Consider the following 288,358-nt stretch of genomic DNA (forward strand, 5'->3'; position numbering starts at 1 on the left):
GTTACTTCGTACTTTCTGTATACGTAAAAGTACAGTAAGTAAAATTCCACGAGTTTTTCTCCTTACATCCGTAGTTCTTCGCCTGCAAATTCGCAAAACATAAAAACCGGCACGTGACAACTGACGTCAGAAACCGATATCTGAACGTTGCCAAGAGCGATGTTATGACTGGCCATGGTGATGAAGATCAAAGCTGAAGGTCATGCAGATCAATATATCTTCGAGACATGTAAGCATATTGTAAGGGGTAAAATGTAAACAGTACTTTATTCAGTAAGACATGATATTTTATTTGGAGCGACGTACACCTGATGAAAGGTTTATTAATTTTAGGGAGTTTTTGGCAACTGATTAATGTAAATAAGAATATTAAGAGACTGAAATCAATTGTAGACTGCACTCATAACCCTGTCAAAAAACTGGCAACACTATATCAGCTTTAACGACCATTACCTAAAGGTCAATGTAAATACTCAATATATATAATAATTACGTCATCGGGCTAAAGGTACATGATTTCGTAACATAAATCAATAGTTCACAAAAAACAAAATACATATTTTTAATCTCCTACCTCTAAAAATATCTCTGTGTTATAGACAAGAATATCAAATATAAATTATTCAAGTAATAACCTCAGATTTATTGATACGCATTGCTGGCAAGATGAATATTGTATAGATAATCTTTGCAACTACAGCATCCATGTTAATTACTGTTCACTGCTGACTGACGTCAGCATGTCAAGTTCTATTGGTTATGCCAGAGCTCGCCGATCAATGAAATCCTACTTACTAATGCAGGGCTTTCCTTTGCGTAGATGGTGTAGTAAATGAATCAAAACAAACTGACAGTTTGCCTGTGTGTTTTTGTTGATCCCCATCTCGCCGACTTCATTGATAACAACAAATACACGTGATTACGCATTGACGTCATTGGTAGTCTTTCGGAGACTAATAGGCGGGACTACTTTTCTAAAGGTAAGGAATGAATAATTGTAAAGTCATTTACGATTTAAATAAAACATATTTTATCATTTAAGGTAGTATTCGTACATAAATATTAATGTGAACTATATGTATTAATATAAATATTTGTTCTGGCATTTTTATTGATGTTATAACTAAGAACCAGCGACAGTTTTAAGCCGAACACCCCTGCAATAGTGGCATTAGTGAGCCGACCCAATTGCGAGTGTCCAATAAGAATGTTTCAAGACCTTAGCTTACTGATAGTGTGAGATAGACCCTTTGAGCTGTAGCTTGGTGAAAACTGTTTATTGGAAACAACTTTAAAAACAGTTAAAATTTCTGTTGGAAACCAAATATAAAAAGAGAAAAGATTACAGTATCATATAATTAACTTGGATTGTTTTATTACTATCTACACAATGGCGCTCGGTCATGAAAGTTCCGCAACACGGGAAATGAAACTATTTGTATGTCCCGTTACTGGAGGTACAATCGAAATATGTGTTAAACAGGAAGACACATTGTGCTATCTCCGAAACATTCTTGCAAGAAAACTTCACCTACATCCTGAGAAAATAATTCTGCTCCACAAAGATAGGTGAGTTAGTTTCTTTTCACAGTTTTCTTTGTTGTATCGTGTATTCCAAACTTGACAAATATATGTCAAACCATGGGGCAAACGGGAAAGAAAATAGTTTCTATTTTTAGAATGTTAGGATTTACAACTTTTATTGTGTTTGAAGAACCCCCCCCGAATCTTATAATTTTACATGCATGCGGACAATAAGGTATACTTGCTGATTCAGAGATTGTAGGTCGATAATTAGTTACACCTGCTGTACTTCATACCAGCGTTTGTACATGTTTACTTATGTGTAATTTACGACAGGTAGACTAGTCACGATTTGGAGTTACGCCCTTTCAGACATTACCCTCGTTCCAACCCACAGAGCCGAGAGGTATTTTATTGTATTTTTTGTTCGCTACCTGCAAAGTCTTTCTCGTGATCGGTAGATAATTTGATTTCCTCCCACATGTTCATTCTGTACATGTTTAATAGAGAAAACATGTTCAAACAGTTTTTTCCATTGCCACGTTATATTTTTGAACACAGGTGTAAAATGGTGGAGTAGAGACCCGTGACTTGTAACCAGCATTCATTATGAATGTGTGTGTGTAGCTATGACTGAATGTAAAATATTCCAAGACACTAGTCTGACCCTTAAGGTATGTAATGATTGCAACCAGCCCCTCTCCATTATCTCCCATCCAACATGGCTGGAGTCAAGAGTATTTGTAAATACCTTTGTTCAATTGCACATGTTTGCTTCTCAAAAAAATTGGTTTTTATTAATTCTGACTTGCAAATACGAATAGTTTGCATCAAGTTTGTATGAAGCTGGAACAGTGATTTATGAGAATTGGAATTGTAAGACTGCTTACTCCATATTTTGCCACATTTTAGCAGATCAAATGTAAAAACAGTGGACTTGATTCCAAAAAGGGATATCTAAACCTTTCTGGTATTAATGCAGTTTTTAAAACCTTTATATTACAGTTTTATTAGCCTCTATGAGGTACTGATGCAAACCAACAGGCATTCAGATGTGCCTGATGACATGGATGTACTTCATGTGCCAGAAGATATGCCAATGCAACCTGTCTTTTCAGAAATATGTATGATCATTGAATCATACATCAGCAGACCTACTTAATTAGGATTACGTGACATTTATTTCCTTGTATTATAATAAACGATTCGTGTGATATTCACCCACGCCATTATTTTTGTTGTCGTAAAGTGTCTTTTCTTTAAATTAAGTTTATTGAATTCTGCAGTTTAATTGTCATTGTGCATGGTTCATCATTCAGTCAGTATGTCTGGATGGCTAGGTGAGTGTCTTTGAGATAACTTTTGACATTCTAGTCTTAATTCAAATTAAAATTACTTATTGGCAGTAACTGCCTTGGCTGACTACTTCCTCGTAGTAGGCCTTTTTTCTGAGCTGAAAGTACTGTAATAGATTTCCAGGAGTGTGCGTACAGAATGACGAAAAAAATCCCCCATCCAGCAGCTTGGGACAAGGTTTATTTGCTTGTTGTTTTTTTTGTTGTGAAATTTGTACACTTAAATTTTATTTTTGTTGCTGTTGACTGTTTATCCATCTTTCTGTCCATCACTCATTTTTTTCCCAAACCACATAAAGGAAATTCACCAGACTGGGTATATATACTGACCACTCTCTGTGAAGGGGATATATATATATATATATATATATATATATATATATATATATATATATATATATATATACACGCTGGTCACTCACTGGGTTGCAGTGTAGGAGTCATTGTTGGGTCAAGGGATGGGTTTAGTATTGTGTCATGTTGAGACACATAATATCATATTGTTTAAGCTGTCTAGAATTGGAAACAATACATGATGGAAAAAGGATTTTCAGCAGTTATGTAAAAAAAAATTGACACCAAGTTAAAAGATTTAAGGCCCTGCAAGTGACTACCACTGTTGACATTCATGACTTAATATTTTGAATACATAGTACAGTGAATGAGTACTTTTATAAAAAGAATTTGTTGACCGCTGGTTCATGGCTTAAGAAAATATATTTCTAGGCCATGATCCTCTATGTTTTTTAGATTTTTGTGTGACCAGTAACATTGGTTAGATCTAACAACACCCAGAGTGTTTTGTTATAATGTTTGGATTGAAACTGGAAGATATGGAAACAATAGAATTAATACAAGTGAAAGATGTTGTATGCTTTATAACAATCATGATATTGAAAATTATCATTTTCAGATAGAGTATCCACTATATACCAACTTAAGTGTAAACGTAATCAAAAGCTATTTCTGGAATAAACGAACTTAAATGTGAGCTAAATTAAAAAGTATTTTTGGAATATACTAACTTACATGTAAACTTAACTAAAAAGTATTTCTGGAATATAGTGTAAACTTAATTATAAAGTATTTCTGGAATTAGTTTTCATGTATTATTGTATTCAGTTGATAACCTTGTTAAGTTTAAAGTTGTACATGGAGCATTTGAAAAACATACAGTATTTCTAGTTATGTACTCTGTGTCATGTAGATACTTATGAGAACAAACTTCTGAATTGAGGCTTCCTGAACTAAAAAATGCACAACTTTTGATTTTGTGTTGGGATTACTTCCAATGCAGTATGATATATTTAGTTTTCTTAAGGCAGTTGTACTCTCTTTCTGTGTTTTTGGTTTGATAATATTCCAAACATCATCTGATTTATCTTGCATTTTTAGCTTTGCTTTTAGTTTGCTGAAGTGTTGCAAGGGAGGCAACTCAGCTAAAGTTTTCTTCTGCACTGTTAAAAGCTTTATCTAATTAAACACACAAAATAGAAAAATGTGTGAAATATTGATCATCTTGTAATCTAAAGAAATAATATGTTTCTCTACAGAACATGATAATGTTATAAAATGGATCAATAAATAACACTGCGCTGGAGTTATTACTACAGTCTCTTTAGAAAAAAATCATGTTTTCCATGGCTTCAGTTGTTCAGTTTATTATACATTATAATTCTGTTAGATTGCAATGTAAAGTTGCACAAGAATTTGTGGGTTGAATGTAGTTTGTACATTTTTTTTTTTTACTCGTTTGGAAAGGAAATAGTTTATATTCATTGCACAGGTCATTTATCTAATCTGAGGTATTCAGAGTTGATAAAGATCTTTGTACTGAGTAACCTCTCCAACCCTTTATCAGTGACTAAAAGGTCAATTATCAAGCACACCTTGATCAATAAATCAAAGTGTTTTGAGCTTCTTGTAAAACCACACCATCAGACCTTTGTACATGAATCAATGATTTATAAGTAAGGCACATAGGTATTGCACTGAATGATACTGACACAAAGGGAAAAAGTGTGATACTGACATAAAAGGGAAAATGGATTTGGAATAAAGGGACTTAATTGTTGATAGTAGCATGGAGGGAAAAGTCAGTATCTGTTTATGGGGATTGTTATTGTTATAGGTACAGTATGAACACAACTGATAAATCAATATTGTGAAGATCTAAGAAGACAATATGTTTATTTTTACTGAATACATTTGGCCATAAATGGGTTAATTTTGGAGGTTTAAATTATTTTTCTGTAAATCCTCTGAATTTACCAAATTTTATTTCTATTGAATTTTAGTTGCATGAGCAGAGTCCGCAGAGCCTTAGACTATTGGTTTAATCTTGGTCTGTTTAAAAAACACAGTGCCTTGAATGAATATGATCTTTTTTTAGGAAATGTAAAAATAATTCTTTTGCCTGTAATACGGTTGGTTGTTGTTGTTGTTGTAGGGTTTAACGCCATGTAATATGCTTGGAGAAAATTTGTTTGGTGGGTAGGCTTTTTATTGAAAAAAATTGTTTTCATATTTTCTTGATTATTTCTGATTGTTAAACTTAAAAATTCAGACGTTATTGTGAGTGGTCTGCACTAAATACCATATATAAGTGTAACAGACCCAGATTTGCAGTCCATTAATGCATGGGTAGATGTGGGTCTGTGCAGTTTGTTAGGAGTAATCAGAAGAACAAACAACATAGACCCTGATCTGCAGGTGCATTATGCTGGTAGATCAGGATCTTTGTTGTTTACAGTTTGACTTATAAGCGGGTATATACATAACTAAATGACACAAGTTGTAGAAGGACAGATTGTGAAAATATCTGGAAATAAAGTTTTTTATAACATACTGTATGTACATCAGTGGTTTCCAAACTGTGCAGAACTGCCCACTGGGGGGAGGGGGGATTACCGAGGGGGGGGGGGAGGGCTAATGATGATCAATGCTTCTTCTTGAGTGCTGAGGATAACCAAGGGGGGGGGGGCCATAAAAGTTTGGGAACCACTGCTATATGCCATTGCAAAAATTGGAATGGGAGAATGTTACAAATATTAGTTATGTTACAGTGAACATACCTGGGTTTTTTTATACTTTGGCAAAGGTAATTCAAAATTCCACACATTTATGAGTCTCTGCAATTTACTTTAGGTTTTTAATAGCTACAGTTTTCATGGTATTAATGGTAGTGATTTAAAGTTCCCAGACAGCCTGATGAAACAATGTGGGAGCTCACAGGTTTGAACCCCCACCAAGTCATACCAATGACTTTAAAAATGGTACTAACAACTGCCTCGCTAGGTGCTCAGCATTAAGAGGTTAGTGTTATAACTGGTCAGCCTGGTGTCAGGATAATGTGATTGGGTGGGACATGATGCTGCATGTCTGTGTCATGATGCCCCAGTCACTAGACGTCACTACATAACTGTCTCATTGCAGACATCGTTGTGATATGACTGAGAGATTGTTAAAGCTGTGTTAAAACTCTAAATCACACACATACGTCTGATGAAAAAGACTACATGCTGGGTACATTTACCTATAGATATCTGGGTTGTTGATGTTAGTTTGGTGTTTTACAGCACAGCAACACAGTATTGAGTGCCAAGGTAATTGGAGTAAAGAGCTTTGACCACAGACATACCATGCCATGGTAACAGACCCTGGTATGTGTGGTTGTAGGATTTGAACATGCAACCTTTTGTTGCAAATCCAGTGTGCTAGCTACCTTGGCCCAAAGGCAGCTTACTTATGCAGAGTTTTGACATTGATTTTTACATAAAAAGCACACACACCACCAGACCATGGTACTGAAAGGATCTAACCAATTCTGCTTCACTTCATTCAAATTGATCTCTGTTGCTATTTGTTTTGGTTCAACAGCGCCATTTGTTTTGGAAACACCTGTTGAGCAGTAAGATTATTTCCTATATCTGGATGGCAGGTGGATGTGTTTATTGTGATATTACTCCCACATAATCTTCCTATAACCAGATCATCAATCATGCCATTGCTACAATAGAAGCATAAACCTCATTTACTTCTGTGTAATTACCCTGAGCAAGCTACAATCAGAACTGCTTATGTTACCTACATGAATTTTTCCCCATGAGATGCCCCATTTTGTGAGAACAGACATTTTAGTGACTTCTGCTAGTATGCCCAAACAGTCAGATGTAACTATAAGTATGCCCCTAAGGGCAAAACTTGTATTCCTCTGAATTAGTAAAGTATTTTGAAAGAATTAATTACTCACTGATAGGTGTGAACACAGCTTCACTCTATTTACCACATGGATCCCAGGGGCTCCTTACAAAAAAATCAAGGGATGGGGGTTTTAACTATATTGTTACAGGTTAGAACCCCCATCCCTTGATTTTCTTTGTAACGAGCCCCTGTGCATGGATGAAAAAGCAAAGAAGTGAATCATGTACCAAACCAATTATATTTTGACATTTTGGGGCTTCCAATATTTATTGCAGGGACTTCCCCAAAATTATACCCAGGAATTAGCGGACTCGATGCTATAGAACCCTTGAATGTGTGTATGACACACGTATATGGTTTATATAATGACATAAATATCTTCTGTTCTAATATTAGTGTGCCATTCCCAATTGTCATTCAATGGTGAACTTGTTGGTACTAGAAGCAGCAGCATGTAATCTTAGTCATCATCATCAGGTTCATTCAAGTGCTTTAGTATTTAATCTTTCACTATAGGGACAGGTGTTGTTCTGTTTCGTTGTCACAGCAAGTCCCTCTTAAATCCTCAGTAGAGGTAAGAAGCATCATGTGCCACTCCAACCCTACCATGTGCTGATATTGATGGACCACTGACCAGTATATGCTGATATTAATGAACCAATGACCAGTATATGCTGATATTGATGGACCACTGACCGGTATATGTTGATATTGATGGACCACTGACCAGTATATGCTGATATTAATGGACCACTGTCCAGTATATGCTGATATTAATGGACCACTGACCAGTATATGTTGATATTAATGGACCACTGAGATAATTGAGATAGTACATGATTCACTTCTTTGCCATTTCATCCATGTGGTAAATAGAGAAGCTGTGTAAACATTGATAAAGGTGTAAGCATCACTTGATTCACAGGTACACTGACACTGGGGGTGGGGGTGGGGGGCTAAGTGGTCTAAGGCACTCACCTTTGCAGATCACTGACATCTCAGTTCATGTGGTTTGAGTCTCAGCTCAGCCATTGTGGGTATGTGAAAGCTTGCCGGTAGCTTCCTTTTGGCTGGTGGTTCCTTCTGGGGTTTTCCTCTATTCTGCCTCCACCAAAACAAACCTACAGTGTGCCTATGAATATTGTTAAAACAGCAAAACAAACTAAGTGCCACTACATGTTTTTACAAATTAAAATCATCATAACTTGAACATTTTTAACCAAATTTCATAAAATTTTCTATCTGCACAATGGTTTCACACTATTTTACATAGAGAAGTGTCAAGATAAAATACTTTAATTTTATATAGTGTACTTTGCCATTGAATATGGATATCTCTACTACAGACTGGTGATATGATAATTCTATCTGCCTATACAGTCAACAAACATATCTGCTTAAATGTGAAGATGATGAACCATTCCCATCAGTCGTACTTTTCAGTTTTGATATAGATATGTATAAAAGATTCTAAAATCCTTGAATGGCATGTACTATCAATGTAGGTGTTTTTAAATCTTATTTTATAAATTTTATATGAGAGTGATGTATCATACTTCATTTTTTAACTTTTGTATCAGACAAAATTACTAAGCCAGATTTTTAGGTTTATTGTTGTTTTGAAGTTGAAAACATATTGGTTGACAAGCTGGTACATTAGTTGTTATTTCATTTCTTTTTCTCATGTTATAGAAGAGACGTTGTTTAATGAAAACTGTTGGTAGACATTGTTTCGGATGATGATGGGATTAACACTCGTTGTATAAGTATGATTAATGTGTGGAGGTTTATTTCACTGTTTGTATGAGACTTATTTATCTACAATCTTTCCGTTTCAGAGTGTCAGTATAGATATGTTATTACTATTTATACTACCCACATGAAACGTGTCTAAACATTTCTTCAAACTGAGCAGTATATTGTTTCTTTCAAAAAAGAATAGGGTCTTACATGTGGGTGAACTTCACTGAATAGACAAGGAAGTGAAAAACAACATTGATAGCATTACACGTTCTTGAATATTGACCAATCAAAATAAAGACACTGTTCTTCTGTTTGTTTACCCATTATTTAATGTTTGTCACAATATGGGATTTAAAAGTCTACATGTGTTTCACAATTGTCACAAGAGTGCCATTTTCCTTTTCCTCCTGTCATAATCTGTTGGTATATTGAGGTTGGTGTTGTTAAATATTGAAGAGGCATCTGATAAAAGGCAACTCACAACAAGAAGCAGACGGTGAAATTAATTCATTTACAAAAGTGGTCTGGAAAAAAACAAATGAGCAGACCCCCCCTAAAAAAAAATTCCAGTGGACCTTGTGTAGACCTTCTTTATTTTAAATTGCATTAATTATTGTAATTGTTATTTTTTTAGACTATTCTACACTTCTGCGAATTAATAATCTTGAACTCTGGTAAACATGATCAGAATACAACACAAGGTGAATCTAAACTTTACAAACCATGAAAGTTCTATAATCAGCATTGTTACATGTATTAACATATATCCCTTGAATTAATTGAATATACATCTTCAGTGTATTCACAGAAGTTAACACCATTCAAAAGTGCGTCACAAGTTACGATGCTTCTCAAAGTCCAGTTTGTTTAGGTGTTATTTTTGCTAGCTTTACTGTGTGCTACAGGCAAAGGTTTAAGCTTTATGCCTCAGTAACCAGTTTGAATTAATGCTGATACAGTGCAGCAACAGAAGTACATACGTAGGATGTTTTGAGTGGAAGCAGTTGGTGTAAAGTGTCTTGCCCAAGGATACATCACAGTAGCCAATGAGAAGCTGATCTGATGGTAGGATTCAAACCTGTATCTGCATAATCATGTTGGGCATGCATACCACTGTGCCACTGTGGTTCCTGCTTCCTGCTTCCATTCGTTGCCTCATAAGACATGCATGAGAGTGCAGTGGTCCTGTTAAACATCCTTTTGAGCCCACAAGGCATCCAAGGATATAGGTTGGAAGTTTATTACAATACATTGTATTTTGGTGCCGAAACAAAAAATGCTGATGTAATAACATGATATTAATTAATAGCAGTTTAAAAATTGCAAGTAAATTACACTTACAAGTTGATTGCACATCTTGTTTTTTTCTTTCCCGAAGTGATGTAAACTACTCTATACCAGTCAATGATGTAGTGTACACAAGCTTCGAATGAAAATCCAATATTCTCTTTTTTCACCTGTGGCTGCATGCAATCACATCTCCTTACTTTTTATCGTCATATAAAAACTTCCTCTTGTCTCCTGTATATCAGAAGACATAAATTTGTATTAATAGGTTTCTGCATTTGGAAGAGGAAATTTGATTGGCTCACATGGTCAACACAAAAAGTCATATTGGATCAAGCAATTCTGAGACAGTTTTACTCTGGCTTGCAGTGATTTTATTTCTCATGATTATTCAAATTCAAGGGAAGCTAGGAAATCTTTCTACAGTCATTTTTCACATGAGGCTTGTGAAGAAGTGTCAGGTTTCTTTTACAAAAGAATTTTATGAAACGTTAATGTGCAGGTCTATTTCTTTAACAACCTCAATTGTTTTAACAAACTCAATTGTTGTAACAACCTCAATTGTTGTAACAACCTCATTGTGCAGAACTGTGTAGCTAAAACATTTGTTCATTTGTTTGAATTTATTGACAGCATGTATTACACATTGACAGATCTCAAGAAATGTAAATTCCTAGTGAATAATTTCTTGTTTTGTCAGTAATGTTTTGGTAACTGAGCCAGATTGTGCCTTTAGGAGTGACAGATGATACCACCAATAATCTTCATGTGGATTTAGTAAAAGTTTTTTTATCTCATTTTGAGGTTTGAAGGTTAACCACAATCGATTAATGTGCAGTGCTCTTCAGAGAAGAGCAGCTGTTATTACATGTTTATTATACCTGTGGTTTCAAAATAAGGGTTGGGATATTGTAATCTTGCAGTAGAGGTCAAATTCTGTCAGTGATAGTCATACTGGTGTAGATTGCGCCTAAGCAAGTTTAATTTTTACATCTATGGTGGTTGGATTCTTTTTACAGATTAGCTCTGACATTATATGGCCATATCACTCAACACTTGAACCTATGATGGCAAGTTAAAAAAGACTTAGTCTGGAATTGGGAGATACATGTACTCTGAATTTTCAAACAAAAGTTAATGAAGTTAGTCAATTCTTTAATGGATGTAAATGATGCTTGAGCTTTCAATCTATTTTGTAAAATTGTTTTTACTTATTCGAATCAGTTTTTTTACATTTCCCATCTTTTTTGACTTCCATTGAGATAGCAGTCTGACAACATAGCCAGTCACAAGAGGCCTAATTGGCATTACTCCTTTGTTCCTTGTCTTGGCAGGTGTGAGAATTGGCAGGTGTGATCAGTGGCCAGGTACATGTGTCAAAACATGCCATGATCATGTCCTCGGGTCTTCCCAAGGACTTAGTCCCTTGGATCATACTGCAGATTGACAACTATTGACATCTCTTGGGACTTTACACCTTCTTCATACAATTTATGTCTGAACATTTGAGATACTCGCCCCATAACCAGGGCATGAAAAGAGGAAGGATGACCTTATGTACACAGTTATGTATATACATGTTTCACAAATGCACATTTTTATGATCGTTTTTGTGTGAACATATATGTATCACCAGCACTGTACAAATTGGATCACCTGACATCTGGGATTAGTCCAATCTGACAACTGCTTTACTGCGAGAATTTAGTCCCTAATGTCGTACTGCAAGAATTTAGTCCCAGGCAAGTACATTTTTAAATTCAACATTAAAATAGATAATGCTGTTTTAAAAGCAGTAGAATCATGTATTACCTGTAAAGAATGCTTCCATACAAATATCATCCAGAGTGCCAAGGGGAAATTTACATATTTTATACATATCTCACAAAATCTGTGCAGTGGATTGGACCACACTAACATTATGAAGCCTGGTCAGACACCTGTCCAATGGCAGTGTTTATTAAATTGATATTTAAAAAACATAGCTAGATGTATGCTTTGTTTGAGAGCAGATAAAATGTTTTTGACATGACTCATGAAGACCTATATATATATATAAACTGGTAGATCATGGTCTGCGTCACTATCCCCAATCAAACAGAGTAGACCGAGGCCTGTCATCCACTGTATCAGCTGTTATATCAAAATCTGTGTGTTGTTAGTACATGTATCTTCACATATGGGCTGGTGGACGGAGGACTTGATCCATGTTAGTAGTTCTCAGTCTAACAGAGTAAACCCTGACGTGTAATTGTGGCTCTCCACTTGTGGATAAAAATCAGGGCCTGTGTTGCTATTTCTCACATAAACAGTGTAGACCTGCAGTGTTATCACATATGATTTGATGGAAAAAGATTTGGATCAATGTTGCTAGTTCTCAGCAGGGCCGACAAAGAGGGGGACTGGGGATATATCCCAGGGGGCCTGGGCTGAACAACACTTTTTAATTTTATAAAAGAAAAGTTTTGTTGGAACAAGAACTAGGAGAGGCCCGGGTGTTTCTTACCCCAGGGCCTGTGTTTGCTGTCTATGGCCCTAATTCTCAGGTGAAAAGTAGAGACCCTAAAAAGGGGGTGTCCAAACTGTGGCACAGACCTTCAGATTGTGCAGCTCATGGCCATGTAGGCAGTCCTTCTGAAAATGTAGATTTTAATTACTATTATTAATTATTATGCATAATTATTGATAAGGAATTGTTCTGGATCATGCAGCTTGTGTCCTTAAGCTTTTTTTTTTTTTTGGCCACATCCAAGTATGATTGAATACCCTTGCCTTAAAATGTGCCATTATGATTATGCACTGGTGGACCAAGATCGGGATTGACATTACTAGTTATAAGTTGAACATTATAGACCCAGATGTACCCTCACATAAATTTACTGGCAGATCAAGATCTGAGTTTATGTTGTTAGTTATCCGTTAAACAATATTGACTCAGATGTCCCCTCACATATTTGCACTTTTGGATCAATCTCCAGATATGTATTCATGGTTCTCTGGACCCATATGTCGTTTGTCATTCAAGCTTGAAGATGACCATGACATCAAGGCGAATAGTGTCACGCCTTGCATGTGAGTGGGATTTGATTTAAGTGATGGAAGGTTGTGCAGAGTTTTGTCCAGGCCTGTTTCGTTGTAGTGGCAGGTCGAGAAATCTGGAGACAGGTCCAGAAGAAGTCCATGGACGTCAGCTCCTGCTGCACCTGAGCTGATGCAGCATGTTATATAGCACAATGGCAGATTTGGAGGAAGTTCTGTGAGCTCAGTCAAATCCACATTTTGGTCAAGAAAGTATACTTTTCACTGCAGAAAGCTTATAAAAATGAACCACATTCTTAAAATTGTGACCTATTAGAAAAATTCTGGACCAGACACAGTTTATAGTATTTGACTGAACTAAACAGGATAATGTCATCTGAGAGGAATCAATTCATTAAGTCAGAAAAATTATATGCTGCTCTTTTCTACTTCTGCTCCAACCCCCTGAAGTTCCACTTTAGTGTCCAAATTTGAAATGGCTATATGGCAAGTGGAAACTTTTAAAAGCCATTACATGCAGCAAGTACTTAGTGTCAATAAGTATTTTCTTGAAGACAACCTGATACACAATCAGTGTGTAGGCGGAACACCTCAAAAGGTTGGAGTTGTGCCAGCTGGGATCCAGCTACCACCTACATGAAGTTAAATTTGGCTTGAGAAGGTACATGTATGGACCTCCTTTTGGGACAGATCACATGTTAAGAAATACATACAGACACATCATAGGCTTCAAAACCCTATCACCTGTGGAGCTGCCACCTACACTAAGTTGTGTGCAATTATTTGCATGTACCTCATGTTGAGCCAAGGTCCCCATTATAATGGTAAAACAGATCAACTACTGTTTGTACTTGCTTTTAAGATGAATCCAACTGCAAACTGCACAGACCCAGATATCTGCCTCTGCATAATGTACAGGCAGATCTGGATCTTTGCAGATTGTTAGGAGTAATCAGTAGAACACACATTGACCCTAATCTGCAGGCATATTATACTTTGGCAGAGCTAGATTTTTGTTGCTTGCAGTTTGACTTGACCTATAAGCGGGTGTATATGGTAAATGTGTACCCTCATTATAAAGTACCTCTGTAAGACACCAAGTTACATTGGTCCCTCGTTGTAAAGTGCCTCAGTAAAGCCAAGTTACAGTTGTCCCTCATTTTAAAGGACCTCAGTAAAACAATATTTAGATAGGTATAGTCATGCATCCTGTTACATAATGCAATAGTAATGTTTGGTTTTATTTATCTCAGTATTCGATACAGATGGAGAGTATATGGGCAGAATAGACATTCAGACTGTTATAACCATGTGCATGATGTAACAAGCATACACATAACGGCCGAATGATCTGAGGAGCTTGACTTCACAGATCACTGATATCTCACCTGTCTTTCTGTTTTCATGAATCAAGCTTGGCCAAAGGATATGTGAGAAAATTTGCCACTAGCTTCTAGCGGGTTGGTGGCTTCCTCCACCATATATATTGGCTGCCATGTATAGCCTTTCATGTGGTGACAAATGGCATTAAACCCATAACAACAAGAGCAGCAACCATCGACATTAGCTTGAGAATGTATAACCATGTTAATTGAAGCAGTCACTATTCAGCATGTTTTGATGGACAAACAAATGATGTATAGTTAAAACACCCTAATCTTGTTACTTTGGACTTAGCCAAGGAATGTAACTACCCACACAGAGTTAAATTTGGCTCGAGCAGGTACTTTTAATTACACATGTGGACATCATGTTGGATCAAGTTATTATTCTGTATTTCATAATGACAGATAGACATTGTGGTCTGATCATTTCAATTTTATCTGCTCCCACTTAAACCAGTTAAATGACTCCGATGCAGGTAAATGGAACGATAAGTACAGATCTCTTGGGATGAATTGAAGTCCATTATTCAATGCTGATTGACAGACTGGCATATTTTAGTACAGTTTTGCATGCACAGGCTCAATTGCTGACTGGGATATTGCTGTCACCTTCATCAGGTCACATTTGGTTCGACAAGATACTTGCAGTTTCATATCTAAACCTTTTGGGGCAGATTAAAATTCACAAATTAAAGACAGACACATTGTATATATAGGCTGCAGCTTTCCTCCTTGTAGATGGGTTAGCTGGGATTTGCCTTACCTCCTACTTAAAGTTTCCTGCAAAGACATACATTGACCACTTTTATCATGGTAATATTCAGTGTTAAACACAGGCAGACATGGTGTGTTGGCAGAATTAGTTCACATCTCTACCTTGTTGTTGTTCTTGGGCTTAACGCCATTTTTCGGCACAAGATAGGCTATACATGGCGGCCAATATAACTGGTGGAGGAAGAACCCTGGAAAACCCAGGGAAGAACCACCTACCCACGAGAAGCTGCTGGCAAGCTTTCCCACGTACCCATGCTAGCCAAGCCTGAGACTCGAACCAACGCAGACAGAGGTGAGATTGCAGTGATCCAAAACAGTGAGTGCTTCAGACCACTTGGTCACTTCGGGCCCCTCTCTATCTTGTAACCTTGGAGACAGCTATCACCTGCATAGTGTTAAATTTATCTGTCACTGTCTTTCTCACACACACACACACACAAACGCACATGCATGCTTGATTATAACATGATTCCAGATGTAATACAGTATGTTACCTTTGATCTAAATGATTTCTTTTAAATTGAATTTTCAACATCCATTACCAGAAAAATGGTAACTGAAAAAATTGTACCTAATTCACCTGTAAAATATATGTAATATATCTTTATATCTTGTGATCTAGTTTGGGAACTCATTAGTGTACTATCATTAGCATCCAGTAGTGTAGATTGTAAGCAGGGGTATTCTTAAAGTAGACATAGTTAAAAGACTCTTGTTTTTAACTACAAAGTTACTGTGCATACATTAAAAAAGCAAATGTTCAATTTTATTTTCATTTCACCTCAAAATGGATCCCCGTCTTGGTCTCTGAATTTGGGGTTTGGGGATGATAGATGGAAATTCAGAGACCATATGTGCGTATAGACATTGTTACTAACGGTAACATAGTTTGCAACATTGCACACATACACACAAACATACATATCTTTATTTTGGGTGTTGTGGTTGGGAGAGTAATCATCCTCACAATTTATCTATGTATAATGTTAACTCTGAACGGCGTATATCCAGATTTACCACCCCATAATGAGTTGACATCACAGACTATATTGTTTGCATTGATCCAGATTTGCCATCCCATAATGAGTTAACAGATCATAGGCTATGTTGTTTGCATAGAAACAGATTTTTTTAATTACCATAGTTATTTGTACAGCAGAGAAAAAGGAATTAAAATGTAGAAAAATTACACACAGACAAATGTAGTTAATCCAGATGCTTCCTAGAATTTGATTTAAATACACGCCTTTGTTTTATGTTCATTCTTCAAATGAAAAAAATACAGTGACAAAGGTTCACCAAATACTGAAGGCTTACATAAATTGTTGGTTGCTAGAAACATTAGTATACTTCCTGTATTGTTGTATTAACTTTACCAAGAATAACTAAAATATGAAAAAGAGACAATCTGATTTATTAATTTTAAATAGGTTCATTGGTTTACATTTTACAGGGTGTATGTTGACCATGCGTATTATTTTCTCACAATCAAGGGCAATTTGCTTTGCAGGCAGGTCACACATATCACAATCAAGGGCAGTTTGCTTTGCTGGCAGGTCAAATAGATATCACTAACAAGGGCAGTTTGCTTTGCTGGCAGGTCAAATAGATATCACTAACAAGGGCAGTTTGCTTTGCTGGCAGGTCACACATATTACTGTCAGTGAGCAACATCATATGAAAAATCAGTTAGGAAAGAAAACTGCATCATACAGTGAGTACAGTAAGGTATTCTTGATACAGGAAGGGTACATACAGTACTCTCCTATTTTATGTCCTGTGTATATGCTAGAAAATACATGTCTAGACATGAGAAAACATTTTTACTTTGTCCACAAAATATCACAGCTACTATTTTTTTTATGTTGTGTTGTAAACTTCTTTATCTGTCTTAATAAAGACATTCATACAAATCAATAGATAAGTTTGATACTGACCAGGTCAAATATTCTTAATCTTTAATTAAATGCTTTATCTAAAATTTAAATTCCTGAAACAAAACCTACATGTAGTAGATGTTCTGCTTATTGACTTTTATTATGAGTGATGTTAAATAAGGAAGTTTGTATGAGGTGACATTTGATGTAGGTCACTAAGATACATTTCATATATACTGTAGGTTATAGAAGAAGACTGGGATTCAAATTTCAAAGCTAGCACAAGGTACCCTGTCATTGCCAAGACATATCTGCCTGTAACATCACCCTCTTAGTAAGAGGGGTGGTTAATTGGATTTGGCTGGCATTATCTAGAGGATTACCTCCCTCCATATTACAGCCTGGTGGGAGTGGAAGATAGAATTTCAACAGAGAAATAAGCAAGAATATTGGGAAGAAATAATGCAGTACGAGCCCCCTTAGACGAGAAAAATAACAAATGTAATCAAAACAAATTAATAGCGGCAATTCCAATTCAATCAAACTTATGCCGACAGAACTTAATAGCTGTGTCTCATTTGGATTTTATTTCATCATAATAACGAGTGATGAAAAGAACACAATGTCTTTGACTGCATCATCATCCTCCCTTGACCATGTATCAACATCTTTATATTTCCTCGAGCCTTCCTATTCTCTATGCTTCCTGGACTTCCTTCCTATTCCTTAATTTTGACATCACTTCTTTTTTGGACGTCCGTCTTTGGACTGTCCTGAAAGCTGTTCCTTAAAGGAAAAACTTACCCTTAAATCTCTGTATGTACCACTTTCTACACGTACATAAAATTCCCTCATTTATGTTACTCAGAAGCATGATAACTATCCAAGCTGCTTAAATTCTGAACTAATCTGATACAACATCACCCTTGCTTGACAGCAACAGGCCATAATGAAGACATTAGAGGTATATAGAATGTTACGCTATCTCTCTACCTACGCTACCACATGCTCGATTACTATTGCATAAAATTCACAAAATTTTAGCTCACAACAATCCCTAACTTGCAAGATTATTTAAACATTACAAAATCATATAAATATGTGATTATTGTTAACTCATGATAATCAAAATCGTCCTAACAGAACAAGGAATGTATTTAATACCCTATGAAATCCTACATGCCCGGTATATGAAAACTTGGATAGCATGCAATCATCAATACTATCAATGAAATAGTAGCTGTACAATTAAAGAGATAAATTGCATAACAACTCTTGCATCAACAGATTTCCATGAAATTGAATAAATGATACATAATATGGTTCCTAGTCATATCAAACACATTTGCATAAAACAAACAATCAAAAATAGAAGATTACATGGAAAATTAAAATTGCATACCTTAATGCCATTCTCTTTCAGAAATTGTGTCCTAGCACTAAACCCTGTCTTTTCTTACAAGACAGCCACCTGGTCCCCTTTTCTTATTTAACGAGGAAAGCACTGTTTTTAGGCATCCTTGGAACCACGTTCTCTCTCAGGAAATTTAAGGCTAAAGAATTTTGACTAAGGTTGTCACTTTAAATTTACATTACTTTCAAAGCGTACACCTTAATTTACTCTGCCCAATCATAAGCAGCGGTTCCTAAAGTTTTCCCCAGGATAATCATTTCTTCCATCAGATTTCAGACAGCATAGAATCAGTGAAGTACGGGCATATCAATTTCCCTTTGAAAAATGATAATTTGATATGGTTGGTAGCTCAGATGTTTACATTCTCAGGACAGTGTAGCAATGCCCTAGTCAATCTCTCTGAGTCATAAATTCTAGCCGTTCAAGTTTTAACAATGACATGGGGGAGAAAAGAAGAAAGGTCGAAGTGACCCTTCACAACAACTTTTGTGGCTTAAATTTGATAAAATTTTAATGCTCAATTCATTCAACTTTAAGGTTCAATACCATTTGGTATTCGACACTTTACACTTCCAGTCCATATTCAACATGCAAGACATGTCTGCCAAGCCATATTCAACATGCAAGACATGTCTGCCAAGCCATATTCAACATGTGAGACATGTCTGCCAAGCCATATTCAACATGTGAGACATGTCTGCCAAGCCATATTCAACATGTGAGACATGTCTTCTACATGTACTTGCATTTATCCATAATATGTCATGTGGGCCAGTCCAGTTTCTAGTTCTCATGTTCTAGATAACATGCATCCAGCTTTATATTCTCCAATGCCATAATCATAAATCTGTATCATTTAGAAGTCTGGAGGAGATGTTAACATAATCCTTAAACAGAAAAAGTATCCTACAAGATAAACATACAAAGATTTCAAGGGATAAAAGCAGTGTAAATCACTTCTTCACATGTGCAAGAGTGATTTGTGCAGGTTTAACACCATTTTTCAACACATAATAAGCTATACATGGCAGCCAATATATTTGGTAGAGGAAAAAACTTGGAATATCCCAGGAAGAACCACTGACCTCTGGAAAGCTATTGGCAAATTATTTCACATACCTGTGTTGGTTGAGCCAAGACATAAACTCGCACAGAAGTGAGATATGTAAGTGATCAATAAAGACTATTTGGCCACTGGGGAACTCCAAATGTGCAAGTGAAGCCTGTTAGCGTTTTTTGCGTGATGATGCATTATGAGTAAAATGTATGAATTGGGCAACAGGAAAGTAGAAGAAATGTCATGGACTTTAATATTGCGCCTTTGAAAGATGTATTTTTTTAAATACAAGTATCTGGCCCTCAGATAGGTTTTTCTGTATTTGAATCCATTAGTGGCAAAATGTCAGGTGTTAGTTTGTTTTATCAAAACAATTTCTCTACTTCTACTCTTGTCTCAGTATCCTTTGCTACCATATATGTTTGTTTATAAATCAAGTCAAATGGCAAACAACAAAGTTCCTGATCTGTATCATAATGCACATGCCTATTAGGGTCTGTGTTGTTTGTTCTGCTGATTACTAATAAACTGAACAGACTCAGATCTGCTGGTGCATTATGCATTGACATATCTGGATCTGTTTCTTATTTTTGCAGTTGGACTCTTTGTATAAGTGAATATATACAGTATTTTTTGTTTTATTTAGTCATTGAAATGGTTCTGTTCTTTGTTCATTACATGTTACTTAATAGAAGTCTTTGTGCATTAAAATAGGATTTGGAATTACTGAAGGGATGTCATGAATTGGTTGTGGTTTTAGAGACTGAACAAAATGTATTCTGATTTTTGGGGATATTCTATGGAATCACCATTCATGCTGACAGCTTTTGTAATAATAGATAAATATTAGCACATCTTTGTATCTATCATGCCCACGTTGTTTAAGTCCTGCATGCTTGGATGCCTTTCACTGGAAATCTTTCATTTTGTAATTCCTCCAGCTTTGTCAGAGATTAAGGTTATTTATGCTTGTTCTATAAGTAATTGACCTATAAACAGAAGAGTTGATCTTTACAGACAACACTGTATAATGTGTGTAGGTGGATTATAAAATGTGTACTAGTTGGCTATCCCTCTTACTGCCAGATAAAAACACACTTTGATAGTTACTGTAAGTGTCAAATCATATTTAGTAATTTATGAGGATTCTATTTTATGGAGGCTGTCTCACTTTTTTTGGTGAAAGTACAGTTACAGCCCCATCAGATAAGAAAGCAATAAATTTGCATGCTTTACATTTTCTTAGCAACAAAGAACTTAAAACATCTGGCATTCAAAAGATGAGCCTACATAAGTACAGCTGTTTAAAAAGAGTGCCTATATGGGTAACACAAAGGTCACTGGAGGAAACTCTGGGCTCTTTTCAATGCTTACATTGGTAGTGACACATATATAATGGCTGTCTTTTCCACTTAATGTTCTTTGCTTGTTTAACTGGCAGTAGAAGAAAACTTAACTTAAGACTGCTTGTTTGTGTGTGTTGTTTTTTGTTAAACCAGGGTACATAAAATTTAATTGGTTTGGTTTTGCCGGGTTGCATTATATTTGTTAGCACATGATGGGCAGGCTGTACATGCACATGGCAGCTGGTAAAGATGATGGAGGAAGTGCCCAGGGAAAAACGAATTTATGGGAAGCTACTTGCTTTCTTCCCCATAACACCCATTATGTCTAAGCAGAGATTTGAACCCACTAAATACAGGTTAGAGGTGACTGATCATAAAAGTGAGTGCCCTTAACCACTCCAGCACCAGAGGCTAGTTCTACAGCAGATTTAAAAATCAGGTGGTAGCCTTGTGCATGACCACCCCCATGCCCCATGCCGATGCTCAAATTTGCTACACAAAGAAAGCAAATAAAGCACTTGAATATGAGACTGTTTCTTAAATGAACCCATTGCGTGAATTTGTGGTTCATAAATGTCATAAAATTGATACTGAAAAACATGGCTGAAGGTGATGTACTGTGAATACATATGTTATACTATACTTATCTCCTCATTTAATTATTACATACTTCATAAACTTTAGCTTAAGCCATAACAGAAATAAGCAGACCAGTCCTAATTAAAGAAAAGATTTTTTTTAATGTCAGTAAAATTAGAAAGATATTTTTTTTCAAAACTGTTTTGAAGTCATGGGGTCAATATTCATGTACTGGTACCTTCAGGTAAATAAAGAGTTCAGGATTTTTAACCTGTGACATACATTTATATATACAATGTAGGACATGTAAAACAGATGTCTGATTTCATTCAATTCTTAATTTGTTGAAATTCCAGTCAATTAAGAGTTTCAGAATTTAGAAATTTCACAGGATAGTACAGTAGTGAGTGATAAAAAGAAACATCATTTGAAATTTTGCTTAATTAAGCTAAACTGCTAATTATCAATTGAAATTGAATTTGCAATGAACTCGACATAACTAACATTCCACTGTGACCATGTTCTTGGATTATAATGTTATCAAAGTTTACGCCAAAGTTCATGCTAGACTGTGTAAATTGCTTAATCAAAAGAATTAGACATACCCTATATACACACTTAAAAGATGAACTCAACTGAAAACTGCACCAACCCATACCTGCCGGTACACTATTTGCCAGCAGATATGGGTCTGTACAATTTGTTAGGAGTAACCAGTTCAGCAAACAACATAGACTATAATCTGTAGGCGCATGATGCTATGGCAGATGAGGATCTTTTGGTTTTGCAGTTTGACTCAACTTATAAGGGAGTAAATAAGGTATTACTGCCAAGATAAATGCCAAGAAATTGTTGATATAAATGACATTTTACAATGTCTTGATTTAAGGTTTATCAAAGTCGTCCAATGCAGCACCATAATTAGAGGAAGCTGCATAGATTTTTTAGGGTCAGCTATGCAAATACTCTATCTTTGTATGACTTCTGGCTTAATAAATTGAAACAACTGGATCAATTAATTGTCTTTACACAGATTCGCAGTGTTCTTAATGTCCAACATCTTCAGGATGTTGTTTTTTTAATTTTTTTCTTCTTCCACCGATACTCCCACACGTTTAGAATGATATGTATCTCTGCAGAATTGTTTGAACTTTGCTGCAATTTATTATTGCTGTAAACTACAACAATGCTACTGTAATCATGTTTTATGCCTTCTAAGATGCATAGTTGAAACATGAACGGAAAAATGTTCAAAGGTATGTTTCAAAATTAATGTAATTTTTTTTCATGAAAAAAGTGAGATGTGTTACGACCTGGGTAAATTAATGGAGGAATAAGTAAAATTTAGGTTACCATAATGAAATAATTTTTTGTGTGTACATTATATGATATATAAATATTTTCTTTGCTTTCAGAATTCTAAAAAATGGGACAGTTCTAAGCAATGAACTTGGTGACGGCTGCCAACTTACCATGCTTTTAAATATGGAGTCAGGAAATAAGGTCAGTGGATATTTCTTGTAGAAAAAAATTCAGATTGATTTATATACAGTAGCACTAGCCAATAATGTTATTTTAAGTGTAGGAGATTTTACACCACCTACATGATTCTATCATCCTATGTTACTTCTGTATTATAATTATTGCCTCAGGGATTATTTGAGTAAATTCAGTTAAGCTTAGGCTGAATAAGCATATTACCATATCTACAACTATGCCGAGTCCAACTGCAAACAGCATAGTGCCTTATCTGCTATGGCATAATGTGCCTGCAGATCAGGATTTGTGTTGTTTGTTATACTTGTTACTTCTAACAAGCCACATTGACTCAGATCTGCCAGTATATTGCAGATTTTGGTTTGTGTAGTATGCAGTTGGAGCTGGCTTATCAACGAGCATACTGTATATGGTACAAGTAACTAGAAAGAATTTGGTCATTTTGAAATGCAAATGAACAAAAAAATACATTATATCTGTTCAGTTTCGTTGATTTTACTGAGTATTTGTCCTGTTAAGAAAGATGACCATTACATGGATTTGACTGAGCATTTGTCCCGTTAAGAAAGATGACCATTACATGGATTTGACTGAGTATTTGTCCCGTTAAGAAAGATGACCATTACATGGATTTGACTGAGCATTTGTCCCGTTAGATGAGATGACCACGACATCGATAGTGACTTATGTGGTCAAATATAACAAAAATATGGTTCAGTACAATTCTTGCTGCTTCTTAGTTCAGTCTCAGAAACAGACCCAGTTTTGGCAAGTCATCATGTGCACAGATTAATTGATTATTAATTAAACAGTGATCACTGCTGAGTTGGCAAGTCATCATGTGCACAGATTAATTGATTATTAATTAAACAGTGATCACTGCTGAGTTGGCAAGTCATCATGTGCACAGATTAATTGATTATTAATTAAACAGTGATCACTGCTTAGAACCTGGTGATCAATCATACAAATTTGATTGATTCACAATACTTTTTATGGTAAACTGCCTGGTTTATATAATATTTCTATGGCAATGCTCAAAGAAATTTTGTTCTGTCACTGGAGCAGAGCAAGTGGCTTGAAAACATCACCTATCCAGACTTAAAATCCACAAACCTGACAACGCCATATTTGTTTTATTGTTATTTTGACACCCACAATTCTATCTGGAAAATTAAATGGTTAGTCCCCAATACATGTGATAATATTCCTAAGACTGAACCTTCGTTCACATTCTACATTTGAAAAGCTTAAAACTTGAATAGATTCCACCAGTTTCACAGTTTGTGATGCTTGTGGTTGGACTTTTGAATACTTTTGGCATACAGCTCTGCTGTTCCAATCAAAGATTGTTTGCCATCAGCTTTGCCTTATGGTCCATGTACAATCTGTGTGGCAAAGTTTAATTTTGAAATATCCCAGTCGAAAGTTAACAAATCTTAGATGCTAGAGCTTTTCCCTCTTTCCATTTATACCTGGTACATGTGTTACTAGATTGGAACTGTAATTGTACCATTTTCCTTACTAGTGGTACTCTCAGTCATGCAAAAGCTTGGTATTGCTTTTAAGTGCATTAATAATAATAAGTCATGGTCCAAGCTTGACCCAGATATCTGGACAAATTTACTCCTCCATCCAGAATAAGTTTAGTGTGTATTATAAGGTTTCAAATCAGATTATTAAACTATAATGAAATATTAATTAAAGTTTAAATAAAGTGTGGATTTTTAATATAGCTTCAACAGTCTGTGTCATATCACTATGATATCTGCAGTGTGGCAGCTTATAGTGATGTGTAGCACTGGGACATCATGCCGCAGACATGTGGCATCATTTCCCACCTAGTCATATTATCCTGACACCAGGCCAACCAGTCCTAACACTAAGCTTCTAATCCTGAGTGGCAAGCGAGGCAGCTGCTTATACCATTTTTATGTCTTTGGTATGACTCAGCTGGGGTTCAAACCTGTGACCTCCTGCATTTGAGGCAGACGCTCTAACTACTTAGGACACTGGAGCGGTCTATGACAGACTCTAAGGCAACAGTTTCACCTCTATCACTTTCTGATGGACTCTCCAACATAATGTATATTCCTTCCATAATTAATAAATGTTTGTTGACTAGCTATTTGGATAGTTGACAATACTTAAAAATTGTAAGTAATGGTAAATAGACCTACTTTGTGCATTGAATTGCCTATATTCGACACATGGTCATTTTCCATGGTATGCTTGGTCTAGTGTGAATTTCATGTAGCAGTCCTTGAATCCATTAAAATTGGTACCCAAAAATACAATATATACTTGCTGGTATGTCCAGCTGCCAACTGTACAGACCCAGATCGGCCATCACATTATATGCCTGTAGATCAGGGTCTGTGCAGTTTGTTAGTAGTAATAAGTAGAACAAACAACATATACCCTTATTTGCTTATATGCAATGACAGATTAAGGTCCATGTTGTTTGGAGTACAACTCAACTTGTACCTGATTATATACAGTAGTTAATTCACAGAATGTTACAATTTGTGCAGATTACATCTATGTACTTACCAGCATTGAATATGCTGAATATTTTTGGGGGTTGTTTCTCCACTGCTTAAATTGATAACACTTTTTCAATAATGTAATAGTCAAAAATAATTTGAACTCATAAATATTGTGTCACATCTGTAAAATTGTATTCTATTCTTGTGTTTACAGTTTTATTTTTCTAGAAAGTGCAAGTATATGATAGTTATTGACCTGCCCATTAGGCCATCCCTAGTAGGGTTAGTCTAGAGGTCAGCTGGTTACAGCCCAGCAACTGGCAAACTGGGCACTATACTAACAGTTGGTTATCAGTTACATACAAATCATATTTCCTCCCACACAGTCATGGACTTGATTACAACTCATCCATCAGCTGTTACAGATTCTTTTCTCTCATCTGTGTAACAGATGGTTGCACTCTTCTCCCCTGTTTAGACATTCTTCACTATGTTGATTGGAAAAGAAAACTGATTTCATTATTACAATGTTCCATTTTTATAAAATGTTCATGGGCATCATACCATTGATTTGGTTTGCAAATGAAATGGCCTTATATGGAGGTATCTTCCAACAAGACTAACTTGACAGTACATTAAAACACAGAAATAGAGCAAGTTATTATTCAAAACCATATTTTAAATTGGTTTTTGTGGGCAAGGAACTTAAATAAAGTGAAATAAATTTGGTAGCAATGATAGAACAGAATTTGACTGTTTTAATGTTATCCATTACTTTACTCTGTTATATAAATAATAGGTGGAGCGAGTTGGTCAAGTGGTCTAAAATCCTCACCATTACAGAGCATATTTCTCTTCTGTCCAATTTTGGTTTGAGTCTTGGCTAGCCCATAGTGTACATGTGAGAAATATTTCCAATGGGTTGGTGGTTCTTCCAGGGGTCTAGCCGGGTTTTTCATCCAACAACTGTACTGTCGTCATGTGCAGAAAATTGTCATTAAACCCATGAAACCAAAAAGCAAACTGTTGTAAAAGAATCACTGGTATGCTTTGGGACCATATTATGAGGTACCATTGTATTTTGTTTTGGTACCAATTTTTGTAGCATTTATGGTTGCTACAAACCATAATTTTAAAGACCCACCAAACAATTATTCATATGTGATAACAGTAAGACCCTATATCAAATTCACATCTAGCAAATACAGTGGTCTCCCATTTAAAAGGCTACACAACAAAAAGTGGTGCCATATGTCAGAAAACAACATACACACATTTAGTACAGTCAAGTTTCAGTAGCCATAATTACTAATGTATAACATGCACATAATAGTTGACAACATACATGTAGGCTCAAATCTGCTATCACATAATACACTTGGGGTCTGTTGGTCCGAAATCGTTATTATAATAAACAGTGTACACCTAGATCTGCTGAACTGTTATGTGACTCTGATGTTATACACCCGCAAAATCATTCTTGACTATACATATCATTCCTTTACTGATGCCATCACATTTCTCCTGCCTTGCAGACACAACCACCTGATGCTAGAGTTATGCAAGCAATAGAAAGTCTTACTGACTCGCAGGTAAGTGAGCTGCTAATAGATTAAAATACAGAAAACAGCTATCTGAGGGCCAGACATTTTTATTTTAAAAAATGAATCCTTTAAGGGCACACAATTAGAATTCATAACATTTCTTTACTTTCCTATTGCCCAATTCAATTTTTTTAACTTGTAATGCATCATCATGACAAAAATGCTATCCATGTAAGATCCAGAACTTCAGGATGTGTCATATTACTGCCAGGTGACCAAAATTATACATTCTCATAATCACAGATTTATCTATGCCCAATGTTTTATGGTTTCTTCAACACAGTGATTCATACTCTTCAATCAGGAGGGCAGAGTATTCTAGGGCATTCACCTTGATGTATTTTTGGGTGGCCGAGTATTCTAGGGCGTTCACCTTGATGTATTTTTGGGTGGCCGAGTATTCTAGGGCGTTTACCTTGATGTATTTTTGTGTATATTTCATAATGCGTTTAAATGAATGTATGAAATAATTTAACAAGGGCTATGGATAAAGAAAAGAAACAACACAACTGCACTTGTTGCCTTTACTAATCACAGCCATCACACCTCTGCATGGGTTTGAGTCTCGGACTCAGCCAATGTTGGTATGTGAGAAAGCTTGCCAGTAGCTTCCTTTGGTTTGTTGTATCTTACTGGGGTTTTCCCAGGTTCTTCTTCTACCAGTTATACTTGCTGCCATATATAGCCTATCTTGCACTTAGAAATGGCACTAAACCTTAAGCACCAACACACACACACACACACACACACACACACACACACACACACACTGGGTATATTGCTCTCAAATGCTTTTTGATTTTGTCCTTGAAAACTGTCTCACTTACACAGACTTGTTATGAGAGAAGATCTATCTCGAGGGACCACTCTTTGTTATCGAGACAGATTTTGTTGTAAAAACTTTCACAACTGAATCATCTAATGCATAAAATTGTTTTATTTTTGCAAATATTAACGTTGATGTCCATGAAAACGAACCGATGTTCTGAGTCACATGTACTACTTGCCTAAGTTTTAAAAAATAGTAAGAAGTAATTTGGATCTTTCTATTATTTCATTTAAAAAATCTGATTTGAAAGAGAAAACTTATTTTGTACAGCCTTGTTAATTTTTAAGCTTTGTAAATAATTTTGACTTAAAGCCCAGTAAACTAATATCGTTTTGTGGATATTACATCCTGAATTGTCAATAAACTAAATTTCCTTGATGAATTTTCAAGGCAGAATACAAAAGCATGAAACAGATCACTTTGTCATTGAGAAGTATAATGGTGCTACTGGTGTTGGTGTTGTGAGGTTGTACCTTCTTACAAGGTGTCTGCTTTATTTGGCTATCGTTATCTACAGGGTGATCACCCTCAGTATTGTTGCCCGGATCGAGTAAATATTGAAATAAAATGTGAAACTTATACATGTAGATGGAATAAATAGAGATCTCAGCAGATATATAGAACAGAATGACACAAGCCACCATACCTGGAAAAACAAAAAAATGTATAATCAGTTAATAAACAACTGTGATAATACATTACATTAGGAAGATACACTTCTTTTTTAAATAAATCTTTCACCGAATTTCAAACACAAATATATTTATATAAATAGCCAATCTGTTTTAAATGATAGAATTAGTTCATCATATAATCAAGTGAACAATCGAAGTAATTGCCTTGTACAACTCCATAACCTGCTTATTCCAGTCCACTCCAACTTCACCGTGGTGGTTCCTCTAGGTCCTTTCGCTTTTTCCCTTCTCTGACCTCCGTACTTTCTCACCTCTTTTTGGCCCTCAAACTTTGTGTGGGTAGGTAGATAGGTAGATATTTGGATAATTAGGTATGTGGATACATCAGTAAATACTTAAGTGGACATGTCTGTGGAGCTATTTCCCCTTTTAAATAAACAGAGGAGCACACTAAATCTTCTGCCTGTTGTCCTACTGGAAACGGATCATTACTCCCTCTCATTATGTCAGATATCGTTTTGTCAGAATTCAAACAGATACTAAAGGCTATCTGGTCAAGCTAAACATGGCAGACCATAAACAAACCTAGTTTCACAAGATTAATGTACTTCCTAATGGCTATTCCGTCCTATTCCGTTCTTGTTTCAATTACACAAGTGAATGAATAAAATTCATTACATGCCTTAACTATGTTATTTTCAGTGAATACACACATTCAGTCAAGTCTTTAGCATACATGAAATCATGTAAGATCAGTGAATTCAGATGGATTCTCATAACTCATATCGACTAAAGTAATGCATGATATTCTTAGATTTCTATAGCAATCAAGACGACAAATTCAAACAATTCGTCAAACTTATGTAAAAGAAGATCATTGTATGAATTCAGATAGATGAACTCAAACAGTTACACTCAAATTGAGAATAGTGATCTATGGATTTAAACAGATAAATTAATGCAAATATAAGCAAAGAAATTCAAGCAAATCATTACATTGTTATCAACAAACTATATGAAACTGATGCAAATACGTTGTGTTTTCAAGCTTTTATTTGCTTCTACCACCAAAATTGTGTCCATTGACTTTCCAGATATCTGGTCCCTTTGACAAATGTTTTACAAGAGAATTTCTTCCAAATTCAGCCTCTGAGTCCTTTATAATTTCACTCTTGCAGGAAAATTGCAAACTGACTAGATTTTTTTTGATGAGGGCATTTTAATCCCAAGAAATTTTGTGTGGGAAACACTCCCCTTATTTAGCATAACCAATCAGTATTAAATATATTTACTGCCTTTTATAACTAGGTGCCAAAATTGTGGTCAGCCTGACTTATAGAATTCCAACAGCAGATCTGGAAAATTTCAAATCTTACAGCTCCGATATAAAATTGAAGTTAACCTTCCTTTTCTAGTCATCTAATGGTTAAGAAAACTAAGGCTTAATTAAGAATCACTTCCTCTCCTGACACAGACATTAGAAATCATTGCAGTAAAGCGATTTAGCAAGCACTTGTCCCCATAAATCTAATTAATTGTTCTCTGGCCCAAATTAATGCACCCTTCATAGATCAACAGAAATTTGCATCCTCACAAGAAGAAATGACTGTTTTGTGACATAAATTATAGAGTGCACACCTACGTTAGGCCACTCCAATTACTACCAAAAAATCAAATTATTTTCTGCGCTCGAATTTTCTTTCTTGGTACTTTGAATAATAAGGAAATGTTTTTGGTGAGCCACATGCTCAGAATTGTATCTTACTTATTGATTACAAAGCAGATTGTTAATAGTTGTGGTGTCAACAATGCTGATTGAATGCAGTAAAAAGCCATCATTTGTAGTATCGCATACTAGTTTTGTTTATGACATTATTTAACACAAAACTACCCACTGAAAACAACTGGTATGACCATAAATAAATACACTTAAAATGTTTTGGAGACGTCTGCAGCATTAGTCGATGTTTTGAACAGACTATCTGTAAATTCATGGTTCTTCCTGAATTTTCCTATGTTCTTCCTCTACCAACTATACTGGTTATCATTTATAGCCCATTATGTGCTGAAAAATGGCATTACACCCACAATAGTGGTGTCGTCTGGTACTTGGTTATCATTTGTCCTACAGTACTATCTGTGTCATTGTAGTGTGGTGTCCCACATTTTCTAGGTAAAAGCAACATGGTACATAATGAACAAAAGTGGGTTATTAGATGAATAGCACCTTAATGAATTCATTAATTCAAAGTGCAGATAAATATCAGTATGTATGACTAGTTATGGATCTGATGATGAGAGATTCATTACTGAATGTATTAGGGGATGGCTGTAATTAACAATTCACTTGACTGCCAGTGTGCCTGTCTTTGACCTTGTACAGAATAAAACATGTTATCTGTTGAAGACACCCACCTGATTTTTGTATTTTCCATGACATCATTAGTTTATAAATGTCACACTTTTTAGAGAAAATAAATTCACCATCAATAAATGACTCAGACATGGAAATAATGAATTTCAGGACATAACTTGTGTACACTATACTTGCTTAAAAGTCAAGTCAAACTCCAAACAACAAATATCCAGCTCTGCTGTAGCATAATGTGCCTGCAGATCAGGGTCTATTTTCTTTGTTGCATTTATTACTCCTAACAAACTGCTCATGCCCAGATCTGCCAGTGTATGGTGTGATGGTGGATTTGGGTCTGTGCAGTTTGCAGTTGGTCTTTTGTTATAAGTGAGACTAGACAGTAGACAGATTTTAAGCAATTCAACCGCTGTAGTTGAATATCAACTGTAAAAAGTAAACTTCAAATATCAACTGTAAAAAGTAAACTTCGAATATTAATGTAAAAAGTAACGCTGAGCAATGATCTTAAGGAGAATCACAAAGATCAAACTCGATAGTTAGGGCTGGATTTAAATTAATTCAATGGGAGCTGGATATGGTAGAGTTGAATCATGGGTTGCCAATTAAAAAGTATGTAGTTTGGCAGCAGAAGGGATGTAACAGGGACTACTGTGTAAATATGTTGGTAAAATATACACATCTTGGCTTTAATGGGGCAGCTCATAGTCTGTGTCAGTGTCTGCTGCCTTTGCTCAAAATCTTCAGTCTATTAAATAGAGCAGGCACTAAGTGTTACTAGTATGACCAGCCAGAATCCATTGTCAACATTTATTTTCACTGATAACAATTTTGATTGATAGCATAAGGGAAAAGATACAGTAGGTAGGACTGTGTGGGCTGAAGCCAGAGGATAATTGCCTAGAGGGTCTGGAGGAGTGAATAATGATAGACAGTGGTTAACCACAGGAATTTCAGTTCACTGTGTCAGCCGGTTTGAAGAAGAAAAAAAAGAACCTAAAGCAGAAGAGTGCCAGAAGTAAATGTTTAATCTGGTGTTTACTGTTAAGATTGTTTTATTATTTGTCTTGTGTTCATAATAGTGGGTGCCTGATAGTAATCTGTGTATGTCTTTTGGCAGCACATACAACCATTGGGTATTCTTATCATCATATGACCATAATAGTTGGCCTTGTAGACAAAGTGGGTTGCAGTGCAGTATTAAAGATGACTGCACTGTGCAACAAAAAAGGAAATATAGGCCTGGTTAAGAGAGGAAATACAATTAATTCAGTGCTAGTGGCTGTTATAAATTCACACCTTAACCATGTTAATGTTCCATAACCCTGCTTTCAAGGTGATGACATCAAGCTGCAAATTACACGACATGACACATTTTTGAACTTAGAAAATGAGATGATTGTATAGTCTTTCTGGCAACCCTTTGTTAAAAGTTGGGATGAAGCATGGCTACTTTGGAAAACAACATTTGGAACAAAGTTGGAGTGAAAAGGGATATTTTATAAAATAAAATATTATGAAATTTATGTAAATTGGAAAAAATAAAACTTTTCTTGATTTGGTTTCATAAACTGGCCAAAAGTAGGCTCTTCAGTTGTCCAGTTTTCTCAGCTACACATCATGCAGATCTTGTCTGATGCATACACCTCGCTACATGGCCATTTATACAGTGTTTGTTACATTTTGATCAGGTGCCCTAAGTGCTCCAAGGTGCTTACCTTTACAGATCACTGACATCTCACCTTTGTCCATGTGTTGTGATGTGATGTGATTTGGATTTTTAACGTACCTTTAACAGTTTTTCAGTCATATCACTATGATGTCTGCAGTGTGGCAGTTTATAGTGATGTCGAGCACTGGGGCATCATGCCGCAGACATGTAGCATGATGTCCCACCCAGTCACATTATCCTAACACTGGGCAGACCAGTCCTAACACTAACCTCTTAATGCTCAGCGCCAAGCGAGGCAGCTGTTAGTGCCATTTTTGTAAGTCTTTGGTATGACTTGGCCAGGGATCGAACCCACGACCTCCCGCACCTTTGTCCATGTAGGTTCAAATCTCATGCTCAGCTAAGGCGAGTAATTGAGAAAGCTTGCCAGTAGCTTCCCCTGGGCCAGTGGTTCCTCCAGGGTTCTTCCTGTGTTATGTATACTGGCATCAATGTATATGTGCTGGACAATGATGTTAAACCCACAACAGCAACATTTTCATAAAAAACTTCAGCATGTACAACGCAACGACATTTTAAAAAAAAATCAACAAAATTTGAATAGCAAGCTACTTTTGGAAAAAGTACAGAAAAAAGAAGTAGTCAGAAAAAAGAGGAAGAGAAATTAGGAATACATGTAGTAAAAAAAATAAAAGGACTGCAAAAAGGACTATAGTATACTTTCAAGCTTAGTCCAAAGTAGTTGTGCTATGTTCATACACTGATCTGTTACTATAATGCTTATCCTTGCATCCATAAAAGCATCTGACATTATAAGTGAGTTACCTTATATTGAGGTAGATTTCAGTATCATTAGTACATTACTGATTTCATTGCAAATCCATCACTATGCCTGTGTTATGTATAGAGGACTACACTATTCTTAGGTCCTTCATAGGTAAGTATATGCATGTATACATGTATCAGCATGTTATGGCACATGGCACCTTTGCATATTGTGGGTTTTTGTTTGATGTAACATTATAAATGTAAAACCTTGGGCTTATATAGAGCTAGGGTTTGGGTTTTGTGGAATGAGTCATAGTCCAAAGGAACAGATAACAAAAGAAAACCTTAAAATCAATTATATAAACATATTTAGCTCACCTGTATAAGTATAGATAAGCTTCTCAGCATCTGCTTAGATGTATGCATATATACTTATGTGAGGTTGAATGAGTGAATGTCAACCAGTCCCTCATTCTAGGTCCTAGGCAGCAGTTTGGATTTGGTTTCATAACACCCACATACACCACCAGGGGAGGGGAATGAGTGAGGGGGCAAACCTTGTTCATAAATGTTCTTTCTTACTTATTTTTTTTTTTTTGTATTTAGTTTTGGTTTTACACACTGTATAAATGCTGTTATACCTAGAATAGTGAGACTTGTTGAGGGGATGCATCTTGATGAGTACTACACCCTACTCCCAAAAGTAGGTCACACTGACTTATATTTCTTGCTTTACAAAGTTTTATTAGTCTAAGCCATGAAAATGTGAAATTGTAGGTCATAGTGAAATTTGTGATAAGGGTGTCGTGCTAGTAGAGATGCATACAAGCATCTTGTTTGATCATTCCAGCAGGAAGAGACCTTTGAGAAATCATAACATTTAATTAAATGTTTTAATTCTTATCTTTGCAATGTATGTACTTGTTCCAAGGTGAAAATGGTCCTGATCAGACCTCCAATATGGTCACCATGGTAACCATCTTGAAAATGTTATCATTAGTTCTGATGGTCACGGTAGACATGGAATAAAATCACTTCTGATGTCTATCTGGGACCCCTAACCTACAGGAAGCTACTGGTAGGCTTTCTCACATCTCACCCTCCCATTGGTACAGCCAAGACTCAACTGTACTGACAGGTGAGAGCTATGAGTGATCTATGAAGGCAAGCACCATAGACCACTCAGCCACCTGGGCTCTAGGGTTGATTAGATAAGTTACTCATTAGCATAAATGTGGAGATTGAATCAGTGAAAATACTGAGATCCTTTTCATGCATGTGGAAGCAGAGACACTTAAATCCATTGCAGTAAGTAAGATCACAGTTAGGTTTTATGGTGTTCTTAAGCACTTGTATTAAAACATAAAATTTGCTGTGCCAAATTGGATGTGTGGACGTTCGCAGGAATATCAGAGATGGTTTCAATTATAAGCACTTAAAAAAGAATAAACAGATGGAAGAAACTGACATATCTTGAATTCTTATAAATTCATTTTGGGTAGTAGAGCATTGGTCTCTTCAAGGAAAGGGAAAGGTGACCTTGATGGGGTGGGTGGGGGGTGGCTTTTGTACGGACACTACTCTAGTTGCATTTTGGCAACTAGTTAGAACAGATACATTACATTATAAACAAAGCAAAAAGCTAACATCTGTGGTAGATCAATCACCAGGGTACTAATAATAAAATATTTTGTGTTTGGTTTTGTTTCACACAGATGACTTTCTTTTGTCCAGTGTATACTGATACATATTTGGCAGAACTCCAATTATATCCCTCCTTTTCATTGATGGACATTTTATCCACATCACAATCTGAATATGGTCTTGATCACTTTATAGCTTGTAGTCTTCAATATGCAGGCAGACTTATTTATTGTGGTTTCTGTGGTCCTTGGAATAAGATATACAGATCTGTAGTTTCTGTGAGTGGGGGTATTGATTCCCTTAATGACCCCGGCAGTCACCAGATCCTGCTGCTGTAGAAATAAATCAAATAAACCTTCAGCTTTATTGCCATTTGTAAATTTTAGCCAAGAAAATGAAGCTGGAGTTTGCCTGAGAATAAATTATTTCTCATTGTTTTATGCTCAGTAAACTCTAACAAATATGTATAACTGATAAAATTAACAGTTGAAATATTAATATAGTTACAGTTCAGCATGATTTGCTTTATGTTAGTATATTTAATAATAAATCTGTATCACAATCATTTTTCTGTACAATTATTCCAGTATGAAGATTTAGACAGTAGGGTTATCAGAATTCAGATATTTATTCTGATAATATGAATTCATTAGATGGAATTAGTCAATGAAGAGCAAGATCAGTCATTGTAAATATAGACTTTTCTTTGCTAGAATCATATTTTTTGTGGAAATATGAAAAAACATGGAAGAGTGTAATTCAAGGGAGATCATACTTTTTTTTCTAGTTGGATGACTTCTTGACTGGTCGTGCTCCTCTGTTACTGGCTGTGAAGCTTGGTGACCACATGATGTTTATCCAGCTACAGCTGTCTGTTTCATGCCAGGCCCGCCGTACAGTGCCACTGGGAAATGGCTCGGCATATGGAAATCATGTACAGGGGGGAGCTCCTGAAGAGGTAACTTAAAAGTTTCTAGAAAGAAAAAAAAATTAAACAAAATACCTTGATGACATATCCAGTAAAGGCTAAAATAATATTTAAAAAAATATTTGATCTTTTAAATAAATGTTGGAAAAGCGTTTCTAACGTTTTATCATGGAGACTGGAAAGTCTTAATGAAAATGTGATTTTTTTGTTCAGATTTAAATTGGCGTTATCAAACTTATTAAACTTAAAAGTTTTCTTGTCAGTGTCATCATTAAATTAAGAATTTCAAAGCAGTCAGTCTTATATCAGACTATGTTATTGTTTTATAACTAACATATTTCATTTATTATCTAATTAATTTTTCTATTTTTTTCAGCAGTGTATTCATCAGGATTCTCAGGTTGGATCTCAAACAAATGGAGCAGTTATTGACAGTATCAACAACTTGGGCAAAGGTGTATATTCAGGAACATTTTCAGGTACACATATTTGCTTCTCAAGGTATTGTTGGTCCAAAATTGTCACCCATTCATATTCAGTATGGTCATCTGGTTGGCCTTCTTGAAAAATCTTGTCATAACCCGACAGAATGGTTGGTCTTGTCAATGTGCGTTTTTTTCACTAAAATATTTTAATGTGTTCTAGTCATAAGTGAAATGGTGCCAGTCTGGCATCCAGTATAGCCACCATGGTGGCCATCTTGAATATTTTATCCCTCCTCCAGAATGGATGACCATATTGACTTCTTATGATGTAGTTGGTCCTGAATGCAGATCATGCCCGTCAATTACCCAGTATGATCAACTTCGTAAATATCTTGAAAATCAAGTTTTCAATGTTTCCAATGGACAGTTGGTCATATCAGCGTTGGTTTTTCACTGAAAGGCATCTTATGTTCAAATGATCATAAATGAAAATGGTGCCAAAGTGACATCCACTGTGAGTGCCATAGAGAACATCTTGAACGTTTTATCAGTACTTCTCCAGAGCAAATGGTCATATTGACATGAGGTTTTTACTTCTTGTGACATCTAGCTCGTGCAGAATGGTGTTAGTGGTGTAACAGAATGGTGTTAGTGGTAGTATAACAGAATGGTGTTAGTGGTGGTATAACAGAATGGTGTTAGTGGTGGTACAACAGAATGGTGTTAGTGGTGGTATAAAAGAATGGTGTTAGTGGTGGTATAACAGAATGGTGTTAGTGGTGGTATAACAGAAGATAAGCTTCAGGTAAAGTTTTTTTAAAAAAAAACAGTTACAGAAGGTTTGATTATAGTGTAAGTGGCTTCTAAAATTGTTTATAAATCAAACACATTAATATGTGCATATATATATATATATATATATATATATATATATATATATATATATATATATATATATATATATATATATATATATATATATATGGAGAGAGAAAGAGAGAGAATAAAGTTAATCGCTGTAAACCACATTTGAACTGCCATTATTACAATATATACTTTTTTGTTGTTTTCTTATAGTGTACTCTTTTCTCTGCAGGAACATTAGATTCATCCAGTCAGGATTTATTTGGGCGTCCACGGCGAGATGTAGGAATAATAATGCAAATCCTGAATGATCTTCTGGGAGCAGCGCCACATTATCGTCTTCTTCAGCAATGTAAAAATGTTAATAAAACTCAAATAAAGACACAGGTGATGGCGCAGAAGTCAACAGGTGAGCTATTTTAGGCACAGTCTGACAATTAAATATTCTAGGTACAGTATCTGTCAAACTTGAATCACATTTAAATGAAGACTTTATTTTATTGTTCTAAACCATGTTTAAAGAGTGCATCCAAATGAGGACAGTTTAGACCTGGGTCATATGTTGTACATCATGATGGCACATCACATGGTTCATTTTAAGTTCCTTGTTGATCTGACAGCTTATAAACCCAGTTCTAATGGCTTGTAGACTCAGGTCTGATGACAATTATTGTATTGGATTTAATAGTTTATAGACCCAGAACAAATGGCTTATAGATCGTGATCTAATAGTTTATAGACCCAGACCTACTGCTTAAAGACTCTGATCTAATGGCTTATAGACCCAGATCTAACAGCTTAAAGACCTGGATGTAACAGCTTATAGGCTAAGATCTATCAGCTTATAGACCCAGACCTAATGGCTTATAGACTAACTAATCTAACAGCTTATAGATTCAGACCTACTGCTTATAGACACTGATCTAATGACTTATAGACCCAGATCTAACAGCTTAAAGACCTGGATGTAACAGCTTATAGGCTGAGATCTAACAGCTTATAGACCCAGACCTAATGGCTTAAAGACTGATCTAATAGCTTATAGGCCCAGATCTAACAGCTCATAGATCCTGACCTAACAGCTTATTGACCCTGTTTTAATGACTTGTTGAACTTGATCTAACTGTATAGACCCTGTTGTAATGGCGTATACACCCTGATCTTACAGCTTATAGACCCTATTTTGATGACTTGTAGACCCAGATTTAATAGCTTATCAACTCTGATTTAAAAACTTATAGACCCTTTTCTAATAGCCTATCAGCTCAGATTTAACAGCTTATAGACCCTGTTGTAATGGCTCATAGACACTGATCTTACAGCTTTGGATGCAGATCTCCTTTGTACATTATAAGATGACATACTTGAGTCGGCACTATTCACTGATGGGTGTAATGTTATACACAACCACAATTGATATTTGTCACTGATTCTAGGTGTTGGCAGGAGGTGTTTCTTTAATTTATGAGCAAGATTCTATTCCTGTATTCAGTAATGAATTTAATGTTATTTTATTATTGCATTAAAAGTTCTGGAGAGTACATTGCAATGAGAACTGGTATCCTTAACATTGATTTACATCAGTAAAGTAAAAGAAAGCTGGATAAAGATTTGGAGCATTGACTTTGTGTTACGACTTTCTGGTGAAAAATAATTTGGATTTAAAATAAAAATTCTGCATTATATTGGATTTGTCATATGGTGAAGAAATAACAGAATTGGAATTCAGTTATACATACCCCTTTAATTTTAAAATTAATGTAATCGATAAATCAAATATAGGTATTCATATTTCTTTATGACACATCCAGATTGGATATACTGGAGTGCCTTCTTGGATATCCTCACATCAATATTTTTAGATGCCATGTATCAAACATGTATAGATGCAAATTTCATTTTGAATTTTGTTTGAACTGTAAAGCTACAAAATATTTCAGATGTGTAAAGGAGTGGTTATGTAATAAATACAGAATGATGTTCAGGTTTTGTTTCAGGCTGGGAGAAAGAACTTGATTGATATGGGTTATGAATAGGCCTGAACATAATGGATTCAGTGCATTCCTATGCCATATCAAACTCATTTTGTCTGCCTCTTCAGAACAAAACACACATAGTTTTGTATGTGCGAATGTATGTGCATGCATATATATATATATATATATACACACACACACACAACACATATCCTTATTGGCTCTAATAAACTCTTTTGCCCTCCATAGATTTTCCTCCATCAAGTTCTCCACCTGTACCGACAGAAGACAATAGTTCATTGCGGGTGAAAATCCAGCGCCTGCAGATGCAGTTGGAAGAAAGAAAGTTACGCAGGAAAACAAAACGCAACATGCGTTCACCTTACAGTTGGCCCATTAACCGAACACCATATCATCATTTAGGACTTCATCACATGAAGGGAAAGCATTATGCAAATTTTAAATCAAACACATGCCGAGAACAGATTGCCAAGGGAGATAATCATGCTAGTCCAGCTGCTACTGCTACTACTGCAGCTCCAGAAGTTAGCAAATTCCAAACAGCAGCAAAAGGGATCCAGCAAGGTGGCGTCTTTGTATGAATTCTGCATTGAAGGCAGCATTTGGTTTTCCTTTGGTGGCCTTCTCAAGGCTGAAATTTGTTTTTGTCAGCACCTCACATACTAGAGGTGTCTTGTCAAGGTGGCTGGTTGTTTGAGTTGACCTGCTGTGACAGATTAGCAGGTGGAAGATTATCTGTCACGCAACAGTGTTAACGTCTACTGCTGATGGAGTTGAATCAGAATAAAAACAGAATATTTTTAGTAGTATTTGTATTGTAGACTGTGCCATATGTAACTTCATATCTGTTTGCTGCACTTTGTGTGACCATCTTGTGGTTAGAATTTTCATTTTGATGTGCATGGACTTTTGAAAGCTTGGAAGTTAAAATTATCAGACTTGGCAGTGTGCAGCTGATGAGGTATAGGTTTTTTGAGCTGCAGTTTTGAAGCATGCAGAGTCAGTATCACATAGCAGCAAATTGTTACATGGCACAAGATATTACGAAGGTTACCATCTAGATTTACTGTTTTGCAGGAAGGACTTGTGTGTAATATATCAAGTAATTTGTTAACCTTTATATGTATATTTAACTGTTTTTCAACTTTTACTACTTTCATTATCAAAATATAAAGATTTTCCTCAGAGAAAAATTCTCGTGCAATTTTGTATTTTTTTTTTAATGTGATTTATTTTAAATTGAAGATATTAGTTGGTGCAGAATTGTTGGACTTTTATAAAACATACCAAAAGTTAACCATTTGTAGGCAGTTGAAATAGTCATGATGCTGCTGTTCATTTTGCTTAGAATTAGAGTTTTAAAGTCTTTTCTCCACAAAATTGCGTAGAGAAGCAATACAAAGAATGAAATTTTATATTAGAAAAGAGTTGAAGCTTTTAGCATTCTAAGGATGTTCACCATGCAACATGATACTTTACTGCGGATGGACATCATAGTTGGTCCAGGGCATAATATCTGGTCAAGTTTTGTACCAACCTTTTATGGTACATTTGTTAATGTTGTCCTAGGTTTCTGCAGGCAAGACGAATTAAGTTGGTGTAATCACCAGCTGTGGTCAGTTAAAGTAACATCAGCTTTTATAACTGCCATTTTTACCAGGTTTAATGGTATTACCAAATGAAGTTCTAAGACTGCTGCAATGGTTAACATGTTTTGTTATGGTTGAAACCTGTATTCTGAACAAATGATTGGTCTGCATATCTTAAGAGACACCCATGCTCAAAAGAAGCAGGATGGCTGTTTAAGGCACAAGACATTAAGGAAGTATTTTTATTTCAGTTTTAAAATTGAACTCTGAAAAGTAGTTTTACTATCAGAATAACAGACAGATTAAATCCTGGATAAGGGGTGGAGTCATTTTAATAGACTAATTTTATAATTGGTACAAATTTATGTTATTGGGTTAGTATACTTCTTCTCTATGCAAAGTATTTTGACAAGAAATCTCAGACTAATGCTTCAGTAAGTAATGAACACTAATTATAGCATATTTATTGTATCATTTTTTTAAATGTACAGATTGCTGTAATTCCAGCATATTGTACCATTGTTTAGAAGGTACAGCTTACTGTAATTCCAGCAAATTGTACCATTGTTTAGAAGGTACAGCTTATTGTAATTCCAGCAAATTGTACCATTGTTTAGAAGGTACAGTTTACTGTAATTCCAGTAAATTGTACCGTTGTTCAAAAAGTACAACAAATCACATTAATTCTAGCATATTGTAACATTATTCAGTAGTTTTATATAATTCCTACATTTTGAACAGTTGAATCATCGAGTATTATGATTTATAGTAAATATAATTAGAACAAAAAAACACAAAAGAAAAGGAAAACTTACAATTATCTATTGCAATTTTACCATGCCAGGTCTTATATCCAAGAAACTTTAAAGTTGTACACAAAACTCTTAAGCTTTTATTTGGAACAATTTGGGCAAACTGCAACTATAATCAGAATGGACATTTCATGAATGTTTAAAATCTGGTACAACTATAAGCATCCTAAATTTAAATAATTCCCATGTATAACAAGTAATGTATTCAGCTGTGGGGTTCTTAGTTTAATTCAATTATCAGTAATTGGGGTCATGTGTTAGTTTTGTAGGTCTGATTTATCAGTATTGCATAATTGTTTTTTAAAAGAATGAAACAAAAATGTATGAGCATACTAATTGGTTTTATTGTCTTGTTGGGAAAAGAAAAGTACCGTGGTTTAATTTTTTTGTGCAAACAAAAAGAGAGATATTACTTAAACCCAAGTAAGTTGTATATATTTCAGCATCAGTTATCGACAAGTTGGATCCGAAAGAGAATCTATTTTTTTTTTTAAACAAACAGAATTTTTGGCATTTGATACATTTGATATGAAAATGAAAAAATTTGTGCAAACAAAAAAGAATAGTTATTTTAACAATATGTAGACTTGATTTTATTTTGGAGTATAATTTTTGTGGATTTGTACAATCTGCCTCTTTCTCCATCTAATTTGTGTACACAAATTTAATTATCAGTAAAGAATCTTTAGATCCAGAATGATCCAAAAACTAGTCATGAAAAAATGAATCCACAGTATTGCCTAAAGAGAATTATATATATATATATATATATATATATATATATATATATATATATATATATATATATATATATATATATATATATATGGTAGGGGAGATAACCTATGCAAGATTACTTTGGTCATATTGACTCACAAATTAGCAATCTGAATAACAGGACATTTTCAATTAGTTCCATAACCACAAAGTGTCAGTGTGAAGAATGCAGAGTTTTGAATTGGACAGTCACATGTGTTTTAATACATTTCTATTTTAATAAATTATTATACTGTAACCATAATTTTTCATGTACTTTCAGTGCATTACATAATTGTAGTCACTTAATCTACAATTAATGATATTTAGTTAGTTTAGCTCACAAACTTTTAATTACTTGTTCATGTTGTTAAAATTGTGCCTTTTTTCACATAAGTCATTTAAATTTTGAATAAGTAGCACATCATCCCCTTGTAGTATTTCAAAGCTTTCCAAGGTGTCGATCTAGATTTATTACATGTTAGGTCTTTTTTAATTCTTTTCTTTGTGAAATAAGAAAGAATGCTGACTGTGAATTCATTTATTTCTTGGGTATCAATTGTCACAGTTTTGTATTAAACAAAATGACATTTTGGCAGTACTTGCTTTCATGAATTTGAGAAAGAGCCCAGTGTTGTTTTTTTATTACACAAAATAATAGCCACAAAATCCATGGAAATTAAAACCCTTACAATAGTAAATTCACAGTGTTTAATCCTTTTTTCTTGCCAGGTAAGCTTATGATATGGTCATGCATCCATTTTGTGTCATGCAACACATATTAATGAGGTGATCCTGCATCCACTACCTGTCAGGAGGCCATATTTATCATTCAGTTTAGATAAAACTTAGAATATTTGCATTAAGATTTTAGGAGTCTTCTACTGAGCAAGCTCCTTGCATAGTAATGATGTGACATTAAGATTTTAGGAGAGTCTGGTACTGAGCAAGCTCCTTGCATAGTAATGATGTGACATTAAGATTTTAGGAGAGTCTGGTACTGAGCAAGCTCCTTGCATAGTAATGATCTGACATTAAGATTTTAGGAGAGTCTGGTACTGAGCAAGCTCCTTGCATAGTAATGATCTGACATTAAGATTTTAGGAGAGTCTGGTACTGAGCAAGCTTCTTGCATAGTAATGATGTGACATTAAGATTTTAGGAGAGTCTGGTACTGAGCAAGCTTCTTGCATAGTAATGATGTGACATTAAGATTTTAGGAGAGTCTGGTACTGAGCAAGCTTCTTGCATAGTAATGATGTGACATTAAGATTTTAGGAGAGTCTGGTACTGAGCAAGCTCCTTGCATAGTAATGATGTGACTTTTGTTATGACTCTGGAGATCATATTTCTTATCCAGTTTTGATCAGACTTGTAATATGTTTATATCTTTAAGATGTCAGATGAGTTTAATAATGAAAGTTGAAGTATGGGCTTATATGAACAACATCTGGGATGGTTTCAGTAATGAGTATGATTCATGCATATTAATGAAGTAATCTAGAATCCAATTGGCTGAACTTGTTACCACTCAGGAGGCCAGATTTCTGATCCAGTTTTGATAAAACTTAGAATGTATGCTTTTATTATGAAGATCTTGTGCAAGTTTGATGATGACATCCTTACATTCCAATGAGACATCTTGTATCTAATTGAGTGAGCTTGTTACCACTTGAGATTGTATTTCTAATTGAATTTTAATCATACTTGGAATATTTAGTATATGCTTATATCATCAAGATCTCAGACAAGTTTGATGATGAGTGAAATCTACCGATAGTAATGAGGTAATTTTAGATTGGATTAGTTGAGCATGTTGCTGCTCTGGAAACCATATGTCTGATCCAGTTTTGACCAAACTTGAAATGTGGGCATATATATCATCCATATCTGGAACAATTTCATCAATATCTTGGACAATTTCAATGAAGAGCAAGACATTAATGAAGTTATCTTGCACCTAAATAGCTGAGCTTATTAACACACAGGAAGTCACAATTCTCATCCAGTTTTAGTCAGAATTGTATTTGGACTTGTATCATCAACATTGTGGACAGGTTTGAAAGTGAGTGAGGTCCATGCATATTATTGAGGTGATCTTGAATCTGATTGGCTGAACTTGTTCAGCTCTTCATTTAGGCTGAGTTTGATCAACTCTTGAAGTTGTATTTTTATTACAAACGATATCTATGCATTAATGAGGTGATCTTGCATATGATTGGCCGAGCTTTTTATCCCTTGAGATACTGTTTCTGGCCCCATTCTAATCCACCTTGGTAAACTAGTATTGTCAAGATAATGGTAGATTTTTACTACAAGTGAAACCAATGCATATTTGTGATGTTATCTTGTATCTGAAATGGATTTTATACCACTCTAGACACTTGTAGTTTTATAGAATTGTGATCAAACTTGGTAAATAGGCCTATATCATCAAGATCATGCTAAAGCATGATTATGAGTGAAATTTTAGCATCTTCATGAATGGTTGAGCTCATCAACAGTCAAGCATCACTATTTCTGAACGAATCTTTTTGGTATCAGACTTGTTAAATAGTCATATATTATCCAGATGTTGGACAAGTATGATCGTGAGAAACATCTATGCATATTAATGAAGTAATCTTGTATCTGATTGGCTGAGTTCTTTACTCTGAAGACCAAATTCCTTTCGGATTTTGTTCTACATTCAGCTTATATTGTCATTCTTGTAGGTTCTATAAGTGAAATCGGTGCATATTATTAAGATCCTAGGCATTGGATTCGCTGACCTTGATAACCCTCTAGATCTAGACATACTTCTCACTGAAAACTTTGTAAGTGGGTTTATATCATCAAGCTCTTTGATGACTTTCATTATGAGCATATTGATTATGCCTTTATCTTTAAACAGAATCAGGCTTTAGTAAACTATGTTAAAATAATAAAGTTTGGGAGATTATGCTGCATAAACATGCTTAGTGAAAATGGTCAACTGTTCGGTTATGTAAATGAGGTGAGCAAATCAGACATACTTGAGCCTCTTGTTATATCCCAATGACTAGTACCGTTTAATCCAGTACTCTCAATTTGTAAACTTGTACAGTGCTATGTTTTCCATGGTAACATATATTAAAGGCACCTCTGTGCAGTTTGCTTGACATGTGCACCACCTTGAATGCGAATTATACTCCAGAAATAAAAAATGTTTACAGACAGATAAAACAGTAGCTATGTCCTTCCCTATCACCCATTTAAATAGCCCTTTTGTTGCCAGACGGTACATACAGGCTTTAAATCAAACTTGTGCAACCTACAGTTGACCTGTTTTTGTTCGGTTACATTTACATCATATGGGTACATTTAAAATCACTATCTGGTTGGTGCCCTGAAGGAAGCTGCACATTGGCTGTCTCAGATGTTTCTTCTAACCATAGCTGATTGATGCAAATGTTTCAATGAGACTTCTTGGATTGTATTAACTGCTGATATTCCTATTATATTTAATCTGTAGTCTTTTATTAACATGTATGTGTAAGTGAAACATGAAACAAGAATGATGAGTTGTATGCAGTAACATTTCCTTGTTTTTCGTGAATATTCGTAAAGCTGCATCATCAGCAACACAGTGAAACAAACTCTTGCACATCAGGGAAAGTAACCTTTTTTGTTGATCAACAACTGGCTGTGTTTTGAAAAGAAACTTTGGCTCATTCTGACAGTATAAAAAATTATGTTTCGTTAACTTTACGATAAAATATAATTCTGGTTCTTAACAAATGGTAAAGCAGGTTTATGTATATACATTAGAAACAAGGAAATCGTATTGCCGGCAGTCAAAAGTGAAAAAGTGTAGCAAATTTTTGCATGTGGCTCGTGATCAAGTTATCAAGTTTAATAGAGATATGGTTTTGTAGTTCTGCTCAGGAAACTAATATATGATGGATGGATGAACAGGTGGATAAAAACAATATTGAAACAAGGATTAATTAATAATACCAATTAGCACATTAATTAATATGTGTAGTAAATTTTATATCTTAAGTGGTTTTGGAGTCTAAATTTGACCTGGAAAACAGTTGATAATGGATAGATGGACAGAATAATGGACAAAAACAGTACAGATATTGAAAATGAAAAATTATAGATAGCAATAAGCACATATGGATCACCAAACTTGTAAATATTCAGTGTTCTATATAAAACCCATACTTGTGGTAGACATACGTATTGTCATAACAGTATCTCCTCCATAACAAGACCAGGGACCATCCAAAAGAATTTGTCAAAAAGTATGGGGTGGGCTTTTCATAAAGAACAGACTTGTAATCAATTAAATATGGTAAATGTGGAATAAGTTGGTCTTGTTCTGTCACAAAATGACCATGTGTTCACCAAGAATTTTGTGCCAGGTTTTGGTTTTCATAGGTACTTTTTAGTTGGCATACATATTACAGAATTTACCAATACATACTGTCCAATTACCTTTCCTTGTTTTTTTGGCATGTGTGCTGCATTTTCCAACTTCATTTTTATATCTTGTTCATTAATTCATATTTGCTTTTATATGAGAAAAAATATCTTGTTTTGTAAAATTCTGATTGATGAGTTACCAAGATCTCACAGGGCCCTGATTGGCAGAGTGGTCTTAGGTGCTTGCCTTTACAGCTTACTGAGATCTCACCACTGCTGTGTGGGTTTGAGTCTCTGGCTCAACCAAAATGGATATATGAGAAATCTAGCCAGTAGCTTTCTATGGGTTGGTTGTTCTACTTAGGGTTTTCCTGGGTTCTTCCACCACCAAATATACTGTCATGTGCCGAGAAATGGTCTTCAACCCATAACAACAACAACCAAGGTCTTGCTGTATGTCACCAGCTGTTAAGTAAGTTGTTTTTTATTCATAAATCTTGTAGAAGGCTGACAACTTTTAGCTTGGTCTTTGTGTGAATCATTTTGTAATAACACCTAAAATATTCAGTTTTGTTGTCCTTTAGATAGTAGTAGCACCTCACCTGAATACTTAGGTTTCACTGAAAGTATACATGTATACATATTCAAATTTACAGAACTTCACTTTTTTCCTAAAAATTATGAAATTCTTACCATGAACTAAAAACTGATGTTTAATTACATGATAATATTTTCCAAAGTGAGTTACTCTGATTTTATACTGTGCTTATGCTGAGGAATAGGTATATTTAACCTGGTTCTGGCAATGCAGTTTCTTGGCCTTGACTCTTGCTGTGCTGCAAGTGTCAGATGTGTTTTTGTAACTTGAGCGGGGAGCCATATTAGCTCAGTTGATAGAGTGTCAGACTTGTGCTCCAAGCTTTGTGTGTTCAGTGCCTACTCAAACCAGCCCAGGATGACTGCCTTGGTTTCACCCATGGGAATGGCATTTAGCTTTCATTTACCTGGCATGATACTGACAAAAATGTGCTAAAAACTGCTGTTAAAAACAATGAGTGAAGAATGTATCTTCAGCATACAATTTGAAAATGAATGAATGGACTCTTTTGATGTCATGTACTATTAAGAACTGTTAACTTGATCTGCAGGCACATTATACACTAGCAAATAAGGGTTTATGCAGGCATTCAATGGCAGATAAGGTTCTGTGTAGGCATACAGTGGCAGATACGGGTCTATGTAGGCATACAGTGGCATATAAGGGTCTATGTAGGCATACAGTGGCATATAAGGGTTTATGTAGGCATACATTGGCAGATAAGGGTCTATGTAGGCATACAGTGGCAGATAAGGGTCTATGTAGGCATACAGTGGCAGATAAGGGTCTATACTAGCACATTATACACTGGCAAATATGCATCTATGTTGCTCACAGTCTAGACTATACAGCCAGTTATGATAATCACTCCATGCTTGTACATGTCAAACATCAAAGTGTACTCTCAGTAGCCAGCCGAGTCCATTTAGCTGGTAGATATTGTTAAAGCACTGACATATCAACCATACACAAAAGTTAACAATATTTGATCAAATCTTAAATCTTTTTGTAAATTATGGGTGAGATTGATTGAAAATTCAAAAATTATTTGCATTGAAACACAAAATATACAAAGAAAGTTTTGAAATTTGACAACTTTACCCAGCAGATTTGCATTAATGGTTGTTTACTCTAAGGCACTTCATTTTCACCTGATGACATCATTTTCCTTATCTCACAGAATGCTTTAAAATTTATTTAAGTCTTATGAAACTTAGATTGCATGATACAGTAGTTCTTTGCTCCTCATTGTATGACTGCTTATCTTGTAATATTTGTATGATTATTGATTCCAGTGCATGGTACTGTGGTTACCTCAACATACCACTGCTCATCTTGTAATATGTGTATAATCATTGGTCACAGTTCACAGTACAGTAGTTCCTTGCCTCTCAACATACCACTGCTCATCTTGTAATATGTGTATAATCATTGGTCACAGTACACAGTACAGTAGTTCCTTGCCTCTCAACATACCACTGCTCATCTTGTAATATGTGTATAATCATTGGTCACAGTTCACAGTACAGTAGTTCCTTGCCTCTCAACATACCACTGCTCATCTTGTAATATGTGTATAATCATTGGTCACAGTTCACAGTACAGTAGTTCCTTGCCTCTCAACATACCACTGCTCATCTTGTAATATGTGTATAATCATTGGTCACAGTTCACAGTACAGTAGTTCCTTGCCTCTCAACATACCACTGCTTATCTTGTAATATGTGTATAATCATTGGTCACAGTACACAGTACAGTAGCTCCTTGCCCCTCATTGTACCTCTCCTTGTTCTGTAATGTGTATACTCGTTGATCCATGTGTTTTGGTTATATTTCTTGTTTTAATATAGCTAGTCAGTTTATTCACAAGATTTTAGTTTTGGTTGTATTTTTACAACATTCATTAGCATCTGTCAGCACTATTAATGACAATTTGGTTGGAATAATCCACAATATAGGTAACTTCACTTACAGTGTGGGTCTGTTTGTTGTTTCCATCTTGAAGAGCTATAAAGATGGAGCACTATTTACAAATGATGACACAATACCTAGTCAGGAGAACACAATCTATATGAATGAGCAGAATGGTACTTTTTAGCTTGCTGGCTGTAGATACAATTAATAGAGAATTGCAATATCATACTAATTTCATTTGAAAATTATGGTACAATTTAATAGTTTCTGTATTCATAAGGGGATTGTAAAAAGTTCATAACTCAAAATGCACCCAATATAGATGTTAGTATAGATAAATGATGTCGTATCATATATACTTCAGTGCAAGTCAAGCCCAATTGCAACAAATGCACACCCTGATATGCTGCTGCATAATGTGCTGGCAGATCTTAGCATGTTGTTTGTTCTATTGGTACTCTTAACAACTGGAGAGAGCCACATCTGCAGGACATTATGTGATGACAAATTTGGGTGTATCATGTTTGAAGTTTGACTTGACTTAAAAGCAAGTATAGATGGTTTCTTTGATTTATTGACTATACGAAAATAGTGCAGCACACCTGAAATACACCAAAGGTTAATTTTAGTCGGAATATCCCATGAATTGAAGATTAAAAGAGCTAAGTAATTATAATTGTTATAAAGTAATTTTAATTAATTGTTAATGAGATAATTTTTATAAGTTTGGTAGCAGCTGTTTTAATCTCCAGTCAGAAAATGGTCAAATGATTAAGGTCTGCTGGGACTTGTGGAAAGCACCTTTAATGTGGAGCAGACACATAGATGCAGTTTAGAATTTTGTATCATTTTCATCTGAACTCTGTGACATCCGACTATGCTGGCATGTAACTTTTAGTTTTTAGAAAAAAGCCTTTCCTGGTGGGTACTGTGTATGTTTAAATGGAACAGCCCTGACAGAAATATTTTAAGACAAATATTAAGTTGTTTGTTACACTAATCAGCTTTCTAAACCATATATATATATAAATATATATATATATATATATATATATATATATATATATATATATATATATATATCACATTGAGTTGCATAATATGGAATAGTTTATCAGATATTTGTCTTGAGGAACGATGTGTTTACAAAATTATTATTATTATTATTATTATTATTAAATTATAGGTTTTTTTAAATGTCAAATCATAATGCTATTTCCAGAATGTATTGGAAACTCTTGTGTAGTCATCAATAGAATCTGGACTATGTTGTTTAGTGTTTTAAGACGGGTGCAGTACGTAGCATTATCAAATAACATGCAAGGATTGTCTTTGCTTCTCATTATGTTCACCAATTAGATTTTCATGAAAAGAAACATATCTATAGGCAACGTATTTAAAACTATTTTTAGCTTAGTTATTATTTAATTTCTGATTTTGCTAGCTTGAAAATTCAGATTTTCATTTGTTGTCAAACATATCACTGGGGTGACAAATGATAGTGCTTTTAATAGATGATGTCAGAACTTTGAAAGAAAACATGATCACAATAGCAAAAAAAACTGGAGTACATCTAGTTTGATTATAGACACGATTGATTATTTTTCTACTGTGAACTGATAACATGGTATTGTGTAATTTAACAGCTTCACAACATGAACTACTTGACAGAAGTTCTTTTTCTCCAAGGCATTGCTTTTACACGTTTCTTGTAGTTGAAAGAATTCAGAAAATTTTCATATTAAGAGACATGCTTTTGCATAATAATAAAAATATATATCTATAATTATGACAGATAGTACTCTGGGAATTTTTTAAAAAGAAATCTATCGAAACATTACCATTTTGTCACCATTACCGAACACAATGGCAACAAGTTGCACAGTGTTTAAAAACAAATAAAGTACTGTGTTTTATTTTCGTGGATATCAATTTTCTTTTTCTTAATATAAATTTTATATTGTTATCAGTACTTGAATTAATGGATTGAGCAAGGATTCCTATTGTATTGAGGATTCCTATTGCATTGAGGATTCCTATTGTTACTACATAATGAGCATGATCAACTGCATCTTTAATTTTGTGGTTTGCTGTAAACATGATCAAAATCATGAATCCCCCCCTCCAGTGGGATTAATTGGTACCCCAATAGTGAATTAATTGCTACCCCAATAGTGAATTAATATTTTCAGTTTGCTGCTTATACTTGTGCATAACATGCAAAAGCTGAACAGCAAGCACTCAGATCTATTGTCCCATAATGTGGCAGCAAATCAAGGTATCCCATGTTGAGATTGAAAACATTGCTAATGGATCAATTAATGGCACAGCCGTGTTGGCATTGATTACAGTTGGGAAAATGTTATAAATCTGTACATGAAGTCATCATTAAAGTTTAGAAATACAGTGTATTGCATACACTCATGTCCATGTTGGATCCAACTATAAACTGCACAGACCCAGATCTGCTGTCACATAATTGCAAGCAAATCTAGGTTTGTGCATTTTGTTTGGAATAATCAGCATATCAGAAAATGCAGACACTGATCTGCCAACATGTGAGGGTAGATCAGGTTTTGTTTTTGCATCAATGCAAGTATAGGCGGTATCATTTGACACCAGAAAGTTTACTTTCTGTACAGTTATCTTGAAAGCTGCATAGATGCCAACTGCAGAATACATTGGAGGGATAATAGTTGAAGATATTTTGTCAGCTTTTGGAGAAAATACAAAGTACTATTTTGTTAACTATTTTTTAAAAAATTTAAAAAAATCAAGAGAAAGAAATTTTGAATTCTTTGATAAATGAAGAACAGTATATTATGAATGTTAGCACTGCATTTACTTTTTGACAAGAGGAATACAAATTTATACCAGTTTAAAGAGTCTGTCATTGTTTAAAATGAAATCCATGAAGATCACGAATCAACAGATGTGTTGAAGATTCTGAGTGAAATTATAGTTTTATGAAAATGAAATAATATTATGCTTAGTTTGAAACTGGTACAAGAAAACATATCACGAGTCCTTGAAAAGTAAATGCACAGTAAAAATGTTTAGCAATTTACAAGTGTAATGCATTTTTGTCTTCAAATATTGTTTGTTACCATATGTATTTGCTTATAAGTAGAGTCCAACTGCAAACAACATAGACCCTGATCTGCCATCACATAATGTGCAAACAGATCTAAAGTCTGTTGTTCTACTGATTAATCCTTACAAAGTGCATAGACCCAGATCTGCCAGTGCGTTATGCAATGGCAGATTTGGGTCTGTGCAGTTTGCAGGTTGACTCGACGTATAAGTGGGCATATTTGGTGGTTATTTTCATGATACTGAGGACAGCACTTCTGTAATTAATTTATCTCACCATGACATTTTCCAGTGTCTGCAAAAAATGAGCAAATTTTGCTTTTACAAATTAAAAATGATGAACTGATACATTTTTGACAATTTCTTTTTTTTAGACAAGTACTGTACATGTATATACTTGCTTACAAGTCAAGTGCAGCTGCAAACTGCACAGACCCATATCATCCATCACACAATGTACTGGCAGATCTGGGTCTATACAGTTTGTTATAAGTAATTAGTAGAATAAACAGTATAGACCCTGCTCTGCAGGTGCATTATGCCATGTCGTATCAGGATCTTTGTTGTTTGCAGTTTGACTTATCTGCGAGTATATATAGTGTACATGGGTAAACTGCCCGAATTACATGGCTGTACCTATAATTACCATATATTACTACATGTCTGCAGCATGATGTCCCAGTGCTAGATATCACTATAAACTGCCACACTGCAGATATCGTAGTGATATATATGACTGAAAAAGCTAAGTTAAAAAATACACACACACACACACACACACACACACACACATCACTCTATGGTCCTAAACCAATAACAGAAAGAAGCAAAAATAACACGTTTTGTAAAATTTAACAAATAATTTGTCTATGTTGTAAATGAAAATTTAAGAGGAACTTAACAGTATTGTAAATTAAATAAAAAATACTCATAAAATGTTCTATCACAAGTCCAAAAGAACAGTGTTCTGAATGAATTCCAGTTCCTGAATGTGCTGATGTACCAGTAGTCTTGATGTATCACAATGGCATTCTCTAGAATTCCTTTGAATAAATTTACAATAATCCCAGAATTATATTTTAGCCTGAAGTCAATGGATACTTTGTAATTCTAATGAATACTCCAAGCAAATGAGTTTTCTCAAATTATATATAAACACAACATTAAATAAATCAGCAACCTTATTTTATAACAAGAACATAGGAAATAGGAATGAATGAATTGTCCACATCTTTGATCTTATATACACCAAAGGGTGTTGTTTTCGCAATATTTTCCTACTTGATCTATGTTACAATACCTACAATGCAACATTTCACAATACATCCTTACATTGGAACAGAACCCACCTTACTTAATGATCCATTGGGAAATTACCCCACATTTGTAAGCAGGTCCATTATTAAGATTGAATTTAAAACTTGTCAACACCTATTTATAACCCATTGCAATTTACAGTCATGCAACAAAAGTTGAGACACAATATATATATAACATCTAAACAAAATGTTGCTGGCCATCACATAGGCCATCTTGAAGATCTTACTATTGTTATTTTTCCACTGATATTGTGTTTGCACCAGAAGAATTATTATGATATCAGTCCTAAGTGGAAATGATGTGCATCTTTTATCCAATATGACCACCATGGCAGTCATCTTCAAAAACATGCCATTGTCACTCCTCCAAAAGGGAAAGTACTCAACCTGAGGTTTTCACAAGATTACCCATAATGTCATGTTGGTCTAAAAATAAAATGGTGCTGATCTGATGTTCAATATGGCCACCATGGTGGCATTCCTGACAAATTTTGTTAATGCTACTCCTCTTTTTGACGTGGAGTGTTCATCAGAAGACTTCTTACGGTGTCTAGCTTGTCATAAATGAAAATGTTGCAAACTGACTTTCAATATGGCTACCATAGTGTCCATTTTGAAAACATTATCATCTCCACTCAACCAAAATGGATGGCTTTATCAACACAGCATTGTTTTAAAAATAGATTTTTTATAATATCTAGTTGGTCCTAAATGAAAATGGTGCCAACTGTGCATTCAATATGTCCACCATTGCGTATAATTTCAAAATCATTTTACTGCTGAGGAGAGTCTGAGATGGTTGGAACACTCAGTAGTTTATAAGGAAGAAAGGTTATGCTTTTGAATTGCTGGAAATTATTTTCGACCAGTAGAGTGTCACTTCCTTTCATGGTTTTATTTTTGCAGATGTCGTAGTCTGTAGTTTATGTCTCATTGGAGTAAATTATTTTCCTCTCTGAACACTTACCCGATCAGATTAACGTTAGGAATATAAGCCCTACTAACTCCCAAATCCAGCCTTCCCAAAGACAAAAATTTGTCTTCTCTCTCGCTGTGTGTGTATACCAAAGACTTATTTTAAAAAATGGTACTAAGAGCTGCCTCGCTTGGTGCTCAACATTAAGAGGTTAGTGTTAGGACTGGTTGGCCTGATGTCAGGATAATGTGACTGGTTGGGACATCATGCTACATGTCTGCAGCATGATGCCCCAGTGCTATACATTACTTTAAAATGCCACACTGCAGACATCATGGTAATTTGACTGAAATATTGTTAAAGCTACATTAAAAATCCAAACCACACACACAAACACACACACACAAACACAATAACTCTTGCCAAATACCTCCCCATGCCACCAACATGTGTCACTAGTTCTAAGCTGACTGGAACATTGTGTAATGGGATGCTCACATTATGGGAGGGTATTAAGAGCAATGTGATTGGATAAGTATTCTAGGAGAAACTTAATGTACTGAAAAATTTACTTTCTTTTGGATATGTTCCTCAATTACATTAAAGTTAGGACAGGTAATAGACATAGGGAATGTTGAGCGTCTTATCAATACCTTGGTTAATCTCTGAGGGGAAAAGATTGGATTCCCCATATGAAGGTTAACCCACTCTCTGGAAGGTGGGGAAGTTGACTGAGGTCAAACTCAAGGATGGGTCTGAGTTTATCATTGGCTGCCCTAACCAGAAGCAATCTACACTGCAAATGTATCTTTCACCAAGTCTGACAGTACTTCCATCAGGAATGGAGAGGATGAAAGGGGAAGGGGGTTGGCAAAACAAGAACAGAAACCCCCAGAATTTTGATTACTGGTATACACTTGCCTGGCAGAAAGAGATTGATCCAACAGTGTTTAAGAAAAAAAGTGTCAAGCATCTGCCAGATAGTTGTCTGTGGCCATTCTGGGACAAGAGTCAATGATGAGAGAGTGGAGGCATGGTGGTAAAGAAACTTTGTTTCCTATCCCCTTAATAGGACTGCCTCAGAAACTGATTTGCAGATTGTCTCATGTATGGAAATGGGATCACAGTTGGTTTTGGGGTTGTGCAATGAACAGTCCTGTATCCCTCCTCTCTGGCCATCATGGCACTAAGGATGAGTTGGAGATGATGTACATGGCAATGATTGCTGTGCAGAAAGATGGAGGAGCAGTTCTTGGGCTGCCTGCCTCAGCACTTCCTCTGTCTTGCCACCAAGCAGTTGAGGTGATTTGAAGTGAGGTTTGCAGGGTCAGGGTGGGATGTGAATTGCTGGCCTTGTCTGCAAGCTTGACAATCACCAGAGACATCAAGCCCAGCAACGAAGACATGGCTGCTATATTGAGAACAAGCTTCAAAGTGCAGAACACCTTTATCAATATATAGTAACCAGGCGAAGTCAGATTGACAGCAGCATAGTTCTTGTCTACTTTGGGGAGATCTGTGACAATGGCGTTTGGAATGGGTCTCATAACAGCAAGTGTTTCCTGGACTGTGGGGGAAGATGGAAGGAAGGGTTGAATTTTCCTCATCAAAATTGACTGTGGCCTTTACCCTGTCTGCTTGTGTTGAAAGCATATTAATGGTTGTGGACATTCTGAGTTTGGCAACACTCCATAAATTCCTTTCTTGCTGTCTTAAAGCTCTATTCCGTCCACTCCATGGTGGGATCTTAGCATGAACGATCAAGTATATCCACACTCAGTGTATGGGTTGCCCTGGTAGGGATCAAGATCGATATCCAGATAATTCCCAGAGACATAGATGAGGCGTGACTGCCATCTCAAAGACTGTTACTGAACTGTACAAGACGGCAAGTCTTGAGTAAGTAGTCCAGCACCCTGACTGTCTCCTCTATGCTTCTCTCCATATGGAGAGAAGTGAAGTCGAGATAGGGTACCAGGCTATTTAGTAAACAGCTATCCATATATAACTGCAGGATGTATTCGTCAAATCGGTATGGATGACTTGTCAAAGTAAAAAACAGGCAGAACATGTGTCACATTTTATATCCCCACTTTCATGTGACTTTTCCTTCTCTGGATCCTCATCATTATCGACACTGCAATTGTTTTAGGACACACGGTACTAATGATATTAAAAAATTGGAATCAGCCTGGAAATGGGTCAACATAAAATAGAGTCTATATAGGTTAGGCTGACCAGGATTGGTTAATAATGTAAGTTATGTTATAGGAAAAAGAATTGAGAACTTATCCTAGTTGTAAGTGAAAAAAATAGAGACATTGTTTTATTGATCAAATTTTAGTCCTTTAACAGCCTTGAGATTGGAATACTCAATACTAAAATTAGCACCCGACTCTTTGGTGCGGAATTAAAAGCACATGTTTCAAGCACATGCAGGTCCAGAAAATGCCACGATTCATATCCTTTCCTCAACACAGAAACTGACATCCAGGTTTCATCAATACTAATAAATATAGGTTTGATCATAAGCACTCACAAATTTTAAGTTATTTAATTTTTAATATCATGGTGTTTGCATAGGTTTACTGTGGGAACTGAAATAGTACCGTGAGTCCTTTAGAAGACTGATTTTATCCCTTTAATAAAGATCACCTCACTTGACAACTACTTCATATGTGGTCATAACATACTTCATCATTTAAATATAACCACAAGCAGCTCCTTAAATTGATTGGCATCGTTTTGCTTCAAACACTATTTGTGGAGGGGTCTGTTTTGGTGTAAAATCAATTAAAAATTAAAGAATTATTACCATCATTTAATCACTTCATAAAAGAAACCGATGTTAATGTCAGTAACATGTCTTTCATTAATTTAATTGCTTTCACTCCTTGAATAAAAATCAAATGGAGATCCACCTGTATCTGAATGAAGTCAGCAGCAAAAAATTACAGCTGATTAATCATATTGGATTAGCTCGTTTGAAGTGTTTTCATAAGCCGATAATTTGGTCAATTAATATGCAGCCAAACAGTAATCGAATGTGTGCATGCAATACTTATTAGTGACTAGATTATTTACGTAGTTATGATGTTATCATAGGATATAAATGGCAGAGGTAGATTCAAGCATTCAGTACACCTAGAAGTCGTGAATGGCCTGAAAAAAAGTATTTAAAATAGGAAAAAGCACTTCTACCAGACTAATGCCTCGATTTTTTTTGTCTGACAATGAAAATGAATAGTCTTGGACATCAGGCTATGAGATTTTATCAGCCTTGAAGGGATATGCAAATACACTTTGTACAAACAATACATTTTGTTGTATCCATATTTAAAGTAAGCATGTTTTACTGTATTAAGATGATAAAAATGCAAACAGGTAATTAATGTGAATAAGAACAGTTACACTTTGACATAATTCAATTCATATTGATTAATTTTACACAGGTGAATCTTTCTAAAAGTACAGTGGTGGTTGTCATAAAGCTGTGCCTAGTTCAAGCTCTCTCCTCCACCCTCTCTCTTCCATAAACTCAGTTGCATGCATACACGTCACCCACCACTTTTACATTTTCAGAGTGGTGGTTCCAATGATGCTATAAAAAAACCTCTTTTCATACATCCACAAATATACAAAGTATTCAGCTAGGTTACATATGTAACCCATCTCCTGTGGAGAGCAAATTATAGAAGAAATGGACTGAGATTCTGGTTTTTAACCAATCTGTACTGAAAATATAGACTTCTTTAGATACAAAGATTAACACGAAAAGTTATTTCCCTTAGCCTGATCATAAGGTGTCATGCATGTAAGGTGAGATAGTCTAACTACTGTTGATGCTGACTTGCAGATATTTATGGTTTTGTCTTGAATTCTAATTTTATTTAAGAAACTGTTGACAGATCTGGATATAAACCTGTGTCTGAAATGCATTACTTTTATCTGTGGCTGAAGCTAATACCATATATACTCGCTTATACGACGAGTCCAGCTGCTGACTGCACAAACCCACGAAGAGTAGCTACCCACAATAAAGCTTGCGTAATCCAAAGAGAAATGTCGCTGAAAAGTTTAAAGCAAATTCAGTCACCTGTAAAGATACTGCACCTAAAACTTGGATTTTTTGTTCAACTAAGGATATTTATCTGTGAAAAGTGATTTGAACATGGCTAATTTATTATTCTGAACTATTTTGTTGGGGAGTAATCTTGAACATAAGTTTTAGACATATAATTACTAAACATATTAAACGTCAAAATCTGAATTCTTTAGTACAGTTGCATCAACTGAAAAAATTGCAGTTGAGCTTTAATTCAATGGTCACTACCGTTCCTAATTTTCATTATTTTCTCTGAATGTTCTTTTGATGTCTTGGCAAATCCACTTTTCATCACCTGAAGTGGGTAATCCTTACCGCTGAGGTAAATTTTGTTCTTAAATTCTGATAAACCACCAGCATCATCACCATTGCCGTCATAAGTAGCAAAATATGTTGCCATTATATATCCAGTCATAAAGGCATCAAACCCTGCCCGATGTCCACCACTGAAACTGACACTACTTCTCTTTGACTGGCAGTTGCTACTGGAAACAGTACTGTTTGTTCCTTGACAACCATCACTAGAAGGAAAGGAATCATCATCTTCACATTGTGGTGTCATCTTTGACACATTTTCTGCACACTCAAAGCAAGTAGTTTCTGTATCTGATAAAGTTTCATCTGTCTCCATGGTAACATTATCATCAACAGATGTATCATCTTTCTGTCTGTTTCTCCTGCGTTTTCTTTTCCGGCTCTTTTTAGTTTCTTGGAGGTGGTCAAGATCAAGAATGAGATCGAGGTCATGGGATTTTGGGCACTTGTTACCTTTGCTACACCATCCATGACCCTGGAAAAAAGCACAAATATTCATTTTATTACATGTATCTTCAAAATTTGCTTTCATTGCTTATCTTGTCCCTGTAATGTTAACACATACTTCCCTGTAATAATCATTTGGAAAATGTACTAATGCTCATGGCAATAAAACTTCCATAGCAAAGTTACTTCCATAACAAACATTGTTACTTCCATAACAAACACTGTTACTTCCTTAAAAAACAATGTTACTTCCATAACAAACATTGTTACTTCCATAACAAACACTGTTACTTCCATAACAAATGTGTTACTTCCTTAAAAAACAATGTTACTTCCATAACAAACATTGTTACTTCCATAACAAACACTGTTACTTCCATAACAAACTTGTTACTTCCTTAAAAAACAATGTTACTTCCATAACAAACATTGTTACTTCCATAACAAACATTGTTACTTCCATAACAAACACTGTTACTTCCTTAAAAAAACAATGTTACTTCCATAACAAACATTGTTACTTCCATAACAAACACTGTTACTTCCATAACAAACGTGTTACTTCCTTAAAAAACAATGTTACTTCCATAACAAACACCATTACTTCCATAATAAACATTGTTACTTCCATGACAAAAATTGTGCTTCAGGTTCAAAACTCTAATAAATTTAAATATCAAACCTAGTGTCATCATAAACAATAGATGAAAGACAGTCACTCTTCTGGTCTATGCCCAGCGCAAATGAAAAATTATTGACTTTTATCAATATTGAAAAGAGAATGCTTGTAATCGCTAGTTCCTGCCATTAGTACAAGAAAGAGACTGAGACAGAAGGGAGGAAGCATGAGAGTCAAATTGACCTTTGATACATTGCATCAATGAAAACATTCATGAATCTATTCTCTTTCACATAAACAGTATTCTTTTATCCATTCTGAATAATGAAACACAAAAGATGACATAAAAACATGATGTGATACAACTGAGAATTAGTGACCTACTCATATAAGTCAATAAAAAAATAAAAGTCAAATCTGAAGAGAAAAAAAGTTTTCTTTGAAGCATTTAATACACTTAAAACAATTTTTATTTGCTCAATGCCTTAGCATCATCATATATCATGTCTGTACACCCACAAACAGTGATCACAATTACAAGGATAAATAAACAGCACACCAACATATTGCCTTTACTAGGTGCAATCGTTGCTTTGCTTAATAGTTCAGTAGAGGGTCAGAAGGTGATGCAACTGTGATTACTGTCCATCTTCACTCTCATCTGAGACTGAATGATACTATTATTCAAACTTTCCTGAAGATCTTGTTGAATTTTTTCACAGTACTGAAAATGATCTTTCATGCAATGGCCACACTAGCTAGAATGTTAAGAATTTGTTTTCCTGAAGGCAGATGATATTCCCCTTGCTACTCTAATTCACAAGGTAAAACTCCATCAGTCAAGAGTTCTAAGTTCAGTTTTGCTGGGATTTACTAGTTCTGTGTAATGTTCACAGCTGTGTTTTGATATTTTGTCTTAAATGGTCCGTTAAGCATAAAAAAAGAAAAAGAACTCCAACTTTTACCTTTCTGCTCATGCACGAGCCTAATAGCCAATGAAAAACTGCGTTTCTAACACAACTAGGCTTAATGTTATTGAAAAATCACCTGGAAGTTGATGTATTAGGATGTATTCAGAAACAGCTTTTAAAATGTGTTTCCTACTCGAATTTCAGGCAAAAACGACAAAAATCGCCATGGGTTAATGTTTACAGGTGATACAATCACTGGTTCTCTCAATATGACTCCTAATAAAATTACTGGCCTTAGAGAACCAGAATCAAGCAATGACACTGCAACGAAGAAATATGTGGATGATAGCAACATTCATTAATGGTGATCAATGATGGAATGACCACATTTATCTGAATATTCTAATCATGTACAAATGTTTTTAAATTTTCGTAGAAACATAAATAGAGCCATTAATGAATATTTAGGAAGTCCACCAGTCATTGACATTAAACTCGTTGATATACAAAAGTGTTACTGACACTGTAGTATATAAGGTAGCATCTAGATCAACATTATGGTCACCACTCAATAAATCCATTAAACATCGCGCTGAGGTTACTGGGTTATACAGATTATCAGTACTTGGTACTAGGGCATTTATGATATCCACCAGAATACCATGGTGTTATCCAATTAACGAGTTTACTGGATGTGTGTTAGTTATGTTAGATCAAAATGACAAGGGAACATTCGTGGTAGAACTTGAAGAAAAAGGCAACCCCATGTTGTACTATTGGTGTCTTGAATTAATCGCTAAACTACCACCTACTTAAAATATAATGAGCTCCCCAATCGATGTTCAATATTTTAGATACAACCAAGCATGTGAATGGCAAACAAAACTAATAAATATTGTTGATGAGAATACAGTAAAAGTAAAAAAATATTGAAGAGGTTGTCATTGACATAATTATGTATTCAGTGTCCACTGTTATCGCTGGAACAAGCGTATTGCTATCAACAATAACAATGACATCACCAGCAGTTATAACAATTTGTGTTTCAGCGGCAACATCAATTGCTGGTGTTCTTATTATCATCGCAAAAAATATCTTTATGTGAAAATACAAAACTACATAATTATACAATAAAGTTGCATGCAGGGATGCAAGCATACTCTAAATTGTCTTCACTGATATCATCAAGTCTTAGTGATGGAATAATATCAGATACTGAGTTCACAGAAATGATTAAGGTTTACAATGAGGCAATGACTGTGTCAGAATCTATGCCCAATTTAGAAAATCAGGTGTTTAACAATAATGTCGTCATCACAAGATATAACACCATCAAAAACAACGATGATATCAGCAAGCTCAATCAATCCTGAATTCTGCATCAACTTTCCAACTGCAATTCCAGTGAATGAAATAGCACTAGCACAATTACGAGTGTATCATAGTTGGCCAACTATTAGATCAAATTTATTCGGTGGGTTGCAAGCAAATAATTCACTGGTATTTTCATATAAAATAAACCCGATGGAACTCCTGATTGGCAAAAAGTTGGTATTCCTACAGGTAGGTATCAGATCAACAATGAATTCCAGCGCAGAATTAAATCTACTGCTATCACCGTTCACGAACCAACATTATCAGCTGCAATAGAAATAAACTCTCTAGATTATGCTGTAGATATATATCAATCATCGATCCGAAGTGTATCAGGATGGCCAGAAATTCCGCCAAAATTTCAAAAACCAACAGAACCAAAACTAGATGATTTAAAAACAGATGAGAATTTTTTTTAAAGGATCTAGAAAAATGAAAAGGTTACCCATGGAATCCTCCTTTTAGTTAAGATTAAAATTTTCAATATAAAGATGATCCAAATAATAAAGATGATATAATTGTTAATGATTAAATTTTTCAATATAAAGATGATATAATTGCTAATGAAGATGGATATAGATCTCTGGCTAATAGAATTATGGATGAACACATAACTATGTCCACGGCATTAATACAGATATTTAAAAATTATATTCAGGAGTATCCTAATAATGATCTAAAAAAGAAAATCATTGAAACGATACAACATTTAAATGAAATTGTACCAGACCTTGAGGATGACAATCAAATTATTATTGAATATATAATTATTGGTAGTCTGTTAGCACCTAGTGGGAAAAAAAAATATTTTAAGCAACTATTTGCTAATCATTATAAAATAGCTGAAGCAGATCTGCTAAAATTTTTAACAGTGTACCAGAATTTAAAACCGACAAACTAAAAAAAAATCAGACAACGATCTTATCAATGAAACCTTTCCCAAATTACTTGAAGCATGGAAAAAAAATGTCTATACCAGTCATTTTTTTCATATGAAGTTTTATTTTTCATAAATGGACTTTCCAGCAAATGGTCTGTACACCCTCACTACTCCTCCAATTAAGCAGGCACCACAAGATAAACACTCCTATCACATAAACATTAAACCAATATCAATAGTTTCCTAAATGTAGAAATATTAACCTAAATATAGAAATATTATCCTAAATAGAGAAATATTATCCTAAATATAGAAACAGTAACCTAAACATAGGAATATTAACCTAAATATAGAAATATTAACCTGAATATAGAAATATTAACCTAAATATAGAAAAACTAACCAAAATATAGAAATATTAACCTATTTATAGAAATCTAAAGTTTCAGTTCAATGAAGCTCTGATACAGAAGATATCCAGTTTCAAAAACATCAGTGCAAAACTTTAACAACTGTTCTCCAATATGCAACAAACTTTATGCCTGAACATGTGAGACATTCAAATCAGGAACTACAACCATAAACTTTAGACCAAGAGTGATATCATCAGAGAGTTTCAATTGATGCAACAATGGATGTAGAAGATACTTAAATTTCAAAGACTTTTCCATGTAAATCTCTACAGTGCAGGTTGAAAATTGATTTCTGTATTTCAGCATCCTTATGCAAGTAAGACAAAAATATAAAAATATCACCAGGAAAAATCTCTGTATAGAAAATTATCTTGTGTGAATCTTAACTTCAGTGAGAGTGACAAATGTTTTCAGATTGTTCCTTACTTGGTGAGATATCAACGCTATGAATATTCAGTCTTAAGTCAACTGACCTACTAAATAAATTCCTATATTGTTGAAAAACTTGACCCTGCACTTCCATTTTCAAACTCTGTGAATGTGTAACAAAAGTAAAGTAAGATTATTGAATAAAACTTACAGCATAATTCTCACATACCACCTCATTCAGAACCTGGACATGTTCAACACAATTCTTATTCTGTGGTAGAGTTTGTTGGGGTCTTGCTGCACACTGCTTGTATGTGACGTGCTTACTGCCTTCAGGGTAGTTCAGAAACTGCAGTTCAATATTTGCTAAATGACCAGAAGTGTTCTCTCGGAGGCTAAAATAAGAAAGAATTTTTTTTTGCAATACGTACACAATGGACTTAAAGGTATGATTTTTCTTTTAATCCACTGAAATGCATATGCTAATAACCTTGCAACAACTAGAAGACCACAGTTCGAAATCTGCCAGAGTTACCTAAGTATCACAATTACTACATGTGTCATCGTGTAGCACCCTAGTTGAATGGGCTGTGATATCATCATGACTTATCACAGACCATATGTAAGGTATCTGCATGGGTAATTCCCTTGTTTCATGGGCTGTGATGTCATCATGACTTATCACAGACCATATGTAAGATATCTGCATGGGTAATTCCCTTGTTTCATGGGCTGTGATATCATCATGACTTACCAAAGACACATATGTAAGGTATCTGCATGGGGTAATTCCCTTGTTTCATTGGCTGTGATATCATCATGACTTATCACAGACACATATGTAACATATCTGCATGGGGCAGTTCCCTTGTTTCATGGCTGTGATATCATCGTGACTTATCACAGACACATATGTAACATATCTGCATGGGGTAGTTCCCTTGTTTCATGGCTGTGATATCATCATGACTTATCACAGACACATATGTAAGATATCTGCATGGGGTAGTTCCCTTGTTTCATGGCTGTGATATCATCATGACTTAGGCTGACTAATGAGTAAAGTGGGCATCATTGGACAAGATCTTGGATGAGAATATTAAACTATTCTCATACAATCTCAGTTTGGTTATAGTATCATTCTGACCTGGGATCAGTCTGATATTATCTCAAAAGCAGGGCTAAGAGATTGAAATTTTGAATACAAACATCACAATTTTCACCCCTCTTAACTCATCTGTGCATATTCTGACACAATAACAAAGCCCACAACTTTTCTTTCTGGACATGTCATCAACAAGCAATATAAAGACCTACTTTGTAATGACGTAAATATAAACTCTTAGCCGTAACCAGAAAAATGTTAAATGTGTATCGCCATGACTTTCTTTGGTTGCAGTGGTATATCCGATACAATTATCAGGTCTGATGGTTAAACCATGAACATAACTGGGGAAATTTTAAAACAAAATTAACCAAAGAATGTGCGAAGCATGAAATAATGGTCACCGTGATTGACTTTTGTGATGAGTAATAGTCAACAAGATGCATCCCCTTGCCATGTTGCATGAATCTAGGCATAACAGTTTATACCATATAGAGGGTGCAAAAAAAAACCTGTTGGTCACATGCTAAATGCAAAAACTTAACCTAAACTAGTTACATTTTAAATTTATGTCATAACGACCTTCCTTTGTGGTGAGTGCATGGAACTAATAGAAATGCAAACAACTGTAGAGTTTTGACGATTCATGCATATGCAGAGCTTGAAAGAAAAAAAAATTAGTCAAAATCAGTGAAGTGCGAAAGTTTCTTGATTCCAGGTATGAAGTATTTATATTGTATGCAAAAACACTGACAGCTAAACACAAAAACCTAATCAAGAATTAATGTATACATAAGTACAAATTTAGCCACCTCACCAGCGGTGCAGATGCTATGAAACCCACTCCCAATTATTGCTAAGGGGCCTAGGAAGAAAGAATGATGGACATTTAGAGAGGGTGTGTATTTATACATGATTGTATCTGTATGAATGCAAACACTGATCATGGGATAGTCCAACAGCCAACCCAAGTATAATCAACAATTACATATCATAACTCACCTCTGTATCACTCTCTCCTGTAGCCATTGTAAATATTATCACAAAGAAAATAAATTCAGACTAAAATGACCGTAGCCACTTTTATAAATACTTTTTGGCACTCTTTTATCTTCATATTTAAACTTTTAATCATTTTAAAATTTGAAAACTTAACTATTTATTGGCACTATATAGTCAGTATTGTTTTGACATACTGTGTGACCACCTATCTACCCACCCACCTACCAGCTGTGACAGGGCAAAAAAAATAAAAGAAAAAAGCTATCTTTTCCACTAAAGAACATGTAAAATCTTGATAATAAACAGGTTAATGTTCTTTTTGTATTCATTAAAATCACTGTTCCTACAATCTCATTGAAAAGTTATTATTATTGTCCACCCCCAGAAACCTGATTTTACCTGATGAAAGTCACAGGCTTTGAGTAACATTTGAGCAACAACCAGTGGTACATAGTTCATTACCTTGATCAGCCACTACATGTGGTCTAACATGAAAAGCATATAACATGCAGTCCGCTCACCTGTACTTATTCACATGGCAAAAATAGATGAAGGACTTATCTAGATGCATCCATTTGCTAAGTCTCTTGATTCTAAGAATGATAGTATGCATATAACAGGCCACAATCTCATGTCTTCATCAGTTAAATACAAAACTTCAAAGCAAAGACAGGAAAGGATGAAATATAGGTCATGATGACCTTCAACTGTTGAAAAAGTGAGGTAGTGAAAACATTCATATAATCATCAATTTTATGATTCTAGAATGAACTGTTTCTGAGAAAAAAGTATCAAACTCAAAATTTAATCCAAAATCAGTGATGTAGAAAGAGGTGAGATGGCAGTGATCAGAAAAAGTGATCACCTTGGATCATTCAGCCACCTGAGTCACCACTTGTGAAAAAAACTTGAAACACAATTTGAACCAAAGCCAATGAAGTATTAAATATAGGTCACAATGACCTACATCTGTAATGAAAGTGTAACACTCATCAGGATATATCCCCATACCAAATTTTATAAATCTAGGTATAACAGTAAATACACAAGGTGGAAAAGAAACCTGTTGGTCATGTCAATATGACTTTCTGTTCAGGAGGAGTTTTGATAACAAAGTTTTCAAGACGGTGATATCCAAGTTGCACTATTTTCATTTTTAGGACAAACTAGACATCATAAAAAGTCTTTTAGTGAAAACCCCATGTGAATACGCTTTTCACTTTCAGCATGAGTAGTGCACCAATTTCATTTAGGACCAATTAGACCAATGGAATGAATTTGTGTGTGAAGTTTCATGGCAATCCATAAAGCTTAAGAGGAATAGACATTAAAAAAAACTTGTTCTAACAGACTGATGTATGATGGACAAAAGACCACCTATAAACACGTTCTGGTCTATAACCTGTAGAGCTAAAGATAAATGTCATGCTGTCAGCAATGAAAGCAGTTTATTCATTATATGGAATGCTTTACGAGTCAAATTTGACAACCAACAGTAAATGCTTTTCTATAAGGCTGCAAAAAAAAGAAGCAATTTAAATAGACTACATATCTGCAGTTCGTCCCCCTCCTCCCATATACATCACTCACAAACGTTTGATTTATTTATTGTTTTGCATGCTGAGAAGCACAATGGGTTTCCATTATTTTATTTGCAAAACATTTAACTGAATAATATTTAGAAAGAAGAAAGTAAAGCAAGAGGAGAGGAGTTATTTACCATTACCTTTTTTAAATAACAAAACTGAAAACTTAGAACAAAATACAGCGCGGAATTCTGCCTGTTTTTAACCATCTGAACAACTGGGCTTACTTGATTATCATGTCTCTGAAGGGTAATGTGAAAAAACCCAACTTGAAACAACAGTCAATTCAAATGTCAAATGGTGAGCTGCATAACAATAATTCAATCATACAAAATAGTCCATGTACTCTAAAAATAATCCAGAATGGATATTTGCTGTATGGTCCAAATAAAAAGCAAGTTCACAAAGAATGGTTAGTCTGATAAGCTTACAAATTCCACACGTGAATATACATCAAGTTAATGAACACATTAAGATACAGCTGATTTGCTTGTTTAGCTGAAAGGCTGCAAAAGATGGAAAGTTTGTCTTCATTGGTCTAGCACATTAATATGAAAGAAACATCAGCTTTATAAATAAGTCAGTTTTCTGTCTGTGTGGTTTGTTTTACATTTGACCAGTGAACCCTATTCTAAGATTCCCAAGGATGAAACCAAGTTTTTTTTTTATACCCATGTTGCATATGATTATGATACAGACAACATATGTACCAAGTTTAATGAATGTCCACCCAGCATTTAAGGAGAGGATAGCACTGTCGATATAAAAGATCATAATATCCTCAGTGCTAATGCATATCAAAGAAAAAATATTAAACTTGGGTCAAACAATGTCATGAGTACTTTACAAAGCTGAACAGGAAACAAAGACATAACTACACTGCAGATGAAAACCATGGCAAAGGAACACAACCTACCACTTTTTGAAAACATACTCCAGGTATGAGGCTGTCATTCTGTAGGCAAAATCTGTGATGTATTTTGTGTCATAAATACCCTCAAGAAACATTTCTGAGAGATCGGCTGAAAATGTTGACATGGAACTGGGTATGTTTGCATATAGGTTTTGGTACAAAAACATCAGGTCAACCAGACCATTATGTAGGACAATCGGGGTATTTGCCTTGATCAGCTCCACCAACAACTGGCGTACAGACAGGTAGTCCTTGTCATTTCCCTGCAATGATATAGAAAGTATGGACATTTTATCACACTAAAATAAGAAAGCAGGAACATTTTATCACACTAAAATAAGAAAGCAGGAACATTTTATCACACTAAAATAAGTGCAAGTGAGCCAGAGAGGGACCCAATGAAAACCTAATCAAACTTCACAAAACTGTAGCAAAGCTTAAAGATGCATTTTCTGTTAAAACCACTATTGAAATGCACAGATGTCAGTGTTCTTGATATGGTTTCTAGCATCACTGATCTCCCACTATAAATCACTCCAGTATGACACTCTTCCCTTTTCATAATGTGGGTACTATAATGCATCCCATTTAATTGATTAAACTGGATTCTGTTCTGCTGATCCATTTAATTTAAACTGGATTCTGTTCTGCTGATCCATTTAATTTAATTTGTATTCTTACCTGTAAAAAAAACCAATCATAACATGAATTCAAAAACATGAAATACTCTATTTTTATATTGTGTGCAATATTATGACTTGACATTGATGGAATAATATGCAAGTATAAGGTGGCTTTACTTATAATGTATACCAGTTTGTGGTTCCTATGCATAATGATAGAGAAAGGATATACACCATGCCACATACTGTAATCTATCTCTAAAATTACACAAGCTGTCCAAGATGGTTCATTTTTTTAAAGGTAAGACCTACATCTGGTTCCTCCTTTGTACTACAGTAGAACCTGTCTTGTAAAACCACCTTTTCTGCCATTAAATTATGGTCTCTAAAGGAAGGTGGTCTCTCATAACAGGCCACAATGCTATATAATCAGTAAATGTGTGCACAGAGAATATGGTGTCCCAAAATAGATGGTTTCACACAGCAGTGGTCTTTCAAGACAGGTTTTACATAACAGGTTTAAGCATAACCTTACACAGTATATCTGTTACATTCTCTCTCCATCTATTCCAAACATTAATATTGCAAGGAAATTTAGTTTAAGACAAGACTTATTGTTAAATTATTCAGAAATGTAAATGATTATGAAAAAATAAAGCTCATTCAAAGTTTACCAAATGGAAATATTTGCCTGGCCCCAGTTTTACAAAACAGCTCAAATTTTCTTCCTCAGACCGAGAGTTCTGAATATTTTCTAACTGTAAGGTTGTCAAAAATTATTCTTTTCACTGAACATTCAGCAGGCATCAAGGAACAAACGATAAATGTAATATCTTGAATCATCCCAAACAAGCTTTGTAGTATTACTAAAAATACTGTGAAGATTTTCTTGATTTTTGATGTAATGATTTCCAGAAATACAATTATCAAACCAGAGTTATTTTCATGCTTTCAAAACTATCTCTGATAGAAGTCCCAACAGTTCATGAATAATAGATTTTCCATTTAAATTTACATGGAATGTGGAAGAAACAAATCTTATCTAGTAGATTATATTTCTTCAAGAATATTTAACCAATCATAATACCTTCAGAAAACTACTCCTACCTTGCAAATCCAGCCCCCCCACCCCGGGTTAAAAACTTTTAGCTTAAAAGAACTAAAAGTTATCTGCCCATCTAAGTGGTGGTCAGGCAGAGTGATCTTCCTTTGGTACAGGGATTGGTGCCAATTCTCAAGAATATCTCAGTTATTAATGAAATGGATGGCACACTATATGAATGTAACTACAGGGAGGCTGGGAGGGTGTATGCGTATTATGATTTGGTAAGTATTCTTGAAGAAACACATTTTACTAGGAAAAAATTGGTTTCTTCTTTAAATACATTACCCATTCATAATACCTTAGGAGAATAGGTAAGAGGTGGAGGGAGATACATCCCCTAACCCCAGTCTCCTGAGGTACGTGAGGCAGCTTAAAGAAAACTCGACTGGAGAAGACTCCATCTATCAGGGAGTGGCTTCCAAAGGAAAAGAATTTCGCTCCTGCAAATCCAGCAGAAGTCGTGAAGCCATGTCTTATGATGCTGTCAAATGACCTAGAAAGGCGACCTGTTGTGCCATGGCTATAGGTCCTACCAGATCAAGTTGTGCCTTTTGGGATGAAGGATCTCTTATATAACAATTGGAGAATGTCGACTTTGATCTCCATCCCACGGCCTGGATATTCTCACCCATGTGACAATGAAATCTAGCTGTTTTGCTAACTATTCTTATCTCTGTCTGGTTGTCTCAGTCATGGAGTCCACACACTATGAAATGCTTTTTCAAAGAAACCCCTATTATCTTCTGCTGTGCCTGACAAAGTTATAAAATCAAACAACAACAGATATGTAACAAAAAGAAATTCACTCATAAAGCGAATTAAGGTCTCCCTAACTTTGATAACAAACCATACAAAACATTTTGAGAGAAGGACACACATGCAAATGAAGCTGAGTTATTTGGTATTATGCAACAAACTATACATAGCATGGTGAATTTTACCCTCTCTGTAACTTAGTAAATTATTAGATCAGCGTCAATGAATATAGCTAAAAGTAACTAGTTTTAAATATTTCATGTGAAACAAAGAGGTACTTTTAGCTAGATTTCATGATGCTGACCTGAAAATTTACGGAGCTACATATAGGATAAAATTCATGATGATGTGTGGAATTAACTAAAAATAAAACAGAGAACACTGTTCCAGACACACAGGCAATACACATCACAGGATACAAAAATCCAAACTCTTTCCAGAGCTACCACAGAGCTGGCAACAATCAGAAATGTTCTATCTCTGACCTGTGTTCTTCACACGTTGTCAAACACCTTAAAACAGCCCACAACGAAATCAAACATTGTAAACAAATGAAAATTCCTGCACCTACCAATCAGAATGGTTCGTTCATCAGTCCACACACTATTCCACAGACGATTTCCATGTAGCATATTATTGTACCAGTAATAACACTTGCATTATTTACAGGACAGAAAATATAAATTTCCAAGAATATCACGAATTAAAATCTCCTCACATTCATTACATACTTCACTGGACTGAGCTGTGTACTTTATTATACCATTGCCTACCACAGAACTGTTTCCAAATTAGAACTGATGAAAGTTAAAAGTTATATGTATAAAAGATATTGATTATTTATTGTTATTTGCACATGACATGAATTCAATTTGATAATGCAGTAATAATATTAAATGATATTATGTTTGTGGAAGCAAATTTAAGTAGAATCTTCTGTGGATCATTTTCATCTGACGTCAGAACTGTAGAATTGGCAGGTGATGTAGAGAAACAAGGACAGAAGTCCGATGGGATTGAGTGGTAAACTTCAGCTCAATCCTACAATGCAGAGTTTCATTCATTCAAGTAAGAGCTAGTACTGACCAGGGAACTTGAATGCTAGTATTGTCGTCTACTGAGGAAGATAGTGAAGTCTATGTCTCCTGCGTTACCTGCAAACTAGTTGGAGAAGAATGTTGATAACAGTGACACACCATGATGATAGTGACACACCACGATGATAGTGACACACCACGATGATAGTGACACACAACAATGATAATGACACACCACGATGATAGTGACGCACCACGATGATAGTGACACATCACGATGATAGTGACACACCACGATGATAGTGACACACCACGATGGTAGTGACAAAAAACACTTGCAGCACTTATGAGTCCCATTACTTCTAACATGTCACCAAGCAGAGTCTTTTGGATAGCAGAGGCTTGAGGGGGAGTGAAGAGACATTTCTAGAAAACTGAGGCCCTAAAACAGACATTGTATTTTGGAAGTGTTTGAGGTACCATGCAGTAAACAGACTGCATGTTTTCCACAGGAAGTGTCAATTAATGAAGAACTTGACTGCGTGTCGTCCACAGCAAGTGTCAAATCATGAAGAACTTGACTGCATGTTGTCCACAGGAAGTGTCAATTCATGAAGAACTTGACTGCATGTTGTCCACAGGAAGTGTCAATTCATGAAGAACTTGACAGCACTATGCAAGTCACGGGACTGGGCAAATTCTTTTTGGCTGATGTCCTATGACTGAATTGTGGCCGTGGCCCATTACGATCAGAGTTATATTGCCAAGGAAAATGGACATCTTAGCTGGCATGATGGATTCCAGTTCTTGAGGATGGAATGGGGTACATGATGTTTGATCCAAGTATCTGGTCCAGAATTCTGATATGGGAGACTGTAACTGATACTTGTTGCTGCTCTCCATCTTTCTGCCCTTGTGTGCAATCAAATGTATTTGCCTCCCAAGTTATGACTGACTTCTGTCCATAATAAGAAAGTCCAACATGTAGACAAGGGGGAACAACCAGAGAAACTAAGCATGTTGAGTGGTTGTCCAACTGGTCTTGCATATGGTCTAAATTTGCAAGACAAAACAGATGACCCTCTATACATGTAGAGTAGCGAGTGTCCTGTTTTTTTAAGCAAGTGAGCATCCATGCAGAGTTACCCATGAAGATAACTACCTCTAAAGGGTGCATGTGACCTGTACAGGTAGATTTGAGCATAGCTATGAATATTTGGCTGCTAAATAATCAACTCAATCCACAATAACCCATATATAAATTTGCTTATACAGGTGGAGCATCACTTACAGTACTTACATGTATGAAGAGGACAACAAAAAATCTAGTAACAGCTTACCCATATGAAGGTCAATGGATTGCCTATACAGGTAAACATCACTCAAGCGTCATCTACATCATGAGTAGGGCACGTCTGAGTAAACCATGTATAGAAAGCTTATCTGTACTTGTCTGACCAGAACAGAAGCTATACAGTAATATACACAAGTTTCTGTATTACACACAAAAACGTGCACATAAAAAAGGAACAGAAGCACCATTATTAGATACTTACAAAGTAGTGTGTGACAATATTCATTATGAGACAATTTTACCTGTAGGAAAGGCCAAATGACATTATATTCAGGTAAAATCAATAAAGTGTCATGTATATGACTATGAATTAATGCTAGCAGATGACCTAATGAGGGCAATGAAGCATCAATATATTTCAAATCATTTCAAAATACTACCTGTAGGAAGGCTCAAAGATGGCTGTACAGTAAGTTCAGTGCATGTGTCTTTGAACATGGGGTGGGTGCACAGCTATACCAATATGATGTTTTACCTGGAAATTAGTAATAGCAGATGAGCTAATAATGCAATGAGTGTGTGTGTGTGTCTGTGTGTGATTTGGATTTTTAACGTTGCTTTAAATTTCAGTCATATCGCTACAATGTCTGCAATGTGGCAGTTTATAGTGATCCCTAACACTGGGGCATCATGTCGCAGACATGTAACATGATGTCCCACCCAGTCACATTATTCTGACACCAAGCAGCCAGTCCTAACACTAACCTCTTAATACTGAGCACCAAGCGAGGCAGCTGTTAGTACCACTTTTGTAAATCTTTGGTATGACTCGGCCGGGGATCCAACCCACAACCTCCCGCATCCGAGGCAGATGCTCTAGCCACTAGGCCACCAGAGTGGTCTGCAATGAAGTGTCCAGGTATAAGTTACAATATTACTGTATGAAGGTTCAAGGATGACCTGTAAATGTAAAATCATTGAAGCCTGGTGACCAGATGCTAAGAATGCCTTGGTATAGAAAACTCACCAGTATGTACCTGTTCATATGCATATATGAGTTTTCTATAAGCACAAGAGACTTTAACATGCATAAAAGTAATAATTATAGCCAAACTTAATGTACAGTTCTATATCCTACCCGTGAAGTACCTAAATCTGTGATGATGACAAAGTATTAGACAACTGTAAAGGTAAAACAGTGTCATAATAGGAAGAGAAAAAGTTGGAAATATAGATGGAAAATACTTTCTTTATAAAACGAAAAATCTCCAACTTGTAATGGTATATCTTCCAAGTAGATTTGTGATGTGTCTTGTGATGAGAGCATGCTTCATGGAATGATCAAATTAGTAAATGAGATATTCTTGGGATCTGATGCCAATCCCTGTACCTAGGGGAGATCACTCTGCCCAACTACCACCTAGGAGGGCAGATAACTTTTAGTTTTTTAGCTAAAAGTTTTTAAACCTGGGAGGGCAATATTTGCAAGATAGTAGTTCTCCTAAGGTATTCTGACTATTTAAAGAAATGCACTTTGGGAGTAAGGGACAAGGGTGGTGGTGTGTGGATGGGTTACCACTGTGAATGAATTGAAATTATACAGGATAAACCATCCAGCATCAGACCCCATGCTCTACTGGAAAATTAAAGTGCATCCCTCCTCCCCACCCCCAATACAATTCTCACTCTGAGGAGAAATTTTGAGAAATGAAGTGAAAAATAAACATGACTATGAACTACCAGCTCTGCCTTCTGAGTTAAAAAATATTCCTTCATGTGTTGCCAAATGTTGTATTTCCCAAACTGTGAATGTTAATTTTAAAAGAATCACAGTAAGGTTTGTATTTCACTGAAAGGCTCCTTAGCGGTCAAAAAGTAGGTACAAGTCTCTCAGAATTTGTGTTACCGAGTTTTGTTTTAGATGAAAACTCCATACAGTGCTTTCTTTCTGTTATATTATAATACAGACCAAACATAATGACCTGCAAAGGTCCCTAAAAACCATGCTATGTTTAAACAAGATGTAATCATTAGAATACTTCTTTTAAAAAATTATTTGAATGCTGTTGACTGTAAATGTATGAAAACAACTATTTCAAGATCTCCCTAGTTTCATACTGCTATGTCTCTATGACCTTAAACTAAATAACAGAAAAGAGCGAAAAGCAAAAAGTTTTTTGTAAAATTCAACAAATAATTTACTGATGGCAAAATCCATCATTTGTACAAGCATAAAAGCTTGTCATGCCATGATGCTTCACGTTAGATTTTGTCACATTCAGTTGCTTTTTTTTTAATTCAACAGATTTTCTATTTTTTAGTGCCAATGGCCATATTTAATGGTGAACTTGCATTAGCTGTAAAACGTGGAAAGCCCTGCATGCCAAAATGTTTTTCGTCAAATTTGGTCAAGTTCTGATAAGCAGTTTCTGAGAAGATATTTAAAGGTTATTTCTTTCTTTTAAGTAAAGGTGACAACATCTGAAGTCAGATTAGCATCATTTGCACACACAAAATCATGCCATGATGTTTGTTAAATTTGGTCAAATTCTGTTGAGTGGTTTTTTAGAAGACATCATTTACAGATATTTCTAATTTTGTGGCTATATTTAATAGTGAATCAGCATCATTTGCATAAGTTTGAAGGTAATTTTTGCCAAATTGCTTTCTTTCATATTTGGTTCAATACTGTTGGGTGGTTGTTAGGAAGTTGTTTATAGCTTCTTCTAATTTTAGCAATGGCAGCAATATTTGATCAGCATCATTTTCATAAATTCAAAAGGTCTCCATCCCAGAATGCTTTCATTCAAATATCAATTTCTGTTTTGTGGATCTGAAGAAGTCAATCAAAGTTTTCATTTCTAATTTTGATCTGTTCAGTGGTTTTGGAGGAATCATTTATAGTTTTTATTTTTGTTGTCAACCACTGTGGCTTCATTAAATTGTAGATCAGCATCAATCATAAAAAAAGTAAAATCTTTATGCTGAGATGCCAAATGTAATAATTAGTCAAATTCTCTTGAGCGATTTTAAAGAAAAGTTGTGTTTTTCTATTTTAAGTAACAGATGCCATAACTGATTGCTTCTTTTGTAAAAACTTGAAAGATCTTCATGCCAGAGTGCTTTCTTTTAACTTTGGTCAAATTTTATTCAGCAATTTTGGATAAGCCATTTTAAAACTTCCTGTTTTTTGTATATGGTCACATCTTAAGGTAGATTAGCATTATCTGTACAAACTTGAAAGATCTTCTTGCCAGGAGGATTTTCTGAAAATTTTATACAATTCTGTGGAGCTGTTTTTTCTGCAAAGTAGTTCAATGGGTTATTAAATATTTTAAGTATTTGCTCAGAACTGGACATGTGATTATTTTGAGACCTATAACATCATGATTGTAGATGAAGACACACTGCATGAAACACGATTCATACTGAGCCATACCATAAGCTCACTTAGCCTTATGACCTGGTGACCTAAAAAGAACAAGAAATTATCAACAGACTCAGCATGAAGAAAACCTAATTTAGTTTTACTTCATTCACTGTGTCTTCTCTAGTACAACAGAAATTAATGTGACAAAATTTAATTTAAATTTTTTCATTTTATCTCTTACTGCATCAATATATTTTTGTATTTAAAATTCATTTGTACAAACAATTTGTCACATTAAACCAATTTACAACCATTCACTCCACCTTATCATTTCCTCTGTAATAGGGAATACCACACATTAAACCAATTTACAACCATTCACTTCACCTTATCATTTCCTCTGTAATAGGGAATACCACACATTAAACCAATTTACAACCATTCACTTCACCTTATCATTTCCTCTGTAATAGGGAATACCACACATTAAACCAATTTACAACCATTCACTTCACCTTATCATTTCCTCTGTAATAGGGAATACCACACATTAAACCAATTTACAACCATTCACTTACCTTATCATTTCCTCTGTAATAGAGAATACCACACATTAAACCAATTTACAACCATTCACTTCACCTTATCATTTCCTCTGTAATAGGGAATACCACACATTAAACCAATTTACAACCATTCACTTACCTTATCATTTCCTCTGTAATAGAGAATACCACACATTAAACCAATTTACAACCATTCACTTCACCTTATCATTTCTTCTGTAATAGGGAATACCACACATTAAACCAATTTACAACCATTCACTTCACCTTATCATTTCCTCTGTAATAGGGAATACTACACATTAAACCAATTTACAACCATTCACTTCACCTTATCATTTCCTCTGTAATAGGGAATACCACACATTAAACCAATTTACAACCATTCACTTCATCTTATCATTTCCTCTGTAATAGGGAATACCACACATTAAACCAATTTACAACCATTCACTTCACCTTATCATTTCCTCTGTAATAGGGAATACTACACATTAAACCAATTTACAACCATTCACTTCACCTTATCATTTCCTCTGTAATAGGGAATACCACACATTAAAACAATTTACAACCATTCACTTACCTTATCATTTCCTCTGAAATAGGGAATACCACACATTAAACCAATTTACAACCATTCACTTCACCTTATCATTTCCTCTGTAATAGGGAATACCACACATTAAACCAATTTACAACCATTCACTTACCTTATCATTTCCTCTGTAATAGGGAATACCAGAAGAATATTGTTTGTTAAAATCAAAACCATGATCCACCAGGAATCTTAGTGAGGCAGGCTCTACCACATATTCCTCACTACATAACAGCATTATGTTGAAGGTCTGAACCAAGTAGCATTGTCCGTCTGTTTGCTGACCCTTGTCATTTTCTACCAGATCCTTTGTTTCATTTTTGGCTGGTTGGAAGCAAGAAATTCCAAGAGAAAGTATGGCTCGAGTCCGTGCACATTCTGCTATTCCCTTATAACGATCGTCAACTGACCTGGAAAGTCAGAGAAAAAAGATTAGAAATATAAATATAGCTCTAGTTCCTCTGCCGACAAACGTTACACCCAACCTGCCCATGACATTCTAGTTTCATGGATCATGTGGGATCTTTCAAGACCCATGATGAATTTATTAGCACGATTGCCTGTCTTTCTTGTTAGCACCTACATCAATGGTGTGGAATATTCCATATTATAATCGACCAGAACCACTGCTGATTTGAAACGATGTTCAGTTCCTAAAACCCATGTGCCAATAATTGTTTTTCTTAGTGTTTTTTTCCCTTTTACTTTTTTTGATCAAACATATGGCTCCCCTTATTTTGTATGCCTATCATTGTGCATATACAGTGTATATCTGGAACACTCACACATTACAACTCATGTGAAATTATCTTTCAGTTATTGAATCTTCTGAGATGATTAATACACAAAACTGTGTATGTGTTTTGTTCAGAGCAGTCGTAAAGAACAAATCTGATATGGCATGGGGACACAATGAGGTTGTCAGGCCTTGATGTATTCACAAGATATATCAAACGTGTTCTTTTCCCCAACTTGGAACAAAATAAAAAAGTGCTTTTGTACTGGAACAACTGTATCAAACACCAACTTAAGCATGTAAGATTAAATGGGTGCGTCAGACAATGGTTTTTCAACCTTAAGAAAAAAGATATTTACCACAGCCACAGGGCAAGGCATAAACAAGATTTTTCTTGGCTTGATAAATCCTTGTCTCAATCAAAATACAAAAATCAGTAATTGCTTCATCATATGTCACCTATTTGTTGATGTTCCTCTTTTTATTAGTACTAAGAAATACTAATAAAACTCTGTCTTTTTCAAACTTTGTACAGCAGCAGTTTGAAGAAAATCAGACTTTTATGTTTATTCAAAAAGATACAACACATAGTGTGCAAATTTTAATGATCAGAATCAGATTCCTGTTGATAATAATGGATATCATCATTCATACAAATATAAAAGCCTGACATACATACCAGGATGCTTTCTATTAAATTTGGTACAATGCTCATAAGCAGTTTTTAATATTAAATCATTGAAGGGTTTTCATGCCATGATGAATTGTGTCAAATATGATCAATATCAATTCTTGTATTTTGCGCACTGGTGGCAATATTGGATGAAGGATAGATATCCCTGTAACAAATAAAAAAGGCCTTGATACCAGAATGCTTCTGGTAAAATCATGTACAAATTGGGACAAATCGTAAATAACAATTGCATAACAGATGATAGACAAAGAAGCATATGACTAGATCAGCTAAAAACAATAGACAAAGCATATACTAGAATGCATTGTAGCCTTTTTCACAGTGTTCCTCCTTTCCCTAAATTTTTCTCTGGCCTGAAGGACCAGCAACTTTATAAAGCACCTGCTGGTCCTCCAGAAGATTAACAGGTTCTCCAGATTTGCTTTTTACTGGTTTTCCATATTCTGAGCTGGCAACACTGACATGTTGCTTCAATTCTTTGAGTCCTCCAGACCAGAAACTTATTTTCAGAGGGGCAGTAGGCAGCTACTAATATTCAACACAGCTTTTCTGGGAATATTTTTAAAAAAAGAGACCCAAGTGGGTTTGAGATTGCTCACATGGCTGATATCTGCCTAATAAACATAAACAAGCAGTTGGTCAAGAAAGGTGAATCAGTTGATGGCTTTCTGTACAAATTGTTTCCAATGCTCTAGACAGAATATGTTTTTAAAAAAAACTATTTCAAGTCTCCATATTGGAGTTTTCAGATATTTTAATGGCAAATCAGCACTATTTCTACAAAACTGAAAGGTCTTTAAATATGTGGATGCTTTCTGTTAAAGCTGGTCCAATTCTCTTAAGCAGCTTTTTCCATAATATAACCTGAATGTTTAGTAGCTTTGGCAATGGTGGCCGTGTCTGATAATTGATCAGTGCTTTCTGTCAAATTAAAATTTTGTTCAATGGTTTATAAGAATGAGTCATTTCAAGGTTTATCTATTTTTAGTAGATGTGGCCATATTTGATGGTGGATTGACATCATTTTCAAAGCTGTTAATGCCAGGATGCTCTTGATCTAATTTTGTACAGTATTTTGAAGAAAAGTTTTTTCCATTTTAGTAAACACTGCCATGATTGTCCGATAAGCATCATATGTAACAAAAAAATTAAATTTTGTTTTAATGCCAGAATGCTTTTTGTCAAATTTAATTCAATTCTTTTAAGCAGTTCTTGAGAAGTTGTTGAAAGGTTTCTCTTTTCTTTTTTTAGCAATAGTGAACATATTTAGGCATCATTTGTTTCAACCCGAAATCCCTCCACTGAAGAATGCTTTCTTTTATATTTGGTCTAAATATATTTTTTTTTAAATTCTGCAGAAAAAGATAATTCAAAGGTTTCTATTTTTGTAATGACAACTATAACTGATGGTGAATTGGCATCATTTATAAAAAAATTAAAGTCCTTCATATCAGGATGTTTTCTGTCATATCTAGTCAAATTATATCAAGTAGATTTTGAAGGAAAAAAAATCATTTTTGTATAAAAAAAATTGGTTCTAAATAAAGGTGGCCATAATTGATATTGGCTCAGAGTCATTTGTACAAATCTGAAAGACGTTTAAGCCAGAAAGCTTTGTCAAATTAAAATTTTTGATTTTTAAATGTTTTTAAGTAGTGGCCCCCACATTTGATGGTGGTTTGGCATCATTTGTATAAATCTGAAAAAACTTTATACAAGTATGCCTTCTGGCAAATTATGTTAAATGGTTTTTAGGAAGTTGTTTTAAGTTCGTCCTATTTTTTAGTAATGCTGGCCATATCTGATTGTGGATTGGCATCATTTGAACAAATCTGAAAGACCTTTATGCCAAAATGCTTTCTGTAAAATTTGATCAAATTCTATTGGGTTGCAGATTTTTAGAAGTTGTTTATATTTTGATATATAAATATTTTTAGTCATGATGGCCATATCGGATGACAGAATGAAACCAATTTATCAAATATGAAGTGCCTTGATGCCAGATTACTCCCTCTATGATTATATACAAATGATGCAAAGTGGACAAAGGAGCATACTATAATCTCATTTGCCCTTATGGCCAGGTAACTAAAAATCAGTTTCTTCACTAAGTTCATGAAAATGTTGTGATCTAGATTAATTAACAAGGTAACTTACTTTGCTTGCAACAAATTTCGTCTTCCAAGACCACTAAGCTCCTGTGAAATAAAACATTATTCCAGTTATTTACAATTCCACAACATTTCACATAATGAAACAGTTTTGATAGCAATACTCAAAGAAATTTATTTTATTTATCTTAAATAAACTCACAAGCCCTGACTCTAATTTCCACATGCCCAAAATGTCATCTTTTTTATTATTGTCACACAATGTTTGCAATAGCTACAATTCAAAAATAAATTCACTAGGGTTCAAAGGGGTTGAAGGTAATGCATATGTCTTTGGTCTTCATTACTACACTCGACAGAGATTGGATGGTCCTGGTCTTCGAACTATAATGCTGGATTCTCTGAGTCAGAATAGAGCTGACATATATTGATGTGGTGTTTGCAGCATGTGCAAAGAATAGTGTCTCCCCCTTAACTTTGTTTTTGTTTTTTGCTGGCATGCTTCACAAAGTAAAGCTGTCAACTTAGAGTTCTGAAATTTTTTTTGTTGGGATCTGCTGACAGTTAATTGCTTCCTACATCTGCTTCAATAATGAATTACACTTAGCACTATTCTAACAATGGAAATGATCATGCTTTGCATTTTATATGTGAAGCAATATCTGACTTGAAAGAAATATTGCTAATGTTCACAAACGTGTCTAAAATATATTACATTATGGTTTAAACATTCTCATTCAAGGCACTGATTTGTAATAACTGTTGTGTTGTTCTTGTACATACATCTAGCATCTTTCTGATTTAACTATAATCGGTTGTTCCACTTCCTGATCCAACCTATGCAAATTAACACAATGGGCTCACCCACTGCAGCCTCCAAACACATCTGACTAGCTCTTGTCTTACCAATTAAGTGATATGTGAAATGGTGGTTTATACCTGACCTCTTTACCTTTAATTGTCATTATTTAAACTGCCCAAGGGATAGTTTTACATCAGATCCCATCATGGCTTTTTACCATTTATACATGCTACATGTAACGGGCATATACTGAACAAGGTTGATTTTTTTCCAATCTATTTTAAAAGATTACTGAACATTGTATTGTTTCAAAACATGACCATGTCATGGGGTTTGGAAGTACAAAATCATATTTTTAGCATGACATGCTATGCTTCAATTTGATTCGATCAGATATCAATTTCACAAAGGACAATGGTGATCTGATTTAGATTGGCAGGTATGTCAACACTTTGAAAATACATTTACACATTTCATCAGCACGATTCCAGTTTCCTCAAGCAAAATGGAATTTTTTCGACAAGCCTAATGGACACCTCACTTAGAATACAGGATGGGCCTGATCTAAAATTAAAGGGGCCATGGGCATTGGGCTATTGGATTTTTTGAGTACTGGATATCTTACATATTATCAAGTCATAGTAATGGATTAAAAATGAGGAAAGCTAGTACGTGTACATCAAATGCAAGCGTGAATGTGAAAATCATGAAATTACACTTTATAACTTTTCTTATAAAAGAGAAGAAGAGATGAGGAAAGGGAGACAGAAAAGTGACAGAGCATTAAATGCACCTTGTATTGATACAAATGTTCATGCTAAAGACTAATCCTTGTTTTCATCCTTTGAATACAACAGAACCAAGCAAATGGTGGCAGCTGCTTCCAATGAGAAGTTGGTCACTCAAAATAGTGCTTCTATTTATCTGTGCATGAGGATTATAGTAGTAGTTAAATTTAACATTTTAATAAATGTCTTCATACCCAGAAGGTTTAGTAGAAGGAGAAATTTACTAGTCCTGCTGAATCTTCACTAGTCCATCCTAAAATACTTACTAGTGACAATACTTTACTAGCAATTAGACTACTGAAATTACTACTCTAACAGGAAATTTACTTGTCTTGGATTAGTTGACTGTCACCAATTTCAAGCCCTGCACACCATATTATAATTGTATCAAGACTGCAATAATTCATTGATTTTACGAATTCAATCTTGGAGCTAACAGTTAGTTCCCATGCTTTTCTTTAGAGACAGAAAACAATGGTATATTTTCAGGGAAATCAAATTGAATACATAGCATATGAATTGTGAATTATTTCTAACTGCAATGAATTTCATTTCATTAACATGCGCAGATCTTGCACACATTGTAAGTGATTATATATTATGAGGTTTTAAAATAAATGATCAAAAATAGTCACTAAAGTGATGACATGCTCAGCCAATCATATGCAAGATCATCTCACTAACATGCATACATTTTGTTCATAATTGTACCCACTGAAGATCTTCATGATTTAAATATATCTGCCAAGATCACTCAAAATTGAATTAAAAATTAATACTCTTTAAAGTTGTAACAACTTCAGCCATTCAGATGCAAAATAACCTCATTAATGTGTGTGGATCTCACTCATTATTGAAGTCTTGTGAGATTGTTATTGTACATGAACTTTATTTCAAGTCTGATCAAGATCAGATCAGAAATATGGCCTCTACAGTGGTAACAAGCTCTGCCAGTCATGTGCAATATTACCTTATTAATGTGTATCGCACTCATTATCAATTATGTCAAAGATATTAGTCATGTAAGCAAACACATGTATTAAAAGTTAGATCAGATTAGAAAAATGGTGTTCAGATTAGTAACACAGGCAGCCAATCAGATTAGTAACATGGGCAGCCAATCAGATTAGTAACATGGGCAGCCAATCAGATTAGTAACACAGGCAGCCAATCAGATGCAAAATCACTTCATTAACATGTAGGGATCTCACTTACTACTGACTTAATCCAACAACGTGATTATATGAGCATGTATTATATGTTTCTATGATCCATCCAATTAACTCCCACAAAATTCAGAGTAAAATGTTGTACTCAAGAGTCAAGTAAGCTAGAGCCAGGATTTCTTTGAGAAGTCACATCCCCCTCAAATAGTTGATCAAAAGGGCAAATTAATGTTGCCTACTCAAGAGTCAAGTGAGCTAGAGCCAGGATTTCTTTGAGAAGTCATATCCCCCTCAAATAGTTGATCAAAGGGGCAAAATAATGTTGCCACCCCAACACAATTTCTAGGGTTGGAATCTACCTCAACTTCTGAATTTAAAAACTAAATGACATGAAGTTATTAGCTTAAAAATTCTCCATATCAGATTCTGTAGTCTCATTTATTTTCGTGGGTATACATTTTTGTGGTTTAGTGGGAAAAAAAAGACTACATTTTCATGAGACCCTAATTCTGTGCACTTGCCTCTGTCAAAATCTGCATATTTATATATACTGTATTCATGGATACAAGTATCCCAAATAAAGAATACAAAAGAACAAAACTATGCCAGCAATAAACAGTAGTCACTTCAATGGTTAAAACAATACAGTCTACTACCATTAATATGGGGGGGGGGCCCTGACTGGCCGAGTGGTCTAAAGCGCTCTCCGTTATGGATCACTGCCATCTCACCTCTGTCTGTGTGGGTTTGAGTCTAGGATTCGGCCAATGTGGGGATGTGAGAAAGCTTGCCAGTAGCTTCTCGTGGGTCGGTGGTTCTTCACGGGGTTTTCCCGGGTTCTTCCTCCACCATCAATACTGGCCGCCATGCATAGCCTATTGTGTGCTGAAAAAATGGTGTTAAACCCCACAACAAACACAACTATTAATATGACCACAAATTAAACATCTGTTAAGATCAATCCCTAACAAAACATTTTTCGCCAGAGTGCTCAACACCAAATGGAGCCAATGCTACCAAATGCCAAGCCAAGTGATCACTGAAATGTATCTATATGATCCTTTACTTAAACCATTGCCCATAAAGTTGTACCATCAGCACCTTTTGATGACTGTGTTATGTGGATAATGTCATCATTCAATATGCATAACAAACCTCCAACCAAATAACCCTTGCTCAATAAAATCAGCAGGCAAACCTTTAATGTAAAGTGGATGAAAGCAGCTCAAGAAAAAATGTGTGACAAATAACCCTATTTATTTTAATATTTCTGAAAGATAAGATTATTATGTAATTTTGCAATTTCATGATTATTTACATTGTGAACGTTAGTGTGAACCAGAAGACCTGATTGACACGATGTTTATTCAGTGGTTTTGTTCAAAAATCAGTTAATTGTGACCATTAGTACTATTCTGTAATTAGTGCATATACATAGTGTTTAATTAGAGGTTGTCCATTTAGAACAAACATAGAAAGGTATGGTCTGTTTGAATTTTGTGTCTGTGTGTGTATCGGGGGGGGGGGGGGGCAGTAAGAGCAAGTGGTTGTTGTTGTTGTTGTTGTTGTTGTGGGGTTTAGTGCCATTTTTCAGCACACGATGGGCTATACATGGCGGTATTAATGGTGGAGGAAGAACTCAGGAAAACCCAGAAAAGACGTAAAGAACCACTGACCCATGAGAAGCTACTAGCAAGCTTTTTCACGTACACACATTGGCTGAATTCAAGACTCGAACTGACGCAGACAGCGGTGAGATGGCAGTGATCTGTAATGGAGAGTGCTTTAGACCACTCGGCCACCCAAAGCAAGTGGTACATATGTACAATATAATGCAAACAATATTACAGCTACAAAGAGTAAAACTTATGTGCTATAGCCAACAACAAACAACCTTAAGTATTCATACAACTTCCCATTTGTTTCATGATTTTAAAAACAAAAAGCATCAATGACATAAAATCACATACAAATTAGTTATTACATTCATCAATTTATAATTTTTAACCTGATTATCACCAGGGGGTCCCTAACATTGTCAACTGATTGGCGTTTCAAACCAAACAGAAACTCCAGAAGTAAATAAGCAGACAGACTGCTCACTGTTCTTTTCTGGTTTCCAGAACAGTCTGTATTTTTGTTCTCTGGCACAGTCTATAGGTTATGTATCTGCAAAAGTACCAATGGAATCTTCCTTTGACCTGATCTGTTAATCACTTTCAAATGGTGATATTAAGAAGCAAACATACTCAGTATGTGGCATTTATCATGGATCCCAAGCCAGCGTCCAGTGAAACATGAAGGCGCACAAGACGGGTTTAGTAGCATAAGTCATGACGCTGATCATGCTGTTAAAACTATAAAACTATGAAGTGGGTGGGGGTAATAAGCAAAAGCATACAGATGCATTGAGGAGGTGGGGTAGAAAAAAGTACACTATGCAAAAGGAGGGAGGGGGTTAAAAACGGCTGATTTTTTGCATACATATTAAATGGACAGCCCCTTTGCACTAGTGTATAGTTCCAATGCTTTAGTTCATTGCTACTTTGGATTAAACTATCTCAATGAAATGAGATGAGCTTTTAAGAAAATTTAAATTTTAAAAGGAAAGTCAGCCATATGTAATCAGAAGTCAATATGTCTGCATTTATCTATGTTTTACTTAGATTATCAATTCAGATGGATCATGACTGTGACTGAATGATGAATCTCACATTGGAGTGAATTGCAGAGAATAGAGAATAAAGAATAAAGAATAAAATAGAAAATAAAGAATAGAAAATAAATTTTGCCATTACTGTATTGTCGTGTTTTTGACAGCAGTTTTATTTAAATGAAGGATCACTGTAAACAAACATACAATGGATCCTTACTTCTTTCATTTAAATACTTTACATTCTTTCTATCATAACTGATCATATCACACATATCAATTTCAATTGGTGCGTGGGAAAGACTGATAATGGATACTGTATTCATACAATAGAGTGAAACAATATCAACTGTTTTATAATTCTCTTTTGAAAATGGGTTGAAATAAAACATACTGGTAAAAGATAATATTTTTTCACAGTAATAATGTTGAATTATCAAATAGCTGAACTGATCACTTGAAATGTGTCAGTAACAACATGGGGGTGAGGGGGGATTTCTGTATCATGTGTAGTTCCTTGAGTCTTCAATTTTGTGGCTAGTAGGAACCACAGAATCCATGAAAAATGGCACCCCATGGCAGATAGTAAAACCAAAGTAAATATTTTATGCTGCATGAGAAGAAGTCAGCATCCAAATTTATCAATCGAACAAAAGGGAATCATACTTTTCCTGTCAAACAAATGAACTAAATTTGACAATGACTGCTTAAGCATTTTTGTCTTGTAAATATGTTAAATGCTTCAAAGAAAACATTATTTTCTTTTCTATTAAATTTGAATTTCCAGTAATTTTCTAAAGACTTATATGAAAAGACAACTTATCCTCAATTGGACATCGCTTTTTAGTTCACTTATATTGACCCCCCCTCCTAGTGACCTCAAATACATAAAAGTTCCCAAAATACCCCAACACTGTGTGGGAATATGGCAGGTATGCATATCTTCAAGTGATATTAATAACCATCAGACAGGTACTAGGTAATAATAATGATAAAACAGGTAGGTACCAGGTAACAATGACCACCGGTCAGGTACCAGGAAGTAATAACCATGAGACAGGTACTAGGTAATAATAATCACCTAAAATACAAATGGCAAGCTTTTCCTTTGATAAATATATATATGTAAAAATAATGTCTGATTTCATTGAACAGCAACTTTCTATGCAAATGTGTTAGTTGAAATGCAAATGCAAAGATAATGTACAGTAAAGCTGTGTTTTAAAGGACTTGTGGACATGAAATGGTTAAGCTAAGCCTCGGTTTCACATTATCAGCGTATTTTTTTTTTCGTTTTTGTGTAAGCCTTAGTTTACCAAAATAACGTTTATAAAATGAGATTAAAAATCTCTGTTGCAAGCTGTCCAAACAGGCTACAAATAAAAATGCTAAAATATTTCAGATTGAAAAAACGTATGTACCGATTGCTGATTTGAGAACTTCACTATATCAGCTATACTGCAATAACGTTCCCTCTTTCTTACACTGTGCATTAAAAGTGACGCACATTGTAAGTGAGGAAACCTAACACTGATGGATGTTCCTTCAAGACTGTGTCCTAGCAGTAATCAAATCACACAAAACAGGGTATTTAATCATGCAAAATCTCATTATATTTGATTCCTATGAGCAAACACTGAAATAAAATTATACTGATCAAGTAACAATGACAAAACCAAATTGGACCATTTTAATGGACTTTACAGATACACACAGATGATATTGGGACAGCATTAAGTTGCTATTTGTGGGGAATAGATTTATGGATTTTGTGGTTGTTACAGACCGTGAATATAAAGACCCAACAAAAATAATTAAGAGGATGCAATAAGACATATTTTCCCTAATCTACAATGAAGATGTCTACAGTCTCAAAAATTGAAAGCAAAGAAAATGAACAAATTCACGGTACACCTCTCCCTCGATAACTCGTGCACATCGGGGTCCAAAAACATTGACTGCACTATAAGTGAGGCGCAAGTTATTGAGGGACCTATAAAAAAAGTCAAAACCAATAAAGGGATCGACATAAAGGCAAAAGGGGGGTGGGTGGATTGGCAGGTTATAGTGTTGAATACTCAATTTATAATGCATGGATAATTTATTTTACCTTACCAGGTCAAGAGCAATAAATCCTGCTGACCTGATGGCCAGAATCAAAGAGGGCCAACTATCCCTGAAATTGTCAACATGAACATCTACAATTGGAATCCTGTCAAAGTTAGTCATCTCAGGTTGTTTATGGGATCAAAACATCCAAGAATCTGCAAGAAGAAAATGTTACATTTCTTAACATATGAACATGTACAACCAAACCTGTCTGGAGTGGTCACCCACGGACTTGGGTAAGCTGGCCTATACAGGGTTTTCTTTACATACAATTAAATATGTTCTTTTTTTCATGACTGTATATACTGTATTTATAATACATAAAACTGCTGAATTTAAAGAACCTCAAAGGCAGATGGCTGACATCGTGTCCCCGTATCTGCCAGATATTGGGATGGGGGAGGTGGAGGTGGGGGTGGGGGACACACAATTTCAATAGAAAATACTTGAAGCATGAGTAGTGGTTAAAAAAAAGGAGATAATAATAACAATAATGAGGACTTTGTATAGCACCCAATCTTTAGAAGCTCTAAGTGCTTTACAACATTAGACAAACCATATAACACAAAAAACATAATGATATGATTACAACAACAAAAAAACACCATAAAATTAGAAAACATAAAAAACATGCTGAAAATATTTAAGGTAGGAAACATTATTAGGTCTTTAAGATACTTTAATTTGCTTTGGCAGTTGTGCTATCTTTAGTGTTACAATATTGTCTGCAGTGCATTCTTTTTAGTTGATGCAGGTTATTTTAATGTTCAGTAGTCACTGAGAGTTTTATTAGTTGTCTGCCTGTTGTCTTGTTATTCTTTAAATTTTGAATTAATTTGAGACGGCTGTTCCAAGGACAGTCACTCATTTTTGCTAGTCAAAATGAAAAAGACTTGACAACACTCACTTGCCATATACAAATTAACACCAAATGACATGGTTCATAATACCACCCCACCCAGCCACCCCCCATTTCCATGGTAATTATTTTATTGCAAGAGCTTGTTTGGCATAAAGTTGTCCCAGTTTCCTCTTACCCTTGCTACCCCTTTTTTGATATTTGGACATTTATGTTGGGGTGTAGGATAAAAACAACTGCCTGTTAAAAAATTGGACTTTGCTGACACTGCAATGTCGACATAGTGTAGTTGCCTACCAGACAGCCTAGCAAACTATAATGCCCTAACCTTGGGCCATACCTGCATGAAATCAATAGCAAGATGATGTACCTTCTCAGAAATTGCAAGTAAAAAATTCAGTATATCTTTAGTCTATTGACAAGTTAGATGAAACTACAGCATTGATGACATTTGACCTGGAATTCACTTTTTAAATTGCTAGTCACATGACATAAATGGTTGTTAAACTAAACTCAATTGGACCTTTTGTGCCCCCCGGAACAAGCATTATGTTGTAGCTTGAACCTTTTGTGCCCTGGAACAAGCATTATGACGTAGCTTGAACTTGCATTAAAGGAAGTCTTACAAATGCATGATAAAATATGGGCTTCCTAGAAACCCAATATGGGTTAAGATGAAGGTTTTGTTTGGCAAATACTTGTTATGGTGCCAATCATTTTCACAATTATGAAGTATATCAGATTAGTTAAATTGTTAATGGAGATACCTGTGGGTGATTTGGAGCCCAAAAATATATTTAGATACGAGTCTGATTTATATGCTGGATGAACAAAAATAGGCAGCATGCCAGTCAATCACCCTTTTGGCAAATGCAGAAAAGGCAGAATACCAGGCCAAATAAAAATTACAGACAACGTAGTAGTAGAATGTAATTTCCATTTCATTTCTCAAACAATATAGCCTGGCAGGATGATGTGCTACAAAACTATATTCCCTTATTGGGTTCAGATAAACTGGCAAAAAAAGAGGGCGGAAAAAAATTAAACTATAAGTAAAAATATTTATGTAATCAAATATCTCTATCTGGTGGCTAAAGTGATCAAACGGAGCAGCCTTGTGTGGTCTAAAATATTCAGTACAAATACGTGACAACTCACAGGCAGTCTTTTTGAAATTATTTTTATTATCATGTCATGGATGGAAATGGCCTATAAATAGATGTCAAGTACATGCCTGCTTGTAATTTGCTCACTGGAAATACAGCAAGTATATCATATAATATGGTACCAATAACCACTGACAGACCTTCTAAAGATGGAAAGACCATCAAGTTAATATGTGTATTGATAAGGTACATGATAGGCTGTGTATCGTAAATCATATTGATATACAGAACGGGTGCATCGTTTTACCCCTACAACACATTTTGTGACTGTAGAGCAAAGGAGGGTCTATTTTGTTTGCAGTTGGACTGATGTTGTTGCTGTTGTTATAGGGTTTAATGTCATTTTTCAGCAAAAGATGGGCTATACATGGCGGCCAGTATTAATGGTGGAGAAAGAACCCGTGAAAACCTGGATAAAATCACTGACCCCCGAGAAGCTCCCAGCAAGCTTTCTCACATACTTACATTGGCTGAGCCTGAGACTCGAACCCACGCAGACAGTGGTGAGATGGTAGTGATCCATAATGGTGAGCACTTTAGACCAGTCGGCCACTCAGGGCCCCCTGCAGTTGGATGGAACTTTTAAGCAAGTATATATGGCTATGATGTTATTAAAGGTAATAAAGGCTAGTGTTTGTTAATCAAAGAACTTTAATTCAAACTCAGACCACTCTTTTATTATTACTATATCAAAATTGCCAAAAGGCAACTTGACTTTTCAGATGGCAATTCATTTTAATAAAAGCAACACAGTGGGGGAAAAGGTGCTAGGATCAACAACATAAAACCGGGATGGTCGGCTGACTGGAAACACTCATATTTTGGAAGGGGAGCCTAATGGGCAAATTAAAGTATGCAGATCCAGAACAAAAAGTTTTAAACTTTTAATATTGATTATCACTGCCTTCTAACAGTGTTTATTACCTTTGTGAAATAGCTGTTACTAGTGCCAACAGATATGATTTGACTGTCATAAAATTAATGAAAAGGTGTAGGCATAATTTTTAATCTTTTCTGACCGAAAGTTTCAAGATTTGTGGGACATAGCACACAAATTAGAGGAGACGTGCAATCCCATGTCCAATGAGCAACACTTATGTCATTTATTCTCAAGTATAATTACTCCTATGGCATCATCAGTGGCCAAAAATATTACAAACTTTAGATTTACTATGGATAACTAAAATCAATTCTTCAAAATGCTATACAGTTTTATAAAAAAGACATCAACTGAAGAAGCAGAAACATACTTAAAAATTATGTTTGTGTGTACAGAAGTAAATGTGTGATCATTTTTGTCTCAATGAAGCAAGTATTTGGTTTACTAATAATACACTTGTCCAGCTTTCTTCTGTACTACAACACAGCATTAACAATCATCTGCTATAGTACAAGTCATTCGTTCAGTACTTCTTAGTTCAGTAATGGGTTTCATATTTTAAAAAATATTATTACTCATCCTTTCTGAGGTCGTTATTCAGTTTATTTGGATCATCATACATCCATATTCCTTTGGAAGGTCATTATTTACACCTCACAAGAAATGTATACAACAAAAATCAATATTAAAGTGCGTGGACATTTTTAGACCAGGTCAAACTAAAAGTGTGATCCATTACAAACTGACTCAATGTTGGAAACTGATGTCACAATGAAAGCTGCGTATTTAGACTTGGTTTCTTTGGCTCAGTTTAGTACCAACATGAAATGAAAAAGTCCAAGGAATCAACAATTTTGTTCAATACATTTTTTCATTAAAAAAAAGCCATTTAAAGTGTAGAATGTTCAACAATCCTGACTGAATTGACTTTGGTTACTCTATTTTAGTATTAAATAATATAATAAAACAATTAAAATGTGTGAACATGACCACAATGACATAACTTGAGTTAGTCTTACAATGTAAGAGATAGCACATGTTGGCTTTGTTTTAGTGCTGACGCCCAAAATATAAATATCAGCATCAAGGTCTTACATGTAGGACTAGACTTGAGTAACCCTCACGGCTTCATTACTACACGGGTTTTTATTTATGTGTTGTCGTGGTATAAATAAGTACCTGCAAGGCATTAAAACATTTATATCTTCTATGCTTATAATAAAAAGAAACTGATGTGCAATTCTCATCATAGAAGCTAAACGTTTCCTTGTGAAAAATACAGTTTACGTTCTTAATGAAAATAGGTAACATCCGCGAAAATACATAACATTTTACTTGATACAACACTTCTTGATCCGAGGGCCAAAAGAGCGACTTAACAGTAGTGTTGCGAAATAAAAATATACCTAAGTTGATAGTCTTAATAGAATGTTTGTCTTCCTTTACGAAAACAGTCTGCTCATTTTGACTCGTAAATCAACGCATGTCATATTTCCACACGGGACGGACCTTTAAAAGCTCACGAGGCGAGGACAAATAGATAATGTTTAGCCGGGATAGTATTTTCGTCTTTAAACTCGATGTATTTTTAAAACTATGTAATATATGCTGTAGATTTTATATATATGTATATATATCGTATCATCATTTGTGAACTCCATTTGAAAGCCAGAAATATATTTTTTAAAAATTCACCCCATTCATATATATAATTTAATGGTCGGTCCCTTTCACAGCAGCAAAGGTGGGTATAAAGTGCGAAAAGGACTCCTTTTCGCGAAAAGGATATACCGTCTGTGAAAAAGACCGAGGATGATGTTACTAACATTTTCAATCAATATTTCTATTTATTTTATGTAGCAACTCATTTCACGTAGCATTTAATAATCTTTAATAACATAAATTTAGTGTTAAACAGGTTCTTTTCGCGAAAAGGACTTGCCGTCTGCGAAAGGGCCCAGTACGTTTTTAATAATGGTTTCAATCAATATTTCTATTTTATGAATTAAATATTTTATGTATTAACTCAATTTACATAACATTTAATATTTCTTTTCAATATAAAGTGTTAATAATGAGTCCTTTTCGCGAACAGAACTTATCTGCGACAAGGAGCCAGTACGTTTGTACAGTTTTAATTAATATTTCTATTTCACAAATGAAATTAATTTGTTTACTAACTCGTTGTACATAGCATTTATTATTTCTTCTTGATTTTATATCAGATTATATTACTCATGCGACCGCGTTTACAACTTTTAGTAGAAACATAAAAAGAACCACCACTGAGTTCTTTAGAAATCCAACGGTGGCCAGCATTAAACTTGCACAAATATTTTTTTTAAAAACAACATAAAAGCGACTAGAGTACGCACATGATTCCACCTATTAATGTTGTATATACAGTATTCGCTCACGGTCATAGCAAAATAAAACCCTCAAACATACCACTGGGGTTACTTGGGTGTACAGGTTCTCCGTGTTTAGTTCTGCAAAATTTAGGATATTTACCAACTATCCATGGCGCCATTCAACTGATGAATTTTCTGGAACTGTGTCAATTGTATTAAATCATGGCACTGAAGAAACATATATACTGGAACAAACTGATCAAAAATTAACCGCAACCACTTACTGGTGGTGTGTGAAATTTGTAGCATCAGTATCTTCACTGGTCACTTAGTTGATTACTTAGAGTGCTAGCACTCGTATAATGCCACCCCCTCAACACCCAAGTCAATGAATTATGATTCCACTTACAGATTCAATCAAACCCATGAATGGCAGCGATTGCTGAGCGATATCATCAATGCCTATATGGCAAAACAAAAGAAAAATTACTGTCGACGCATTGTGGTTGTTGACATTGTTGCCTACACTGCATCAGACGTAGTTGCTGGAACGATGACGTTAATCGGCACATTATCCTCCACCTACGTGATAGCGCCAGTGTTGGGAATCGGTATGGCTGTTATAACAGGTGTTGCTGGTATCGCTAATATCATAGCTAAGAATTTATCGACATGCACGACTGATAAATTACACAAGTATACAGAGTTGCTATCTAAGGTAACACATGCGTACAGCAGATTATCATCGCTGATATTGTCAGCGCTGAATGACTGTATAACTACTGACTGCGAATTTGTTATGATGACTAAAATTTACTATGATGCAACAGGGCATCTCTCAGTGCCTACACCACTACTAGCCTCTGGAAGACATCAATTAGAATAAAGGGTATAAAATTATCATAAATGGCGATGGAAGATCGTGAAATTTGAGTATTGCAAGAACAAATAGCTGAAAATACTGCACCGTCAACCACTAGAATGATACGCATGGCTTCAATGCAACCAGAATTTGATATTAGTTTTCCTACATCAATTCAAACACTGAACGGTAGGTCTCTTGAAATAGCACTGGCACAATTGTGAGAGTATAATAGTTGCCCCAATATTAGATCAACATAGTTTGGTGGATTACCAGCCAATAATTCACTAGTATTTGTGTATAAAAATAAATCCATCTTGGGGCGAGAATCTAAAACTGCAATAACGTTACATGAGCCAATGTTAAGTGCTGCGTTAGAAATATCCACCCCGATTATACCATTGATATCTATCAATCATTGATTCAAATTGTATTAGTGGGGCCAAAAATAGCACCACCAGGACCAGAATGACTACCACAACCACAGCATGCTCATTATCAAACAAATGCAAGAAAATTAAGACCCAGATTACCCGAAAGGTTTACCGTGGTCAGTCAAAAATCAAAACATACTTATAGCTCGGTCTAGTAACTTCACTGACAGACTAGTGCATGTCTTCCGACAATTTTATTAATTGGCCTTACATGGGATCTCCGTGGTGGTGGCCGGTTGGGGCCTCATTGTGTTTACTATGACGCGAATGTTAGACCATTTCTAGACAGTGGTGCACATGAGTACAATCAGGCAACTGATACTCTATGACAATTGCTTTCCAATTATGTAAATGAATGTCCCAACGATTATCTGGTTCAAAAAATCATTGCGTGGATAGTGCATCTAAATATGGTACTATACAATTTTGAGTATATTTACAGAGCCATCATGCACCAAACTTCGATTGACGCCGAAACTGAAAGGTTGTTTCTCGAGCACTTTAGGATCACTGAGGCAGCACTGCCAACTTTCACAATACCAGGGTTTGATACCGAAGAGTGAAAAAAAACACCTCAACAATATCGTCAATGAATATTGTCTTAATTGACATTGGAATGCAATATCCTCTCCATCAGTGATACTCAAACACAATAACGACCCAAATAGGGCTGGATGACATATATCCCCTAGTGTTGTCATGATCACTTCCACGATTTCTGTCAATTTAGTTGCTAATGAGGTCGAAAGCAGTTACCAAGCAGACCTTTAAAAAATCCAAACAAGCAGCCCAAGGCTATATTCTGTATTCCTTTACCCCAGAGGCACCCCTGGACCACCTGATTAATATAGTTTCTGTCAATCCAGTGTATTTGCAAACGCATAACCCCTCGTTGTCCTGCATACACTTTCGCTTCATAGACCAAAAGAATTATCTTTTGGACATGAGAAATGAAGTGTTATCAATCAGCCTTTATGCGCAAGATAGGGTTGTGTAATTAAGATACTAGTCTCACACAAACAAAAAAGGGGGCAAAAATATATTTCATTGAGAGCCCCCCTCCACCAAGGTACTGGCATGATTACTACTACTACTGTGTGTGTACTCCGCAGAGTAAACATATAAAAATAATAATAATAATTATCTTACCCTCCCCCCAGGAGCTAGCTCCTCGACCAGCCAGTCAGTCAGTATTAACAACTACGACTACTACAAAATATTACAATACACTCAATGGCTTGTATAGCCACCGCTCAGTCAGCAGGTCACATTCCTTAGCAGTCAGTCAGCATATGAAAATTGCAACTCTACTACTACTACTACTAATAGCAACATTACAATCTCAGGGTCACAACTTTCCCATGCTAAGCTAGCTAGCAATTATGTAATTTAGAGTAAATCATCTTTGCTTTAAAGCATAAATTTATTTAACTGTAAATTAAAATTAATTTTTTTTAACTTCGTATTCAGCAGTTAACGCTGACCGGATTTTCTCAAAAACGGCAGCCAGTGGGGCGAACAAGGGGACTTGTATATCCTCCACACGTGCAAGAGATAACCTCATCATGTGCTGAATTAATTTAATAATATTCAAATTTTCATTCCTTGTTTCAAATTCATTCATTATATTTTGGGGTTGGAGTTGTTCATTAAATTGTATAATACTCCCTCGCCAGTGGAAGACGGATTATTGTATAATTGCTCAATCTCAGAAATAATCGTAATTATATTTTCGTGATTCATTATACTAATAATAAATATTTGTTTAAATCACATTTGCCATTGTAAAAAGAGAGAGATAGCACAAGCAGAGTGTTTTTTTTGTGCCAGTTTAGTTTACCAGGGGATTGTTGTTGTTGTGCACAATGAAATATTGAAATATTATTCACTAATTATATTTCTTTGACAATGTTGAGTTGGTTACATGATTTGCAACATAGTGAACTGAAGATGGGTCCATACCAAAATATTTGGCAGCTGCATATGTCAATTGAAATATTCGCTCTTCACCTGTCTGTAGATTTAGACACTACCCGCCATGGATACCTCACCTGACCTCCGCAACCTCACTTACAGTTCTCACTTTGTGTAATAGTCTGAAGATCTTGCAAACATTTATTTCTTGGATTCAAATCAATATGATCCATAACAAGATTCGCCCGATCTATCCATTATAACATTCATAAATGAACCTGTGGAAGAGGTAAGTTTTTCCCCAGCACCGAACCTAAGATAGCCAGCATTAATAATGGAACCACTGTTTTTTTGTTTCAACAATTTCAATCACACCCTTGCACGACGCTTCATAATTGCTGATAACAGGATGTGCTCGAAATGGTTGTATTCCAATTTTATCGTTGTTGTTTCCTTGCTCCCATTGTATAATAAATATCACTTGTCTAAATTATAATCGATCGAAGAAAAAAAACACAAAAACAATAATGTGGCACTGGATCACCTACTTTACTCAGGGTCGTTTGATACTAGTATCAAGGATATCAACATCAACGTGAGTGACCAGCATCAAGGCGGGTCGTAGCTGATAAATCAGCCAGGGATGATGATCTCGAAACTCTAGCGAGAAAGTCGGTAACATCCTTGATGACAGCATCATTGATACTAGTATAAGGATTGGAGTGTTTCTGTTGTCCCAGCGTTCATTTTTTTCTTCTTATCATAATACCATTTTAGCGCTCTGTATTTTCTACCTCCACACTCCACGCACATCATCGCCCCCCCCACCCCCTTGTTATGTTTCAAACACGGCTTTGTCCCTAGACTCTTCTTTTGCAAACTTTACATGTGATACGCACAATAAGTACCGTAACATAATTATATAAAAGAGAAATTTACACGATTATCCGTGACAGGGCCCAGGGCCTTTGGTCATCGGAGCAGGCGATTCTATCTTGAGAGATTGACCATGACACCCCTAAGAGCTGGTCCCAAAGATGTGGACCATAGCAAGCGAGCATGCCACGTGCTAGCAGCTAGAGGTCATTTGAAATTACTTCATCATATCCGCGGGGCCAAGATGGGGAAATTCGTGTGTGGTCAACATTGAGAGTCAGACACGACACCACTCCTGGTGCTAGTCACCAGATTGATGCTACAATAAATGACCAACTAACAGCAAAAATCGTGGATTATTTACATGATGGACAAGGATATTTTTAGAATAAAATGTATTTTGCCATTGACGACAATGGCAATGTAACTTGGATTATCCATGATAAACGTGACCTTGTTCGTGAATCACAAAACCGCGGGGGTGCGAGCACCAGAGATGGGGATGGTTGGGTGGCTGTGTTAGATAGAAATTCTAGACCAGGAATGTTAACTGGAATTAGCAAACCCAATTACTAAAAGGCATATCCAACGACTGCAGTGGTTTATGCTATTTATCCGTTAAATGAGCCTGATGTCAATGCGGCTGCACCAATGCAAGGGACGCTAGTGACCCCGGTTGGTGGCATTTTAATCTGTGTCACCCAGAGAATCACAGAACACTTTAAAAATGCATTACGAGGGAAGGAACTGACAACATTTCATGATTAAAAAAATCAATGGGAGGCTAGAGTGCAATCAAGTGGGGCCACAATTAGCGATATTGCTGAGTTTAAAAAAAGACCTTAAGATATCCAAAATGGTTAAAACAATAACCAGCGATGGTTTTCTACAGTGCTAAGTACTTGAAAAATGGAGCTCCGATCACAATAATTGACCATTACGCTCATGCTTGGAGATCAAGTATAACAATATTTCCACGAGATAAACGAGTTAGATATGCTCCTGGTTCTTTCAGCACTGGTTATGACACTGGGGGGATATATTTGAATAAAGTTGTGAGATCAGTAAAACTGATCCAGTGTCTGTGTGGTTGTTTCAGAGTGATGATGAGCAATGACAATTTGATCAGTTTGTACGACCATGCAGGGATCTTTATCGTGCTGAATCTCTTCATACAACAATGACTGAAGTTGCACGAAAATAAACTGCCGACAACGAAAAGATCGAACGATTACGGAGTAATTGTTTTCCTGTTCCGTCTATGGTTGCTCATTTTGCTCAGAAGAAAAATTCATGGAGACCATTTTATCAAACCGAATCAGGCGATAAATCCAAACGATTACTGTGTGAAAAATGAACGTGGCTGGGTTCCAATAGTATTATTATGAAATATGCTTAATTTGGCGATATTGTTATCGCTGACAGTGAGTGAGGCAATAATTTTGTATCGGCCACAAAAACAGGTTTGGATGCCAGAACCCATTGACAACTGCGAGACGTCGCTTGCAAAGGATTTGGGCAGAAAAATCATTCGTAAATTTACACAAGGAGCCTCACTGCATCATCGATGAAGCTGTACATGATTAATTATCGATGAGGCTGAACTTGATTTTATAATCAAAAACGCAACGTGCAAATGCACGCTTGTGTACACAGAGAGTGTATTCTTGAGCAATGAAACTATGCTGGGTACTATTGTGTGTTACTATGATGGGAATTCTTGGCAAAATACTTATTTAAGATCTTCGATGTTAGCATGTTTCCATAAATCTTATATCAGTAATAAACACATTTCCTGATACAGCGGTCAGAGTCGCCACAGATTCATTTTGTATCGATAAAACAAATATTGGATTGTTAGATGAATGTGATACAAGGGCTGGAGATGCTCCATGGGGTAGAATGAAATGATCCTTGATTATTCAGAATCTGCAGATTACAAGCTACTACCTGAATATTACAGGATCTCACAGCTGTCACAACAGTCATCAGCGCCACCTGTAGATGATTCTGTTGCTAGGCATAAAACTATTTATCTTCATGGGCCAGGTGGTTCCGGGAAAACGACACGCGCAATAAATCTGTTTCTGAACAATGATATGGTTGTGATGATGCCTACTCACCGGCTCGCCAGAGAGATGAAACAACGAGGGGTTAAGTCACATACCTATCACAGTTTCTTTCAATGGAAGGGAGACACCTGGACCCAAGAATGGATGGGTAAGAAATATATTCCACCATGTTGGCCAATTCTGTGCGTCAGGTAATACTGTGCAACAATAAGTCATTTCTGTAAACATTGGATCACATGTATTTTGGGTCAAAAATCCACTTTGTATCAAGAAAGAATGATGTACTTTAATTAAGAAAAGTGATATTCATAAAGTGTACAGAAATATACCAGATTTCGACTCGAAAGGCATAGGAAAATATGATTTCTAAATGTCAACATGAAGACCCACTCCATGACCTTCTTGAACCTGTAACCCAGAAAATCCTATTTATTATGTATCTTTTAGAATCATACAAATAAATACATTATATAAAAGATGGAAATTTATACCGTAAAAAATTCTGCATCTTAATCAAAGTTTCCAATTTTGCAAGAAGTTGTCTCACATGTACAATATAGTCTGCTACCCAATGTGTCAACTTGCAGCTAGAACAGTATTCTCAAATAATTCCCCGGCGTATAGTCTCTTTCTAAATGCTTGAGTAATTCTTCCCCATAAACAAGACGTTGTAAACACGTTACATCATATTCATTGTTGTTTCTCTTCCACATAATTTATTTTGTATAAAATGTTGAACTTTACTACAAAAAATTAAAGATCGCTTTAGTTTGCTTAATATCTCTTGCCATTTATTGGCATTGTTAGGTTGAATTTTGTAAAACTAGCTATCATCTGACCTAATTACTCGACTGAAATGCTGACAGAAACAGTCAAAAGTAATGTATTTCATTTATGTAGCCCGATGGATAAACATTACATCTTTTCAAAGTTGTGCGCAGAATAGGCCTACATATTGCAAGTCACGAAAACATGTGGGGTGGTATCCCATGTGTCCAAAATTAATAATATTTTGAACAGAATATTCTGGTGACAATTGCCTCTTTTCAAATGGTAAGCTTTGCAGTATTTTATTTTCATTAATCATTCAAATTCGGTATGCGTTTTGTTTGGAGACAGAAACCTTAGATGCGCAGAAATGCCCAACGGCATTGTTCCTAAGACTATTATATGGGATGAGATATGCACTGTATTGGTGGACATGTTAAAATATTTCTTCAATGTCTGTTGACGAAAAATACAGCCTTGGTTATGTGCAGTGATCATGGCCACCCCCACCCCATTTTTGACGGCGAATCCCCACATCGCTGGTTAAAAGAATATATTGATTATTATAAAGAAATGCTCGAGGACTGCAGGGCAATTGATGAGTTGTTGAAAGAATTTAAAACGTTAATACAACTGCAGCTGGATAGGGTTCAGTGCTCGATATTGCATAAAGTAATTCCAGAAACAACAAATGAGGATTTTTGGAAGTTATGGCATCCTAGTGACCTGATAGTTGCATCAAGGAAATGTGTTCGTGATTCACTTCAGCAGTGATTATTTCTGCTTCATCAAGAAAAATATCCAGGTCTACATGTCCCATTGTGTTATCACCCAGCTGATACACGTAAACAAAGTATTGGTGTATCGATTCCTGGAACAAATGAGAAAAAAAAATTGTACTGAATGATATTGTTGTCGTCGATGTGGGTGTGGTTGAGAAAACTCTCACTGCTGAAGCATCGTATTGGACCCTAGGATATGCTATAACTGTTCATTCATCCCAGGGATTAACTATTTCTGATACTACGATTTGGATTATCGATGACCATACTGAATGGTAAAATTTAGTTTATTTATCCGTACCAAGAGTGACGAAACTGTCTTAACTACAGAGGGTTATCCCTGAATTTATTCAGGATAACTGCACCATTGTGGCCAAGGGTCAAACTCAGGACATGAGTTTGATCTTCATGTGTCGGTGATCATGATGCTACAACAACAAAAATAATCACTGTGCTAGCATTTACACTCTTTCTGTAAACTGCAGGTCTACCCGCGGATCTTTCCACGCTGGAAATTTTATGTGCATTTACACTCTTTCTGTAAACTGCAGGTCTACCTGTGGATCTTTCCATGTTGGAAATTTTATGTGCATTTATACTCTTTCTGTAAACTGCAGGTCTGCCGGTGGATTTTTCCTTGCTGGAAATTTTATGTGTATTTACACTCTTTCTGTAAACTGCAGGTCTACCCGTGGATCTTTCCACGCTGGAAATTTTATGTGCATTTACACTCTTTCTGTAAACTGCAGGTCTACCTGTGGATCTTTCCATGTTGGAAATTTTATGTGCATTTATACTCTTTCTGTAAACTGCAGGTCTACCTGTGGATCTTACCACGCTGGAAATTTTATGTGCAGTTACACTCTTTTATGTGAGGTTGCTCTTTATTTACTACCTCCTTCAAAGTCTCCAGGCTCATATAAATATCTGATAGTCACGTTACCTAGTAAAGGTCATGTTGTTGTTCTGGTATGTGTTTTTTTGTGATTGCACTGATAGCTTTCATAGAAATTCAAATTGCAATTTTATTATTTAATGCGGCTATTACACTTGGTAGTCTTGTAACCCATTCAAGAGATCATGTGTTGTTGGAAATTTCTTGAGTGTATTGATATCAAAATAATTGCTCAGCAAGTCTTCAATTACATCATTCAACGATTGCCTGATCATGATGTAACACAGTGTGATTTTGATGTTGTTTCATCATCGATGTTATTGCACCAAGAAATTCTTTGCCATGATCTAACTGTAATAACTGGTCATTGCAAGGGCCCTCATCGATAAATTTGTTCAAACACAGATGCTAATTCGCTGGCTGTTTTAGCGGATAATGGTTCTGCTTCTTTGTATCTACCTGCAACATCAACAACAATTAATGCATAATTGTTGTTGTTGTTGTTGTTGTTGTGGGGTTTAACGCCATTTTTCAGCACGATAGGCTATACATGGCGGCCAGTATTAATGGTGGAGGAAGAACCCGGAAAACCCCGGAAAGAACCACCGACCCACGAGAAGCTACTGGCAAGCTTTCTCACATGCCCACATTGGCTGAATCTTTGACTCGAACCGCCGCAGACAGAGGTGAGATGGCAGTGATCCGTAACGAAGAGCGCTTTAGACCACTCGGCCACTCGGGGCCCCGCATAATTGTATGTGTGTGATTAACGTCTGCCAGTTTTCATGCGGTAAAAACAAAATATCGGCCTGATGAACTTCATTGGGGGGTACTGACATCAAAATGACAATATTAAATTTGTTTAAGGGGTGGTAGATAAATATGTACCATACTGACTGTTGTCCTAACCAATCTGCAGCTGCAGCATGTGCAACCCTTTCAGCGTCAGCAAGTTTACTAAAACAGCCCTACCCCTCCAGTACTTAGCATTTACATGGCAGTACTGCAGCTGTCTTCTTGGCATGGAAAATTTGTGTGATAAAAAAACAGCCTTTATTTGCATGATCTAGCATGTACATGTATCAACCTGTTCTAATCTGCTGCATTATATCTACCAACTTTGTGTACATACATGCACAGTAGATATAGCTCTCCCTCGTTATAACACACTTGATTGTAATATTGTTCCAGATAATTCCCATTACCCAAATTATACCAAGGCATAACAATATGGGTTGTCTAACCAAGTAGTTTGATTCATTTGACTTGTCTCACCAATCTTCAAGTAGTTTGATTCATTTGACTTATCATACCAATCTCCAAGTAGTTTGATTCATTTGACATATCACATCAATCTTCAGGTAGTTTGATTCATTTGACATATCACATCAATCTTCAGGTAGTTTGATTCATTTGACTTATCAGACCAATCTTCAAGTAGTTTGATTCATTTGACTTATCATACCAATCTTCAGGTAGTTTGATTCATTTGACTTATCATACCGATCTTCAAGTAGTTTGATTCATTTGACTTATCACATCAATCTTCAAGTAGTTTGATTCATTTGACTTATCATACCAATCTTCAGGTAGTTTGATTCATATGACTTGTCTTACCAATCTTCAGGTAGTTTGATTCATATGACTTGTCTAATCAATCTTCAAGTAGTTTGATTCATTTGACTTGTCTTACCAATCTTCAGGTAGTTTGATTCACTTATGCAACTAATATGAGAAATAAAGTTTAACTGGAAGCACAAGTTCTTTAGCTGTTAAATATTGGGTTGTGTCTTAATTTGCAACATTTTCCTTTATGTGTAAAGCACTTGTAATACTTTCCAATTACCTTGAGATATTGCCTTGTAAAAAGTGTATTGGGCTGGGAACACACACCCTAAGCAATACAATTATCACTATCGTAATTTGAAATTTAGGTTGCACCTTCATTTCTTGCAGGCACAAGGATTCCAGCCTTAAGCTAATTTATTGACATGTTCCAATTCATGGCTGCATTGATGGAGCTAACGGACATATCGTTTACCTGAAGTGTTTAGCTGATAATTTGGCTCAAACTGCAATTGGCTATTTTCAAGAGGATGTAAATGGTTTTAGTATGCCATCATGAGTTTGAGCTGATAAGGAAGTTAAAACTATTTACGTATTTACTTTTGTCATTAACATGAAATATGTCTGTACATGTTTCTTAACATCACTGAGCATCCACATTCAGTGAAATAAAGTGACTATGGGCAGCGACAAAGTATAGTAAAGCTATTGAAGTCACTCAACAAATTTATGGAAGACTCCGGATTCTTTGCAGCTAGGATGAAGTAGATCTTTACTTCTGCTATTTTGTTTTCCGACTCTGAAATCAGTGCTCTTTAGATGACTTCCATCGTTAATGGCACAATCACAGACCAAGTTAAAAAGGGCCATCAATCTTCTCTTACCCATTAAAACCAAGGCGTCCTACACTCAGCCAGCTTATGTGATGATGTTACTGGAATACAGAGATTTGAAGCATACCTTAATGGCCTACTGGAGAGATTGATACTGTCATTCTCTGAGTGATGATGCCAATCTTGTAATAAATCATATATGCACATAAAAAGTTAAGTTACATAACTATTGACTTATCATGAAAACATTCTAAAAATAATCTTTTCTTGTTCCTAAAATTAAAGTTCTATTAGTTCCGAGATGTTGTGATCAAATAATTTTTTTGCATTTTTCATAATTTACATCATAATCCATGCTAAAAAAGTGCTTTGCCAAGCGCTTTGTTGATTTACATACAGATAACAAGGATACCCCAACAAAAGTAATGCAGTCAGGGACAATTTTCAACATTACAAACAAAGCAGGAGCCATAACTCCTAAAAAAATTTGCTGTAAAGTGTTAACAATTGAGTTTTACCTAGTTCTAATTAATAATTCCCAATCATGGCACTATGGCACAATTAATAGTTCCCAATCATGGTACCATTAATAAATGTTTAAGTGTAATCAAATTCATGACAGGGTACTAATTCAAATGGGATCTATCAGGACATGACTGGAATGAAAGACATCACAAGGAAGCTATGCTGGATGGTCACTGCCACTGTTACGGATAGTAAATGTGATGGGAAGTGATTAATAAACCACAAAATGCCTGAATGAAATAACATTTCCCAGATTTAATTTCGCAATGACAAAGTAAAACATATAACATTATTTTCATCTAATAGCAAATAAAAGAAATCTTTATTGTGATAACATTTTCCAAATATAAACATATATCCTGCCATTGCTTTATTTATTATTATGTAGTGCATAAATTCTCTGATTAAGTCTATACAGTCTTGTTAGGAATTAATACAAATTAAACTTCACCAATGTTTAATAAATATAAATTCTTACCCATAAGTTAGTTTTGATTGATAAAGTACTTCAAAAACTACTGGGATGATATACATCTGGGATAGAAGAGCATGATGGGATAAACACTGATCGACATGTCAGTCTGTCTTCTGCTCTATGACCAGTAGAGTTAAACACATGAGAATAACATGCTTTTTCATTTTAAGCAATGTTTAATACATCTTTAGAATATATAGCATCTGCCCAATTTTTGTACACAACACACCTTTATTCCAAGAAGCACACACACACTGAAATTCAGTGATAACTGCTGGAAGTTTAGTTCTAACATGATTTTCAAGCAATGTTTTATGCAAACCTGAAAAATTTAGTTTAAAAACAAAAACAGTTCACTATACACTTTCATGTCCCATTGTACCAAACACTACAAGTCTGGATAATCAAAGATAATAAACCTTGGAAAGTAGGTTACCACAGCCCAATTTGAGAGTTTGACACTTCTTCATCCTCATCCTACAAGATTTATGTGTAAAGTTATAGCCCAAATAGGGTGAACAGATGAATGCACAGATGCATGGCCAGTGTATACATATTGTCTTTGTCTTTTAGTGTATCAAGTAACAACAATAATGACATTAAAGCTAATATTAATAAAATAACTGTAGTACACATTCATATCTGATCCCTTTCTTCTTGGGCCTGAATTTTACATAGCTAAGAAAAAAACTTTAACACTTAGGTAAATCTAGTGTGTGAACAGCTGTATGGACATGTATATTGATGTTACTATGATCATTATGTTGAACTTCTGTCAAGGCATACTCAATGCTTGTCAAGCTTCTGCCATGGCAGACTCATTGCTGTGTCAAGCTTCTGTCAAGGCAGACTCATTGTTGTGTCATGCTTCTGGCAAGGCAGACTCACTGATGTGTCAAGCTTCTGTCAAGGCAGACTCAATGCTATGTAAACTTATGCCAAGACAGACTTGTTGTTTTGTCAAGCTTCTGCCAAGGCAGACTTGCTGCATTGTCCAGCCATTGCCAAGGCAGACTCATCACTATGCTGAGCTTCTGAGTTTAAATCTCTAACAAGGCAGATTCAACAATAAAACTGTAATGAATTAAGCCTACAAGCACTACTAAACAAGAGAAAATGAGACTCAACATTATGAAATACCTGAGACAAAAAAAATGCCCCCAAATGTATAAATGACATAAAATGACAAAATGATTTAAAGCTGAAAACAAGTGCATTTCCAGTGTGATCACAGCTAGTACAAATGCCTGCATTCTTTTGGATTGAGGTTTAAAATTTTGTTAAAAAGCACATGAAAGACTGGAAAAATGAAACAGGTTGAAATTGACCAGGCAGATTGTGAGCATTTTTATGGTATTTTTGTAACATATCCACAAGCCCCGAATAACACTAAAACACGAATCATATTGGCTAAGACAAAGCTATGGCCTCTAAGTTAAGCACATGATCAGAATATAGTTGTAAAATGTGAGACCAACCTCAATGTAAAAGGTTGAACAAGCACGTCGCAGAGCAAATGTCTCAGCTTTTAAATGATTTGTTCTATGATTGAACAAAATCTGTCAAGGAGTTTAGACAAAAAAAACATAAGTTTTTGCTAACAAAATTCTTCATGCATATTTCATCATTCTTGATAGGTGCAGCTGCAAGTTATGATACACAAAATTCCAGGCACGATTTGATACTTGCTGTAGGCAACATGAAATACTAGGTGGAATCAGACAAAGCATCATGGGCAGACATAGATGTGATGTCATCAACAATAATGGAAATTGCCAAACTGATCTGTGAGTATGCAATGACCTAGTTGTGGGAAGTACCCTATTCCCTCATAACGACATCTACAAGTACACTTGGACATACCCTAATGATGGAGACATATCTCTGATTGATGGCAGCCTTATCAACAGGAACTGAGGAAGTTCACTGATAGATGTATTTGCCTTCAGAGGAAGTGATGTCAACAGCAGACACTACATGCTTGTCTCAAGATTATGATGAAGGAAAATGAGAAGACCTGACTGAGACAACTAGACTGAGATAAGAAAAGTAAGGTTAGTAAAACAGCTAGATTTCTTTGTTGCATGGGTGAACAATGGAGACAAAAGGCTGCCATCTACATGTTCTGTATTTCAGAGGTGAAAGCACAGTTTCTCACAGAACTTGAGAACAGATTCAGCACACTAGCCAACCTGATGGAAACATGTTCTGCTAATCCAAAGACACAATCCAAATGGAATTCAGTCTCAGAGTTATACGATGAAATAAGCAAAATGATACTGGGTTTCAAGGAAGGAAAAATCAATAAGTGGTTATTATGTGAGACCTGCAAGATAGTCCATGTCAGAAGAGATCTGAAAAGACTACTGAACACCAAATCTGTAAGAATTCAGGAACAGCTCCAGACAGTCAACAAACTGAAAGATGGAGGAATAAAGAGAAGTGCCACAAGAGTCAAAAGAGTCTACATTGACAGCAGGGCAGTGGAAGTTGAGCAAGCAGCAGAATGAGGAGAGATGACTACCATCTATAAAATTAGCAGAGATCTGTGCTGAACAAAGGAATAGCAATCAAAGACTGGAATTGCAAACTAAGACACAACTGCCTGAGAGATGGATACAACTTTTTAAGAACATCCAGTGAACTGACAGGAACCAGAAACACCAGCAGATCAGTCACTGACAGTCTCACAAAATACAAGTCCCCATCAGAGACTGAAATAGAAAATACCCTAAAGTCCATGAACAATGGATAAACTCTAGGATCAGACAACATCTATGCAGAGTTTTTGAAGGCCATACCAACAGCAGTGAAAACCCTTTCATTTTTTCTACCTGTATATGGACTGAAGAAACAATTTCTAAAGACCAGGCCAAGTGACTCATCATCAAAGTTCCAAAGATTTTGAAAATTGTGACAGTTGGCATGGTATGATTGTCCTCTCTGTGTCCAGTTAAGTCTTCTGCACAATCCTACTCCTGTGAATCAATCAGGCTACCTGTATTCCTCCTACAACTGAGAGGGGCTGGATTCAGACAGGAAGAGGGTGCACATATAGATATGTATTTTGCATTACATCACAGAGCAGAACATTCATTAGATGGAATGCTCCACTGTACATCAGCTTCACTGAATTCTACAAGGCCTTTCATAGCATATACTGCAACAGCTTATGGAATGTTTTGGAATCATACTGCATTCCGGAGAAAATAATATATATATATATATATATATATATATATATATATATATTTCAACTTATAAGATGAGTCCAACTGCAAACTGCACAGACCCTTATCTGCTGTCACATAATGCACCTGCAAACAGCACAGACCCTAATTAGCTGTCACATAATGCACCAGAAAATTGCACAGACCCTGATCTGCAATTGTATATGATACTGTAGATCAGGATCTTTGCTTTGTAGTTTGACTTGACTTATACCAGGAATGTACAGTCAGCAAGCCAAGAAACACAAGCAAGGACATCCAGTCACTGACAAACAAAGCTCAACATGTCTACTGTAGACCATGACCCATCTGGAAATCTCAGCAGCATGACCTCAAAACCAAAGTAAATTTCTAAAATGCCTGTGTAAAATCCATCCTCCTCCATTGATTAGAAACTTTGGAGTATCACAACAGATATGAACAAGCTTTCTGCTTTCCACAATGGTTGTCTTGACAGATTATGCTGGATCTTCTTGCTGAAAAAGACCACAAACAAAGATCTTTACAAGCAAACCAACTTGTTGGACATGCCTTTTAAAATGGCTAGGACATGTCCTCTGATGTCTCCCAACAGCATTCCCAGAACAGTACAGAGATGGATGTCCCAGATTCAAAGAAAACAAGGAAGGCTGAGGATGACCTGGCAACACACAATGATGACAGACCTACAGGAGTATGGCCTGGAACAGGGTGAGGCAGAGATGGCAGTAAAGTATGGGCAAAGTGGAGGAGGTACATTGTGCATTATGTTACAGCATAAATCAAGAGGATTAAGTCATTTCAGTGATAATGACCCCAAGATCAAAGGGTTAAGAAAGTATGTTGCACAATGATTTACATTAGCTAATAATGATTCATGCCAAGTAAAATGATACCATTTCATGGGGTTTAGGAAATGTCAGTAAAGGAAAAAATCAATCACAACCATAACTGCTGATTTTGCTGTCATCAGCCATGGAAACTGATTCATGTGTCTCACTTTCCCACTATTATGGGCTAAACAAAAAACAAACTGACCCTCATGATGGACCAATGGTCCATAGCCCTATAAAGTATTACATAAATATGATAAACAATGGGTCATTTTAGGCCATGAAAAAAAATCTGATGACCTCTTTGAATATTGCTATTGGAGCAAACAAATGACACATTCTTGACACATGCTTGTCTTACAAATAGTACAAAGACCATCCCAGGATAATCGAGAATAAGATTTTTATTTTCAGAACCAGAATGCCTGGTCTGTATGTCAAGCCCACAATCACAGCACTGTTGTAAATAATGTGACCTTGATCCCAAGGTCAAAAGGGGGGAGTGTACATGTTGCAGAATTAACTGTCTTAGCTTCATAATGATTCATCTAATGTATGAACAAAATCCGATAATGGCTTTAGGAAATATAAAAAAATTAAAGATTTGTAACTCAAACATTAATGCAAATTTTCTGTGACTAGGATCTTGACCCCAAGACCAAAGGGTGGGAGTGAATGTTGTAGAGTGAATTATCCTAGTTTCTTAGTGATTCATTCCATGTATGAACAAGATCCATCAAGAGGTATAGGAAATATAACCAAATGATTAAACTTTAAGAAAGACATTAAGGTTAATTTTGCATGACTATGACCTTGACACTAAGGTCATATACAGCAAGCAGTTTTATCACGAGAAGAATTGCTTTTCACTTCATAATGATTAATGCAAAAATAAAAGTAAAATCAATATAGGCTGTAAAAATATTAGCAAATGAAAAATACTATTACCAAAACCTTAATGCAAATTCTTTTATGACTGTGACCTTGACTTTGAGGTAAAAAGGACAAGCTAGCATTTCCTATAATGAATTATCTTAGCTTCATAATGATTCATGCCAAATGTGATGAGAATCTATCAACAGGTCTAGGAGATGTATGCAAATGAGAAACATGAACCAAAACTCTAACATATTTCGATGCCAATGAAGCTACCAATGTTAAAGTGAATTCCATGTCTGACTTCTCACTAAAAATGGGCTTGGCAATAAAGCAGCTCAATCATAGCTAAGAGATGTTCAAGTAAAATATACTTGAGACACTTAATGTGGAGTAATCATCTTGAGATACCATTTACAATTGTATAGCTTTCATATGAACTCTTGAGTAATCAGAGTACCCTGGCATATATATCAAAAAAGGAATCTTCTCTAGGTACCATGTTTGTTTAAATGGAACAGCCCTAATTGCATCTTAGACAAGATAAATGAGATATACTTTTTACTTAAGACTATAACTGATTCTCCAAAAAAGCATTTAAGAGATGAAGATTTAAGCCCATTAACCAGTCGTTACCATTGAATAACAGAATCCCAGAGTAATTTCCTTGAAGAAACTGCTTAAATACCAAACTAAATACTCGCATCAATACTGATGATACTATTTTCACGAATGGTTTAAAGTAAATTACAATATTACTTTTAATGTTGCATATGAAACAGTAGCACATCCATCTCCATTCAATACATCAAAATTATATAAAAAAGTGGGCATGGCATCGCATGCTATCTACCTAATAGCCAAATGCAAGAGAAACTGGCCTTGAAATCTGGATCAGTGTGATGCTTTTTATGTAAATTTCTTCCAATTCCAGTAGTAATTGCATATGTTACAAGAACAACTGTTTCCAAGTTTTTCTTTATTTTACCATCTTATGGCATGTCAGCACCATTTGTCTTATTTTGAAAGGAATTTATGCCAAGATGTTCTAATATGTGTTAATATGCAATCGAAGACAGCAAAATATGAACAATGTGTTAATATGGTATCTCAAGACAGCAAAGTATGAACAAGGTGTTAATATGGTATCTAAAGACAGCAAAGTATGAAAATCTGCGTCAATATGCAATCTTGAAGACTGCAAAGAACAAACCGTGTGCATTAATATGGTATCTCAAGACAGCAAAGTATGAACAATATGTGTCAATATGCAATCAAAAGACAGCAAAGAATGAACAGTGTGTTAATACGCAATATAAAGACGTCAAAGTATGAACAATATGTATGTGTTAATAAGGTATTTAAAGAATGCAAAGTATGAACAATATGTGTTAATATGTATCTAACACAGCAAAGTATGAACAATATGTGTTAATATGTATCTAACACAGCAATGTATGAATATGTTTTAATATGCAATCTAAAGACAGCAGAGTATGAACAATATGTGTTAATACGTATCTAACACAGCAGTGTATGAATAATATGTGTTAATATGTATCTAACACAGCAATGTATGAATATGTTTTAATATGCAATCTAAAGACAGCAGAGTATGAACAATATGTGTTAATATGTATCTAACACAGCAGTGTATGAATAATATGTGTTAATATGCAATCGAAAACCAGTAAGGTATGAATAGACTAAGTCACTACAAGGGTAAACAGCCAAAAAATCTCAAATGCAGTATTAGATAAGTTTTAATTGCAAATGTAACTGAACAAAAACAAAGCAAAACTAAAAAGGAAAATGACTAGTCCTTTTACCTCTTTACTGCTTAGCAGACTGCACATAAACTAGTCCACAGGTGTGATTGTCTGTGCATCAGAACTTATGGCACTTAAAAATACTGTAAGAAAACATATATACTAATACTTCAATATCTGTAATGTTGCTCAAGTAACAAATTATCTTTATTACACCACCCCTAATCAAACAACAATTTGATATGGACACCAGTGACACCACATGGTATTTCTGATGTGTTATCAAATTCAAGTTCTCTGTGAAACATGGTGCAAAATTAATGTCCAGGGTCACATGATGTTCATTGCTTTGAATAAACTATCAATTGCCAGTCTGTTGATACAGGTACCATTCCACACCTGAATTACTCTATGATGGATTTAGCTGTTCCTCTCTTATCAGGGATGCCAGTCTCTCAAAGGCCTGTAAATGAAAGTGTCATTTTCAAAACAATTCACTGTACAGCTACAAAATACTTATCGTTATTTACTTATAGGGTATTATATATAGCATTGCTTTTAAGTCTTTTTACCAACAACACAGACCTTGACCTGCAAATATTGTGCCAGCAGATCAAGGTTCATGATGTTTGTTCTACTGATTACTCCTAACAAACTGCATAGACCAAGATCTACCAGAGCGTTATGTGATAGCAGTTCTGGGTCTGTGCACTTTGCAACTGGACTGAACTTAGATGCAAGTATAAATATTGTAACGGCCGAGCTAGGTCCTGATAATACTATCTTGGAGTATCGCACCAGGGATGAGTATGCTTCTTATCAGCTGACTAAAGGAGGGGGAGAATGGAGTAAACTCGAACTCTTGATTTCTTTTCAGCCATAACACAAGATGATTCAATTATTATGAAACAGCGAATAAAGTCAGTTCATGACCATGACAGTCTTGTTGTTTTTCTCCTAAGCCAAAATACTATCATTGTTTGGGGGTACAGTATGGTATATGATAATTTCAGGCAAGGTCAGGGTACACATTAGCACTATACTATTAGTTCGTTATATTATTTCTTCTGATGAGTGATATATTAGAGTTACCATATGTGGATTTAGTTGTAATAAAGGTCACTATAGAAGAGAAACTATGACTTGATTGTAATTGTGAAATGTAAAAATCTGCAAGGAAAACACTTGCTTGACTTTACACTTCAACTTTAGCGTAATACTTATTTGAAGTGAATTGGTATAAATGGAAGTAAATTGGCTGTCAAGTTGGTGAGGAAAAAAACTCACAATGACTTAGACAACTAATACATTATAAAATATACACATAACTTATGTTTTAAAGATTGCTAGAATAATCAAGTATTGTTGAATTGAACTTAGAATGTCAAGTCAGTGAGGAAAACACTCACAATGACTTAGACAACTAGTAAATTATAAAATAGACAAATAACTTATGTTTTATAGATTGCTAGAATAATCAAGTATTGTTGAATTGAATTTAGAATGTCAAGTCAGTGAGGAAAACACTCACAATGACTTAGACATTTTATTTCCCTAAGAACTTTGTTGGACCTATAATTTAGGAAAAAGGAATTATATATCTGTAATGTAGCGAAACTCTTCTGTATGTCTTTAGCTTCATAAAACTAATTAAATAAAGAAAATAAATAAAGAAATTAATAAAAGCATGGGTCTGTGAGGACAACACTCACTTGACCATATAAATGAATTTCAAATAACAAATGATTAAACAATATCTATTTTGCTTGTAAAATAAATTAGAAATGACTAGAATGTGTATAATTTGGAAGAGAGAAAGGAATTAAAAATAATAAAAAAATAACTTAAATAAAAATTGATTTGTACTTAAATAAACTTTATAAAAATATTTACTGTCCAAAATATTGCCTAAAGTTACTTAATTCTCTAATAAACTAAACAAAACAAAATAAAAAAAATAAAACTCACAATAACTGTGACGTACCTAGTTTGATGGCTGCTAGCTGACTGAACCCCCTCAAGCAGCCCACAAAGCCTTATATACTCCTGACAAAACCCACAATACTCACAAAACCCACAATACTCACAAAACCCACAAAACCCATAATACCCACAAAATTCACAATCCTTGTTGGAATATTCAAACCAGCATGCGCTGGTATTGCATGTGTATATTTAGTTAATTTTCACAGTGAGTATTTATGGAAATTACCAGCTGGATATTTTACACATTGCTACATTGCGACTGAATTGCCATAAGTAAAAATAGAAAAAGAAGAAAAAATCAGTTTTGTATTTCGCGGCACATACCGTGTTAGTCTGTCACTCATAGCAATGGTTCGGAAACCATGTTATGCACTCTTACAATATTACCGAGGTAGACCGCATGAAAGTGTAGTCAACAGTTATATGTACCAAAGAAATAAAGAAGAAGAAAAACAAACTTAAATGTGATGACGTATACAAATGAAACATCAGGGACTATAAACACATTGAGTATGTAGTGTACAGTCTTAGGCGGTTAACTAGAAATAGGCATTAATCAAATTATCAAGGATGATACTCCCTATTTTCGCTATCACAAAAACACGTAGACTATACCAGCTAACTATTAATCGACAAGTAAACAAAACACAGGATCCTAGAAAATAGTAATGTCAACTCATTTGAGCAGTTCACTGCTAATGCACTGATTTATAATTTTAAAAAAAAATCCAGACTGAATTGGACGGCTTGTATCAATAGTGTTTACCAGATATACACGTGCATACATCACTCCCTAAATGCAGGTTATTACAAACTATAGTCTGATAATACAAACCCGTTTGTTTGTACCCCCCTACCAATTTAAATAACGGAAACATTTAATGTGATAAAAAGTGCAAGGAACTTAGTCAATTCATTCACTGATTTATAGTTTCTAACCTGACTCTGAGTAGAGTGGCCCTAACACCGGTCATCTTATGCACGTTTCATGCTTAACAGAAGTTTTCAATGTAATAGACAGACATACTCGGATCCATTTCCAGTTTCTGGACAAGTCCATTTTTGGCAAAGGGGTGCATCACAACTACAGATGTACATACATAAGTCATCTGCTTCCAATATTTACAATGTCGAATCAAGCAAAGGAAAATGACAACTACACTTTTCATGTGGATTTAACAAGCGGTTTAATTTCTATGTTCATGTATGCAGAGCGATATAATTCTAAACTCTCAACGTTATGTAACTTACACAATTATTCAGCATTGCTGAACAGGATGAACTACGTTATTATGTTGTCTGATGGAAATAAGCTAGCCAATAGTGTACGCAATATGGTACCGTGTTAGTATGGAAAGTCCGTTAAGCATGAAATGATGCAGGGGATGCCAGTATTAATGCCATTCTGGTCACAGTCAGGTTAGAAATTATAAATCAATGATTCAACTGACTTAGTTCTGTGCACTTTTTATCACATTAAATGTTCTCATTTTTTAAATCGGTAGGGGGGTAGGTACAAACGGGTTTGTATTATCAGACTATATATGTTTTAATGAATTTTAAGCATAGTACAAACCATAAATTCACATATCAATTAAAAACTGAACCATTTCTGGAAATATCCACTATCTACATTCTAAATGCAATAAAAACTTATATCCACGAAACAGTTTTACAGTATTTTGCATCAACTGGACATATGAATACAGGATCTATTCGAGAACTGAAAATTTTGCTTGCATGTTAACCCTCCATCTGAAACCAAGAAGGAATGGCTTCTAATATTGAATTAAATGTATTGCTTCCCAAAATGATGTGTGATTTTTGCAAGTTTAGTTGATTTTTAGGACAAACGTTTTAGAAACCAGCATGAATCAAGCAAACATGTTTCCTACAATAGACCTTGATGAGTGGTGTGTCTTATGATAGACTCTGATAAGTGAAGTGGCCTATGATAGACCATGATAAGTAATGTGTCCTATGATAAACCTTGATAAATGATGTCCTACAATGACCCGGAGAAGTGATGTGTCCTATGACAGACTCTGATAAGTGATGTTTCCTATGACAGATTCTGATAAATGGTGTCCTACAATAGATCCTGATAGTGATCTGTCCTATGATAGACCCTGATAAATGACGTGCCCTATAATAGATCCTGATAAGTGATGTATCCTATGATAAACCATGACAAGTGATGTGTCCTATGATAGACCCTGATAAATGAAGTGTCCTATGACAGACCCTGATAAGTGATGTGTCCTATGATAGACCCTACTAAGTGATGTGTCTTATGATAGACACTGATAAGTTATGTGTCCTACGATAGACCCTGATAAGTGATGTCCTACGATAGACCCTGATAAGTGAAGTGTCCTATGATAGACCCTGATAAGTGATGTCCTACGATAGACCCTGATAAGTGAAGTGTCCTATGATAGACCCTGATAAGTGATGTGACCTACAATAGACCCTGATAAGTGACGTGTCCTACAACAGACCCTGATAAGTGATGTGTCCTATGACAGACCCTGATAAGTGATGTGTCCTACAATAGACCCTGATAAGTGATGTATCCTACGATAGACCCTGATAAGTGATGTGTCCTACAATAGACCCTGATAAGTGATGTGTCCTACAATAGACCCTGATAAGTGATGTGTCCTACAATAGACCCTGATAAGTGATGTGTCCCACAATAGACCCTGATAAGTGATGTATCCTACGATAGACCCTGATAAGTGATGTGTCCTACATTAGACCCTGATAAGTGATGTGTCCTACAATAGACACTGAGAAGTGCTGTGTCCTATAATAGATCATGATAAGTGTTGTGTCTTATGATTGATGAGTGGTTTCTAGCCCCCAGATCATGACCAAATCAAGCTTGTGAGGACATTATAGAGGGTCATCTGGATTTTTTTAGGGTGGCAAAACTCATCAAAATATGGAGTCAGGCTCATGAGGCTCAGAAAAAATATTTTGTAGGGTCAGAGCCGAAAAGGTTTAGGAACCTCTTTGATCGACCCTGATAAGTGGTGTGTTCTGTGATAGAGACGATAAGCAATGTGTCCTAAAAATAGACTCTGATATGTGATGTGTCCTACAACTGACCCCGAGAGGTGATATATGTCCAAGTGTAATTAATCAACTGGATCAAAAGATGATAAAGCATAGACAATGCATTAAAAGGTGTCTCAGCCTCCTTATTTAGTAAGACCTTCCTCTGCAACACTGCAGGTCAGTCATTTGAATACCAAGCAGGCCAATCACTGCAGGTCAGTCATTTGAATACCAAGCAGGCCACTCACTGCAGGTCAGTCATTTGAATACCAAGCAGGCCACTCACTGCAGGTCAGTCATTTGAATACCAAGCAGGCCAATCACTGCAGGTCAGTCATTTGAATACCAAGCAGGCCACTCACTGCAGGTCAGTCATTTGAATACCAAACAGGCCACTCACTGCAGGTCAGTCATTTGAATACCAAGCAGGCCATTCACTGCAGGTCAGTCATTTGAATACCAAGCAGGCCACTCACTGCAGGTCAGTCATTTGAATACCAAGCAGGCCAATCACTGCAGGTCAGTCATTTGAATACCAAGCAGGCCAATCACTGCAGGTCAGTCATTTGAATACCAATCAGGCCCATCATAGCAGGCCAATCCTTTGAATACTACGAAGAGTAAGGCATATATGAAAATGAGGCCAAGTGTTTTTCTTTTTGAGCAAAAATGATACATGTACATTAGCATAGGAATTATTAAGCACATGTCTCAGGCAGAAATTAATTTGCTTTGATTTTGTCACTGCTGGTGGTGAATAAGGAGCTCATGACAGGTATAAAAAACTGCACATACAGGTCCTCTGTCTCTAAATTGAAGTTTTATAAAAATTGCATAAGGGACAGAGGGTGTGTAACTGTTCATTTAAAAAGATTTATATGCATCAGTAATTTAAGCTGACAACCTACTTGAAAAGGCAGAAGTCAGAATGCAAATATAATTTACCATGTAACCAAACTGTCATTAGGAAATGATGTAAAAAAAGGTCAAGGAATTGTTATGTATATGTATATTTTTTTGTAAATCCTGGTACATGATTTTTTTCTAATTTTAGTAATTTTTATTCTTGGCTGTAAGCTGTACAGATAATCTTTAGTTAGATTTTGCCTATGTGACCAGGGTCTGTTAAGAGAGTAAAATTACATAAGATCTATAAATAGATGTTTATGTATGTGCTGACAATTACAAATAATAATCTTAATAATAAGACTTAAAGGTTAATTTCTCATTGGCTGATGGGGTTTGGATGGTTCTAGAAGAATTCAGTCGCTTCCCACTGGTTGGGTTCAGTAATTTAAGTTTTCATATGACAATACTTTGTGTACTAGCAACTGCCTCGCTTGGTGCTCAGCATTAAGAGGTTAGTGTTAGGACTGGTCAGTCTGGTGTCAAGAAAATGCGACTGGGTGGAACATGATGCTACATGTCTGCGGCATGATGTCCCAGTCCTAGACAAAACTATAAACTGCCACAATGCAGACATCATGACTGAAAAATTGTTAACCTTTTACTTTATGCAAGCACCTCTGGATGCCTCTACTCCATTCTCATGGAAGCACCTTTGGATGCCTACTTGATTTGCATTGAAGCGTGTTTGGATGCCTCTACTCCATTCTCAAGGAAGCAGCTTTGGATGCCTCTACATGATTCACATTGAAGCGTGTTTGGATGCCTCTACACCATTTTCATGGAAGCACCTTTGGATGCCTACTTGATTCGCATTGAAGCGTGTTTGGATGCCTCTACTCCATTCTCATGGAAGCACTTTTGGATGCCTCTACTTGATTCACACTGAAGTGTGTTTGGATGCCTCTACACCATTCTCATGGAAGTACGTTTGGACATTTTTAGCTGGCTTTTGTAGCACCACCTTCATGGAAAACCCCCCATTAGATATTTCATTCAATGATATGGATGATCATTATGTCAGATCACATGGTGGCTGTTTAAGCTCTAGTCATAATCTAATAATTCAAGTATCGGGGGTTGATTCTCAATTCTCCAAAATGGAGGCTGTGGATTTTGTTCAATACTTTTGGAGTTTGCACGATTAGAATCACTACTATGAAAACTTAAATAACTTAGGTAAAGGCTTGGATATTGATGTAGGCAACACTTAGTTTTTTTATTACATCATTTCCTAATGAATGTTTGATTGCTTGGTAAGTGATAGTTGCTCTCTGACTTCTGCCTTCTCAATGAGGTTGTCAGCTTTAAATGAAAAATTCTGAATTGCTCCTGGTGCAACTTATGAGCAAAATGTAAACCATAATAATCATTTGAAAAACTAATAAACTTGCCAAAAATGTTCAACTTGACTTCAATAATTTCACAATATTTGTAGTCACATGAATTTGTTATACAATACTGTCGATGTTAAGGTTATTTCATGTGCATGTCAGTGTTCACACTGTAAATAAGTCACAATATTTTGTAAATTTTTACAGTAAATATATTATGTTTCTCTCTTTTCATAACAAATCTGTCAAATAAACACCCAAGTACATCAACTATATACAAATAATCCCATACATTCACTTGTCTTTTTCTCTAATGGACACAACCTGTTCATATGCCAGTAGAGCTTTTTTTGCTGCTTTGGCAAAGATTTCTTAAGCCTTCATTTTTGTCACCACTGGTGTTTTGGGCTCAATGAGCAATCGCTTCTTTTCCTTCTCAATGACAGCCTTTTTTCCTTTCAAGCAGGTGCTTGTATTGGTGACATGCAGTGTGCATATTCTGACAGAGGGATACATCTGTTCTCTCATGCAAGAAACCTTTCTTCTTACAGTAATTAACAGCACTTTTTCCAGATGCCTTCTGAGCTTCAGTATTTCTATATGCAGCTGCTTTTTTGTAGGTAGTGTTCCAAACTCTTCCAATCGCAATTACTGTATTAAGATCTTTCTTGCAGAGGTCACAAAATGCCAGTCCTATTGCGTTCAATTTTCTTAAAAACTGACCAAATAAATTCTGTCAACTTTTCACTCCAACCATTCCAATTTCCATACGTTTTTTTAAAAACGTTTTGAGTCATGGTCTCAACAACTCAAAATGATGTTTTGCAAGCATACTTCTTCTTTCCACTGCCATCAGTTTCCATTACACGAAGATTCGTTGGCTGATTTAAACCTTTGACCAATCAGAATACTCTTTACGAGAGTCGTGTGCTAACTAATAGATGGAACGAATAATTTACAAGGATCGTTAGTCTACTGCCATAAATATTTTTAAAAATTCGTAAGTGAAGAAACAAACATGCACATGGCTGTCAGTGATACAGGAAATACTTCTATTTCTACCTCTCTGCTTAAGACGACTGTTCAATAGGATACTCTGGAAATTAATGTGACTTCATTATGAAAAAGCCAAAGCTGATGAGAATTAATATTACTGCATAATACAGAACATTACACATCAAGCATGGTCTGTTGATAATGCTGACATAAAATGTATACATTATTTAACTTTGAAAAACATGTTATTAAACAGAACCATTGAAGAATAACATTTTTTCTCAAAGAATAACTATTTTTTAAGTTTGCAAGCTACTATAGAATTTCTTAATTTTTAAAGATTTTACAAAGCATCCTATTCCTGGATATGTGTGTAACAGTACAAAGCATTCTATGCCTGGACACGTATATGTAACAGTACAAACCATGCTATCCCTGAACATGTGTGTGTGTGTGTGTGTAACAGTACAAAGCATTTTATGCCTGGACATGTGTGTGTAACAGTACAAAGCATCCTACGCCTGGACATATGTGTGTAAGAGTACAAAGCATCCTATGCCTGGACACGTATATGCAACAGTACAAACCATGCTATCCCTGGACATTGTGTGTGTGTGTGTGTAACAGTACAAATCATTCTATGCCTGGACATGTGTGTGTAACAGTATAAAAGCATTCTATGCCTGGGCATGTGTGTGTAACAGTACAAACCATCCTATGCCTGGACATATGTGTGTAACAGTATAGAGCATTCTAGGCCAAGATATATGTAACTGTACAAAGCATCCCATGCCTGGACATGTGTATGTAACAGTACAAAGCATTCTAAGCCTGGACATGTGTGTAAAAGTAAAAAGCATTCAATTACGCTGGACATGTGTTTGTACCAGTACAAAGTATCCTATACCTGGACATGTGTGTAACAGTACAAAGCATCCCATGCCTGGACATGTGTGTAACAGTACAAAGCATCCCATGCCTGGACATGTGTGTAACAGTACAAAGCATTCTATGTTTGGACATGTGTGCGTAATAGTACAAAGCATTTAATTAGGTTGGACATGTGTGTGTAACAGTACAAAGCATTCTATGCCTGGACATGTCTATGTAACAGTACAAAGCATTCTATGCCTGGACATGTGTATGTAATAGTACAAAGCATTCTATGTTTAGACATGTGTGCATAATAGTACAAAGTGTTTAATTAGGTTGGACATGTGTGTGTAACAGTACAAAGCATTCTATGCCTGGACATGTGTGTAACAGTACAAAGCATTCTATGCCTGGACATGTGTGTGTAACAGTACAAAGCATTCTATGCCTGGACATGTGTGTGTAACAGTACAAAGCATTCTATGTTTGGACATGTGTGCATAATAGTACAAAGCATTTAATTAGGTTGGACATGTTGGTATATAACACTTTGTATTGTTACACGTCTATTTTAATTGAATGCTTTGTATTGTTACACACAGTAGAAAGCATCCTATGCCTGGACATGTGTATGTAACTGTACAGAGCCTTCTAATAAGGATCCTATGGAACAGAATGGTTTGTAATGTTACACACAGTATAATGCATCCTATGCCTTTACATGTGTATGTAACAGTATTCTATTCCTGGAGATGTGTGTGTAAAAGTATGAAGCATTCTGTGCCAAGACATATGGCTGTAACAGTACAAAGCATTCTATGCCTGGACATGTGTATGTAACAGTACAAAGGATTTTATGCCTGGACATGTGTATGTAACAGTACAAAGCATCCCATGCCTGGACACGTGTATGTAAAAGCATGAAGCATTCTGTGCTTGGACATGTGTCTGTAACAGTACAAAGCATCCCATACCTGAACATATGTATGTAACAGTATAAGCATTCTTTGCCTAGACATGTGTATGTCACAGTACAAAGCATTCTATGTCTGGACATATAACAAATGAAACAATTGCCAGATGAGCTAGTCATGGCATGTGCATTATCAATGGCTTACATATAAATAGTTGTCAGCTGTAAGCCTAACATGCATATTGGGGGAATGGAAATAAGTCTGATTAGTTGCCATGGTTTTACTAATTAAGTACCATGCACATATTCAGATATTTTGGTAACCACATACAATTTTTTATATATATTAGGACTGTATGGTCCTTTGAGTGATGTTAAGTATGTGACTTACTAATGCGTAATTTATCTCAGTTTTACTTTATCTTTTCATCTGAAAACAATTAGGTTATTTATTTTAGAATTCAATAGTTGTGTTTCTTAATATTTACAGATAACACTTTAATTTATATTTTTCTAATATGATTTCTATAGATCAAGAAATGGATATTTACTTTCAAATGGATAATAAAGACAACAAAATATATCTCAATAAAGTAATATAAAGATTATTTGGGGGTGAGGTGAGAGGTGAGCACATTATTTGCACGTCTGTGGCCCTGGTTTCAAACCTGGAAATGACATGTACAAAGGTTAATGGCTGTCCATCCATGGTTAGTATTTTCTTTGCAATTATACAGGCTCCTAATCCTCAAATGTCACCTAATGTTATTAACTGTGCCACTGGAAAAAGTTGCTATGAACTGTACTTAACATGTACACAGCATGTGAAGAATATGGAAAAAAAATTAACAATGCCGGATCCTGCATTCTGAGCCCATGATGAAAGCATTGCTTCAAAGTCTGACGGTGAACTGAGTGCATTTTCCAAGGACACACTGAAGCAAGAGACCTAAACTGGCATGGACATGTATCAAACCCATCACCCCTGGATTACAATTGGAATGCTTCACCAACATAGCTACCACAGCTTCAAACAAATTGATGAATGAATTGCCTTAGAGTTATGATGATTCATTGTGCGTATGAAGAAAATCCATCAAGAACTTTAGGAAAAAAGAAATCAATGAAAAACTTGAACCAAAACTTAAATGTAAATTTTCTATGACTGTAACCTTGACCCAAAGCTACAAAAGCATTCATCAGAGAATGAATTGTGTTAACTGCTTAAGGACTCTGCAATAGAAACCTATCAAGGGTTTTTGGAAATAAAAGCGAATGGAAAAACAAAAATATTTACAAAAATTTTCTATGACTGTAATGTTGACCCAAAGATAAAAGGGTGAGAATGTAAAGAAAAATAATTATATATATATATATATATATATATATATATATATATATATATATATATATATATATATATATATATATATATATATATATTGATTCATAAGCGTATGATGAGAATCTAAGGGGTAAATTAAATTTATGCAAATAAAAAAAAAATCACAAAAGCCTTGTAAAAAAATTGGAGACTGCTAATGCCAGAAAAGTGACCACCAAGTCTTGCTTCCCACTAAGTTAAAGATTGACAAAACTAAATTAATACCACATACAAGATCCATCTGTTCTGCTGTGCACACAGAATAGGCTGCTCTCACATATTGGCTTGGGGCTTGGTCATCCAACATGAAAGCATTCCCAGGTACAAATAAAACATCCTTCTGACGTGCTTTCACTGTAATCATCTTGAAAGTATCGGGCACTTTCAGCTTCAGCCACAAAAACATTCCACCTGAGGGCTCTGACCATTCTGCCAGACCTAAAATATGGTTTTCAAGATTAGTCTATATGCACATGGCACACTTTACCAACATGGAGAGAGAGAGAGAGAGAGAGAGAGAGAGAGAGAGAGAGAGAGACAGAGAGAGAGAGAGAGAGAGAGAGAGAGACAGACAGAGAGAGAGAGAGACAGAGACAGAGAGAGAGAGAGAGAGAGAGAGAGAGAGTAAAATCAATGGATTACATGCAAATCAATACCATTATGGATCATGGGCATGCAGCTGAGAATTTAAATTTGTTGATTTTTCAAGGCAAGTCTAACTCTACAAAGTCTTATATACAATGCAGGAAAATTGTTAATCTCATAAATATGAAAGTGAACTTAATGGTCTGCATCTATAGACAGATGTTTTACATCATACATATGTGGAACCAAATTTACAACAAGGATTGTAATTCCCTTAAATTATATCTGAAAACCCAAACGTTAGTCTGATATCTCTTTCATTGTATAGCTGCATCATTTGCACAAATTTGAAAGCCATGTAAACTAGAATGCCTTTAGTCAAATTTGGGTCAAATTTGTTGAGCAGTTCTTGAGAAAAGAAAAGGGTGTGTGTTTGTGATTTGGAGTTTTAATGTAGCTTTAAAAAAAATTCTGTCATATTGATAAGATGTCTGCAGTGTGACAGTTTATAGTGATGTCTAGCACTGGGGCATCATGCCGCAGACATGTAGCATGATGTCCAACCCAGTCACATTATCCTGACACCAGGCTGACCAGTCCTAGCACTAACCTCTTAATGCTGAGCACCAAGTGAGGCAGCTGTTAGTACCATTTTTGTAAGTCTTTGGTATGACTTGGCCGGGGATCAAACCCATGACCTCCTGCATCCAAGGTGGACGCTCTAACCACTAGGCCACCGGAGCAGTTGAAAAAAAAGAAAAGTCTTTTTAATGTTTTCTTCTCTTTAGTAATAACAGCCGTATCTTTTGGCAGATCAGCACCGCTGGAATAAATCTAAAAATTATTTCTTTAAATTTGTCATTTTTGTAAAAATCAGTTCTTCAGAAGGACTCATTTAAATTTTTCCCAATCTTTAGTAATGACAGCTGTATATTATGGCAGACTGACAACACTTGAGTAATGACAGCTGTATCTTATGGCAGACTGACATCACTTGAATAATGACAGCTGTATCTTATGGCAGACTGACATCACTTGAGTAATGACAGCTGTATCTTGTGGCAGACTGACATCACTTTAGTAATGACAGCTGTATCTTATGGCAGACTGACATCACTTGAGTAATGACAGCTGTATCTTATGGCAGACTGACATCACTTGAGTAATGACAGCTGTATCTTATGGCAGACTGACATCACTTGAGTAATGACAGCTGTATCTTACAGCAGACTGACATCACTTGAGTAATGACAGCTGTATCTTATGGCAGACTGACATCACTTGAGTAATGACAGCTGAATCTTATGGCAGACTGACATCACTTTAGTAATGACAGCTGTATCTTATGGAAGACTGACATCACTTTAGTAATGACAGCTGTATCTTATGGCAGACTGACATCACTTGAGAAAATCTGAATGAACTTCATGCCAAAATTATGTGTTGAAATTTCATCAAATTCTGTTAAGCACAACACAAGATGTTGTTTAGAATTTATTTTATTTTAAGCAATGGTGGACATATATGATGGCAGGCTGACATAATTTAAACAAATCTGAAACAGCTTCATAACAGAATGCTTTGTCAACTTTGCTCAAACTTAGAGCAGTTCATAAGAAGCCACTTAAAGATTTTTAAAATTTTGAGATCTGCATCATTGGAATAAATATGAAAAAGCTTCATGCCTGGATTGTTTGTTAAATCTGGAAAATTCTGTTGAATGATATATGGCAAGTTGTTCGAATCTTTTAAAAAAATTTTTTTAAATAATGTTGGTAATATTTTATGGATAATCTATAGTATTTAGCAAATTTTGACAGAGTGTCATGCCAGGATACTCTGTCAACTTCAGTCAAGTTCTTTTGAGTGGTTTTATGAGAAGATGCTGTACATGACAAATGTAAACAGAAAACAAACAAAAACATGCAAAAAAATAATGATCCAGTAGTTCTAGCTTTAATTCTACATTTCTAAAGTTGTTTGTTGGTTGGTTTTCAATGGCCCTTTGAGCACTTTATCTGACTGTGGACATGGGAGCTAAGTATCTGTCCCAAGGACACACCAAGCAAGCAGACCCAGACTGGCCTAGGCGGATTCATCAATAAGAAATGTATTCATAAATGCTCCCACAAATATGAAATTTCTTTCTGCAAAATTATGAAAAAGAAGTTGATACAACAGGCAAAATGTTAGTAAAGACAATGCTTTTAAAAACATTACCAGTTAGGTGTTTCTTGGCTGCTGCAACACAATGATTTTTTCTCTCTCTGTAGAATTCAGTCACTTTATCAGAATGCTGTTTGAATCCTTCATAACCCCATCCTTGGAGAATTTGCAGAAGGGTTATCTAAAATGTACCAGAATTATTTTGGGGACATAGAGATAAATATATGGATAAATATTACTCAGAATGTAATTATAAATTATATAGCTCACATCTACGAAGCTACTATCTTGGGGGACCCCAGGTGGCTGAGTGGTCTATGGCATTTACATATCAATGACATACATCCCACCTCTGTCCATGTGGGTTTGAGTCTCAGGGTTTTCCTTGGTTCTTCCTCTACCAAATATACTGGCTGTCAGGTATAGCCTATCATGTGCTGCAAATGGCATTAAACCCATAAGAACAATCACTGACCTTGACCTATAAAAGTGGCTCCTGTGAGAAGGCATAAAAACAGAATAAAAGAGAACTCTCTCTCTCTCTCTCTCTCTCTATATATATATATATACACAAACACACACACACATACATATATACACATGAATACAGAATAAATCCTATCTTGTAAAACGACTGCTATCAGACCTCCAACCTTGTGTGTGTGTGTGTGTGTCTGTACATATAAAATCATTGAAATTGTTCTTAAAGACTACTTCTGAAGCTATCATCATTGTCCACCCCAGAAACCAGATTTTGAAATGACACTGATAATGTGACTTATCAGCCCTGAAAGCAAGAGATGGAAGCATCCTAGAAAGTGGGTTGTACTAAGGGTGGGTGTAGTGTCACTGAACCACTCACGGGGTTCACAAATTTATATCAAACATCGACTTTACAAGTCCATAGTTTGTACTTCTTAGTATGCCAGTAAAATGTGAAATATAAGTCACAGTGACCCATCCTTTTGTAGTAAAGGTATGGTACTAATAGAGATTATGCAATCATATAGTTTCTCACTCACAATGGAACAAAGATCAGTCCATTTATTTTCACTCTACACAAGATGATTGAATCTCTCTTTTTGGAGCAGTTTCCTAACTTTCTGGAGTATGGAAATTCGATAGGTGGCAATCTGATTATTCTGAGAGATTTTTAGTTTGTCAAAACTCCAAAGATTCTTTTCACATTTTCAACCTCAAACAGTCTGTTAGCCAACCCACCCATAAACATGGTCACATTTTAGACTGGATTCTTCATAGACGTGACGATAATATTCTAGTCTTCATTGGTGTCCCACAATCTCGCATCAGATCACATTTGCATCATATGCCATCTCTATATATCAGTCCCTTGCCTTCCATCTCTGTTTGATAAATAGAACTCAACTTATGAATGACCTCCAAGCAAACATAACAACTTCATTACAACCTACTGCAGTACAACTTGACAAGTGCTTGTGTTTATTGTTTGACAAACATGCCCCAGCAACCAAGTGCAGAGCATCAATTAAAAAAATGTTCTCCATGGTATAGTAGCGTTAGGGACCAGCTTTACAGAGCTAAAATAGAACGCTGTAGGGTGGAGGGGATTTGGCTTTTCACCAGCCTCACTATTCAAAAGCAAATCTATGAAGCTATTAAGAAGAATGTCACAAACATAGTTCATGCAGCAAAATCAACCTAATACAAAACTAAGATCACATAAAGTTCCAGCTGCAAATAAATAGCTCTTCAAGATTAAAAATAAGCTAATGTCAAGGAATAAATGCACACTACTTCTAAAAACCTTCTCTCCAGCTGACTTTCCTGACTTGTTTGCAAATTTCTTCTGTGACAAAGTAAAATCCATTAGAGATAAGCTTGACAACACAATTTCCACCGTCACTGTCACCATGTCACTGTCACTCATTGTCACGATGTCATTGTCACTCATTGTCACCATGTTACCAAGTAGTTGCAATATAGAATATCAATGACATCCTTTCATGGCATTTTAACCTGTCTCTATGGAGTTGGTACATACAATTGTGTTGAAGAATATCCCAAAGTCATTCAAACTCTACCTGTTTTTGACATAACTGCTGCTTGAGTGCTTCAATCCAATATTGTCTTCACTAACTGATGTTATTTATATTTCTCTCTCATCTAGGGAATTTCCATTATTTTTCAAAAATGCCATTGTAAAGCCTCTGTTGAAGAAACTAACACTTGACCATAACAATTTAAAGAACTAATGTCCTGTTTCTAACCTCCCATTCATGTCCAAAATCTTAGAAAAAGCTGTTATTTTCCAACTTGTACCTCATCCAAATTCTTTTCAGCAATGTACAGTCTGCATATTGCCCTCGCCACAATACTGCAACTGCTATTCTAAGAGTAGTTAACAACCTTCTCTCTGCTTTGGATTATGGAAATACTACAGTCCTCACCCTCCTTGACTTATCAGGAACATTTGACACAACAGACCATGATATATTATTTCATCATCGCCAGCGTGTATTTGGTATTCACAATACAGCCATACTATGGTTCAAGTCCTAGTTAGTCAACAGGACACAAATTGCATCCATAAATGCAAAACATTCCAGCCCAGTTGGTCTATGTTTTGGTGTTCTCCGCACAGTTCTCTTCATTCAATACACTCAGCCTCTCGCTAGTGTCACAGATCAACATCCGATGTCTCACCAATTGTATGCTTACAACACTCAAATATACAAATCCAGCTGCCCAATGAAGTTGTGGCTACCATCCAAAGTGGAGGGAGGTATATTTCCTAAGTGAACTTATGGATGACATGTAACAGGATGCAGATGAATGACAATAAAACTGAAGCCATCCTGATCACCATGCGAAGATTTTCTCATTTAACATCCTTTACCTCAAACAATAAGTATCAGCAATGTCATGATTAAAATTTTCACAGTCAGTACAAAACCTAGGTGTCAATGTGCTCTCATTACACCAACATGTAATGAACATATGCAAGGTTGCATATCTGGGGCTCAGACACATCAGCTCCATACACAGTATTTTTTCAGTTGACGCCACTAAAACATTTTTGTGTTCGTTAGTAGTTTCTAGACTGGACTATTGTAGTTCACATCTGTCTGGTTCATCTCAGAATATACTACAGAAACTTCAAATCAGAGCTGCTCAGATTACCCTTAGGGTACGAAGAACTAAGTAAATGTCTCACTGGCTTCCTGTTCGATCCAGATTCAAACACAAAATTTATTCTCCATGCTATATTTCAGTGACTGGCTCAATTCCAATTTACCTCACCCATGTGTACACCCCATCAAGAAACTTATGTTCATTTTCCAACACTCATACTCTCATTATTCCAACTGTTAAAACAAAGTCATACAATGTTCTTTTGTGAACCAGGGCCCAGCTATGTGGAACAAATTGTCCACTGATATTAGACACAAGGACACTGATCTCTTTCAAGAGTAAAACTCACATATTTTGACTATAAGAAACGAATTAAAGGACTTAATAACATTTACTTCCTTAATTATTGTCAACATGCTTTTGTTTAGTAATTTCATGGTGTTTGTTTTTGTAAGCTTGTCATTTTATGTTTTTATGTGTTTTCAAATACTGTAAAGCACTTCAAGCTTCTAAAGATTAGGTGCTATACTAAGATTAGGTTATATACTAAGATTAGGTGCTGTACAAATTAGGGACCACTCCGGTGGCCTAGCTAGTGGTTAGAGCGTCTGCCTCGGATGTGGGAGGTCATGGGTTCGATCCCCCGGCCGAGTCATACCAAAGACTACAAAAATGGTACTAACAGCTGCCTCGCTTGGCGCTCAGCATTAAGAGGTTAGTGTTAGGACTGGTTGGCCTGGTGTCAGTATAATGTGACTGGGTGGGACGTCATGCTACATGTCTGCGACATGATGCCCCAGTGCTAGGCATCACTGTAAACTGCCACACTGCAGACATCGTAATGATATGACTGAAAAATTGGTAAAGCTACATTAAAAATCCAAATCACACAAACACTAAAATTAGGTGCTATACTAAGATTAGGTGCTGTACTAAGTTTAGGTGCTGTACTAAGATTAGGTGCTGTACTAAAATTAGGTGCTGCACTAAGATTAGGTACTATACTAGGATTAGGTGCTATACTATGATTAGGTGCTATACTAAGATTAGCTGCTGTACCAAGTCAACATTATTATTATTATTTTCAAACACGAAATGAGTTTGAAAAATAAACTAACAAAATTTAACCAAAATCAGTGAAGCATGGAAGATACATCAGTGACCTAATTTGTCATGAGGGTTTTCATCAAGATACAACCCATCACCAAGGTGAATGATTCCATGTATAACAGTATAGTGTATTTAAATAGTGTGTATAAAAGCCTTTGCTAACACGAAAACCTAAACCAAGAGTGCAGAACTAATATACATTTATCCTCTTGGATAGGTGCAATGAAACCCACTTGAATCTGTTGCCAAGGACCCAGGAATATAAATGGTTGCCATTCAGAGAGTATATACATACATAAATGCTTTTGTATGTGCACTGGTGCAAGGGCAATACAGCAGCTTACCTGTCCTCCATTCAGGTGCACTAAAAAATGGCAATGGTTACCTTCACCTTCAAAATAAAAACATAATTTTGCCTGAATATAGATGTGACAATACATCTAGATCAAAATTATTACCCAATATATAATCTAATTTTAATTTATTTTTTGAAACTCTAACTATCCAAATTAATTTTAGATCATGTAATTTGCTGCCACTCCTAAAATTTGTGTAGGCTGGTATTTGCATACATGATTAAGTTTACCTGGGACAAGCCACTAGCATGCATAACAGTTGCTTGCATGTGTAATTCCATCCTCTCAATTATAGGTTTGGGTCCTGATACAAATCCAAGCCTCAACCTGAAAAACAACAAGAGTTTCCCTGATTACTACAGCTCTTGTAACACTAGCATCACTGCCATGGTTGTAAGGGAGATACTGTCTTTACTTGCTTATAACTCGAGTCAAAACACAAATAACAAAATCCTAATCTGCCTTAGCATAACTAAGTAGCTCCGAAGATGTAGCAATAACAAATTTGTCATAACAGATAATGGTTAGATGATGGTCAACATGCCACACCATAACATTTCTGGTTTTTGACCAGTAGAGATAACAATTATGGCAAATATTATTATTATTATGAAACTACAATATGTTGCTTTGGTATTACGATCAAAATTTATCAAGTCTCCTAATAGTCTTTAACTTCTCTCTGTTTTTAGACAAAAATCACCTGTTGTGGAAGCTTCTCTGGGCATCTTGGCAATTTGCTAAGTTCTTTAGAGTAATTAATGTTGGAGTATACTTTTCAACATGCAAATCAATTGTGTACAGTCATCTGCTCCAAGAGGCTGCAGTTTTGAAGCCTCCTGCACAGCTCCAGCAATTTTGGAAGGGCATAAGTGTGTGGTTGGTTTCCTGTTTGGTTTATGACAGATTTTAACTCATTAAGAGCTACATCATACCAAGGAAATGGGAACTAATTGGTCATCCGAGGACAACCTGGACACTGAGGCAGCCATCCTTTGCATACCTGCATGGGTATTGAACCCATGAACCATTGATTACAAATCTAATGCTCTACCAACTGAGCTACTATGGCTCACTAAAAGGGTGGGGTGGAGGAAAGGGAGGTCACAAATATTGTCCAATGGCACAGAGACACCTCTGTCAAAAGTCCACATATCATCTGTATTGTGCAGTCCCAGATATGGCATTTACAATAAATGACTTAAAATCAATTGATAAAAACATTCTTATATTATGTTACTACATTAGGTTCAGACTTCTTCTTTGTAAGTATTTTGCCACATTTCAATCTTACCCTGAAGAAATAAGTTTAGAGAAAGAATCAAATCTGATGACTCGACCATCTTCATCCATGGAAAGAAAACTGGGAATGCGAGGCTGAAATGTAAGAAATGAAGACATGTTATATGTGGTAGACTTGTAAGACAAGTCATATGTGGTAGACTTGTAAGACATGTCATATGTAGTAGACTTATATTATATTAATGCCCTAAAAATCTGAAAAGTTGCAATCTGTAAGGTATCAATACACTAATTAAATTTCTTATATATTTACTTCATTTTCCCCACAACTTTCATAAATGCAGTTACTTCTAGGTTCAGATGCACCAAGCTATTTTACTTATTTTGGGCACTAACACAGACATACCATATCCAAAAAGTCAGGATAGGTTATGTTACTTTTCTGGAAATACCACATACACTTGCTTATGAGTCTGGTCAAACTGCAAAAACAAAGACCCTGATTATCCAGTGTATAAAAAGCCTGTAAATCAGGGTCTATGCTGTTTGTTCTACTGATTATTCCTAACAAACTCCACAGGACCAGATATGCCAGTGCATTAAGTGATGGCAGATCTGGGTCTGTGCAGTTTGCAGCTGGACTCAATTTATGAGTGAGTAAGCAAGTATATACATTAGTAGCAATTAAATTAAATAACTGGGATGTTAAGTGCAAAATGACATCTTTGGAACTGGACAATTTGCACCTGCATGTTTCATCATCTTATATAAAAGACCAGTTGAGGAAATCAATAAACATTTTTTTTAATTCTTGAATGCTGCTTTTTACTGAATGCAAATAATATTCTTCAATGGGTAACCAATTTCCAGGAAAAATCAAAAATATTTAACACATTTATTTTTGCAAGTGACATTTCTGGAACTAGCTGATCACACTTAACTCTGCCATCATACAAAAAGCCCCCGAGTCTGAACTCAATAAACAGTTTATTTTCTGCTTTAGAAGCAAATAATACATTTTTTTTATTGTATATTTAGTATTTCCATTTATGAAGTGAATGTAAATATTATTAAAGAGTTTATTATCACTTAGTGACTTAATCTAGATGAAAATCTGGAGGAAAAAAAGTGTATTAATTCACAGCCACAGTCTCTCTCATGCACTGCGTTAGCGTTACGGATCACTGCCATCTCACCTCTGTCTGCAGCGGTTTGAGTCTAAGATTCAGCCAATGTGGGTATGTGAGAAAGCTTGCCAGTAGCTTCTCGTGGGTCGGTGGTTCTTTCCGGGGTTTTCTTTGGTTCTTCCTCCACCATTAATACTGGCCGCCATGTATAGCCTATCATGTGCTGCAAAATGGCGTTAAACCCCACAACAACAACAACAACAAGCACTGCGTTAGACTATATTGATAAAACTGTGAGGAAATTTCAAGATGCAAGAAAGGAATTACAAAAGCAAACAAAGCAGTGAGTTGTCATATAAAACAAGAGTCCCTTGAAGGAACTGATGCTCTAATGGGCAAAAAGAATTTCCAGGAATTAAAAAATAAGATCATTTCTCCCTTTTTACTGCCAAGTATTGAAACCATTGTTTTGATATTCTCCAGTGTAAAAAGATTTTTCTTCAGGGGCAGCAATGAAAACAAGATTTTCAAGATGGATGCCATGGTGGCCATATTCAGAATGAGACCGGCATTGCTTCTATTTAGTATCAACCAGACATTATAAGAAGTCTTTAGGTGAGAGCCTGATGTCGATAAGAATAGCCATCTAGGAGAAGTAGTGATAAAAAGATTTTTGAGGTGGTCATTGTGGTGGTTGTATTAAAAGCAGGACTGACACATTTTTCAGTTACAACCAACTAGACATCATAAGAAGTTGTTCAGTGAAAACCCCATACTGATATGACCATCTATTCAGGAGTAGTGGGAATAATATTTTCAAGATGGCCAATGTTGTAGCCATACTGGACATCCGATTGACACCATTTTCATTTTGGAGCAACTATACATCTTTGGAAATCTCTCATGAAAATCCATTGGCAATATTACTTCTCATTCCAGAAGATTAGCAAAAACAAGCTTTTCAAGATGGCCACTGTGGCAGCCATATTGGACAACTGATCTGCATCACATTAGAACCAACCAGACATCATAAGAAGTGTTTTAGTGAAAAGCTCATGTTGATATGACCATCCATTCAGGAATAATAAAGATCACGAGGTTTTCATGATGGTCACTGTGGTGGCTATATTTAGCATCAGATGGGCACCATTTTCATTTAGGACGAACTAGACACCTTAAAAATCCTTTAGTTAAAACCCCACATTAATATAACCATCCATTCAGACAGAGTAGCGATACAAAGATTTTCAAGATGTCAGAGTGGCAATGACTATTTTGGACCAACTAGATAATTGGATGGATGTGTGTGTGTGTAAACTATCACGCAATGCTCCAACTATTTTAGGAATAGTGCTAACAGATGGATAAGCTGTTCTAGACTATGACCAGTTGAGCTAAAAGAACAAACTTCAATCTTACACATAAAGTTTAACAAGAGGCCCATGATCACTTTACTGAACTCAATTAGAATTCTAAGAACACAGCTTGATGAAAGCTATCTTACTGAACAGGTTCAATTAGAATTCTAAGAACACAGCTTGATGAAAGCTATCTTATTGAACAGGCTCAATTAGAATTCTAAGAACACAGCTTGATGAAAGCTATCTTATTGAACAGGCTCAATTAGTATTCTAAGAATACAGCTTGATGAAAACTATTTCCTCAACTTTATTCCCTGTTTTTTTCTCCTAGTTTATTATTTTTGGATAAAAATTATTTTTCTTCCTTATAATCAAATTCATTCAGGATCTTCATGATATAAACCTATTTACCAAGTTTTATCGAAATTGAATCTTGCTCATATTCATAAGTCATCCGAGATCTAGAAATCGGATAAAAAATAATGCCTCCAGAGTGGTAGGAAGCAAAAATTTATGGATGGATGACAGATACGGGGCAATACCATTGATCCATTAATCAGTTTTCTTTGTTATGTTTGAAATAAAAAGCTAAATATAAAGATTTGGCAATCCTATGTCTCATGTCTGACACTTCACATGCATAATCTATTTGATATTATATTTCTTAAAGAGAAAAAGATAACCAAAATTCTTTACATTTAGTGATTTCTTTTGCAGAGATAGTGAAAAAGAATAGGTCAATCCAAATTGATTTTCTTGAACTTTTTGAATCTTGAAAATGAAATAGAGATATTTCCATTTTAAAGGGACAAGTAAGGTTTTATCTGCATTTGTGATCCCTCTTGCGCATAACTACACAGGAACGACTACAGATGCTTTGAAAAAATACACTTGAGAAAATACATTATACAGCTCAAGTACGAAACCAAAGAATGTGATCTCAGTTTATCATGCTGTATGTACTTTACCATAAAAATTCACTTTTGCTAAAATGACAAATAATTCAATAATCCATCTAAGACAAATTTTCCCTGCATTGATGGAATATACTGTGGTCAATATTTTTACTTCATGAGTTGAAAAGTTGCCATAAAACTTAATAATGTAATACAGATACACTCTAAGTGGTTCACAGCCCTTTTTGCTGTGACCCTAAACTGGCTACCAGCAGGACCTCCTGACCCTAAGGCTACTTTACAGCATTAAAAAAGCAAACAAGGACTCAACATGACCCTGAGGATGGGAACTACTGCTCTAAATGAACTTTAACATGTACCTTAGAAAACTGTAAATAGTAATAAGGATCATCTTCCAAAATCAACAAATTATATTCTCTTGCAAGCTGATAGATCTTTTTCTTCCTGTCAGCAGTCAGCCCATGCCCTGTGGGATTGCCTCCATTTGGAATACAGTATAGTAACTTTGGAATATCACTGCTTGGATCCTTGGCATGTGATGGTTTCCACTTTGAAAGTATGTGCTGTAAATGATCAGGGTCCATGCCATGTTTGTCTGACTGGACTGGTAGCAATCTGCACCCCAGGGGCTTCAGCTATAATGATATGAAAGTACTTTATGACTAAGAACCATGCTATACCTTTAAAAATGGATGATCTCAAGTCCATGAAATAGGGAATGTGTTGTATTGCAAAAGTATAGGTCTATGATATGACTAAAGCTCACATAAAGACATAAAGACTAGTCCACGACAATAAGGACAAAGGAAGTATGATAGATATACAAAGACAAAGACACATTTTAGATTCTGAACTGCATTACATAGTAAGAATCTTTAGCTTCTTGGAGCTATTTTACTGACTGTAAACAATAACAACAATTTACCTCAAGAAGCAGACATAACCACAATCATACACTTTTTTCTTTTTATAAAATTATGTTTCTACGATAAAAATGCATGCCCCTACCACATTTATAATTTAAATTTTAATAATCAATATAGGAAATAATTTTCCTTGAAATAATAATAACATGGGAAATAATTTTACATGAAATAATAATAACATGGGAAATAATTTTACATCAAATAATAATAACATGGGAAATAATTTTACATGAAATAATAATAACATGGGAAATAGTTTTATATGAAATAATAATAATATGGGAAATAATTTTACATAAAAATATTCTACTCTCTCTTCAATTACATGCCGTGATAAAATAATATGCATGTGTACTGGCTAACTTAAGATACTTCCCTCACTCAATTTTATAATTTCTGTTTAAAAATTCAATGCAGAGAGGTCAATTTACATGAATAGAATATACTCTACACTAACATATAGTCTTAAAATATACTGGTTAAAATAATGGCTTGCCAATACATTCTCAAAATACCATTTACATACTTACCAATTTTAAATTTATGCGGATAAATACAAGACTATGAAAAATATACAAAAGCAAACATATATGATAAAGTGTTCATGCATCAGAAGCATATAACTAATAAATATATCGTGTAGATGGGTGGAAAATCCGTCCAAAACCATATGTAAGTGATATAAGCCAACATTCAGGACAGCTAATAGCCACAAGCATATAGATACAAGCCTAGAAACTGAAAGTGCTAAACATGCAGTTGATTAAGGTAGCAGCAGAATTAGAAGAATGGATAAGGAAACAAACTAGCTTTTAACTTTATTTTACATATTTTCATTGACTACATCAAAATAAAAAGGCTATTACAGGTATATAGTTTAATGAACATAAAACCCTAATTTCACATGGACCTATCTGTTGTTCAGTCCTGGATGTGCCAAAAGAACATTGTCTGTTTACAACAAATCAGAAAATTTAAATCTATTTGCATCCACATTTGAAAATAAATCTCCTCTGCCAAACAAAGAACAGATACAGTAGATGGAACATAAAAACAGAAAACAAGAGCTGTCAGAAGACAACTGTAAATCAATCCCAGCCAGTAACATTTGAGGAACACCAAAATATTCTGATTTTTAAGGAAATTCTAGCTTGCTAGGAAACAACTTTTTTTATTGGTTTGATATCATAAATGCATGTTGACAACACAGTTGGCCCAAAAGGGCTCAATTAGCCAAGCATTGTGTATTGGAATTTCAGTAAATAGTTGAAGGAGGTAAATCTTTGTGGATTTACCTGATTAAGATTCCACACTAATAAGTGAGAAGACATATACATATACAATAACTTATAGAGTTAGTCTTGCACAAAACATTGACTGATCAAAAAACAAGTCACAGAAGTCTACTTTTAAACTGATGGTGTCATATATACTGTGGCTTGTTATCATATATGTACATAATGCTATAGCATCATTTGAACCAAACAATTTAGTGAGCCATGAAACTCACATTATTTTCACTCAGCACAACTCTTCATACCAATATCCTGTTTGTGGTGTTTCTTACGGAATTCTATCTATGAATATTCAGTCCAGTATAATACTTGCAGATACTCAATCATTTGAGATTCTCATTTGGTGAAACATGACTGTTTGCAATTGCTTTCATTTTGATCTGTAGCCTATTGGGATATGATTCAGATATGTTCCATTCTTTCTATATATGCCGTATGTCACCATGCATGAAACCCAACACATCTGGTTCATCTGGTTTCCAGGTTTTTGGATTCCATGGGCATAAGGGGGCGCTCACCAGTTATTATGTACTTTTGAGAGAGTGATGTATATAAGGTGAAGTTGTTTGCATTTAAAACATGCACAATGGAGAGAATGTTGGTATACCTCTATGCTACATTAATGTAATGTGGATGATATTTCTTTGGATATTGTACTTTTGGAAATTGTACATGATGTAAGCAAACGAACTAAAATGATTGCTCCCTTGTGCTAAAAAATCAGCCTGAATTAGTCTAAAGTACACTATCCATAGCAGCTATTAAAGTATGGAAAATGAATTTTGCCAGACTAGACAATACCAGCTTCTGAAAGTGCAATGAATGAATTACCAAATAAATAAAATGTAAAAACGGTTATATGCACTTTTTTATACAATTTACCTCTGAAGTTCAGGAAGTCAAAATGACCAAGTGGAGCTAGCACTTTCTTGAAAGGTGCACATCTGCAGTAAGGCCAAGCTGTATAATCTCTCTCCCATATTACACCCGTCAATCATACACCAAAATAAAGGGAATTAAAGGTTCTTTGTATTATACCTAAGATATACAAGGTCTTTTTTAAATAGCCAGTATAACCAGTGAGGAAAGCCAGGGAAATTCTTTTTCTTTAAAATTCTAACCTATGCAAAATATGAAACTGTAGAGCGCCACCTTAAAGCAAATATAAAAATGTATGCAATTATTTTTTATAATTTTCATATCATTATGTATGATGTTCTGAATAAAATGGTACATTCATATTGATGTTAAGCATGAAAATAAGCTAATTATGCTCATTTTGCTCTTGCTTACATAATATGCCATGAGGCATGTTTGTGTGAGTAGTTACCTTAATTTTGGGGAAATTAGAAGTCTTAGAATATAGGAATAGAGTCAACTGAAATTTAAAACTGTTGCAATAAGTAAAAGAAATATATAGTGAAAATGTTTCTTTTCATTTATTTGCAGTGAAATAAAAAAATAAATGATGAGAAAGCGAATTTGCTTCTTCCATATTAAACAATAGGCAAATATTTTACATTTTGACCTTTGACCTTTATGAACCTGATCTGTTCCATCCATTTACAAACTGTAAAATTCATTGTTGATATCTCAGAAATAATTCTGGCTAGTTTCAAGTTCAAGCTAACACTTTTTTGAAAGGTGCACATCTGGAGTAAGGCCAAGCTGTATACTCTATAACCCATATTACACCCATCAATCATACACCAAAATAAAGGGAATTAAAGGTTCTTTGAATTATACCCAAGATATACAAGGTCTTTTTTAAATAGCCATTATAACCAGTGAGGAAAGCCAGGAAAATTCTTTTAAAAAAAATTCTAACCCTATGCAAAATACGAAACTGTAAAGCACCACCTAAAAGGAATTGAGTAAGTTTTGTCCCTGGCTGTCCATCCATGAACACCAAAATATGCCACAGAATCTGCACGTTGTTTATAAATTCACAAACTGTTTTCTATACAGATTGTATTTTGTTATAAGATAGCCAGTGCACCAGAGTTTTGACAATATTAAAGGTGCTTAACATTGATGTTCATTTAGCGTTACTGATCATTAGGGGAGGTAAACCTTGGTACCATTGTTGCAAGATAGAATTTGTAATTTTTCCCCTTTCAGTTTGTGGACTTCAAATGAACCAAATACATTTACTTTAATATGAGAGTGGCATAATTATATTAAGGGTGTATTGTTTGTATTATCATTATGCTGTCTGTCTAACCGTTTTCCCTAAATTACTTAGTTATTATACATAATTTGATAACTTTCACTGTAATTAATTATTCATTAATTTATTAGTTGTAAACCATATAATAAAGTTATTTGTTATCTGGACTCCAATTTATAAATAATTATATATTAATCTTTCATTGGCTCCACTTTCACTGCATTCACCAACTTACATTCACACATATCAGACATTAGTCCACTAATGAAGGTAGTCTCAAAAATTGTGCTTCTGACATTCTTCTTTTCTCTCTATCTAAATTTGACCCCCTTTGCAATATTACAAAAAACTTGACAATTAAATCAGAATTTGTAACATCAACTCCAGATAAATATCAGCTTGCTCAGTTCTTCCATGAAGTAATCAAACAGAAACAAATGCACCTCAACCCCATTGGAATACCATAAAGAATCAAGACTTGACAGTGCCTTTTAGTCCTCTCAATGTTGGGTCCACCCATTAAACTACAAGTCCCCATAAGTATGAAATACTGAGATAATGTGCTGCAAAATAATACCAAGGTAGGATGGACAGAAATACTTTCAAACAGATAAGGTTAACACTAAATGCCACTTTCACATTTATTGTCGATCATACAAAAATGGGACTGCTCCAGTGGCCTAATGGTTAGAGCCTCCACCTTGGATACAGGAGGTCACAGGTTTGAAACCCAGCCGAGTCATACCAAAGACTTACAAAAATGGTACAAACAGCTGCCTCACTCGGTGCTCAGCATTTAGAGGTTAGTGTTAGGACTAGACAGCCTGGTGTCAAGATAATATGACTAGGTGGGACATAAAGCTACATGTCTGTGGCATGATGGCCCAGTGCTAGACATCACTATAAACTGCCACACTGCAGACACTGTAGCAATATGACTGAAAAATTGCTAAAGGTATACTTAAAATCCAAATCACACATACACACACCCTTTTAATTTTCACCAGTTCTAAGAATTGTTTACTGTATATAAGACAGTCATGCAAGTTTCATAATTCCAGGTTCTGATGAAACACATGCATTCATGGTTGCTTGAGCAGGCAAGCAAAGACAGAAATTTCACTGGGAATTTCCAGTTAAGTCCCATAAGTCTTTCATACTTTGGTCTGGTAATGAGGATTTGATTTCTTGGACTATGTTAGTTCTGATAATGACATTGTCACACCTGTGATGCCAATGATTAAAATGTACATCTGTTGTACCATGAGGCTATTGTTTGTGAAATCAGTGATCGCCAGGAAACCACCAAATTACTGAACAAAATCAATTTCACATAAAAGTGGGTTTTATGATTTGCCAGCTGGTACATGTACATGTATGTGGACACTGATGGTAAAAATCACTGGTTTATCTTTTTTTCATGTTATTATGTATTTATACAATTATTGTTGCATGAAAATTTTATTACCATGACATATGAGTTCTGACAGTAATCATACCAATATAAATTGTTTACTACATGTCCAACGTCATCAACATGAACTAGTACATTAACAGACTGAAGAAAAAATTTTAATTTTGATTCAAATGTTTTTTAAATAACGTTTCTTAGATATAATGTTCCTAACATCACATTTTCCTGTGAGACGTTACAAACAGTCTCTGCTGTATTTTATTCCATTCTAACATTTTGTAAATTCAAGAAGCTATTTCAACAAATTCCAGGACTTTTCAAGAACAAAAGCAACTTGTTCAAAGAGTGTTCAGATCAACCCCTCATATTCAGGGACTTTTCAAGGTCATATGAATCATATTATGTGTACAGATAATTGATTTTTCCTTCTGAATTATTGGAACTTAGATTATTGTTGTTGTTGTTGTGGGGTTTAACACCATTTTTCAGCACACGATAGGCTATGCATGGTGGCCAGTATTAATGGTGGAGGAAGAACCCGGGAAAACCCTGGGAAGAACCACCAACCCACGAGAAGCTACTGGCAAGCTTTCTCACATATCCACATTGGCTGGGAACTTAGATTGTCATTAGGAAGTAACTACTTAACTTAGATATCATCACACATCATTTAACTTAACATAAATTAAAAATAGTATTTGAAACATATGACCAAATCAACAGGTGTACCAGCAGAGTGAGAATGCAAGTATAAAAATGAATGAATGAACGAATGAATCAATGAATCAATCAATGAATCAGTGAATGTATGAACGAGCAAATATACAAGAGATAAATAATAGAAGATATTAAAGCAAATAAAAATGAGAATAAACAAGAGGATAAAGAAATGATTATAATGAATGCAAGATAAAAAAAGAAAACTCACTCATTTTCATAAATGACATTGCCATAAGGTCATTTCAACTAGAGTGAAACCAAGAAGTGAAATACAGTCGTTATGTGTAAATGACCAAACTGATTTATATTACTTCTGAATATGGTTTAGTGTTGTCAATTATCTCCTAAGCACATAACCACTGAAAGCACACAATAAATTTTCAAACTAGCTGACAATATCCTAATCACATCAAATTGGAAGACCTGAGAAAATAAACTGTCTTCATTTATCCCTTTACCTCATGCAAGCGCTTTTCGACACCTCTACTCCATTCACATGGAATTGCCTTTGGATGCCTCTACCTGATTCTCATACAAGAGCTTTTATACGCCTCTACACCATTCTCATGGAAGCGCCTTTTGACACCTGCTGTAAACATTGGCTAATTTGAGCGGGTTTTCATTGAGCCACCTTCATGGAAAAAACCCTATTAGAGATACTACATTCATTGGTGTGAATGACCATTATGTCAGATCACATGGTCGCTGTTTATGCTCTGGAAAAAATCTGCTATTTAATGTAACTGGGTCATATTCTCCACTCTCCAAAATGGAGGTCACGGATTTTGTTCAGTACTTACTGTAGTATCATCAGTTTTCGTGGGGGACCAATTTTCATGGTTTTCACTGTTGCCCCGAACCACAAATTTACATCCCCAACGAAAAATGAGCCACATAGGATGATGCCCCCACCCCCATTTTTTTTACAGTGTTTCATTCCTAGAGATTAACACAGATGCTAGTATTTGATAAATCAAGGTCAATAGTGTAATCTGGTAATTAAATATTAGCTTTTACATGTGTTTGTTTTTTATTTTAACCTTTTGAAAAAATTATAAATAATTTTATATTGTTTCAATGCACAGGTTTGATAAGATATCCGATAGCTGTAATTTTACACTCTCTGCCTTAAATTGATATGCAAGGTAAGTAAGGACAGAGAGAAAATAGAAAAAAAGCATAAGGTATTCAACCAATAGTAATACTGAAAATGAAAGAAAAAATAATACAAAATAACAGTTTATGAAAATGAAATTTAATACTTATTCAAATCGATCATTCATTTGAGTACAACTGTTGTTGAAACATTTAAATCCTTCTGAAAGCACATTTCATTTTATCTATGCATCTTTAACCCAAAAGAACAATTCTGTAAAGTACTATGACTATTTTATGAAACACTATTATTAATGAAACACTATGCATATAATGCATGTACACTAATTATAGCAGAGTATTAAAGCTCAAACTTCACATAATTTTGGACAAAACCATTGTATCAACATCGTGTTAATCAAGTTTCATGGTACTCACAAATGCTTCTCAGGTAAATAATACCCAAATTGCTGAATTAAACAAGTCAAGCTATCTCAAAACCACTGATAATTAGGTCTGATCTTTCACTCATTGTCGCATGAGCTGCAATTATCCATTCAGCATGTGGGGGGGGTCTAAGTTGAATTTTACCACTCTTTAGCCACTGTATTAATGCCATGATCGTCAGAAAAATGTTGCTGTTGTTGTTGTTGTTGTTGTAGGGTTTAACACCATTTGTCAGCACACAATAGGCTATACATGGCGGCCAGTATTAATGGTGGAGGAAGAACCCGGGAAAACCCTGGTAAGAACCACCGACCCACGAGAACTACTGGCAAGCTTTCTCACATACCCACATTAGCCGAATCCGAGACTTGAAGACTCAAACCCACGCAGACAGAGGTGAGATGGCAGTGATCTGTAACAGAGAGCGCTTTAATCCACTCGCCACTCGGGGTCCCCCATCAGAAAGTACTGATGGTGCAACCTGATGGACAGTGGTTTAAGTAAGAGATCATTCATATGTACTTTAATAACCGATTGACCTAGTGTTGTTGGCTGCATCGGCTTCCTTTGATGTTCAGCACTCAAATGAAAACATGGTGAAAGTGATTATTCTTGACAGGTGTTTTATTTGTGCTCATAAAGATGGAAGTATTGTTTTATTGTTGTTGGCTGTGTCAGCTTCGACTGATGGTATTCACTTGGTTGAAAACACGGTGTAAGTATTGAACTTGCCAGTCCTTAATTTGTGCTCATACAGGTGGTAGTATTCTTTTAAACATTAAAGTGACTGCCATTTGCGTCAACAAAGTTTTATTCTGTTGTATTCTTCATTTTGGGTATTTGTAGAGGTTAAACCATGAAATTAAATACCTACTAATATGCAAATTTTGACAGGCAAAACCATGAATTTAAGTACCCACAAAAAGGTCTATTTTATTAAAAGCCACGAAAATTGAGCCCAACGAAAATAAATGATACTACAGTATTTGAGTTTTCATGATTAGAATCACAACTATGATATCTTCAATAACTTAGGTAAAGGCTCTGATATTGGTGTAGGCAGTGATTAGTTTTTATAAATTATCAAATTCAGATGATTTAGTGATGTAGACACAGACAAAGAACTTATAAATTTTGAGCATGAGAAATGGCAGTTACAGTTAGTCACGTGGCTTCAATGACTTGATGGGGAACAAGTTTTCTCAAGATTTTAAAGAACATTTAAAAATCGTCTGTGAAAAATAATTATACAGCTATAACGATGGTATTTTACACTTAAATTTTTCAATACATAATATATGTGTACCAAAAATTGTATACGGTTAAACGTAACATACACTACACTGCTTAACAGTTTTAAGGCAGGCCTCTGTGTATGGAATCGAAGATGTAACATGTTCTATTTATAGTGCACTTCACTGGGTAACTTTGCTACATGTATAGCAAAGGGCTAAAAAACCATACACTCTATGAGGTAAAGGGTTAATCTGCAACATCAAGTGTTTTATTCAATCTGCAGCAACAAGTGTTTATTTACTCTGCAACATGCAATGTTTTATTAAATCTGCACATGTAATGTTTTATTAAATCTGCAACATCAAGTGTTTTATTTAACTGGCAACATGTAAAGTTTTATTAAATCTGCAACATCAAGTGTTTCATTTAATCTGCATCATGTGTTTTATTAAATCTGCAACATCAAGTGTTTTAATTAATCTGCAATGTCATGTACTTTATTTATCCTGCAACATCCAGTGTTTGATTTAATCTGCAACATGCAATGTTTTATTAAATCTGCAACATCTAGTCTTTTATTTAATCTGCAAGAACAAGTGTTTATTTACTCTGCAACATCAAGTGTTTTATTTAATCTGCAACATCAAGTGTTTTATTTAATCTGCAACATCAAGTGTTTTATTTAATCTGCAACATCAAGTGTTTTATTTAATCTGCAACATCAAGTGTTTTATTAAATCTGCAACATTAAGTGTTTTATTTAATCTGCAACATCAAGTGTTTTATTTAATCTGCAACATCAAGTGTTTTATTAAATCTGCAACATTAAGTGTTTTATTTAATCTGCAACATCAAGTGTTTTATTTAATCTGCAACATTAAGTGTTTTATTTAATCTGCAACATTAAGTGTTTTATTTAATCTACAACATCAAGTGTTTTATTTAATCTGCAACATCAAGTGTTTTATTTAATCTGCAACATCAAGTGTTTTATTTAATCTGCAACATTAAGTGTTTTATTTAATCTGCAACATTAAGTGTTTTATTTAATCTACAACATCAAGTGTTTTATTTAATCTGCAACATAAGTGTTTTATTTAATCTGCAACATCAAGTGTTTTATTTAATCTGCAACATTAAGTGTTTTATTTAATCTGCAACATCAAGTGTTTTATTTAATCTGCAACATCAAGTGTTTTATTTAATCTGCAACATCAAGTGTTTTATTAAATCTGCAACATTAGTGTTTTATTTAATCTGTGACATCAAGTGTTTTATTTAATCTGCGACATCAAGTGTTTTATTTAATCTGCGACATTGTTTTATTTAATCTGCAACATCAAGTGTTTTATTTAATCTGCAACATCAAGTGTTTTATTTAATCTGCAACATTAAGTGTTTTATTTAATCTGCAACATTAAGTGTTTTATTTAATCTGCAACATTAAGTGTTTTATTAAATCTGCAACATTAAGTGTTTTATTAAATCTGCAACATTAAGTGTTTTATTTAATCTGCAACATTAAGTGTTTTATTTAATCTGCGATGTCAAGAGTTTATTTAATCTACAACATCTAGTAGTTTATTTAATCTGCAACATCTGGTGTTGATCGTATCCTCCTGTCATTTTTGTACTTACTGCAATTTTAAATTATAGTGAAATACTTAACCTTTACCTCAAAGAGTATATGGCTTTTTAGGCCTTTGATACACATGTAGCAAAGTTACCCAGTGCAGTATGCTATAAATAGAACACCTGTTACTTATTCAACTCCATACACATAGGCCTGCCTGTTAATTGTTAAGCAATGTAGTGTATGTTACGTTAAAAAAAGAAATTTAACCATTTTACATTATTGGTACACATCTATTATGTATGGAAAAATTTAAGAGTACAGTCCGATCATTATAGCTGTGCAATTATTTTTCACAGAAGAATTTTTTTATGTGCTTTGAAATCTTGAGAGAACTTGTTCACTGTCAAGTCAGTGAAGCCGCGTGACCAACTGTAGCTGCCATTTCTCATACTCAAAATTTACAAGTTTTTTGTCCATGTCTACATCACTAAGTCATCTGAATTTGTTAATTTATAAAAACTAATTGCTGCCTACATCAATATCAGAGCCTTTACTTAAGTTATTGAAGCTTTCATAGTTATGATTCTAATTGTGAAAACTTCATAAGTATTGAACGAAATCCATGACCTCCATCTTGGAGAGTGGAGAATACGACCTAGTTACTTTAAATAGCAGATTTCGACCAGAGCATAAACAGTGACCATGTGATCTGACGTAATGGTCGTTCGCAGAAATGAATATAGTATCTAATAGGGGGTTTTCCCCAAAGGTGGTGTTTCGAAAACCCTCTTAAAATGGCTTATGTTTACAGCAGGTGTCAAAAGGCGCTTCCATGCGAATGGAGTAGAGGTGGCATCCAAAGGCACTTCTATGCGAATGGAGTAGAGGCATCCAAAGGCACTTGCATGAGGTAAAGGGTTAAAGAGTGCAGATGTGATCTAAATATCTAAAGAGAATTAGTCTGTTTATATTAAATGGCAAAAATCTAAACATAATTAGTTTGTTGATATTAAATGGCAAAAATAAGTTACTTGGATGTAAATAAGACATGGTGTTTCTTACTACAACTACTACTCAATAAGGTGATTTGTTGGAAAATCACTTAAATCTACAGTTTATTTCATAATGTGTTGCATGTTAACTTAATGAAAATGTTGGACAGGTATTTCTGAAACAGTACTAAGAAACTAAGAAAATGTTTAAACATGAGTAGCAGGGAAAGGGGAAGGCAAAAAGGATTGTTCAGATTTGAAATTATGTTAAAATGTAGTCTTCTGTTAATAACATGTTCTGAAAGTTGACATTAAGAGACACTTTTTCTGGTTAAGTTGAGTGGTGTTAACTGCTGAATGGATACAGTTTCATGCTAAGAACTGCAACTCTGCTCCTCTTTACTGAAACTCAGTTGCCTGTTCCCCACAGGATTATATGATAGCTTTTTAGAATCATAATGAGACTATAATTTAATAATTTTAATTAATAATAATTTTAATAAGCCAAAATGAGCAATGGGATGTGCTTAATAGGATACTTTTAATGGTATTTTATTGCAAACTTTACTTCTTAAAGTTCAACAAAACTTTACCAAAGAATTTGTTTACTACCTTTTCAAAATATAAATAATCCTGAACATACAAAAATAAAAGAAAACCCTCAAGGGCTTACTACACTTTGTTTTCATCTGCTAATCAATGCAGTGAGTCTTGGGTCTCATTTTCTATTCACACTTACAATAGCCAGAGTTCCTGGATATGATGGTGTCTCAGTTAAAACTGTGTCTTTCTGTGAAACCAAGGCCTCCAATGCCTGAAAAGAAAAACCATTAAGACTCACTATCTCAAAATTGGAATTGAGAATAACCAGAGTACTCGTTGTGAGGACAAAAGACGTGAAATTATACATCCTGAAGGTCATTGGTGGATGAATTTTCAAGTATAAAAGTAATGTTTTTCAATGACCAATTGCATCACTGTATCCAAGGCAAAAAGACATTGACCAATACCTATGCAATCATTTAAAACCTGACCTAAGCTAGACGATTTGTGACTTAAAAAAGCCCCAAATACAATGTTTTTTCACCCAAAACGAACTGAGATAATTACATTATATTTAAGTCCATCTAGTTCAAAGAGTTGGTACTCGCTGACTCACATGAACAAATAATGAACCTGACGTTACATTATTTACTTATTGGTATTAAAAAAGTTCAATGATTATATGACTATTATTTCCAACATTAATCAAGAAACTGAGATTTTAGCAACATGCAGAAAACAAAATTACTCTAAGGCTCCCAAATACTTATCCCTACATACAGACTGTGATGAAAGACAGACTGTACATTGACCTGAAGGAAGAGGAAGAAATTGGAAAAGTAGAGTTGTATGCCACAATGATTCAGAATGCAGAAATTGTGAAATTGTTGCAAAGTTCAACCATCTTCAGAAGAATGAGAATAAGGGTCATGTGACCAATATCACAAGTACAGCTCTCCCCAAAATTATAATGCAATATAGTTGGAGTCCAAACCACCATTCATGTCATGTACAGTGGTATATTGAAAATGATCAAAAATTATTTGAATGTGTGTGTATGTGTGTAATAAAACAGAAATCAAATGTATAGTAATACTTTTAGTTTAAATAAATTAGGAATTTTTTCTTCCCTGCTTGGTATTTATACATTTAATTTTTCTACTAATAACGTCCAAAAAGTAAATGAAGATAAAATACCAGGCTTCAGGTCATTTTCTTTCAACCATATTGTTGTACATTTGATAAATTACAGTGTATGAGTAAGAATAAAACAATGATGTAATATGAGTAAGTACACTTGCCAATTATAATTTCCACCTACAGCTGTATTGTCAACTCACTTAAAGTGATTTTAATTGAACAGAAAATACCATCACTTGCAACAACAAACTAATGACTAAATTCATGTTGCAAACTGAGACCAACACACATTGATATTAAAAACTTGATTCTTTACTGAGAGCTCACAATCATTCTAAACACATTCTGCAATTAAATAAATGAACTTATATCTATAAAAAGTGTACTGAGTAATGTCAAGTCATTTTTGCCTTTACAATATCTCACCATCAGTTCATAACACCCATTATATATGATGATTAGCAACTGAATGTCACACCATGCTATATATGATTAGCAACTGAAAGTCACACCATGTTACATATGATGATTATCAACTGAATGTCACACCATGCTATATATGATGATTAGCAACTGAATGTCACACCATGTTACATATGATGATTAGGAACTGAATGTCACACCATGTTATATATGACGATTAGCAACTGAACGATGTCATACCATGTTATAGGATTAGCAACTGAATGTCACACCATATTACATATGATGATTAGCAACTGAATGTCACACCATGTTACATATGTGATTAGCAATTAAATGTCACACCATGTTACATATGATAGCAACTGAATGATGTCACACCATGTTATGCATAATGATTAGCAACTGAATATCGCATTATGTTACAAATGATGACCAGAAAATGAATGACATCACACCCGTTAGTGACTGAGTGATGTCAAACCATGTGCAGCAAGCTTTTAGCAATTCTAAAACACAGAATAGAAATAACAAAGTAATGATCATGCATGCACACATGTAATCTGTTCAAAATAAACTGTTGTCTGAAAGAAATACATTTCATCACAAAGATCCTAATCTAAACAGAATAAGCACTGTTCAGTCATATAATGTATATTCCCTAAATGAAGTATTCTGTGATTTGATGTCATTTGATACCTGATCATTCTTGTTGTTTTGCAAAGTCTATGGTATTTCTCAGCTGCATAATCTTCAACATCCTGGCTTTCTAGTCATGTAGGTCCTTGAATGCAAAAATGGATTTGGAAACAGCTGGGGTGGGGGAGGGCTTCTGACAGGTCTTTCTCGTCACTGTCAATAGCAGATCATACTTCCTGTTTATCAAAATCTGTTTTCTCTTTTGCACCTCGGAAAAACTGGATGAATGAACCAAGTTTACAGAACACTACCCTGGTCTGCCATTTGCTTATCCATCTCTTTTGTGTTTTAGTCCAGCATCTGCATCTAAACCAGTCTGCATATTCTTAAATTTTCCTCATCTTTCTTCCAATCATGCAAAGATGACATAGCCACACCAAAATCCTTTGCAACTTTCCACTTCACTTTGCCAGACTTAAGTTTCTTTAAAGCATCAAACTTAAACATCACAGAATAAAGGATCCTTTTCCTGGACATCTCCATTGATAGATTAAATGTCTCAGCTTAGTATTTATTCAATGAAGTGTTGTCTTAATGCACAGGTAAATACTGATAATACTCAACTCACTTTTTAATCTAACTGATTTCACAATAAAGTGAAAGTAAACCATTCTCGCTGGACATTGGATAATGCATTCTGGACTGCACTATAAAAACATCACAGAAAGCAGCCATTGCTAATCTTTTCTGTAATCTGTTGCTGTCTGGGTGTCAACTAACAATGATTAACAATAAACTGGTATTCTGTATCACTGGCAAGCTGTGTTTACAGAGATCTGCTCGGGTGACTTTAAGACCAAAGGCAAATTTGACAGTCCTGTCTTGTGTAACCAAATTACAATAGTTGACACTGACCAATTACAATTGTGGCTTATTAGAGACATGGGTAATTTCGGGTGTACAATAGGCTGTTAGGAATACATGATCTTACCTTGCATGAATACAACAGTGGGTAATTCCAGTCAAACAGTGACTGTACAAATACAATCTGGTAGGTCCATATCAAATAAACTAGTTACAATGTAAAGTTTCAGCTGACAGATGTTGAAAATTATAGTTTACATAATTTTGGTTATAGGGTCCATTGCATTTCCATGTTATATCTGGAACTGCATTATAGCAAAGTGTGTTATAGCAGGGAAGAGCTGTACCGAGAAATGACCTTTTCATTTTTCTGGACAGGGTGGGTGTGTCCAAATATTAGTAATAAGTACAGTCTTCTCTGATAAGTGGATTTTAAGTCATGGAAAGTAATTTATTTTTAAAAGTGTCTTGCCCTGTGACTGAAAAATTCTTTGAGCACTAGAATGATTGGACAAAGGTTGACAAGACATCAAGACACTGAAAAATCATTGCTTTATCTGAAATATTTTGAGGTTAATAAATGCGAAAGTCAGTTTAATATGATTTTATTTATTTATTTTCATATTTAAAGCACAGCAGTTTCAACACTGAGTCAAAATAATAGTAATTAATTTGGGTACTTTGTACTTTCATGTACATGGAATTTGAGTCAGGGCTTATTGATCTTTTTGAAGTCATCTGCCCTGGGCCTGAGTCTGAAAATATTTTGTCTCTGAGCACTGGTCTATCTCTCTGTCTATACCTTCTCCATTCTATGATTCACTCACCATCCACCCACTGATCTATCCACTCAACCATTTATCTGTGTAAAAGTATGCATCCTTACTCTTGCAATCCCATCTTGACTGCCATTGGTTATAAGGATGTCCGTGGCCCCTGGATGGTCCTTCTTGTTTAACAAGGGAGGTGTGTGTATGTGCTCTTGTAGACCTTTGACCCATTCCAACAAGCCTGGAAGCCTGAAATTTACAAATGTGCTATACTACTATGCAACAAAAGCTTGTACACTATATTTCTTTATATACATTGTAACAATTACAGCCTTTAACAACAGAACAGCAAGAAATTGAAAAGTAATGTCAATGAAATCTTTCCTAACAAAATATTTGTGTTTTCTGGTAAGAACTGCAACACCATTAATGCATTGGTTTCATAACTAGAAATGTTTAACTGTCTGGTACTGAATGAGAAAATAATAACAGGATTCCATAAATACTATATAATACAAAACAATACAATACAGGGTTTCCATCATTTTAAAAAACAAATGATTAAGTTGAAAGAATACAAATGCCCTGTGAACCCCTTGTTTTCAATGCATACATTCACTGACCTGCATGCAAAACTTAAGACACACTGAAGAATGGGATGATGTATGGAAGGATGGAGAAACAACAGTAACACCATAAGCCACATCCATATTTGTGGCAGCAAAAAAAAGAAAAAAAGCAAGAGGTAAAAAGTAAGAAAGCTGTCTGTAACATACTCAAGACAGATACCCGGCAGTCCATCATAAGGTGCAAGAGAGTACATGTTACCTTTTCCATATGTTTAATAAAAATGTTAGAACATGCAGAATATTTATCTAAATATAAACCAAATTACTGCATTTCAGTCCCTCAAGTGATAAATGCTAGTCCCAAAATATTATATATACGTTTGCAGTTAACAAATCGAGATGTGAAGATGGTGGAACAGAGTCTTGCAAAGAGACAGATACTCTACTATCCAAAAGAATTTACAGGTTAAGATCACATACTCATTTTAACTGCTGCACGTTGAAACAATCGTTCATGAGAAAATTTCAAAACAGACACTGTGGTGGCCAGAGTAGATTATGTTCAGCACCATTTTCATCTAAGATAAACTAGACATCATTAGAAGACCTTTGTACAAAAACCCCATACCAATATGACCATACATTCATGTGAAGCAGCAAGAACAAGATTTTCAAAATGGCCCTAGTGGCGGCCATATTTAATACAAGATTGGCAACATTTGCATTTAGAACCAACTAATTAAGGACAAACTAGACCATGTTATGAACACCTTTGCAAAGTTTCATGGCAATCTTCCAAGTAGTTTAGAAGTAGCAAAAACAAACTTGTGTTAATGAAATGGAAGGATGGGCAACAGGACATCCCATAAGCTCTTCTGGTCTATGACCTGCAGAGCAAATAAAATATTTCAATGAAGAACAATACTAATGCCCTCATATTTTTATCATATAGCTGAAGAACTTTCATTTGATATGTATAGCCTATATCTCTGTTCCAGGAATTATTTTTGATGTTAACAAGCTATTTTTAACAGGAGAGAAAACTGACCAACACTGGAGCTTTCTTATATAAACTGTTGATACAAACTGAATATATACTGTATAATGGGTATCTTATGCACGTTTCACTTGCTGTTAATTTTGTCAATTTTTATATACATTGTCCATCAGTGAAAAAAAGTAAGTAAATATTCACAAGCTTTTTCCAAAAAAATTAGTTGATACTTAAACCCACTGAACAAAAGCATAAAAAACATTTAATTTCCTTTTTTGACTAGAATTTTTGTAATGTCCAAAATAAGTATTCTGTGAAACTGCAGTGCCCTGCTTGTAAATGATTACAGTTTTCTGTTTACATAGATCAGACTGAAATCAGAACAAAATATCAGGAAAAAAACAGTACACATGGAATATGAATTTTTTAAAAAAAAAACATAATCTTAACACTGCTGACTCGGTTGCTAGAATGTAACTCTTTTTAATGCATGAATCTTTTCACAAGAAATAAGGGTATAGCCAGGATAAATATGCATCACAAGCATTTGCGATTAACCACATTACAAAAATGAGGCAATATGGACTAAATATTTCTGAGTTATTGATAAGAGAGTAAAATATGCACATGACTCACAACTCACTGTGCAAGACAAAACGGACATTTATAAATACAATTCCTGGTTGACCTTTGATAAAAAAATCTCTATGGTGGTCCTGATTGGTAATAGTGAAAAAACCTGCACACCAAAGAAAATGTGTTTAACCAAAGCTGCTAAGTTTAAAAGTAGTTCCATTAGCTGAACAGTGCCTTTCATTAAATAAATGTAAATGTTTAGTTAAAAATAAAAATACTAGTCATATGCGTAAAGCTAACAAGTTATGTCCCCTTGTACCTGATATAACAAAAGTCAGCGGCATACTACACAGCTAAAATTGGAAACAAATGAGAAAGACAAACGAAACCTAATTCTTACAATACTTTGAATTTGTTAGCATTTTAACTGATCATTTAAACTTATATAAAAAATCAATATCTTGATAAGCATGAATTCACTGAGCTTTCAGAATGCTAGAAATGTTTTTTAAAAAAGCTGCAAAATATTTACCCCCGTGTAGGAGAATACTGCAAAGCCTGTTGCATGAGCTCCTCACCCATATGAATGGTGGTGCCATTTCTGTAGAGAAAATCACAAGAAGAGTATAAAAATAATGAGTTATTTTTTTTAAAGAATTCTTTCTTGATCCAACTTTTTAAGACAGTTCTACAACTCAAGAAGTAATGGTGCTCTACTCTGAAAACTATAACAATTTAGATATTTTTCAAAGAAACAAACTATCTGAACTTTCAAGACTTCGAACAAAAACATCAAGCCTTGAATAATTTTCAGTAAGTTACCTGTCCAACATGAAAGCGTTTGAAACTTAAGGTCATCCTTCAACAAATTTTAGACTGTTCCAGTGGCCAAAGCGGTTAGAGTGTCCACCTCAGATGTGGGAGGTCATGAGTTCAAACCCCTGATGAGTCATTCCAAAGGCTTGTGAAAATGGTACTAACAGCTGCCTGACTTTGCACTCAGCAGTAACAGGTAAGTGTTAGGACTGGTCAACCTGGTGTTAGGATAATGTGACTGGGTATTCTGACAGCCCTTTTTTAAGCATGTTACAGCATGGACACGATCCTCACATGAAAGATAAAACCACTCTCATAATGAAAGGCAATGCAAGTGAGTGATAATAGCTAACACCATGAGATTACCTTGAAACCTCTGACAAAAAGAATGGAGAAATGTAGTTTTTTGACTGAAGAAAAATTCTAGGTGAATAAAGTGAAAGCTCTCAAATCATGACCATAACAAAGTTGTGCTGGCCTTAACAAGGTCATGCAGATGTCTGGGCCACTGGACCCAGCAGAATCGGTTCTCTTCTCTTCAAAGATAAACCGATTTTGGTCACTCCTACCCACCACATTCAACATTATGCAGCCAACCTTCCTGCTGAGAAGATTCTGCCTGGAAAGAAAATCATTGATGATGACCTTCATTATCAAGAGATTTATGTGAAAGCTTTCCCCTCCAGTACCCAGTAACCACTGATCGTAGTGAAGTGTGGCAAAAAGTGGGCACCGCAACCATGCATGCTGCTGTCCCTAGAGACTGTAACTTCCAGCAGGGGGGTTCTGCAGGGTATTCCTGATGACAACTACTGTCTGTCATGCCAATAATGCAGTTAGAGTCTTATCTGTGTCAAGATCAGGTCACAGTGACTTACGAGACTGGAAAAGCAGCTGATCAGAGTTAAAAGATCTACCTACAGAAAGCACATAAATAGTCAGCCATGATGAAATGGGTTTCAGCATCATTAAAGAATCAAAGAAAATGCATGGAAATCCAAGCCTTTCTTGGACACTGATTTGATGAATTTGACCATCGGTGTAATGTGATCAGTGGGAAAGCAAACTGAATTGAGATGAGAAATCACCATTCACAAGAAATCTATACTTGAGAGAGGATGCAGAGTAAACTGTTCAGATTTTGAATCAGAATAAAACTAAACAATTGTTTATCGAGTCTGTTGTTCAGATACATTACTGCTGCTGTTGCCAAGGTGAACTTGAAGTGGATCATGATGTGGTCAGTTGTCTTGATAAAGGCTTTTGGACAAAGGACGAATCAATACATGTGTGACTCAAAGTTATACATGGTCCCCAGGTGCACAAAACAAAGAAACTTTTATGTGAAAATGGGTGATCAGAAAATGAAAAAATGAAAACAGGCATCTGTCAAGATGGATCATATATTCGCCCCTCTTTGTGTTAAGCTACACTGACCATTCTAACTCCATCCACAACCTTGTTGCAACAATAAAGTTTTTAAGCTGGCTTCAGTTTTCAATTCACTTTTGGTGTCCAGCAAAAGTAATGAGTAAATACCTGGAGAGTTTCTTTTGTGATTCTCAAAATTAATGCCTTCTCTGGATCAACTGGGACTTCTGTCAAAGAAAACGGCAAGTGGGGCCTGGTGAACAAGACCTGAAGCTTCTCTGAAACAACTGGATACCAAATTTGTTGTCTGAAAACCAGTCTGTCCAAGTTTGACAATGTTGTCAACAGTGGCAGTAATAGAGTGTTACTGATATTTATTCAAAGGCACAGGGAAGAGAGAATCACTTTCCTTCCCCCATATTAGAATGTTTTTGGTCCTGTGATGATTGTGGTAGTTTAAGTTCCTATTGCGGACAGAATAACTTCTGTCAATCAGAGTTCATCTGCTGGTCCTTCTTTAACTGATTATCTTGCCCTTGGAGCTGATACTAATGCAGGTGAAAAGGCAAGAGATGACATGAGAAAATTCTTGTTTAGCCTGCTAATTTGCATCATCTGTACAATCTCTGAACAGGAGAGGAAAACCAAAATGCAATTAGGATAAGACCAAGGACTGATGGGCCTGAGTGATGACAAGTGAAGGAAAGCATCATGTCTCACAAAGTCTAGGTTGCATGAAAAAATCAAGATCGTTGCCATAGTGCAGTGAACTTCACTAGTGACAACTTTTCCAATGCATCTGCTTTCTCAGCATACTGCAAGACTGCAAGTGAAGCTATGTCAAACACAGATAAGGTTGACATTTTCTCACCAACTCTGACAATGTCTGGAACACTCAACAGTCTGTTTAACAGAAAAGCAGGGCAGATATGTTTATATTTATATCCAAACTCTGCATGTCTGTGTGGTAGGTGTCCAAGTACATTCGGTATCTGTGGGTGGAAAAAAAAAGATGATGGCAGCTGTCTTTCAGAGAAGGTAGCTTTGGAGTTACCAGGGTCCTTGATCTTGTCATACTGATGATCAGTAACCATGCTTATATTAAGAGACAGCAGGAATAGAAATAATATGCCTGGTTTGATGACAGAAGTATGTGTCTTTGGCTGGAGATAAGATCCCATTGACTGAAACTTCAAAGTTAAACTGTCCACTCGATAGCACCATGTAGGTTTGTAACTTGACTGAAGATGTCCCTGCATTCACTTGAGGGTCATTTCTCATCTGGGAAGCCATTCATATCGGCATATATTATAACAAGTGGAAGGAAATAAAAGGCATGTTCTGGTACCTGTCCACAGGATAAGCCATAAATTATGGACCTGTTACCTGGATGGGCAGATGGGCAGAGCTGGATGGTCGCAGGAGTCAGTTGTGCCAGTTGTGATATGGCTGTATATGGATGGACTGATCAAATGTTTCACAGATGTCGGAACATTCAGAAGATTTGCAGTCCAACTTGTCATTACAACAAATTTCTGATCAAAAGTGGCAACTGACTGTCAGTCAGCCTGTTGGCCAGACTGGTCTTGAGTTAAAACAGTGGCAGACAGTACAGATGGCTTGTGGGAAAGCTCCTAAGAGGTCTTCACAAAACCTCCTGCATAGAGACTTGTAGGCACTCTTGCCCTGCTTCAGAATGTGGGGAAACTTAAAACCATGGTGATGCCAAAAATGGGAAGCAAGCTCTCACATTATATCTGTGTCAATAGTAGAAGAGTGGGACAATATGCAAGTTAGAAAATCTCTTGCCGAATTCTGCAGTGTTATCTCAGTGTTATCTCTTCTCATCTGAGATTCAAGCAGAGAATGAGAAAGTGGCAACATATTATGCCTCAAGTCTCCCATTGTTCCTACTCCAGTTAACTGGTTGCTAAATTCGAAGTCTGCACAATCTTGGCATTGCTAAAGATGAAGTCTGCACAATCTTGGCATTGCTAAAGATGAAGTCTGCACAATCTTGGCATTGCTAAAGATGAAGTCTGCACAATCTTGGGAAGGTTAAGGGCCACAGAGGCATACCCTTATATACTGGCAACAAACTCAGTGTCTGGATCAAGTTTTAGCACTTTAATGTCTGAAGATTTTTATCTCAAACATATTTTCCAGCCTTCCAACTGTTTTTGCAGAACCATGGACCAAGTCCCAACTGATCAACTCGTGCAACCACTGCAAGATTAAGATGACATAAGTATAGTACACCTTAGGTATGTCTCATGAGTGTCTCTGGAGACCTTAACTTCTAACACTTAGTGCATCTAGTCGCCATTGTGTGTCAGAATTGACAATGAAAACTGATTGAGTTGAGTAATGAACCACAAAAAAAAGGTGCAAGCTGGAAACAAATTAAATTTGTAACTTATGAAAATATGAAGATGTCAAACAGTGCCTACAATCTATTTACATCACACAAATAACAAAAACTTTTAAACTGGCATGGCTGGTGACCAGGTTGGCAGCAAATATGCAAAAATGCTGAAAAAACAAGGAATACAGTTACCAATGCTTGAATTAAAAAATATTCACCAAAACACTACCAACTTTGAAGACAAATGGCTGAAAATTCCAAAGTAATCTGATGGATTTCAGGGTGTACATCAATACGATGTCACACATACTGAGGGAAGTTTCAGCTGAAGAACATTGGACATACAAGCGGCCACCTAGCAGTGACCATGGATTGTAATTATTATATTATATGGAAGAGTTATTCCCCATGGATACTATTTTTAGAATCAATAAATTTTATTTACAAAGGAACTACAAGCTATTTGGTCTTTCTGAAGGAAGCTAAAATTAATTCCTAATGTTAACATTATCAGGTAATGTATATAATGGCAAAAGTCATTTGCATTTTCTTTCTTGCCATGAGTGCAAATGAGTGGAAGTTTTGAGGCTTAAACATGATGGTTTATAGTGGATCTGGAAAGATGAAAAACATAATATTGAGTGCAATTAGATTTGAAGATCACAATACCACATGCAGCAGCCCACTCAAGGCAAGTAAAGTATCTTGTCTTCATTTGAAAACTGAAGAACATGTTAATTCAGGCAATGACCAAACGCTTTCGTCAAGATTCCTTTACTGTTCTTTTTTCCTATGCATGGTAATGAAATACAATTTTTTTCTTCTTCAAGTTCTGCCAGAGAAATGTCTGGCTGGAGAATTAAAGGTAAATACAGCCTGACTCAAAAGTTTTATACTTTTTAAGAAAGCTCAAAATGTTCAGGATTTTAATTATATATATATAATATGACAAGAAAGAGAATCTAGGCTCATAGAATTGGGCGGATCTTCTAATTTCAGTTTCTCCATACCAAAGATGTATCATACTAAATGTAATTTTTCACACACATTTCTTTTATTTTCATTTCCTACTGCAGATAAAAAATTATAACATGACATCTTAATTTACAGCCATTTCCAAAACTAGAATATTACGCATGCTTTTTGCGAGAATAAAATGTTCACTCTTGCAAACCTCATAGAACAAAAATGATCAGGACTCTTATGGAGGTATATCAAAATTAGAGGATATGAAACATTATAGACAATATAATACATCATCATCAATATAAAAATATAAATATGGTACTTCAGGTATACTTGCTTTTAAGTCAAATCAAACTGCAGACAACATCGACACTGATCTGCTATCATATACTGCACCAGCATATTAAGGTCAATATTGTTTGTTTAATTGATTAATCTTTACCAACTGCATAGATCTGGATCTTGTGGCACACTATGAGCTGGAAGATCAGCATCTATACAAGTTGCAGTCAGTGCTAATACATGAGTATATATGGTATCAGGCCTGGGGCATTGAGCTCGAGCTTAGTGTTGTGCTAAATAAAGTTATTTTAAAAAAAACTGGTTCTGAAAATATTGAAAGGAATGATTATTAACATGCCATTAAATGTTATGCGCATTCATGCAGTATTTGACCTGATCCAAGATTTTGAAAATGTAACAGCTATAATGAAATAATAAACTTTTGTTCTTTTTTTGTTCAAAGCAAACCTGAGAGTGAGTGTTGCAGACTGTATTGGGAAAGTCATCACATTTGGGTTCCCTCCTGCCATGGAAATCATTGATGGTGGACTGCTGTGGGCTATGGCAGCTACAATAAACATCATTTGAGTGGTGATCACAGTAGAGAAATTTGTCCAACATTTTTGGAGACCTTTTCAATTGAAAAGCATTCATTAACATTTTGTATATTCTTCAACTTTCACTCATGCAAATTAATGAAGTGTTCCACAAATCTGTACATTAAATTGACATCAATCCAGTTACCATAATTACTGTAATAATATGTAGCTAATCATTCTCTCATTTTTTTGTTATCATTGCAATCATTTCATATTCTGATAATTCATCTCTACAAGCTATACCATTCATACTTCATGTCTCACATTCACACAAAGCAAGACAAAGGGCTGCATCATAAATGAAATCTGATTCTACATTTTTCAAAAATCTTTTGGTACAAAACATTTCTAGTGCTATACTTATGTTTGTTGTGGCAGGCAAAACAAAGAATGATGCACACAAAAAACAATAATTGGATTTTGTTTGATTGAATCCTGAGAATTTTTGCAGTTAAGTCGCTTGTCGGACCTTGTAAACCTGACATTCCTAAATGTTGTTCTGGGGTAGGTGTCGGATGCAGAGATATACCTCATGACCCATGAAATTTCCCAATACATATATTTTGCAGTACATGGTTTGGAACATACTAAAGTCCAGTTTTAGTCTCACACAAATACCTACACTTTTCCTGTTTTGTTGGAAGATATTTTTTTTACACTTTACAACAATCAAGAGATCAAAGATTTGAAAAGATCCATTTTGTTAGCTTGTGATTCAACTTACTCAGCACTCGTATTGGGGAAGGCTTTCTTGCCAAACTAACTGCATTAATAAATCTTGTGTAATTCATGATGATCTGCTTCACAATATCTGAAAATAAAAAAGATAAAATGAATAAGGGTATATGTCTAAGCAGAATAACTAGCAAAACAGGTCCAAGAGTCACTAGGAGGGAAAGTCCCAAGAGAAACTGGTCCAAAAGTCAGTTAGAGGGAAGGTCCCTAGGGCAGCATTCTACACATAGGGGTAGATGTTTAGGGAAAATATTTCTCACGATTTCCTCACTGGTTATACTGGCTATTTAAAAAAATACTTCGTACATCTTAGGTATCGTCAAAAGAACTTTTAATTCCCTTTATTTTGGTGTATCATTGGTGGGACTAATTTGAGTCATAGAGTATACAGCTTGGCTTTACTTCAAATGCACACCTATGAAAAAACTGCTACCTGTTCTTGGTCATTTTACTTCCTGAACTTCAGAGATAAATTGTATTAAAAAAATAAGAGCTGATAACTTTTTTTTTACATGTCATATATTTTATAATTCATTCATTGTACTTTCAGAAGCTGGTACTATATAGTCTGGCAAATTTCATTTTCCTTATTTTAATAACTGCTAAAGATAGTGTATTTTTGAGTAATTCACACTGATTTTTTTAAGCACATGGGAGCAGTCATTTCGGTTAGCTGTGTGCATAAATCATGTACAATATCCACAAGTGCAATATCCATTGAGTGTGTGAATTGGACGTTTTAACATAGCTTTAACAATTTTTCACTCATATCGCTACAATGTCTGCAGTGTGGCAGTTTATAGTGATGTCTAGATGTCTAGCACTGGGGCATCATGCCACAGACATGTAGCATGATGTCCCACCCAGCCATATTATTCTGACACCAGGCCAACCAGTCCTAACACTAACCTCTTAAAGCTGAGTACCAAGCGAGGCAGCTGTAAGTACCATTTTTGTAAGTCTTTGGTATGACTTGGCCGGGGATCGAACCCACGACCTCCCGCATCCGGGGCAATATCCATTTAATTTTCAGTCACATTACATGAAAGTAAATAGAGGCATGCAACAGTCTCTCCATTGTGCATGTTGCAAATGTAATCAACTTTACCTTATACCTGTCACTCTTTCAGAAGTTCATAATATCTGTAGAGTACCCCTTAGATAAACCTTTCTAAGAGTCAGTAGAAAGGAAAGTCCCTATAGAAACTGGCCCAAGAGTCGGTAGGACAAACATCCCTATTGAATCTGGTCCAGAGTCAGTAACAGGAAAATTCCATAGAAGAACTGGTCCAAGAATCAGTAGGAGGGAAAGACCATAGAAGAACTGGTCCAAGAATCAGTAGGAGGGAAAGACAATTGAAGAACTGGTCCAAGAACACTGGTCAACAGTGAAATCATTACTGACTTGAAAAGGCCCTAATCTGTAGTATTTTGGTGTGCCGAACACGAATATAACCGTGAAAAATTTGTATTGGCTCTCGTTTTGAAGATATTCATATACCTCATTTTCTATGTTTCACTGTGTAAATTTCTCCAGTAGGACTGCAGCAACATCCGGAATAATGATGTAACATTGCATAATACCATCATGCTCACATCATCCACAGTTGATTGCATCATTTTCTGATGTAATGCAATACTAATGCCATGCGGCTGCTGAAGTAAGTTGACGTCAGCAGTGTACTATACATGTGTAGGCCTATTATACTAATGCCAGGCGGCTGCTGAAGCTGACGTAAGCAGTGTACTATATAAAGCCCAATCAGATAGGTTCAGCATTTAAAATATTTTAGACGTTGTGCGAGACAGTTCAAGCTACTGTTACATAAAACTTATTATTTTATCCATTTACGTACAATAAAGAACAGTAATGCCTCGAAAGTGTGTTAATACCGCGGACAATTTTTGCTATATTTGTGGGGAAGTGACATTTGCCAACCAGAAGAAAAGTATCAATTCTCAAGTGAAGAAGGCATATCATCTTTACTTCGGATGCAAGGTTGGTGACCAAGACAAGCCTTGGGCTCCGCATATATGCTGTGCTACATGTACAACACAGCTTTCACAGTGGTTGAATTGCAAAAGGTCATCAATGCCGTTTGCAGTCCCAATGGTGTGGAGAGAACCAAGCAACCACCTAAATGACTGTTACTTCTGCTTGGTTCCTCCTCTTTCCGGCGGAATAACGAAGCGAAAGAAGTCGAGAATAGTCTACCCAAACATTCCGTCTGCATTGAGACCAGTTCCACATGGTGAGGGACTTCCTATTCCAGAACCTCCAGCAGAATATTCTCTTGATTCATCTGACGAAGACAAAGGTGAGTCGACCTGTTCTTCTCCTGGTCCATCAGCATGCAGTGATCCAGATTTTCACTGTGGTGCATCATCAACCCCACACAGAATGACACAGGAAGAACTAAATGACCTGATTCGTGATTTGGACTTATCAAAGAACAAGGCAGAATTGCTAGGATCAAGACTCCAACAATGGAATCTTCTAGAAGAAGATGTCACAATTACTGCATATCAAAAGCGCCACCAGCAATTGGAGCCTTTCTTCAGAAAGGAAAGTAATCTGATATTCTGTTCCGATATTGAGGGCCTCATGAATGCTTTAAAAATCACTCATGACCCACAAGAATGGAGACTATTTGTGGACTCTTCGAAACTGAGTCTCAAGGCTGTGCTTTTGCACAATGGAAACATTCTTCCATCTATTCCAGTAGCGTATGCTGTCCACATGAAAGAGACATACGATAACTTAAGGCAGCTACTGAATTCCATTGAGTATAACAAGTACAGCTGGCACCTCTGTGGTGATTTGAAGGTAGTTGCCCTTTTAATGGGACTGCAGCAAGGATATACAAAATACATGTGTTTCTTATGCGAGTGGGATAGCCGAGCAAGGGAAATGCACTACATGAGGAAGGAATGGACTCACAGGCAGAATGTAGCCATTGGAGAGAAGAATATCCAACACCCAGCTCTGGTTGAGGCTCAGAAAATCTTGCTACCACCCCTTCACATCAAACTAGGTTTGATGAAGAACTTCGTGAAAGCCATTGACCGGACTTTGCCAGCATTCCGATACCTGCATGAAAAATTCCCTCGACTCAGCGAAGCAAAGATTAAAGAGGGAGTTTTTGTGGGTCCTCAGATTCGAGAGCTTTTCAAAGATGACCGGTTCAACAACTTGCTGGAAGGTGACGCGAAACAAGCATGGAATGCTTTTCGCCTAGTTTCTACAAACTTCCTCGGAAATGTTAGGGCAGAAAACTATAAGGAACTAGTAGAAGACATGTTGATGAAGTATAAGAAACTTGGCTGCAATATGTCTCTAAAGATTCACTTCCTTCATTCCCATTTGGATTTCTTTCCTAGCAACTGTGGTATTGTTAGTGATGAACACGGCGAACGTTTTCATCAAGATTTCGCAACAATGGAACAAAGATACCAGGGAAAATGGTCCACTACAATGCTGGCTGACTACTGCTGGACACTCCTCAGAGATGCTCCCGAACAGCTGTACAAGAGACAGGCGAAGAAATCTAAGATGTAGTCAATGACTTGATTTTTTATAGGTAGGCTATTACAGCTGACCTTTTACTATTGGAATGCATTTCGTTATGTAAACATTAATTTCTTGCAGATTACAAAAGAACTAGAGCCAATTTTGCAATTTGACTGTCATATTCGTGTTCAGCACATAAAAATTGATAAGAATTGACTAATTTTATTTCAGTAACATGACTTTTGTAAAAATTTGTTGTCCAGTGGAATCAGTAGGAGGGAAAGACCATAGAAGAACTGGTCCAAGAATCAGTAGGAGGGAAAGACCATAGTAAAATTGGTCCAAGTGTCAGCAGGAGGGAAAGACCATAGTAAAACTGGTCCAAGTGTCAGCAGGAGGGAAAGACCATAGTAAAACTGAACCAAGTGTCAGCAGGAGGGAAAGTCCACTGAGAAACTGCACCAGTTGACATACACATTATGATAATCACTAATTTGTCATTTACTGAAGTATTTTTGTTGGCAGAAGAAAATAAATTATGATATCAAAGAAACATGTTTTCTCTGCTTCCAAAGAAAAGACTGTATTGACTGCCATATAATTATGTACATGTACAGCTACAGTAAAACACAGTATCTATAAACATATGGAGTGAAATGATTCATCTACTGATGCATCGATACTTTTGCTAAAACACATACCGATACAAAAGAAGTAGAATTGATACAAAATACTTACCATATGCAAGTTATTTTAGTCTTCAGCAGTTATGAATAACTATTATTAGTTTGCCTTATTATTCTTTAAAATTAGAATTTGTCTGAAATAGCATTTGCAGTCACGGGCACTCATTTTTATTCACTATTGAGAATACTTGCTCACCATCTATAAATTAGCACAGTGTCCTGGCTCATAATTTGCACCCCCCATGTTAATTCTCTTAACCCAGCAGCACGTTCAGCATATAATGTACATTCCAAACATGTTCCACATGTATAACGAAGTACTTTACTCATCATTTAATGACCACATTTTATGGGAAGTTTCTACACTGAACTGTATCATGTCTACTTTGGTTGATTTGAAAGCTACACTACCAGTGTGTCGTACAGTAAAATATGTTACATTGAATTCTCATTGGTGGTTATTGCTTGTTCCAGTCCAGGTTAAATGAAAACCATCAACCAGAAATGAATGTAGCTTATTCCCTGCATGACAAACAGGAAGTATTGGCAAAGTAACAGAGAAACTTCACACAGAGGTCATTAATTGATTTGTAAAGTGCTTAAACAGAGATCCTGTGCAATTGCATGAATTATGTGAAAATTGTTTGAATTCGCAAACTTGGAGAACAGTGAAGCACAGAAACTCCCACAAATTATTTAGTTGATTTCCCTGCATATGAAAATGTACTCAGTGAAGTATGCAATTTTTATTTAACCATTCTTGTCATGACATCTCTTTTTGCAGATAGGCAACTGTTTACATATATCTGGATTCTTCAAGCATGTTATGAATGGTTGTTAATCTAAATTTGATTGGCACATGGTTTGAACCTTCCATGAAAGAAATTTTACAAATTTGTGTTTAAAACAATGGCTACCTAGAAAGCCCAAAATTTCTGATTCCTGGCATTGTTCAAGCAAATACCGGTTGATTGCAGTGATGATGACAATCATTTTTAAAGTTACGAAGTATATTGAATTATTGGAGCTGGGAGAGTGTTGATGGAAATAACCAGGATGTGATTTGAGATCAAACATGGTATTAAATTTGAGTCACATGTACATGTTGGATGGACAAAAATAGATGACATAACGGTCAGCCTCCCCTTCAGTGGTATTTCAAAACTAAATTTAGAAAGGGCAGAATACTGAGCCTAATTATAATACAGACAATTTAAAAGTATAAAATGAATTCATTTTTTTTTATCTCTGGAAAATTGTACATAACAGTCATAAAGATCAGTTTCCCAACATATTCAAACTGACAAAGCTTAGCTATATATATATATATATATATATATATATATATATATATATATATATATATATATATATGCCCCTTCCAAAAGAAGCACAGAACAAAATTTGTACATAGATGAACAGAGTATGCTCAAATATAATTAATAGATTAATGTTTTTGTCACTAGAGGTGACATATTTTAAAGATGTTGAATTCAGTATGGCTCTAAGAAAGTGGAGCATAAAAAAGATATATTAAAAGGTTTGGTAAATAGTATGCAATGTCCGTTTCTTCCTTTCCCTCCTTTTCTTCCAATGCCCCTTATTTCTGACAAATGGAATGGTCTCCCTTAAGATAAAATCCTGGCAGTATCCCTCCTTAAATTGTGTATGGGGAACAAACTTGGAATTTCTCTTTTTATGCAGAGATACTGAACCAGTGAATGAAGGTGCCAATGGAATAAATAAAATAAGCACAGAATCAGCAATGGGGCAAATTTCAAAACTGCTCAAGTTTATCGCCTTGTGCAAGTTTTTAAAACAATTATTACAAGACTGGGTGTTGTCAGTAGTTTTCTATCTTCACTAACAAATACAAGTACCTATGGCTGTAGCAGTCTTTTGCATCTGCAAGAAGCACAATACGATAGATTTTGTTGGTATTCATCCTCATACCCATACCCGAATTTGTTCTAGATGAAATCTACTTTGCATGAGGAAATTTCATTATATCTTGTTTTGATGATAATATCGTAATGTCATTGGTATTATGATGTTTCCATGCTGTGTGAAACAATGGGCCTGGTGGCTAAAGTGAGTTAAATGGAGCCACCATTAAAATGGCCTAAAACATTAAATAAAACACACTGACAACCAACAAGATATCTGTCTGAAAGTATTTTTTACCTTGGCATCAATGAGAATTGCATACAAATATATAATATCTATAATATACATAATATCTATATGTCTGTCTGTAGTCTGCATACTGGAAATACAACCAAGAATGCCAACATACATAAAAGTGCACCAACTACCTTCCAAAGATGGAAAGACCATCAGGTTCATATATGTATCAATACGTATCGTATCGCTGGCTGTGCATCATGAATCATATTGATACAAAGAACAGGTGTATCATTTCACCCTTAATAAACATACAATATATTTATGGTTATTGCAAAAATGTAAATGCATACCCAGTGAAGTACAATATGTACATTATTATAGGATATAAAAGAATTATGGATATAACGAATTATTTTACTGAAGCACAAGAGGTTGTTATAAATGTGTCTTACCATACAGGCAACAACAGTACCTTGGAAACACAGACATTCTACTTTAATGGCCAAAAAGAATTTATTAGAATCCAAGATTCTTCTTTTTAACTCCTCAGAACTGCACCATCTTTGAGAGTCTTGTCAGATAAGTGCCATTTTCGTTTGGAACAAACTAAACATCTGATGAAGTCTCGAGTGACAACTCCATTTAATATGGCCATCCATTCAGGATGAGTAGCAATAAGATTTCAAACAGGCTCACTTTGGCAGCCACAATGAACATCAGAAGGCATGTCTGACAAGGATCATTTTCATTTATGACCAACTAGACATCATGAGAAGTTTTTCAGTGCAACCAAATGCTGATACAACCATCCACTCAGGGGAAGCAGTGATAAGACTTTCCAAATGTATGTCATTGAAGCAATACTGGATATCATGTTAGTACCATATTCATTTAGGACCAACAATACATTGGATATAAAGTCTTTCATTGAAAAACCCATGTGGATATAACTACCAATTAAGAATGAGTATCAATAAGATTTTCAAGAGGGTCAGCATGGTGGACACAATACATGCCTGAGACCATTCCCAACTGTTACCATTTTCATTAAGGTCCAATTAGACATCATAAAAAGTCTTCCAATGAAAATTCCATGTTGATGCAAACATCCATTCAATAAGACAATAAGATTTTTTTAAAATGGCAAATGTACTTGCTGCCAGATCGGCACGATTTCATTTAGGACCAGCATCATCCCTTACGAGAAATATTTTTTGACATATAAGTGATATGTGTGTGTCTATGTATAAATGGTCCCCACATCCAAGCATTTGTGTCTATGTATAAATGGTCCCCACATCCAAGCATTTGTGTCTATGTATAAATGGTCCCCACATCCAAGCATTTGTGAAGGATCAGGGATATAACTGGGTAAAGCTGTAGGATGAGCATGCATACATGTTATTTTGTTAGCAAAGGAAAATGGCACTCTTCAAAGTGAAGGTAAATTTTGTTCTTTAACCAGTGGGCAACCCAGAATGAGTCCTGTCATTTTTGTTAGGTGGCGCTATACAGTTTCGAATTTTGCATAGGGTTAGGAATTTAAAGAAAAAGAATGTCCCCGGCTTTCCTCACTGGTTATACTGGCTATTTAAAAAAGACCTTGTATATCTTAGGTATAATGCAAAGAACCTTTAATTCCCTTTATTTTGGTGTATGATTGATGGGTGTACTATGGGTTATAGAGTATACAGCTTGGCCTTACTTCAAATGTGCACCTTTCAAAAAAGTGCTAGCTCTACTTGGTCATTTTCACTTCCTGAACTTCAGAGGTCAATTGTATAAAAAAGAGCCGATAACTTTCTTTACATTTTATATATTTGGTAATTCATTCATTGCACTTTCAGAAGCTGGTATTGTCTAGTCTGGCAAAATTCATTTTCCCTATTTTAATAGCTGCTATGTATAGTGTACTTTAGACTAATTCAGACTGATTTTTTAACACAAGGGAGCAGTCATTTTAGTTAGCAGTGTGCTTAAATCATGTAAAATTTCCAAAAGTACAATATCCAAATGAAATATCATCCACATTACATTAATGTAGCATAGAGGTATGCAAACATTGTCTCCACTGTGCATGTTTTAAATGCGAACTACTTCACCTTACATACGTCACTCTCTCAAAAGTACATATTATCTGGTGAGCGCCACCTTAGATATAAACCTTTCTGCTTATCATTATCTGCAATCAATTGCAAAATGTTTCACAGGGTCCCGTGAGTACTAATATACTAGAAATCAACAAATTTGGTGAACAAAATCACTCTTTGTGGCAGGTATTAGATGACAGTACTCATTTGATGTTTTGACTCATAATAACATCAAATTACATCATGCAGGGGAGGTATTCCTATTTACTGAAGGGGTATATATGTTTATATTCACATTATGGACAGTAACAAGTGACCCAATAGGGCCTGAAATCACTCACAAATCTGGAACCTAACAGTCAAATGTATTTGAAGTTGGCCAATAAATCTATGTTAGCTGGGTGCTTATTGTTTAAATTTTACCATGCTTCTTTCTTTTAAATCTAAAAGACGTTCATGCTCTGACATATTCTGCCAAATGTGGTCAAATTCTGTTAAGCATTTATTTATATAAAGTTACTAAAGGTTTTTCTAGTTTTAGTATTTTAGTAAAAATGGCCAATTTGGTGGCATGCTGCAATCATTTGTAAAATAACCTTGAAATGTCTTCAGACAAATATGCTTTGTCACGTTCGCTCAAATTCATTTCAGTGGTTCTTGACTAGAAGTTCATTTAATGATTGTTTTCTTCTGTTTTTAGTAATGGCAGCCATACTTGATAGCAGATGGGTTTCATTTGTACAAATCTGACAGGCCTTTACGGCAATTGTTGACAGACAACAGACATCATTTTAAAATTTTGGTAACAGTAGTCATATTTGATGGTAAATTGGTACGATTTACACAAACCTCAAAAACATTTTGTACCATTTTTATAAGTCTTTGGTATGACTTGACTGGGGTTTGAACCCACGACCTCCTGCATCTGAGGCTGAAACTTTAACTGCTATGCCCCTGGAGCGGTGGATGCTTTCTGTCAAATTTTATACAAACAGTTTATTGGTTTTGGAGATAAAATCATTTATAGGTTTTCCTACCAAAAAGCTCTTAATGTCAAGCTGGTCTGTGGCAAGATTAGTTGAAATGGGTCTGGCAGTTAGTGAGAAATTGAAAATAGCAGCTGTTGCAAGACCACAAGTTCATTTGGCCTTACAGCTTAATATCTAACAGTGGGCAGAATGGAAATGGAACAGAAGTAATCACTGAAATGGATGGTAAAGGTCAGTTTAATTTATTTTTTGTAAGTCAGTCATTTTTTAATTGACTGCACACCTTTAATTGTAAATGAAGGGAATGAAACTGAAGTAATCACCAGAATGATATATATATATATATACATATATATATATATATATAAATATATATATATATATATATATATATATATATATATATATATATATATATATATATATATATATATATATAAGAAAGCATTAAAAACCAAGAACAAATTTTATATTTATTTACCTGAATATACACATATGCACACAAAATATAAATTTCTAATAAAAAAATTAATGATTTTAAATACAAATTAATAAAGAATAATAATTTTTACATTAACTGAAATTTTTGCAGACATGTCAACGTAACAAGAATTTTAACAATTTTTGGATCTTTAATAGTGATCCAAGGTGATGGTGAGAAATTATAAGTAATACATTTGTCCCCTGAGGATAATAAGAAATAACTAATATTAAACAGTACCACAAATGTGCCTCCATATATATATATATATATATATATATATATATATATATATATATATATATATATATAATACAGTCTAATACAAAAGGTACTATCAAGTTAAATCATCTTGCAAGAGTGGATCATTACAATATTCGTTCCGCTGGTCGTACACACCAACCTCGAATTCACTAATTGGTGTAGTGATACATCTAAAGCCAGCACACTATTTATATTCTTCCAAACTAACATTCATATGCTTTTGATTTAGCCAGTAATATCGTTTCATAACAACGCAGACACCCGCCACAGCTAATATGATGCACCAATTTATCACACCTTAATTATTACCAAGCTCAGACGAAGGTCACCTGCTAAACAAGCTGTGATTGCGTTCGATTTGCTCTCGAGCTGGAAATGTTTAATTTTCGAATCGAACGGCGAGAACTGTCACACAGTTTGCCCGAGAATAACCAAAAATGTCATCTAGCAATGCCTGGACAAAGAAATATGTACAATGAGATAGTCGAAACTATACACCCTGGAAGCTCATGTTGTGTTACTGTGGTTTTATTTGTTATAGTTACATACAAGGCCAATGAGCACATTTTAAGTGACCGAGACTTATTCTACATTCGCGTCCCCAAATCGTACGCAGTCTTTTACTATACCCTGAAAAATATCATATCAGCAAGGCGCATTTCTTGAATGATTGCGCATTAGGAAAAGCGTGTATATAATGATGACTAATAAGTTAGGGCCTGCACTTCTAATAGAATACCCTCGACTTTCTCCGTCAAGTCGAGAATGAAACATCGGATATATGTAGATAGTGATAACTATACTTAGCATGGTACCCAGGCCTCTAATGATGCTCTGCACACACCTAATCGGGATATCCTCCACTTTTTCCGTTCCGATTTAATCGAGACGCACAAATCGATGACAAAGCGCACAAACACATGGCAAGATGTTGGTCGTTGTTGGGACTTACGATGAAATTCTCCTCGGATACAACGTGGTTTTAGTTGGAGAGGTTACATTACAATATATTAAAAAATTCGTGGCGTTATCTGTATTATTTAATTAAAGCTAATTGTCGTAGATTAGAACTGTGTGACTGAGATAAAGTACAAGTCACGCAAGTCATGTTCACGTTCATTACCGACAACTTTTGTAATGGTGTGATTTTATTTTAGATTTTGATTATCATATCTTTAAAATGACGATTATTCACTTTTTTCGATTTTGATGCTTCCATATTCTTGGAAGGTTATTATGCGAACGCACCGAGAAATGCGTACTGTAAACTAAATGCTAACTTACGTCACGGGGATTATTTGTTACTTTTTTTAAATATTTAAAAAGTATAATGAAGTACCAGATTTTACAACAAAACCAAGCTATTTTCAATAAAGATGCATCCAAGAATCATAAAAATGAAGTCTGAACTGTTTCTTTGATGCTGATTGCCATGATCTCTAGACATGAATGGAGTGTGGCGTGTGCAACTTAAAAAAAATGCATTTTCATGAAAATTAATTGAGATTAGAACTTAAATATGAAATGATAATTGGAAGCAGTAAAAGCTAAATAAGAATACACTATGATAACTGAATGCAGAAGTAAATGGAATGCAAACCAAATTCAGAATGAATGATTTGGGGACTGGAAGATAGGTATAGTACTGGTTGAATTATATTTTTTCTGTGTAATATGCTGAGCATATGGTATATAAACATCATGCAAATTTACGACTTCCATAAACAATGTTATAGCTGGAGATCCTTGTGGAATCTACCCTAGTATAATGTGACCTCACCCAAATCATGGTACACATGTATGACTCCCTTAAGCAGTTTTCATGAGTAATCACTACGTAATGTACCTTGATATAATGTGACCTCACCAATAACACGGTACACTTTTTTGGTTACCTTGAATAGTGTTATAGTGATAAACCACTGTATAATGTACCACAGGATAAGGAGACCTAATCCGTGTTTATGTGTGATTTTGATTTTTAACATAGCTTTAACAATTTTCCAATCATATCGCTACAGTGTCTGCATTGCAGCAGTTTATAGTGATGTATAGCACTGGGGCATCATGCTGCAGCCATGTAGCATAATGTGCCACCCAGTCACATTATCCTGACACCATGCTGACCAGTCCTAACACTAACCTCTTAATGCTGAGTGCCAAGTGAGGCTGTTTTTGTACTTTGTTTTTTGAAGTCTTGGGTATGATTAGGCAACGGTTCGAACACGCAACCACCTGTATCCAAGGCAGACACTCAAACCACTAGGCCAACAGAGCAGTGAGACCTAATCTATTCCACATTATACTTTTATGGTTTCCTGAAACAGTGTTATAGTGAGGGATCATTGTACTATGTATGCAAGTATATGGTGACAGAGTAGAGGATGTGACCATGATCAGTACTGAACTTATCAATAAATTATCCAGGCATCAGGAAATTGACAGTGAATGGTACTTTAATGGATATGGGTATGGTAAAACTAAATCAGGAAAAAGGATAAAACTTGACATCTATGATGAAATTGATGAGAAATTAGAATATAAGTGTAATATGCAACTCTATGAACTCGTGAAGTTGACCAAATAGGTGTGGGAACTTTAGTTTTCATACTCCTTTTTCTGCTCTAATTTGTTTTAATATTTTTCAATAAATTACTTCTTTCTCTCACCATTTTTGTCATTAATTAATAGATTTTTTTTCCCACTCATCCATTGTGTCATATCTCTCCCTAATAAATTCACTAATTCATAAATCATCTTTCACTCATATACACATTCATTTACTCAGTCGTTTGTTCACCTTATTCAGCACTACTCTTCCATGTTCAATTTTTCAGTCTCACATTCTTGATCATTTAATCACCCACCACTTCCATGTATGCTCTCATTCATACTTTCTTTTTCTTCCCTTTTACACCTTCTTTCATTCATTAATTTGGGGACATTTTCCAGTGGGTAACACAAAGAATATTTATAGTATGCTTGAAAGAAACTCATAATACAAAGAACGATGAAATATATTGGGCAGTTGAATGGGGATACAAATGTATATTTAGCCACTGCTCTAGTAATAGTCAAGGGAGATTTATTATTTTAGATATTACAGTTAATGGCAACAGAATAACTCTCGTGAATTTGTATGGTTATAATTATGATAATCCTAAAAATTTTAGAAAGTTAAAGGAGATCTTATTTTCTCAGAACTCATCAATTATTGTGTGCGGAGACTGGAATACTGTTCAAGATTTAGATTTGGATACTTATAATATTTTACATGACAAACACCAACAGTTGAGGGCAGCGATTCAAGACATGAAAAACGAATTGGAATTATTTGATCCTAGGCAAAATTCCAATAAAGATTTAAAGATGTATACCTGGAGGCAAAACTCTCCCTTGAAACAAAGTAGATTAGATTACTTTCTTGTATCGGATGACATTCTTATGAATACAGCTGATGCATGTGTCTTACCATGGTATAAGACTGATCATTCAGCTATTGTTTTGATTGTGGCTTTTTCAACGTGTCCAAGGGGAAAAGGATATTGGAAATTTAATGCTCAACTGTTGAGGAACATTGAGTATACTGATTTGGTCAAAAAAGTGTATAACTGACACTGTAAATGAATATTATGTAGGGGGAAATAAAGATGACTTTCTCCATGTTTCTCATTCTTGTAATGATCAAATGTTCTTTGAAATTTTGAAAATGAAAATAAGATCTGAAACTATATGTTATTCTATTTGGAAAACAAAAGAGAAACTGGAAAAAATTAAGAAAATTGAGCAGGAAATAATAGAAATTCAGGGGGGACTGTTGAATAACATAGATGGGGAAACTCTGGAAAATTTAGAGGAAAAAAAGCAGAATTAGAGGAATCTAGGAAAAAATACATAGAATGTGTTATATTAAGATCTAAAGCTAGATGGAACAAATTCTGGGAAAAAAAGCACAAAGTACTTTTTAAATCTTGAAAAAAGAAACTGTCTGCAAGACAATAAAGGAAATTATTTTAGATGATGACACAAATATATCTGACCAAACGACATTTTAGAAGCTCAAAACCAGTTTTATATGGAATTGTACAAAAGTAGAATTGCTCAGCTTGATGATGAGGCTACTCAAGTCTCAAGGAACTCGAAATAGATTTTTTAATCACACTATTAGACATAGTCAAGAGGAAAGAGAATCATGTGAGGGTCTGCTTACAGTTAATAAATAAGATATATCTCTGAAATGGATGGAAAATGGAAGTCCTGGCACGGATGGATTCAATGAAGTTCTATAAATTCTTTTGGAAGTCTCTTGGGGTATTTACATGCAGATCCATAAATTATGGATATACTGTAGGAAAACTTTCAGGTTGTCAGACTCCAGGAGTCGTCACAAGTCTACCAAAAGAAGAAAGAGATGAAAGATATTTAAATAACTGGAGACCTATATCACTTTTAAATATTGACTATAAGAGTGCTTCGGGAGCCATTGCTGCTAGGATTATAAAGGTTCTTCCATCAATAATCAGTGATACTCAAAAAGGATATATGAAAGGTAGATTCACTAGAGAAAATACCAAGCTATTATGCGATATCATGGACCAACTTGAGAATGAAAATAGATATGGTTTATTTATTGAAAAAGCCTTTGACTGAATTAACTGGACCTTTATGGAAGAAGCATTACAATCTTTTAACTTTGGTGATTCCATTTTTAAGTGGTTTAAACTGTTTTGTAATGACTCTAAAAGTTTAAGGTTTTAGAAAGATGGGTTTTTTAGACTTGAAAGAGGATGTCGTCAAGGGGATCCCTTTGCACCTTATTTGTTTATCAAAGCAAAATGTGGATGTACAGGGATTAATCTTTAAATTGGGTCAGTATGCCGATGATGCTTTTATTCTTCTTGATGGATCTCGACTTTCTCTTACAGCAACTGTGAATATCTTGCATGTTTTTTTTTTTCTTCTATTGTCTCGACTTAAATGTAACATAACAAAAACAGAACTAGCTGGATTGGAAACATGAAATTTTCTAATGAAAGAATGTCCCGAAATGGGCCTAATTTGTTCCTCTTCTAACTTTACCCTCCTTGGCATAGATTTTTCTCCAGATTTACGACAACAAATGGTGGAAATTAATTATATGAAGAAACTAACAAAAGCAAATCGAATATTGGTAAGCTGGAGTCAAAAACATCTGTCAATAGTTGATAAGGTAATTGTTGTAAAAATTCGTGTTCTGCCCATATTCATACATCTTTTTTCAGTACTTCCAAATCCATTTGTAAAAGTTGAAGCAGAACTAAATCTTGCATTATTTAAATTTGTATGGGGTGGAAAAGTAGAGAGAATAAAACGTGATATACTAGTATCCCCAGAAAACGAGGGAGGACTAAATATAATACACATATTTTCATTCATTAGGTATATTAAGATGTGTAAAATGGTTGATGGAAAAGGAAAATGGAACATGGCAGAACTTAGTCCATACAACTATACTCAGAAATGAAAAGGATATTTGGAATTTAGGGAAAAGGAAATTAGAAGAATTTAGTAAGTTCATTAAAAACAGTTTTTGGAGAGATGTAACTTTGGCAGTATCTAATTGGAAAGAGGAACCACAAAGTCCAAACGAGTATCTATCCATGAGTATTTTAAATTGAAACTCTGAATGATCTAGTAGATGATTACGGTAATTTAATACCTTTTGAAATAATAAAACAAAAAACAAGAAGTGATGATTTCTTGAAATACTTCGCCTTAATATCCAAAGTTCCAAAAGCATGGAAAGATGCATTAAAAAACCATTTAGTAAATAATGATTTTGATAAGCAGGAATTAGATTTGGAATTTTGTTTAACATGAGTAATGACAGTCATCAGCATTGTCCATTCTTCATTTGTATAACCCCATCTAGTAGCTTTGTGTGTAGGTTACTGTGGATGTGCTTTTTGTTTTTCTGTTTCAGATCACAAACATGCCCTTAATCGGTTTCACACATTAGAAGGGGATTTCTCATCTACATGTATTACAGATCACACAATGTTAAGAGACCTTTGCTGAATATAATACAGTAACATCATTTTTACTATTGAGTCTGTAAATACTGTTTACTGGTTTCATTTTGATAACATTTTGTTAATTTTCAGAGTTACCAGCTTGAGCAGGTGTTCAGTGACCACAGTCATACTGGCTGCATCAAAACTTTGGCTGTCTCCCAAAAGGATGTGCTGGCATCTGGCAGCACTGATGAAACCATCCATCTCTTCAATCTTCGGAAGCTGCGTGAACTGGGCACTCTAATGGAGCATACAGGTATAATTATATGTATCTAGCAATTTATCTTTATGACCCAGTATTTGCACCCATTCCCAGCACAAGATGTCTGTTATATTTCTCCACAGTCCACAATATTCTTTATATAAGCCACCAACCCTCTGAGAAAATTAAATGGTCAGTCTCTAATGAGAGTAGTATTAGAATGACCAGCTGATCACACAGATGAAACTGTTGCTGAACTTGCTAACGTTTTTAAGGACAATAAGCCAAGAAAGATCAATCTCGCAACATGCAAAATCATTTAACTGTTGTGGGCCGAGGGAGGCCAGATGGTCTGAAGCACTCTCCTTTAACTATTATTGCCACCTCGCCTCTTGTCCACATGGGTGGTCTAAAGAGCTCACTGTTACAGATCATTGCTATCTCACCTCTGTTTGCGTGGGTTTCGAGTCTCAGTTTAGGCTAATGTGGGTATGTGAGAAAGCTTGCCAGTAGCTTATTTTGCATCCTTGGTTCTTTCCAGGGTTCTTCCTCCACCATTTATGCTGGCTGCCATGTAAAGCCTATCTTGTGCTGAAAAGTGGCATAAATGCCATAACAACAACTATTGTCCACATGGGTTTTGAGTCTCTGGCTCAATTTATATGGGCATATGAGAATCCTTGCCAGCAGCTTCCTGTTGGTCAGTGATTCTTCTCAGGGTTTTCTAGCAGCCATGTATGCTTATCCTGTGTTGAAAAATGGCATTAAGCCCACAATAACATTTAATGGTTGACTAGTGCTACATACACTAATGTAACAGTAATGCTTTGTAGTATAGATGTTGAAAAATAAGTTTTAAGGTTTTAGAAAGATTGGGGGGGGCGGGTCTTCTCAATTTATGCAAATTACTATTGATTTTGCCCAATTTAAGCCAGTGTCCTATTTTCCAAATTATGTTTTTAAAAAATCGCTGCATACAGTTCAACCACAAACAATCCAAATCTGTTATTGATTTCAAACAAACCTAAAATCTATTATACCAAACTGATCTTTAAATTGTTTTCTTTTGCAACACAAATCAAGCTTTTACAGCAAACAACTTATGGGCAGTAGTTCCTATTTTGTTTTATAGGTACAAGATTTAGTGGTTTTGGAGAAATTAACCTTTTTTGTTAGTGCTACATTTACTTGCTTATGAGTCTATTACAACTTGAAACTGCACAGATCGAAGTATGTCATTGCATGATGCACTCAAAGTCCCGGGTACATGCAGTTTGGATTAATCAATAGAACAAACAACATAAAACCCTGATCTATCAAGGCATTATGTGATGGCTTTTCAGGGTCGATGTTGTTAGCATTTGGGTTTGACCTATAAGCAAGTACCCATGGTATGTAACTTTGGATTTGAGAAAGGGTTTGTTGTTTGTACTTAGTATCTATTTGAGAAGAGGGTTGCTGGGTCTTGAAATTCTTGTTTGCGGAAAACATTTATGAGAATTGTTATCCAGCAAAGTGCAGAATTATTTATCCTGAAATACAATTAATCATCCTGGGGAAAAAGCTTATGAGAATTTATGAATGTAAATATGATGACTGTGTGACACCAAGCTGCTTTGAAATATAGTCACTGGCCAGAACAGTTTGTCTGGTAAGTGATTAAAGAGGAAGACATCAAAAGCCAACTCTATTTAATTCATTTTCTTTTCTTTTCATAATTCATTTGTTCAGGAACCATCACCTGGCTGGAGTTTTACAAAGGGTCCCACATGTTCAGCTGTAGTGAAGATGGAAATCTCTGCATATGGAAAAACTTTACCTGGGAATGCCTACGCACCTTCAAGGGACATAAGTATGCCATATTCCATTTTTGAACAGGAATTTTTGAATGTCTTTTAGATATTGTGTTAAGTTCTTTCATTGCTGTACATTTTTAATAGATTATCTTCATTGATTCCTTTGTTGGATTTGGTTAGTACTGTTACATTTGAAGCTTTAATAGAAATGAGTTATTTCCCTTGCACTAATTAAGCTGGCTTGATAATCTGAATATGGTCATGTGACATATGGTGCTGGTGTCAATATCAGAAGCTGCAAAATTTGAAGCTTCTGTATGGATGTTGAAATCGAACCTGTGAGACGTTTATTTGCTTTGTTTTACCTTTTTTTTTTTTTTTTGTGCCAAGGAGCTATGGTGAATCCGTGATTTTGTGTGCAGGATTTGTAACTAAAAGGTTGTAGATTCAAATCCTGTCATCAGATCAGCTTGGATCAGCTGCATGCTGCGGTGTGTCCCAGGGCAAGCTATTTTACTCAATGACCTGGTTGTGTTGCTGAGCTGCACAACACCAAAAACCCTTTTGTGCTGGCTTGATCTTATGGTAACAGTGTTTCTCTTTACGTACATTTGTGCATCAGGGACGCACGCTGGAGAAAATTGACTCACACATTTTGTTGCCATGTGTTTTTTTTATGCAAAGGATTTGTATAATGCGATCAGGATTTATTTAATATCCAATGCATTGGACAAGGGATTGCATCATGTATACTTCGAGCATAGGCATTGACTGGTTCCCTGCTTTGTTTGCTCCCGGCGTTGCGCTTCTCTATTCGTATAGCAGAGTGCAACGCAGGGAACACACGAAACAAGGAACCAGACTTGCATAGGCAATGTTATGTCAGAGTAGCTTCCCCTAATTTCGTGAGCACTCGTGCGATTTCCATCTAGCTCGGCTAGATGTCATCTAGATGTTTAAACTCAATGCTTGTTGCACTGGCAATTGATCTCCAGATTAAGACGTTGTGCACTAAGAATTATTAGCAAAGAAAGTGAAAGAAGAAGAACACAAAAGAGTAGCTGTGGATCTGATTTTAATGAAAAATGGAGAAAATAATTCCCTTGACTGGAATACGGCACATTCTTTAGGATTACCGGTGTGACTTTTGATCACATGATTGCAAGACTGCAGAAGTGAATAATCCTTTCGTGACAGGGTTTAAGAATTTTAAAAAATCTGCCATCGTTCGCCACGAGATATATGGAGAACACATATATCCCAAGACATTCTTTCACAACAAAGAAATCAGTAAACTTTCAGAGACAAATGCGTTATTTGGACTACAAACTCAGGGGTCATTGCAGATTTTATTGGTTTTTAACCTTGCTGCAATAAAAGATCTTAAAGTTCAAGTGTAACTTAGTAGAAAGAAGATTAATCATTAGCATTTTTGATTTTTGGATAAATGTGTTCTAGGAAAAAGTACAATGAAACCGATGATAGTACACATTTTATGACAGGCAGTAAATTAAATGCTATTTGATTAAAAAGATTTATTAGGCTTTTTGTATTGGCTTGTATGTGTTGGTCTCTAATATTGCTTCAAAAGGATTATAAGGAGACTGTTAAAAGTACAACTTTAAAAGAAGAATGAACTAATAAAATTATTCTTTGAATGGACAATGCATTTGTTTATTAATTGTGCATGTTGGTTTATTTGTATGTTTAGAGAGAGAGAGAGATGTTGTGCAGGTCGCAGTATCCTATTTCAAGCTGAAAAAGTACGAGTCAGATGAAAATTTGTCAGTACATTTTTGACCCCCACATTTTTTATTTGACCCCCAGTTCTGACACCAAGGTTTACCCTCAGTTTTACACTACTGGGGGATACACTGGGCATGGACAAGATCCCTAAGGTTTTTGCTGTATCATAGAAGAGTTTTTTGTCATTATTTCAGCCTCTGTGGTCTGGGGGGGCCATTTTTATGTCATCATTCAAATTCAATCTTGGTGTTATCTGTTTTTTTTGGGTGTGTGTGTAAATTTCTATTTTGTCCTCAGATCATGTCCAGGATATTATCAGCATCTATGCTTTTGTGCTCCGTCGTTTAATTCTGCATTTGCAATCTTTTGAGATCAAAAGATTATCAATAATTTGAGACATTTAATCACCTGTTGATTATTGCCTTTCAGCATTTCTTAATGCTCATTTTCATTTATTCTCTTTTCTTTCATTCTTCACTAAAGATTCTTCCTTGGTCAAACTCTTTCCAGTAACTGCCACTTGTTAACCTTTAAGGTGCTTATATAGTTTTGTAGCACAAAATCTTTCATAGCTGAATCGTTTGAGAAAGGAAATGAGAATTGCACTCTACTTTTAAATTACCTGTATTTTAATTAGGCTTGGTATTGTGAAATACTGCTGCATTGGGGGTCAACTGGCATGTTTTTTCTTTTTGTCAGTCTAGCATGTCCATCATCATTTTCAGGCTGAAAATCACACACTTAACAATAAAATTTTCTCAACTCCATTAAATCTGTCTTTGAGAATCATTGTCAGCATTGCTATTATTAGCCAGTATTTGCGAATTGAAGATGAACCATGTTGAAGGTCATTCGTTCAGAGTTTTCTGGGTAGCTCATTTAAACAAGCCTTTGTAAATTTTCTTGATGAATGTTCCATTAAACATCTGGAAGAGCATGTTTATTCCAGGGCCTAGTGTGTCAATCAAAATTAGTTTAACAGGAACACATGTCACAACAAGCATTACTAGACCTCAGCTGGTGGTGCATCGTAACATGACAAGCACATTAAGGGTTAATACAGCAAATTACTGGAGAGGTGTAATAAACAGTACAAGTCATTTATTAAAGGGTTATCTCATTTGATTCCTTTAATTTATGATTATTTATCTAGCTCAGATGGATGATAATAATTGCTTTGTCTTAATATCATTTAAACTCTACCGGAGTTCTGCTTGTAATAGACCAAACTAGCAATGGAATATTCCAGAGATGAATTCAACAAATGAGAATTGTGGGCGCCAGGGTTTATCAACTTTGACAGCATTAACAGTGGAGGAAGAACCAGGGAAAACGTGGAGAGAACCACCAACCCACAGAAAGCTTTCTCACATGCCCACATTGGTCGAACTCAAGCAGACAGAGGTGAGATGGCAGTAATCCGTAATGATGAGCACTTTTGGCCACTCGGGACCCCTTATAATGTTGGTATATTGTACAAATTCAAAATTCACATGCTAGAAATGCTCCGGTTTACCTCAGACATGATTTTGCTCCATTTCAAAGTGGAATTCCGCTTTTCTCCTGACTTGAATCCGATTTTTCTTGATATAGTCCTTTTTTCCTTTTTTTATCAACTCTGGTCCAATTTTATATATAAAAAAATGGTCTTTTATGTCCCATTCTGCAACGACCCTTATACAGTATTTGTTCCATATATTAGTTACCCCACGACTCGTAAAGAGTATTCTGATTGGTCAAAAGTTTAAATTCATCCAATGAATCTTCGTGTAATGGAAACTGACGGCAATATAAAGAAGAAGCGAGCTTGCAGCAAAAATATATATCGTCTGCGTTGTTGAGAGAGACCATGACACAAGAGAAGTTTAGATAACGGTTTTAAAGAAAACGTATGGGAATGGCCAGAGCGAAAAGTCGACAGTAATTTAGTTGGTCAGTTTATAAGAAAACTGAACGCTAGAGGACTTTCATTTTGTGATCTATGCACTACGTCAATCGCAGTTGGATGATTTTGGAATGGCACCTACAAAAGAAGCTGCTTGCAGAAAAATTGAAGCTCAGAAGGCTTCTGAAAAAAGTGCAGTTAATTACTATAATAAGAAAGATTTTTTGCACGAGAGGACAGATGTAGCTGTCTGTCAGAATATGCGCACTGCATGTTGCCAATACAAGTGCCAGCTTGAAAGGAAAAAAGGCTCTTGTTGTGAAGGAAAAGAAACGTTGCACATTGAGCCCAAAAAGGAAAGCTAAACAAATTTTTGCCAAAGCCGCAAAAAGAGCTCAACTGGAATATTGGCAGGTTGTGTCCATTGGAGAAAAAGACAAGTGAATGTATGGGATTATTTGTATTTAGTTAATGTACTTGGGTGTTTATTTTACAGATTATTTAAAGAAAGAAGTATAATATATTTGCTGCAAAAATTGAGAAATTATTTTAACTTAATTACGATGTGAACACTGACATGCCCATGAAATAACCTAAGCACAATAGTATTGGAGAAAAAAATCATGTGACAATAATGATTGTGAAATTATTCAAGTCAAGTTGAAATTTTTTAGTAAGTTTGTTATTTTTGCAGATGATTATTTTGTTATATATTATGATCATAAGTTGCACCAGGAGCCGTTTATGATTGTAAAATGCATTTTCGGTCAAGGGAATTCTGTCCCCTGAATCGGGGGCATTGACCCTCGAGACCCCGTTGGGGGAGGACCCCCAAACCCCCCTTTCAAATTTTCAGCTTTTTTGTGGAATATTCAAATCATGTCTGTTACCTTAAATGGACAAGGTGTGAACTGCTAGTGATCCCAAGATGATGTTCATATTACTGAAGAAAAGGTTGTTGATTGTCCAAGCAAAAGAACTGAAATAATATCCATACTTAGCATGAACCAAAACATTTTCATGGTCGAAAAATGAAGAATGGAGTTGAAGTGTTGTAAATCAAACAAAAAAAGAAAAAACACCATTAAATTTCAGGACATGTATATTAGCATGCTGGAAAGGGAAAAAAAAAGATAAAGACTGTTTACTTAGAAGCCATGATAAATGTCAGTTTATGAAGAATAGTAGCAATTTGATGAGTAATTTCTACCATCTAGACCAGCAAGATGTGGTACACTTCAGTTGGGGGGGGGGGAGCAGAGACAGTTGAAGCTTTTTATGTCAGTTCCTGGATGCTTCACTGTCAGCATATACAGTCTGTATTGATTATTTGGTTTGATTGAGTAATCTATACCTTTTTGAATTTATTCCAGCCTCAGTGTTACATATGCATAAAAAAGTTTCCCCCGGACCCGTATTCCAACACAAAAGAAACCCCAAATGTTCCTGTCTTAAAATAGCACAGACTCACAACTTCCAAACATTTATTTATCAGTTGTTTTGTCATCAGCAATTTCATTTGTCCAGTATAAAAACATTTTTTTGAAATATGTTAAAACAAAGCAAAGAAAATGTGAATAAAAAATGCAAACAAAACATTTTCTACCAGGTACAGACCGTTGTCCTACATCAAAAATTTAAGTTTGCCTTGACCTCATGGCAGTTTATAATGATGTTTTGCACTGGGGCATCATGTAGCATGATGTGCCACCCAGTCACATTATCCTGACACCACCCGGATCAGTCCCAACACTAACTTCTTAATACTGAGCACCTAGTTAAGCAGCTGCTAGTACCACTTTTATAAGTCTTTAGTATTACTCCACCGGGGTTTGAACTGTGACCTCCTGCATCCGCATCCAAGGCAGACGCTCAGACAACTAGGCCACTGGAGCAGTGTAGCTAAAAGTGCACAGGTCATTTAAAATACTTGTGTCAAATGAATTATGTACTTTTAGCTACATTTAATGATGGTGGCCTGAAAATCTACTGATAAAATAGAATAAAATGTATGGAATTAAGTTTAAAAAAAGATGAAGCCGAGGTATAGATCTATCCTTGTCTTATACTCAATATTGACTTGTATCTGGATGGAGGATGGAAAATTTTTAAAAAATTTGCAAATTTGACTTAAAGGCCACCAAATACATAACTCGTAAATTCAGAAGCAATTGTGTGTTTACAGGCTATGGTGTAAAAAAAAAAGCCTTTATTGGAAACTGAGTTCAGTGCTTTTTAGGAGTTGTTTAGAGTTACTCCCCCATGGCTTGAGCATAGCTATAAGAATATTCATTAAAATAGAACCACGTAATTGAATGCACACTGTTTTGGTTACTGAGCTGTTTCACACGTTTTAGAAGGCATCATTAACATTGAGATTCTGTCTTGTATTGCAAGTTCAGTATTTCCTGTGTTCACATGATACTGCATACAATTTAAAAAATGCAGTTCCAAATTTGGGAGCACAATACGCATTTTGTTCAATTCTAATCAGGAGCTATCCATTAAACACAGTAGTTACATGTCCCTATGTTGACCATTGCAACAATGGTGTTATTTGCTCCATCATGTACGTCCATGGGAAGTGAGTTTAAAGGTTAACGTTTTTACAAAATCCAACATCAGTGAATATTGGGAATGTTACTTATTAACAAAACTTTGTCTATTTAGACATAAACATGTTATCAAACTGAGTTAGGTTATGACCACAAAGTTTTGGCCTAATATTTTTTGGTTCGTTTAGGGTAGAAGAGTTTGAAATAATTTGTTTATCATATTAAGCTGAATTTGTACCCCTAACAGGGTAGCTTGCATATGGTGCAGATACTAAATTCACCTGCTTAGAAACTGCACATCTACATGTAATGATGTGTCTGTCCAAAATGTGGAACATTGTTTCTGACCAATGTAAACCATAATTCTGTATTGGTTTCTTTTGGGGGGGATGGGGGTGTTTTGCTTCAAAAGGATTCATGCTATGCAAAGAAAAACTGAGGCAAAAAGTGAAAATAGAAGTGAATCAGAGGTATAATTTAAATTGATTAAATAAGTTTTTCAACAACTTCTGTTTTTACTGGCTTTGAAAGTTAAATAGTCTTAAAATACAAAAAATACCCATCATACTTTATGAAAAAACATAAACATTTTATGTCTTGAATTTGAAAGACCGTTTTATGATGTGATTAATAACATTAGATTGTACTCTTGACTGAAATCCATCATGATGTATGTGTCTTTGATTCCATTGCTATAATTGCTTCAGATCGTATTATGCATTTAAACTAAGTAAGACTATTAAATTTTAATCATCTTGTCCAAAAGTAGTCTGTGTTGCATCTAAGCTGCATGATAATAGTTTGTGTTGACAACTGGATTTCCCTGGAAATTAACCAGGTTTCAAGTTTAATTTAAAATTTCAGCATCAATAAAATTGCCTAATTAATACTTAATAACACTTTATTTTTAAAGACACTGCTGGAAAATAAGCATAATTTGAAATTGTCCCCATAGTTACATCTTAATATGGTTTTGGTTCGTTTAGGGTGGAAGAGTGGTGGGTCTATAAACTGTTACACTGCAGACGTCATAGCGATATGTTTGATTTTTTTTTTAAAGCTCTGTTAAAAATCCAAATCACATAGATACACACACCACATTCTTTATTATAATTTTAATAAGAGATTTTATCTTGCAAACAACCCAGAATGTTCTAGAATGTAAAATTCCATAAAATAGACATATTATTGTCATAAAATGCTAATTGTGACCTAGGTCAGGTGGAGGGATTATAATCTTGTTTTTTTAGTGTGGAGAAATTACTCATGCTTGCAACGTCTAAAGCAGAAATGTTTGTACTGTTGTGTTAGGTGTTTTGATTTGGGTGGAATTATTTTATTCAGATTATTATTTACTGGAAAAACAAAGTGCTCATCAATAATTTTCTTGGACAGAAGAAAATAAGCTTAATATCAGACAGATTTTAGGTTATGCCCCCTTAGTTTTGGTCTAATATGGTTTTGGGTCATTTAATGTAGAATAGTGGTTGGATCTAAACCAATTTTGCTTCAGAATGGAGATCTGTGATAGAGAGTATTTAAAGTGGAATTTATTTACACTGCACTAATTAAGCCGACTGGATGACCTTAACATGGTCATATAGTTGCATATGGTGCAGATAATAGAATCACTGCTTGGAAATTTTGCACCTCATTATGTAATGATGTGTCTGTCTAAGATGTGGGACACTGTTTTAGAACCAACATGAATCATTATTCAGTATTATTCCTTGTTTTGCTTTTTATGCTTAAAATCTACTGGATTCATGCATATTTGATATGGTAGTACTTTATGACTTTAAGAACACTTACTGAAATAGAGAGCCATATTATCAAATGCACCCTGAAATAGTCTTGGTCATTAATCAGTTTTATGTTATTAGCATTGATGATTGAGACTTGGTCTTGTATCATAAGTTCATGTTTTGTTGTGTTCACAAAATATTCCATACAAAAAAAACAGTTCCAAACCAAAGAGCCCAGTCCTTATCTAGACCTCGGTTGCTTGGCAGAAAGTCACTAAACTCAATAGTTAACATGTCTGTATGATTGAAAATGGTACCATTTTTTTTACTCACTCACCAAGGTTTTTTTGAAGGAAGTTTCAAGTTTAATATAAAATTTCAGTATAAGTTTGATTTGTTAAATATTATTTTAAAAAATTATAATAAATTATTTTATATATATAGACAGAGTTGGAAAATAAGAATAATATGAAATTGATTATAGATTATATTGTCGTAGTTTTGGCGCACTATATTTTTATTCATTTACGGTAGAAGAGTGGTGGGTCTAAAACACTTTTGCTTCAGCGTGGAGATTTGTGACAGTATTTAAAGTGGCATTAGGTCACCCTGCACTAATTAAGCCGACTGGATGACCCTAACATGGTCATATAGTTGCATGTGGTGCAGATATTCAGATCACTGCTTGGAAAGTTTGCACATCATTATGTTATGATGTGTCTGTCTAAGATGTGAGATATTGTTTTAGAACCAGCACAGATCATTATTCAGTATCGTTCTTCATTTTGCCTTTTTGAGCTTCAAATCTACAGAAGACACGCACATAATGAAATGATAGTACTTGATGACTTTAAGAACACTTAATAAAATAGAGCCATATAATTGAATGCACCTTGAATAAGTCTTGGTCACTAAGCCATTTTATGCTTTTAACATCAATGATTGAGACTGGCTCTTGTATAGTTTGTGTTTTGTTGTGTTCATTAAATATCCTATCAGAAACACAGTTCTGAAAAAGGACCAAACTCCCTGTTTTTAATTAATTTTTATATTGTTATGTATATTTCATTTGTATTGTTGATAAAAAATAAATTCTCCCCTTGATTATGTGTTATGTATAGATGTATTTTCGACTTGACCCAGTCCAAAATCAAGTTCATGTTGTACCTTACTAGTGACACTGATGTTTTGATTTTGGTAAACAGATAATACATAGCCAATATTTTCCCTATGATTGTGGATTAAGTATTTAGATAATTATTAATGTAAACATATTTATCTTAATGAGGTAGGGATATTGGAATTCCCCTGTAGAATAACCTGTTGTTTACCACATTCTTTAAGATTCAGCCAATGTGGGCATGTGAGAAAGGCTGCCAGTAGCTTCTCGTGGGTCGGTGGTTCTTTCCGGGGTTTTCCGGGTTCTTCCTCCACCATTAATACTGGCCGCCATGTATAGCCTATCGTGCTGAAAAATGGCGTTAAACCCCACAACAACAACAACCACATTCTTTATTGGACTGTTCCCGTGCCAACATGGTTAGAGTGTCTGCCACAGTGACGGTAGGTCACAGTTTCAGACCTTGGCCGAGCCATACTAAAGACTTATAAAACTGGTAGTAGCAGCTGCCTCTCTAGGTGCTCAGCATTTAATGGTTAGTGTTAGGAATGGTTGACCTGATGTCAGGATAATGTGACTTGGTGGGATATGATGCTCCATGTCTGCAGCATGATGCTCCAGTGCTAGACATCACTATAAACTGTCACACTGCTAATTGTGACCTAGGTCAGGTGGAGGATTATAATCTTGTTTTTTTTATACAAATTACTCATTCTTGCAACGTCTAAAGTAGAAATCATTTGTACTGTTGTGTTAGGTGTTTTCATTTGGGTGGAATTATTTTATTCAGATTATTTTTTAATGGAAAAACAAAGTGCTCATCAATACTATTCTTGGACTTAAGAAAATAAGCTTAATACCAGATTTTAGGTTATGCCCCCTTAGTTTTGGCCTAATATGGTTTTGGTTCATTTAGTGTAGAAGAGTGGTGGATCTTAAAACAATTTTGCTTCAGACTGGAGATTTGTGATGGAGAGTATTTAAAGTGGCAATTGGTCACCCTGCACTAATTAAGCCGACTGGATGACCCTAACATGGTCATATAGTTGCATATGGTGCAGATAATAGAATCACTGCTTGGAAATTTTGCACATCATTATGTAATGATGTGTCTGTCTAAGATGTGGGACATTGTTTTAGAACCAGCACAGATTATTATTCAGTATCATTCTTCGTTTTGCCTTCTTTATGCTTCAAATCTACAGAAGACACACACATATGAAATGATAGTACTTGATGACTTTAAGAACACTTACTAAAATAGAGCCATATAATTGAATGCACCCTGAATAAGTCTTGGTCACTAAGCCATTTTATGCTTTTAACATCAATGATTGAGACTGGCTCTTGTATAGTTTGTGTTTTGCTTTGTTCATTAAATATCCTATCAAAAACACAGTTCTGAACTGGGACCATACTCCCTGCTAATAAATTTTTGTATTATTATGTATATTTAATTTGTATTGTTGATAGTTTTTTATTCCCATGATTTTGTATTATGTATAATTGTATTTTGGACTTGATCTTGTTCAAAATCATGTTCATGTTGTACCTGACTAGTGACACTGATGTTTTGATTTTGGTAAACCGATAATACATAGCTAATATTTTTCCTATGATTGTGGATTAAGTATCAGATTATTATTAAGGTAAACATATTTATCTTAATTTGAGTTAGAGACATTGGAATTTCCCTGTAGACTAACCTGATGTTTACCACATTCTTTATTGAACCGTTCCGTTGCCAACATTGTTAGAGTGTCCGCCTTGGTTACGGGAGGTCGCAGTTTCAAACCTGGGCTAAACCATGCCATAGACTTATAAAAATGGTACTAGCAGCTGCCTCCCTAGTTGCTCAGCATTAAGCGGTTAGTGTTAGGACTAGTTGAACTGGTGTCAGGATAATGTGACTGGGTGGGACATCATGCTACATGTCTGCAGCATGATGCTCCAGTGCTGGACATCACTATAAACTGTCACACTGCAGACATCATAGTGATATGTTTCAATTTTTTTTAAAGCTTTGTTAAAAATCCAAATTACACTCATACCCACACCACATTCTTTATTATAATTTTAATAAGAGATTTTATCTTGCAAACAACCCAGAATGTTCTAGAATGTAAAATTCCATTAAATGGAAATATTATTGTCATAAAATGCTAATTGTGACCTAGGTCAGGTGGAGGGATTATAATCTTGTTCTTTTAGTGCGGAGAAATTACTCATTCTTGCAATAACGTCTAAAGCAGAAATCATTTGTATTGCTGTGTTAGGTGTTTTCATTTGGGTGGAATTATTTTATTCAGATTATTATTTACTTGAAAAACAAAGTGCTTATCAATAATCTTCTTGGACATAAGAAAATAAGCTTAATATCAGATTGTAGGTTATGCCCCCTTAGTTTTGGCCTAATATGGTTTTGGGTCATTTAGTGTAGAAGAGTGGTAGATCTAAAACAGTTTTGCTTCAGAATGGAGATTTGTGATAGAGAGCATTTAAAGTGGAATTTGTTTACACTGCACTAATTAAGCCGACTAGATGGGACTAACTTGGTCATATAGTTGCATATGGTGCAGATAATAGAATCACTGCTTGGAAATTGTGCACCTCATTATGTAATGATGTGTCTGTCTAAGATGTGGGACATTGTTTTAGAACCAGCATAGATCATTATTCAGTATTATTCTTTGTTTTGCTTTTTTATGCTTAAAATCTACTGGATTCATGCATATTTGATATGGTAGTACTTTATGACTTTAAGAATACTTACTAAAATAGAGAGCCATATTATCAAATCACCCTGAATAAGTCTGCATCATTAATCAGTTTTATGTTATTAGCATTGATGATTGAGACTTGGTCTTGTATCATAAGTTCATGTTTTCTTGTGTTCACAAAATATTCCATAAAAAAACACAGCTCCAAACCAAAGAACCCAGTCCTTATCTAGACCTCTGCTGCTTGGCAGAAGGTCACTAAACTCAATATTTAACTTGTCCGTACGATTGAAAATGGTACCTTTTTTTTTTTCTCACTCACCAAGGGTTTTTTGAAGGAAGTTTCAAGTTTAATATAAAATTTCAGTATATATTAGATTTGTTAAATATTATGGAAAAAAAATATAAATTATTATAAAGTTATAATAATATTTATAGACAGAGTTGGAAAATAAGAATAATATGAAATTGATTATAGGTTATATTGTCGTAGTTTTTGCGCACTATATTTTTATTCATTTAGGGTAGAAGAGTGGTGGGCCTAAAACACTTTTGCTTCAGCGTGGAGATTTGTGACAGTATTTAAAGTGGCATTAGGTCACCCTGCACTAATTAAGCCGACTGGATGACCCTAACATGGTCATATAGTTGCATATGGTGCAGATATTCAAATCACCGGCTTGGAAATTTTGCACATCATTATGTAATGATGTGTCTGTCTAAGATGTGAGACATTGTTTTAGAACCAGCACAGATTAATATTCAGTATCGTTCTTCGTTTTGCCTTCTTTATGCTTCAAATCTACAGAAGACATGCACAAATGAAATGATAGTACTTGATGACTTTAAGAACACTTAATAAAATAGAGCCATATAATTGAATGCACCTTGAATAAGTCTTGGTCACTAAGCCATTTTATGCTTTTAACGTCAATGATTGAGACTGGCTCTTGTATAGTTTGTGTTTTGCTGTGTTCATTAAATATCCTATCAAAAACACAGTTCTGAACTGGGACCAAACTCCCTGGTAATTAATTTTTATATTATTATGTATATTTAATTTGTATTGTTGATAGTTTTTTTATTCCCATGATTTTGTATTATGTATAATTGTATTTTGGACTTGATCTTGTTCAAAATCATGTTCATGTTGTACCTGACTAGTGACAATGATGTTTTGATTTTGGTCAACCGATACTACATAGCTAATATTTTCCCAATGATTGTGGATTAAGTATCAGATTATTATTAATGTAAACATATTTATGTTAATTTGAGTTACATACATTGGAATTTCCCTGTAATATAGCCCGATGTTTACCACATTCTTTATTGAACCGTTCTGGTGTCAACATGGTTAGAGTGTCTGCCTTGGTTACAGAATGTCTAAGTTTCAAACCTGGGCTAAACCATGCCATAGACTTATAAAAATGGTACTAGCAGCTGCCTCCCTAGTTGCTCAGCATTAAGCGGTTAGTGTTAGGACTAGTTGAACTGGTGTCAGGATAACGTAACTGGGTGAGACATGATGCTACATGTCTGCAGCATGGTGCTCCAGTGCTGGACATCACTATAAACTGTCACACTGCAGACATCATAGTGATATGTTTGAATTTTTTTAAACTTTGTTAAAAATCCAAATTACACTCATACCCACACCACATTCTTTATTATAATTTTAATAAGAGATTTTATCTTGCAAACAACCCAGAATGTTCTAGAATGTAAAATTCCATTAAATGGAAATATTATTGTCATAAAATGCTAATTGTGACCTAGGTCAGGTGGAGGGATTATAATCTTGTTTTTTTAGTGCGGAGAAATTACTCATTCTTGCAATAACGTCTAAAGCAGAAATCATTTGTATTGTTGTGTTAGGTGTTTTCATTTGGGTGGAATTATTTTATTCAGATTATTATTTACTTGAAAAACAAAGTGCTTATCAATAATCTTCTTGGACATAAGAAAATAAGCTTAATATCAGATTGTAGGTTATGCCCCCTTAGTTTTGGCCTAATATGGTTTTGGGTCATTTAGTGTAGAAGAGTGGTGGATCGAAAACAGTTTTGCTTCAGAATGGAGATTTGTGATAGTATTTAAAGTGGAATTTGTTTACACTGCACTAATTAAGCCGACTAGATGGGACTAATTTGGTCATATAGTTGCATATGGTGCAGATAATAGAATCACTGCTTGGAAATTTTGCATGTCATTATGTAATGATGTGTCTGTCTAAGATGTGGGACATTGTTTTAGAACCAGCATAGATCATTATTCAGTATTATTCTTTGTTTTGCTTGTTTATGCTTAAAATCTACTGGATTCTTGCATATTTGATATGGTAGTACTTTATGACTTTAAGAATACTTACTAAAATAGAGAGCCATATTATCAAATGCACCCTGAATAAGTCTCCGTCATTAATCAGTTTTATGTTATTAGCATTGATGATTGAGACTTGGTCTTGTATCAAAAGTTTATGTTTTGTTGTGTTCACAAAATATTCCATTAAAAAAAACAGTTCCAAACCAAAGAGCCCAGTCCTTATCTAGAGCTCAGTTGCTTGGCAGAAAGTCACTAAACTCAATAGTTAACTTGTCCGTACGATTGAAAATGGTATCATTTTTTTACTCACTCACCAAGGGTTTTTTGAAGGAAGTTTCAAGTTTAATATAAAATTTCAGTATAAATTAGATTTGTATAATATTATGGAAAAAAATTATAACAAATTATTATAAAGTTTTAATAATATTTATAGACACAATTGGAAAATAAGGATAATATGAAATTGATTATAGATTATATTGTCGTAGTTTTGGCGCACTATATTTTTATTCATTTAGGGTAGAAGAGTGGTGGGTCTTAAACACTTGCTTCAGCGTGGAGATTTGTGACAGTATTTAAAGTGGCATTAGGTCACCCTGCACTAATTAAGCCGACTGGATGACCCTAACATGGTCATATAGTTGCATATGGTGCAGATATTCAAATCACCGGCTTGGAAATTTTGTACATCATTATGTAATGATGTGTCTGTCTAAGATGTGAGACATTGTTTTAGAACCAGCACAGATTATTATCAGTATCGTTCTTCATTTTGCCTTTTTTATGCTTCAAATCTACAGAAGACACACACATATGAAATGATAGTACTTGATGACTTTAAGAACACTTACTAAAATAGAGCCATATAATTGAATGCACCCTGAATAAGTCTTGGTCACTAAGCTATTTTATGTTTTTAACGTCAATGATTGAGATTGGGTCTTGTATAGTTTGTGTTTTGCTTTGTTCATTAAATATCCTATCAAAAACACAGTTCTGAAAAAGGACCAAACTCCCTGTTTTTAATTAATTTTTATATTGTTATGTATATTTCATTTGTATTGTTGATAGTTTTTTATTCCCATGATTTTGTATTATGTATAATTGTATTTTGGACTTGATCTTGTTCAAAATCATGTTCATGTGTTCATGTTGTACCTGACTAGTGACACTGTTGTTTTGATTTTGGTAAACCGATAATACATAGCTAATATTTTCTCTATGATAGTGGATTAAGTATTAGATTATTATTAATATAAACATATTTATCTTAATTTGAGTTACATACATTGGAATTTCCCAGTAGAATAACCTGATGTTTACCACATTCTTTATTGAACCGTTCCGGTGCCAACTTGGTTAGAGTGTCCGCCTCGCTGTTGGTAGGTCATGGTTTCAAACCTTGGCCGAGCCATACCAGTGACTTAAAAAACTGGTAGTAGCAGCTGCCGCCCTAGGTGCTCAGCATTAAGCGGTTAGTGTTAGGACTAGTCGGCCTGGTGTCAGGATAATCTGACTGGGTGGGACATAAGGCTATATGTCTTCAGCATGATGCCCCAGTGCTGGACATCACTATAAACTGCCACACTGCAGACACTGTAGCGATATGTTTGAATTTTTTTAAAAGTGGAATTTGTTTAATCTGCACTAATTAAGCCGACTAGATGACCCTAACATGGTCATATAGTTGCATATGGTGCAGATATCGAAGTCACCTGCTTGGAAATTTTGCACATCTACATGTAATGGTGTGCCCATCTAAGATGTGGGACATTGTCTTTGAACCAACATTTAGTTTTTTGTATTGTTTGTTTGTTTTGTTTGTTTTCTTTTACATAAATTCTACTAGATTGATGTATAACAAGAAAATGGGTCAGTGTTTTATACCTCCTATAGAATTCATTTAGGTAAAAGAGATGGAAAAATAGAAGGAATGATGTCTGTGACCATAATTTAAATTGATTGAACAAATTCACTACAACTTAATTTTTATTGGGTCTGGAAGTTTAAAATAAACAAAATACTTGTCATACTTTATGAAAATATAAACTTTTTATGTCTTTCATAAAAAAGACTGATTTATAATGTCATTAGATTGTAGTCTCTACTGAAATCCCTGTCTGTCTTTTAGTCCATCACTATAATTGCTACTGAGCTCTTGAAAAGCAGAATATTTGAATATTTTATGCAAACAGATTGATTAAAAGCACAGTAGGATATTGTTATACATAGAAATAAGGATAACAATTTAATTTTACTCATTTTGTCCAAATTTGTTTGGTGTTGCATCGAGGTTGCTTGATGATAGGAGTTCTCCCATTTTCTGAGCAACTCCTGCAAGAATACAAGCTTAAAGGGAGAGAAGTTGCACTCTTCTTTTCAGAAGCCAGAACCATTTCTCATAGTTTATATTTAGAACTGGAATTCCCCAGAAATTAACCAATGCACATGGATATGTTACTGTGCCTGAAAGGATACTGAAATTGCAACCCACATCAGAGGCATACTGGTAGTTGTTTGTTCTTAGCAATTATCTAGTGATATAAATTATATAAGTGGGTGACCAAGTGGTCTAAAGTGCTTACCTGTACCAATTGCTGCCATCTCACCTGCATTTGCATGGGTTCAAGTCTTAGGCTCTGCCAATGTTGTTGTTGTTCTAGGGTTTAACGCCATTTTTCAGCACAAGATAGGCTATACATGGTGGCCAGTATAACTGGTGGAGGAAGAACCCTGAAAAACCCAGGGAAGAACCACCGACCCACGAGAAGCTACTGGCAGGTTTTCCCACATACCCATGCTAGCTGAGCCTTGGACTCGAAAACATGCAGACAGAGGTGAGATGGCAGTGATCTGGAACGGTGAGCATTTTAGACCACTCGGCCACTTGGGGCCCCTCAATGTTGGTATGTGAGAAAGCTGCCAATAGCTTCTCATGAGTTGGAATTTTTCTGGATCCTTCCTTGACCAGTTATATAGGCTGCCATGTATCCTATGCTGACAAATGTTAAATACAAAAGCAACAGCATTTTAATAACAAAAAATTATTTATAAAGACACAGCTGTAAAATAAACATAATATGAAGCTGATTTTAGGTCATTTGACTTAAGGTTGTAGCCTAATGTGTTTTATTCAATTAGGATAGAACAGTGGTGGATCTAAAACAATTTTGCTTCAGCATAGAGATTTGTGATACAGAATATTTATGTTTACCCTGCACTAATTAAGCCGACCAGATGACCCTAACATGGTTATATAGTTGCATATGGTGCAGATACTAAATTCACCTGCTTGGAAATTTTGCACATCTATATATAATGATGTGTCTAAGTAGTGGAACATTGTTTTTTAACCAGCATTGATCATTAGTGTGTGTTGTGGCTTTTGGATGGGTGGTTGGAAATGTTTTACTTAAAAACTCCATGACAGAAAAAACCCTGAAACAAAGTGATTTTGCCTCCTGTAAAATATGTTAGGGTAAAGTGATTGAAAAATAAAAAAAAGTGTGTTAGAGGTTTGTAATTTAAAATGATTAGATAAGTTCTTTGTCAAATTTTGTTTTACAGATTCTGCAAGTTGAATACCTATCAGACTTTATGAAAATATAATATTATATCTCGACTCTGAGTTACTGCTTTATAGTTTGGCTAACAGCAATCGATGGTAGTCTGCTGAGATCCACTAGTCTACTGTATTTGAATTTGTTCATCATAGCTGCAAGCAGTGAGTGTTGAATCAAACATGACAGTAGATCTTTTTGCAAATAGATGGTAACGCGGAAAATAGATAACTGTTTCTAAAAATGGGTAACTTATCGTCCTTTAATTTTCTTGTAAGCTGATCATCTCTTCCCATTTAGATTTCATGTAAAATATTGGTTGAAATAATTCATTTATTTACACACACAACATTCATAATAATGCAGAATTCTGGATTGGGGGCTTTACTTAAAGCTTGGAATTTCATGCTTATACGAAAAATAATTTACTATGAGCTAACAAATTACTACAAATCGAATTTATGATGAGCTAATAAATCACTACAAAATGTTGATTAAAAGTCTTTTTTATAGCCCTTTATTTACATATACATGCTTTAATATACACAGCTTTGTAAAAACAAATTCGATCAAGTTTGTTATTTTGGATAGAAAATTGATGATTTGTATGTGGTAATAGGGAGCAGGGATGTATGCACAACGTTGTGCCAATATTAAGTCAAGTTTGCTTTTCTGGCTTATTAAAAATGAAGTTAATTGTGAATTTTTTTTTTCCAATTCCACCTTTGCATGATCTCTGTGACTTGTACCAGAACCTAAACTGAATTAATTTTAGTGAGACCAGGTATGATCTATCTTGAACTAGTAAAGCCAAAAAAATTATCACATCTAAAAGCAGCACTTAAAAGAACTCTAGTACTGGCCACATCAAAAGTCCATGTAGGAATGTCAGACATTTTAAATTTTACAGTAAGATATTGGTAGATGAAATATCTGGAAGAATGCATGTACTTTGCACCTCATATTTAAGCACAGTGCTGACCAATGCAAAACTGACCTCTCAGACTAGAGCAGTCGTATCCCACACTAAAACTAGGGCAGTGGCCACCTATAAAAATGACCTCAAAACTAATGCTCATATACATGTTTGACCTCTCGGTGCAGTGACTGTCAGTTAGCTATCACATACATTCCAATGGTCATGTGACCAACTTGGTAACCCAACTAAGTTGGACAGTCTTCTAGATTGCTTATTATCCCTCCACATAAAGAGCCATGCAAGTGGTCAATCAGGAGCCCAGCTGGTCACTTATTTGTGATGACATAGTCCTTTTCTGTGGATCAGTTTTTACCACATACCATGTTTCATTACTTATTATATATATTTGATTTGTATTGTGCGATTGAGCTTGTCCACAATTGATGGTAGGACCTACCAGACTAATGTTTTGTTTTTTAAAACAATATATTACATAGCTAATTTTTGTCTATGATTGTTGATTATATATTAACCCTTTACCTCATGCAAGCATCTTTGGACGCCTCTACTCCATTCGCATGGAAGTGCCTTTTGACGCCTCTACTCCATTCGCATGGAAGTGCCTTTTGACGCCTCTACTCCATTCGCATGGAAGCACCTTTTGACGCCTGCTGGAAACATCAGCCATTTTAAGTCAGTTTTCGTAGCACCACCTTCGAGGAAAACCCCCTATTAGATACTACATTCATTTCTGCGAATGACAACATCATATCATGTGGTCACTGTTTATGCACTGGTCGATATCTGCTATTTAAAGTAACTGGGTCGTAATCTCCACTCTCCAAAATGGCGGTTGCAGATTTCATTCACTACTTACGAAGTTTTCACGATTAGAATCACAACTATGAAGGATTCAATAACTTAGGTAAAGGCTCTGATATTGATGTTACAGCAATTAGTTTTTATAAATTATCAAATTCAGATGACTTAGTGATGTAGACGCAGACGAAAAACTTTGTAAATTTCGAGTATGAGAAATGACAGCTATGGTTGTTCATGCGACCTCACTGACATGACGGTTAACGAGTTCTCTCAAGATTTTAAATCACATGAAAAATTCTTCCGTGAAAAATAATTACACAGCTATAACAATTGGACTTTACTCTTAAATTTTTCCACACATAGATATGTTTACCAAAAATGCAAAATGGCTAAAATTGCTGTTAAACATAACATACGCTACATTGCTTAACAGTTAACAGGCAGGCCTATGCATATGGAGTTGAATAGGTAACAGGTGTTCTATTTATAGCGCACTGCACTTTGTAACTATGCTCTATGAGGTAAAGGGTTAAGATATTATTACGTGTAGGTAAACATGTTTATGTGGATTTAAGGTCAGAGCATTGGTTTTCCCTTTGGCAATGCTGTTGTACCTGGTGTTTGCCATATTCTCGCTAAATTTTTAGGGGCCCCGAGTGGCCGAGTGGTCTAAAGCGCTCTCCGTTACAGATAACTGCCATCTTACCTCTGTCTGTGTGGGTTAAGATATTATTACGTGTAGGTAAACATGTTTATGTGGATTTAAGGTCAGAGCATTGGTTTTCCCTTTGGCAATGCTGTTGTACCTGGTGTTTGCCATATTCTCGCTAAAGTTTTAGGGGCCCCGAGTGGCCGAGTGGTCTAAAGCGCTCTCCGTTACAGATAACTGCCATCTTACCTCTGTCTGTGTGGGTTTGAGTCCAAGGCTCGGGTAACGTGGGTATGTGGGAAAGCCTGCCAGTATCTTCTCATGGGTCGGTGGTTCTTCCCTGGGTTTTCCAGGGTTCTTCCTCCACCAGTTATACTGGCCGCCATGTATAGCCTATCTTGTGCTGAAAAATGGCGTTAAACCCTAGAACAACAACAACTAAATTTTTAGCAAGAGACCTAACCTTGTTGACAACTTAGAACTATTCTAGAAATGAAATTTAGGCCCACTTCCTGATCCTCTTATTGTGTCATAGGATTTTATATTAAAGTTGTTTATTTTAGAATTACTCATTCCTTCATTAACATTTGACTAGTGGAATCAGTTGTTTACTTATGTTCAGTTTTAATTTGAAAGTATTTATTTATTTATTTTATTTATTCATTAGAGTACAAAGTGTTTTTTGACTTTAAGACTAAATCACTATTTTGGGATTATTGTGAATTCATTTAGAGACATTTTAGATTATGCCATTGTGATACATCAAGACTGTTGTCACATAGCATTGTAATTGGGTAATGCTAATTTTTTCTCATTAGGTGACAGATAGAATCTGAAACTTTTATTGTTTGGAAAGAAACTGTCAAATTTGTTGAATAATGAAATATGCAAGTCACTGTTAGTGTATCATAATTTTCAGCTTGCTATATAAAATGTATTTAACCCTTTACCTCATTGAGTGTATGGCTTTTTAGCCCTTCTATGTACATGTAGCAAAAGTTACCCAGTGCAGTACTGTTAAGCACTGTAGTGTATGTTACATTTAACAGCAATTTTAACCATTTTATGTTTTTGGTACACATCTCTTATGTATGGAAAAAATTTTGTGTAAAGTCCAATCATTATAGCTGTGTAATTATTTTTCAATGAAGAATTTTTTATGTGATTTAAAATCTTGAGAGAACTCGTTCACCATCAAGTCAGCAAAGCCATGTGACCAACCATAACTGCCTTTTCTCATACTCGAAATTTATAAATTCTTTGCATCTACATTACTAAGTCATCTAAATTTGATAATTTATAAAAACTAATTGCTGCCTACATCAATATCAGAGCCTTTACCTAGGTTATTGAAGCTTTAATAGTTGCGATTCTAATTGTGAAAACTGAGTAAGTACTGAACAAAATCTGCAACCTCCATTTTGGAGAGTGGAGAATGCGACCTAGTTTCTTTAAATAGCAATTTTCTACCAGAACATAAATAGTGACCACATGATCTGACATTATGGTCATTCACCACAGTGACTGTAGTATCTAATAGGGGGTTTTCCCTGAAGGTGGCGCTACCATGAGAATGGTGTAGAGGCGTCAAAAGGCGCTTGTATGCGAATTGGGTAGAGGCATCCTAAGGCGCTTCCATGCGAATCAAGTAGAGGCATCCAAAGGCGCATGCATGAGGTAAAGGGTTAAACACTCATGTTCAGATTTTTAATTTACACAAGGAAGTGAAATAACAACTGTCAGCATGCTATCACAATACCCATAAGAAGATTAATGTCCACTTCTGAATATTTTTTTCAGGTGGTACTTTTACTTTGTGCATGCATTTTTTCTGTGGTCTTTTATTGCTCATTAGGTGATAAGGACACATGAGCTTATCGTCCTGTATCCATCATGTTTCATCCGTCTGTTGTCTGCCCACAGTAGTTCTTTTAAGCTTCTCAAGAACAACTGGACCAATTTCAACCAAATTATGCACAAAGCATCCTGGCATGAAGGTCTTTCAGATATTTTACAAATTATACAAGTCTGTCATTAAATAGAGACAAATTTCTAAAAGTAGTAAAACCTTTGGAAAACTTTTTGAAAACATTTGAAGAGGATTTGAGCAGATTTGACAGAATCACCCAGATATAAAGGACTTCCAGTTGATGAAAAATCATGCTGATCTGGCATTAAATATGGCAGCCAGTACAAAAACAATTGATGAACTTTTAGAGTACAAAAGAAATTAAAGAACTTTTAGAGGATTTGTCAAAACTGCTCAAAAGAATTTAACCAAATTTGACAACATTAAGATGCCCTCAAATTTGTACAACTGATGCTGATCTGCCTAAAAATAGAAAAACTCTAAATTGACTTCTTCACAAAAAAACAGAACAGAATTTGACAAATTACTTTAAAAAGAACTTTAAAACAGCTTATTTTCAAAAACCACTATTAACAATTCTACCACTTTTGACAGCACACTGGCATGCCAGGATGTCATTTTTGTACAATTGAAGCTGATCTGACATAAAACAGCCACTAAAAATAGAAAGAAAAAACTTTAAATGATGGCTTCACAATAATTGCTGAGCAGAATTGCACCAAATTTGACAGCATTCTGGTATGAAGAGCTTTGAAGTTTGTGTCAATCAGATATGCGATCAATCATCATTACTAAACAATATAAAAAAAACTGACAGAAAGCATCATGGCTTTTCAGTATTGAACAAATAATGCTGATATATCAAAGTTAGATGAGGCTTCATAGAAAGTATTAAACCCCGATTTTGGGGTCATATTCTATTGCTTTTGGATGGATATTAGAAGAATAGGCACGTTTTTGCTTCTTGTTTTCAAAATGATTTTTTTTTAAAACTGAAAACTTTTGCTTGAATAAGTTAATGTCATTGTTAATTCATATATTTATTCAACAAAAAAAACATAAAGTGTCAAAGTGTAGCTTATCATTTGGTTAAAACAGTGTAAGTGAGCAGATGCATTGTTTGACCAGACGTTTGGTGCAGGCTGAAGTTAGTAGAATTCACACATTTTGAAGTCTGAGACTTCAGGTAGTACCTGTTTCATGTTTTGTACTTCTCTTTAATTAGATCAGCTGTGAATTGTGTATCAGTCCATCCCAGTGGGAAACTGGCCTTGACAGTAGGAAAAGACAAGACACTACGCACTTGGAATCTGCTCACAGGCAGGTCAGCCTATGTCACCAATATCAAGAAAGGTATATACAGAAAACCTTTGTTACAGCCAACAGGCTGTTATTTTATTCAGACTTTTTACTTATTGTTGAGATGGGGGGGGGGAAGCCTCATTTATTTAGTGTAATGTTAACCTTTGCAGCCTGTATCAGGTTAATCCCATCAACATACATGCCAACCATGCTTTTGGCATAATCGATATGCTTTTTTCCACTGAATTACGCCTTACCCGTAAATGTATTCGGATTACGCGTTTTCGATATATCCCCCTCCAAAAAAAATTATAATTTGTTTTCTGATTTTTATTAACATCCCATTACTCCCACAGACCGCGATCTAGAAAAGATGGCTTCTATGTAACTACAACGTCTGTAGACTTACATGCACTTTCCTAACAGTATTATGTTCTATTTATAGCATTGCCCTATTTCCAAGAAATATGCTGGTTCTACTTTCAAACTTTTGACCTCAGTTTCTATTTATTGCAGCTGTATGGCTTAGTTAGGAGAGAACAGACTGGTTTTCTAACTTGTAATCTTTGCTCGCAGATTCTTTGTTCAAATTGATAACTGGTACAGAACCAGTCTGTCGGTATTTGGCGCTAAAAGTCAAGTTGGATTTATTCTAGTTGATGCGTGTGTTAGAGCAAAAATGTTTTTAAAATAATTTCACAGATGGATTAGAAAGATGATTCAGAGATGGATACATGAACTACATATTACAGCGTTCTATTCTAGGGCAGCTTCATGCCCCATGCAGGCTGTGTGGAACAGATTTTAATATTGGCCATGGTTGTAAAAGAAAGAAACCTAGAATTTGCTTGTTTTCCTAACTCCATTACTATGGTAACTTCGTTTTTTTTACAGCAGAACTAAATTATGGACACAAATTTTATAAACGCAGAGGCGTTATGTACCTAGTTCTTAAAAGAACATTGACTACCCCTAGTGGTAGAAGACTACATTGGTCCTTTGTTCAAACGGATGTTTCCTGATTCCAAAGTTGCAGAAAATATGCATGTGCAAGAACAAAATCATCTAATATTGTTAGGTGTTTAGCAGAAGATACTTCACTTAAAATTGTAGAAGCCATGAAAATTGGGCCGTTTAGTATTGCAACAGACAGGAGTAATGATTATGATGACAAAATGTTGTACCCAGCCTGTGTAAGAGACTTTGACAACAAAAAGGGCAAAGTCACAGAGCTCTTCTTTCATTACCAGAATTAACAGTAGATTCCACTGGAGAAAACAATTTTTATTTGCTTGATAATGCTTTGAATAAATATATGTTGGCAGAACTGTATGCGGTTTTCAGCTGATGCTGCATCAGTGATGACTGGAATTCATAAAGGAGTCGCATACTATATTCTGAAAAATGTCATCTTATTTGCCAGCTAAAAGACACAACATCTGGAAGATATAAATTTCCACTTATTTATCAGGTTATGAAAGGAATATTGGTTCTTTACCATTCTAATGCTTTCTGTGAGAGATTGTTCAGTATTGTTAACAAAAGTAAAACTGAATTTAGATCCAGGCTCTGTAATAACCCAGCACTTGGTTCTCTACTGGTGTGCAAAACATTCATAGTGTCAGCTGGTACGAAGTGTTTTGAAATGCAGTATGATAGTCTGTTGCTTGTTAAAGCTCAAAGTGTTATATACGAAAACTTGAAGCAGTAATTGATGTTAAAAGTCCAGAGGGATAAATAAATCATTTTGTACATATGCTGATTGAATTTTTGTCATGTTATATGTGGATTACTCATTTTCTGATCAGATCAATCTTTTTGTCCACTTGGATTACACTTTTTCCTCGCCAGGGGTTGGCATGTATGCATCAAGGATTAGTGTTTGTTGGGTCAGATTGCAAGAGAAAATCTGTCCACTTGTGTTTGATCTTTTTGATTTTATTACTAGTGTACAATGGCATCTGCCATTGGGTCTTGAAGTTTGCAGTTATAAGCAAGTAGATATGGGTCTGTTCTTCGCCAAGTTTGTTAAATGTCTGTATCAATGACTTACCTGTAACACAGTTGTGTAAGTTCATGTATGCAGGCGACATTGCTCTCAGGACCCAAAGTAGCTCATTTACTGAGCTTGAGGGGGTACTGAACAAGGACCTGGAGGATATGAAGGACTTCTTCAAGAAATGGAGTCTAGAGCCAAGCGCAACAAAGACAGTCTCCAGCTTCTTCCTGCTTAAGAATGCAAATGCGAACCGTGAGCTTTGCATCCTCCACAGCAAATTAAACATGACCTGAGACCAACATACCTTGGTATGTCTCTGGACAGATCACTGACATTCTGCAACCACCTAAATAAAACTGCAGCAAAACTTAGCACTCCAGACGACCTACTCCTCAAACTGGCTGGTTCAACTTGGGACACTAGTGCTCAGACACTCAAGACATCAGCACTGGCCCTCTGTTGTTTGATAGCCGAGTATTGTGCTCCTGTTTGAGCTCAATCATCCCACACTAAGTTAATTGATGTCCAGCTCAACAAAAACAATGTGCATAATCTCCGGAACACTACGTCCTACTCCTTTACCATGGCTCCTGGTACTCAGCAACATTCCTCCTCCACATCTGCATCACCAGGAAGCAACCACAAAAGTGTTGGCTAAAGTCTTTGCCAGTGAGAAATTTCCAGTGTACATGACATCACCTCACATCCAGCAGTCCACTTGACTTTGAGATGCCCATTCTGGTTAGGTTCGTTGCTGGAGGATATGAGAGCTATTTCAGCATGGAGTGCTAAGTGGTCTTCAAAAGATGTTGTAAATCACTCCCTCATAGCTGAGCCATCTGTCTGCCCTTCTGGCTTCAAACTTCCACGTTATCAGTGGACAGCAATGAACCATTTTGGGAAGGATAGGGTCGTTGTGCAGTCAACATTGTCTGTTGGGACCAGGCCACTAACTCTTCTGTTGCTGTGGAGCTCTTCAGACCATGTCACACATTGTGAATAACTGTCCAATGGCAAAGTTCCCCAATGGACTGCAGGCTCTGCACCTTGCTGATGATGACGTTAAATAGCTGAACATGCATTGCATGCAATAATAATGGCATCTGCATATATTTTGTATCAATGTTATAGTCACTAACAGAAGTATCCACTTGGATCCAAAACAACAGATAGCTGTGCTCGCACTGTTTGTTTGGCAGCTGGTGTCTTTATGTCATATAGTGTAATGTGCCAACTGTCTCTGTTTTTTGTTGTTAATCCTAGCACTTTTTTTCTTCCATGGTAAATCCTGAAATTAATTTCTACATCTAATTGAGCTGGTTTTGCCCAGTAATTGAAGCACTTAGTATTATATATACTATTCATTGAAAATATATATATATATGTGTATTGTGAAAAAAAACTACCTACCTACCATAAAGCACGTTTTTTTTTTTTGTTTGCCTGATATATTACTTCATCATCTCCAGCATGTGTTTGGTATTCACGAGACAGCCTTACTGTTCAAGTCCTACTTAGTCAACAGGACACAAATTGTATTCATAAATGGAAAACATTCCAGTCCAGTTGATTTCTGTTTTGGTGCTCCACAAGGCTCTTTTCTTGGCCCAGTTCTCTTCATCCTATACACTCAACCGCTCTTCAGCTGTCATATATCGACATCCAACTGAAGCTGAGGCTACCATTCAAGGTGTGGAGAACTGCATTTCCGACATGAAATAATGGATGACATTTAACAGGATGCAGATGAATGAAGATAAAACTGCAGCCATCCTGATCACCATGCAAAGACTTTCTTATTCACATCTAATACCTCAAACAATAAGTATCATCAATACCAACATTAAATTCACACAGTTTATATGCCATAGACATCAGCACTCGACTGTACTCTCTCAAAACACCAAAATGTCAGGACCATATGCAAGGGTGCATATCTGAAGGTGAGATACATCAGCTTCATTGCAGTTTTCTTTAGGTTGGTGCCATTAAAACACCTGTGTGTTCCTGAGTACTTTCAAGACTAGAATATTGTCTGGTTTGTCTTAGTCTCTACTGCAGAACTTTGAAACAGTTCAAAACACAGCTGCTCTGATTATTCTTAGAGTATGAAGAACTGGAACACCTCCCCTGTTTTGTAACCTTCACTGGCTACCGTACCTGTTCGATCCAGAATCAAATAAGACTGCACACGATGCTACATTTCACTGACTGGATCCATTCCAGTATACTTATCTGTCCTCACCTATGTGTACACCCCATCATGAAACTTACACTTCTCTTTCACACTCTTGTATTCTCATTGACCCCACTGCTAAAACAGAGGCTCATGGACAGTGTTCTTTTGTGTACCAGGGCCCAGCTATGTGGATCAAATGGCCCATTGATCTTGGATATAAGGACACTGTATTCACATTCAAGATTGCACTTAAAACTCACCATTTTGACTATAGTAATAATAATAATAATAATAATGATGAGGACTTTGTATAGAAGCTCTTACGTGATTTGCAACATTAGACAACACCTGAAAAGATATATATAATGATATGATTGCAAAAAACAAATACCATGAAATTAGAAAACAGAAAACATGCTGAAAATATTTAAGGTAAGGAAACATTATTAGGTCTTGAAGCCTGTTCTTGCAGTTGAAATAGGTGAGTTTTCAAAGTGCTCTTGAATGAGATCACTGTGTCTTTGTGTCTAAGTTCAGTGGGCAATTCGTTCCACATTGCTGGGCCCTGGTATGCAAAAGAATATTGTCCATATGACTTCATTTTCATATTGGGAATAATGAGAATACGATTGTCAGAAGAGGAGCGTATGTATCTTTCTGGTGTGTACGCATGGGTGAGGTCGGATAGGTATGTTGGACTGGACCAAGACAGACTTAAAGACTTATTAATTGTTTAGTTCCTTACTTATTGTCGGCATGTTTTTGTTTTGTAATTTCATGGTGTTTGTTTTTGTAAGATAGTCGTTGTATATCTTTATATATTTCATCTAATATTGTAAAGAGCTTAGTGCTTCCAAACATTAGGCACTGTACTATGTCCATATTATTATTATTATTATTATTATTAAATGTGGCTACCATTACTTAAAATAGAAAATTCTTTTAATGGCTTCTCAAAACTACTTAAAAGAATTGAAACAAATTGACAAAAAGCATCTTGGCATGGAGGGCATTTAAGTTTGTTAAAAAGATTCTAGTTTGTAAGCAAATATGGCTGCTGGTACTAAATAGAGAAAACATTTCAAAATTTCTACAAAAAGACACTTAACAGAAATTTACCATACTTACCAAAAAGTGACCTAGTTTGAAATGATAACTAATAATAACACTAGTTCTGCATCACAGATCTGGACAAACTTTTATAGACGGCTTGCACTTTGGATAAGGAAGAAGCCAGTTGTTGTTTTTTTCTTAGGGGGTGGGGTAATTCCAGGGACATGGTCATTGATAATAGTTTCCATACAATAACATTAACCTTGGCTAAACTTTGCGGGTGTCTTGCACTTGGGGTAAAGAAATTTTTTTCTCATTTTGATGCACAGTTTTTAAACAAAGAAGAGAGATCCTGATCTGCTAGTGCACTATGCAGTGGCAGATAAGATGTGTGTTGTTTTCAGTTGGTCTGAACTTTAAGCATTAAAATTTAGAAGTCAAAATATCTGCTGCCTCACTTTTGTTTTCTTCATGCAGATGCCGACATAGTGAAGTGGACACCAGATGGCGAAATGTACCTCATAATCTGCAGCAACCAGATAACACTATACAGCATCAAGGTACAAGATTAAAAACTAATAACAATTTTCTGTTTCTATTTCTACAGTTCAAAGAAAAGTTAAATATTAAATATATTGTTTCCTTACAGGTTAAAGTTTTGTTAGTATAAAACATTTATTTTGCAATGTTTGGTGTTCAGTGTTCATTAGAACAAAAGTCACTTCTTCCAGAAATAAAGGGGAACAGGTAGATCACCTTTTTTAATCCATTCGCTAACTACAATTAAATGAAAATACCACATGCTTATAATTAAACTGTCAACATCCACACAAATCGAAATAATGTTCTTTTCCCCCTTCCCAATGTTAATTCTGGATTAGCCCTTTCAAATATGACCAAAACATTGTGTAACAGTATTTCCTTTCTTTTTAAGTTTAAGCTTCAGTTGTGTCAATCACTTTACTAGGAAAAAACTTAATGTGTTTGATTTAATCGAAGCTTGTTTAGACCAAATGAAGAATGTGTTCATTTTCATTAAACATATAGCATAGGTAGGTGCGTACATTGCAGTATGTACCATACATTTATTTTTTAATTCACTTTGTCGTTGCTAGTGTCATTTGCTTTCTAAGCATTTCAGTAAATGCAGGTTGTATTTTATTATCATACCTACCCATAATACGACAGAATTTAATGGTTTGGTATTTGACTGCACAGTAATACAAGTACATTATTGTTATTGACCACCAAGACAATTAGAGTAAAGTGCTTTACCCACAGATACACCATTGCTCCCACCTGGGTTGATCCAGTGGTAAGATACAAACACATGTACTATCAACTGAGCCACTGTGGCTTCTGTCTCCATGAGTCACCTCTTTTGACATGCCGTTGAGTGCATCAGGCCTTTCTGCATACCCAAGTGTTCACGTGGTGACAGAATTTAAATTTTAAAGTAAAATTGATGCAGTGTAAAGGAGAGATGGAATAGTCAATCAGTCTTTCAAGTTCATATGATTTGAGGCATAAATAAATCTATAAAATTACATAATGTTTTGGGGTCGTATCATGAATATGATGATATGTCTGTGGCAGTATTGCATGGTTGGTATTGATGTAATGACATCCATAATATGACGATATGTTGGTGGCAGTATTGTATGTTTGGTATTGCTGTAATGACATCCATAATTTTCATCTATTAAAATCCAAGATTATTGCGTTCAACAGTAATACAAAATTGAACTTAAAGTATGATTTCAAGGCATGCCTTCAACAGTACTACAAAATTAAAGTATGATCTCATGGCATGCCTTGTTCAACAATACTACAAAATTAAAGTATGATCTCAAGGCATGCCTTGTTCAACAGTACTACATAATTAAAGTATGATCTCATGGCATGCATTGTTCAACAGTATTACAAAATTAAAGTATGATCTCATGGCATGCCTTGTTCAACAGTACTACATAATTAAAGTATCATGTCATGGCATGCCTTGTTCAACAGTATTACAAAATTAAAGTATGATCTCAAGGCATGCCTTCAACAGTACTACAAAATTACAGTATTACAAAATTAAAGTATGATCTCATGGCATGCCTTGTTCAACAGTACTACAAAATTAAAGTATCATGTCATGGCATGCCTTGTTCAACAGTATTACAAAATTAAAGTATGATCTCATGGCATGCCTTCAACAATACTACACAATTAAAGTATGATCTCAAGGCAAGCCTTGTTCAACAGTACTACTAAATTAAAGTATGATCTCAAGGCATGCCTTGTTCAACAGTACTACAAAATTAAAGTATGATCTCATGGCATACCTTCAACAGTACTACAAAATTAAAGTATGATCACAAGGCATGCCTTCAACAGTATACAAAATTAAAGTATGATCTCATGGCATGCCTTGTTCAACAGTACTACAAAAATAAAGTATGATCTCAGGGCATGCCTTCAGCAGTACTACAAAGTTAAAGTATGATATCAAGGCATGCCATGTTCAACAGCACTACAAAATTAAAGTATGATCTCATGGCATGCCTTCAACAGTACTACAAAATTAAAGTATGATCTCGAGGCATGCCTTCAACAGTACTACAAAGTTAAAGTATGATATCAAGGCATGCCTTGTTCAACAGTAATACAAAATTAAAGTATGATATCAAGGCATGCCTTCAACAGTACTACAAAAGTAAAGTATGATCTCAAGGCATACCTTGTTCAACAGTACTACAAAATTGAAGTATGATCTCCTGGCATGCCTTCAACAGTACTACAAAGTTAAAGTATTATCTCAAAGTATGCCTTCAACAGTACTACAGAATTAAAGTGTGATCTCATGGCATGCCTTGTTCAACAGTATTACAAAATTAAAGTATGATCTTATGGCATGCCTTGTTCAACAGTACTACAAAATTAAAGTATGATCTCATGGCATGCCTTGTTCAACAGTACTACAAAATTAAAGTATGATCTCATGGCATGCCTTCAACAGTACTACAAAATTAAAGTATGATCTCAAGGCATGCCTTCAACAGTATACAAAATTAAAGTATGATCTCAAGGCATGCCTTGTTCAACAGTACTACAAAATTAAAGTATGATCTCAAGGCATGCCTTCAACAATACTACAAAATTAAAGTATGATCTCATGGCATGCCTTGTTCAACAGTACTACGGAATTAAAGTATGATCTCAAGGCATGCCTTCAGCAGTACTACAAAGTTAAAGTATGATATCAAGGCATGCCATGTTCAACAGCACTACAAAATTAAAGTATGATCTCATGGCATGCCTTCAACAGTACTACAAAATTAAAGTATGATCTCAAGGCATGCCTTCAACAGTACTTCAAAGTTAAAGTATGATATCAAGGCATGCCTTGTTCAACAGTAATACAAAATTAAAGTATGATCTCAAGGCATGCCTTGTTCAACAGTACAACAAAATTAAAGTATGATCTCATGGCATGCCTTCAACAGTACTAAAAATTGAAGTATGATCTCATGGCATGCCTTCAACAATACGTCAAAATTAAAGTATGATCTCATGCATACTTTCAGCAATACCACAAAATTAAAGTATGATCTCGTGGCATGCCTTGTTCAATAGTTCTACAAAAATAAAGTATGATCTCAAGGCATGCCTTCAACAGTACTACAAAATTAAAGTATGATCTCAAGGCTTGCCTTCAACAGTACTACAAAGTTAAAGTATGATCTCATGGCATGCATTGTTCAACAGTACTACAAAATTAAAGTATGATCTCAAGGCATGCCTTGTTCAACAGTACTACAAAATTAAATTATGATCTCATGGCATGCCTTCAACAGTACTACAGAATTAAAGTATGATCTCAGGGCATGCCTTGTTCAACAGTACTACAAAATTAAAGTATGATCTCATGGCATGCCTTCAGCAGTATGACAGAATTAAAGTATGATCTCAAGGCATGCCTTGTTCAACAGTACTACAAAATTAAAGTATCTCATGGCATGCCTTGTTCAACAGTACTACAAAGTTAAAGTATGATCTCAAGGCATGCCTTCAACAGTACTACAAAGTTAAAGTATGATCTCATGGCATGCCTTCAACAGTACTACAAAATTAAAGTATGATCTCAAGGCATGCCTTCAACAGTACTACAAAGTTAAAGTATGATATCAAGGCACGCCTTGTTCAACAGTAATACAAAATTAAAGTATGATCTCATGGCATGCCTTCAGCAGTACGACAAAATTAAAGTATGATCTCATGGCATGCCTTCAGCAGTACTACAGAATTAAAGTATGATCTCATGGCATGCCTTCAACAGTACTACAGAATTAAAGTATGATCTCAAGGCATGCCTTGTTCAACAGTACTATAAAATTAAAGTATGATCTCAAGGCATGCCTTCAACAGTACTACAAAATTAAAGTATGATCTCATGGCATGCCTTCAACAATACTACAAAATTAAAGTATGATCTCAAGGCATGCCTTTAAGAGTACTGCAAAGTTAAAGTATGATCTCATGGCATGCATTGTTCAACAGTACTACAAAATTAAAGTATGATCTCAAGGCATGCCTTGTTCAACAGTACTACAAAATTAAAGTATGATCTCAAGGCATGCCTTCAACAATACTACAAAATTAAAGTATGATCTCATGGCATGCCTTGTTCAACAGTACTACGGAATTAAAGTATGATCTCAAGGCATGCCTTCAGCAGTACTACAAAGTTAAAGTATGATATCAAGGCATGCCATGTTCAACAGCACTACAAAATTAAAGTATGATCTCATGGCATGCCTTCAACAGTACTACAAAATTAAAGTATAATCTCAAAGCATGCCTTCAACAGTACTTCAAAGTTAAAGTATGATATCAAGGCATGCCTTGTTCAACAGTAATACAAAATTAAAGTATGATCTCAAGGCATGCCTTGTTCAACAGTACAACAAAATTAAAGTATGATCTCATGGCATGCCTTCAACAGTACTAAAAATTGAAGTATGATCTCATGGCATGCCTTCAACAATACTTCAAAATTAAAGTATGATCTCATGCATACTTTCAGCAATACCACAAAATTAAAGTATGATCTCGTGGCATGCCTTGTTCAATAGTTCTACAAAAATAAAGTATGATCTCAAGGCATGCCTTCAACAGTACTACAAAATTAAAGTATGATCTCAAGGCTTGCCTTCAACAGTACTACCAAGTTAAAGTATGATCTCATGGCATGCATTGTTCAACAGTACTACAAAATTAAAGTATGATCTCAAGGCATGCCTTGTTCAACAGTACTACAAAATTAAATTATGATCTCATGGCATGCCTTCAACAGTACTACAGAATTAAAGTATGATCTCAGGGCATGCCTTGTTCAACAGTACTACAAAATTAAAGTATGATCTCATGGCATGCCTTCAGCAGTATGACAGAATTAAAGTATGATCTCAAGGCATGCCTTCAGCAGTACTACAGAATTAAAGTACGATCTCAAGGCATGCCTTGTTCAACAGTACTACAAAATTAAAGTATGATCTCAAGGCATGCCTTGTTCAACAGTACTACAAAATTAAAGTATCTCATGGCATGCCTTGTTCAACAGTACTACAAAGTTAAAGTATGATCTCAAGGCATGCCTTCAACAGTACTACAAAGTTAAAGTATGATCTCATGGCATGCCTTCAACAGTACTACAAAATTAAAGTATGATCTCAAGGCATGCCTTCAACAGTACTACAAAGTTAAAGTATGATATCAAGGCACGCCTTGTTCAACAGTAATACAAAATTAAAGTATGATCTCATGGCATGCCTTCAGCAGTACGACAAAATTAAAGTATGATCTCATGGCATGCCTTCAGCAGTACTACAGAATTAAAGTATGATCTCATGGCATGCCTTCAACAGTACTACAGAATTAAAGTATGATCTCAAGGCATGCCTTGTTCAACAGTACTATAAAATTAAAGTATGATCTCAAGGCATGCCTTCAACAGTACTACAAAATTAAAGTATGATCTCATGGCATGCCTTCAACAATACTACAAAATTAAAGTATGATCTCAAGGCATGCCTTTAAGAGTACTACAAAGTTAAAGTATGATCTCATGGCATGCATTGTTCAACAGTACTACAAAATTAAAGTATGATCTCAAGGCATGCCTTGTTCAACAGTACTACAAAATTAAAGTATGATCTCATGGCATGCCTTCAGCAGTACTACAAAATTAAAGTATGATCTCATGGCATGCCTTCAACAGTACTACAGAATTAAAGTATGATCTCAAGGCATACCTTCAGCAGTACTACAGAGTTAAAGTACAATCTCATGGCATGCATTGTTCAACAGTACTACAAAATTAAAGTATGATCTCAAGGCATGCCTTGTTCAACAGTACTACAGAATTAAAGTATGATCTCATGGCATGCCTTGAGCAGTACTACAAAATTAAAGTATGATCTCATGGCATGCCTTCAACAATACTACAGAATTAACGTATGATCTCATGGCATGCCTTCAACAGTACTACAGAATTAAAGTACGATCTCAAGGCATGCCTTGTTCAACAGTACTACAGAATTAAAGTATGATCTCAAGGCATGCCTTGTTCAACAGTACCACAAAATTAAAGTATGATCTCAAGGCATTCCTTCAACTGTACGACAAAATTAAAGTATGATCTCATGGCATGCCTTGAGCAGTACTACAAAATTAAAGTATGATCTCATGGCATGCCTTCAACAGTACTACAGAATTAAAGTACGATCACAAGACATGCCTTATTCAACAGTACTTCAAAATTAAAGTATGATCTCAAGGCATGCCCTGTTCAACAGTACTACAAAATTAAAGTATGATCTCAAGGCATGCCTTCTTCAACAGTACTACAAAATTAAAGTATGACCTCATGGCATGCCTTCATCAGTACTACAGAATTAAAGTACGATCTCAAGGCATGCCTTATTCAACAGTACTTCAAAATTAAAGTATGATCTCAAGGCATGCCTTGTTCAACAGTACTACAAAATTAAAGTATGATCTCATGGCATGCCTTCAGCAGTACGACAGAATTAAAGTATGATCTCATGGCATGCCTTGTTCAACAGTACTACAGAATTAAAGTATGATCTCATGGAATGCCTTGAGCAGTACTACAAAATTAAAGTATGATCTCATGGCATGCCTTCAACAGTACTACAGAATTAACGTATGATCTCAAGGCATGCCTTCAACAGTACTACAGAATTAAAGTACGATCTCAAGGCATGCCTTGTTCAACAGTACTACAGAATTAAAGTATGATCTCAAGGCATGCCTTGTTCAACAGTACCACAAAGTTAAAGTATGATCTCAAGGCATTCCTTCAACTGTACTACAAAATTAAAGTATGATCTCAAGGCATGCCTTGTTCAACAGTACTACAAAATTAAAGTATGATCTCATGGCATGCCTTCAGCAGTACGACAGAATTAAAGTATGATGTCATGGCATGCCTTGTTCAACAGTACTACAGAATTAAAGTATGATCTCATGGCATGCCTTGAGCAGTACTACAAAATTAAAGTATGATCTCATGGCATGCCTTCAACAGTACTACAGAATTAACGTATGATCTCAAGGCATGCCTTCAACAGTACTACAGAATTAAAGTACGATCTCAAGGCATGCCTTGTTCAACAGTACTACAAAATTAAAGTATGATCTCAAGGCATGCCTTGTTCAACAGTACCACAAAATTAAAGTATGATCTCAAGGCATTCCTTCAACTGTACTACAAAATTAAAGTATGATCTCATGGCATGCCTTGAGCAGTACTACAAAATTAAAGTATGATCTCATGGCATGCCTTCAGCAGTACTATAGAATTATAGTACGATCTCAAGGCATGCCTTATTCAACAGTACTTCAAAATTAAAGTATGATCTCAAGGCATGCCTTGTTCAACAGTACTACAAAATTAAAGTATGATCTCAAGGCATGCCTTGTTCAACAGTACTACAAAATTAAAGTATGATCTCATGGCATGCCTTCAGCAGTACAACAGAATTAAAGTATGATCTCATGGCATGCCTTGTTCAACAGTACTACAGAATTAAAGTATGATCTCATGGCATGCCTTGAGCAGTACTACAAAATTAAAGTATGATCTCATGGCATGCCTTCAACAGTACTACAGAATTAAAGTATGATCTCAAGGCATGCCTTGTTCAACAGTACCACAAAATTAAAGTATGATCTCAAGGCATTCCTTCAACTGTACTACAAAATTAAAGTATGATCTCATGGCATGCCTTCAGCAGTACTACAAAATTAAAGTATGATCTCAAGGCATGCCTTCAGCAGTACTACAGAGTTAAAGTACAATCTCATGGCATGCATTGTTCAACAGTACTACAAAATTAAAGTATGATCTCAAGGCATGCCTTGTTCAACAGTACTACAGAATTAAAGTATGATCTCATGGCATGCCTTCAGCAGTACTACAAAATTAAAGTATGATCTCATGGCATGCCTTCAACAATACTACAGAATTAAAGTATGAACTCATGGCATGCCTTGTTCAGCAGTACTACAGAATTAAAGTATGATCTCAAGGCATGCCTTGTTCAACAGTACTACAAAATTAAAGTATGATCTCATGGCATGCCTTCAACAGTATGACAAAATTAAAGTATGATCTCATGGCATGCCTTCAACAGTACTACAGAATTAAAGTACGATCTCAAGGCATGCCTTATTCAACAGTACTTCAAAATTAAAGTATGATCTCAAGGCATGCCTTGTTCAACAGTACTACAGAATTAAAGTATGATCTCATGGCATGCCTTGTTTAACAGTACTACAGAATTAAAGTATGACCTTATGGCATGCCTTCAACAGTACTACAAAATTAAAGTATGATCTCAAGGCATGCCTTCAGCAGTACTACAAAATTAAAGTATGATCTCATGGCATGCCTTTAACAGTACTACAAAATTAAGTATGATCTCATAGTATGCCTTGTTGAACAGTACTACAAAATTAAAGTATGATCTCATGGCATGCCTTGTTCAACAGTACTACAAAATTAAATTATGATCTCATGGCATGCCTTCAGCAGTACTACAAAATTAAAGTATGATCTCATGGCATGCCTTCAACAGTACTACAAAATTAAAGTATGATCTCAAGGCATGCCTTCAGCAGTACTACAAAATTAAAGTATGATCTCAAGGCATGCCTTCAACAGTACTACAAAATTAAAGTATGATCTCATGGCATGCCTTCAACAATACTACAAAATTAAAGTATGATCTCATGGCATGCCTTCAGCAGTACGACAGAATTAAAGTATGATGTCATGGCATGCCTTGTTCAACAGTACTACAGAATTAAAGTATGATCTCATGGCATGCCTTGAGCAGTACTACAAAATTAAAGTATGATCTCATGGCATGCCTTCAACAGTACTACAGAATTAACGTATGATCTCAAGGCATGCCTTCAGCAGTACTACAGAATTAAAGTACGATCTCAAGGCATGCCTTGTTCAACAGTACTACAGAATTAAAGTATGATCTCAAGGCATGCCTTGTTCAACAGTACCACAAAATTAAAGTATGATCTCAAGGCATTCCTTCAACTGTACTACAAAATTAAAGTATGATCTCATGGCATGCCTTCAGCAGTACTACAAAATTAAAGTATGATCTCAAGGCATGCCTTCAACAGTACTACAGAGTTAAAGTACAATCTCATGGCATGCATTGTTCAACAGTACTACAGAATTAAAGTATGATCTCAAGGCATGCCTTGGTCAACAGTACTACAGAATTAAAGTATGATCTCATGGCATGCCTTCAGCAGTACTACAAAATTAAAGTACGATCTCATGGCATGCCTTCAACAATACTACAGAATTAAAGTATGAACTCATGGCATGCCTTGTTCAGCAGTACTACAAAATTAAAGTATGATCTCAAGGCATGCCTTGTTCAACAGTACTACAAAATTAAAGTATGATCTCATGGCATGCCTTCAGCAGTACGACAAAATTAAAGTATGATCTCATGGCATGCCTTCAACAGTACTATAGAATTAAAGTACGATCTCAAGGCATGCCTTATTCAACAGTACTTCAAAATTAAAGTATGATCTCAAGGCATGCCTTGTTCAACAGTACTACAAAATTAAAGTATGATCTCAAGGCATGCCTTGTTCAACAGTACTACAAAATTAAAGTATGATCTCATGGCATGCCTTCAGCAGTACGACAGAATTAAAGTATGATCTCATGGCATGCCTTGTTCAACAGTACTACAGAATTAAAGTATGACCTCATGGCATGCCTTCGACAGTACTACAAAATTAAAGTATGATCTCAAGGCATGCCTTCAGCAGTACTACAAAATTAAAGTATGATCTCATGGCATGCCTTCAACAGTACTACAAAATTAAAGTATGATCTCATGGTATGCCTTGTTCAACAGTACTACAAAATTAAAGTATGATCTCAAGGCATGCCTTGTTCAACAGTACTACAAAATTAAAGTATGATCTCAAGGCATGCCTTGTTCAACAGTACTACAAAATTAAAGTATGATCTCAAGGCATGCCTTGTTCAACAGTACTACAAAATTAAAGTATCTCATGGCATGCCTTCAAGAGCTATTTGAATGAACTAACAATTGAACAATTGCTTATTCAATAAGAGTTCCTTATAATGCACTGACTCGTAGAAACCTGATGTGATAACACCATTGTGTAAAAATCAACGACACGCGTGGAAAATTCCCATGATATTGCTTGCACAGATGAGATGAAAATACTGTGGTTCTTCCTGGGGTTTTCCCAAGTTCTTCCTCCACCATTAATACTGGCCACCATGTATAGCCTATCGTGGGCTGAAAAATGGCATTAAACCCCGCAACAACAACGAGGTGAAAATAAAAGTATAACCATGATCTTTAGTGTCAGAAATACAGGTTGAAGGGTCAGTGGCTACTCAGTGGTTTGTGTGCTGGTCTTGCAAGAGAATGGCGTGAGTTTGAATCCTGCCAAGACAACACTGGCCACCATGGTGTGACTCGTGGGTAAGACTCATTATTTAAATTGCCTTGGCAAAATATAAATTTTCACAGTTTGACAGGAACATCATCTCCGGTTTTCTGTTCATGTTAGCTTTTACTATCCATTCCCTTGAAAATCAACATTCTGTCCATGAACAGAGTAAGTAATTCAGTCTGCATTAAATGACATGCAAAGTCTTGAAAGCAAAATGCAGCAAGAATGTAATAGTGGAGGAAAAGTATTAACTTGCACTGATTAGTTTTGTATCATTTCTGCATGGCTAAGATATTATTTGTGTTTATTGTTCTGAATCTTTTGTATGTATAACTCTTTCTTTTGTTTGCTTTCAGTCAATGACTCCTTTGCATGAAACAAATATCACTGGAAAAATCAACTCGGTTGACTTTTGGGGAGTAAGTTTTTATTTTAAACACATTTTTGAGGGTTGTGTGAGCGAGTTACCAAGACGAATTGACAATTTTCATCACTTACAGTTTCAGTTTATATGTCTGTTATTGGAAAATATTCATGTTGTTTGATTTTTAGCTCTACTGGTCAAGGCATTTATCATCATAATTTGTAATTATTGGCCAATTTTAAGTATAGAACATCATGTTCCAGAACCATGATAGAACAGTATCTAAATGAAACATTGCACAAATTTGAAGGTACTAGCTGGGGGGGGGGGGCACCTAAAATCGTCTTTTGACTACTCATTTGCTCTAGATGAAGATAAAAGCTAAAGAGGGTCACAGAGAAACCTACAGAGGTGAATCAGACAAATGAGATGTTGAAACTATTTAAAGTTTTCAACTTTATTTAAATAATTTCAAGCAAAAATCATAAAAGTTTTTTTTTGTTAAATTTCATACCAAATTTGTTATTTTAATAAGTTTAAAATGCTGTGGGCCATAAATTGTGATTTGAGGGTTTAATAGTTTTGAGTTCTTCTACATCACAGACAATAGAACATGTTACATGAAGACTGCAAATGTCGTTTGAGTGATAGCAAGTATCTAAGTGATGTTTGAGAAACTGAATTCTTTTGATTGACATCTTTATTTTGATTTCATGGAAACTGACGTGAGAGTTTACAAGAATGTTGTTTTGTTTCAGAATGATCATCTGGTTTGTGGTGGTGAAGGAGGCCAGGTAGAATTCTTTGATATCAAGAACAACAAAATTGTTCATACTTTAGATGCAAAATGTAGCAGGTAAGTTATATCCCATCTGTCTTGTTTCATCTGATGAATGTCACAAGGCCAAGACATAGTGATTTCATTTTCCACCTACCCATCCAACTGTCTGCACAATATCAACTTTTGGTTGATGTTTTTATCACTTCCTGACATAGGCCAGAGGAGCCTGTTGTCTGTATGCCATCTGTCATTCATCACAGATGAATGTCACAAGGTCAAGACATAGTGATTTCAGTTTCCACATACCCATCCATCTGTCTGCACAATATCAACTTTTGGTTGACGTTTTTAGCTCTGCATGACATAGACCAGAGGAGCCTGTTGTCTGTTTTCCATCTGTCATTCATCACAGATGAATGTCACAAGGTCAAGACATAGTGATTTCAGTTTCCACCTACCCATCCATCTGTCTGCACAATATCAACTTTTGGTTGATGTTTTTAGCACTGCTTGACATAGACCAGAGGAGCCTGTTGTCTGTTTGCCATCTGTCATTCATCACAGATGAATGTCACAAGGTCAAGACATAGTGATTTCAGTTTCCACCTACCCATCCATCTGTCTGCACAATATCAACTTTTGGTTGACGTTTTTAGCTCTGCTTGACATAGACCAGAGGAGCCTGTTGTCTGTTTGCCATCTGTCATTCATCACAGATGAATGTCACAAGGTCAAGACATAGTGATTTCAGTTTCCACCTACCCATCCATCTGTCTGCACAATATCAACTTTTGGTTGACATTTTTAGCTCTGCTTGACATAGACCAGAGGAGCCTGTTGTCTGTTTGCCATCTGTCATTCATCACAGATGAATGTCCATTAGCACTAGATTATTATTGCACCTAAAACTACTTGGAGGATTGCCATATAGCTTTGCACACGCATTAATCCCAAGGTCTAGTTAGTCCTAAATGAAAATGTGCCAGTCTGACCACCAGCTTGAAAATCTTACCTCTTCCTCACCCGAACAAAAACTTGTATCAGTATGGGGTTTTCAACAGAAGACATCTTATGATGTATATTTTGTCCTAAAATGAAAACGGTTTTGTTCGGACAACAAGATTAGCCATCACAGAGGCCATTATGAAAATCTTGTCACTACTTCTCCTGAAAGGATGGACATATAAAAAAATGGGGTTTTCGCTTTGTATGGTGTCTAAATGGTTCTAAATGAAAATGGTGTAAATCTAATGTCCAGTAAAGCCATTATGGCACCCATGTTGACAATCTTGTTGTTGCTACTCCTGATTGGAAAATCATACCGATATTTGGTTTTCATCAGAAGATGTCTTATGATGTCTGGCTGGTCCTAAATAAAAATGGTTCTCCCAGAACATTCAGTATGACCACCACAGCCGCCATCATGTAAAACTTGTTATTGCCACTTTTCAACAGAACAATTATGTTGTCTTTTTTGAATTCTTATGATGTCTAGTTGGTACTAAATGAAAATGGTGCCGATATGAACCCTAGTGTGGCCACTATGGTAATTATCTTGAAAGAATTTTAATTGCCGCTCCTCCTAAATGTCAAGTCATGTTGACATGGCTTTTCCACCTGAAGACTAATTACAATATCAAGTTGGTTCTTTATGAAAATAGTGTCTATCTCATCTCAAATATAACTGTTACAATGAAGATACTGAAAATCTTGTCTCTAATTCTCCTGAATGGCTGGTTATATCAACATGAGGTTTTCACCAAAAGTCTTCTAATGGTGTCTAGTTTGTCCTAAATGAAAATGGTGCAGATCTTGCATCCAGGATGGCTGCTACAGTGGCTAATTTGAAAATCTTACCACTCGGGAATATCATAGCACTCAGCAGTTAAAACAAATAAATGTTCTTTTCTTGAATTACTAGGGGAATTTTGTTGTCAGCAGTAGAGTGTCAGTCCTTGTTTTAAAGGGCAATATCTCCTATTTTTATCAGGGATCATTGTTGTACTTTGCCCATAAATGCATTGGGGGGGGGAGAATATCCTTAGAAATTGATGTTCCAGGAACTCATAGGTCAAGGTCATAAAGTAATTAATTACAGTTGAGGTAGTTGGTCTGTATTTTAAATTTTTGCATCTATGGCATTCTCTGTTATTACCATGAATGAATTTACATCATACAAAATAAAGATATTTACCATGAGATACAATGCTGCTGATGTGGAAATCAAAAGGTCAAGGTCACATCAGTCATTTTTAGGAAAAAATACCATTGTGTATATGGATAGACATTAGACTTTGAACTATGTTTTCCAGTATGCATTGTGCATCCTTGGGAATCATGATTGTGTTTTGTTTACTAATTTGTTACTTGGACTGCAACAGGATAGTCTCAGATGAAACAATAAATTTATGGATGTTTTATTTTCATGCCACCAGTACATTTATGTTGCATTTATCCATACCTCTGTTTGTATATCCAAATGTGTTATCTTTTTATCCAAATGTGTTATCTTTTTATTCAGTCAAGACTTGATGGGTTAAAACTTGATTTAGTACAAAACTTGTATCCATAATAAGTAGAATCACTTAAATTTTTCTACATTTTCTAGTAATTACATGTAATATACATAGGTTAAATTTTTCTACATTTTCCAGTAATTAAATGTAATATATGTACATTAGTTCCATTTTTTGCATTTTCCAGTTATCACATGTAATTTATGTACATTTAGTTCCATTTTCTACATTTTCCAGTAATTACATGTAATAAATGTAGGTTAAGTTTTAATTTCTGCTTTTTCTAGTAATTACATGTAATAAATGTAGGTTAAGTTTCAGTTTCTACTTTTTCCAGTAATTACATGTAATAAATGTAGGTTAAGTTTCAATTTCTACTTTTTCCAGTAATTACATGTAATAAATGTAGGTAAGTTTCAGTTTCTACTTTTTCCAGTAATTACATGTAATAAATAAATGCATGTTAAGTTTCATTTGCAACAATAGACTAATACTTAAATCCTGGCCCAGTTTGTGCTTCTTGAGACACATCTCTTCAAGATGCAGGACATTAACTATCACAATTAGCATAACTCTTGGTGGGGGGGGGGTTAGGACTGTCTGTTACAACTTGTGCATGCATGTGTGTATCCTACATAATTTAAGATAGACACTTAAAACTTGGGGATATAATTGGGCATGGTCTATTAATTGGTACCAGGTTTGTTTTTATGTACTTTGATTGGGTAGATTTAGGGCTCTTAGGTAAAGAGACTGGGAAGAATGAATTGACAAACACATGGAGGTCCAGATTCTTGTTAACTTTAAGTATTTGTTTGTTTTTTTTAGATCCAGTATGTTGTATATTTATATGAAGACTCATGTAATGTACGTATGTTTACAGAATACGAGGTCTTTGTGTCACAAAATCAAGTTCAGAGGACAAAGAGTCTATTCACACACTGACCACAGCTTCCAGTGATGGCTACATCAAGTTGTTCCACATTGATCAGTCACAGGTAATAATGTGGTAAACGGTATGAAAAATTTAAGCTTTACAAATAATTGGCTTTTAATTGTTCGAGTTTTAGGACAGTGGCCTTTCTAAATAATTGTGTTGTTTTTAATTTTTTATTCTTATGAAAATCCAAGCAAAAATGGAAGATCTTTGTTTTTATTGTGCCCTTGTAATTCTGGAATAATTAGTAATTGTTAATAATGGCAGGATTAATGATTTACTCGCAGTTCCTTTTGTTTATCCATTGGCAAAATACTCACAGTCATGTTCTCAAGCACACCTATTTCCCGAAAGGAATCTTTTTTTGTTCATTTCATCCATCTGTCCATCACACAGTCTTATGAATGCAGATAGTTTTTACAGTTTTTAGTCACAAATCACATTACTATCATATTTTACACTACTGGTCATAGATTAGGAGACCTTAGATGATGATTCATCATCTGTTGTCCGTTAATTAGCACAAGTTTCTTACCACTGTTAATAAAGGACTGCCATGAAGCTTAAGACACATATTTGTCCCAAGGTCTAGTTTGTCCAAAATAAAAATGATGCCCCTCAGACATCCAGTATTACCACCAATGTGACTGTCATTAAAATCTTGTTATCCCTACTCTCCTGAATGTATATAACATTGGAAATGGAGTTTTCACTTAAAGACTTCTGATATATAGTTGGCCCTAAATGAAAATGGTAGCCACAATGATGGCCAGCTTAAAACTCTTATGACTGCTTCTTCTGAACAGACAGGAATAACAGTACTGTGGTCCCCCTCTTATTCAGCTACCCCTTCTGCACCAGGAAAGTGGACTTTCCAGAGGGGGACTAAATTTTTTGTGAGAAGTATATGTAATGTACATAGTAAGGGCTATTCCATTAAACATACCACTACCCCATGGACGGCAAAATAAAACAACTTCCATGCATGGTCATCAATAAACAGTAATCACTTCTGTGCCATGTCATATCAAAAGATGCATGGGCATGGGTGTCCAAAATTCACTGCTATGACTGGTGGTGGTAGAAAAAAATCACTTCTATGGGTGGTCACCCATTTTTGAATGTGCCTCCCCCCCCCAGGGGTATGTTTAAATGGAATAGCCCTAAGAAAGCTCCATACTTCAGAACATTTAATATCTTCATTTAATATCTTCATTTAAAAGTAATATTAATTATTAAAACATTCTTCTTGTCTTAAGAACAGGCTTATTTTAACTGAATATACATTAATAATTCTTATTCTTGACATAAGCACAATATGCCAGCATGTATTGTTGTCATACACATTGCAAAATCATTCAAAAATGTCATTTAAATCTTGGTATATACATAATTCTCTTTCCATTTGCTTCATTTTCCCACTGCTGCTGAGTAATCTCCTTATCGGTTATGATATTGTTTGAGTCTTTTCAGCTTAAAATTGTTTTATTTGAGTCTTTTTTTTTCTACATAAAATTGTTCTGCAAGTCCCCCATCCCCACCCCAAATGTCATCAAGTAGAACAGCTGTCTTCTAAAGTAATTTGCCTCTGTTTACATGATGATGTGTTAGTGTTTGGTAATGATTTATTCAGATGTTGCTAACTATATGTGATTTAATTATGCAGACAAAACTTTTATAGAGTGGACGACGTGCCTTCTTCGTAAAGGAAGTGATATATGTTTGTCACATGATTTTTCAGTCTTTGTCTGGTACCCTATTTTATTCAAGGATAATTTCATTATGTGTGTTAATCCACTAAATCTGTATTTAGCCTATGCTGACCATGTTATGATCTTGACAATTACGTCCGGTTGTGATCATCGAAGAGAAGAACTCGACAGATATCTGAGGCCCACAACTCTATCATAACATTGTTGAGCCCATTTCCTTTAAACATTGGTTTTTATAGACAATGATATAATATTAATTTTAGTGTTACTTGTACTTTAGCCAACACTTCTTTCAGTTAAGGAAACCTGACATCGGGAGACAGGTATCGACGATAGAAAAAATCTCATTTCTTACCTTTGATATGAATTAATTATTGGTTCTCCGACATGGTTTTGGTATTCCACAAAACAAGCTGAAAATTTGAAAGGGGGGGGGGGTCTGTGGGGCCAAAGACCCTTGGCCAAAAATGCATTTTACAATCATAAAAAAACTGCTCCTGGTGCAACTTATGATCATAATATATAACAAAATTATGATTTGAAAAACTAACAAACTTACCAAAAAATTTTCAACTTGAATAATATCACAAAATTTATTGTCACATGAATTTGTTCTCCAATACTATTGGTACTTAAGTTATTTCATGTGCATGTCAGTGTTCACATAGTAATTAAGTTACAATAATTTCTCAATTTTTGCAGCAGATGTATTATGTTTCTCTCTTTTCATACCAAATCTGTAAAATAAACACCCAAGTACATCAACTATATACAGATAATCCTCACATTCACTTGTCTTTTTCTCCAATGGACACAACCTGTAGATATGTCAGTCTAGCTCTTTTTGCGGCTTTGGCAAAGATTTTGTTAGCCTTCCTTTTTGACAGACTTTTTTGGCTCAATGTGCAATTGTTTCTTTTCCTTCTGAATGAGAGCCTTTTTTCTTTCAAGTTGGTAATTGTATTGGCAACATGCATTGCACATATTCTGACAGAGAACTATGGTGGGGAGCCCAGAGTGGCAGAGTGGTCCAAAACACTGTCCGTTACAGATCACTGCCATCTCACGTCTGTCTGTGTTGGTTCGAGTCTCGGATTCAGCCAATGTGGGTATGTGAGAAAGCTTGCCAGTAGCTTCTCGTGGGTTGGTGGTTCTTTCCAGGGTTTTAACAGGTTCTTCCTCCACCATTAATACTGGCCGCCATGTATCTTGTGCTGAAAAATGCCATTGAACCCCCTACACAACAGCAACAACTTTTTAGAGCAAACTTTGTGTGCACATTTAGGGAAAAATATTTGAGGTAAACATATCAAATTTGTTATGCATTTTTGTATGCCTAAAGAAATGACTTGATTAGATTTTTATGCCATTATAATTAATTTTTTATTGACTTTTTTCCCCTCAGTATTAAATTTGTTTAAATATGGACACTTTTGGTTTACAGCATCTACAGTTCAGATATTACATGTTTTTACAAATATGAATCTTACTTCTCTATTCAGCGACAATTCATCATTGCTAAAGTAATAGTACTGCTAAATCCAAAAGCTGTAAACTTAACTGACCCTGTGACGATGACCTTTTGACTCCTAGGCCCTTAATCTCTAGTGATGTCCCTTCCACCAATGCATTTGTCAGCAAAATCTCATCAAGATCAACTATTACAAACAGGATACATATTGTCCTTTGAAACACAGTTTAACCAAAAGACTGATGATAAATGGACATTGTGACTGCTTTGTCTCTCCTTCTGTGACATTCATCACAAGCAAAACAAAAATTTGTACATTATTTTGAATTGATCCTTTTAAGATAGTTTTATGCAGAAATTCCACAAACATAAATTTAATAGTTTTACCAGGACCTAAGAAATCATCTTTCTCCAATCATTAATCATAACATTTAATGTTTAAATATCCATACATATAAAAAAAATCGTATACCAGAAGTTACTCGTTTTTAGTTGACCTGGAGTCCCAGTAGTTTTCAATATGGTCCTGTGAGCACTCTTGAGTTTTCATTTGTTATCAGAGTTTAATCTCACTTGATCTATAGGCTTACACCATCAAGTTCTAAGTTGAATTAGTTTGTAAGAGACATCCATCATATCATTGATGTGATGTTGCATCCGATTGCCTGAGCTTGTTACCAAGCCAGATTTTGGATCAGATTTAGCTAAGACTCAGTTATGTAGAACAACATTTACTGTATTTGACAGGGGCCAAGTGGTCTAAAGCATTTTCTGTTACAGATCACTGCCATCTCACTTCTGTCTGCATGGGTTCGAGTCTCGGATTTGGCTAATATGGGTATGTGAGAAAGCTTGCCAGTAGCTTCTCGTGGGTCGGAGGTTCTTTCCGCGGGTTCTTCCTCCACCATTAATACTGGCCGCCATGTATAGCCTATAGTGTGCTGAAAAATGGTATGAAACCCTACAACAACGACTGTATTTGACAACAGTTTCATGAGCTTGTTACCACTTTTGGGTCTCATGCAAATTTTGATCACTCTTGGTATATGGGTTTATTTTATCAATATTTTGAACCAATTCACTCAAGATAAACATCCATGCATATTAATATGGTGCTCTTGGCTCAGATTGACTGAGCCTACTACACTCAAAACAGCACATTTCAGATCAGATTTTGATCAGACATTGTTGTAGGCTTATATTATCAGGCACTTGCACTTGTTTATTAATATTTACCTGAAATTGTTGACACTCTAGAGGCTTAATTTTTCAACAGAATTGTGTAATATACAGATCACAGACAAATTTGATATAGAGTGACCTCAACACATTAATGATGTGATCTTGCATCTTACTGGCTGAGCTTGTTACCAGTCTAGAGGCAAGATCATGTATCAGATTTTGATCAAACTTGGTATGTAAGTTCATATATTTTTTAAGATCTTGGATAAGTTTGATAATGAGCCTCTAGTAGTGAGATACCAAGTATGTTTGGATTCTCGTTGATACATAATTGAGAAATCCTTACCTAATCAATGTTTGAGACCTTTGATATTTAAAATGCAATTATGCTGACTTGTTCTTTTTTCAGGGCAAGATAACAAGCAGACTCGTTGCAGAACACAATACAACATTCAGGCTCACCTGCATGACTGTTTATGACCCATCCTCAGATAAAGGCATTGACAATAAAATTGTGTCAAAATCATCAGAGAAGCAAACAGATAAACTGTCAGACAGTCAGGATGATAAAGACAATAAGTATAAATCTGGTGATAATAAAACCAAAAAGAGAAAATTTAAGACCAAGGATTCAGATAAAGACTGTGAATCTAAACAGCATAAAGGCAAATCAAGTCCACCTTCAGTTGATACTGATTCACAGGAACCATCAAAGAAAAAGAAGAAAGCCCAAAAACCTTCTGAAACCTCGGAAGAATTAGGTATGACTGCTTCATTGGGCCTTTGTATATTGGATTATTCTGCAAATAGATGTTTTAAATCTACCGTGAATGGGTGGCTGGCTGCATGTGCGTGTGTATTCATGTATATTTTGGTACAGGTGGCTTAGTAGCTAACCATTTTGTATATTAAGATTTAAAGACATTCATTCATGTTTTTCATTTTTAATGGGGTTTTACTTCTGGCACATCCTTGGAAACATTTTATAGAAAATAATAGACAAGAACCATAATTCTGCCGGACACTACCTCACAAGGTGTATCACAATGTCATAATTTCTTAAGTCTATTGACGGTTTTACTGCCCCAAATTTGGATGTATGACCAATCAGAAGGCGTGTTCCATTTGTAGATGTGTTAGACTAGCAGTGATATCAAAATCTTTTTTTCATTTTAGGTTTTACCAAAATGTTCGACCAGTCAGAAAGTGTTTTATTTGTAGATGTGTTAGAATGATTGACTAGCATATTGAAGTGTAATCAGAACAGAAAGAGATTGATTTTGTCCATACTAAAATATTGCCTTTCTGAATAATGTAAATGGCTTGATGTTAACATTTCATCCATTGGAAAGCATGAGATCTATAATAGTATGGGAAAATATGAAGGAGTTTTTTCTGAGAAATAATGCACGACCATGGGAGTGCAGTATTTGTCCCAAAATGAGTTCATATTTTTCCATACAAATGCAGTAATCACTTTATTAGATACTCATTTTGTTTTTCTCCTTAAAGCTTAATTATAAAAATAATAAACTACAGTAAAGAAAGTATTTGAATTTATGCTGTATTCCAAAATAAATGCACAACCATAGATTCATCAATATACAGTAACAACATTAGTGTCCACAAAACACTGCCCAGTGACCTTTGAACTTTGTTGTGCGCTTGCCATTTGTTTGTTTTTTTAAATCTCATTTTTGTACTTAAAATTGAAATTTAGAGCCATATTGTGAGTGAATGAGGATTGAAACAAATTCTTTAGTTGATCTGGAATGGATTGATTTTGTTTTTCTGTCAATCAAACTCAATTCTGCTTTTCTGATTGTGATGGACTGGATTAATTTGATTAATTCCATACAATGTACATGTAATTTGAGCAGTTGAATCAACTGCACCCGTGTTTCTGTTCTGTTATTGATTGTTTGGAGTCATAATATGGGGAAAATATGAATTCTTTTAATTGAAATTATCAAGACATTACATTATGAGGAAATTCAAGAGGCATAAATGTAAGGATATATATTGCCATTATTATCACCAGCAAAGAAGACATGTTTATGCCCTGTCACTTGCATGCTCTTTGTTGGAGGGACCCCAGCTATGACTTGTATGGTATCTATCGCTAGCCTAACATTGTATCAAAATAGTTAAACAGAGAAAATTGCAAAGCATCTGGTGTGTGAGAGTCCATTTATCCAGTGGAAATAAGACTTTGTCATCATCTTGGCTTATTGGCTCTGATGCCCATAGTTTTCTACAAAAACCTTCAGTTACATGTTTTTCTCAAATTTAGTGTTTTGACTTGCTTGTAACATGGCACATCTCTGATAGATATGCAATAGCACTTGGCCTTAATATGCTTTTGTACACTATTCTTATGACCCTAGAGAGCACTGGTCTTAGTCTGAAACATTCTGTTTACAAAAAGTTATGAATATTTCTCCTAAATAACTGTCTACATGATCAGAATGGTAGTTTCAATTACTGCATCTCTCACTTTCATATGCGAATATCATGTTCATTTGTTTGCTTTCTTGAAAGTTTCATTTATGACTCATTTAACTTCTTATATAGTATAGTTTTATAGTTCCTTCACACACAAGTCAGATAAATCAAAACCTAAAGTGTCTACTACAAAAACAAAGTAGTTCCAAAAACAGTACTATTTTTAGAATACATTTCGTGCCATATGAATCCGTGTAGTATGGAAAAATACTGCATTAATATGTCATTGTTAAGTTAAAGAAGATAAAAATGAGCATATAATAATTTTGATTATTATTATTATTGTTCGCTGTTGTTCTTTATAATAATCATTATCATTACCATGCTTTAGTGTCATTATCAAGCCTGGACCCAGTAGGTGGCAGTTCACAAAACTTGCACTGGTGAGCCATCACAGGTGCTGTAGTGACAATGATGATCTGCACAATTATATGATGGGTAAAGAAGTTTCTTTTATTTTTCCTTGCAGATATATCTCATTCCATAGAAAAGAAAAAAAAGTTCAAGAAAAAAGTCGAGATGAAAAAGCACAGTATAAAGAAAGTCAAACAGGAAAAGATGAGCATCATAGAATAAAATATTTTTAACCAGAATTTTCTTTTTGCCTGTTTCTTACCACTACTGGTCATAGACCAGAAGAGCTGATGAGGAATCTGTTGGTCACCCAGTTGCCATCCTTCATTTTGTCATTGCTGCTTCTCCTAAACTACTTGGAGGATTGCCTTGGTTCCAAGTGAAAGTGTTCCCCTTGGACAACCAGACTGGCCACCATGTCGGCTGTCTTGAAAATCTTGTTATCACTTCTCCTTTTGAATGGATGGGGTTTTATGATATTTATTCGGTCCTCAGTGAAAATGGTGCTGATGTGGCATACAATATGGCTACCATGGTGACACTCATGACAATCTTGCTTTTGCTACTCCTTCAGAACAGATTGTTGTATGAACATGGACTCTTGTTGTATTAACATGGACTCTTGTTGTATTAACATGGACTCTTCACTGAAAGGATTCTTATGATGTCTGGTTATTTGTAAAAGATAGTGATGGCATTCTGGACATGTAACAAGTCCACAATGGCATCTGTTTTAATAATCTTGTTATTAATACAAAGTAGAAATGTATGGGATCATCAACTTGTGGCTTTCACTGAACTGTGATGTCTAGCTGGTACTAAATGAAAATGATTGTCTTAAAAATCACATCATTCAGACCTTCAGTGCTGCTGCCATGGTAGCCATCTTATAAATGTTGATTTTGCTACTGTTCCTGAAGATGTCTTTTAGACTGGTTTTCATCGAAAGATTCAAGGTATTAAATGAAAATGGTACTGATCATACCTCCAGCATGATGATCATAGTGTCCGTTTTGAAAATCTTTTTTACACTACTCATCTTTAGGTATGATTTTATTGGTATGGGGTTTTCACAAAAACACTTTTCACTGTGTTTAGTTGGTCCTAAATTAAAAATATGATAGTGTTGTAAAAAGAAATAATCTCTTTACAGTTACTTCAGGTCAATGAATGGTTATACCAATATGGTTTTTGTCAAGCCTGCATTAGATGGAGAAAGCAAGGCATAGTCCCTTTTCTGCTAGCATTGGTGTTAACAGTTTGTTAACATTTTGGTTCAAGTTTTTCAGTAATAAATACAAAAAATTCTCCCTTGAAACATCTGTTCTTTATTTCTAGCAAGATGTAGTTGCTCCTGTATTAAAATGTTGGTAATCTAACCTTCAAAACAGCCGTCTTGGCAGCTATACTGAAATCATTCTTGCTACTTCTGAATAAAAGATGACATGGTGTTTTCACAAAAGCACTATAGCAATATGTAACTTAATTCCAAATGTAAATGGAGCTTATCGGACTTCAAACCTGGTACCACACTGGCCATCATGAAAATGTAACCCTGGTACCACACTGGCCATCGTGAAAATGTAACTATTGTTACTCCACTTACACAAATTGTTGCAATGACTTGGAGTTTTCATCTATAGTACAAGTCACATAGCTCATGTACACAGTCGCCTTTTGCAGCTACAGGTGTCAGTTTGGAGAATTTGATTACACATACCATTAAATGGCACTTATTCACTTTATTTCATGCCTTGTCCTTCCAAATTCCATTGAAGATTATTGTATGAATTCCTCAAAAAATGCTTAATGGCTAATTCCGTGATAACGTACTTCTACATTTTTAGGCATAGTCAAGCAAGCGGGGTTATCTCGTTTAAACTGGCTTCGTTGCGTGCAGTGATGTAAGAGGGAATGCACCTGGGTTAGGGAAAAAGATGTACTACAAACATAAATAGAGATGTGACAATGTTGTCATTTATTAAGAAAGCCTGGGGAAACATCGGCAGGAAAAGATTGGCACACAAGTCCAATAAATTGGAGGCACTTATGTAACTTCATTTATATCTTCTGTATGGTATGTCATAGCTTTTATTTAAATTCATACTCGGTACCAATTTTTCCCATACAGGTATTTGCTTTTGTACTTGTAAAAGACTAAAAAGACAGCTGTCAGCTCAGATTTATTTTAGTTAAATTTTACATCATGCTAAATTAGGGCTGTTCCAGTAAAACATATACCCTGGGGGGGAGGGGGACACTTTTGAATTCAACCAACCCACAATAGAAGCAATTAAAAAAAGTATCATCCACCGTCTGCTGCATTTTAATAGAAAAACATCACCCCCTACAGAAGCATATTATTTTACCTAATTTCTAGCTACTGGTTAAAGGGTGGTAGAAGCAATTTTAATTTTGGGTTGGGGACATGTGATTTAAATGACTGCTGGCTGGGAGTAATCTATACTGAATTCTTAGATATATAATCTACTGCACATTTTTATTTGTATCCATTGTTTGTAATCAATCATCTTTTGTTCTTTCGTCTGTCAGCCATGTTTCTTAATTTGTCAGAAATAAACAAAAATTTAAACTTGTGAAAATGATGCTGCATTATTTATGCCTGCTTGTACACTATATAATTTCTTGTCTTTAAAATATATTTTATGCAAGTGATATGTCTTATTTTTATGCCTTGTTTCATGATTGATAAAAAAAAAGAAATATGGAATGTCAAAACACTGTTTCAACATCCCTGTTGATCAATCAGTTTATCATCATCATTGGTCAGGTTTCTGCCATCATCAGGCCACAATAAATTAGTTTCAGACAAAGAAATAGGTATTCCAAACACTTGTTGTAACAAAAAAATAGCCCATGGCATGTCCAGCCATGACTTTTTGTTTACAAACAGTGTTTCACAAATTAGACATGGATGTGTTTGTAATCCCTGGCCTGCACTATCGAATAATGAGAGCAAACAAGTTGCTAACATTGGATATTTTTCTGCCAGCATTGGTCTGCCAGAACCTTCTTCATGAACCAATATCTCTTTCTTTCTCTTTTTGCTTTCATACTTTGTTTCGTACATTTGTTTAGTTTCAGTCCATTTCTCCAAGCTATTAGACATTTCAACTTCACTGCGTTTAATGCCTTGCTTTTCCAAGACTCGTCCACCTACTTTATGTTTATTCAAGTAGTGCTAGTCAGTTTTGTAAGGATAAGCCTTAAAAGTTTTCTGTCTTTTTCTGTTGTTGCAAAACTTAAGGCTGGAACAATTTTGATGCATGATCATGATCTGGCAACCTTAAGTTATCAGTCAGTTTACTCCATTCAACACCCTGTAATCTGTTAGTCCATATTTACCTGCTGTATACACTAGAATGACAGACAAGTTGTTAAGCATAAAATCTCGAGCAACAGTGCTTTTGTAGTCTAAAATGGGACCCTTAACTCTTCTTTATTTTCATGTTTACTAGTTTCACTGTATATAGACCATGCATGTTTCAGTTGCACACAAACACGTTCAATTGCATCAGCAACAAGGAGTCCTGTAGCTCTAATCCTAAATGAAAGGTGATTTTTTATGTTATTCACACTATCTTTTAGATTATTCACTGCTTCGTCCCAAGATAAATTACAGGCATTAGTGTCATACCACATACTGTTTTTGCTTGCCATATTTCTCTTACAATCTCTCTTTTCATTTAAATTTTTCAGTTGTCGCATTGATTTCAGAATATCTGCCTCAGTATAGCACAAAGAGGGCAAACTTGAAGTCGATGTCTTATTTAGTTTTTTGAAATTAGGACAGTAGCTTCTTCCCTCATGTGGATCACACTGAACCATTCTACTATATTCACTTAAAAGAAATGTTGAAAATTTGTCATCTCTAAGACAAAGGACTGCTGCACCATTTCCTTGCTCTACAGCCTCATGAAATGTAATGTCTTTCTGGTAAAGTACATGTAAGTTAAAAATCATCTGTATTTTGTTTTTAATCAAAACCACACATGTATGGCTTGGCTTGAGGGTAATAATAATTGCCTTCTTTGACTCTTCAGAAAGGTACTTCTGAAAAATATCATAAAGAATGGATTTGTCTATACCAGCATTTGCACCCCACCACACTTCCTTTTCTATGTAATACTGACCAGTGACACCCATGATCATACTAGCTTCAGGCAGCAATGATGGTCCCAGTTTGTTAGAATGCCATGTGTGTGACAAACATTTTGCACACAATTCAAAAAAACATTCAGACAGCCTGACAGGTCATTTGCATTTAAAGTGAGGCCACCATCAAAACATTGTACTGTTGTGCACAGGGATATAGCCATGCATGCACTAGAGCTGTATTCAATGCTGAAACTGCCACAATTGAACTGAGACATTGCAGACCTAAGTGCATCTATCACCATGTTTGTGTTGAAATAGAGATTGTGGTTGCTTTGTTTGCATTGCATTGCATTAAGATCTGCATCAGTTTGTTCTATCATCCCCCCCCCACATGTCAATGTAAGTACTTCAGTGTTGTCTTCTATCATCCCCTCACTTCTTGTAGGTACTTCAGTGGTGTCTTCTATTGCCTCCTCACCGTGTGATGTAGGTGTCGCTACTTCAGTAACTTCAGTAATCTGGTTTCGATTAATCCCTTTACTGTTTGGCTTTACAAAGCACATAGATGGTCCTTCAGAGATGATTTCTTGTTCTCTTTTGACTACCTCGCATTCATCTAGTGTGTCATGCTCTTCTTCATCACTTATCCAACTCCAACACATTACATTTTCTCTTCAAGTCTCTTGCACATTTGAGGACTATAGCAGTTTTACTCTTTCCCTCTTTTATGTTTTTACGGATTTGCTGTATCCAAGTTCTTGCCAACAGTATCTATTTCTGTCATTAGCAATGTCCTTCGCTATTTATGAGAGTCTATCAGCTCATTGATATTTCTCTTGCTTTGTGGATCCAAATGTCCCTTCTTAATTCTATCAACTTTCTCCAACTCCTTTTTTTTATTAAGTCATCTATTTCAGATATTTCTCTTGTTTTTGTATTTACTGTTATATTTCTCGAATGAATCATTATCTGCTGAAGATACTTTTATAGTGCTTAAATTGTGTAATTCCTCTCTTCTTCCCCAAAGTCTCCAGTTTGGCAATACAATTCCATCTGTGCATTTTCTGTTTGTTTTCTTTCACCAGTTTCAAAGACTCTTCATTCCAAATTGATAGAATTTCTGTTGTACTGGTGGTTATACCTTTACAAATTCTTCTCCATAAACGTTTATTCCATGTGCATGAAGAAGATGATACCTAAAAGACATACCATGAAAACAACTGACAACATTGTATTTTTTCCAATCATGAACAAGAGGCCTGTGAAGGCCTATATTACTCTACTGGGTAGATTAATTTACTTGTTGTGATGGCAAAACATAAGTTCAGAACCATTACCTTGTGCTGCATCTATAATAGTTTAAGGAGATTTTCAAAACTGTACAAGACTATATGGAATTTTTGATGCCATGGTACAAGGCCATATAGACCCCAGGGTATTGCAATATTTAGCTTTAATAGTTTTAGAAAGGAAAATATTTAGAATTTGACATTTATCATTATATGAAATATCTGACCCCCAAATTGGGGCCATTTATGGCTTCAGTTGCAAATAATGCAAACACAGTTCAGTACCATGCCCAAATGCTATATACAAAATAGTAAAAATGTAGCAACAATATTGTCAGAGATGAAGATTTTCAAAGTATGCGTTATATAAGCCTGTATACAGAATAATTGATCTCCAACCCCCTAGGCAAGGCCATTTTTGCTTGATGATAATAAAGTCAAGGTCAGAGACTTAGCAGGGTTTATCCACTCTGAATGTGTAAATGACATTACTATCCAATAAAAAAAATGATACAACTTAAATTATATCATTAACACAGAAAATAACTACAGGTATTAAAGTTTTTCTTATAAATGATCAATGTCATTTATGGGTGCTTGCTTTTCCCAGTGACATGCTCACCACTGGTGAATGTCTTTAATAAGTAACAAAACATTAGCATATGAGTTTTTTGAGTAAATAAAAAATTCCATAAGATAAATATCAAACCAAAACAGGTCACAGTCAATGTCAGCAAGGGATTTGGGCTTTGTCCCCTCAGCAGGGCAAGCCTAGATGAACATCAAAATAATACTGTACATAGCTAAAAAAAAAGATATAAGGTTAACTAAAGCTTGAAACAAAATTCGAACCAAATAAACATCCTATGTTCTTTTGCCTGTAATGTCAAGGTCACAGGTGGGGCTTGAAAGTAATAACTCAAAAGTTTTTTTTAGATACAATGTTTTTAAAATATTCTGAGTGTCAACAGCGCTGTTGCCTTTGCTGTAAGAAATTTTATAATGCCTGTTGGCCATCTTTTCAATGGTTCCAGCTGCTCCCAAAATACTCTGTACTGTATAATTGCTGCTGTTACAGTCACAGGTGTTGACTGGTTACTAGTAACTGTAATTGGGGTAGCTGTCATTTCTGGTTTTGGGGATGGCATAAAACCAATTCCAAGTGTGTCTGAAGTTGGCAATACTGTACTGACAGAGTTTCCTTTTTCTACCTGCAAGAGCGCATATAAAACTGCATTAATGATCTTAAATATGTTGGCATCTGGTTACGTTAAACATGAATAATATCTTCCATGATTAACAATAGGCTTCACTTTCAATGTACATAAACAGCTATGTATACACAACATGAGGGCTTTCAGTTGCTCTTATGATTGGCCCAACTGTTTAAGAGATGAGTTGTCAAGGTAATAATGTATAATCTTATGATTGGCCCAACTGTTTAAGAGATGAGTTGTCAAGGTAATAATGTGTAATCTTATGATTGGCCCAAATGTTTAAGAGATGAGTTGTCAAGGTAATAATGTATAATCTTATGATTGGCCCAAATGTTTAAGAGATGAGTTGTCAAGGTAATAATGTATAATCTTATGATTGGCCCAACTGTTTAAGAGATGAGTTGTCAAGGTAATAATGTATAATCTTATGATTGGCCCAACTGTTTAAGAGATGAGTTGTCAAGGTAATAATGTATAATCTTATGATTGGCCCAACTGTTTAAGAGATGAGTTGTCAAGGTAATAATTTATAATCTTATGATTGGCCCAAATGTTTAAGAGATGAGTTGTCAAGGTAATAATGTATAATCTTATGATTGGCCCAAATGTTTAAGAGATGAGTTGTCAAGGTAATAATGTATAATCTTATGATTGGCCCAAATGTTTAAGAGATGAGTTGTCAAGGTAATAATGTATAATCTTATGATTGGCCCAAATGTTTAAGAGATGAGTTGTCAAGGTAATAATGTATAATCTTATGATTGGCCCAAATGTTTAAGAGATGAGTTGTCAAGGTAATAATGTATAATCTTATGATTGGCCCAAATGTTTAAGAGATGAGTTGTCAAGGTAATAATGTATAATCTTATGATTGGCCCAAATGTTTAAGAGATGAGTTGTCAAGGTAATAATGTATAATCTTATGATTGGCCCAACTGTTTAAGAGATCAGGTGTCAAGGTAATAATGTATAATCTTATGATTGGCCCAAATGTTTAAGAGATGAGTTGTCAAGGTAATAATGTATAATCTTATGATTGGCCCAAATGTTTAAGAGATGAGTTGTCAAGGTAATAATGTATAGTCTTATGATTGGCCCAACTGTTTAAGAGATGAGTTGTCAAGGTAATAATGTATAATCTTATGATTGGCCCAACTGTTTAAGAGATGAGTTGTCAAGGTAATAATGTATAATCTTATGATTGGCCCAAATGTTTAAGAGATGAGTTGTCAGGGTAATAATGTATAATCTTATGATTGGCCCAACTGTTTAAGAGATGAGTTGTCAAGGTAATAATGTATAATCTTATGATTGGCCCAAATGTTTAAGAGATGAGTTGTCAAGGTAATAATGTATAATCTTATGATTGGCCCAAATGTTTAAGAGATGAGTTGTCATGGTAATAATGTATAATCTTATGATTGGCCCAACTGTTTAAGAGATCAGGTGTCAAGGTAATAATGTATAATCTTATTTTAAGTGCACTTAAATGCATCTACAAATCAAAACCTTTCTTTAAAAGAAAAATTCTCTGTTGTTAGACAACAACATTACTGAATTTACTCATCTTGGATATTTTAAAAATTCTTAGGAAAGACTATGCATGTTTAGTACACTTTTGGCATGTGTCAACCAACTTTAATTGCAAATTTTTAATTGGTTATGCATTACATACCTTATTTGGTTAATTTTTATTTTAAAAGAACAGTCATGTGGATACCTTCAAATTGTCCAAAATTGACAGAAACCTTGCCCTTGGACCAGCCAATGGAAATATTTCCACAAGGTCACTATGTTCCAGAAGGAACAGACTTTCACATCAATTTCCTGATCTAAAATATAAAATTGCAAAATCTGTACCATGAAAAGAACAGAACCACATCACTATTGAGCAATATTGCATGATATGTCATTTAAGTTTTAAAACTAGTTATTGAAGTTTCAAAACCAGGGTTCTTTTATTAATAGCTGAACAACATATGACACAACTCTTTATTACTAGAAATATATACAATCGTATACTCATTATTCCCAATATGAAAATGAAGTCATATGGACGTTCTTTTGCATACCAGGGCCCAGCAACGTGAAATGAATTGCCCACTGAACTTAGACACAAAGACACAGTGATCCCATTCAAGAGTGATCTTAAAACACCTATTTTGACTGCAAGAACAAACTTATAGACCTAATAATGTTCCTAACTTAAATATTTTCTGTATGTTTTTGTTTTCCGATTTCTTTTAGTTTGTTTTTTGTAATCATATCATTATGTTTTTTTGTTATACGTGTTGTCTAATTTTGTAAAGCGCTTAGAGCTTCTAAAGATTAGATGCTATACAAAGTCCTCATATTATTATTATTAGTAGTATTATTATTAGTATTATTATTATTATTATTAGTATTATTATTATTATTATTATTATTACATCTGTTGGATGCTTAACTTAATACTACATGTATTACATTATTAGTTACATTTTATATATAATGTAAATAAGTCAGTAATCTTTCACTCAGTTATAAAACTTCATTATCTTGAAACTTGGGGTTGTGAGATTTTTTAGTCTTTCCAAAATATTCAGCTTTAGCCCCTTTATTTTTCAGGCAGGTGCTGCATCAGTATCCACCATGTTTGCTGTCAACATGTTCAAACATCAGGTGTAGCATCAATATCCACCATGTTTGCTGTCAGCATGTTCAAACATCAGGTGTAGCATCAATATCCACCATGTTTGCTGTCAACATGTTCAAACATCAGGTGTAGCATCAATACCCACCATGTTTGCTGTCAGTATGTTCAAACATCAGGTGTAGCATCAATATCCACCATGTTTGCTGTCAGCATGTTCAAACATCAGGTGTAGCATCAATATCCACCATGTTTGCTGTCAGTATGTTCAAACATCAGGTGTAGCATCAGTATCCACCATGTTTGCTGTCAGCATGTTCAAACATCAGGTGTAGCATCAATATCCACCATGTTTGCTGTCAGTATGTTCAAACATCAGGTGTAGCATCAGTATCCACCATGTTTGCTGTCAGCATGTTCAAACATCAGGTGTAGCATCAACATCCACCATGTTTGCTGTCAGTATGTTCAAACATCAGGTGTAGCATCAACATCCACCATGTTTGCTGTCAGCATGTTCAAACATCAGGTGTAGCATCAATATCCACCATGTTTGCTGTCAGCTTGTTCAAACATCAGGTGTAGCATCAATATCCACCATGTTTGCTGTCAGCATGTTCAAACATACTGCACATGCATGTATGAATTTAAACTTTATGATTATGGCCAAAAATTGGAAATGCTACAAAGAGTGCTTGTTTTGTCTTTCTAATCATGCAGTTAATACACATATGATACAACACAAAGCACTACCCAGAACTTAAAGCCAAGCACCATGAATGTTGGCTCATTACCTTTAATACCTGGGAACTTCTTTCAATACTGAAAAGGCAAAGTACCTTGTTTTTGTTCTGAGATGTTATAAATTAAAAATGTTCAATAAAACATTGAAATAATTTTTGTCTCCATTATGATTTAATTGTTTTCAGGTATATAATAAGGTTATTGATTGAGTATTTACAAATACTGGCCCCTCTTTCATTTGGTGAAGAATGCCCTCACAAGCTCGGGTATCTTTCACCACTTGCACCTCGGAACCATTATTTTGCAATACTCAGTTAATAATCTGTACTTATTGCCCAATGTTTACAACTGTTGTCTGATACGATAAATATATCCAGAATAATTATAATGGGAGAAGTACAGCATCCCTTAAAATCTGGTGATATCAACCATGCATTACAATTTGCAGCAAGTATGCAATTTTACCTATGTTAGCTCTGAAATTGCAATTAAACAAACCTTGTATACATTTTTTAAATGGTTGCTAAACGTTTGTGATTGACAGTATATTAATGATGTGATAATGATCTGATCCATTGTTATATGATAGAATACATAACTGTATGTCACATAAGTGAATGATAAAAATTGCATATAGTGAACGGCTGTATCATCTTGACATCAACCCTAATAGATACCAGTAATTTTTCACTAATTGCAAAAATAATTAATAAACACTTCCACAAACATGGAAACTAAAAGAGATTCTTTTTTATAGAATCAGTTAAGATGGTCAGAAATTATGAGTAATATAAATTTGTCCTGAATATGATAATAAATATTATCAGGAAACAAATGTATTTCCGATAGTCTGTTTCAACAGTTATTAGTAGAAACAGTTCAGACATCCAAGCAAGTTCTGGTGATTGTATCCAATGGGGTCTGCTCTTAGTCCGATAAATGAGCCCCCCAAAATGGGCAGATCTGTGTCACCTGTTTCATTAAAATGCACAATTGCTGCATACAAAAATGCGCAATTGCTGCATACAAATTTATCTGGAACACACCAGTGTATATTTCAGACACTTACCAGTACATGGTAACAGGCGTATGTATATATTCCTTGTTACTTTTTAGGTGACCTGGGGATTTAACCTTTCAGTGGGCATTTCATAAACCTTGTCCATTACAAGATACATGTAGGTACTACAACAGTACATGTACATGCATTTGGCTTGTGTAGCACGGATGAACTGTTGGCCTAATTTAAAGTGTGTGCAGTTGATGCAACCACTTGGTTTTTTTCTGGATAGTCAAGGCCACAATACTATGAAACAATTTATTGGTTTTGTCTAAACAGTACATATTCATTGGTACCAATTTTGTGGATCAATCTTTTTTTTAAAAATAATGTATATGTCTCTGTAAATGATTATATTTACATTCATTTCCACGCATTTCCAAGCAAACAGATGTAATCCATTCTGCAGTTATTAAGTCGATTATTAAAGTTATTCATTGCTAACATCTGGTGTAAATTCTGAGATTTTAAAGAAAATGCCTTATTTTCCACACGTCAAGTTTACACAGTAGATAATACTTTTGTAATCTTAAGTAATTAGCTTTTCATGTGTTTTTAATTTCAAAGCATAAAGGTCTCAATAAGTAGTGATTAGTTGCCTTAACATAGCCAATGATCGTAACCTCTTTTGTTAAAAAACACCCCAATGGAAGCACTTGTTGCTGGGTAACCTTAACCTTGTGGTCCAAAATTGGATCCGTAAAGTTCCATTATATTGACAGCGTTATTAATGCACGTATTGCGATGGCTGGTGCTGAAGGAATTGGTACAAAATATGCAAAACAGCAAAAATACAGACAGTGATGAACATTGAGGTCAGGTCTTGGTTGACCTGAAAATATCGACCCTTATGCGAATTCACAATAAGTGGCTTATATGCACACATGGCAAAGTAGCGCTTTGGAAAGAGCTGATTGAAATGGGCTCTGAGAAAGCCAGACTAATCTGCTGAATGTTTATTCAACAGTTGATATATGCATACATGCATGGACAATGAATAGATGTGCATTTATTACTGTACAGCAGATAGTCCTTACCACCTTACATGAGTTTTTCTGCTCATGAAATGTAATCAATTAGTTCAGTGTTCCTTATCACTGATATACTTCTCCTAATGTATATTTCACTTCTCAACACCATTCGTTGCCATGGTAATAAAACAAAGAAAAAAGGTGATGCCTTTCTATTGCATTTGACAAGACGGGGTGGAGGTGGCAAGGGTGAATGTTGGCTAGGTAGATATTTCATTGCTACTCTACATTCATGGTCTAACTTACCCTGGAAAACTACAGAAACTGGAACCCAATTAATTTAAAGTGATTTACATTAGTATAATTCTAGGCTACACAACCAGGTTATTTGGGTTATGTAATACTTGTGCTAATTGGACCCCGGGAGGCAGAGTGGTTGAAGGTGCTCGCCCATTACAGATCACTGACATCTCACCTGTGTTAGTGTGGGTTCAAGTCTCTGGTTCAGCCAACATATGTGAGAAAGCTTGCTAGTGGTTACCACCAAATATACTGCCATTTATAGCCTATCTTGCGCTGAAAAATGGCATTAACCCCATAATAATATGTACAAATACCATACTTAACCAGTCCATGAATTCTACATATCAAGGCAAATAAGTTGATGATTTGACTTATTATCTCTCAAGAACAGTAGAAAATTATAACCATGTATATTTGTACTCTGGAGCAAACAGGGTTTGACATAGAATAGTCTTTATGCAAATACAAAATTATGAAACAATATCGGGTATGTTAGGTATGTTTGATTTAATTTAATTGTCTAAGTTTTTTTTTAAATTTAAAATTTAATTACATGTCAATGTAATGTAATTTTGTTTACTGGGAATTTTAAATTTTTCAGAAAATTCAGTTTGACCTGAATCTTTTCATAAATACCTAATAATAGAAACAGTTTCTGTGTTTGACCTTGATTCAGAAATTACTGAGAAAAGTAAACAACTTACAATTTATTCTTGGAGTAAAATGATTTGTTTTTATCAAGGTCATACTGGGATTACATGATTTTACATGTAAACAGCCTCTATTCTGCAATTCAGGCTTTATCGAAATTGTGCAGTATTCGGGTTTTCTACCGATGTTATAGAGAAATTAGGCAGTTTGGGCTCAAAACACTTGATGTCATGATGTTCGTTTTGTTGTGACCAGTTTGGAGTTACATTTTAATTTTTAATCAAATTATTTGGATTCTAAAAGATTAATACTTTTTCCTGGAAATATTTGAGTACTCGAACAGAATTCTTGGACAAAGACATTTCCCTACATTTTATTCGGAAATTCAAATACCGGAATATTATTGTTTGTGGTTCAACAAAGAACTGAAGACACAACAGCACAATACTGATACATCATCACCTTCCATTTTTGATTTTTCGTTGGGACTCTAACTCAAATTTCGTTAGAACATTTTATTACTAGGACTAATAAAATTTAATTCATGGATTATTGTTGGATTATTTTGGGATTTGATTCTTAAAACCAGAAGTTCTTATTTTTTTCATTTTTACAGTGTTTCACCATGGAAATAAATTATGTAAATTTTTCAAAGATTGCTGTTTTCGCTCTTTCTTTTGTTACTGTTTATTAGAGCCTAATACGTAAGAGGTATTAAACTGCTATCCATAATGGGAAAAAACCCTCCATGTATAAGCATTAAAATTCCATTGATGTTTTGTAAAAGTGCAATCAGACTAATATTCACTGTGATATCCAGAAACTAAGAAAGTAGACTGGCATGAAAAATGTTTACTATATTGCCACAAAAATTATTTGGGATCCATGATTTTTGCATATTTTTGAAAATAAATTGGGATGAAGTTGGGTGGATCAAAACTGACACGAAGTTGCATCATGTTGCTGTTGCTGAGTGCTTAATAAGAGCATGACCCACTTTAATTATGGGTGAAAACTTTTAAAGGGGACAAATACAAAGTGGTGTGCAAGACTTGCAACATTTTTTGACATTTCCAGTATGGAAGAAAATACATTATGGTCACGTATAAAAAGAGAAAAGCGTAAGAGAATCTGCTGTAACCCATCATTTGGAGCATAACTAATTTTTGCACATATTTATGCAGTGGCAAGAAAGTAACAACTGTCAAGAACCGCTGGAAGTCTTTAAATAAAAAACACTAAAGGACAATATGAACCATGTGATTGCTGTATCAACCTCATTTACCAAAACCCGTAAGATGGAATAGTGACCCTGGGGGGCAAAAAACTGAAACTGTGTTCTTAACACATACCTTCCAACAGAAGACCAAGAAATAAAAGCTACAAATGTTCATAAATGTAGAAAAAGATTTTTGAAAAATTGCTTTAATTGTATGAAAATTGGGTCATCTAAATTTGCAAACAGACATTCAACCAAATTTAATTAATGAATCTCAGATGATTTTGCCATATTTTGCTATTGTTTTAAAAATAAATATTGACATGAAATTAGCATTAAATGGGTCTGATCTCACACAAGGCATACTCTGGGTATAAAAGCAGCTATGGTAATAAGGCAGGTGTCTTGGGCTGAAGATGTCAAGATAATGTCCAGCTATTTGGCAGAACTCATTGGCATTTGACATATTTTGTGTTTCAACTTTGAGTAACTTCGGATGGGTTATATGGTATACTGACATCTATTAGGATGTGAAAAATAACAGGTCTATACCTATCACATTTGCTAAGATACAGTATGGCAATACTTGGTACAAAATGTTAAGTAACAGATTTAGCTAATCCACCATCAGCAAGCCATTGAACTATACACTTCCCTGGCCCCAGTGTCACCATTGGCTGTTTTATGACAGATTTAGTTTGCCTTTATGAAGTAGAGCCATTGAACTACACCCTTCCCCACCACCAGTGACACCCTTGGTTGTTTTATGACATATTTAGTTTGCCTCTCTGAAGTGAAATCACTGTACTACACCTATGATTCTTTTCACCCTGTTGGTGTCACTATCTGCTGTTCTATGATAGATTGTAGTTTGCATTTATGAAAGAGAGTCATTGTACTGCTTTCCCCATCCGTGTTGTCACTATCTGCTTCTCTTTGATAGATTTCCCATCTGTGTTGTCACTGTCTGCTTCTATATGATAGATTTCCCATCTGTGTTGTCACTATCTCTTGCTCGATGATAGAGTCTAGTTTGTTTATGAAATAGTTATTGTACTGCTTTCCACATCCGTGTTAGTATCTGCTTTTCTGTGATAGTTTTTACTTTGTGTTCTTAGATCGAATTTACCTGTTTGAAGTAGAACCATTGTATTATACCCTAATCGCTCCACCCTGTGTCACCATTGGCTATTTTAAGTTTTGACTATGAAGTAGATCCATTGTATTACATCCTAACTGCCACCATTGGCTGTTTTAAGTTTTGACTATGACGTAGATCCATTGTATTATACCCTAATTGCCCCACCCTGTGTCACCATTGTCTGTTTCAAGTTTTGACTATGAAGTAGATCCATTGTATTATACCCTAATTGACCCACCCTGTGTCACCATTGTCTGTTTTAGTTTTGACTCTATGAAGTAGATCCATTGTACTACTCTCAGCATCAGTGTCAAAATCTGAACTTATAAAAATATTTACATGTGCACAGTGTCACTGCTTCTCATCCATTAATTCTTCCTAGCTCTAAGGCAACATTTAAAGGTGGGTGTCATAGCACTTACCCCCTGGGGAGAGGCTAAGGGGGTTAACTTTGTATATGTACATTACTTGTAAATTCTTTTGTTATAAGGTTTTTGCATTTAGAGTTCAGGTTTTTGCACACCATACTTATACTGCTACACATGGAATCATAAGGAGAACTTTATTACCTACAGTTCACATTTTACTGGCTTCATGTTTTTACATTTTCCTCATAAATACATTTTCTGACCCTATTAACAAACTATTATACCTAAGCCAATGAAATAATGTGAGTGAGCACAGCAGCCTTTATCACAAAATTAGATCACGGTGATCCATATTTTGCACTTCAATGACAATGGTTATATTTTGTGGTTTTGTTTCTCAAGCACTCTTCATGTTTGAATCATCAAGCTTGATGACCATGCATCTTTATTAGTATTACCCATGACAACAAAAGGTCACTGTGATCTACATTTCATATTTTAATGGCTGAGGTTAAGCTTTTGCATTAACTCAGAACTACTGTAAACAGGTTCTTGTTAAAATCCTGTGTAAATACTGTTTTACTTGGAATCTTGAAATGTTGTGATTAAGAGGTTTCTTAACCTCTTTACAATTATAATACTCAAGAAGGCCTTTAATTGTTGAATAAAAGTCTTTGCCAATGGTTGTCATAACAATCTTTCTGCAGACCACCAAGAATAAAATTCATATAGATTACAGATTTGAATAGATGGTTGTGCCATTCCTTCTAAAAGAAATTTGGAACAATATATCACAGCATCTACCATTTTGATTCCAGTATTTGTGTAAAGATGTAATTTCATTGTTATAAGAAAGACGAGGGTGTCAAGTCTGCTACATCGAACTTGTTGACATGAATTTTGTATATTTCCATGGTGCATCTTCACTACTCAAGGTTCTGAAATGATAAGCTATCTACACCTTGGTGGACCAATGTTTCATTGCTTCAGGTCAGTGAATTTCATTGGATGTGGCAGCATGCCACTACATGCAGTCAAAATAAAGTTCAGATTTGAAAACTGTTCCTACATGTTCGAGACAAGGATAGCACCTAACTGGAATTGACTCGTACATAAGCAATTTTCCACTGCCAATGTTTGCATAAATATATCCTTTCCATCAAATACAATTGTAATGGCTTCTCTCTGGTATGTAGTCATACTTTTGAAGTTCAAATTACAAAGTATCATCTTGCCTTTTGAAGTTAATTACCTCCGCCATTTTTGGCTGATGTACAATGAGCACTATTGGTTTGTTGGCATTACATGATAAGGGAGGCAACTCATGATCAATATTTTATCAATCAGCCAAGGTGTAGAATAACATTTTGGAACCTTGGCTAGCGAAGATGGCCAGGATAATGCTTTTTAAACAGCTGTTACAAAAAATAAAGCATGGCATTAGATTTGACAATGGTTCCAGAATTCATCACAAAAATTCCTACCAAGTTTATGAGCCTGTTCAAGAATATACTGAATGATGTATCGCTTGGAAGTCTAAACTCTGTCCCAAAGGTATAGATGATTAACTGGTGATAGCTTTATTTCATTTTATACATATCAAGTGTAGAACTAATCTGTCACTTACACCCTTGTGAGCAAAACCCAAGGTATTGGACGATGGTCAATCAGAGCATCCTCTGCCTTTTCCACAAAAAAAAAATGGATGCACCAGAGATACCCATTTTGAATGCCATTCTTGAGAATGAACCTGTCATTCAATCAAAAACTAAATCACTGTGTATATGCAAACTAAAGTATTGAAAACATATTCAAAAGCTACTTTCAGTTCCAAATGTATTTCGTAATGTCTGTGTGTTTAACTGACCTGTTATGTAATCTGTATACATTTTGGGCAACAGATTTCAGGCTGTACAGAACTTGAGCATATTTTTTCTGGCTTGACAGAAAACTGGAGGTTTCAATTGTGATGATTGCATCTATATAAACTCTCAACAATATATTGGTGTTGAATATAGTAATCCTCGTACCCATCCATCCTTCCATTCAGCACATAGTAGTCCTCATACCCATCCATCCTTCCATTCAACACATAGTAATCCTTGTACCCATCCATCCTTCCATTCAGCACGTAGTAGTCCTCGTACCCATCCATCCTTCCATTCAGCACATAGTAATCCTTGTACCCATCCATCCTTCCATTCAGCACATAGTAGTCCTCGTACCCATCCATCCTTCCATTCAGCACATAGTAATCCTTGTACCCATCCATCCTTCCATTCAGCACGTAGTAGTCCTCGTACCCATCCATCCTTCCATTCAGCACATAGTAATCCTTGTACCCATCCATCCTTCCATTTAGCACATAGTAGTCCTCGTACCCATCCATCCTTCCATTCAGCACATAGTAATCCTTGTACCCATCCATCCTTCCATTCAGCACAATCTCTTTTGCACAACTAATCTGACTTGACCACATAATTATTTAGAAACTTTAATTAAATAATTTGACAGTTGTTAGGTTTGGCTTTCAAAAGTTCTTCTTTACCTTGGTGTTTACAGCACAGCTACACAAGTAGGCAATTGGAGTCAAGTGTCTTGCCCAAAGACACACCACAGTAGCTGACCCATGCTGGTCTGAAAGCAGAATTCAAACCCACACCCATTAAGTCATAAATCCAGCATGCTAACCACTTAGCTACTGCAAATTCCTAAACGTGCTTTTTTGGATGTTATCACATGTATTGAGGTATTGGATGTTTCAGTACCATTAATCACATTTTAAACCCCAAACATTATAATAACCTAACATGCCATGCTCCTGAAAGGCTTGCAGATTTAAATACTAAGAACAAGGAAACCCTTGACATTAAAGAGAAAATCATGAGAAATGTGGTCCATAATCTAGGCTGATCCATTGATGTGACTTGAACCAGCAATCTTTTGGTTACATATTTAGTACCTCAACCACTGAGCCACTGTAGTTCCATTGGGTGAAGATATCTATTGTTTCCATGTTGTAACTTAAGGGGCAGGGGCCCTGAGTGGCTGAGTGGTCTAAAGTGCTCACCGTTACAGATCACTGCCATCTCACCTCTGTCTGCGTGGGTTAGAGTCTCAGATTCAGCCAATGTGGGTATGTGAGAAAGCTTTCTGTGGGTTGGTGGTTCTCTCGTTTTTTTTAATAAGGTTCTTCCTTCACCGTTAATACTGGCTGCCATGTATAGCCTATCTTGGCAGTAGCTTCTCATGGGTTGGAGGTTCTTTCCAGGGTTTTCCACGGTTCTTCCTCCACCATTTATACCGGCCGCCATGTATAGCCTATCTTGTGCTAAAAAAGGGTGTTAAACCCTACAAAAAAACAACAACTTTAATGGCACAGAATAACTTCCTTTGCAATACAAAGTAAGTGTATATACTTTGAGGGTGGGGCTATGGATAGTTTCTAGTCATGAATTAGGGCAAGTCTATTGGAGAGATACTGGAGAGGATGATGCTAGTTGTTTAAATGACTTGTCCTTTTTATGCAGTGAAGTGATCCTACTATACACATGGTCCTGTAGAGAAAATCAATGACAAACAAAACTATAAGACAAAGCAGCAACAGTGTGCTCATAACTTTTCTTTCCCCTTCTATATTTTCAATACATGTGTGAATTTTCAGTGCCCTTTTCTTATTGTAATATGGATTACCATGAACGTTGGGAAGTATTATGTTCAGTTTAAGATGAACACATTGACAAATTACCGTTTCCAAAATCTGTATTACTGTGTATAATTGCTTATAGGTCAGATCCAGCTAAAAACTGCATAGAATAGTTATATAATGTGCCGGCAGGCCTGCATCTGTGCAATTTGTTAGGTCTAGTCAGCACAACTTGCAACATAGACCCTGATCTGCAAGCACATTTTATGTAATGACAGATCTGGATCTTTGTAATTGGCAGCTGGATCCAATTTATGTGTATATTTACAGTTAATACAGGCCTTTTTTTTTTATAGCTTAATGCAGTGTAGGGCACAATCTCATTAATGTATCTAGTCCCCATGGTGTTTTTTTTATCGCCATGAAACTTGGTAAATATCATAATCATTGCCTAAGTATGCGCAGTATTCAACCTTTAGAAGCAGTTGGACTATTCGGGAACAGTCAGACATTCTGCATCTGGAGTTGAATTCTTGAGTCTATTGCCATAATGCAGTCCATCAGCATTAAGCCACGATAAAAATGCACCCCAAAGAACATCACATTTGAAAGTAAGGTCAAATAATAAGAGGTCCTAGTACATACATAACTTGTGGAGGATTTTGTTAGGCAATCTTCTGTAGGACACAGCCTATGTAAACTATTTACCAACTTTTTTCGGATAGTAATTCTACCAATTTTATTATAGTCTGATAAAATTTCTTTCCAGATCGGCATCCACATGCATACCTTGCTCATAAGTAAACTCATTGGAGATTGTGAAATAAAAAGTGATTTACTGAAACTGGATGAGAAATGTAATGATTAGAAAGATAATGAGCTGATCCAGGCAAAATAACCCCATTAAAGGAAAATCCAGGCAAAATAACCCCATTAAAGGAAAATCCAGGCAAAATAACCCCAATAAAGGAAAATCCAGGCAAAATAACCACATTAAAAGAAAATCCAGGCAAAATAACCCCATTCAAGGAAAAACCAGGCAAAATAACCCCATTAAAAGAAAATCCAGGCAAAATAACCCCATTAAAAGAAAATCCAGGCAAAATAACCCCATTAAAAGCAAACTTGTGACCTCCCGCATCTGAGGTGGACATTCTAATGATTTCGACACTGGAGCGGTAATAATATTTATGTAGCTCATTGATCTAACTAGTCCAAGATCTTAATCACAGCTGGAAAAAGTTTAACTTGCTCCTGGGACATTTGAACTTAATCACAGCTGGACATATTTTAACTTGCCCCTGGGACATTTGAACTTAATCACAGCTGGATATATTTTAACTTGCCCCTGGGACATTTGAACTTTATCACAGCTGGACATATTTTAACTTGCCCCTGGGACATTTGAACTTAAACCAAGATTGACAACATTTATATCACAATAAAAGTTAGAAAATAAGGTAAAATAAAATATAAGATGCATTCTTGTAATAATGTTATACTTATTTTACAAATAATACATTTATTTTAATATATTATTTTTGTCTTGTTCTGCAATTTAAACTTTTGTCATTAATTAATATTACCCCAAAAGATGTACAGTATCTAATAGTACATTTTGATGCATATACAGATGAGAAAAAAGGAAAGTCTTCAATAGAGCTGGCGAATTAAATGCACAGACAGACAAGCAAAGATAGACTGATATGCTAGCAGACTCATCTCTTGAACGTAATCAATTAAAATTAAAGCTTGCTTGGAAACGAGGGAGATTTTTTAATGATTTATTCAGTTACATATCTAAATGATTCTCAACTTTTGTGTTTCATGTACATGTACATGTAATTTACCAAACAGTATGTATGGGTCTCCAGCAATTACCATGTAAACAACAGATAAATACTTATCATGGGCGGTTATGTTTTGGTGCATCAATAGTACTTTAATAGAAGTCCATGCTACTAATCATCGGAGATGAGTCCCTTTTATTTCCAAACACACCTGTGACAGAAATCTCTTAAGTTATTAACTATTATCTAAAGGTCACCTTGAATTTGGTGAAATGCATCAAGTCAATCATTGACTAGCCAACGTTATGAGAGTCAACAAGCCTAATTAGACAAAAATGTTGGCCAGGCATTTTCTTTGCCCAGTGATCAAGGACAAGCCTATCCACCTACTACATGTGGCTGTTGAAGCTTGAAAGTCAGTGAATCCCACATTATTTCTCCTTCATTGTTGTTGTTGTTGTTGCAGGGTTTAACGCCATTTTACAGCACACGATAGGCTATACATGGCGGCCAGTATTAATAGTGGAGGAAGAACCTGGGAAAACTCCGAAAAGAACCACCGACCCACGAGAAGCTACTGGTAAACTTTGTCACATACCCACATTAGCTGAATCTGAGACTAGAACCCACGCAGACAGAGGTGAGATGGCAGTGATCCGTAACAGAGAGCACTTTTGACCACTCGGGGCCCCCTCCTTCATTGTAACAATGAGTTAAAATATAAATATCTGTTGCCTATTTGTCAAAATCAGCTCCCAATAGTATGCACTACTTTCATCATGTCTGTGTGATAATGCACGACTTGTTTTGACAATGACTACAAGATGAAGTGACAGTATCTGACAATGTAAAGATTTGACAGATAAATGAAACTGCTGGTATTCATGTATTAGAATCATGCAGTACATAAATGCTACATAATGGCAGTGATGTTTGAACTGTGGCGAGTACACATAAATGCTACATAATGGCTGTGACATTTGTACTGTGGCAAGTTTACTTAAATGTTACATAATGGTGGTGATATTTGTACTGTAGCAAGTTTACTTAAATGTTACATAATGGTGATGATATTTGTATTGTGGCAAGTTTACTTAAATGTTACATAATGGTGATGATATTTGTATTGTGGCAAGTTTACTTAAATGTTACATAATGGTGATGATATTTGTATTGTGGCAAGTTTACTTAAATGTTACATAATGGTGATGATATTTGTATTGTTGCAAGTTTACTTAAGTGCTACATAATGGTGATGATGTTTGAACTGTGGCGAGTACACATAAATGCTACATAATGGCTGTGACATTTGTACTGTGGCAAGTTTACTTAAATGTTACATAATGGTGATATTTGTATTGTGGCAAGTTTACTTAAATGCTACATAATGGTGATGATATTTGTACTGTAGCAAGTTTACTTAAATGTTACATAATGGTGATGATATTTGTATTGTGGCAAGTTTACTTAAATGCTACATAATGGTGATGATATTTGTACTGTAGCAAGTTTACTTAAATGTTACATAATGGTGATGATATTTGTATTGTTGCAAGTTTACTTAAGTGCTACATAATGGTGGTGAATTTGTACTGTGGTGAGCATACATAAATGCTACATAATGGTGTTGATATTTGTACTGTGGCAAGTAAATGCTACATAATGGTTATATTTGTACTGTGGCAAGTTTACTTAAATGCTACAGAGTGGTGGTGATATTTGTACTGTAACGAGTACACCTAAATGCTACATAATGGTGGTAAATTTGTACTGTGGCGAGTACACATAAATGCTACATAATGGTGGCGAATTTTGTACTGTGGCAAGTAAATGCTACATAATGGTAGTGATATTTGTTGTTGTTGTTGTTGTGGGGTTTAATGCCATTTTTCAGCACGATGGGCTATACATGGCGGCCAGTATTAATGGTGGAGGAAGAACCCGGAAAACCCTGGAAAGAACCACCGACTCACGAGAGGCTACTGACAAGCTTTCTCACATGCCCACATTGGCTGAATCCTAGACTCAAACCGCCGCAGACAGAGGTGAGATGGCAGTGATCCGTAATGAAGAACGCTTTAGACCACTCGGGGCCCCTAGTGATATTTGAACTGTAGCAAGTATACATAAACGTACATAATGGTGGTAATATTTGTACCGTGGTGAGCATGTATTAATCTATGCCAATAATGGGACTGGTATGAAAATGACTGGTCCACTTCAAAGATCCAGTCCCATCAAGTTTATATAGATCCAGTTACTATAGCATCATGTAAAAGTAACAACTGGATAAACAGAGGTCTGATAAACAAAATTTGTACAAAAGACAGTCGGTGGGGGTGACAAGAAAACAAAACACATCTTGGATGTAAAATTTTATTACTAAATAGAAAAAAATTGTAAAGTCTCAAATGGTTAAATGTATTTTTTCAATAAAATTTCATTACTAAATGCCTGACTATCATAAATAACAGAATTCTCCCAAGACAAGCGCTGGGCTTATCATTAGAAGTTTTCTTAATTGAATTTTTCCAAAAGTTTGTACAACAAGAGAGCCAGGCTTATCATTATAATATAATCATAGGAGAATTATGGTACATGTATATTCTTTTTATGGTACATGTTGTATATGCTTGAGTCCTAATGTGATCTTCCAACATAATATGGCTGTTTATTGCTGATACCACTTGTATGCACTCCTTAATAGCATCAACAAACTGAAAATGAGAATTTAAAAAACTGTACAGTAAAACATATTGTGTATAATTAATAGACTAAAAATCTCATTCTCAAATTCATATTTTTTAATATATCAAGTACTTAGCTGGTACCAATGATTTTTCAACAAGCATCAGTGTTATGATATCTATTTTTTATTTTTAACAGAATCGTGCCTAACCTCTTAGGAAATCTGAGTATTTTTTCAACTTTTTTTTAACAATTAAAATTACCTCCAGGAATTAGATTTTGAAACTAAAAGTGAATTTGTATCCTTTCCACTACATCTGCCTGTGACAAAATATTGGTACTGTCTTAAGCATCATAAGTAAGATATCAAGATATGTAAAATCTCAGTTTGAGAAGAAATTTGTAGAATTTGAGTGAAACTAGGAACAGATCATTGCTAGGATATCCCTGTTATAACTTTAAAGTACTTTGAAATTCCATAAATGGGACCCTATAAACCATGATTAAGTGTATCAAACTTTAATCAACCATTTTTGTTTTACAAACTACCTTCTTTATTACTGGTTCTACGAAGGGAAAAAATCCTGTATAGTGTCATGTAGATATCTTTATTACTGGTTCTAATGCATGGCCAGAACAACTATACAAGGAACAAAATCCTGTATATTTTCATGTACACATCTTTATTACTGGTTCTATGGCATGGCCAGGACAACTATACACAAGGAAAAATCCTGTATATTTTGATGTACACATCTTTATTACTGGTTCTATGGCATGGCCAGGACAACTATACAAGGAAAAAAAGTCCTGTATATTGTCATGTACATATCTTTATTACTGGTTCAACAGCATGGCCAGGACAACTATACAAGGACAAAAATCCTGTATATTGTCATGTACACATCTTTATTACTGGTTCTATGGCATGGCCAGGACAACTATACAAGCAAAAAAATCCTGTATACTGTCATGTACATATCTTTATTACTGGTTCTATGACATGGCCAGGACAACTATACAAGGAACAAAATCATGTATATTGTCATGTACACTACTATCTAATATACTGATACTTTTGTTTCAGTAAAGATTTACTTTACTCTTCAAAACTGCAATCAAAAAAATAGAATTTACCTCCTATCGGAACATAGGTATTTACATATAAAAGTGTAAACAAATGGGATTTATGTGAATTACAACTCTTACTGAAAACTGCCAAGTTCCTACAGAAACACAATTTGACAACAACAAAAAACTTAACTTGCAAATTGTAGTTTGCATTGTCAAATGTTCTTAAAATTATGAAACAGCTGTTTTGAAGGTTCCCTGCCACCCTGAGTCGAAATTCCTAGCAAAGTAGCATTATTTGTAAAAAAACATTTACAGGTCTTCAAAACCAGGATGCTATCAAATTTGGCAAATGTCAAAAGGTTTGTAAGAAGACATTTACACATATTTTGATGCTTTCAGAAACAGCATCCACACTGGACATCAGATCTTCACCATTTTGTTAAAAATTTTAAAATCTAGATACAATGAGATGCTTCTGTAAAATTATCAAATCCTGTCAAGTTCTTGGGGAGGATTGGTCTAAAAGTTGTTTCTATTTTTAGCAATGGTGGCCATATTGAATCAAGGATTGGCATCACTTGTGCAATCTTTGAAAGCCTTTATGCCAGGATGTTTTCTGTCTAATTTTAGTCAAATTTTGTTGACTAGTTTTGGGTCCTTTTAAGTAATTTCTATTTTAAGTAGCTTTGTTCAAATTTGATACTGGTTCAGCACTGCTGTAAACACTTGAAAGGTCTTCAATGACAGGATGCTTTCTGTCAATTCTGCCAAATTCTATTCAGTGGTTTTGGTAAAGTCAGTTTTCTATTTTTAGTAATGGTGGCCATATTTAATATCAAATTTGAATCACTTTTATAAACTTGAATGGAATTATCTAACAAAGCTGTCAAATTTGATCAATTTTTTTACCAGTTTTCTGAGAATTGATTTTAACCTTTTTTGTTTTTAGTAATGGAGACCATATCTGAATGCAGGCTGGACTCATTTATACACATTTTAAAGGCCTTAAACCTAAATGATTCCAGTCGACTTTTGAAAATTCTGTTGAACACTTTTAGATGAAATGTTTTTTCTGTTTCAGTAATGACTGCCATGTTTGATATCAGATTGGCATCATTTACACAAACTTTATGCCAGAATGCTTTCTGTCAAATTTGGTCCAATACTTTGGAGTGGTTCTTGAGAATAAATTGACAAAAGGTTTTTCCACATTTAGTGACAATAACCATATATTTGACAATGAACAGGCATTATGATCCTTGCCATATCTTAAACTGATCCAGTACTTTAAAAAAAGGATTATAATTTATAAAATAGCAAATGTTGACAGATGGAAACATATGATGGGTGCAGGACCATGACATAAGACCAGTTGTCTTAACAGCCAGATGAGTTCAAATGTATTGGAATGCATAACAATACCTAAGGCCTGCAACAGCCAGATGAGTTCAAATGTATTGGAATGCATAACAATACCTAAGGCCTGCAACAGCCAGATGAGTTCAAATGTATTGGAATGGATAACAATACCTAAGGCCTGCAACAGCCAGATGAGTTCAAATGTATTGGAATGGATAACAATACCTAAGACTTGCAACTAGTCCTGCTGGCATGAACTTCCCAGAGTTGAAAAACCTGTATCCCATCAGACCCGACAGGACAACACTGGTGGCTGCAAGAAAATAATTAAATTTCAAATAAGTGTTTTGTGATATGAAACATTAAATGGTATTATAATGAGACAGCTTTCTGCTTCCACAGAAAATCCCAGCTCTCCAGGTACCAGCATAATGCATACAGCAGTATATTACACTTAAAAATTATTGGTAGATTTTTCAGCAAATTTTTTCGGAAATTAGTTTAATTCCCACAATTATGCTTCCCAGAAAACAAACAAACACACACACACAGACACACACACACAACTACAGATCATACAGCAAAGATTTATTTCACCAGCTGCACTGGATTCGAAGATATCATAGTTGTTAGAGAGTGACTGAACTTTTAACTTGTGCCTATGGGTCCCTTTATCAATGGCAAATACTCATGAAAAAGCTCCTTTTGTTTAGTAAATTATCTTTCTCCATTGCATGGGACATGGCCTAATCCTCTGTTCATATGTAAATTCATCCCCATGTACACAAAGTCTTGAGATAGTCAGCTCCAATTTTTCTAGGTTTGGTAAAAGACCCAGCCTTGTCACTATGGCCCAACAAATAAGACAGATCTAGTCTAAGTGACTATTGTGGCAACTGCAGATTAACCAATTGTCAAAATGTTTTAAGTCAAAAACCAGAGGTACCACCTGTGATGAGGAAAGATAGGGATGTGAACATACACATCCTACTAATCGATCATTATAGAGGTCTTATGGCATTCCTGACTGAGGTTGTGGCCTCAATGTTTGAAAGGTTTTCTCCTACAGAAACTTGTTTAAGTTGAAAGGTCGATAAAGTTTAGTCAAAATTTTCCCCCTTTTATTGGTATGAGGAAAATCCAGGAGAGAAGACCAGAGACTGGGCACTGAACACCATCTCTACTGCATAGAAAGTTCCAAGTGTGCTCCAGTAGAACATTGGATGTGTCTAGGGCAAAATCCCGGTGGAGTTGGAGAACCTCCAATGATAAAGCCATGGACTTGGATGACACATGCCTAGATGTTTTGATCACTGCTTCTAAACAATGCTAAAGGCAGCTGGTGACAAAGATTCCTCTTTCAGCAGGCTGATAAAGAATGCAGAGAAAGATTGGCATGCAAGGCTATGGTAACTAGAGACATAGCCATTATTTCAAAGGCCTCCAGTGTTTTAAACTGAAGGTTTGCCCAGAGTCCCATGGAAATATCCATTTGTGCTGCCCCAGTGTTCCAAGAGGGAAGTTAGGGGCTAGGAAGGAGTGTGAACCCTTTAACTAGCTGCACAGACCTGTGGACTCAACTCAACGTGACAGACCAATCCTTATGCTGTCAAACTTTTGGGAAAGCTCCTTAACAATAACAGAGTGAAGTTCCAACAAGAGATCTAGGTGTTAAGTTGCCCAAGACAGTCTCTCCAAACTGGAGAGAATTGTAGTGTCCTCTAAGCCTGAAGGAATGGGACATATGTCCCTGGGTAAAAGACAATAAACCTTGTTAACCACCCTGTCAAAGGACCAGATCTCTCCTTGACAACTGGGAGGAGATACTACCGGGGACAGTTCTAGGTCAAACTAGTGGAGATTTAAGAGGACCCACAGGATATTTTTGTCCTACTCTTACTCCTGGGAGGCAGGACTTTGTTACCTAATGTCTCTTTGTTGTGGGGAAAATTGAGGGCAAGAGGGACCTCAATCATAACTAATCTGGAGCTAAAAGACTGTCTCTAGTGGCAGACAAGGCAGGTGGATGTGATTCTGAACCTTCCTGCAGTGTTTGGAAGAAAATGCTATGCCCCCCCCCCCCTTTCTAACCACACTTCATAAGATAGTAATTTCAACCCAAGGCCAAACTCTCTATCATGGGGCCAAGGCCCTGAAGTTCATGGCTGCAATCAGGTGAAGAATCACTTCCCTGCATTGGAAGGTCCCACATCCCATAAGGATTTAACAAGATTATAAGAAAAGAAGGATGCCAAACAATCCCTTTCCCTAATCTGGCATCATCACACAACAAGGGATTCAATGGTAGCCAGTGGGGTCCTGACCTGACCCCTATTCCCATTACAAGGGGATGCCAATTATCAGTGACCAGTACCAAGAGACTGGTGACTAGTCAATGACCGGTCAGGCAACTCTGATCTTTAGGAAGACCATTTCGTCAGATCTTATAGACTATCAGTATCAAAGTTCTCACTTTTCTGTGTGGCTAAATACTGTTACCAACTATAGGATTTGGCGACTGCAAGGGTACTGCTCCTCCCTCATGGGAAAGAGGTACAACTCACTTTCAGCCAGCACAAAGCTACAGGCAAGTTGAGGATGCTGCACCTCTCTAACTGGGGGGTGAGTGGGGGTACTCACTTTCTGCCATGCAGGACTGAAGAGGGTGCTGTTACTCCCTCACAGAATAGTGTGACTAGTGCCTAGCTCTCTACCCACTCAACTCTTAGCCACCAGGATGGACAAATTGCTGTTACTACCTCATGGGAAGGCAAAACTCACTCTCTTCCCCCCTTATATGCTTGCTAGGAGTGACCCTCTGAACCTTATATGTCTACAAAGTGACTTTTCCAATCCGACATGGAAATCCATGGTACTCCACAATGAAAAAAACAGAACAGTTTGAGGAAGATGAGAAAGGAACTTTCTTACTCCCTTTGTTATGCTCATTTATTTTCAGCCAGTCTACAAATATAGCAATCTGTCCAGTGAGGTTTCATAGAGGTAAACTAAAACATCACTGCAAAAGATCAAATGAATAAATGAAAATCACTTGCAATATCTGCAATCCCTCTGTTTACTGCAATGAATTTTTCCACCAACAGACATTTAGAAAATCCTCCCAAATGAAAGGTGGGGTCTCCTCTCCTCAAATGTAATTCTATAGAAGGTCCTGTAACTGCTGATGCTTCCACCACTTTATAATATTCACAAGTGAGACAATAAATTCCACATTCCTACCTAGATATACTGTAATTTCATTAATTTTCAAGAGAACCAAATTTCGTGCTTTTGAGAAATATTATATTGTATTTTTTGTAGTACTTAAATTCATGGTCTGTGATCCTATCACTTTCATAAAGCGGTAAATGTTGATTTGGAATTTAAATTTGCAGCTTGTACCAAAAATATAATCCATGAAAACTGGTATCCCATGAAAAATAGTATACTGACAGTGTCTATCATTTAATGACAGTATTATTCATCTAGTGACAGTGTTCATATGCCTTGCTGTCATAAAAATCATTTCCCTTACTGCACTGTCTGGCCATCTTCAACCTTCTGTCAAGGGTTCTGGTCTGGATTTCACAAACAGAACTCAACCCTTGACTTTAAGCCTAAGTCAAGAATCTAGCAATCTGACTGGTTAAAATTGAACTTAAAAGTGACCATTTACTATGAATACATTTACGTCTAGACTTATATTTTAAGACAAGATGGTAAAATTTTAACTGAGCTGCTGCATGGGCAAGTAAATGACCTTATCCTGCAGCCTTACCCAAACTGTAAAAGATAAAAATCTGTGCTAAAGTTTCCACATGACAGCCATAATTGTCAGTTTGGTGATTTCTAAGAGGATGTTTCTGCTGTTAAAGACAAAGAAATTATGTCCTTGTACTAATCAGCATCCTAATTGCACTGGTCCCTTACTACAAACTACATTTGGTATTTGTGGGCTTAATGCCATTTTTCTGCACACGATACATGTCGGCCAGAATGTATTGCTGGAGGAAATACCCAGGAAGAAAATTCGACCTAAGGGAAGCTACTGGCGAATTTTTTCTCACATACCCATATTAGCCAAATTGAGACTTAAACCCATGCAGACAGAGTTGCCACACAGGGCCCCATTACAATGAGCTTCCATATAGCATTGTCTTTCATGCTATACAATATAGGATCATGTATCGTACTTTGTAAACGTAGTTTTGATTCTGTATCTACTACATAATACAATGACTTCACCAATAACATGGTGAACTTTATAGTTCATATAGACTCAGACTGAATAATGCAGGAAACACTTCTCAACTGTTTAGTCATCATCCTAATTATCATCAAAATAATATCAAATCAGCTGCAAAAGACTGTCCACCAAATATGTAGGCAGAACTTTCTCCCCCTTTGGGTTCAAGTCCATAGAACAGGCCTAACAGATGCAAGAGATGAATAATGGAGGCAACCCTTTTGCCCTACGATAAGTCCCATTATGATCAGGGTTCAAGCTTGACTTGAATTTTAGAGAGAAGTGACTTCTCCTTTTGGACACAACAGGGAGAAGTGAGAACTGAACTGGAAGAAGTGGAAACAAAGCAAGATATACAATTTTCTGAGCATTATGTATAATATAAACACATTTTGTACATGCACAAAAATTATCATATTCATATGCAGTGCATAATGGCTAAATGACTTTAAAAGAGCACTGCAGAAACTATACATTGTAATTAATTTTGACTGATAGGAGTAACTAGATTACAGTACTGTAACTGCAAGTTAGTAAAAATGTTTAATCAACAACCCTTAAAGAAGGATGGTTTTTTTTACTTCATGAAAGTTCACTATAAAATTGCAGTTGAACAAGTTTTTTAGAAACTTGTTGGAAACAACCCCTGTAACATGTACATGAGAGCAAATGCACACATCATCATGACATATTGTTTGTCCTTATTTCTTGGTTGCCAATAAATCATTACCTCAACTATTCATATATAACAAACTGAAGCATTACAGTTGGTATAAGAATGAACTAAAAGGTTTTTTTTAAAGTAATTCATGCATCATAACATCAGTCCACTGATAGGGTTGCGAATTTATGGATTTATTTTTTGTCCACGTATGTGTAGTAATGCCAGAAACTGATTATAAAACAGTATTTGCTTCACTGCTTTTTTCCTGCATTTTCACAAAAATGAGAGAATACAACTCTGACCTTACAGTGCTTCTCAAATTCCACAACACAGCATTGTCCCATATGTTTGGGATGATCATAATTGCATTTTTATGCTAAATCAATGCTAAAATAATATTTAGACTTTGCTTTCTATGAATTGAATATTTTCTTTAATATATTTGCCCAAATGTTTACAAAAACAGACAATCTAATAGAGTTGTACTTCCCAGACTCTGCAATGTCCACCATTATTTCTCCCTGACAGGTTCAATTAGGGTTTCAAACTGATTTTATACAGAAAATAATGCAGTTAAAATCTTCATATCACCAATTCTATTCTTATTACGCAAAGTGCTAATTACATACTATTGTTTAAGTTTCAAAACAAATTTTAATCTTTTTTTGTCATCGAATGATGACTTGTAGAAATCAGCCAGTGGCAGGTGCTATAAACAGAGACATATATAACACATCTCTGCTATAACTTACGTGGGGAAAGGGTTAATGGTCAATCAGCTATCAAAACACATGCCTGTGAAAGTGAAAGAGTTTATTTGTCTGAGCAATTGAAATCAACACCAGCTATTTGATGGCTTGATGACCACATTTCGCCTTCAGCTAAAACACAACACCGGAAATAATCTGTTAAAGTGAAGGAACATTTCTAACGTTAGTCACTCAAACTGTACATCTAAAAATTCACAGGGCAAAGTTGTTTTCGCATTCCTAACAGAAAAAGGCAAAGTTTTCATTTTTTAGGTGACTTAGTTGCCCACTTCGCCTGATAGCATGACTCCTGATGATGTTCCAGTCAAAGTCTTGGACTTTTCTTTATATCTGAAATCTAACAGGATTTTAAGAATTTAACCCTTATTAGCCTTTATCTTTGTTTTGTATGCCTTTTTGGGGGATACCTGAACTTGCTAGGCATAATATAGCAGGGACTGTGTTGATGTCCCATTACACCCTACAAATACGTAAAAAAAGAGTTTTCCAAATAAAATTTATCCAGTGATCATAGGTTAACTCTGAAATCCTAGAAAAGGTCTATGGGCTCATATACATGCCTAGAGTTACTGAGACATTGTGAGGGTCATTCGTTGTCTGGTAAGCTCCAAACCCTGCCAGTCCTCCAAACAGAACACCTGCTGCAAGGGATGGGATGCTGCCTGAAAAACACAGGGAATTCAATTTTTAAAATACTCATTTTTTTCATGTAGAAAGGGGCAGGGGGATTATGCATATTTTAAAGTACATGTATTTACTTTTCAAAATTCAGCTTGATATTCAAACAAATTTCCATTCTGGCCAAACATCGATAATTTTGTATAATAACACAAGGTGAAAGACTGATACAAAAAAATTTAAGCCAGACATTACACACAATATTTTATGAACAACAGAACACCTTCATGGAAATTATTAAAATACAATAAAAAATTTCAAAGATATGATAATCAGTATGAATGTGAAATCAAACTATTCCTTCCAACTATTTCTATAAAATTAACATCTGTTTTAAGATGTGAAATAAAGTAGATTTTAATCATCCAGACTGTAATTGTTGTGCCAAAATTTTTCTCAGTTAAAAAGCAAGTTGGATAAATGACAACTTATTTTATAAAATGTAAAGAGTTTCCTGACAAAATTCTAAGTTTTCAGACATCCAGTATACTTCTGTTGCAACAGATTCACTGAATTCCATCTGCAATTTCCATGAATTCTTTTTCCAAGTGAAGATCTATGTAAATGATGGCTGCATGCAACATTTCAGTACAAAATTCCAATTACTTATGTAGCCAAATGGAGTGGGGAAGGGTAGCATAGTTTTTTCACTCATAAATTCATCGGTTTACAACTGAGGGTTTTCAAATGCTATTAACATTTTTTATTATACAGACATCAGGATACATTTTACCATACTGCATATCTGTAACCTGGGAAACCTGAATCTAAGATTTTCAATATCTCAAGATATTTGCAGAGATATGCACCCTTACAGTTGGCCTTTTGTACCTTACAGATTATTTTCCATATTTTTTAAAGTAGCACAACTACCTGGCCATCCATCACAAACACCACATACAATTCGAAAACTACACTGTATACCTACAGGGAATTGTACCAATTGCTGGCCGATTTGAACCATGGCTGATTTGGCATGAAATTTTGCAGTTAGTAATTTACATGAAATCAAATGATTCATTAAGAATTCTGAAAAAGAACACAATGTACTTAAATCAAAGATTTGTCAAATATAATCTTTTAACAGTAACAACACCGCCAATATTATTATTTTCTTTATTTTAATTATTACCAGTTCCACATGATTAGCAAAATACAGATGTACACTATTGACATGTGATATTGTACTGAATTAGTCCAACACAAATCTGACAGGACCCCAGTTTAATTAATTTAGTATGCGTGGGGGATTTAGCATTAATAGTAAGTACCGGTAGTACAGGCAATGGATTCTGACCCTACACCCCAAATAAATGTCCAAATATCAAAAATGGGGTGGCAAGGGTCAGAGGTAGTCCTACAATGTAAGGCATAGCACATGTTATTTTTGTTTTAGTGCTATGACAACAACAGCAGAAATATAAGCGCCGAGGTCTTACATGTAGGACTAGGGTCAGAGGTAGTCCTACAATGTAAGACATAGCACATGTTGGTTTAGTTTTAGTGCTATGTCTTACTATCCGAATAACGGCCTTGTATAGCGTGTTCCGATGTCGTTGACATCAGAATGAGTAATTAAAGTTTCAGGAACAGTGCACACACTTGGCAGCCTATATTGACACTCTTCCACTAATTTATGTGTAATTAATATACTTACTGTGCTGTCTTTATCCTGGTGGCATGAAAATATTATACTAGCAAATGGATGCATTTTCACGTTCCAGTGACATACATTTAAGGCCCCATGTGGCAGAGTGGTCTAAAGCGCTCTCGATTACGGATCACTGCCATCCCACCTCTGTCTGTGTGGGTTCGAGTCTCGGATTCGGCCAATGTGGGTGTGTGAGAAAGCTTGCCAGTAGCTTCTGGGGTTTTACCGGGTTCTTCCTCCACCTTTAATACTGGCCTATTGTGTGCTAAAAAATGGCGTTAGTATTAATGGTGGAGGAACAACCAGGGAAAATCCTGGAAAGAACAATCGACCCACGAAAAACTGCTGGCAAGCTTTCTCACATATCCGCATAGGTCGAACCCGAGACTCGAACCCACGCAGACAGAGGTGAGATGGCAGTGATCCGTAACGGTGAACGCTTTTGACCATTCGGCCACTCGGGGACACTTCGTTATTTTAGTTGTCAGTTGTGTGAAATATTCCTGACAATTTGACTTTCATAACGATGTTAGTCGACATAAAAACACACTACACAGCGCCGTATTAGGTTGTAAGACCTTAACGCCCACAACTATCAGCGTCAGGTCATACACGTAGGACTAGGTAAACTCGGACTAAAAAGGTAACCACACGAGATGGGTGGAAACGTAAGAAATGTATAACACAGTGCAGGATGGATTGTTCCCTTATTTAAGGTGACTTCACTCAAGAGAGGACACTATTTAGTATTAATAAGGAAAAATGGATCGTGAGTATGTGACTATTGGGCATATCATCTCTTCAAAGTGTTCAATCGTTTTTTGTCATTCATAATCTACAATACGAGAGTAACAACAACAATTTGTGCCATCTTTCTGCACATCTGAAAATGTACCGGCTTTAAAATAGCCAATAATTCCCCCTGCAGCAACTGTAGCAGCATATGCAAACCCTACGATATCTGCCATGTTCCGGATTGTATTAATCGGCAGTTCATCACGCAAACGCTTTGAACACTAGTAGCGGATATCACGTGGTTACCAGTGGACTTCATGGAAAGAAGCGAAAATAAAGGACCCAAAAAATAATTTTAAAAAAATGAGAACGTGCCGCCAACTCGTGTGCACCTATTTCTTCAAAAACCTGTTTTTCGTTTTGTATACACTTCAGAGAGGTTGAAATATCACTCACTAGAATATTTGACAATTTTATGAAAAGAGACTTTTTTTTTAAATAAAAGAACTCAAAACAGTTTATTATTCAGAACATGTTTCACAAGGCGGTCTGTAGGAATATTATAAAACAAAGTATGCGTTAAGAAGTTAGCATTTATTGTCTGATAGCATTCAACAGGTCTTATAATCCAGAAATATTTGTAATCAGAGCTGTACCATAATATAAACTAACGTTCGAAAGAGATTAAACGTGCGTGTTTCATAACTGTCGTCAAGTTGGTCACTTATTCCTTATTCCCGGTTGAATAAGGAATAAGTAACCACTTACAGTTTAAGTAAGGAATAAGTCATCAGTTACCGATTCAAATTTCTACATACATTTGGTTACTTATGCCTTATTCACATCCAGCTGGCTATTCAATCCTTATTCCCAGTTCAATAAGTAATTGGTTATAAGTTTGAATCGGTAACTGGTTACTTATTCCTTGTTCAACAGACAATAAGAAATAAGTAAACAACTTGATGTCAGTAGGTTTATATGTATACAGTAATAGGGAAAGATTAGAGATGCCAGAGGAGTCAAATTTTTATCAGCCTTTCCATCGTTTTTCAAACGCAAATTGCTACAGTATTCGCACACCCTCCAGTTTTTTGTACCCTCCTACTGATTTTAAAAACAAAAGGCATCACGGATATATAAAAAATGCACATTAATCATTTCATTAATTGTTTTATCATTTCTAACCTGAATGTCGCGAGCGGAAAGGGAGCCAAATTGTAAGGATGCAAAATTTATGTCGATCAATGAATGGCGCATTAACTTGGGGCTAGAGAACTTTTAATTACATTTATAGGGACAGGTGCTTGTTAAATCGCTATACTGCAATGATTTATAATGTATGTGTCGGGATAGGAAGTGATTCTTAACTAGGCCTTCGTTTACATAACCGTTAGACGATTAGAAAAGGGACTGTTAACTTCGGTTTTATATCGGAACTGTAAGATTTTAACTTTTCCAGATCTGTTGTTTGGAATTCTATAAGTCAAGCTGACCACAATTTTGGCGTCTTATTATAAAAGGCCGTACATATATTTAATCCTGATTGAATATGCTAAATAAGGGGCGTAGTTCCCACACGAAATTATTGGGGTTAAATTGCCCTCATCGATAAAATCTAGCCAGTCTGCATCTTTCCTGCAAGGGTGAGAATATAAGGGACTTAGAGAGTAAGTTTAGAAGAAATGCTCTCTTAAAATATTGGTCAAAAAGACCGGATGTCTGTAAAGTCAAGGGACACAATTTTGGCGGTAGAAGTGAACAAAGCTTGAAAGCACAATGTATTTACGTCAATTTCATGTAATTCGTTGATACCAATATAAAGATTTGCTTGAATTTAATTGTTATATTTTCACTTGAGTTCATGTATCTGAATCCGTACAATGATCTTCTTTATATAAGTTTGACGAATTGTTTGAATTTGTCGTCTTGATTGTTACAGGAATCTAAGAATTTCATGCATTACTTTAGTTGATATGAGTTACGAGAATCCGTTTGAATTCACCGATCTTAGATGATTTCATGTATGATAAAGAATTAAATGTGTTTATTCGCTGAAAATAACGTAGTTAAGACATGTAATGAATTTCATTAATTCATTTGTGTAATTGAGACAAGAACGGAACCGTTATGTCTCATGTAATGTTAATGGAAATCAGTAATGAAATAGCCATTAGGAAGTACATTAATCTTGTGAAACTAGGTTTGTTTATGGTGTGCCATGTTTAGCTTGACCAGACAGCGTTTGGTCTGTTTGAATTCCGATAGAACGATATCTGACATAACGAGAGGCGAGACAGTAGGGAGGTCGGAAAAGGGAAAAAGCGAAAGGACCTAGAGGAACCACCTTAATGAAGTTGGAGTGGACCAGAATAAGCAGGTAATGAAGTTGTACAAGGCAGTGACTTCGATCGTTCACTCGATTATATTATGAACTAATTCTATCATTTAAAACAGATCGGCTATTTCTATAAATATATTTGTGTTTGAAATTCGGTGAAAGATTTATTTAAAAAAAGAAGTGTAGGCCTATCTTCCTAATGTAATGTATTGTCACAGTTGTTTATGTAATTAATAAATTTTTTTGTTTTTCCATTTACGTTTGTCCATGTACGGGGGCTCGTGTCATTCTGTTATATATATATATATATATATATATATATATATATATATATATATATATATATATATATATATATATATATATATATATGTATATGTATATATGTGTGTGTGTGTGTGTGTGTGTGTGTGCTCATATCTCTATTCATTCCATCTATAAGTTTCACACATTATTTTATTATATACTCGATCCGGGCAACAATACCGAGGGCGATCACCCTCTAGATAACGATAGCCAAACAAAGCGAACACCTTGTAAGAAGGTGCAACCTCACAACACCACCACCAGTAGCACCGCTACACAAATACTGTCAACTTGGCGCTTCGCATCAAGCAAGAATTTCTTAAGTAAAACGTTCGCCATATTCGCGTGGGTGAGTCTGTTTTCAAGCAATTAATGTGATAGGTAGTTCACCGTCTTTGATAAACTCAGTAATTCCGTACATTTGGGAGATAGTCTCTTGGAACACGTGTATACACAAGTGTAACCTTTTTATTTCTTCAATTTGTTTTTGAAATATTAAAACTAGACATTGCAAATACAGAACGTAGACGACACAGTTTTTACTGAAATTGACTGTTCTAGAAACCAAATAAGGACAGTGAGCAGTCTGTCTGCTTGTTTACTTCGAGAACTAATGTTGCACATTTTAATGAACAGATGAGATCAGACCAACAAATTACTCATCAATATCAACACATATTTGGGGTTTGATTGATCGGACTCAGTTTTACTATGAGAAGTTTTATTATTTATGATGATGGACAAGCCTTTATCAGTATTTGTTAAGTTTTTTGAAGGCAGATTGGTATTTGATCGTGTCCTTTAAGAAGGACAATTTCATTGATATTTGCCTCAGTTCAATTGTATTATTGTGTCAGACATATGCGTAGTCTTGACACTGCCCTGAAGGAATATATTCTGTGTGTGGTTTAGTCAATAACATCACTGCTGAGTAATCACAAAGGTTACTTTTAAACTTTAAATGAATATCGTTAACAAAGTACTAGCGAGATTATCCGATGGATTATCTGACCACCCGTCAAGCCTAAATTGAGTTGAAAGTAGTGTATTGCATCAGGCAAGCATCCCTCGGACTCCCTCCTCTACTCAACTACCAAGATCCTCTCATCACAAACACAGTTAGTCGCCTCCACTTAGTCGCCTCTTAACGACATTCAGCGGGGACACATTGGGCCTAGTCTTGAACCCCGAGAATGTAAAAGGGGAGGGGGAGGATGCACTAAATATGGCATGCCAAATCGTTGAAAATGGGTGAGCTGGAGAGATCATGGGATGAACTGCAGAGATTGTAAGGTGACTCGGAGAAGGTGAACTGGAGAGATAGCAGGGTGAGCTGAAATAATCGTAGGTTGAGCTGGAGTACTCGTAGGGTTAGTACTAATATTAGTATATCTAACCACGTGAAGGCTTCGATATCGTAGCTATCTTAGTTTTAGCTGAAGAGATATTAAAGTGACCTGGAGTAATCGTAGGGTGAGACTGGGAGATGGCAACAAAATTATAAAAGGACAAAACGTATATCAAATGAATGTGGTTGCCTGGGATTATGTACCTTAATTTTACTCTTTTGCTTCGGGTTTCAGGCATCCCTGTATGGTATATGCATGCACTTGTACGAAATAATCATGTCGGTTAATTTTCCCTGGGTTCAGCGAAAACAATTTCTTGATATTCTTTGAAGACCTTAATAAATAAAGATTTTCGTGATAGAATTATCTATCATTTCATTCCCCATTACTCCAGCTTGTCCTCTCCTCCCGAAAATCCTCTCACTCAGCGTCATCGCCTTAATCGGTTTTGAAAAACACCGGACATTGTGAAGTTTGGTTCGCCTTATGATCTCTACAGCACACACACACACACACACCATTACAACAGTTCACCCTACGATTACTCCAGATCACTCAATGATCGATTCAGCTCGTCCATTTTGAACGATTTAGCGTGCCAAAATTGTTATGTGTATTTCATTTGTACTGTTTGTTAATTTGTTTTCTCCATGATTATATATTATGTATAATTGTCTTAAGTACTTGACTTTGTCCAATATCAAATTCATTTGTTTTGTAAACAACAGCATAATACATAGTTAATATTTCTCAATGAGTGTGGATTAAATATTCAGATCATTATCAATATCGGTAAATGTTTATTTGGGTCTAGGTCTACGTTATTGGAATTCTTTCATTAAATCCTCTGGTCTACCCAATGCTTACCACATTCTTTATTCCAATTTCAGCAACACATTTTATGTTGTTGACAATTTAGAATTTTCTACGAATTAACTGATTCTACATTTGTAGCTTACCTTTTTTTTTTTACATAATCTTGTTTGCATAAGAAATTACTCATTCTTGTATTTAACATCTGAGGCAGGAAAATTCTTATTGTTGTGTTCAGTATTTCCTTTGGGTGGATTTATTTGTTACAATTATTATTCACTGGAAATGCAAATTGCTCATCTATAATATGCCTGTATTGGAACATTAATTTGGAATTATAGTGATTTCAGAGAAGAAATTTTCGGATTATACATTTGTGATATATCAAGACACCGATAGGACATCATCATATTTCAAACCATTGGCACGTTACCACGTTATTAAGACTACAGGCACATCAACATTTCAACATTAGACTTTAATTGTAATACCACTGGAATTCAGTTGGAACTTTATACATTGGGACTTATCATAAAACTTGTAGGGCTATTGGGGATTTAATTCACAATATCATAAGTTCTTTTTAAATTTTCACTATGTATTCATGGGGAAATAAACTGTCTGGTGATTTTTGATTAAATGGTCGATTTTCGCTCGTTTCAACAGCTTAGCTTACGGTCATAGAGTCGTAATACATACCCAAAACTGTTAACGCAATCGCAAGTTCTGAATTGATTATTGTCTCTATTCTAAGTACAAGAGATCAGCATGTTTGCTACAACAAAACCGTTCTAAGTATAGCCATTTATTTCATCAGGTAAATGGGGAGAGGACTTTTATTTATTTCAGACGAAAACATCAATTCATGTGGAATGTGCCTTGGATCATTTTAGGTGTATATAAAAAGGAGTATTCAGAAAATACTAACATCTAATAATTTGTGTTAAATATGGAACGATTCAGTGCCGGATTACCAAATAGGCAGTGTAGGCACCGGCCTATGGGCACCACGTCTTTTATAGGCCTGGCGACAACGGATCAAAATAATATTGATTTGAGTTTGAAAGACAATTACAATCAAGCTTTCTTAAATTGTTTCCAAAAGAGAGAAGAAGAAAAAAAAGAAATATTGTTTAATAATATTTAACAATTTTTGTTTAATAACATAAAATTTTAAATTTGTTTAATAACGTTAATAATTGTTAATATTTTTTTTGTGTAATAAAATTGGTTTATTAAAATTGTTGGTTGGTAAAATTAAAAACGTATTAGGAGATAATTGGGGGGGGGTCAGATTTCGACTGCCTAAGGGTCTCCTCTTGGTTTAATCCGGCACTGGAACAATTCCCTTTAAATCTTATGATCCCATCTATCTATCTGTCGATCTTTTTGTCTGTCAGTCTTTTGACTTTGAATGCCTTTGATTTTGACCATAATATAGTAAGTTGGATGGAAATTACAGTCGGAAACACAAGTGTAAATTAAATGGTAACAGAACCGATCAATCTTGGATTTCGACAATGGATGAAAATAACATTTGAAGTTTAGAGTTTTTTTTAATTTATTTCATCATCTGTGATACTTTTTCCACCTTGTTTAAATGTCCGAATATCTAGATTGTGTGGATGAAAAATATTAATGAAAAATCTATATATATTTAAAAGGCAAAAAAATGGTAGAAAATGCTATATTTCACTTTTTGGTTCCGTCTTGGCATTATTCATATAAAAATACAAAAACACAATGGTAAAATTTTGGAAAACAAGATGTAAAAGATTTGACACGAATACTGAAGACATTAAAAGAACAAAGTGAAAACCATGTCTGAAACGTGCAATGTGGAGTGCATCGACTTACACAAAGTTCAGGTAATTACGAAAGAATGATTGCAATCACCTGATAAAAGAAGACTCACTAATTAGCAAATTGTGAAAAATATTATCTCAGATTTGAAATAATTCCTCATTTTTGTTTCGCCTCGGATGTGGAAGGTCGTGTGTTCGATCCCCGGGCGAGTCATACCAAAGACTTACAAAATTGGTACAAACAGTTGCATAGCTTGTAGCTCAGCATTAAGAGGTTAGTGTTAGGACCGGTCGGACTGGTGTCGGGATAATGTGACTGGGTGGGACACACGCTACATGTCTGTGGCATGATGCCCCAGTGCTAGACATTACTATAAACTGCCACATTGCAGACATCGTGGCGATATGACTGAAAAATGGTAAACTACTTTTAAAGTCCAAATCACACACACACACACTTTTTTAAAATTATTTTAATTGGAAGTGATATTGTTCCATATGAACGTTAATGTAGTTAACTTAATTGTAAATCAGATGACCTTCAAGAGTCCAGATTTGCTAAAGTATTAGAATAGTTTCAAATTAATTAACACCCCTTACATTGCACTCATCCATACATTTACACGCAATCGTAAAACGCATTATCAAATTTATTTATTTATTTATTTATTATCAAATGTATTTATTTATTTACACGTTAGTCCATTACGCAGCAGATATAAGTAGTTATAGGAAGCAAGATGGTGACTTAGGTGGAAATCCATATTAAAAGGATCAATGTGTTGCAAATTTAAATGACGAATAGACAATCGATATTTAACACGTGGATGGGTCGTTTGAGCCATGTATGGAAAGTTAAGAAGGGATGGGATACTGTGGAAATTCATCTTTAGGGGCCGCTATGAGGTTTATGCTAATTTAACATTACGTCTAATATGAACGACTTAGGGCCAAATAATGGTAGATTTGGGCTGGTATGGGGGCCTATGTGAATTTAAAATCAGCATTTGCAGCGATATGACGGTTATGGGAATTTAAGATAAGCATTTGGATCGGTGTATTAGTTATGGGAGTTCAACATTACAGTAAATCTTGGTCAGTATGGTGGTAGTGGGAATTTAACATTAGCGTTGAAGTCCATGCTAAAAATGGTCACTGTTTCATGGACCCATGCTATAATTTAACATTATATATAGCACTATGGTCCCTTGTGTGTGTGTGTGTGGGGGGGGTGACATTATGTTTGAGAGGCTATGGTGGCGATGGAATTTAACATAGCGACCAATCTGGGATGGTATGGCATTCTTCGGGAATTTAAACATTAGGGTTATACAGACATCCGCCCATCCCCCCCCAAAAAAAAAAAAAAAAAAAACTTGGAGTTTAATATTACAGTTTATGTTTTTATATGGGAATTATTTAACATTAAGTTTGGGACACTGTGGTTACCTATGTGAATTCAACATTAGCACTGTAATTGTTGCCTTCTAGGGGAATTGTTGTGATGGATAGACAAACAAAATTACGTTTAAATACAGGCGAAAACGCTCTGAAGTTCACTAATATTTGTAAATGTGCTTTGTGTACTTTTGAGGAATTAGATATCAGTACATTTATACACTGTGTTAGAATATTGTTACAAATGATAAATTTTCACGTAATGTTCATGCGGCATGACTTGGTATTTTTGTTACCGAGAGATAGTGAGAAAGAGACAAACGCGATTAATAACAAATACAATGACTCACCATATCTTACCAACATATATCGTGACTAACCAGCACCTAAATTATAAATACCTAGTTTTACTGACAAAGCACATATTCTGACTGACCAGTGCCTATTTTAAATGGACAACAACTGTTCTGACTGACGGACACTATTATGACTGATCAATACCTATTCTGACTGACCAACTATTTTGACAATGTTCAGGCGAAGAAATTATGCGATTTTCACTGTAGATGGAAATTACAATTCTATATTTAGAAGCTAGGTCAATAGTATCTTTAAAGCTTGGAAAGTACAGTGGAGATTCGGACGTCATATCAACAATGTATCACATCAACTTGTCTTCATCAGGTCATATAGTATATATAAAAAAATGTCTACTGCCTCCAAGCCCTATGGCGGAGCAGGATCGTCACATTATTGCTCTGTATCGTCATCTTCGCTAGCTAAGGTTCCGATATGTTAACCCTATCTATATACCTTGGCGGATCGAGCAGATATGTCTGTGCTTCAGGTCTGTGAATTTCGGTGGATACGGCGGCAAGCCACCGCATCCAATCAAATTAAGTTGTTCGAGATCGAGATATGGAGCACACAACTTGCATGAACTTATAAATAAGCAATTTTCTACTACCGGTTCGTGTTTTGACAAATACAATTCACTCAAATACACCTGTAATGGCTTCTCTCTAGTAGCTAGTCACACTTACAATATTAAACTTACAAAGTATCCTTTCAAAGTCAGATGCCTCCTCCATTTTCGTCCAATATACAATGCGCTATAGCTACACGTTATTGGTTAGTTGGCATTACTAAGGGAGGCAAATCATGAAATCCAAAAGATATCGCTAAAATATCTTCTCGAATCTCCAAGTTGTAGATAGATGGTAACGTTGGCTAGCGAAGATGCTGTATCTTGTGTACTGAATGAGCCTTAATACATTATTTACATTCTGCAATATATATATATATATATATATATATATATATATATATATATATATATATATATATATATATATATATATATATATATATATATATATATATATACATACATACATACATACATACAGGTGCACTGGATCCAGCAAGGGATCACTTGTGTCAGGGATTGATTTAGATAATTGCAATAAACTGACAACGAACAGTGCAAAACTAGTATCTAATTGGTTTAAGCGCTTTCGAATCTTAATGAGTCTTTTCCAAAGGCAAATACAAAACATAGACAAGACAAACAAATAACAATATAAAAAAAGTTGTGTTTGCAAAACTTTTACATGGCTGTTTCTACAGGAATTAAACCGTTAATTATATTATGTTTCAACTAGTTTATTTCAATATTTGCATTGACCTAGAAATCGATGAGCCATAACGACATCTGTTGTTTTATCCAAACTTATGTAAACACAAATTATATCCCGGATATTTTTTCGTTTTTTTATAGTAGTAAGTGTAGGCTATTAAGCGAATGTAGGGAATTGTTTAAAAGAAAATGTGTCGGCTGCAAAAGATAATTTTATTTGTGCATGACTATCATTTTGTAGTCTTCTTGGTTTAAACCGCTTGGTTTCAATGTTCTAAAGCGGCCTATCCAGTAAGATTCCTTTTCTTTCCTGGTTTCGGAAGTTCAGCTGGGGTTGTGAGCAATTGCAATAAGTGTTATATCACTGTAAGTGTGGCCACTGGAGGAGAAGTGTTCTGCGACCGGGCTTATGTACAGCTTCTTTGTCATCCAATCAGATCTATGAAGGTTGATCCTTTTGTGTAGCTTTTCAGTTTCTCCGACATACTGAAGGCTACAGATCTTACATGTGATGAGATAAATTACATTCTCTGTTTTGCACGTTTTGATTGGACCATGTATGTTTAGTTTTTATCTAGCCACTGTGCTAGAAAATGTCCTGGTCTCTATGATATGTTGACAGGTTTTGCACCTTTTATCGCCACAGGGGCCAGATTGACTAGGATGGTTTTGATTAGTGATTGGCGTTAGCTTCTTCCTGACTAGGAAGTCTTTGAGGTTTGTTGGTCTCTGGTTGGCTACTACAGGTTTGTTCGGGACGATTAACTTTAGTACGTCCGACGATTCCACGATGGGCCAGTGTTTCCCGATGATTTTACCTATTTTGGGGTTGTCTGGATGGTAAGTCAGGATAAATGGTATCCTATCAGCCTTTTCCTTTTTTCCATACTTTAGTAGGTCATCGCGGTTTGTTTGTTTAACCCTTTGGGTTGCCTCCACAATCAGGTCCTTGCCGTAGTCTCGGTAAATTAAATGTTTAGATAAGTAGTGAATGGGGTCACTTTAGCGACAATGGGAATTAGCATTAAAAACCACCCTGGGTCACTTTGGCGACAATGGAAATTTAACATTAACCACCCTGGGTCACTTTGGCGACAATGGAAATTTAACATGGGCAAAAAACCCTGGGTAAGATTAGCGACAATGGGAATTTAACATGGGGAATAGAGTTTGGGTCTGTCTAGGGACAAGGGGAATTGAACATGGGGAATAGAGTTTAGGTCTGTCTAGGGACAAGGGGAATTGAACATGGGAATAGAGTTTGGGCTTGTCTAGGGACAATGGGAATTGAACATGGGAATAGAGTTTGGGTTTGTCTAGGGACAAGGGGAATTGAACATGTTAGAAAAAAAAAACTACTTTAGGGACAAGGGGAATTGAACATGGGATTTTTTTTAATTTAAATTTTTTAAAAAAAGGGTAGGCAATGGAAAGTCAGTCTCTTTTCGAGAAATGTGGGTGGCCCTGAAAAGGGCCTTTGGGTTTCTTCTTCTTCTTCTAACTCCTTAACTTCTTTATCCATCCTCTTATTTTTTCCATCATTCCTTTCTTCTTCTTTTCTGTTTCTGGTATCCAGTCCGGGTGACCCATGGCTCTGAACTTCTGTTGGATTTTTATCCAGTTAGCGTTCAGTTTCTCTAGTTCTTCCTTTTTCTTTCTATTTTCTTCTTCTTTTCTATCTTTTGCCCACCTGTCCTTTATTTTCTCCACTTCTTCATCTATCACCTTTCTCATCTTTTCTTCCCCTTTTTTCAATCTTTCAACACTCCTTTTGACAAAGTGCCACTCTGACCTTTTTTCTATCTCTTCCAAAAACCTTCTTACTTCTTCTACCTTCTCCAGGGCCTCTTTTAATGTTCCCACTCTGACATAAGGGGGATTTATTAGCCCTCTCAGTCTCTTCACTTCTTCTTCAATTAATCCTTCTATCATCTCCCTGGCTAATTTTAGTTCGTTCACGTAGTGCACACTGGTTCTTAACCTCCAATCTCTTTCAATCCTTTCAACTCCATATTCACCATCCACCATCCAAAAATAAACATGCCTTAAATAATTGAACAGTTGGGACACTTCCATCTTCTTTTTTATTCTTTTTAGAATGGTTTGAACATCAAACCTTGTGGGTTCTTATACGAAAAGCGCGGACGTGATGGAAAACATCCCCCTACTTTCTCATTTCATATAATATACTATCCACATAAGTGAAGCAACATTTAACAAGCCCTTAATCTACTATCCACACAATTGTACGTGAGCGGTTACAAAACCCAAACTATACTCTCCACATACGCTAAGAAACAATAAACAAATCCATAATCTACTATCCACACAATCGTACGTGAGCGGTTACAAAACCCAAACTATACTCTCCAAATACGCTAAGAAACAATAAACAAATCCATAATCTACTATCCACACAATCGTACGTGAGCGGTTACAAAACCCAAACTATACTCTCCACATACGTTAAGAAACAATAAACAAACCCATAATCTACTATTCACACAAACTTATGTGAACGCTTACAAACACAAACACACATACACTCACACTATAAAAAAAGAGTCAGTGTTTATATTCACACTACTCTACCTACACACATTGGCAAATCGATTGTTATTTCTTTTCTAGAGTATTGGGTAGCCCTGAAAAGGGCTGTTGGTTTTTAACTCCAGATGCACCTATCTAATGCTGGCACCTTCGTGGCCTGGCGCCACACACACATCTTCTTCCCCAGTCTTTTCACTCTTTTTTGGGGGAGAGCAGAGGCGGGATATGTGGCTTCAGAATCAAAATTTTCTGTCTCTGGGATTCTGAAATTTCTTCTCTCCTTTTCCACCTCTTCTTTTTTTCTTCTTTCCTCCTCCTCTCTCATCCTTCCCTCTTCGACAATGGCCTCCGCGGCCAGTTCATTCAACAGGCGCCTGGCATATTCCAGGTGCATCTGGAGTTCTAGAAGCTTTAAAATTCTGGTATTCAGTCTCTTCATCAATCAACAAGGGTAGCTAGACTGCCCAGCGAGTTTCAATTTATACTGAAAGCGCGGACGTGAAGGAAAACATCCCCCTAAAACATAAAATTGATCTTACCTAGATCATGACCAAAACAACGCGCGGACCTAAAAGAAACACTCACTCACTTTTTTTTTATACTACCCATTACTATTCTAAAAAAATTTCATTAATCACTTCAATATACTATCCACATACGCAAAGCAATCCAATCCAACCCCCAAATCTACTCTCCCCACACCTCAAACAGCCAAAAATATGATCTTAATCTACTATCCACACCAACGTACGTGAGCACTTACAAACACACAATTCTATACACAAACACATACCCTCTCACTATAAAAAAAGAGTCAGTGTTTATATTCACACTACTCTACCTACACACATTGGCAAATCGATTGTTATTTCTTTTCTAGAGTATTGGGGTAGCCCTGAAAAGGGCTGTTTTTTTTTTTGTTTTTTTTGTTTGCTATGGCAATCTTTTAGTTTCTAAGAATGCGACGTCCTCTGAGGATAGACTTTCTGACGATAGGTCTGCTTCTTCGGAAGGAGAAGAAGAACTCTTTGGTGTCGATACGACAATCGACAAAGCCTCTGTCAGGTTCAGGTTCCTGCTGCTGCTGCTGATGTTGTTGTTGTTGCTGTTGCTGCTGTCTCTGAAGTCTGTACTTCTCTGTCCATTCTTCTTTCTCCCTGTTCACTTCTTCTCTGAAGAGCTCATCTATCAGGTCTTCAGTGACTTTTAGCATTCTCACATTCTCTATCTCTTCTGGCTTCGGTATCAGACTGTGTCTGACCCTATGCAAATTCACGTAGGCTTCGTTTAACTTAGCTAGTTTGGAGCACATCTTCGTAGGAGGATGAGTCGACAATGGATGGTTAGACTGGAAACTCCCCCGGTTCTTAAAGTCAAAGCGCGGACGTGAAGGAAAACATCCCTCCACGGTTTTCGAGCCGGAACGTTCAATGAGTGTCATGAGAGGGATAGTAAGAAGTCAAAGAGCATGAATCAACATTATTATAGCCAAACAAAAGACAAAGGCATTTTTTTCAAAACACAAAATTTTTTTTTATTCAAAATCACTTAACACTAACCAACAACTATAACATTTTTTTAACAATAATCCAACAATATAACATCAAACATTTTTTTTTCAAATCACAAACATTTTTTTTCAATTCACACTCTACTTTAAACAGGGCTGACAACGTTGTGAATGAAATTGTGATTTCCACTGTTGGAAGTCATTAGGCCATTGATGGACACTACGTTTCCTAGCTTGAGACAAAAGATAAGCATACTGGTCACAAAACCATCGATCTACTTTCACATCGTTTCTTGAAGAAGAACGAGGATCAAAATGAGTCACTAAATGTTCTAAAGAATAGCCCAGGCTGCGATGATGCAGAAAATACACACAGTACTGTCCACACACCAAGGAATCTGTGCCTTGTAATTTCACATTATTGAATCGGGTGGTCTGAGCATTTCTTCTCATAAAGTCAATGATATCGTCTTCCAAAGGGGGCAATCCGTACGAATCGAAATATTCCACACATCCTTCTTGAGGAAAGTAAACGGCTACCCAGTGGGTTCCTGGGAGATGACTGTCGCCCGTGTTGATGACATAAGCTTGATGGTCTTGAGGTTTGCGATGAGGGAGTTCATCTTTAGCACAGACGACAGGATTCCAGGAAGCCGTGTACGAACTGTGGTTCAAAAGGTAATAAAGTTCCCAGGTATCCATGTTTTGTGTGTTTTTTTTCTTCTTCACAGGTAATGATAAGTGATCAATTCGATCCTGACTTTTTGCTTGAAAATGTCTGACAAATAACCGTTTCTTCGTTTCGTCTCCTCACTCTGATTCAGGAGAGCTTCGATACGATCGATTTCTTGAGTGGTTAATGGTGGACAAGAATGTTCACGCAAGTCTTTATACCACTGATGCAACACGACTTCGTCCGAGATGAGACTCCAAGCTTCGTCCAGATACTCGTCCAATTTTTCTTCTTGACTCAGCATCAGGCATTTATCGTGTTGAATTTGACTGGGATGATCGTTTTGACATCCATAGCAATCTTTCTTGATCAATTCCGTCATTTTTTCGACCAAGTGTTTGGCAAAACAGGAGACTAAATGGGCTTCTTGTTCTGGCCATCTCGACTTCATCATGACAACTTCTTCGTCTTTGTCTTGGGATTCTCCTTCCACGGTCTCCTCACATTCCATGTCCAAAGTTTCTCCACTAGGTAAAGAGGGATAACAGTCTTCCATAGCTTCTAATAGTCTAGAATGACTTCTCTCAAACTGTTGATTTCTATCGTATTATCGAATTCTGCATACAGGATGACGTTCACTGTCTCTTTCACTTCTTCTGCAAACTGAAGTTCCACACGAATCTGGCCTGATTTTATAGGGTGGAAATGTCCCTCGTCGCTGCCTTGGTCTGGAGTGAAATCGAAAGCCCACAAAGCATAGCCTCCTGCGTAATCTTCGTACGTAATGCCGTGACTGGTGTTGGTCCCTAACTGTCCAGTGGCTTCGTACAGGGACAAGTACGATCTCAAGTAATTCATCTTCGTGTCACTAAAGTCAGTTTCGAAAGGTCGGGTACACAAGGTCTTGCCATCGCGACTGACTTCGATTTTCTTCACCTTAAAGTGTTTAAACTTAAAAGGATTTTTAGTGAAGTCTCCGTTGAAGGCTGAATTCTTGACCATATCAAGGATTAAACGTTTGGGTAATTGTCCTTGAAACAGATGATCTTCGATCATGGATTGTTGGTTAGCGGGAATGGTGAACGTTTTCACTTCCACGTGTCGTATGGGATACATGGCGGTCGTTCTGCTCAACGTCTGACTGATGTCGTTTCCCACTTTAGGTAACACTTCCACGCGTCGTACGTAGAGTTTGGCCTCCTCGATTTTGCTTTTAGGATTGCCAGTCTTAGTAGCATCAGCATCAGCCAACAAATGGAAAGCGGCACTTCTGCGATTCAGTCTCAAGCGAACATTTACCCCGTTCAGCAAATATTTCTCTTGCAACCACATGTCCAAATGCAAACGATCCATCAGTTCTAAACTCTTTCCATCTTTGATTTTGTTTCGTCTTTCCTCAAAGCCGTCATTGTCTTTATTTATTATGTCAAACTTGTCCGCTTCGTCAGGTTCCCATAGAACACAAGCATTGAGATGAGTATTCTTGGCATCTATTTCGTACGTCAAGAGATTTTCCAGGTAGGCACGGTAAGGGTAAGTATCCATGCTGCTGCTGACCAGTTTGTTATTCAAGTACAAGTCCACTGAGCTGAACAAGGAATGCATGAAATTGTTGACGGGAGCTATATTCTCAGCAGTGGCATCTATTCCACCATTATCCTTATCTAGAACTTTGAGTTTCAAGTAAAAGTAACTGCTATTCAGATCGATGTAATCTTCGGGCTGTCCTTTGATTTCAAACTCGATGGGAGCGGAATCTGTCAGTGAGGAGACGGGGTTAAATTCCACCCACTGGGATTCTTGCATCGTCATCATGGTTGGGGGCATAGCAAACAGATCCAGTTCCGACTTGGAACAGGCGTAAGACTCTCGGTGCATCATTTTTTTTTTTGTTCTTTCTCAATAGTCGAAAACGTCTAAGTCTCGAACGGTTCTTCTTTTCTTTGCCTTTCTAGCTTTAGACGTGTGAAGTCTGGTGAAAGGGTGATTTCTTCGTCGTCTCTTTCTGCCTTGTCCTTGCTGAATGCCTGACTCGGTAGCGTGCAGGGCATTTATAGGTGTGTCTCGTCGGCCCAAAAGGTCTTTACCCATTTGTAGCAAGACATTTTTGCCTGCCCTCATGAAGGCTTCTTTGGGGTTTTGTTTGTCGATGATGACATTTTGGAGAAATTCTTTGCCTTGTGTCAGTGCCGCATCTTTCAAGGCGTGCAATCCGCGTGTCACCATCGGTTTCAACACCGGGGCCACCGAACGAAAGGCCGATTTTAACATATCTCCTAAACCGTGTCCTCGCTGTCGAGCAACCCCTCGGTACACTGGATACATGACTTACAAATCGTGAGAGAACCGTTTTCGAAAATGGAGTTTCACCGTGACTTTTCCTTTGGTGAATGGAATATTTTGTCCCAAATCTCCTTTTATAGCAATGTTGACCGTGTCCAAATACGACTTGCTGACCAGTAAATAATGAGGATGTACAAATTCGCGGTGGACGTGATAAGTGTTTCCACCTTCCTGGTCATTGGTTGTGCCACTATCCGCTTTGAAAGGAATGACACGCAGTAACGGCACAGAGGTGTGTCCCACCACGTTGTACTCCACCACATCGGAGTACACAAACATCAAATTCAGTCCCTGGTTCAGTTCTACCGGGAAACGAAAATACTTCGCAAAATGCACGTTGTTGTCAATGTTTGCGATGTGAATCGTTTTGGTCTTCTTATCCGTGACCAAATTGAGGTCTCCACCCAAAATGTCATACAATTCAGGGCAAAATTTAATACGTATACTTTTTTCCTCACTTTCAAATTTCATGAGTAGACGGTGAGACACTTGATGGTACTCAATGGTGACACGTTTGTTTACTCCGGTCAGAACTTTGTCAAATGCTGCATGGAATTTGTCAGCGATGGCCTCCACCAGATGTTGACCAATAAAATAATGGCCTGGGTTAATTTTAAAGTGATAAACGTAAAAAGGAGGAGAAGTGTCACTGCTGCTGCGGGGTATTGGGGTCTTGGGAAGTGATTTATGTTGAGAAGTGGTCGTCATGGTTTGCTGCACTATTGGGTCCAGAATTTCGACGTCAAAATTGTTTTGAGTTTCAGTGATGTTTTTGATTTGTGTTGGATAAATCATTTCCACTAAAGCCATTTCCCAATGGGCTTCGTGATCTAATGGGATGGTCTGAGGTAATTTGGCCGTGTAACAGCACAACGTGTTGGTGGGAAACACCTCCATGGAACTGTCGCTGGGTAAGGTTAAGTGAAATTGGTTTTGGTGACTCATAATTCCAGAGTTCTATGGCTGTCCGAGGGGTTACTGGACGTCAGAGGCGTGTCTCCGCCCAAAATGGGGTTCTGGTTGTGGTTGTTGGAGTGGTGGCTGACACTGGCACTGGACACAAGGTTCCCGTGGTTCCCGTTCGAGGAGAATTTCAGGTAGGGATTGGGAAGCAGGTAACCGATGCAACTGCTCAATAAAATGGTCCACAATTGTTTGTCTCCTTGTTGCAAAAGACGTCGATGACACAAAGCAAACATTTGTAGCCACGATTGTAGCTAGCCAAATGAGAGACATCGGCTAAATCGGCTTGCCATTGATGATCGATGCCTTCCACTCGGGTGCGACTTCTGGAAAACTTGCGTCGAATGGGTTTGTGTAAAGTGTAGGTAGCTTGTTCTTGTAACTATCGTTGCACTTGAGGTAAACGGAGACTTTTCAGTCGCATTTTGGCAGCACGATACAATTTTTGAACTCCTGCGTAACCTGCAGGATGCGAGGGGTCGTAGTAAATGCTGGCTAAGACTTTTTCCATTTTTTTGTGTTTGTGTGTTAATAAGACACCCACTCTTGGAGGATGCTACTCTTTTTCTCTTGGGGTATTTTCTTGGATTGCAATGCTTTGCGTGTGCGACCGGCAATAGGTGTCGAGGAGGAGGATGTGTGAACAAGGGATATCGGTTCTTGTTTCACTTCTGTCTTCACTTCCGTCTTCACTTTCTTTTTGTCTTGTGATGAAGAAGGGGTGGCCATCATTTTTTTAATCCATCCAACTCTGGAGGTACGTGGTGTTGTTTCTGGTGGAGTTTGAAACCCTTCTTCTTCTTCTCCTTTTTCTGTCTTGGTCACGGGTACTGGTGGTACTGGTACTGGTGATGATGCTGGACTTTCAACAAGGTCTTAAAATCTTTCAGAGTGGGTAGAGCTGTTTCGTCTAAAGCTTTCTGGTGAAAGAGTTGCAGTCGTTGCAAGAGTTGACCGTACTTTTGCGATTTTTCTGTTTCGGACAAATCTTGGCGATCCATCAAGGACTGCAATTCGTGTTGTAACTGGGACATCTCGCTCAAATTGGGATTGGGAGGTAAATGCGGGGTGCGTTGTTCTTGCCAACGATGGTATTCCATCCATCGTTTGTAAGGCACTAAAGCTAGTTTTCGTCCTTCCATGGGGTTGTCAGGGGTCGATTCTGAGATCTTGGGACTTCCGAGGGCCTTTTTATCTTGCTCCCACCAGTCCTCCCAACATGGTTCCGAAGACTCCTTTCAGTAAGGGACCTAACAAGAGGGGTAAAATGCCTCCACGTTGGACCAACATCTTCTTCTTTTGACGAATGGGAATTTTCTTTTGAACCATTTGGCGAAGAACGTGACGATGTTTGCCTAAGCAATGTTTCTGGTGTTTGAACAAAGGGATCGTGCCTTTCAAGACGTTCAAACAGCATTCGCACACGGTATCGATGACCTCTTTGGAGGCTGATTGAATGAGTTTTTTTGGTAGGGGTGGAGAAGCTTTGGACAGGACAGATAACATGTCCCCATGTTTGACTAAACGTGGAGGTAGTCCTTTTCTTTTCTTTCCTTGGGGATGTTTAGAAGAGGGATGCTTTCTGGAGGGTGACATCTTTGAGTCTTCAGCACCAAAAACACTGATACCCCGACTTGGTCACACACCTTTTTTATACTGGAACACGTCGCCACTGATTGTCTTTACGTCGTATCAGTTTGAGGACAGGCATGACACGTCGTGCAGGGGTACGCAACGGACTAAATCGAGCCAGTTCTTGCTTGGACAAATCCAGTAAACTTTGTAACATGCCCGATCTTTCTTGGACTTTGATTTTGGGAGAAGGTACTTTGTGAGCAGCAGCCACTGCCACTAAATTGGAGGGTCCTGCCTCTGGGGAAGTTCTTCTTGGGCTCATCAACGGAGAAGTTCTTGGTGTGATCAACGTCTCCAAGAACTCTTCAGTTCTTGGTGTCATCAAGGGAGAAGTGGATGAACTTGAGGCTGCCGGAGACACGGTCACCGCCGTGGCAGGTCGTGGTTTGCGAGTGTAAAGTTGCGTCCTGGCCGAAGTGCCTCTCTTGCGACTGGTTTTCTTCTGTGGACTTTTCTTTTTCTGGGGGCTTCTTTTCTTTTTCCGGGGTGGTGTCTGGTAAGAGGAGGGTCCCGCCACTGGAGAAGTTCTCCTTGGCGACCTGGTCTTTTTTTTCTTCTTGGAGCTTCGTTTGACTTTTTTCTTGGGGAGAAGTTTGGGGGCATTAGGATCCCATCTTAAGAGAGATCGAATGATGACCCCTCCTAGAGTTCCGCTCCCTCCAGGTTTCAAAATGATTTGTTTTTTGGTTTGAGTGTCGATGCGGGGATCGGCCAGTTGGGTCAAAGCGACTTTGTTTCGATCAAAAAAGCGTTTGGTTTGATGAGGAATCTGAATGATTCCTTGGAGTAATTGACGTGCCGTCACCGTGAACCATCGTAAGACTTCTTTGAGACTAGCTTCTAAGACACGAGCTCGTGTTTGTGGATTTTTTTCTCGACTGATGCCATACAAGGCACGAATCAATTTGACGGGAAGATGCGACTGAAGGGAGGTCATGTTCAAAATGTGTGTCAGACTGACGAAAAGGGTCTGAGATTTTTATAGATTTTTTTGTGGAGTGAAATTAAGTCGAGGACGGAGACGTGTACAGGACAGGCCCTCCGTCTTGACCCCAGTGGTGAAACAAGTGGGTACGAAATCGCAAATCCTCGGGGGTCGTAGGTTTCAACTCGACGAGTAAATAGGCGTGTGGCATTTGAGTGGCATCGTCGTACGCCTGAGTCAGCCAAGGTGTCACTAACTGTTTGGCTAAGACTTGCACTTGCGATTTATCTCGAGGGCTTTTAAACAAGACCCCGTAATGCGAATTGAGACTGATGGTGCGATGGGCTTTACTTTGTTGAAACAAATTTTGGATGATGTAAACGACACTGGCATTACGGTGAAGCCCTTTGCGCGTGAACCACAGTTTAATTTCTTCTTCGTCTTCTCCTAACATGTCGTCGAAAATGACCAAATGGGTTTGACGGGAGTCTGAGACGATGCCGTCGTCTTCTTTAGGAATGCCTTCCACAAACACGATGGAATCGCCTTGACTTTCTCGCAAGAGGCTGTACGCCGATTGCCACTCTTTGTAACACCACACGATCCGCTGAGGTGGCCGATCGATCAAATGATGTTTATGTTCGATCAAACGTTTGACGAATTCGGTTTTGCCTGAACCGCTAGGTCCTGCAATGAGCATGTTATAGGGATGGCGAAGATACAAAGCCTCCCAACTGGTACGATCTAAGTGTTCGTCGATGACTTTGACAGTAGAGGAAGAGGGAGCAGAGACAGCAGAGGTAGCCATAGTGTGAGGAATGTCACTTGTGACACAAAAACAAACAAGACGAGAGTTTATATACTTTTTTTCAGAACACGTTTATTGAATGTTTTAAACATGAATACGAAAGACAAAACTACATAAAAGCCAAAGGCTTAAGTACAAGGATAAAAGGCACATGATAACCATTACCGTGGAATAAAAACAAGTGTCTGTACAACATGTTTTGGGTAAAGTTCTGAACAGTTCTATAGGGGGTAAGGTCACACAAGTGTCCTCCCGAAAGGGTCTTTCAGGCCTGTCCACGACAGTCCTGTCCTGGGTGACGGGTTCTTCTTGTACTGTCACTAACACAGGTTGAAAAAGTCGCAAGGCTCACAATCGCATTCCACTTCAGAAGCCCCACACTTGAATTGTGCCTTTCTAAACTTGTTTTGTTTTTCTCTGAAAGTATTCATCTTGTTCGCTTGGTAGTCACAATGAACTATCGATCTTCCCTAGGGTTCCTTTTTATATACAGACCAATACCGACGTGTCCATACGGTAAGGTGAAATGATTGGAAAGTCGCACTCGCTTCTGGTACACGATTTGATAGACTTTTTCCAAGGGTCGACTGACGATGTGGTGAGTGGGTAAACGTACAATCTTGTTCGGTTGATAGGTGGTCACTTTAAAGTGTTCATCCTCTCCTGATTGCAAGGCTTCTTTCAATACCCCAAAGTTGACCACACGACTGGTACGATAATTCAGAG

The 288,358-nt window shown here is 35.7% G+C and overlaps 5 protein-coding genes across 12 annotated transcripts; 2 read left to right on the forward strand and 3 right to left on the reverse strand.

The window, feature by feature from the left end:
• The first annotated feature begins 959 nt into the window (after nt 1-959).
• On the forward strand, nt 960-52,808 carry LOC149807751 (midnolin-like). Of its 4 annotated transcripts, none has more exons than XM_089970063.1 (7): nt 960-980; nt 22,999-23,086; nt 27,105-27,161; nt 35,880-36,050; nt 36,397-36,499; nt 37,542-37,718; nt 39,535-52,808. In XM_089970063.1, the coding sequence occupies exons 2-7, from the start codon at nt 23,057-23,059 to the stop codon at nt 39,885-39,887; spliced, it is 891 nt and encodes a 296-aa protein (XP_089826189.1). In that variant the 5' UTR covers nt 960-980; nt 22,999-23,056; the 3' UTR covers nt 39,888-52,808. The 4 variants fall into 4 exon arrangements, with proteins under 4 accessions (XP_089826189.1, XP_089826172.1, XP_089826163.1 ...); XM_089970046.1 differs by lacking the exon at nt 960-980 and adding an exon at nt 1,218-1,569 and having other exon boundaries at nt 36,400-36,499; XM_089970037.1 differs by lacking the exon at nt 960-980 and adding an exon at nt 1,219-1,569.
• Nucleotides 52,809-57,501: 4,693 nt separating this feature from the next.
• LOC149807752 (target of EGR1 protein 1-like) lies at nt 57,502-93,603 on the reverse strand. 2 transcript variants are annotated; one of them, XM_089970022.1, is made up of 7 exons: nt 93,454-93,603; nt 89,149-89,297; nt 81,671-81,711; nt 78,199-78,493; nt 68,738-68,997; nt 64,340-64,523; nt 57,502-59,590 (listed from the first exon to the last, which is right to left on the reverse strand). In XM_089970022.1, exons 2-7 carry the CDS (start codon nt 89,260-89,262, stop codon nt 59,015-59,017), a joined length of 1,470 nt encoding a protein of 489 aa, XP_089826148.1. In that variant the 5' UTR covers nt 89,263-89,297; nt 93,454-93,603; the 3' UTR covers nt 57,502-59,014. The 2 variants fall into 2 exon arrangements, with proteins under 2 accessions (XP_089826148.1, XP_089826155.1); XM_089970029.1 differs by lacking the exon at nt 93,454-93,603 and adding an exon at nt 91,633-91,712.
• A 12,557-nt stretch (nt 93,604-106,160) lies between these two features.
• LOC149807753 (kynurenine/alpha-aminoadipate aminotransferase, mitochondrial-like) lies at nt 106,161-172,796 on the reverse strand. 4 transcript variants are annotated; one of them, XM_089970103.1, is made up of 12 exons: nt 172,521-172,796; nt 162,033-162,119; nt 161,178-161,277; nt 155,442-155,510; nt 152,887-153,019; nt 149,131-149,205; nt 136,880-137,155; nt 133,168-133,250; nt 132,104-132,200; nt 127,348-127,474; nt 124,775-124,980; nt 106,161-113,550 (listed from the first exon to the last, which is right to left on the reverse strand). In XM_089970103.1, exons 2-12 carry the CDS (start codon nt 162,097-162,099, stop codon nt 113,497-113,499), a joined length of 1,287 nt encoding a protein of 428 aa, XP_089826229.1. In that variant the 5' UTR covers nt 162,100-162,119; nt 172,521-172,796; the 3' UTR covers nt 106,161-113,496. The 4 variants fall into 4 exon arrangements, with proteins under 4 accessions (XP_089826229.1, XP_089826199.1, XP_089826210.1 ...); XM_089970073.1 differs by having other exon boundaries at nt 172,501-172,796; XM_089970084.1 differs by having other exon boundaries at nt 172,489-172,796.
• A 159-nt stretch (nt 172,797-172,955) lies between these two features.
• On the forward strand, nt 172,956-241,715 carry LOC149807754 (p21-activated protein kinase-interacting protein 1-like). The gene is made up of 10 exons (XM_089970117.1): nt 172,956-173,185; nt 178,335-178,500; nt 180,178-180,298; nt 203,384-203,511; nt 209,169-209,251; nt 220,097-220,159; nt 220,863-220,960; nt 224,285-224,399; nt 229,113-229,464; nt 231,678-241,715. The coding sequence occupies exons 1-10, from the start codon at nt 173,120-173,122 to the stop codon at nt 231,782-231,784; spliced, it is 1,299 nt and encodes a 432-aa protein (XP_089826243.1). The 5' UTR covers nt 172,956-173,119; the 3' UTR covers nt 231,785-241,715.
• Nucleotides 241,716-255,074: 13,359 nt separating this feature from the next.
• LOC149807755 (transmembrane protein 14C-like) lies at nt 255,075-266,885 on the reverse strand. The gene is made up of 4 exons (XM_089970130.1): nt 266,738-266,885; nt 264,074-264,175; nt 258,059-258,146; nt 255,075-255,429 (listed from the first exon to the last, which is right to left on the reverse strand). Exons 1-4 carry the CDS (start codon nt 266,808-266,810, stop codon nt 255,384-255,386), a joined length of 309 nt encoding a protein of 102 aa, XP_089826256.1. The 5' UTR covers nt 266,811-266,885; the 3' UTR covers nt 255,075-255,383.
• Between the last annotated feature and the right edge of the window lie 21,473 nt (nt 266,886-288,358).

Source organism: Sinohyriopsis cumingii, chromosome 1 (assembly GCF_028554795.1).
Source record: "Sinohyriopsis cumingii isolate HCF-2022 chromosome 1, ASM2855479v2, whole genome shotgun sequence".
Classification (NCBI taxonomy): Eukaryota; Metazoa; Mollusca; class Bivalvia; order Unionida; family Unionidae; genus Sinohyriopsis; species Sinohyriopsis cumingii.

What these genes read in the sequence shown, in the direction of transcription:
- LOC149807754 (XM_089970117.1), top strand. Translation starts at nt 173,120, where the DNA reads ATGTTGGTCGTTGTTGGGACTTACGATGAAATTCTCCTCGGATACAAC. An exon ending in TAACACTATACAGCATCAAG is followed by an intron (nt 209,252 to 220,096) that starts GTACAAGATTAA and finishes GTTTGCTTTCAG; the next exon opens with TCAATGACTCCTTTGCATGA. An exon ending in ACTCGGTTGACTTTTGGGGA is followed by an intron (nt 220,160 to 220,862) that starts GTAAGTTTTTAT and finishes GTTTTGTTTCAG; the next exon opens with AATGATCATCTGGTTTGTGG.
- LOC149807755 (XM_089970130.1), bottom strand. Translation starts at nt 266,810, where the DNA reads ATGGCAGATATCGTAGGGTTTGCATATGCTGCTACAGTTGCTGCAGGG. An exon ending in TATTGGCTATTTTAAAGCCG is followed by an intron (nt 264,176 to 266,737) that starts GTACATTTTCAG and finishes TGTGTTTTTCAG; the next exon opens with GCAGCATCCCATCCCTTGCA. An exon ending in GGACTAGTTGCAAGTCTTAG is followed by an intron (nt 255,430 to 258,058) that starts GTATTGTTATCC and finishes TCTCATTTTCAG; the next exon opens with TTTGTTGATGCTATTAAGGA.
- LOC149807753 (XM_089970103.1), bottom strand. Translation starts at nt 162,099, where the DNA reads ATGAATTACACAAGATTTATTAATGCAGTTAGTTTGGCAAGAAAGCCT. An exon ending in ATCCAGGAACTCTGGCTATT is followed by an intron (nt 137,156 to 149,130) that starts GTAAGTGTGAAT and finishes ATATCATTATAG; the next exon opens with CTGAAGCCCCTGGGGTGCAG. An exon ending in ACTATTTACAGTTTTCTAAG is followed by an intron (nt 133,251 to 136,879) that starts GTACATGTTAAA and finishes CTTACATTTCAG; the next exon opens with CCTCGCATTCCCAGTTTTCT.
- LOC149807751 (XM_089970037.1), top strand. Translation starts at nt 1,391, where the DNA reads ATGGCGCTCGGTCATGAAAGTTCCGCAACACGGGAAATGAAACTATTT. An exon ending in ATTCTGCTCCACAAAGATAG is followed by an intron (nt 1,570 to 22,998) that starts GTGAGTTAGTTT and finishes CTTTGCTTTCAG; the next exon opens with AATTCTAAAAAATGGGACAG. An exon ending in ATATGGAGTCAGGAAATAAG is followed by an intron (nt 23,087 to 27,104) that starts GTCAGTGGATAT and finishes CCTGCCTTGCAG; the next exon opens with ACACAACCACCTGATGCTAG.
- LOC149807752 (XM_089970022.1), bottom strand. Translation starts at nt 89,262, where the DNA reads ATGACTAACTTTGACAGGATTCCAATTGTAGATGTTCATGTTGACAAT. An exon ending in CGAAATTTGTTGCAAGCAAA is followed by an intron (nt 78,494 to 81,670) that starts GTAAGTTACCTT and finishes CTGACTTTCCAG; the next exon opens with GTCAGTTGACGATCGTTATA. An exon ending in GAGTATGTTTTCAAAAAGTG is followed by an intron (nt 64,524 to 68,737) that starts GTAGGTTGTGTT and finishes TTCTTATTTTAG; the next exon opens with CCTCCGAGAGAACACTTCTG.